At 38.0% G+C, this 288,358-nt stretch overlaps 1 protein-coding gene and 2 pseudogenes across 10 annotated transcripts; 2 read left to right on the top strand and 1 right to left on the bottom strand.

Moving 5' to 3' along the window:
• Positions 1 to 7,017: 7,017 nt before the first annotated feature.
• On the top strand, positions 7,018 to 205,893 carry TDRD3 (tudor domain containing 3). 10 transcript variants are annotated; one of them, XM_077973771.1, is made up of 15 exons: positions 7,271 to 7,450; positions 12,703 to 12,809; positions 49,294 to 49,378; positions 54,624 to 54,689; positions 77,085 to 77,245; positions 83,688 to 83,829; positions 101,805 to 101,876; positions 103,826 to 103,975; positions 112,151 to 112,291; positions 140,044 to 140,200; positions 141,220 to 141,345; positions 159,465 to 160,315; positions 165,109 to 165,234; positions 198,686 to 198,811; positions 205,637 to 205,893. In XM_077973771.1, the coding sequence occupies exons 5-14, from the start codon at positions 77,172 to 77,174 to the stop codon at positions 198,800 to 198,802; spliced, it is 1,956 nt and encodes a 651-aa protein (XP_077829897.1). In that variant the 5' UTR covers positions 7,271 to 7,450; positions 12,703 to 12,809; positions 49,294 to 49,378; positions 54,624 to 54,689; positions 77,085 to 77,171; the 3' UTR covers positions 198,803 to 198,811; positions 205,637 to 205,893. The 10 variants fall into 10 exon arrangements, with proteins under 10 accessions (XP_014976638.1, XP_014976640.1, XP_077829897.1 ...); XM_077973775.1 differs by having other exon boundaries at positions 54,628 to 54,689; XM_077973770.1 differs by having other exon boundaries at positions 12,703 to 12,805.
• LOC114673641 (U2 spliceosomal RNA) lies at positions 160,804 to 160,874 on the top strand (annotated as a pseudogene).
• A 48,861-nt stretch (positions 205,894 to 254,754) lies between the features above and the next one.
• On the bottom strand, positions 254,755 to 269,827 carry LOC144336186 (eukaryotic initiation factor 4A-I pseudogene; annotated as a pseudogene).
• Positions 269,828 to 288,358: the final 18,531 nt, after the last annotated feature.

Raw genomic sequence — 288,358 nt, forward strand, 5'->3', positions numbered from 1 at the left:
GAGAGGGATAATCACCTGGAAGGTGTTACTTGGATCAGTGCTATAGTGAGTTATAGGAATGGAGGGTGGAAAATAAATAACTGATCTTTGGCACCAAGTCTATGATTAAGGATTTCACAGAAAGAAGGAAGATAGTTAAGATAGTGCAGTATTCCCTAAATTTTAATTATCCACAAGCCTCCCTTACAATTTTACCACATCCACACACTTCCTGTATTATTGTTTGCTTAATATAAGTTTTTGAATAGTCACTTTAAAAAATCTTATGTATATTTATTATTATTATTGTTATTTTAATTTAGAGACAGGGTCTCACTCTGTCACCCAGACTGGAGTGCAGTGGCATGATCATAGTTTACTGTAGCTTTGAACTCCTGGGCTCAAGTGAGCCTCCTGCCTTAGCCTCCTGAGTAGCTAGAACTACAGGCATACAACACATGCCTGACTAATTTTCAATTTTTTGAAAAGGCTGGTCTTGAACTTCTGGTCTCAAGTGATCCTTCTACCTCAGTCTCCCAAAATGCTAGGATTACAGATGTGAGCTGCTGCACCTGGCCTTGTGTGTATTTAAACAGAAAACTTTATTGGCTACTGTTAATGAAATGTCAGAATAATGTGTCATAAGTATAAAACATAAATATAATTATAAAATAATGGTATTAAATTATAGCTAGATATTGTGGTCTACAGAATATTCTGACCTTGAGGCCTGCTATCTTTTTGTTAAAAATTGAGTTTGGCAAGTGTTAAAGGGACGTTAACTCACTCCAAACTGACACCTTCTCTTTGAGGCTGTTGGACAAATGGAAAGGGAAATAGCTTTCTCATTATGGGATCGATCCAGCAATATTTATTGAGTCAATGTTATTTAATGTCATTGACATTAAATGTTACAAACACCTAGAACTGCTGTTTATCTCTACTTGTCCCACATTTTGGGAATAGTGTGCTTGTTAAGAGGGTGGTATGAGTGTTGGACATACATGAATTTAAATCCCAGCTTTGTCACTTAACGACAAAGCTACCTTAAGAAGGTCATTTTACCGCTATCCTCTTTCTTCATTTTTAATTTAGAAAATATTTAGCACATTGAATAAATTTTGTTGCAATGATGATGTTAATAATGTGAATACTGATGTGCAGGATGGGCTGAGGAGGCTTGGCTGTATACATAAATTGCCCTTTTATTAAAGTTTTGTCTATAGGTTGTCAAGCAAATACATTTTAACTTAATTCAGCTTGTTTGTTTTAAAAATCCAGTCATATTATTTGTCCTTCTAGCATTCTAGTTCTCTTCCTCGAAATCTGAGTATGGCTTTTCTGTCTTTTTGTGGCTTCTTCTTCCTCCTACTGTTTACCGTGGTTGTTCCTTAGGCTGCATCTTTGAGCCTCTTCTCCATTTTTATACAACTCTCCAGAAGCCTATTCATTTTTAAAACTTTCACAATGTCTTATAAAGTGACTCCTAAAATCAGTATCTCCAAATATGCCCTTACCTCTTTCCAGCCAAAATCTCTATTTGATAATAGCCATGTCTTGTCACTTTAGATTCAGATTTAAAATCAGCACATTCATTTCATTCTCTGTTCCTTGTCGATGATCCTATCATATTTCCAGTTCCTTATGAAGATAGGCGCTAAGTGCATGTGTTTTGGAGTCAGAATATTCTGGAGTCCTGTTTCTACCTTTTACCAATTTTAACAGAAATTATTCATCAGCAAGATGCCATTAAACATATGAGATAAAAACTTCCTTATACTTCAAGAGAAGTGGAGAGTGGCATAAATAGTCTGTAAAGAAATAGAGCTAACATATTTTTTAACCTTGAATTTCATTACTTTATTGACTACTCTACAGAAAAGTGTTAACATTAGTTGAAAAAAGGTGAATAAAGCGTATATATTTTTTCTTTTACATAGTTTCTCGTGAAGTGTTCTAAAATTAATTCAAATTAGCTAGATAAGAGTCCTTTCAGTGTGCTGAAAAGTGGCTATGTACTAAAGACCCGGGATAAGTGACAGTGGTTGAGCTCTTCAGGAGATCTGAAGAGGGGACTGCATGTTAGGCCAAGTGTTTATGGTAAGCTTTAAAGAGAGTATATTATTTGTAGCATATTTAGAATACAGTAATTTTGAGTGTGAGAAATAAAGTCACCTGTCCAAACCCAAAGAATGGACTTACAGACCTGGAGAAGAGTGAAAGTGAGATTTTTAATGATAGTCTTGCAAGATTGGGTGTCTGATGAAGAGGCACACACAGCACAGTTTTAATAAGCAATTTATCCCCTAGTGCACAGGTCCTTCCCCTGGTTCCTCATAGGCTGAGTACTATGGAGTCACAATTTTCCTGGACATTGCCTATTGATTGTTGGGTAGGGGCTTTAGGGTTTTTTTTTTTTTTTTTTTTTTTTTTTTTTTTTTTTTTTTTTTTTATCTTTTAAGTTTGTCTTGCTGCATTTTATTGCAGCCCACAATGCATTGCAATCTAGTTAGCTCAGAGGCTCTTCAAGTATTTGACTTATGACTTAAGTAACTGGGCAGGCTGATAAGAACAGACAAAACGAGCTATTTTGCAGGCTAGTAAACTTTTATCTTAAACTTCTTTGGTTCAGGTGAGGGCAACTAAGTAGGGGCGGGGAAGAGGGGAAGGGAGGCCGACAAGCAGGCATCAGCTATCCAAACAGGGGCCCAGTACATCCTGTTTCTTCTATAGTTCGTTGACCTAAGCCGACTTAAGGTGCTTTGTCTTGGAAATGGACCACTGCATATATTAGTCCCTTCATGAGGAAGGTGAGAAAATTTGGGACATAACCTTGCAAATTTCATTAAGTATGAAAATTACATGTACAAAAAAGTTTACAAAGTTTTTTGGGGGGCCATTTTCCACTTTTCTTTAAAAAACAGACCTTCCTGTACACTGTATCATGCTGTAAACACAAAATTGATGTAGTCTTTGTCCTAAATAGCTAAAATGGTAAGTTTAATGGTTTTAAGTAATATGGCAAAGTTTAGTGCTTGAAATGAATTAAATGAGATAACTAAAATATATACAGCTATATCTTGTGATATGAAAGCAAAAGAGGCCAATTCCTCTTGTATATACTTATGAAAAGTCACATGGTAAAACTGTTGGAAAATGACTGATTTTTATTGAAATCAAAGTGAATATGGGCAACTAAAATGTATCCAGAAGATACATTAAATTGTGATATTTCATTTTATAAGTGAGTGCAACTAGCATTCTTTTAAATTATAGGTTCTTCAGGTGATTTTAAATATAATAGGGCCCCCTGGCACTGGCTCATCTGTCATTCATAGGTTATTTTAGTATTCCGTAGGATGCAAATGGCTTACAGTCACAAGATGTAATTTGCCTCAGAGGGCCAGGCACTCTTACTGTCTCACTTTTTATTGTAGCTTCTATTCTTACTTAGCCATATTCTTTTACCCTTTTCAGTCTGAGAACCTTTTCCTTTACTGAAATGATAGAGGCGAAACAGAGGTGAATGGATTTTCAGTCTCTCTCTTCTGTTAATTTATACCACAGACTCCAAATAGATTTAATTCCTCGTTTTTGTTTTCTTGGACCTAACAATTTTTTTTTTTTTTTTTTGCCACTCTTAGAGTTTCCCCCAACTTCAACTCATTATAGACTTTCTATTTTCTGTAAATCAATGATTTACATAATTAAAAATGGAAATTCATTTTATCTAGTCACCTATTACCATTTTTCATGGCACTAAATTACCTATACAGAATATAATTCCAATTTAAAATTTTTGATGTGAAATTAGTGTAATCCACACTTCTTTTTATTTTGGAAAATTTCAAACCTAGAGAAAAAAAAACATAAACATTTGGACCCTTCTCCAACTGATTCACCCATTTTTAATATTTTGCCATATTTACCTCTTTTCTCTCTTTTTTCTCTTTCTTTTTTTTTTTTTTTGGAGACGGAGTCCCGCTCTGTCTCCAGGCTGGAGTGCAGTGGCGCGATCTGGGCTCACTGCAACTTCCGCCTCCCAGGTTCAAGCAACTCTCCTGCCTCAGCCTCCTTTCTCTTTCTTACCTATATACATGTATCTATGTTTATATGTTTTATATATTTTACAAATGTTTTTCTCTGAATCATTTGCAAATAACTTGTAGATCCAATTCTTCTTCATCCATAAATGTTTTGACATAAAATTCTCAATTGAAGGACAATAACATTATCACACTTAAGAAAACCATAATTCCATTATACTATCCAATATCTAGTCCAGATTCAAATTTCTGCAACTGGCCACCAGTAATTATTTTTTCATTTATTTTTTAGATCCAGGATTGAATTTTGTTTTCATGCCTCTTGCATCTCTTAAATTTGAAATAATTCTTTTCTTTTCTTTTTTCTTTTTTTTTTTTTGAGATGGAGTCTCACTCTGTCGCCCAGGCTGGAGTGCAGTGGCGCAATCTCGGCTCACTGCCAGCTCCGCTTCCCGGGTTCACGCCATTCTCCTGCCTCAGCCTCCCCAGTAGCTGGGACTACAGGTGCCTGCCACCGCGCCCGACCTTATTTTTTTTTTTTTTAAATAATTATTTCTGGCCAGGTGCGGGGGCTCACGCCTGTAATCCCAGCACTTTGGGAGGCCGAGGCGGGTGGATCATGAGGTCGGATCACGAGGTCAGGAGATGGAGACCATCCTGGCTAACACGGTGAAACCCAGTCTCGGCGACAGAGCGAAACACCCCTCTCAATTAAAAAAAAAAAAAAAAAACCTTAAATTACATTTTAACAGTCTAGGCCAGAGGAGAATATGCCTCATTGTGGATTTATGTGCCTGCGTCTTCATGTTTAACTTGCTCAAATATCACCTATACGTCCTTTACATTTCTTCTTACATCTAGACCTTAGCATTACTGACATTCTGGGTCAGATCATTCTTTGGAGTTCAGGGATGTCCTGTGCTTTGTAGGATATTTAGCAGTATTCCTGCTGCATCCCATGAGATGCATAACAATACTCCTACCTCCTCAGATTGTGACAACCCAGACATTGCTAAATGGATTTGGGGATGTGGGGGTTAGTTTAGGATCCACTGTCCAGAAGCTTGGTTAAATTCAGGTTAAACAATTTTGGCAAGAATACTTCTTAAGTGATGTGTATGTCTAATTGCATTACATCAGTAGGCAGATTACATTAGAGTGTCCCATTATTAGTGATTCTAGCTTTGATCTCTTAAGGCAGGGTTTTTTTTTTTTTCAAGATAAGGTACATTTTCCCTTCTGTAATAAGTTATGGCTTGATACTTTGAGACCATGTGAAGATCCTGTACTCCTAGTCTTTTACCCTGTGACTTTTAGTATCTTCTGATAAATTTTCCTGAAACAATTGTGGTTGACTTGGAAAATTGTGATTTTTCTAATTCTATCATTTGTTCTGCATTTACTATCTTGTATTCCGCTGAAAGAAAAGGTTTTGTCCTCCTTCCCTTTTATTTTTCGTGGCACTCCGAAGAAATTCAATGTGTTTCATCAATTATTGTCACCATTTTTTGGATGCTCATTTGTCCCACATTTCTCCAGTAAAAATCCCATTCTTGAAGGGAATTTAGTATTTTGTGGAGTATTTTATTATTGTAAGGACCATGCAGTGGTAAATCCTTACTGAATCACATGGCATGTGAGAACAAATGGCTTTATAACCAGTGAGCAATTCTGATGATTGGGACAACTTATCATTTTCATAGTTAACAGGTTACACTAACTGCAAAATGTAAATAATTGGTAAGAGAAAATTCTAACCACCAATAAAAATTATTGGCAATTTATTTTTGAGTCATCTACTTACATTTAAAAAGGCATATCTATTCCTGGTTCCTGGATATGATGGCCGATGACTATAAATTGAAATATACCTGTAGTATACTTATCACCTAAACACTACATACTACGGCACATTGTAGCGAACAGCATGGAGCTACTTCTGATTTAAAATTATCTAAACGATATGCCTGGGAGCAAATCTCAATACATTCCATCTAAGGAAAGCATCGCGATTTTATATCTATGACTTTTGGGAAGACCAAACGGAATATCCCAGCTGAAATGAGAAAAATCTGTATTAAGGAATTTTAGCTCCACCCTGGGCAATTATCCCCTTCCTTCCGTAACTGTCAATTTCCTCCCCAATCCCAAGAGCGCCTCTGCCCAGTTCCGCAGTCTCTGCTCCAAGTCTCTTTTTGATGATGCCCTTAGAAGCAGCAGCGGCAAGCGGCGGAGCTGGGGTTAAGTTCGTAACAGTCTTCTCCCGACCTGGCAGCTGGGGACAGTACCCCTCAAAAGTCTCTTTGCCAGCCCTACTGGACGCCGCAGAAGTGAAAGACCAAGAGGGTGGAGCAATCTTTCAGGGAGCGCCTGTACCCTTCCTCCTGTTCCTCTCTGATTGGCCAGCGTGAGTCACGGACGCCCAATCGCACGGCAGCGTCCGCCGTGCCGCTCGGCGACGGCGCCGCGCATGCCCACTCAGGGACCCACCCCGCGCCCCAGCCCTCTGGAGCGCTGGCGAAGGGCACCGGCGGGGAGGCGGCTGTGGTTGCCGGACGCGGCAGTACAGAGCTAAGGTCTCAGGGCCGCGCTGGGACACGGATAGTCCCAGGGGGAGGGCAACAGGAAAAACAAGCACTGACACAACCGCCCCATTTCCCCATATTCCCTAAGAGCAGGTTTTCTTGGGCTGACCAGTCATTTTCACTGTGGTGTCCGACTTGGGCAACTCGATCTGCCCGTGGGGACTCAAGGCTGAGCTGCATTTTTTCTTTGCGTCCCGGCGGACCAAAAGGCGAGGGGAAGGGAACGAGTCTTTATAAAAAAGTAAACTTTCGTGTAGAATGGGCTGGGGACACCTCCGAGTTTGGCTTCCCGCAACGTGACCTTTTTAGCGCCATCCTGGACGCGCTCCCTCGCAGCCAACCCGTCAGTCTCCTCAGGCCTTATCCTGCCCTCTCTGAGGTGGCCGCCTGTCGGCGCTGCAAACGCCACACTTTTGCTCTACGAAGAACCTCCTCACGACTTTCCAAGGTGTGCAACTCAGAAGAGTGCCCCCCAAAACAAGTAAAAACCTTCGGGGAAGAGGCAAAGTCCCTGAGCTATCCTGACCCTAGCCGCCGGCCCGTGTTTGGTGGATCAGGTCCTGGAGCTCGGCAGCCTGGAAGCCCCACACCAGGCCGGCCCCTACGGCCGCTCAGAAAACGCGGCGAGCGGAACCCGCACGCGGAAGCGCCGGCCGCACTGAGCATGCCCAGTTGCAGAGCCGACCAGAGGAGTTTTTTCTTTTCTTTCTTTTTTTTTTTTGGGGGGGGGGTCTCAAGTAGGAGGCCTCCCCACCACCCCCACCCCAACCCCCCACCACCCCCGGCTTAAGCAGCTACCATGGCCCAGGTGGCCAACGCGGCGTTGTCCCAGGCGGGTTGGTAAGTGGCGAGTCCCGCCGGCTGCCGGGCCGCTGGCGCGGGCCGGGGCCCCGAGGAGCTTGGGTTGGGGGCGGCGGGGTACGTGTCGGGGTAGGCGGAGGCTGCTGTCCGCCCCCGGCCTCTCCCCGGGCCCTCCGGGCCGGCTCCGCCCCCGGCGCCACGCGAGCCCAGCGAGTCCCCCTGTGTCCCCTCGAGGCGGCGGCGGCAGCGGCCTGGGCCTCGGGCGGCGGGCGGCGGGCCTGGGGAGAGGCCGGGGGCCGCGAGCCGGGCGGGTGGCGGCCCAGACCCCGGCCGAGTGGAGCGCCGGAGAGGACCTGCAGCGCCTTCGCGCTGCCGCTCCGGGGAGGGGGTGTTTCTGCGGCGGGACAAGGGGAGGCGAAGGCTGGGAACGAAGTGCGGAGCAGAGGGACCAACGCGGCGGAGCCCGCGGGCCCATAGGAAGTTGAGGGCAGAGCGGCACACAGCCTGCGCTGCGGTCGGAGCCGCCTCTTCTTGCCCCTTATTTCAAAGTATAGTGTGGACCAGTGTGAAGCTGCCCTCCGCGTCACACACACAACTTCTGGAGCTAAGAATGACCGCATTGTCAACTCGTGGGGGGTGCTCGGTAGAACTTTTCTTGAAAGGATGGTGTTCTGAATTTAAGAGGCCTTTCGTGTCAAGATTTTCAGGATTTGAAAACAATACAGAATTATGTGAAGTTAGGCAGTTTCTGGAATTGCGGCCATTACGGTTGTAATCATCCGGTTTAATTCAGTAACGCTTTTCCCAGACTTGCACAGGCACATTCTGGGATGAAGGGTAGGAACGGGGATGAAAAAGATTTGCCTTGGCTCTCTGCAATTACTGCTTTGGAAGAAAGAGTGAGGCATTAAAAGACCAAACAAAACCAGGGGGAATAGTGGTAAACCGTATGTACAGAGTAACAGATGAGTGCACTGTGGAATGGGAGGGAGAGTTAATTTCCTGAAGTGGACTTGGGAAGATGGTAAGGAAAAGGCTTTCTAGCACAGAGCTGCTAGAGACTGGGAAGCGCTTATTGTTTTGCAGAACCTACACAAGATCTGTATGGTTCGTGAAAGATGTGGATTTGATTTTGTGAATAAAGTTTTTGATCAGTGGAGGGATATAATCACAACTGTGTTTTGAAGAAGCCCTTCCTGGTTTTAAAGGCCCTTGTGTTGTTAAACACCCCATTTTACAGGTGAGGAGACTGAGGCAAAGAGCTGTTAAGTAACTTTCCCGAAGTGACATAGCTAGAAAGTGGTGGAGTTGAATGTTGAGCACAGAGGGCCTGGCTCTGGTCCTGGTTCCTTTAACTCTTATGCGTTATTGTTCCTATAGTTTTTTCACAGAACAGCATTGGCGTAAAAGATTGTAGAGTTAAAAACTCACTGGCTTCAGTTTTGTTTTTGTTAAATAGGAATCTCTTCTTTTAGTTTTTTTTACCCACAGGGGTGTCCTGAATTATCTTGGGTCGCTCTTTCATTTGCCTTTCTCCCCATTTATCATTAGATTGAGCGTTGATCCTTCACACTAGTAATATTTTCATTTACAAAGTCAGTATTTTACTACTTTCCAACATGACCCCGCCTCCTCTGGAAAGATTAGTCTCATTTTTTAGGTCCCGAACACATGCTGACTTTGTTTTCTGTGGCCTCTTATGCTCTTCCAGGGCAGGGAACTGAGTCTTATTTTTCTCCTTATCTGGATTGTCAAGAAGTGCACCAGATTGTAGGTTCTTTGTAAAGTCTAATACAGTTGACCTTGGAATGCCCCTGCCAGTCAGAATTCTCCGGACAGGGCCTCTGCAGAAGCTTAGGCAGAGTCCCACCCTGCTTTGTGATATTGTTGTAAATCTTCAGCAATGTTATATTGTAGCATTTGCTACTTTGTATTGCAACTTATCTGTTTATGTTTCTCCCACCTGTCTGTGCTGCTTCTGTGTGGCAGTAACTCATAAAGGCAGTAGTAATCTGTGGGGCTAATAAGACTATCTTTCTAGGAATTGTGAGTTTCATGTAATTCCTGCTAGGTCTTGAACAGACTAGGCATGAGGATCTCCTAGGCTTTCAGGTGGCTTCGACGAAGTCTTTAATTAGGGACTTACTATGTTAAAATTTAGAATCACAAAGGTTTAAAGGCAGAAAAGAGCACTGGAAGGAAAATTTCTGACTGAAGGGCTTTCACTAGCTCATTTTAGTTCTTACATCCTGAGTTTGCTCTTATACTTGGGGTTCTCTGTTACTGTCACTGACAAACCATTTTTCTTCGTATTCAAATGTATGTGCGTAGTTACTTGTAGAAGCTAAAAAGAAACAGATGCTAAAACATGGAAACACTATTGTTAAATCTGTTCTACAGGCTTTACCTAAAATAGCAGATTAGGGAAATATTTAGTGCTGAAAAGTTTACAATTCTGAAAATATGATCTTCAGGGGGGTACAGAAGATCTATGTAGACCAATCTGTTCAAGTTTCCATTATTTTTAAGTGCAATTTTTTTCCTTCTTAAGGTTTTAATCTTCATTAGAACCGCTGTAAAAATCAATATTTTAAAATATAGCTTCAAAAGTAGCTACCTGGCAGACTTAAAATAATTTTTTTTCTTCAATGGCCAGTAGCACACAAACGATTTGCTGATTTGAACTTAAATGTTTCAGGGTTTTCTACAGTATAGTGATTATGTTTAAATAATGCACTAAATGGTACCTTGTAAAGCTTAATTATATGAGTGGAATAACTTCATGGGGAAAAGAAATCTGACTCTGAATTTATCTAGATAACAGTATTACTCACTCTGCATTTTTGTTTTCTCTCTTCAGAGATTCATTCTCCTTTGGGATGATATCCCTGATCACTCTGAGTGGAAATACAAAATTCTACTTGTGGGAGAAAGATTTAAAAGGTTGATCTCTGGACATTTTGAATTTTTCTCTTCCATCTTCATCCTTTGTTTGTTTGTTTTTAACAGAAACATGTCACGGGGTACCTAATCAGTTGTGTTTTTGTTTTTGAAAAGGTATCTTCTGGCTGGGCATGGTGGTGGCTCATGCCTGTAATCCCAGCACTTTGGGAGGCTAAGGCGGGTGGGCAGGAGTTGGAGACCTGCCTGGCAAAAATGGTGAAACCCCATTTCTACTAAAAATACAAAAAAATTAGCCAGGCGTGGTGGCAGTCTCCTGTAATCCCAGCTACTTGGTGAGGCTGAGGCATGAGAATCGCTTGAACCCAGGAGGCGGAAGTTGCAGTGAGTCGAGATTGCACCGTTGCACTCCAGCCTGGGCAACAGAGCAAGACTCTGTCTCAAAAAAAAAAAAAAAAAAAAAAGAGTATCTTCCGTGGAATCAGTGTTGCATAGCTTTAACTCTCTCTTTGTACATATGAGAAAACTGAAGCACAGAGTTTTCAATAATTTGCTCAGTTATAAATGGCAGAACCAAGAATAGAGCCCAGATGTCTAGAGTAAAGATTCAGTACTCATTTCCACCAAAAATTAACAGAAGTGACCACATCTAATTTAAATTATTGATCAAAAGTGACACATTTTAAAATTGAAAATTGGGTTGAAGCATTTTGTGGTGTGTAAATTTACTTTCCTAGTCGAGGAAAGATAAAGGGCCTATTCTGAGGGGTGATCCTGTTAGAATCAAATAAATCTTTGCCTTGCAGTGAATCAACTAATTGCGTACTAGGCTTATCTGAAAATCTGGTACATTCTGTATTTTTTGAGGTTTAAGAATACAGTTGGCCCTCCATATCTGTGGGTTCTGCATCCTTGGATTCAACCAGTCATAAAATATTTGGAAAAATAAAAAAAAATACAACAACAAAAATCATATGACTAAAAAATAAAATACAACTTTACATAGCACTTACACTGTATTAGGTATTTTAAGTAGTCTAGAGATGATTTCAAGTATACAGGAGAACGTGTGTAGGTTGTATGCAAATACTGTACTACACTATTTTGTGTCAGGGATTTGAGCATCAGTAGTCTTTGTTATCTGTGGGGGCCCTGGGACTGATCCCTTATGGATACTGGGGGATGACTATATCTGAAAAAGTGGGACACTATGTTGTGTGTCTTTGCGTCTTTTACCCAGTAGTTTGAGTTGAAGACCCTTTAAGGTAGCATATGAAATAGCATTTCCATTTTGTTCTGAAAGAACATGTAGTCTTAGGAAGCCCAGGTTTCTGACACCCAGGGGTTAGCCATGGAGTTCTCCAGGTTTTGTTTTGTTTGTTTGTTTTGAGGGCAGAGATGGGATGGAGAGGATAAACAAAGGTCTCGTTTTAACCCCTTTGGGGTTATCTCCATTTGATTATTGGTGCTATCACCATGCTGACATCCTCTGGCCCAAGTGCATACATAACTCCTTTCCCTTCGTTTCACCTTTGAACAACTAAGAAAGGCTACAGTTTATTAAGGTCTTTATCAAAATGTAGAACTAGAAAACAACCACGAGATAAATAGAAAAAATAAGAAGCATGATGACAGTACAGGTTATAAAGTGATCATTGTGCTGTTGTATTCAAGGGCCCACTCTATTCCACATTACTTTGAAGATAGCTACTACAAAGAGGTGGAACAACGTCAGGATATTTTGCTGGAATTTCTAATTCCTGGTTTTTGACCTGTCCACAGATGAAGGGCTTCTTTTCATATTCCATTACATAGAGGCTTCTTCTCAGACACATTAATGACCATGACTAAGAAACTCAGATGCCCAGCCTGCAGCCACTGCTGTGCCTTTGTTTGTTCGGTTCTAGTTTTCTTAGCGACACACCTTTTTTCCAGGAGATTACTGGTGAATGATCTCACTCTTCAGATGAGAAACATTGTGTAGCAGCATCAGTACAACCTCTGCAGTAGCAGCAATATAATTGTACCTTCTTATACTAGTGGTAATAGACATAAAATATGAGTTTATGCATATAATAAGAGGGTAGTAGAAGTTTTGCTCCCTCACTATTCCAATACATCTCTTAGAAATAGGTAAATATTTGTAAAGAATATTGGTCGTTCTTTGTAAGGTTTAATATTAAGTGCAGGGTTTTTAAAATCTAGAATTATGATATACCTTTAATTATCATACTTCATAGCCTTTAAAGTAAGTCATATGTATAAGACAGGCAGATGTAAATAGCTTGGTATACTCTTTTGGAAAGGATTTGAATCATTAAAACATTTTTTTAGATGCTGAAGAACATTAGAGGAAACCAACTTTTTTTTTTTTTTTTTTTTTGAGACAGAGTTTCACTCTTGTTGCCCAGGCTAGAGTACAATGGCACGATCTTGGCTCATTGCAACCTCCACTTCCCAGGTTCAAGCAGTTCTCCTGCTTCAGCCTCCCAAGTAGGTAGGATTACAGGCATGTGCCACCACACCTGGCTAACCAATTGCTTTTTAATCAGATTTTAGTGGAGCTTGTTGGAGACATCTTCCTATTTTGAAATATTTTCTATTTCTTTAATGGACATTTGTAGCTATCTCTTTGGCTTATATTGTTTGTGAAATTAAAATGTTCAAAGGTAATAAGCCTTGTTGACTTTCTGTCTCAAAATATGTTACACATTGCTTTACAGCTTCTACTGATACCGTAAACTATGAAAAATGACTGGATATTCTGTTGAATTGTGCAAATGTTCAGGTTTCAAGGTGCTGTTTGCAGTGATTTTTTTTTTTGGTGACTAACCTATAAATCTAGTTTCAACTGCTTGTAGACTTGACTGCCTTAAGCATAAAGGGGGAATAAAAAGAAACTTGCTACCTCAGCAGGTTGAAAATAATTTTCTCCTTTCATACAGCAGCATTTGCTAAATCAACTAAAAATTTCATAGTAACATTTTAAGAACCATAAAAATATGACTATATCAACTTTTTTGGCTTATGTTTTCTCCTTTTGACAAAAGAATATTGACATTTTGACTTATCATGTTTCAGTTAAGTGCCATCAGTCTAGAAATTCATTCTTTCTGAAAGGTCTAGGATATAGAAGTAGCTGAAGAACAGTATTGCCAGATAAATTTTGGAAGGAGACTACTGAATGCCCAGAAATTTTCATGTAAAAATTTAAGAAACACTTGTGAAGTCATAGCACAACAAAGAAAAGCAAACAAGATGGGGCAAAAATGTATGGTAGTAATGTAAAGTATTAAGAAGGGTGTGAAATCAAAGACACTGATAGCAGAAAGGAAACAGGTTGGTGATGGACAAAAGGAGGAAAGAACTGCATGGTGCTCTAGGGCTAGACAGAGAGCCTGTATGTACCATAGCACTGGAACCCCATCAGGTTTCACGTCTCTATTAGATGGGTGCAAGTGTGTATATGTACTTCTCACATGTAGTACAACTTTATGCCCTTAAAAGTAGAGGCAAATAGCAGTATAGTGCTCTTGAATTATAATATATTTACGATAATAAGTAAGGCATATACAGAGAAATATGTAACTCTATACAATAATATGTGCACTGAAATACATTTAGTAAATATTTATATCTCCTGTATACCATGCACTGTGTTTGTTGCTGAGATATTATGTACAAGACAGGCAGAATTTAAACATGATATACACTGGTGTTTTACTTGCAAGATTTTGTTAAAACACATCTGAGAGCAATTAACCCAGACTTGGGAAGGTTGGAAGGCTTTCCAGTACTGATGATGGATAAGCAAGGTTTTTGTATATGTCTTCTTTAAATATCATGTCTTCTGCTCTTTGTCTAAGGAAAAAACAAGGCACTGTATATGTCTTCTTTAAATATTGTGTCTTCTGGTATTTGGCTAAGGAAAAAACAAGGCACATTCATCAATGCACTCATTCAACAAATCATTCTTTTTTGTTGTTGTTGGTTTGTTTGCTTTTTGAGACAGAGTCTCACTTTCTTGCCCAGGCTGGAGTGCAGTGGCATAATCTTGGCTCACTGTAACCTTCACCTCCCAGGTTCAAGAGATTCTCCTGCCTCAGCCTCCTGAGTAGCTGAGATTATAGGTGCCCACCAGCACACCCAGCTAATTTTTGTATTCTTAGTTGATATGGTTTGGTTCTGCATCCTCACCCAGATCTCATCTTGTAGCTCCCATAATTTCCACGTGTTGTGGGAAGGACTCGGTGGGAGGTGATTGAATTAATGGGGACGGGTCGGGTCTTTCCCACGCTGTTCTCATGATAGTGAATGGGTCTCACGAGATCTGATGGTTTTAAAAATGGGAGTTGCCCTGCACAAGCTCTCTTTTTGCCTGCTGCCATCCACATAAGATGTGACTTGCCCCTCTTTGCCTTCTGCCATGATTGTGAGACCTCCCCAGCCATGTGGAACTGTTAAGTCCAATAAATGTCTTTCTTTTGTAAATTGCCCAGTCTCAGGTATGTCTTTATTAGCAGCATGAAAAAGGACTAGTAGAGACAGAGTTTCACTGTGTTGGCCAGGCTGGTCTTGAACTCCTGACCTCAAGTGATCCACCTGTCCCGGCCTCCCAGAGTCCTGGGATTACAGATGTGAGCCACAGTGTCCAGCCTCAACAAATAATTCTTAAACACCATATTGTGGCAGGCACTTTCTTAGTACAGTCAGATATAGTCTTATAGGGGGAAAAAACATTAATTACATATTTAAACATGCTGCATCTATAAAAAATACTAGAGAGGAGAAGAGACATCATTCCAAATGCACGTACTAAGGGGGAATTAGTCTTTTCATGGTGGTCAGAGAATAGCAGAATTACTAAAGGGGAATTTTAGCCTTTTCATGGTGGTCAGCGAATGCTACCCTGAGATCTGGAGAATGAGTGTTAACTGACAAAGTAAGGGGAGCACAGCATCTACAAAAGTCATGGGGCACTAGGGAGCATGGTGAATACAAACATCTGAATGACCTGGGTGACTAGAGGGCAAGACAGAGGGACAGTGTTGTGAGATGGAGTTAGGAGCTACTTAGGGACAGGTCACATAGCTTGGACCTTGTTGGCCATGTTAGGATTTATTTTTATTTTGAAAGTAATAGGAATCAGTTGAAGAGTTTTAATCATGATGTGAGGATTATGGTGTGGATAACATCATGGTTTTGAAGTATGCTTGGGCTGAAGAAAATGGAGCAGGGCAGGACTATTAAATAGATGGCGATGGTTGAGATAAAGAGCAGCAGATTGATTTGATAGATATTTGGAAGGTAAATGGACAGGACTTTCTGACGGATTGGACATGAATGTGACAGAGGAGTTGTCAAAGGCTTGATTTCTAGGTTTTGGGCTTGTATCCTCAAATCAATTACAATTCAGTTAGGTAGGGACTCTTAGAAGATGGTCATATTTTTGGGGGTTGGGTCGGTCATGAGTTAAGTTGGTCATTACTTGAGTGTGAGATCCCTTTAAGTCATCTAAAATAAGATGTCAGGCATTAGGAAATACCAGTCTTGCACTCAGAAGAGAAGACTGGTCTACAGATAAATCTGGAGTCATTCCAGGATAGGTGGTGATTGAAATGGTATATTGATAAGATCATCTAAGGCTGCAGCTGTCCGGTATGGTGGACATTAGTCACATGGCTGCTGATCACTTGATATGTGTCTAGTCTAAATTCAGATGTGCTACAAATGTAAAATACACAGTGAATTTGGAAGACGGTACTAAAAATGAGTGTAGGGATCTCAGTAATTTTTATATTGATCATACTTTAAAATATATTTTGTTAAAATAGTTACTAAATTAATTTCACCTGTTTTTACTTTTTAAAATATGGCTACAAGACAATTTAAAATTACATATGTGGACATTATATTTGTTGGACAGTACTGATGTAAGAACCAAGCTTTGAGTAAGAGGCTGGGTTCAAGTACTGAGAAATTTTAGCATTTTTAGAGGAGAATTAACCTTTAAGGAGCTGCTAGTCAGGCGAAAAAGCTTTAGAATTCATTATAAATTCATTGAGTTTTTCTAAGAAGAGAAAATGGATATATCTTTTAGAGTTCTTTGATAAGACTATTTGATATGGTCAGTATTAGTTTGTTGACTTGCTGATATTGGAGACTCAGAGCAGCTTTTAAAACATTCTTTATAAATTTAGATATCTGAAAGTCTTTTAAAAAATTTCCCACAATCTTTCTCCAGATTCCTCTAAATATATAAAATGCAAGTAAAATTTAGCTGCAGCTTTTCAGAAGGCAGTCTGTCATGGATATTACATGAAGATGTTAATGAAAATTTTTTATTTTACTAAATTTCTAAGTGGGACCATGAAGAGTTTGAAAATTAATAAAGGTGGATTTTGTAAAATACCTAAGGTGAAACAATAAATGTAAGTATTGATGGAAAAACTTGCTGAATAAATTAAGCCAGTATTTTATAATGAATTTGGAATTGACTCAGTTCAAGCTTTGTTTTGAGAGAGAAATAGGGACATATGTTAAGTTTAAGTGTCCGTAACGTTGATAGTTTGATTGATGCCTTATGACTTTGTCAGCTTCTGTAAGGGAAAGATCAAGTCTTTTCATGTTTTTGTAGTATTCCAAGCATTTAGCAGGATGTAAGTTGCACAGTAGACACTTAAATACTTGTGGAATGAATGTTACTCTCATCTTAATTGGTCTTGGTATCATTCATCATTTTGCTTTTGTGTCCTCAAGGGACATGAAACTTCAAGCTTTTTGTAGAGTAGAAAATTGTGATTTCTGAAATGAATGTTGTGAAATTTAAACAAAGTGTTATGAAAAATGTGATCTCCTCAGAAATGCAGGAAATAGCCTTACGAAAGCTTTCTCTATTTGTTGATATTTTCTACCTTGTTTATAGAATTCAACTGTTAAGAGATATAACTAGTGATAATGTAGATAATACACTTAAAGGTATATGTCTGTATTTAGTTAGAAGAAAATTTTGAAATATGTTGATTGCATTTCTTTGGCTGAGACAACCAACTGTCTCTTTAGGGTCCTTGAAATGTTCTCTCTCATGGTAATATTAGTAGAAACTGTTTTCAGAACTATTTCATTCACATTTGATGTTTTATGAGATAGCAACAAGTTCATTTTGATATTTCAGAATTGCTTATAGGTTAGTACTTCAGTGATATGGTGCAGCTGTGTCCCCACCCAAATCTCAACTTGAATTGTTTCTCCCAGAATTCCCATGTGTTTTGGGAGGGATCCAGCGGGAGGTAATTGAATCACGAGGGCTGGTCTTTTCCCGTGCTATTCTCATGATGGTGAATAAGTCTCGTGAGATCTGATGGGTTTATGAGGGGTTTCCGCTTTTGCTTCTTCCTCATTTTCTCTTGCCACCACCATGTAAGAAGTGCCTTTCACTTCCTGCCGTGATTCTGAGGCCTCCCCAGCCATGTGGAACTGTAAGTCCAATTAAACCTCTTTTTCTTTCCAGTCCCAGGTATGTCTTTATCACCAGCATGAAAAAGAACTAATATAGTTAATTAGTACCAGTAGAGTGGGGCGTTGCTGAAAAGATACCCAAAAATGTGGAAGCAGCTTTGGAACTGGGTAAAAGGCAGAGGCTGGAACAGTTTGGAGGACTCAGAAGAAGAAAGGAAAATGTGAGAAAGTTTGGAACTTCCTAGAGACTTGTTGAATAGCTTTGCCCAAAATGCTGATAGTGATATGGACAATAAGATCCAGGCTGAGGTGGTCTCAGGTGGAGATGAGGAACTTGTTGGGAGCTGGAGCAAAGGTGACTCTTGTTATGTTTTAGCAAGGAGACTGGCAGCATTTTGCCCCTGCCCTAGAGATTTGTGGAACTTTGCACTTGAGAGAGATGATCTAAGGTATCTAGCAGAATAAATTTTTAAGCAGCAGAGCATTAAAAAAATGACTTGGGTGCTGTTAAAAGCATTCCATTTTAAAAGGGAAACAGAGCACAAAAGTTTGGAAAATTTGCAGCATGACTATGTGATAGAAAAGAAAAACCCATTTTCTGGGGAGAAATTCAAGCCAGCTGCAGAAATGTGTGTAAGTAGCAAGGATCCTAATGTTAAACCCCAAGACCGTGGAGAAAATGTCTCCAGGCCATGTCAGAGACCTTCACAGTAGCCCCTCTCATCACAGGCCTGGAGGTCCAGGGTGAACAAGTGGTTTCGTGGGCTGGGCCCAGGGTCTCTGTGCTGTGTGCGGCTTAGGGACTTGGTGCCTTCTGTCCCAGCCACTCCAGCCATGGCTGAAAGGGGCCAACATACAGCTTGGGCTGTGGCTTCAGAGGGTGGAAGCCCCAAGCCTTGGCAGCTTCCATGTGGTGGTGAGCCTGTGGGGGCACAGAAGTCAAGAATTGAGGTTTGAGAATCTCCGCCTAGATTTCAGAGGATGTATGGAAATGCCTGGATGCCCAGGCAAAAGTTTGCTGCTAGGATAGAGCCCTCATGGAGAACCTCTGTTAGGGCAGTGTGGAAGGGAAATGTGGGGTTGGAGCCCCCACACAGAGTCCCTACTGGGGCATTGCCTAGTACAGCTGTGAGAAGAAGGCCACCGTCCTCCAGACTTCAGAATGGTAGATCCACTGACAGCTTGCACCGTGTGCCTGGAAAAGCTGCAGGCATTCAACACCAGCCCGTGAAAGCAGCTGGAACGGAGCTATACCCTGCATAGCCACAAGTGCAAAGCTGCCTAAGACCATGGGAACCCACCTCTTGCATCAGTGTGACCTGGATGTGAGACCTGGAGTCAAAAGAGATCATTTTGGAGCTTTAAAATTTGACTGTCCCACTGGATTTCAGACTTGCATGGTCCCTGTAACCCCTTTGTTTTGGCCAACCTCACCCATTTGGAACAGCTATATTTATCCAATACCTGTACCTGCCTTGTCTCTAGGAAGTAACTAGCTTGCTTTTGATCGTACAGGCTCATAGGTGGAAGGGACTTGCCTTGTCTCAGATGAGACTTTGGACTGTGGACTTTAGGTTAATGCTGAAATGAGTTAAGACTTTGGTGGACTGTTGGGAAGGCATGATTGGTTTTGAAATGTGAGGACATGAGATTTGGAATGATAGGGTTTGGCTGTGTCTCCACCCAAACATCTACTCCCAGAATTGTATCTCCCAGAATTCCCATGTGTTCCTGTTATGGGAGGGACCCAGGGGGAGGTAGTTGAGTCATGGGGGCCAGTCTTTCCTTTGCTAGTCTCATGATCATAAGTCTCACAAGATCTGATGGGTTTATCAAGGGTTTCCACTTTTGCTTCTTCCACATTTTTTCTCTTGCCACCGCCATGAAAGAAGTGTCTTTCACCTCCCGCCATGATTCTGAGGCCTCCCCAGTCATGTGGAACTGTAAGTCCTGTTAAACCTCTTTTTCTTCCTAGTCTCGGGTATGCCTTTATCAGTAGCATTAAAATGGTCTGGTACATTCAGTTAGAAAGGAGTTAAGATGATAAGATTATATTTCATGCTAGGGCCTTTAATGAGGCAAAGAAGTAGGAATCTAGGTATCTTGTAGTCTAAGTTGTCATAGAGTTCAAGTCCCCTGGGATTTTACCTGAGGACTCTGCTAAACAGTTTACTCTTTTGTTTCTTGCAATTGTGAGCACCAAAAAGGTGTGTATGTGTTACTGTTAGGACATAAAGCATGTAAAATGGGCTCCTCAGTATCCTTGCTCGGTTCAGTGTACTCAGAATGGCAAGTACTGGCAACCCTTTGTGTCTGTGCTGAGAGTGCGAGTTGATATTCAGGGGCCTCTACTCTTAGTAATTGGCGACTACCTTTTTTCTAGGCTGCCTGCTGATTCCCTTAGTATGTTCTAATTTAAGTAATAATGAGATTTCTCAGGATTGTGTTGATTTGACTTCTTTCCTCAGTTTTGCTTCTTGGGGATGGATAGGGTAGGGTTAGTTCTCAGGCTGCATGAGAATCTTCTTTGGTTGCTACATTTGGGAGTTGTACAAGAGCTGGATGTATATTTTCCCTTATTTTGGTTGTTGCTGATAAATTTTTTGACTGCTTTTTCTGGTTGTGGATTTTTTTCCTTTGATTTTTATGTTATTTCCCTGTTTAATTAATTACTCATTCATCAAAAGTCTTTATAAACATATTAATTAGATGTTTCCCTGGTAAAGTTGATACATAATGAAAGTTTTTATATGCGTATATTAAAAACATAATGGCTGTACAATACCATGAAATTTCTTTTTTTTTTTTTTTTTTTTTGAGACGGAGTCTCGCTCTGTCGCCCAGGCTGGAGTGCTGTGGCCGGATCTCAGCTCACTGCAAGCTCCGCCTCCCGGGTTCCCGCCATTCTCCTGCCTCAGCCTCCCGAGTAGCTGGGACTACAGGCGCCCGCCACCTCACCCGGCTAGTTTTTTGTATTTTTTAGTAGAGACGGGGTTTCACCGTGTTAGCCAGGATGGTCTCGATCTCCTGACCTCGTGATCCACCCGTCTCGGCCTCCCAAAGTGCTGGGATTACAGGCTTGAGCCACCGCGCCCGGCCTAATACCATGAAGTTTCAATGACCATTTTTGTGCCTGTGTTTACATTGTTGTTAGTGCAAAATGACCCCCCAAAATAACACTTAACTTTGTTAATAAACATATCTAGCTGCTCTTTGCAACATAGACACCTGCCATAGTACTCATTAAATTTTCTACTAGTTATAAAGACTTATTTAGCTGTGATAGTTCACAATTAAAAGACACCCTCATATAATTAGATGTAGTTTCTTAACAAATTGAGAGTTTAACAAGTTGAAATTTTGATTTGGTATCATGAAAAAAAGAGTGCAGTGTAGTGGTATATACTTTTACAGTTACAGGGTCATGAGAATGGACTTAATAATACATGACAGAAATTATGGTATGCCTACTGAAATTTGATTAGCTTGAAAGTGCAACAGAGCCTTGACATTTTTACCAGTTTCTACTTATGTGAATAAGCATTTATTTTGATATTATTTTAAGCAAAATGCAAAAGCAGATTAAATACCAAACTAGCCTGAGCTACATTTTTCTAATGCTTAAAAAAAAAATGCTCTGCATTAATTAGGTTGAAGGCTAGGCTGATGTAAGAGAAGCCTGAAGAACATAGGTTTTTTTTTTGTTTTTCTTTTTTTTTTTGGTCACAGAACAATCCAGAATAGTTAGACAGTTCTGCTTTGTGCTGTCATTTAAGGACCCAGGTTCCTTTCATCTTATTGCTTTGATGTCCCCTCACCCCTTGCTACTCCAAGTGTGGTCCACAGACCAGCAGCATTGACATCACCTGGTAGCTTGTTAGAAGTGTAGAATCTCAAACCTCACCAGCATCTTAATTTTAATAAGATTCTTTAATTAAAGAATCTTATTGCACATTAAGGTGATTCTTTTGCACATTAAGGTTTGAGGAGCAGCACTCTAGTGTATTGTCATTGTTTTCATGGTCATAGCAGAGTAGCTGTCACATTTGGGTTTCCCTGGCTGGAATGGGAAGAACAGCAGAGAGCCATAGAGTCAGTTCCCTGATGAAGAGACATCATATCCTTGGTTTCTAAGAACTTTAATCTGACATCCACCTGAAAGGGATTCTGAGAACTGTGGCCTAGCTCACTGATTCTCAAACAATCAACTAGTTAAATCTTATAAACTGTAAAACGTTGTGGCAGTGTGAGATTGCTCCAAAAGTTTCTGTACATACCCCGTCATGTGGCAGTAACAGAGTCTGTGGGTTGACATTAATCTATAAACCACACTTGAAGTAGGTCTTATTTGACATATTTGAATTTTTCATTCAGTGATACTGTTCAACTTATGGTAAATTTGAGTGAAGTGGTGTGAGTAAATGAGGCTCTATCTTTTTGGCCTTTCATACTTTTTGATTTAGTTTACTTAATATTCTACTTTTTTAAAAATAGTATTTTTAATGATAATCTTATGTTTGTAAGGACTTTTCAGCTTGCAAAGCTCATTTCCCTACATTATATGGCATTCTATAATAATAGGTAGTATGGACTGTATTTGCTTATAAAAAGGGATTACAAGCTTTGTTGGTTTAATCATGCTGATAAGCAATTTGACATATCAAGAAATGGATGCATTTTTTAATGAAATAATGCCTTCTTTTTATGTATTTTGTAACTTTCTTATACTTTTAGTTATGAATTAATATTTGTTTTGAATTGGTGTTATGAAACTTATCTGGGCCATTATATTGGCCAACTGCTTGATGTATTTTATTATTCTTGCCTTGACATGTTTTCATGGAAAATAAAATTGAATTGGACTGTTGGTGGTCTTTTAAAATGGTTTACCTTATCACAGTAGCTTTCATTTCCTGTGTAAATTAAATTGTTTATCATTATTCGTAATGTTTTAAGCAGAAGTCTATGTAAAGTATATGATTATAGATCTTTATATATCTAAGATGTATACTTTAAAAGTGGAAAAATAGGCTCACATTTGACTGTTTTTGTTATTTTCAACTTGCTTGTTGCTGTTATGGCCTGCCTGGTATTCCCTGCAGTATCCCTGTACCCCCAGTTTTTTTTCTTTTTTGCCTAAGTACCCAATATATATGAACTAATAGGTCAACAGGAAGTTAGCTTTTGAAAATGCTGCCAAGGAATGGGCTCAAAAGCTTGAATCACTTTGTATTTGAAACTGAGATGTGTAAATTAAATGATTTTGGATAAATGTTTATATTAGAATTAATTCATTAATTATAATTAATTAGAATTTGGTCACAAAACTGAATTATTGTGAGAGATTACTGAGAAAAAGAAAAGAGTTACAGAAACACTACCGTGTACCTTTTATATTCAGTTAGATTTATGTCTGCTTGAGAAGCTGTATGGCTGGTGTTTACGAGCATGGGCTCTTGAAGACCAATTCTCCTGAGCTGAGATCAGTCCTGGTTCTGCCATAGATTAGCTATAAACTTGGGCACATTTCTTAACTGCATGCCTCAGTTTGCTTATCTATAAAATGGTGTCAGTATTGTGCCTGCTTCATAGTATTGTTAGGAGGATTAGTAAGTTAATACACACAAAGTGTTTAGAACACTGCTTGGCATATGCTGAATGCCCAGTAAATACTTAATGTTCTTGCTATTGTATGTCAAGACTGGACTCTCTTAAATTAGTGTTGCCAGTTAAATACGTTCATGTTACTTGCACATATGAATTTCTGATCTTGTGTCACCTTTGGAAAAAACTGATGCCCTTTACTCTATTTTAGATTACCTTATATAGCCTGTGAGAGTGTTACTTTGATAAAGATAAAATCTTTATATGTTATAGATTTTTAGTCTCAAATATATATATATATAATCTTACCATTAGCATTTTATAATCTTATAAATATTAGTGTCTCAAATTAAAGATAAAATGGTACAGGTAGATAGAATAGTTCATATAATATTACATTATTTCACTTGTACAGGAAGAATAGAAATTTGGGAGAGGAAACTGTCAATATTCTGTCTCTTAATATGGACATGAATTTAAGTCTCAGCTGAAGGGAGGTAATTTCATATTCTTGTTGAAATGTTGCATTAAGTATATGCCTTTTATTTTTATAAATAAGTATTTCACTTAAAGAGTAGTGTGTTGCCCTCCTCAAAAATTAAGTGTGTGGAACCAGTTGTGCTATATATAAATTTATGAGACAATGTACTTTTTTTTTTGAGTCCAAATACTTTTTTTTTTTTTTTTTGAGAGAAGGACATGTCTTTTAAGTCTAGTTTTTGAAGAAAGAAAGATTATATAGCTTTATCCTAAGGAGTTGGCAGACTATGGCCAGTGGGCCAAATCTGGCCTGCTACCAGTTTTTGTAAAGAACATTTTAGTAGAACACAGCCAGAACCACTCATACACCTACTGTCTGTGGCTGCTTTTGTGCTACAGAAGCAAAGAGTAGTTGTGACAGAAATCAAATACTGTAGGAAAGCCTGCAATATTTACTATCTGGCTCTTTACAGAAAAAGTTTGCCAATCTCTGCCCTAAGTAATTAGTAAAATAGATGTGTTAGTTCTTTATTACTTAGAAAAAACTGAAGTTGGAACAAGTAGTATATGCTACTGGTTCCAGAATTTGTCAAAAATAACTTGCCAAGAAAACCACAATCCTTGTTCTTATCCTTATTTGTAGTGACTGGTATGAATGGAGCTGCCTCATAAATTAGTAAATCCTAATTATTTGATAGGAATGTGTCAGTACTTGCAGTGGGGGCTTTCTGTCAAGTACAGAGTTATCAGGTGTTTTGAAATGGTCTACTGATTTTAATAGAACTTTCCATTATATCCTAGGGCAGATAGAAATCCTTCATTGGTTTCCATTGAGCATTCATTCCTATCACACTTGGACAACTTTTGGGTTCTGTAGAATACCTAGACAACAGACAGTGTTTTTTTTCTGTTTTTGTTTTAAAAAAATAAAATCAGTACTGCTTAAACAGAGGGAAAAGAGTGAATATGAGGTTGAAAAACCTGTTAAAACACATCAGTCTTGAGTAAAATATAGGAGGAGTTTGTTCTTAGATATCAAAATATATTTGGTAGCCAATCAGATTTAAATTAAACTGATTGGTTATCAGCATACTGATTATTTTATATAAGAAATTGAACTTATGAAAAAAAAAATTTCATGTGTTGATTTGACCAAGATTGATGTTTTATAACAGTGTTTAGGGAACTAGGCATGAAGGGCCTAATGAGATCCTGTTTTACAATAATCATTGCCATTCTCGTTCATATTTTTCCTTTTTAGATTTGTATTCTGAAACTTTGAGAATTACCAGTTCCACTATGTGGACATTCATATTAACTGGGATCCAGTGCACAATTTTCATTTTTGACATTATTCTGATTATATAATTATTTTATTATCTGATTATGTTATTCTGATTACATTACTATTTCATCAGAATCTTTACCCTTCATCCAAGCACTTTGGTGTATCAGGACTATAATTAACATATTGGTAATAAGCAAACATACTCATTTAACAAATGTAAGTGATAATAGGCAAATGCCATTATTGGGAAGCTAGGCCTTCAATCTCAGCTAACTAAACAGACCAATGCAATCTTTATAGCTCATTCACACATTTAAAGAATATGAGAATTTTGAAGAGTCCATTTATTGTTCTGTAAAACATGATTAATATCAATTTGTAAGATGTATGCAAATAAAATTGCTTTCTTTTCTCAAATGGGCAAGCTTTGTACAGATGCCTTGATGGATCTTCCGGGAACTACCATGTCCAGAGATTTATTGAGTTTTAAATAAGAGCCATAAAAATATTAGATTTGCCAGTTTTACAAAGATCATTCTGGCCTTTATTTCAAGGATAGGTGAAGAGATCAAGGCTCAGGCAAAGACAATTTAAAGAAAAACATTCTTTAGAGACAAACTTCATCAATGTATCTTTTTCTTAAAGAAAATTGAAGAAAGGGAGAACTCTGGTTGGCTCTCAGTGTCCTTGACTTGTCTCCTTCCCCTATTTAAAGATAGAATCAGTTAATAATGTTTATTAGTGTTAATGTTGGACATTTTAAAATACCCTTTGCTTAAGAATTAATAACTTCATTGGATGGCTCAAAAATTGTGTTTCGTAAGTTGATAAGATACTGATTTTTAGATTTAACATGCTACAATATCAAATCATGGCAAAAATGATCCACTTTATAATTTCACTGACTCTTTTCAATAATTAAGGTTTCTCTAAGTTTAAAGTGTAAAGATTTTTAAAGGAAGATGTGGAAGTACTCATAATATAGTTCTTAGTCTAAATTTCTAACGAGATTTTTTTTTTAACTAAGGAAGTTTTAAGAACATATTTACAAAACAGTGATTATTGAAGATAGTAGTACTTGCTCTTACCTTTCCCATGATCAGTTGAGCTGATGTGGTCAACTACTAATTCTATCCTTAGTGCTATTTCTAAAGCAGTATGTGAATGAAGCTGTATTTAAAACATTCATTTACCAAGTAGATATTTATTAAGCAAGACTTTTTCCTCCAAAATCTGGGTTTCCTTTTTTAAGAAAATATTTTATGAATGCCTTTTCTTGTTGTTGTAATGTTTAGCACATGTATGATTGTGTTCATATGCACATTTGTTTGCATTAGTCTTTATATCACTTTTCACCTCCTCACTTATACCTACTGTTTCTTTGGACTGACTGCTACAGTCTGGCTTGTGCTTCTTCCACACTGCTGAAATGCTTTTGCCAAAGTACCAGTGACCTTCCAGTTGTGAGATATCTTTCAGATCTTTCCTTGCTGGCTCTGTTACTTTGGATGGTTTATGTCTACCTTGGAATTCACTGTTAAGACCTTATAGTGTCTTAAAGTTCACTATTCCTTGTCTCCCCTAACACCGTTCTCTTCATCTTGTTCTTGTTCTCTTCATTCCTTTCTCATCATTCATTTTTTGTCTTTTTATGATATTCTTATACCTTTCCCTGGCTTTTCTTAATTTGCTTATTGGTACTAACAAAGTTCTATCTTTGGTTCACTTTCTTGTTCTTCTGTTCTTCTGACTTTAACTCATCAGTATTTCTCTTTCTTTCTTTCTTTTTTTTTTTTTTAGGTCCAGTCTTATTCTGCTGCCCAGGCTGGAGTACAGTGGCATTGTCATAGCTCACTACAGCCTCAATCTCCTTGGATAAAGTGATAAACCCACCTCAGCCTCCCAAGTAGCTAGGACTATAGGCACATACCACCCTACATGGCCAATTTTTTATTTTAGTAGAGATAGGCTCTTGCTACCTTTTCCAGGCTGGTCTCAAACTCCTGACCTCAAAGTGATCCTCCTGCCTCAGCCTCCCAAAGTGCTAGGATTACAGGTGTGAACCATTGTACTTGACCCAGTCTTATTTGCTTTCATAATTTAATTTCCTTTTTTTTTTTTTTTGAGATGGAGTCTTACTCTGTTGCCTAGGCTGGAGGCTATCCCAGCTCACTGCAACCTTTGCCTTCTGGATTCAAGTGATTCTCTTGCCTCAGCCTCCCAAGTAACTGGGATTACAGTCTCCTGCCACCATGCCTGGCTAATTTTTGTATTTTTAATAGAGACGGGGTTTCACCATGTTGGCAAGACTGGTCTCGAACTCCTGACTTCAGGTGATCCACCCGCCTCAGCCTCCCAAAGTGTTGGGATTACAGGTGTGAGCTGCCACATCCGGCTGATTTAAACTAATTTCTATATGCTGATGATTCCTAAATCTTCCTGGGCCTGAACTTCAAAATACAGCCTTATATATGAAATACTGTCCACACAATTTGAACTAGATATCCCAGGGGCACCTGAAACTCTTCATGCCTCTCACTGTACTTCTCTTCCCCTCTATCTCCCAAGTTCTTCTCCTCTTTACACTCTTGTTTTAGAGGTGGTACACTTATCTCACCATTCATGAGTCATTTTTTTTTCTTTTTCCTGTTCACTCATATTTAAATTAAGAATCAGACCTGCCAGTTTTACCTTCTAAATATTTTTCTGCTTCAGGCCTTTATTCTTGAGAGTAGCCTCCTGTTTGGTCTTCTTGCTTACTGTCTCAAATCTATCTTTTCTATAGGTGATAGAATGAGTTATCTACAAAGGTTGTCTAGTCTTTAGATCTTTTGTCACCTACAGGATGAAGTCTGTCTTACAAAAGTATGCACAGCCTCTTGTTTCTTTGTGGCATCCATTTTTGCTCCTACCTCTCTAGTAGTTTATGCTCTAACAAGACCAACTTGCTTGTGGGTCTTTTATGTGCATGGTATTTTATGTCCTGCCACTGTACCATTTCTCATCTTGTCCTTTCTGCTTGGATGTTTTTCTCCAATTAAGTTAGTTAATTCTTGTCCATCATTTTAAAACATAGCTGTCATCTGTTATAAGAAGTCTTCCCTGATAGAAAGTAGGTACCCTTCTTCTGAGGTCCTTTAACATTCTTTCTCTAGCTCACTGTGCTATAATTAATTGTTTATATGTTTGTCTCCTCAAGTAAACCAAGCTTCACTGGGACTAAACTTATTTGAGGTCAGTACCATGTTTTTTTCATCTTTGAATTCTTGGAACTAGTACAGTGTCTGCCACGGAGTAGATCGGGACTCAACAAATGTTTATTGAATAAATAAACTGAATGGACTTGTCTTTTTAAATTGTAGCACAATTAATATACATTAAAATGCACAGCTCTTAAGTATTTAGCATGATAGGTTTTGATAGTTGTGTACACTTAGGTAACTCCCATTCTAAACGTGATATAGAATATTTTCATCACCCGAGAACGTTTTCTCCTGCTCTGTTTCTTCTGTGCCCACAGATTGTCTTTTTCTGATATCTGGCATCATGGATTCACTTTCCTGTAATTGGATATTATAAAAATGGAAACCTTATTTCTTCTGACGTCTTAGAAGTGTAACATAATGCTTTTGAGATTCATTCATATTTTTGTCTGTATTGATAGTTCATTTTTTATTGTTGAGTAGTAGTTCATGTTTGAATATACCATAATTTGTTTGGTCATTCTCCTTTTGATAGACAATAACCAGTTTTTGGTTATTATGAATAAGGCTTGGAACATTCATTTATAAGTATTTTTTGTGGGCATATGTTTTCATTTCTCTTAGAGGATATCTAGGAGTGAAATTGCTGGACCATGGGACAGATTTTTGTTTAACTTTATAGGAAATAGCCAAATGTTTATTTCCAAAGTGGGTGTGACATTTTATACTCCAACCAACAGTGTATGAGAGATCTGGTTTCTCCATTTCCTCACCAGTATTCTGTTTTCAGTCCTTTTGATTTTAGCTATTCATGCTGGTGTGAAATGGTATCTCATTGTGGTTTTAATGTGTATTTTCTTGATGACTAAAGATGTTGAGTACTTTTTAATGTGATTATTAGCTCTTAATAAAGTATCTATTTGAGTATTTTGTCCATTAAGAATTTGGATTGTTGTACCCATCACTGATAGACTAGATAAAGAAAATGTGGCCCATATACACCATGGAACACTATGCAGCCATAAAAAAGAATGAGTTCATGTCCTTTGCAGGGACATAGATGAAGCTGGAAACCATCATTCTCAGCAAACTAACATAGGAACAGAAAAACCAAACACCACGTGTTCTCACTCATAGGTGGGAGTTGAACAGTGAGAACACATGGACACAGAAAGGGGAACATCACACACCGAGGCCTATTGTGGGGCAGAGGGGGGAAGGGGAGGGAGAACATTAGGACAAATACCTAATGCATGTGAGGCTTAAAACCTACATGACGGGTTGATAGATGCAGCAAACCACCATGGCACATGTATTCCTATGTAACAAACCTGCACGTTCTACACATGTGTCCCAGAACTTACAGTAAAATAAAAAAAATAAAGAATAGATGGATGAAAGGAGAAAGAAAGGAAGAAAAGGAATAATCTAAGGTAAATATGGTAAAATGCTAATATTTTAAAAATCTAGGTGGTGTGAGCAGGAATTTTTAAAAATTATTTTTAATGTTTTTCCTGTAAGTAAAAATATTTCATATTAAAAGACAAAAAGAGATGAAAACGGATTTTCATCTCTTTTGTAATTATTGTGATTATGTGTTTTATATGTAATACATCATGTAATGATATATATCATACTAGATTATTAATATTACAAATATATACTTAGAAGATAGATACCATTTACATCAAGTTAATCAAGTGTAGAAGAAGTATGATTTTTTTCAACTTGTAATTATTTCCATAAAGGTTAATGTTTTTTACCCAACAACAACAATAACAAAAAGAAATTGGATTGTTGGACTTCTTAATGTTGATTTGTAGGAGTTGTTTATGTGTCCTAGATATGAGTCTTAAAATACATATGCTATGAATGTTTTTTTACAATCTGTGGCTTTTTAGTTTATTTTATTAATGGTATTTTTTGATAACTAAATATTTTTAATTTTGGTCAAATCAATTTTGTCAGGTTTTTTTTTTCTTTTCTAATGAGGGCTTTTTATGTCCTGTTCAAGAATTGTTGCTTACTTCAAGTTTGTGAAGATACTTTCTTATGCTTGCTTCCAGAAGCTGTAGGATATGGGTTTTATATTTAAGAATATAATCAAATTATGTTGGTTTGTGGAGTGGGAAAGAAGCAGGTATTATTTTTATTTTTATACAGATATTCAGGTATTTCAGTAACATTTGTAAAAAAATTTCTTTATTGGATTGACTTGGCATTTTGATTGAAAATCTGTTGACTGTATTTTGTGGGTCTATGCCTGGATTTTTTTTTTTGTATTATTCTAATTGACTGTCCTCATGCCAATATCACACTGTCTCGATTGATGAAGCTTTATGATAAGTACTGATAACAATTAGTGTGAGCCCTCATCTTTTCTTTCAGGTTAATTTGGGTATTCTTGAGCATTTGCATTTCCATATTAGTTCATTTTCATACTGCTGTGAAGAAATACCCGAGGCTGGGTAATTAATAAAGAAAAAGAGGTTTAATGGACTCACAGTTCCATATGGCTCGGGAGGCCCCACAAGCATGGCGGAAGGCGAAGGAGGAACAAAGGCACATCTTATATGGTGGCAGGCAACAGAGCATGTGCACAGGAACTGCCCTTTATAAAACAATCGGATCTCATGAGACTTAGTACTATCACGAGAATAGCATAGGAAAAACTCGCCTTCTTGATTCAATTACTTCCCACCGGGTCCCTCCTGTGACACATGGGGATTATGGGAGCTACAATTCAAGATGAGATTTGGGTGGGGACACAGCCAAATCATATCACATATGAATTTTAGGATCAGTTTGTCTATTTGCTGAAGAAAATCCTACTAGGACTTATGATAACTAGAAAATGGTGGCAGTGTAGTAAATAATTTCCAAAAATCTTTCCCCCAAAGTATACGGATAACTTCACACGTAAGCAAAATCTGTGTAAAGCGATGCTCTCAACCTTATGTGAGCACACAGAACGTGGAAACTATCAAAGACCTGTGAGTGAAAAGAAAAAGTTAAAAGCCAGCCCCATGGTTCCACACACTCCTATGCCAATCTTGTCCCACTTGTGGGACTTTGTTGATCCAAGGCAGACCTCAAAAACAAAAAACAAAAAACAAAAAAAAATCTATAGAAAAGCAGAGGAGAGATGCAAATGAAGTGACTGGAGGGTGGTAGGAATGACCACCAGAAAGATCAAATCGATGCTAAATGTGAAAAATAAAGAAACTTGGTATATTAGGAAGATATTTCAAAGTAAGGAGAGGTGCCAAATAAAGGGCCAGAGAGAAACAGATGAAAACAGTGGGTCAGGCATGCAACTTAAAATAGACACATGCCATATAAAGGAATTGGTGTGTGAATTAAAGGGATAGATTCTATTTAAATGGGTAAGTCTAATTTCAAAGAATAGCTATGATTTAAAGGGTTCAATTTTTGAAATGCATAGCTTCTGGGAGAGAAAAAAACAAAAAGGAAGGAAGGCATTTCCTTTGGCAATTGGAAAATAAAGACGAAAAGAAGGAAAGGGGAAAAATTAAGGCCCTGTGAGACAAAAGAGAACTACAAAAGTGGAGGATTCATAATACGCCCGCTAATGAAACCAACCACTTCATTAAAGTATATGGCATTGATTGGTAGGAAAGGGTGACATTGGACTAGAAATATTGTAAAACAGCCCAATGTCACAAAAATGAACAAAAATATATCTAAATCAGGAAACAAATTTGCACACAGACCGAGGAAAATTCTTTTCCTCCAAAACAACCGTGAACTATAACTCTAAGTTCATACTCCAACAGAATTAAATAAACAAGCATTTGGAAGTATGAAAAATCACTTGAGTCAGAAATTCAAAAACTGAAGGCAGAAGTGGACAATAATAAACGGGGACAAATGGGGGAAAAATGTTGATGGAGCTTTGGAAAGAAATGGAAGACGATATCAGAATTATTTTGGAAATAAAGAATACATTACAAGGTACCCAAGGGAATATGGACTAGAATGAAAATTTGATAAAGAGCATTGAAGAAAGAAAAACAACTATGAGAATTTAAAGAAAGAAGAAATGTCAGAGAGAAACTAGTTGAAGTGTAAGACTTAGTCAAGGAAGGAATAATATTTATTTTATTTGAGTCCCTAAGGGGAAAAAACCAAAACAAGTGAAAAGAGCTGATATCTAAAACTATAATTCAAGAAAACTTTCCAGATAGAAAAAGATGGAAATCCACACATTGAAAGTATGCCAAGTGCAATGAAAGATTAATCCATAGCAATTAACTGCAAGACATATCCCAGTAAAAATTATTAGATTATTAAGATAATGATAAAATCCTTAGGACCACCATGAAAAAAATTCAAATAAAAGCAAAAGAATTATAAGTAGCATCACGCTTTTCAAAACCAATATATAAAGCAAGGCAAAAATAGAGCAGCGTTCAAAGAAAAGTCAGTAGAAGTTCGAATTTGAGATTTTATATCTAGCCAAGCTGCTTTTTAAATATTAAGGCTATATAAAAATAGTTTTCATCATACCAGAACTTTTATGCATTAAGAAATAGAGCAACTGGCTTTCTGAAACAGAACCTTCAGGCGTTTGCAGGGACACATACATAGAAACATAGCAATAACAGGATACTGCATTATACTGCTTTTATTACTAGATAGATTTAAGTGGACAAAATATAAGGAGGTAGAAGATGTAAACAATATAGGCAATAAGGTTGATCTTCTGGGTATACTGTATATTGAATGCTATACCTTGATAAGAGAAAATACTCATTTTCTTAAGTGCATATGGCACATTCACAAAAACTGATTATATATTATGTTATAAGGAAAACATTAATAACTTCCATAAAGTAGAACTGTTATAAACACTCTGATTACAGTGCACTAAAACTAGGATTTACTAACAAAACCAAATACAAGCCCTTTCACCTAGAAATTAAAAAATTTGACTAAACAACTTTTTAAAAAGTATTTTAAAAAATTGTAAAAGGAGAAATACAATTAAATGTATTTAATTGTAAAAAAATGTAATGACAGTGAAGACACTTTATATCATAATTTATGTGGTGTATTTAAGCAGTGATTAGAGGAAAATTTATTTTACTACTTTTATTAATAAAATGGATAAATGATAAATGAACTAAATTTTCAGCTAAACTAAAAAAGAACGAGGTAAGTCAAAAAGAAAGGAAGAAAAATAATAACTATAAAAGCAGAAATTGATGAGCAAAAGAATAGAAAAAGAGTAACTCTAGCAAATAAGCCAAAATCCTGATGTTTTCTCTCCCTGGCCATGCAGTGGTTTTTTTTTTTTTTTTTTAGTTTTTGAGATGGAGTCTCGCTCTGTCGCCCAGGCTGGAGTGCAGTGGCGCGATCTCGGCTCACTGCAAGCTCCGCCTCCCGGGTTCACGACATTCTCCTGCGTCGGTCTACCAAGTAGCTGGGACTACAGGCGCCCGCCACTGCGCCCGGCTAATTTTTTGTGTTTTTAGTAGAGACGGGGTTTCACCGCATTAGCCAGGATGGTCTCGATCTCCTGACCTCGTGATCCGCCCGCCTCCGCCTTCCAAAGTACTGGGATTACAGGTGTGAGCCCCCGCCCTCGGCCAGTGGTTTTTAAAAAACGACTTTATTGAGTTATAAATCACAGAAAAAAATTCACCCCTTTGTTCAGTTCTGGCTGGTCGCAGTGGCTCACGCCTGTAATCCCAGCACTTTGGGAGGCTGAGGTGGGCGGATCACTTGAGGGAGCAGTTGGAGACCAGCCTGGCCAACACGGCAAAATCCCTTCTCTATTAAAAATACAAAAATTAGCCGGGCATGGTGGGATGCGCCTGTAGTCCCAGCTACTCCAGAGGCTGAGACAGGAGAATTGCTTGAACCCAGGAGGCACAGGTGCAGTGAGAGGAGATTGTGCCACTGCACCCCAGCCTGCGTGACAGAGGGCATCTCTGTCTCAAAAAATAAATAAATAAAAAATAAAGCATATAATTCAGTAGCTTTTCGTATATTCACACAGATATATAATCATCACTGCTATCTAATTCAAGAACATTTAACTCGATAATGCGTTGCCATCACTCCCCTTTCCTCCTAGACCCTGGCAACTTCTCATCTGCTTTCTGTCTCTATGGATTTTTTTATATGACATTTCATATAAGTGGAATCATACAAAGTGTGGCTTTTAAAGTTTGACCTCTTTCATTTAGCATAACATTTTTATGGTTCATTCATGTTGCTGCATGTATCAATCCTTCACTTATTTTTATGACAATAATATTCCAATTTATGGAAATAACACATTTTGTTTATATCCATTTATCAGATGAACAATCTTGGTGTTTTTGAAAAAGTTAACAAAATAGACAAACCATTAACTAACTTATTGAAAGAAAAAAAGTATAACTATGTAAAATAAGAAATAACAAGAAGAAGACATCTTTGAAACAATACATTAAAAATAACTTGATTAAAAAATGGGCAAAGGACCTGAATAAACTCTTCCCTGAAGAAGTCATAAAAATGGCTAAGAGGTGTATGAAAAGGTGCTCAAGATCACAAATGATCAGGGACGTGCAAATTGAAACCACTATGATGTATCACCTCACACCTATAAGGACGGCTATTATCAAAAAAGATACGAGAGAGCAAATGTTGGCAGGGATGTGGAGAAACACCCTAGTACACTGTTGATGGGAATGTACATTGGTACAGCCCTTATGGAAAACAGTATGGAAGCTCTTAAAGAAATTAAAAATAGAACTACAATACGACCTAGCAATCCCTATGCTGGGTATATAACCAAAGAAGATGAAATCACTACCTCATAAAGATACTTTCCCTTCCAAGTTTATTGCAGTATTAGTCACAGTAGCCAAGCTATGGAAACAATCTAAATGTCCATCAATGGAAAAATGGATAAAGAAAATGTGGTATATACAGTTGATCTTGAACAGTACGGATTTGAACTGTGTGAGTTAACATATACATGGATTTTTCTTTCATTTCTGCCATGCCACCACTGAGACAGCAAGACCCACCCCTCCTCTTCCTCCTCATCCTCAGCCTACTCAACGTAAAGACAATGAGGATGAAGACCTTAATGATGATCTGTTTCCACATAATGAACAGTAAATATGTTTTCTCTTCCATATGGCTTTTGTAACATTTTATTGTAAGAATATAGTACATTATACATACACAAAATATGTATTAGTTGACTATGTTATTGGTAAGGCTTCTGGTCAGCAGTGGGCTATTAGTAGTTAAGTTTTTAGGGAGCCAGAATTTATACTCAGATTTTCAACTGTGCAGGGGTTGGTGCTGCTAACACCCGAGTTCAAGGTCACTTGTATATACAATGGAATATAATTCAGCCTTTAGAAAGGAGGAGATCCTGCCATTTCTCACCCATGAATGAACCTATAGGATGTTATGCTAAGTGAAATAAGCCAGACACAGAAAGAAAAGTATTATATGATCTTACTTATGTGTGGAATATTATAAATAAAAAAAGAGCTCAAATATAGAGATAGAATGAAACAGTGGTTACCACAGGCAGTGGGGAGGGTAGAGGAAATGGGGAGATGTGGATACAAGGACACAAAATAGCAGACATGTAGGACAAAAAAGTTGAGAGATGTACAACATGAGGACTAAAGTTACTAAAATTAGAGATTTTTGTTAAATAAGTAGATTTTAGCTGCCCTTGTTGCACACAAAAAGTAACTGTGAGACGATTGATACATTAATAAACTTCACTGTGGTAACTATTTTACTGTCTATAGGTATCCTGTAACATCATGTTGTAAACCTCGAATATACACACAAAATTTTTTTTTAAAATGTCATGAGACACTTTGCAAATACTTCTAAAAACCTATATGAAATGGGTAATTTTCTGGGAAAGTACAGATGACCAAAGTAGCCCCTATTAGAGTTAGAAAGCTTAAACAGACCGATGTTATAGAAGAAATAGAGAAAATTAAGGGAGAGATTACTCCATAAAAGCACCCAGGGGCAAATGGTCTCACAGAGGAATTCTATAAAACCTTCCTATACCGTATACTGTCATTCATCACTTTATGGGGTATATTCTAGAAATGTGTTCTCAGGCAATTTTTGTCATTGTGGGAGCATCATAGAGTGTTCTTACACAAACCTTAATGGTATTGCCGACTACATGCATAGGCTATATGGCATAGCCTGTTGCTCCTGGGCTACCAACCTGTACAGCATTTTATCATACTGTATACTGTGGGCAGTTGTAACACAACTTAGTATGGTATACATATTTATGTATTTAAACATATTTGTATATTTAAAAATGTGTAAACATAGAAAAGATACAGTATTTTAATCTTAGAGGACCACAGTCATATATGTATCTGTCATTGACCAAAATGTTATGTGGAGTGTGACTGTATTGAAAACTTTTTTTTCTTAAGTGCAAATAGCTGTAATACCCACTTTAAATCTTTATTATTTTCAGCATCAGGTTCATCTTGGGATCAGACAGATTTGATTGATTTTATTTTTTCTTCAGAATGTGTTCCATTTTTTCATTCTTTGTATGTTGGGTAATTTTGAATTTTGTACTGCGTATTAATAGTGTTAAATTGTAGAGATTTTTCTTCTCTTGTTTTCCACTGGTGATTATTGTTTCCTGTGTTATTAAAGGTACTTTTTTTTGTGGGGAGGCTGGGTTTGAACTGTAGTTTCTTATCCTATGCAGCAGCTCCATTCTTTTTTCAAATCTTTTGTCTTTAGCTGGGATGTTTGGAGTCTGTTTCGCACTTGTCATTTGGAGGTCAGTCAGGTGTAGGTAGACAGAGTTTGATGATCCCCTCTCTACGTCTTTCCTTTGCCTGATCTCTCCACACTGTTCAGTGCTCCTGGTTTACCCACTTTCCTTTTCTGTATAATAAGAAGGGCCACCGTCACTCTGTGTAATTTGTATTTTCTTATTTATAGACTTTAACCAATAAGGTTCACTGAAAGTATTCATTCAGGAAGAGATAATGAATCAAGGCATTTAAAGTTGAATAGAAGAAATGTCCTTCATAGATTCTAAACTAAGGGCTTTTTCAAAATAATGTTTTTTGTTTAATTAAATCAATGCTTCTCAAGTAATTACTGGAATTTGTAGTGGATGTATTTATTTCCAGTGGCTGTGGTAACAAATTACCACAAGCTGGGTGGCTTAAAACAATTGAAATTTATTCACTTAACAGTTCTGGAGATCAGAATTCTGAAATCAAAATGTCTATGGAGCTGTTCTCCCTGCAGAGGCTCTAGGGGAGAATCAGTAACTTACCCCTTCCAGCTTCTATGGTTGCTGACATTCCTTGGCTTGAGGCATCATCATTCCAGTTTCTGCCTCCAGCTTCATATGGCCTTTTACTTTTCTGTGTGTCACTTTACTCTGTGTGTTTGTTTTTAAACTCCCTCTGCCTCTCTCCTATAAAAGCACTTGTCATAGGACTTAGGGCCTGCCTGTATTATCTAGTATGATTTTCTTATTTCAGAGTTCTTAATTTAATTACTTCTGTAAAGACTCTCTCTAAATAAAGTAACATTCACAGATTCCCAGGCATTAGCACATGAGCGTATCTTTTTGTGGGCCACCATTCAGGCTACTATGAAGAGGTATGGGGGATGTAGTCAAATTATGTTTTCTAAGTTAATATAGGGGCCAAGGGAAAACTCTCCCTTCTCCCTCTGAAGGTTTGCTGAAAATCAGCTGAAGAAAGGCCGATTAATAGCAGAGACATACAAAATTTATTTTATCGTGCATAGCACAAGGGAATTACAAGAGAATGATGGTTTATACAATAGTGCAGTGGGGGTACAGATGCTTATATACTCTTCACAGAGGAGAGACAGATGTGGATGATTTTAAGGGGGATAGTAAATGATTTTTAGGGGAATTCAGTGGGCTTGGAGAGCATACAATGTCCTGAGACAAAGCCTTGTGGGCCCACAGAGAAGACAATGGTTCTGTTCAGGTGTATTGACAGACTTCAGTCTTTATTCCTGCAGTATGAGTTAATGAAAACTCAAGGAAGGGACCAGTAGTAATTTTCTTCTTTGAAGAGTCTGGAGTTTAAGCAGATAAGGGAGTATCAGAGTAAAGCTTCTTCTAGTATCTGCCAGTCTCCAAGGGCCTTTAATTAAAAATAATCAGCATACCAGGGTGCCATATTTTGGGGTGAAATTTCCTGGTCTCCTTCAATAGAAAAAAAAATCTAATTTATTTGCAGCATTTCTATTTCAAAAATGTAAGCAACGCTAAGCACTTTGTATTTAAGATGCACTTTAAAGAAATGGAAATGAGAATTACTAATTTGTATTTATCAGCTAACATATATATGGAACTATTTCGCTTTTTTGACAAAAAATTATTTGTTTAGTATTTACCTGTTTAATGTAGTGACACATTTAAATGGCTGCCCTTTTTAATTGTAATATTGTGCTTTTTATATGCCTCTTTCATTTTTTCAATTCGTTTTAATGTACAGGAAATTGTTATGTTACTAGATTGTAAGACATGATTGCATATACTAGAAACAAATAGGTATTTGTCTTAATTGCCTATGATATTTGAAGTAGATTTTCATTTTAAGATTTTGAATGACATCAAATTTTAAATGTAAATTTTAAAATGACTGATTTTTCTCTGTACAATATAACTTTAAACTTTATTGCTTACTAGCTCTTTCTTGACATTATTTTAAATTCTGACATAAATGGCAGATTGAACAAAAATGATAGCAATTCATTTTGCATTAGAAATTCTGTTCCAGGCAGAAACAGTTGTACAGTCTAATGGAATAACTTATTTTCTTATTGATAAAAAACTTTCAATTGTAAAACTGAAAGATTTAAACAAAATAAATAATAAAAAGTATTTCCTTCTTTCTGATACTTTTCTTTAGTTCTCAGTGAACTCCATGTGAGTAGCCTGCTAGAAATATGTAGTCAGGCTTACCAATAAGGAATCATATACACTTCTGACTATTAGCTCTAGCCTTTGAAGAAATTCCCTTTATCATTAGACAAATTTTATTCTCTTTCTTTCTCATTAGAATCCATATTTTTGAATATCATTATGTTTTGAAAATATTTTATAGAATAAACAAGAGCACCATGTTTAAGAGGGAAGAAAACTAATACTTACTTAGCACCTACTGTATTCCAAGCATATGCTAGATATTACATGCTGTCTCCTCATTTTTTCTTAGAAAAACTCTGTAGATCAGTATTTTCAGGATTGTCGTTTTTGGTAGGGGGAAACTGAGGCACAGAAAGATTAAGTAAATTGACTAGGGTCCCACACATATTAAAAGGTAAGTCTTAGATTTTCATCCAGTTTTCACTAAAAAGTGATAGTCTCTCCAGCTACTCATGAAAATGCCTTCCAATTTTTATAATACCTTACATTTATAAATAGCATTTGTTATGTAAACTTAACCAAGTATGTGATCATCTCGGGGTTAATTTTGGAAGGCCTCACCTTGAGAAACCCTCGGCATGGACTTTGTAGGCATCAATGCTATGAGTGCAGTAGTCAGTGTAGTGTTTAGGGCAGTAGGCTTCATGTAAGCCTTTTGACCTGATGTAATAAATATAGCCACTACCTTTGTGCTGAGAAAAAGAGGACAGAAATATTAAGTAATCTCACATCTTAAAATCTGATTTATTAAAAATAATCCCAGTTCTGCTTCTGAATTAATGTATGAAAATATAGAATTAGAGGAAGGCTGTAAATTATAACCTCAATGAAAGTAAAAAGATCTAGGCCTTCATTTTATACTTTTAAATTTATGTGAAGTCATGGTTTACAAAGATGAATAACAACATAGTTAGGTTACCATTGCCACTATACTTTGTAATATATTAATTATGGGATTTCAAGGGAATTATTTACAAATTTTTACTTGCTCAGCTGTTACAATTTTTTAAATACCAAATAAGCATTCTAGGTTTAATGCCTTCATGGATTGGTTTATGTATGGGAAAAATATTTTAATATTTTGAATATGAGTCATCAAAATAGAAGTTTGTTATTTATTACTTGTCTTCTTATGATTATTTTAAAATTCTCATGTTTTGTTTTGATGTCAGAGAAAAGCAATTACTGAAATAATGTTGAAAATACTTTTTGTAACTATTCTACAGCAGAAAAACATTAGTCTGTAATAATTTATGTGTGCTTTATTTTTATAAAATCATTTATTTCCAAAGGATATAGATGTAGAAGCGATGGGAAGAGAAAATTGTTTCAATACATCTACTGGTGAGGTATCTCTTGAATGCTTATGAAATGAGTTTTTTTTAAAAACCCTGAGTGATCTTTATATCAAACACAAATTCAAAATTTTAATAGTCTATTTTATTTTCTTTGTTATCCCTATTCTCCAACAAAAAACAAATGTCAGGAACCTTTAAGCTAGTTTAGTGTATCTTCAGGGTCTTAGCTTCAACAGGAGTATAATATTTTACTTGTGAAACAAGGTTGTCATCTAGTGGTGCTTTCAAGTAGTACAGCTTTCACAATTAGCTACCTGATAGTCTTCAGCTTTTTAAAGGAGTTGCTTAACAAAAAACTATCTAGGTTTAACTTTTCAGAGTTTAAACACTTTTGAATACTGTTAAATTAGATATAAACTTACAAAGAATTTTCCCTAAAATTTTTTTAAATTTCTATCTCAATTTTTAAAATAATTTTTTTTTGTTTGGCTACTGAAATACTGGTATTGGACCAGAGTGGATGTTAACCATGATGTATATCAAGGCATTTCATATTGTTTTACATCATCAGAAGTTGTTTATTTAGAAGAAGATTCTTAAATAGTGTTAAGTAATTAAAAAATTTTTTTTCGCATATTAATCCTTTCACCAGCCTGAGCAACAAAGCAAGACTCTTATCTTTACAAAAAAAAAAAAAAAAAAAGGTGGAAGTAATGTATATTTGTGATTGCAAAGAAATCATAAAAACTAAAAACCGGAAAAGTAGTGCATTTTAATAGATAGTTTATTAATGAGTAAAATAAATCTTGTATTAAAAATAGTTTACTACATTAAGATTAACACTACATGCTGGTATTTAGAAATACTTTAAATAATATGTACCTTTATTTATCTGATCCATTTACATATAAGCCACAGAGAAAATTAAATTTTTAAGCTAGCATTGATTCAAGTCCTTGTTTAATTGTTGGAATACAGATTGTGGTATTCAATTTGGGATAGGAAGTGGCTACTTTGCCTAGACAAGAAAAGAAAATGTGGTAATATTAATAGAAGAGATACTTGGTTGTTAAGGGTAGCAAAATAAAAGACCTCTTTTTTCATTTTCCACCATTTTTTGTAGTACTCACTCTTCTGAATTACGTTTTGTAGAATTCTGATACTTCTGTTTGTTATGCTTAATAGAGCTTTTGCCATGGAATTCATGGATTCATTCAACTAACTGCTGGTGTTCCATCTTGTATTCTCATCTGCAGTCCTTTCAATATATCTGTAAGCTGTATTGAATATATTGATTTTATTTTTACCAGGTTATCTGAAGAAAATCTTGTGCCCCAATTCTTACTAACATTTTTACCTTACTAATCTTGTTACTCATTATGGCAAAATACTGTATTTTCCCAAGTTATATTCATAAACAAGAACTTGCAAGCCATTTCCTTCTGCCCTAGAGGAGGGAATCGGCAAGTTAATTCTTCCAGTGTCTCTGGCTAGGTGTGGTATATTAAGAGTCTATAAGAATAATAGATAAAACAATTTTTTGGCAGGTGTATTACAATTAGTTTACACTGTGGAGACAGAAACAGGATAGGCAGAGTGAACAGAGATCTTCTTATGGGTAAATTTTTAAAAATATCTTTACAACATTAAAGTTTTGGGAATTTGTAGTAGGTCAGGAACTTCCATATTTGCTGAGATCAAAAATATCCTTTAATAGAAGTTTTTTTTTAAAATTATCTTTTATGTTTTTTTCCCTCTCTTGTCCCACCTTAGCTTGGGTAATTGGGAATTAGTTATCTTTATTTTCTTTGTGGCTAAGGAAGAGTTAATTTATCAAACTCCCATTTTGGTATTTTGATATCATATGTGGGGGCTAGTAACCTCAGTGTGGTAGCAAATAATCAGGTATAGGTTAGAGACCCCAAAAACTGCATGAAACCATTTGATTTGGGTTTTTATTCAGGGGCAATTAAGAACACCATTTACCAGTCACTGTCCAGATATCTTCTTATTTTTTTTGACATAGTCCCTATCCATTTGTGAAGAATGTTTTCACTCTTGGTTTTCTCATTGGCATTTTAAAGACTTTTCATGTGTCATCAGCCTAGTTTATATCAATGTGCAATAATTCTGTATTTGATTATTTTAGGAATAATAATAATCAAAATCAATATTTTACGTTGCAGTTCAGATTTGAATGAGCATTCATTATTTCAATGGGTGGCAGTGGGTAAAAGAGAATAAAACTTTGTGTTTGCTTTTATGGCTCACTTTCTGGCCAATTAAAACATTCCTCCTCCTTAAAAATATAAGTAGTCCTCGAAGTCTGAAGTAAGCATGGGTTCTTTAGATGTCCAGTTTGTAAAATATTTACATCAATGACCAGACTGAATGATTTGATACTTTTTAGTGTGATGTAAACAACTCACCAGAGAACCGTTTGTTACAGGCGTAATTGTGTTCTTTGCTCTCCTGGTGTGTACAAAGTGACCTAAAAGATACTTGGTTCTTTTCTTGCTTGGAAAAGAAGTTGGCTATGAATGTTATACTATTTGAAGTACACTTATGGCACAACACTGTATGTCAAAGACAACTTGGAAGTGAACAGGAGCAAATAATTTAAATAAACTAATACGTTTAGTAAGTACAAAGCACATGTACCACATACAGGCTGAGCCCTGTTTTGTTTGGTTTACAGAAATCTAAAAGCTAAAAATCAAATCTGACACAGTAACTGCTTTACCAATCCTCGTGCAGACATGGCTGCCCTCTTTAGTTCAGTCAGCTGATCTGTAGTTTGCCTTGCTCCTTTTCATTATCTGTACATCATAGCCAGTAAGTAAGTTAGATTCACCGATTTTACCTGCTTTCAAAGAAATGGATCAAAAGAAAATTGGCCCTCTTCTTTCCTTACTGATGGTAAAGGGTGGTAATGGAGATCTACCATCTGGAGCAATGAGTTTAAAACAATAGTGTTTGTTTTATCACAGTTTTCTGCCAATCGAGATTCTTGAGCTATGGTTTGGACATGTCTGTTTGATATGCCAAGTGACATCTGAACACGAGGTGAAGACAGTTAAGTGATTCTAAGAATTTTGACATCTTCTCATAAATAGAAGCATTTACCAAAGGAAGCATTTTCTAAAATCCCTTTTTAAAAAATTTTGAGCACTTAAGGCTGGGTGTGGTGGCTCATGCCCACAATCCAGCACTTTGGAAGGCCCAGATGGGCTGATTGTTAGAGCTCAGGAGTTGGAGACCAGCCTCTGCAACATGGTGAAATCTCATCTCTATCAAATAAAATAATTAGGTGGGCATAGTGGCGAGTGCCTGTAATCCCAGCTACTTGGGGGACTGAGCCATGAGAATTGCTTGAGCCCAGGCAGTTGAGGCTCTTGTGAGCTGCGTTTGTGCCACCGCATTTCAGCCTGGTGAATAGTGAGACCCTATTAAAAAAAAAAAAAAAAGCGAACACTTACTAAACTGCGGTGACTTAAAAATTGCATTATTTGAAGGTAAAACTAGTGAGAAATATTTGTCTGTTTTGTATCATGCAGAAATTTAGCCATTTAATGCCCTGCCCATCAGTAAAATGTATTCAGATGTTTTCAACGGTAATAAGTGGTTTTATAATATTAATGTCCAAAATCTTCATTAGAGAGTGAAAAAAAAAAAGTGCGCTTTTGCTGGCTGTTTTAGTAAACAAGAACCTTCTGGTGTCAGTTTCTTCTTTTGTATCAATGCCCTTGGATTTTAGGTGTTCAAAGATGGCACATGGGAACTGATGGTAATTCTCTTCTCTCAAGGTCCACCAGGTGGGTGTATGCACGGGGACTGTAACTGGAGTGCCTGCTTCACTTTTCAGTTGCTTTCTTTCCTGATTACCACAGTTAAGACTGATGAATCCTGTGTTGTGTTGTTCTTCAGTTACTGTGTTACTGAAGTTCTTGAAGCACATGTTGGTCTTTGAGTTTTTGTTTTTTATCACTTGTTTTATTCATTGGTAATATTGGAGTTCTAAATGTTTATAAAAATGAAAAGATTAATTTGTAAATCCCAAAGTATGGTTAATTTAGGCTCAATCCGTCTGTGACAATTGTCCAGTATTAACAAAAGGATCAGTAAGATATTATTCAGGGAGAGCTGTGAATGGGTGCCCTGTTTCTTGAAAACCATGGAGTAAACCTATAAGGCTTAAGTTTTTTGGTTTTGTTATGTTCAGAAAACCTTTTACAGGCCTTATTATTTTCTTATTTCAATAGTTTTTTGGGTATAGGTGGTTTTTGGTTACCTAGATAAGTTCTATAGTGGTGAATTCTGAAATTTTAGTGCACCCATCACTCGAGCAGTGTACACTGTACCCAATATGTAGTCTTTTATCCCTCACCCTGTCCTAACCTACCCTGGTGGAGTCTCCAGAGTCCATCATATCACTCTGTATGTATTTGCACCCTCATGCCTTAGCTCCCACTTACAAGTGAGAACATAAAGTATTTGGTTTTCCATTCCTGTAGTTCATGTAGAATAATGACCTCCAGCTCCATCCAAGTTGTTGCAAAACACATTATTTCAATTCTTTTTTTATGGCTGAGTAGTATTCTATGGTGTATATATGCCACATTTTCTTTATTCACTCTTTGGGCGATGGACACTTAAGTTGGTTCCACATCTTTGCAATTGCAAATTGTGCTGCAGTAAACATGTGTATGCATGTGTCCTTTCATATAATGACCTCTTTTCCTTCGGGTTGATACCCAGCAGTAGGACTGCTGGATCAAATGGTAAGATCTACTTTTAGTTCTTTAAGGAATCTCCATATTGTTTTCTATAGTGTTGTACCAATTTACATTTCTGCCAGCAGTGTAAACCACATCACGACAACATCTATGGGTTTGTTGTTGTTGTTGTTGTTGTTGTTGTTTTTAATTATGGCCATTCTTAGAGGAGTAAGGTGGTTTCTCATTGTGGTTTTGATATGCATTTCCCTGGTGATTAGTGATGCTGAGCATTTTTTCATATGTTCATTGGCTGTTTTTGTATATCTTCTTTTGAGAAATGTCTGTTTCCATCCTTTGCCCACTTTTGGATGGGATTATTTGTTTTTCTTTCTTGCTGATTTGTTTGAGTTCCTTGTAGATTATGGATTCTAGTCCTTATTGTATAGTTTGCAAATATTTTCTCCTGCTCTGTGGGTAGTCTGTTTACTCTGCTGATGATTTCTTTTGCTGTGCAGAAGTTTTTAGTTTAATTAAGTTCTACTTTTTATTTTTGTTGCATTTGTTTTTGGGGTCTTAGTCATGAATTCTTTGCTTATGCCAATGTCCGAAGAATTTTCCAATGTTTAGAATTTCTAAACCATGAAAATGTTTAGAATTTTCATGATTTCAGGTCTTAGATTTAAATCTTTGATCCATTTTGAGTTGAATTTTGAATAAGGTGAGAGATGGGGATCCAGTTCCATTTTTCTACATGTGGCTTACCAGTTTTCCTAGCACCATTTATTAAATAGGGTGTTCTTTCCCCAGTTTATGTTTTTGTATGCTTTGTTGACGATCAGTTGACTGTATTTGGCTTTATCTCGAGGTTCTCTATTCTGTTCCATTGGTATAATTGCCTACTTTTGTGCCAGTACTATGCTGTTTTGTAATATAATTTTAAGTCCAGCAATGTGATGTATGGGCCTTGTTTGAAAGAAATCACATATTTGATTTATGTGGATAAAGGCAAATTTCCAACCCCTTACAACTCTGCCTTTAGAATTTTTGTTAGACTTTACCTTTTAATATTTTGTAGGGATGGGATATTTTTATTCTTCTGAAAACTTGAATATGTAATAATTAGTTGATATTATTTTCCTGATCTTCTACTATGCAGAAGGGAACAGCATGACTGCTTTTATAAAATGAGTTTTATACCTATTTACCTGTTCTTGTTTAATGTACTTTGGAGCTCACCAGTTGAATTTGTCTAGTTCTGCTTTTGTGTGTGTGAGTTGCTGAAGTGTCTAGCTGATTAGGAAACTGATTTGGATAGCTACTGGCTTTTGTTTATGAGATTATCATATCACTAGTATCAGCATTAATTGTTTGATAAACGAATTTTTTTTTTTTTTTTTTTTTTTTAAGGCAGAGTTTCATTCTTGTTGCCCGGGCTGGAGTGCAGTGGCATGATCTCAGCTCACTGCAACCTCCGCCTCCCGGGTTCAAGCAATTCTTCTGCCTCATCCTCCGCCCACGCAGCTGTGATTACAGGGATGTGCCACCATGCCTGGCTAATTTTGTATTTTTAGTAGAGATGGAGTTTCGCTATGTTGGTCAGGCTGGTCTCGAACTCCTGACTTCAGGTGATCCACCTGCCTTGGCCTCTCAAAGTGCTGAGGTTACAGGCATGAGCCACTGCACCCAGCTGAAAATGGTGTGTTGTGATGGAAAGAGTGCTGAATTGGGAGTTAGGAGTCATTCTTGTTTTTAATTTTGCATCTTCTAAATTTGTATTTTTGGGGGCAAGTTTAATTTACATCTCTAGGACTCCATCTGTAAAGTTGAAGAGGTGAATTTTGATTATTTTTAAAGATCTATTCTAGTTCATCTGACATCCTATAATTCTTTAATTCTACAGTTTTCTTTCTAGAAAACAAAATATTCTATTAGTCATTGCGTACTGTTTCCCTCTTGTGTAGGAGCTTGGAAAGCTATGTTTTTGTAATCAGTCAATCAGAATTTAATTTATCACCCATATCCTTTTGTGCAGTGTTGCTTTCTAAAATTGGTCTCAACTTATACTTATCTCTTGTTTCCTCTCCATTTTCCAGTCAGAAAGCTCTAGGATATTATCCCTAGAAGGTGCTTCACGCTTACTCACTTCTAAGTTTTTGATTACATTGTTCCTTTTCTGTGTACTTTTTCCCATCCAACAGCCTCTTTGAACCCCTATAACATTTTTATAGTTATTTTGGCCTTGTATGATAGCTGTTTATGTATTGTGTTATGCTGTATAGGAGATGGTAAACTTCTTGAGGGCAGGTGTTTAATTTTCATCATTTTACTAATATTATTACTGATTTCACACAATACTTTTCACTTAGGGGCATAATATTTATGAAAGTGAATTTGTAAGATGATTAGAGTTACAGATACAGTTGGACAAATAGTGAAAATTTAATTTTATTTAATAGTGAAAAAAATTAACTATTTAATAGTGCAAAGTTAACTATTTTCACTATAAATAGTGAAAAATTAACAGGATAATAAAGAAATTAATATAGCCATTTTGAGTTAAAGCAATATTTGAACCATCTAAATTGACTGCAGATATTTGTATTCCGTGGTCACTTATATACTGTCATTCCTCCCTACCATCTATTCATTCTTACTGACTCATCTATATACTTGTATTTTCTCTGTCACCCATTTAACTACTTGACTTCATTTATCATTGTGGTTCAGCAGTGTCATTGTCTTAAACTTTTAATAGTACCTAATTTTGTTAACATTCTTGGTTTGATTTAAATATATATTTTTTCTGACTTTTACCTCTTTGATCTTGCTCATTGGCTTATCTACTTTAATCTTCTATTGCTCTTCTGTACTGTTCTAACTATTCACATTTCTTTTCACTTGCTTTTTTACTTTGGAGAAATTATTCTCTATTTCTTAAAGCCACTTCTTTTGGTTGCTATTTCTGGGCAAGGTTTTCTTTGATAAGTATCTTAGAATCAGTCTAGTGTTGAGGGTTGATGGTGGAATTGCTGTTCATCAAAAATAAGCTTGAGTTAGATCTCTTAGACTAGCAGTCTTGGATCCTTTTAACTGTGAAAGAATGTCTGCAGTGATGATGGTACCATTAGCTCTTTGGTTAAAGGGGTTGATACTGATTATAAAAAATGTGAGATATTAATCAGGGTTTTTACAAGTGGACTTTTTGATGGTTGATTCCAGAGTTGTTGAGTTTATCAGAGAGTTTCAAAATGTTCATGGGTATGGATACAGATGAATTTTTTTCCTTTGGATTCAATAATCTCTTTACTCTTGAATTAATTGTCTCTGACAGATGCATAGTTGGTTTGGACTGGATAAAAGAAAAAAGGGCAAATAAGACAATGAGTTAAAAAAAAAAACTGAAAAGAAATAGGAAAAGTAAAAGATGTATTGTAAAAAGTTGCCTATCTTTATGTTATTGGAATTGATATTCTTTATTGAAGGATCCTTGAGAACATTATGTGAAAGAAAGGGGACTTGAGAAGATAATGTGAGAAAGTCCACAGAGAAGTTCTGCTGTACTGAGTTTAAAACCGTGTTGATTTTAGTTTTATTTTTATGGCACATCTCAATCTCTTTTTAAGAGCTTACTGTATTAACAGATACTTAAGTCGAGATTATATTTGTATAATAGCAAAGAGTAGCTTATACATTCCTTAAGTATATTGACATTTAAATAGCTTTTCTCAGAAAGCATATGAATAATCTTATTAACACAGTATCTCTTTAAGGGTACAAAAGAAAAGTATGTACTGTTCATCGGTTCTATAAGAAATAGTAAATAAACAGGGAATCCATATCCAAGACTCTTTCCCTAGTATTTGTAGCAGAAGCACTTTATAGTAGAAAACAAAATTGCATGTAGACTTAAGAAAAGAATTTTGGTTAATTTTGATTTTAGATAATATTAAGCCATATATTTTATTTTAACAGGTATCTTTCAGATGAAGGCATTGAAGCTTGCACAAGCTCTCCTGACAAAGTCAATGTAAATGACATCATCCTGATTGCTCTCAATGTAGGTTATATTTATTAACTTGTAAACATTTGAAATCTGGAAGCTATATTTATAAAAAAGTCTCAGAATAAATTGGGTTATATGATAATGAATATAGAGAACATCTTTCTTATTTTTTCCATTTTAAGTTGTAGTGATGTTTGTTGAATTTGGTAATCTCATATTAGCAAGTTATTAGTATCTATTATACAAAATCCAATGAAAAAGGAAAAAATGAAATTAACATTCCTATTTTTCATCCACTGATCAGTTACAGACGTTTTTTAACATTTATAGTAGCTATATAATAGTAGTAAAAACTGACTATTCATTAAAATGAATTCCCTTTTACATAGAAACTCTAGCTAGGTTATAGCTTTTTGACAGTGGTATTTATTGTTTCAAAATAACTTTTCATAATGATAGAAATAATACTTATTGTGGAATATTTCAGAAAAAATAGAAGATCAAAATAAGAAAATTAAATCTGCTTATAATTACTGTTAATGTTTTAGTGTATATTTCTTTTCAACTCTTTCTCCACCCAACCCTCTAGCTGTTTTTTTTTTTTTTTTTTTTTCCATACTTGGATTGGCTTTTGGATTTTTTCAAGAGTTATAAAAATTGTTTGAAATAAAAATGTAAGTAAACAGGCCAGGCACGATGACTCACTCCTGTAATCCCAGCACTTTGGGAGGCCAAGGCAGGTGGATCATAAGATCAGGAGTTTGAGACCAGCCTGGTCAATATGGTGAAACCCCATCTCTAGTATAAATACAAAAATTAGCCGGGCGTGGTGGCGTGCACCTGTAATTCCAGCTACTCGGAAGGCTGAGGCAGAAGAATCGCTTGAACCCGGGAGGTGGAGGTTGCAGTGAGCTGAGATTGCGCTGCTGCACTCCAGCCTGGGCAACAGAGCGAGATTCTGTCTCAAAAAAAAAAAAAAAAAAGTAAGTAAACAAATGTTCTTTTCTCATTCCTACAGTTACCCTCTGATTGTTTTTCTCTGTAGCTTTATAATAAGCTATAAACAATCAAATTTATGTACTATGATATATGGTCAATGAATTTCTAAGAGAACTATAGTCTGACAAATCCATCATATCTGCAAAATCAATGTAAAGCAGAAATGATGGGCACAAGGAACATTTAAAATATAAATAAATGTATAAATCTAACTTTAAAAAAATTACTTGAATTTATATTTATAGAATTAAACTTAGGTTTAAATAGATAAAATTTATGTCCTAAACTGAGTCATTTTTTTTTCAGCTTCTTTGAATTTTGTTTAACAAGAAAAGATCGTTTATTTTGGTTTCTGAGCTAAGTATTTAGGTTTTTAATAAATAAAAGACTAATTTTTTAATAGTAAGAATTAGCTAGAAATTAGGCATGTTATTTATGACTAAAAACTTTATTTTTCTTTGTCTTGCATTGAAATTAGTTAATTCTATTGTTTAAAAATATTATAAAGGACTCTATTTTCTTGTTTATTTAAGAAAAACTTTCTAAAGATTCTAGGAAAGAGATTTTTTGACAATTTGCTGGGGTTTTTTATTTATGTGCTTAGGTAAATAGCAATAAATTATAATTGGTATGAAAATTTGAATAAAATAAATCAAGATGAAGTATTTGTGCAGTGCTCATAAGAGGTGCATGTTGACTATTATCTGAATGAGTTAATTTGTCTTTTATATTTTCCCTGAAATATATGGTTAAATACTACAGTCCAAAGCTGTGATGCCATATGATAGGAAAAAAGCTTTTTGATTAGGGTGAAGCCTATACCAGACAAATAATCTATCTATCCAAATTTATCATCTTATTAATAAAATTTAGGCATTTATAGTATTCTGTTGAATTTTTTTCAACTTTTGAGTGATTGTGGGAAATTAACCACTAGTTGAGAAAGACATGCATTATTGATTCTTATTGTACATATATGTACGTACGCACACATGCATAGCTAATTGTATATTGGGAGGATAATCCATCAACAAATTTTCTTGTCTTCTTTCTATGGGGTACACGCTGAGCTTGTTCCTTTATCTAACAGTGAACCCTAAAGTAACATATATGTAGTGTTTCTCTCCAGGGAAGCCCTCTGGAGGCTAATACCTAAGGCCTTTATTGGGCTGCCTGCAAAGGTACCAGAATTTCAGATCCCTCCCAGAAAACAGATGTCCACCATAAATCATATTGTTTATATGAATAATCCATACAGTGAACTACATTTTTAGTTAGGGAATGGTCCAAGTGCGAAGTCCCTAGCTGCCAGCCTGGGGCTAACCTTGTAAGCTGGCCTTTCTAAAGATAGCTGCCTCAGATCTGCTATGTAACTTTTAGGCTTAGCTTTTTATGTTGAAAAGGAATGTTTTTAATTTTTGCTTTTTAAATTGGGGAGTAAGAATATTACGAAATGACATTGAAATCCAGCATGAAAGTTTTACTTTCAACTACCGGAATTGTTCAGAAAAATACTTAATGATAGCCCAGTCTTAAATTACTGATCACTATCCATTAGTAAAAAATTAAAAACAAATTATATTTTTATTTCTTTTACGATTCTGTATAATATAAAATGATTCACCGAATAGATATTATCTTGCATTTACTTAAGTAAGTAGGGATTGTGTGTCTGTGTGTGTGTGTGTGTATTTATATGTGCATATGTATGTGTGTGTGGGTAGGTAGATGCTTTGAAAATTATTTTTAAAATTTTACAGGCTAAAAGTTTTCCTGTATTATTATTTTTTGTTGTTCAATATAACAGCATTCTTGGACCCAGTCATCGTCCTAACAATCCTGATATAATGGCATCTGAATAATAAAATTGTCTTTATAGTATGAATTTAGGGCATTTAAAGATTTGGTAGATCATTTTCATCTTGCTAAAAATACATCAAAATAACATTTGTATATTTAAGGACATATACTATATATATGGTTTTTTTTTTGTTTGTTTTTTTTTTTTTTGAGACGAAGTCTCGCTCTGTAGCCCAGGCTGGAGTGCAGTGGCCGGATCTCAGCTCATTGCAAGCTCCGCCTCACGGGTTCACGCCATTCTCCTGCCTCAGCCTCCCGAGTAGCTGGGACTACAGGCGCCCGCCACCTCGCCCGGCTAGTTTTTTGTATTTCTTAGTAGAGACGGGGTTTCACCGTGTTAGCCAGGATGGTCTCGATCTCCTGACCTCATGATCCACCCGTCTCGGCCTCCCAAAGTGCTGGGATTACGGGCTTGAGCCACCGCTCCCGGCCTATATACTATATATATGTATGGCACTTTAGAAATTATGTAAACTTTGAGTGTGTAGTCTTTTTTTAGCTTAACAATAACTTTGTGAGATAGGGTTGGTGGTGTTTTTCCATTTTATAGAAAAGTAAATTAACTGGGTTTAGAGAATTAGTGACAGTGTCCTAGATCATATGATTGTTTAATTACGGTTGGGATGGATCAAAATTTAGGATTTTTGTCTAGTGCTCGTTTACAGTGATGGCTCATTTTCATTTGAATGAAATTTCATAATTATTGATCAAAACCAGAAATGAGGGACCATGATATATTATAACATTTGTATGTATTCTGTTTCTCATTCATATTTAAATATTTCAGCTTTTGGGTGACTTCAAAATAATGTAAATGTTTTCATGAACTGTTAGTTACATTATTGATATGATGGTTATGTATGTTCAGATGATTTTAAAAAGTGCATGTTTTATACTCACTAACATAAACAGGATGGCTAACATTTATTGAGTGCTTACTCTGTGCAAGTCATTATACTGAGTGCTTCACATCTATTAACATTTAATTTTAAAACCATCTTAATATAGAGAAGGCTGGGGTAAGAAAGTATTTTTTTACCCCTATGTTATTCAGTACTTTCCAAGTGAAAAGGAGTACAACGTGAGGTACAGTTTATGTTTCTTTTCATTCTGTTATTGGATTGAGGTTGCAAAAAGCATAAGCCTAAAGCACTGTTACACGAGTCTGGATTTGGCTTTTAATTTGCCATGCAGTTCTATTCAGTGAATTTTAGTTTGAGTGATCCCTGCGTTACATTAAAGAGTAAGTTATGAATCACAGCAGTAAAAAACTGGAAAGAATCTGTGGGGATTATGTAACTTATATTCTCATTTCTTGAGCTGACCACGTGGATATTTCAAATAGGAGGATATTCTGTTATGGTAGGTGTTAAAAGAAGGTGGTTCTGCCCCTCTGTATGTATTCATTTCACATCACAATAATTTTAATCATCTAGTGTTTTCTTCTTAAGTAAAAATTTTTCCCTTATAATTTATGTGGTTAAATGTACTCTAAGTCTGTTTCCTTTTATCTTGTTCTTAAGGTGATGAAGAGCTACTGTTTACTATAAGGAGAAATAAAACAATACAGCCAGCTTCAGTTACTATGCTAATCCACTATCTCAAGCATCAAGATAATTTATTAGTTTAAATAATTGGGCCTTTTTTATGAGTACTGAGAGTTTTCCTCTGAGCAAGTCTCTTACCATTCCTTTATATTTTCACTTTCTGAAGAGGACACAGTCCTAAAATGTTCCGTTTTTTTAGGTAGATTGTGTAGTCAGAATTTTCTTTTTTAATGTCGTGAATGCTGTAGCCTTGTTTATGTTAGTTCTTATATTTTCCTTGCTGAGTTGCAGGTACTTCTGCATTTTCATAGTCATTGTTTACCAACTTCTATTTCTGTAACTTGTTTAAGCAAATGAAATTACTATAGTAAAGGTTACTATAACTTCTTTGGTATTCCAGTGGTATTGTATCCTGGGATATTGTATGTTATGTAGCTTTATGTTACAGATATCATAGCCTATAGGGTGATATGTTTTTATGTAATGTCAAGGTTATATGGGATTCAGTTTTTAAAAATATGCTATGTATATGTATTCAAAAGCTCTCATTTGATTTTGGAATGTGATATTTTTTAGTAAGATTACAATTTACATGAATTAAGTTTTGGATTTTAGTAGAGAAGAGTTAGTAAGGAAAAAGGTTACTTAAAGAAATATGACCAGGATTAAGGCCTTATGTGTTGCTGTTCATCTTACTGGTAAACTTTAAACAACGTATTATGGGACTATTTGAAGGATTACTTGAAGGATTGATAATACATGTAGATTTCATGACCAGTTAAACTGAGTTTTTGTTTCACCAACCATAAGTAATTTCATCTTTTGTTCATGAGATTAGCTTTAAGTTTACTCTTTTCTATAATTCCATTTTAATAATAATATTTTTATTTTAGACAGATCTGAGAACAATTGGCAAGAAATTCCTCCCCAGTGACATCAATAGTGGAAAGGTAGAAAAGGTAAAGAAAATCAATAACTTCTTAAATTATGCTAACTACAATAAATGTGAACTAAATTACTGGAATTATTTTTTGTCAATAAAGACTGCAATTGCAAAATACTCTGGAGGTGAACAGGTCACAAAGTCATTGTTATGGTGACTTCCATGGAAAATTATTAAGAGTTAAACTTTTTTGACTTTTCAACATTAAAAAAACACAACCTTTTGTTTCAGGAATTTTAGCTATGGCATCCTTATATGAACCGCGAGACTTACCAGATGTAACTGGCACTCATTACAATTACCTTTTCCTATCTTTCAATTTTATTTACCTTTTTATTTTAGTTACCTTAATAAACTGTTAACGTTTATTTAATGAGCTTATTATATACAAATATAAGATTAGGAAAGTATTAGGAGCAATTTGGTGAAGCTGTGCATTTGTTTATTGCAATCATTTTGCAGTACACACATATGTATTCGTGTTATGAATTTTTTTGTGTCAGCAAACTTTAATTATATTTTTACCTAAACTTTTACCCTGCAAGTTAAAGTCCATGTCTTCTTTGTCTTTCGTCAGGAGAAATGGAGTACATCTGGTTACCTTCCTTTGTGAATAATTATATACGTGAAGACATAAATGTCACTGCCACACATTTCTTTTTGCTAAAGCCATCTATCTTGATTCCTTTGTTTATTCTCAGTCTCAAGCTTTTCTTTCATCTCTGTTGTTCTTAGAATCCTCCCCAGTTTCTTTACATTTCTTTTTCTTTTGGTTATAGTGGCTATCTCAGACTTCAGTGTGCACCAGAATTTCCCAGAGGTCTGGCTAGAACACAAATTGCTGGACCTCAAACCACTTCTACTCCTGTCTGAGTTTCTGATTCTGTAGGACTAGGATGGAATCCAAGAATTTGCATTTTGAATGGGTTTCCAGGAGATGTAGAGTTCTAGGAAGCATATTTAGAAAAGTAAGCAACAATCTCGACTAGGTCTATTGAGTGCAACGGATCTCTATAGGAAAAGTAAATAATATCAAAGCAGTGTCTGTACATCCTTACATTATTTTACTTAAAATTTTGAAGTTTTCTGATTCTTGGTTTTCTGGTTTCTCTGTGTGTCCTAAAAGATGCTGAGAACTGACCTCTGCTACAAGTTCGTAGGATAGTAGTACAGAGACTCTTGTCTGCTCCCTTCACCCTTTCAGAGCGTTTTTACTTTTAAAAATTTTGCACAGTGGTCTCTTTAAGATTTCCTTTGAATGTAGCTAGCAAGAAGAAAAATAACCTTAAAACTTTCTGATTTAGATTATTCTGTGTCAAATTTTATCTTTTAAAACATTCTTAATGCAAATGTAAGTTTTCACATGAAACAAAAATTTGTTATCTCTGCTAGCTCTTCCTCATTGATTATATTTTTTCCTTTCATTACATACTTCCAATACAATATTAATAAACAGTTCTCTAGAATTATTATTCACAGAAGTATTATTATTATTATTATTATTATTATTATTTTGAGACAGAGTCTTGCTCTGTTGCCCAGGCTGGAGTGCAGTGATATGATCTCAGCAACCTCCACCACCTGGGTTCAGGTGATTCTCCTGCCCCAGCCTCCCTAGTAACTGGGACTACAGGCGCACGCCACCATGCCTGGCTAATTTTTGTATTTTTTAGTAGAGATGGGATTTCTGCATGTTGGCCAGTCTGGTCTCAAACTCCTGACCTTAAGTCATCTGCCCACCTCAGCCTCCCAAAGTACTGGGATTACAGGTCTGAGCCACCGTGCCTGGCCTTTTCACAGAATTATTCTTATATGTCATATAAGAATATATATTATTCTCACATTATTAATAATTGTCTTCACCGTATTAATGAAGATGTTTTGAAAAATAATTTAAATAAACATTTTAGAAGTTGACACACAGAAATTACTCATTTGGTTTGTCTTTAGTTAAAAATCCATATGTTAAATAAAAATGTAACTATCTTAAACCAAAGTAAATATTCAAGGAATATATTTTAGATGTGAATTGAACTATTTTGGTTTCTTTGTTAGTAAAATAAGACTAATGTAGTAAAAGCTCCTTATTTATGTCTTCATTGGAATACTTTTATTAACCAGCATTTTACCATTAATGATGACTATAAATGCATGACTCTAGAATCAGACACTACTGATCACTTACTAACATTATGTAAGTTATAGTTCTTGTTTAAATTAACTTTGTTTGAATCTGTGCATAAGATATAGGACCACATTTGGCAAACAGAATATTTGAATAAGTAATCTGCCTATCTCTTGACCATGCCAGATTTTGGTATAAAATGATATTTTCTAGTTTTCTTTTTATATTAGTAAAGAGTGAAAGAAAGAAAAAACTGGGTTATCTAGTGATCTTTCAAATAGGGCGTACTAAAAACCAATGTTCCAAAAACTAACTTAGAAAACTTAAAATATATGATAGACTATTTCAAGAAGCAGAGGAGGCATGGTTGTGGCATGTTTCTGATTGAGGGTGGAGGGGCATTAAATGATAGCGATCAGGAACAGATTGGAGACATCCAGACATAGGGTCATTGCCGTGGATTTAAATCTTCTTTCTCCTGCTTATTAGTTTTTGTGACTTTTCATAAGTTAGTTAATCTCGCTAGATTTTAATTTCCTTATCATTTAAATACTACTCCCTTACAACATTGAAGACCTAAATGAGATAATGCTAAATCCAGCACAATGCATATGGCAAACTTCGAGAATTATGAGCAATTTAGGATGGTATTTTTGTCTTGGAAGTCTAAGAATATATGAATCCTTATTATGGGTATCTTGTTACTGAGAGATCTTCAAGGGGATTCAATGAATAAGGTAAGGCAAATTGGCAAATCATTTTTGTCTGGGTTTTGGCCCCAAGCCCCATGCAGAATTCTACTACTTGAGGTAGGTTAGTCTCTAGTAGAATTAAAGCAAGCTCTGACTGTTTCTACTAAGTTCCAAGCCCATCTGATAATTACCATTTCTGAGAGAGAAAGCCAAAGGAGAGTGAGGATTGGAGAGCATTTGGCCCAATATTTAAGAAGCAGAGTTAAAAAGCAACATGTTGCGGGGAGGAGGGTGCCATCTTAGTAGAAGCTGCCTCTGTTAACCTTGTGTGGTCCCTTTGAAAGGGCCTCACCCATGTATTTTCCAACCACCTTGGAATCTCATTCACTAGGCCTGAGGCTCAATACAATGCACTGGAGCTTGCCCAAGACAAATCAGTAATTTTTTTTGGAAGTAGATTAAAGGAGTGTAGAGAGGAGTCTTCAAACTTCATCTCCTGAAAGCCCAAAGTAAATGATCACACAGTGTGTATTATTATTTTTGTAATTAATAAGACTTAGATAATGCTGTTTTCAGCATTTGGGAACTTGAGAATGGAAAGGGAGATTGGAGAACTGATAGATCTGTGATCAGGTAAGCAAGATTGTAAGTCTGCAGTTAGAGGACAGCTACTCCCGGACATGCTGAATTTACATCTCTTGTTCTAAAACACATCAGAGGCCTTCAGAAAGGCATTGTCCCGAAGCTTTGAAACTAAAGTCTTAGTAATTGCTACTATCATTGATTATTTTGGGAGAAGGTAGAATGGCAAAAAGTAGAAGTAACTTTATTACTAATTAATGTAGTAGTTTTGCTCAGGTTCTTTTCTCTTTCTTCCATTTTCTTCTTAACATACTTTTCAATTTCTGTCTTTTCTCCACAAAGTTCCCTTAAAAAGTGGTGAGAGTTGGATGATGACAGTTTTTTCCAGGCTTCCAGATTTTCTTATAGGTACTTCATATTTGATTCAAAAACTGTAAAAATTGTGACTGGAGGGAGGTGTGGTAGGGAAGCCATATTTTGCAACTTATTTTCTGAGTTTTTCAGGGTGTGCTTTGTTTTTCTCGGATATTACAAAGTCCTAGGACTGCTGTAGCAGCTTGTAAGCTAAAAATTATGGAAAAAGTCACGATAAAAAGGAAGTATAACTGTTTAATATTCTTCTCCAATTTTAATATTTTGCTGTAGCTTTTTAAACTAAAAGTTAATTATAAAATACAGATTAGTTTCAAAATACTTTGTTACTAATTCAGCTACTTGAGGACCTTATGTACTACTATGGAGTCCTAACTGTACAGTCTTTCAGTTCTGTGTTTATTTTTTTGTAAGTTCTAAGAATGACATGTTGTATATACCTTTTTAAATGTAAAACTATGATTGACCTAATTTTCCCAAATAGGAGTGACTGGTCTCAAAACCTCAGCAATACTGACATCAACCACAAGATGGCTTCACTGCCTTAAAATTGAAAGTGAAGGTTCTCTTGCCCTTGGATAGTCTAGAAATCGGATGTTTTTAAAAAGAAAAGGAATTGAAAAAAGTGTTAACTTTTGATTTAATAAGATAATAGGTTTCCTATATGTTAATTTAGTCTGTGTTAAGTAATACAATTTGCTTCTTTTAGTGAACTATATGTTAAAATTAAACATTTACTTGTATTTTTAGAAAAAATGGATTACTAAAACTTTTATGCTTTATTTACAAGTCCTTATTGGTACTTACTAATAGGACTTCTGTGGAGTTTAAATAGATACTCTTCCCGATAATTGAAAAATAAACTATTTGACTTACCTTTTTCTCTTTTTGGTTCCAAGGAACAAAAAGTTAGAGAAGTGAAGAATAGAAACGTGGGAATTGTCCAATGATACATTGGGAAAAGTGTTACTTTTGGCTGGTAGTCCCACATACTTTTCTTGTATTCATTTGCTATAATTACTTTATGATTGAATGCGAGCAATTTATATGCCCTACTGTTATTTTGAGGGTTAAATTGAGGCTTTTTACTTTCAGGGAATCTTAAGTTTGCGAAAACCTATTCAAGATTATGTTGTCAATTTCTTAATTATTAGGAATTTGTTAAATGTTTTAAAAATTCCTAAGGGGTAGATCTTCTAGTAAATATACCACTATATTTATAATTCAGAAAGTTTTAATTTTATTATTTATTTTCCACTTAAACTCCCTTGCTGCATATGAATATCATTTGAAAAATTTGAGATTAGGATTAGGTACTCCCTTCCCTAAAGCTATTTCTTTCAATATTCTTGATGCTATTCTCATCTGCTTCCTTCTTGATCTTTTTTGGCACAAGCACCTACCTTACCTAGGAGAACCCTGGTTTTTAGTGAATTCTAATAATTCTTATTCTTGTTCTTGTTTTTCTTCTGTCATTTGTTGAGGACCTGTTCTATGCTAGGTCCCATGTTAAATAATTTATATGTATTATCTATACAATATTCAGAACAACACAGAAAATATAAACTATTACAGCCTTCCCTTTTACTTTAGAGATAAGAGAATTGCACCTTCCCTAAGATCACAGTTTTTTGTTGCTATAGCACCTGAGCGTCCTTCCCTCAGCTGTCAGACAAACTGCTATTTATTTTTCAGATTCCAACTGAGGTGTGACCCTTCTCTTCTAATGTTCTTGACCTCTTTTGAGCATAATTAATTTTTAAATTTGAATGTTCTCATTGCCCTTTATACCTACATGTTTTTAGTATGTAATAAATATTATCATACTTTTAGAATATGCACTACAAAAACAGGCTTTGGCATGAGATAGATCTGAATAGGAATTCTAATTTGCCTCTTACTGAGTGACCACTGGTAAAGTACTTCACCCTCTGTCCTTAATTTTCTTGTTTAGTATATACAAGTAATCGTAATGTACTTTATATTTCTGGAGGTAAATTAAAGCACTTATGTAAAGATCATGCAACATTTTCTGGTGTGTATCTAGGAAGTGCTAAGTAAATTATAGTTAAAGCACTAGAAATTTCCTTTTTTTTTAATCAGACAGTGTCTGAATGTGTAATTGTGCCAAGTGATAGGGATACAGAGATCAAGACAGCCTCTCTCTTCTTGGAGCACATAGCCTAATAAGAGGTTGAGAAACCAGCTGTGTCAATGTAGTGAAACAAATGCTATGTCAAAGGTGTGTACAATAAAGGGGCTGCCATTTCAGTTTAGTGAGGGTATTAGTTTGCTTTTCTTGCTAGACTGTTAGCTTTTAGAGATGTGATTTTCAATGAAGGAATAGTGGGTAGATGCCCTGTATTGGGCGTATTTAAACTCTTATGTTAATAGCTATACGATACATACACACATACACACACAGATTACACATACACACACACTATATTTAATATTTTCTGTTACACAAAAAGCTCCTTTGTAGTAGAACTAAAGAATGGAAAATAAAGCTTGACAGATCTTGACTGGTAACAATACATGGAAGATAAGTATAGTGGATATTTGTAATTCCTAAAACCTGAATTATCTCCTTGTGTTTGGGGGAATTTCCCATTTTAAGAGTTTTGGTGGTAGAGAAGAAGAAAATGCCAGATACTTTTCTCCCAGCCTCCTTTACAGCTATGCTAGTCAGGTGTAGCTGCCTTGGAGTTGGGCCAGTTACACACAAAAAAGTGGGACCTGTGGAGAATCCTGTCAGTAATAGTTGAAGCTGCAGCAAGATTGTTTCTGGAGTAGTAGCTGCAGGAGTGCCAGAGTAAATGTCCAGAGCCATTGAGATCACTGGTACAAGGCATAGTGTTAGATGCTTGCCGTGTGCTGGATCCAGCTTGTTCCAGCTCATGAAGTTGATTGTCGGCATCTTTTCCCAATTTAGAGTACAATAACATACAGTTGATGGTTGTGGTTGGCCTTGGAAATTGGCACAAATTACAGATTACAGTGGCTTTTCCCCTGTCCTTCTACCAGAAGTATTTTACCAACACACCTCTGCACACGTGTAACAGTTTCCCTAAGGAATATAAACAGGAATGGAACCCTACTGCATTGTGGAATTAGGCCAGTATTCAACTTTACAAGATAATGCTAAATTTTCTTGCAAAGCACTTGTATCAACTATGTTACCTTCAGTATTGTATATGAGATTCAATTGAGACATTTCTTTTGTGACACTTGAAATGATCAAAATTTTCTGATCTTGTGATTGTAAAATACATTATTCTTCCGTACGCCATTCTCTCCCCTGCCAATACAGATTTTAGAATCAAACGATTAAGACTTAAAAATATCATGTTGGAGTTTTGACTGAAATTGCACATTAGCTTAAAAACAATTGATATCTTTATGTGATATGATATTACCAGTGAAATTCTGGTAAAACACATCTCTGAAGAGCAAAAAAGAGCCCTTACACATAGCATTTGCCACTTTCTGTGGTATAAATATTCCCTGTTTGACTGATTATAAGCTATGTTATGAAATCACTGAACAGGGAATTAGGAAGAAATGTACATAAAAAGTTCTTGTGAGCTTTTATGAGCTGGCTCCAGCACAACCCTGGATATATCTCTTCATTTATTTTTCCCATAATGTTTTATAATTTATTGGAAGTATATGGGCTGTGCATCTTTTGTAAGCTTTATTCCTGGATCTGTCTATTTTTGTTATTGTAAATGGTGTTTAAAAATTTTTTTAATTACTCTTTCCATCTGTTACTGGTACATGGAAAGGCAGCTGATATTTGCATATTGATTGTAATTCTGTCACCTGCCAGTTATTATTATGTTATTATTCCTATATATTCTATTTTTATTCCAGATACAATTTTTAAAACACCATTTACAATAAGAATAATACAGTCTTACATTATTCTGTGTATTCTTTTAAGTTTTCTCTATAAATTTGCCTTTTCTTGGTATTTCACATGAATGGAATCACATGATATATATGTTGTATCTGGCTTCTTTTATTTAGTGTAATATTTTTTAGGGTAATCTATAACATAGCATATGTTGATAGTTTTTCCTATTTATTGGTGAGTAATATTCCATTGTATGGATACACCACGTTTTGTCTTTCCACTTACTATTAGGTTGGTGCAAAAATAATTGCGGTTTTTTCCAATGAAAGTAATGGCAAAAACCACAGATACTTTTGCACCAACCTAATAGTTTATGGACATTTCGATCGCTGTCCTTAGTTCTTTTCTTTTTCTTTTTTTTTTTAATATATATGTCTCTTATTACTGTTATCATTTCTTAAATTGTTGCTTTGTGCCTTTACTCTTTGCTTCTTGATCACTCTTGTCCGTTATCAATTTCATTAGTCTTTGTTACAGTAAAACTTGTTAATGTTGTTATTGTATTTTTAGTTTGATTCATTTATTTTTCTTCTACCTGATTTGAACTCATTGCTTTTTTTCTCAACTTCTTAGTTCAACTCATTAGTTTTATATTTTCAAAAATAGGTGTTAAGATATACCAAAGAAACTATACAATACAAAAATTTAACAACGAAGTTAAAATATATAGCAAAAGCCAAATAAGACAATACACATGAAAAATCCTAGAAAACTAAAATGGGGAGAACTTATTGAAGGGTAACATACATAAAATGAGGACTAATAGCAAGAAACAATTCTAAACATTTTCCCAATGACTGACTAAGCCTCAAAAAGACAGCTTAGGAAAACGAGTAACATACAGTTTTTCTTTTCCTAGCCAATTCAGTTCTACTTATATAAATCTGGTTACCAACCAATACACATATGAATTAGAGTAATTGTTTTTCTACTCAATTACTACCATTTTTTCTTTTTCACCTTTTTCGTAATTTTCTTTTTTCTTTTTTTTCTTTTTTTTTTATTATTATTATACTTTAAGTTCTAGGGTACATGTGCATAACGTGCAGGTTTGTTACATATGTATACTTGTGCCATGTTGCTGTGCTGCACCCATCAACTCGTCAGCACCCAACTACTCGTCATTTACATCAGGTATAACTCCCAATGCAATCCCTCCCCCCTACCCCCTCCCCATAATAGGCCCCGGTGTGTGATGTACCCCTTCCCGAGTCCAAGTGATCTCATTGTTCAGTTCCCACCTATGAGTGAGAACATGCAGTGTTTGGTTTTCTGTTCTTGTGATAATTTGCTAAGAATGATGGTTTCCAGCTGCATCCATGTCCCTACAAAGGACACAAACTCATCCTTTTTTATGGCTGCATAGTATTCCATGGTGTATATGTGCCACATTTTCTTAATCCAGTCTGTCACTGATGGACATTTGGGTTGATTCCAAGTCTTTGCTATTGTGAATAGTGCCGCAATGAACATACGTGTGCATGTGTCTTTATAGCAGCATAATTTATAATCCTTTGGGTATATGCCCAGTAATGGGATGGCTGGGTCATATGGTACATCTAGTTCTAGATCCTTGAGGAATCGCCATACTGTTTTCCATAATGGTTGAACTAGTTTACAATCCCACCAACAGTGTAAAAGTGTTCCTATTTCTCCACATCCTCTCCAGCACCTGTTGTTTCCTGACTTTTTAATGATCGCCATTCTAACTGGTGTGAGATGGTATCTCATTGTGGTTTTGATTTGCATTTCTCTGATGGCCAGTGATGATGAGCATTTTTTCATGTGTCTGTTGGCTGTATGAATGTCTTCTTTTGAGAACTGTCTGTTCATATCCTTTGGCCACTTTTTGATGGGGTTGTTTGTTTTTTTCTTGTAAATTTGTTTGAGTTCTTTGTAGGTTCTGGATATTAGCCCTTTGTCAGATGAGTAGATTGCAAAAATTTTCTCCCATTCTGTAGGTTGCCTGTTCACTCTGATGGTAGTTTCTTTTGCTGTGCAGAAGCTTTTTAGTTTAATTAGATCCCATTTGTCAATTTTGGCTTTTGCTGCCGTTGCTTTTGGTGTTTTAGACGTGAAGTCTTTGCCCATGCCTATGTCCTGAATGGTACTACCTAGGTTTTCCTCTAGGGTTTTTATGGTATTAGGTCTAACATTTAAGTCTCTAATCCATCTTGAATGAATTTTCGTATAAGGAGTAAGGAAAGGATCCAGTTTCAGCTTTCTACTTATGGCTAGCCAATTTTCCCAGCACCATTTATTAAATAGGGAATCCTTTCCACATTTCTTGTTTTTCTCAGGTTTGTCAAAGATCAGATGGCTGTAGATGTGTGGTATTATTTCTGAGGACTCTGTTCTGTTCCATTGGTCTATATTCTGTTTTGGTACCAGTACCATGCTGTTTTGGTTACTGTAGCCTTGTAGTATAGTTTGAAGTCAGGTAGTGTGATGCCTCCAGCTTTGTTCTTTTGACTTAGGATTGTCTTGGAGACGCGGGCTCTTTTTTGGTTCCATATGAACTTTAAAGCAGTTCTTTCCAATTCTGTGAAGAAACTCATTGGTAGCTTGATGGGGATGGCATTGAATCTATAAACAACCTTGGGCAGTATGGCCATTTTCACGATATTGATTCTTCCTATCCATGAGCATGGTATGTTCTTCCATTTGTTTGTGTCCTCTTTTATTTCACTGAGCAGTGGTTTGTAGTTCTCCTTGAAGAGGTCCTTTACATCCCTTGTAAGTTGGATTCCTAGGTATTTTATTCTCTTTGAAGCAATTGTGAATGGAAGTTCATTCCTGATTTGGCTCTCTGTTTGTCTGTTACTGGTGTATAAGAATGCTTGTGATTTTTGCACATTAATTTTGTATCCTGAGACTTTGCTGAAGTTGCTTATCAGCTTAAGGAGATTTTGGGCTGAGACAATGGGGTTTTCTAAATATACAATCATGTCATCTGCAAACAGGGACAATTTGACTTCTTCTTTTCCAAACTGAATACCCTTGATTTCTTTCTCTTGCCTGATTGCCCTAGCCAGAACTTCCAACACTATGTTGAATAGGAGTGGTGAGAGAGAGCATCCCTGTCTTGTGCCAGTTTTCAAAGGGAATTTTTCCAGTTTTTGCCCATTCAGTATGATATTGGCTGTGGGTTTGTCATAAATAGCTCTTATTATTTTGAGGTACGTTCCATCAATACCGAATTTATTGAGCGTTTTTAGCATGAAGGGCTGTTGAATTTTGTCAAAAGCCTTTTCTGCATCTATTGAGATAATCATGTGGTTCTTGTCTTTGGTTCTGTTTATATGCTGGATTATGTTTATTGATTTGCGAATGTTGAACCAGCCTTGCATCCCAGGGATGAAGCCCACTTGATCATGGTGGATAAGCTTTTTGATGTGCTGCTGAATCCGGTTTGCCAGTATTTTATTGAGGATTTTTGCATCGATGTTCATCAGGGATATTGGTCTAAAATTCTCTTTTTGTTGTGTCTCTGCCAGGCTTTGGTATCAGGATGATGTTGGCCTCATAAAATGAGTTAGGGAGGATTCCCTCTTTTTCTATTGATTGGAATAGTTTCAGAAGGAATGGTACCAGCTCCTCCTTGTACCTCTGGTAGAATTCAGCTGTGAATCCATCTGGTCCTGGACTTTTTTTGGTTGGTAGGCTATTAATTATTGCCTCAATTTCAGAGCCTGCTGTTGGTCTATTCAGGGATTCAACTTCTTCCTGGTTTAGTCTTGGAAGAGTGTAAGTGTCCAGGAAATTATCCATTTCTTCTAGATTTTCTAGTTTATTTGCGTAGAGGTGTTTATAGTATTCTCTGATGGTAGTTTGTATTTCTGTGGGGTCGGTGGTGATATCCCCTTTATCATTTTTTATTGCATCTATTTGATTCTTCTCTCTTTTCTTCTTTATTAGTCTTGCTAGCGGTCTGTCAATTTTGTTGATCTTTTCAAAAAACCAACTCCTGGATTGATTGATTTTTTGGAGGGTTTTTTGCGTCTCTATGTCCTTCAGTTCTGCTCTGATCTTAGTTATTACTTGCCTTCTGCTAGCTTTCGAATGTGTTTGCTCTTGCTTCTCTAGTTCTTTTAATTGTGATGTTAGAGTGTCAATTTTAGATCTTTCCTGCTTTCTCTTGTGGGCATTTAGTGCTAGAAATTTCCCTCTACACACTGCTTTAAATGTGTCCCAGAGATTCTGGTATGTTGTATCTTTGTTCTCATTGGTTTCAAAGAACATCTTTATTTCTGCCTTCATTTCGTTATGTACCCAGTAGTCATTCAGGAGCAGGTTGTTCAGTTTCCATGTAGTTGAGCGGTTTTGATTGAGTTTCTTAGTCCTGAGTTGTAGTTTGATTGCACTGTGGTCTGAGAGACAGTTTGTTATAATTTCTGTTCTTGTGCATTTGCTGAGGAGTGCTTTACTTCCAATTATGTGGTCAATTTTGGAATAAGTGCGATGTGGTGCTGAGAAGAATGTATATTCTGTTGATTTGGGGTGGAGAGTTCTTTTTTTTTTTTTTTTTTTTTTTTGAGACGGAGTCTCGCTCTGTCTCCCGGGCTGGAGTTGCAGTGGCCGGATCTCAGCTCACTGCAAGCTCCGCCTCCCGGGTTCACGCCATTCTCCTGCCTCAGCCTCCCGAGTAGCTGGGACTACAGGCACTGCCACCTCGCCCGGCTAGTTTTTTGTATTTTTTAGTAGAGACGGGGTTTCACCATGTTCACCAGGATGGTCTCGATCTCCTGACCTCGTGATCCACCCGTCTCGGCCTCCCAAAGTGCTGGGATTACAGGCTTGAGCCACCGCGCCCGGCCTTGGGGTGGAGAGTTCTATAGATGTCTATTAGGTCTGCTTGCTGCAGAGATGAGTTCAATTCCTGGACATCCTTGTTAACTTTCTGTCTCGTTGATCTGTCTAATGTTGACAATGGAGTGCTGAAGTCTCCCATTATTATTGTATGGGAGTCTAAGTCTCTTTGTAAGTCTCTAAGGACTTGCTTTATGAATCTGGGTGCTCCTGTATTGGGTGCATATATATTTAGGATAGTTAGTTCTTCCTGTTGAATTGATCCCTTTACCATTATGTAATGGCCTTCTTTGTCTCTTTTGATCTTTGATGGTTTAAAGTCTATTTTATCAGAGACTAGTATTGCAACCCCTGCTTTCTTTTGTTCTCCATTTGCTTGGTAAATCTTCCTCCATCCCTTTATTTTGAGCCTATGTATGTCTCTGCGTGTGAGATGGGTCTCCTGAATACAGCAGACTGATGGGTCTTGACTCTTTATCCAGTTTGCCAGTCTATGTCTTTTAAATTGAGCATTTAGTCCATTTACATTTAAGGTTAATATTGTTATGTGTGAACTTGATCCTGCCATTATGATATTAACTGGTTATTTTGCTCGTTAGTTGATGCAGTTTCTTCCTAGCCTCGATGGTCTTTACATTTTGGCATGTTTTTGCAATGGCTGGTACCGGTTGTTCCTTTCCATGTTGAGTGCTTCCTTCAGGGTCTCTTGTAAGGCAGGCCTAGTGGTGACAAAATCTCTAAGCATTTGCTTATCTGTAAAGGATTTTATTTCTACTTCACTTATGAAACTTAGTTTGGCTGGATATGAAATTCTGGGTTGAAAATTCTTTTCTTTAAGAATGTTGAATATTGGCCCCCACTCTCTTCTGGCTTGGAGAGTTTCTGGTGAGAGATCTGCTGTTAGTCTGATGGGCTTCCCTTTGTGGGTACCCCGACCTTTCTCTCTGGCTGCCCTTAAGATTTTTTCCTTCATTTCAACTCCGGTGAATCTGGCAATTATGTGTCTTGGAGGTGCTCTTCTCGAGGAGTATCTTTGTGGCGTTCTCTGTATTTCCTGGATTTGAATGTTGGCCTGCCCTACTAGGTTGGGGAAGTTCTCCTGGATGATATCCTGAAGAGTGTTTTCCAACTTGGTTCCATTTTCCCCCTCACTTTCAGGCACCCCAATCAGACGTAGATTTGGTCTTTTTACATAATCCCATACTTCTTGCAGGCTTTGTTCATTTCTTTTTCTCCTTTTTTCTTTTGGTTTCTCTTCTCGCTTCATTTCATTCATTTGATCCTCAATCTCTGATACTCTTTCTTCCAGTTGATCGAGTCGGTTACTGAAGCTTGTGCATTTGTCACATATTTCTCGTGTCATGGTTTTCATCTCTTTCATTTCGTTTATGACCTTCTCTGCATTAATTACTCTAGCCATCAATTCTTCCACTTTTTTTTTTAAGATTTTTAGTTTCTTTGCGCTGGGTACATAATTCCTCCTTTAGCTCTGAGAAGTTTGATGGACTGAAGCCTTCTTCTCTCATCTCGTCAGAGTCATTCTCCGTCCAGCTTTGATCCGTCGCTGGCGATGAGCTGTGCTTCTTTGCTGGGGGAGATGCGCTCTTATTTTTTGAATTTCCAGCTTTTCTGCCCTGCTTTTTCCCCATCTTTGTGGTTTTATCTGCCTCTGGTCTTTGATGATGGTGACGTACTGATGGGGTTTTGGTGTAGGTGTCCTTCCTGTTTGATAGTTTTCCTTCTAACAGTCAGGACCCTCAGCTGTAGGTCTGTTGGAGCTTGCTTGAGATCCACTCCAGACCCTGTTTGCCTGGGTGTTAGCAGCAGAGGCTGCAGAAGATAGAATATTGCTGAACAGCGAGTGTACCTACTGTCTTGCTTTGGAGGCTTCCTCTCAGGGGTGTACTCCACCCTGTGAGGTGTGGGGTGTCAGACTGCCCCTAGTGGGGGATGTCTCCCAGTTAGGCTACTCAGGGGTCAGGGACCCACTTGAGCAGGCAGTCTGTCTGTTCTCAGATCTCAACCTCCGTGTTGGGAGATCCACTGCTCTCTTCAAAGCTGTCAGACAGAGTCGTTTGCGTCTGCAGAGGTTTCTGCTGCTTTTGTTTACTGTGCCCTGTCCCCAGAGGTGGAGTCTACAGAGACAGGCAGGTTTCCTTGAGCTGCTGTGAGCTCCACCCAGTTCGAGCTTCCCAGCAGCTTTGTTTACCTACTTAAGCCTCAGCAATGGCGGGTGCCCCTCCCCCAGCCTCGCTGCTGCCTTGCCGCGATATCGCAGACTGCTGTGCTGGCAATGAGGGAGGCTCCGTGGGTGTGGGACCCTCCCGGCCAGGTGTGGGATATTATCTCCAGGTGTGCCTGTTTGCTTAAAGCGCACTATTCGGGTGGGAGTTACCCGATTTTCCAGGTGTTGTGTGTCTCAGTTCCCCTGGCTAGGAAAAGGGATTCCCTTTCCCCTTGCGCTTCCCAGGTGAGGCGATGCCTCGCCCTGCTTCAGCTCTCGCTGGTGGGGCTGTAGCAGCTGACCAGCACCGATTGTCTGGCACTCCCTAGTGAGATGAACCCAGTACCTCAGTTGAAAATGCAGAAATCACCAGTCTTCTGTGTCGCTCGCGCTGGGAGTTGGAGACTGGAGCTGTTCCTATTCGGCCATCTTGCTCCGCCCCTCGTAATTTTCTCTAGCAACACTTTTCCTTTGGTTTGATCAGTTGAACTCAAAAGGTTTGGTACCTGAAATGAGTATCAGCTCTTACTGGAATAGCACTTGGGAAGTACAATTGTAGAAAAGGCAAATGTGTAACTGAGGTGCTTGACAAAGTTAAGCATCCCATTCTCCATAAGACAATGTCTCTCACGTTAATCACTAGGTTAATGGCTGCTCTTGGCTAGATCACATGACCCTGCGTGATACTGGAATGCTCCCTGGCGAGGTACTGTGGAGCTATGTGAACAAATACCCACCCATTTAAGCTTTCAATAAATACAAAGCATTTTAAACAATTTTAGTAGAATAAATTAAAAATACAGCATTTCTGTTGGCCTGCTTTGCTTCTTGAGCTGGCTTGGAGTGCTGTTCATGATATAAAAGACAAATTCTTAATTCAACTCTTTAGTTTTTTTTTTTTTCCAGTTTTCTTTATTAATTTTTCTTCTAGCACTGATTTAACTATACTCCTATATTTATATAGGAAATATATGTATTTACATATTTACAAACATATGTTCAGGTATAAAAGTTGTATACATGGTACTTTCATTATTTAGCTCTAAATATTTTTTAATTCACCTTATGATTACTTCTTTCCCTATTTTGATTACAGAATATTAGATTTGTTTTGGTTATGGATTTCTAATCCAGTTACGTTGTGATCAGAGAATTTGGACTGAATAATAAATGTATTTTGAAATTTGTAGAGTCTTTATGGCTTGATATGTATTTGTAAATGTCACATGTATGCTTGAGAAGATACTTGTTCCTATTGGGTTTACAGTTTTGTATAAATTTTCTAGTTTAGGCTTATTATTTTGTAGTCTGTGTTTGATAATTACAAATTCTCAAGTCCTTAGGGGCTTAACATTTTTTTAAATAATTTTTTTTAATGTTTCTCCATCTTTGTAGCTTGTTTCCTTGTAAGTCTCATGATAGTTTGTTATGATTTCATTTTTCTTGATCTTTCTCTGTGAGGATCCTGGCCACTTGAATCAGAAGGGATATGTGCTTGTTTCTGCCTTGAGCCAGTGGGGGTGCTACTGACTTACAGTGAGTTAAAGTGCCGGCTAAGGTTAACTTTGCCCCTTTGCCACCAGCCCAAAGCTGAAACTCTTCGTTGCGGTGTTGTTACTGCCGGAGGCAAACACTCATCTTCTCTGGAGGGAAATGTAGCCCAAATTGGGGTTCACCCTAAATGCGTACATGGATGACATTGGGAATATTTTTGAAATTTCTAACAATGTATAGTTCTTTTTTATTTTTGTTTTCTTGGGTCTGATACCGTACTTAGAATGGTACAGGGTGTGTGTGACAAATCCGACTTTTTCTCTCTTCCCATCCCACCTCGATTGATTGATTGATTGGTTGAGACGGAGTCTTGCTCTTTGTTGCCCAGGCTGGAGTGCAATGGTGCGATCTTGGCTCACTGCAACCTCTCCCTCTTGAGTTTAAGCGATTCTCTTGCCTCAGCCTCCCAAGTAGCTGGGATTACAGGTGCCTGCCACCATGCCCGGCAACTTTTGTGTTTTTAGTAGAGACAAGGTTTCACATTTCACCATGTTGGTTAGGCCAGTCTCCATCTCCTGACTTCAGGTGATCCGCCCACCTCAGCCCCCCAAAGTGCTGGGATTACAGGTGTGAGCCACCACGCCTGGCTTATATTTATTTATTAAAGTCAAATTGTGTTAAAATGATACTAAGAGATGTTCGACAGAGAAAGTAGGTAAAAAAAGAGATAATCATAAATGCTATTTAAAGCTTATCTTTTAGGCTTTTAAAGTAGCTATATGCAGAATTACTATTTCTTCTTCCAAGGCAGCTTTCTTGAAACATTGCCCTGTTGCCTGGGCCTTAAGGTAAAGATGTCAATAATTTAGCCAAAAACCTCCTTTAAAATAAAAGAATGGATGAAAAAATAAGCCCTAGGAACTCTCCTCTGAAGCTACTGGAAATGCTTTTGGAAGTAGTGGTAGGGTAGAGAAGGAAATGAATTATGACTTTGTAGATAAAAGAACTATGGAAGATGAAACTATTTCATTTTCTCTTAATTTTAATCTACTTTGCAATAATGATGGAACATTGATTGGAACTGAATCATACTCATATATTCCTTTTGGGTATATGGTTTATTTCTGGGGTTGATGGAGAATGTGATGTTTATGTTGTTAGGTATACAGATTGAGAAATTTCTTTCTCAAGAGAATTAATAAGTTTCAAAAACAGGCCAGGTGTGGTTGCTCACGCCTGTAATCCCGGCACTTTGGAAGGCCAAGGTGGGTGGATCACCTGAGGTCCAGAGTTTGAGACCAGCCTGGCCAACATGGCTAAACCCGTCTCTACTAAAAAAGATACAAAAATTAGCTGGGTGTGGTTGCTCACACCTGTAATCCCAGCTACTAGGGAGGCTGAGGAAGGAGAATCACTTGAACCTGGGAGGTGGAGGTTGCAGGGAGCTGAGATCATTGCACTCCAGCCTGGGCGACAGAGTGAGACTCCATCTCAAAAAATAATAAATAATAATAAATAAAAAGATTATAAAAATAAATGGCTGGCATGTATTTTCAGGCTAAGTGTCTTAAATGGTTTCTAGAGTTAAGAAAAAAAATTGTTTTAAGTGTTTATCCAGATGCGATTATACTGTAGAGAATTAGTCCCCTGTCATCCAGACTTTGGAGAGTCTGATTGATACACAAGAATGTTATTTAGTATGATCAATAAATTAATAAACTTACACAAGCATTTAAATCTGATATTTCATATCAGTTGGTATGACTAGTTAGGAGTTTAGATGACAGAGGTATTCATCTACCTCGGGAGAAGAAGGAATGATGCGTGGATTAATGCCCTGAGAGAATATTTGTAGCAGATACTTAATATTGTTTATTAGAGTTAGACATGCTTACCTGGAGGTGCAATGATACATCATTCTAAGCCATTAAAATTTTTTAGAGTATTTTCATTTGATTGTTTCTTATACTAATACAAAAGAGAAAATCAGACATTAAAGAAAACTTGTGTGACCAAGATTAATCCTTTTTATTATTTTCATTTGAAATTAGTATTTTTTTTTTACTTTGGAGTTGCTCTTAACAGTAGTTGAAGAAAGATTTTGAAGTTAATTCTTGTCTATTTTTGTGGATGTTTTAGATGATTTGGTTTTTTTTGAGACACTTTTTTTTTTTTTTGTCACCTGGGCCAGAGTGCAGTGGCACAATCATGGTTCACTGTAGCCTCCACCTCCCAGGCTCAAGAGATCCTGCCATCTCAGCCTCCCAAGTAGCTGCGCCTGCAAGCACACACCACCATGCTTGGCTAATTTTTGTATTTTTTGTAGAGATGGGGTCTCCCTATGTTGCCCAGGCTGGTCTCAAACTCCTGGGTTCAAGAGAGCCACCCACCTCCGTCTCCCGAAGTGCTGGGATTACAGGTGTGAGTCACCGCACCTGGCCTTAAGATGATTTTAGATTCAGGATTTAGGATCTTAGAACCATAACATTTAAAAAAATTTATTATGTATATTTTATCTAGGTCCATTGCTTCCCTATGTTTTAACTACAGAGTATAAGAAACTGAATATTGTGAGCAGAATAATGAAAAAAATCATTATATATACTGGTTTACTTATAGAATATTTCTGAATTCTCAAGCCTGTAATCCCAGCACTTTGGGAGGCCGAGACGGGTGGATCACGAGGTCAGGAGATCGAGACCATCCTGGCTAACACGGTGAAACCCCGTCTCTACTAAGAAATACAAAAAACTAGCCGGGCGAGGTGGCGGGCGCCTGTAGTCCCAGCTACTCGGGAGGCTGAGGCCGGAGAATGGCGTGAACCCGGGAGGCGGAGCTTGCAGTGAGCTGAGATCCTGCCACTGCACTCCAGCCTGGGCTACAGAGCGAGACTCCGTCTCAAAAAAAAAAAAAAAAAAAAAAAGAATATTTCTGAATTGTGGAACTATTAAGGCTTGGTGATTCAAATTAAGAAGTGACAAGAGATTCTGTAAAATCTATGGGTTTCTCAGGAGGATCTAATAAATAATACCTCCTTTTCTACTTTGCTTTTGAACCAGTTAACAAGTACAAGAGTGGCATATTTGGGCCAAAATAACTTTATTACTGATTAAAATGTATTTTGAAGATGTGGCTTAGTGGGACAGCCAAATGAACGCATTAACTGAACCACAGAACATGTAGGCTTGTACACTCACTCATGGAAGTGCCAATCCAGTGAGGAGGCTGAATAAGTGCCCCCTCCCTCATGTTCCCTAGCTAGGCTGGATCTCAAGAGGAAGATGGATGAGGCTGAGGCCAATATACAGTATTTTCTTTGCAATCAGGTAACTCATTACATGAGTGGGTATATTAGTTATCTGAGGCTGCTGTAACAAATTACCAGAAACTTGGTGACTTAAAACAATGGAAATTAATTTTCTCACAGTTTTGTAGGCCAGAAGTTAAAATTAAAGTGTCAGCAGGGTTGCTTCCTTTTGGAGGCTCTGAGGGAGTATCAGTTCCATGCTTCTCTCCTAGCTTTTGCTAGCTGTAGTAGTCCTTGGTCTTTTTTGGCTTGTAGATGTGTAACTTTAATTTCTGCCTTCATTTTGACTTGGTCTTTATACCCTGTCTCTCTGTGTTTGTTTCCCCTTCTCTTCTAGGGACACTCATCATTGGCTTTAGGGCCCACTGTAATTCACAGTGTTCTCATCTCTAGATCCTTACCTTAATTACATCTGAAAAGAGCCTTGTTCCCAAACGAGGTCACGTTTATAGGTTCCAGTTGGACTTGTCTTTTGGTGGAGCCACTATTTAACCCACAAAAAGAGGTGGAGAGGCCAGGAGCAGGATTAATTAAATAAGTAAACTGGCTACTTGCTTGGAAATCAGCATTTGGGGGCAGGTGTTCCTCCCTATCCTTCATTCCCCAGATCTTTGTTCTCATAGTCAACCAGATGTAGGAGATCACCAAAATAGTCCTGTTCCTGTCCTGCATTTGCATCATTGGCATTGTCTTCAATTTGTGTTCCTTTGACAGAATCTTTTAAAGTGATGTCCATTTTGTGAGCATTAGTGGGTGAAACTAGGTAATGTAATACATATGTCCACTTAACTGTGCACAAAGAAAAGGCAGTTTGTCACAACACATTGAAAGCAAACAAGTGAAGGTGTCATGCCAACACCCAGGGGACGTAGAACTCCCAGAATTCCATGAAGATGCCTAGTGACCTGTGTTGTATGGATTGAATAAGGGTGCCGTTGTTTCTCCAGGAATCGAATACTGGTAAAGTTGGAATTTTTTGACTACCAAAACAAAGAAAAAACTTGATAATATATAATTTCAGTTTCAATCTTAATTGAATCAAATAAAAACAAATGTTTCCCTCCTACATTTGAATGGAAGTGAGGTGCCTAGGATGCATGAGTCTCATTTTGGACTCATTTTGGAACACATAGGCTTAGATCATCACCAACTGTGTGGTGGGTTTTTTGCAGTGATGAAAGTGGTCTAACTCTGTGCTCTGCATATATAGAACACTTGAAATATGGCTAGTATGATTGAACAATTTTTAATTTCACTTAGTTTTAATTTAAATGCAAATTTAAATAGCTACATGTGGCTGGAGGATTGTATTGGAAAGCATAGGCTAGATATTTGTCAGTGCCTGGACTAAAAATATGGGATACCAAAATAAACAGAATTGTGAGCTATAATAACCATAACATGCCTATGATTTAATTTAAATGTCCTTATTTTAATGGCATTAACAAAAGCCAAAGAAAAAGTTCATCCTGAATTAGCAGCTTATCTATACTTGTTAAGAGTTTCAGACTTGCTTCAACTTGAAATTTTTTTTCTTAAGTGAAAATTAGGTGAAACTTTAGATTCTCTTTTCTAATTATATTCTCTAGGCCTAAATTTATAATAACAAAATTATTCATTTTTTGGCAAAATACTGGTAAATATGGAGTAGAAAATTTTCAACTTGGGAACATGCTTGCTCAGGAAATGTAGTGTAAATATTTGTCAATCATTTCACATTTCTCTTTGCTGAAAATATAAATTAATACGCAGAGAAATATTTTACTTAAAAGCCTAATTTTAAAACAGCCTTTTTCCCCTAAGGTATGATACTACTTAAAGATGTAGAAGTTGTCACTTTAGTTAAATTTATTTTTCAGACACATAAGCAGATTTTACTGTTATTTCTCAACTTTGCTCTATTTTATTTTTATCTTTGAAATTTGGCCAACACATATAATACAGCATTAGATTTAATATCAAAGTTAAATTAAAATTTTTTATTTTAAAAAGGAAAATGTGAAAATATGTCAATTACAACTCATACTTCTTGAACTTTTTATGGTTTTGGTGGTATTGTATGCTTCATGTATACCAGAAGAGGGAGCACTTTAAACTTGATGTCTGAACAGAAAACATTCTTTTGTTATTGTTGTTGTTGTTGTTTTGAGATGGAGTCTCGCTCTGTCATCCAGGCTGCAGTGCAGTGGCTTGATATGGGCTCACTGCAACTTCCACTTCCCGGATTCAAGTGATTCTGCTGCCTCAGCCTCTTGAGTAGCTGGGATTACAGGTGCACGCCACCATACCCAGCTAATTTTTGTATTTTTAGTAGAGACAGGGATTCACCATGTTGGCCCAGCTGGTCACAAGCTCCTGACCTCAGGTAATCCACCTGCCTCGGCCTCCCAAAGTGCTGGGATTACAGGTATGAGCTACTACACCCGGTCCAGAAAGCATTCTTTTGGACTGCTGCCATAAATTTGATTCCCTTAAAAAAGCTGCAAAGTTCTTTATTTTCAAAATGTCCCTTAATGTAAAAGGAGGGAGAAGCTGGATTTATGTGTATGATTTAGAGTGCATAAGACTAACAACATCGATAAATATACCTTTCATGCTGAAATATAACTGTTTTCCTAGGGTTTTCTTTTCTCATTACCTTCTGAAAATGAATTCAGAATTATTTTAAAAAATTGTTCTTCAGGAGACCTTTTTGAAGTTTTCTCTTTCAATACCAAAACAAAGAAAAAACTTGATAATATATAATTTCAGTTTCAATCTTAATTGAAGTTATTATAAATCATAAAGCATGACTATTATGGAAAAGAGAAACACTATAAATGAAAACACAGCCCTGAATAGAGTTTCATGACTAGAAAGTGATTTTTATTCTTTTCTGTTTTGACAGCTCGAAGGTCCATGTGTTTTGCAAATTCAAAAAGTTCGCAATGTTGCTGCACCAAAGGATAACGAAGAATCTCAGGCTGCACCAAGGATGCTGCGATTGCAGATGACTGATGGTCATATAAGTTGCACAGCAGTAGAATTTAGTTACATGTCAAAAATAAGGTGATTGGCACTTTCTTTTGTGTATTTGTTACAGAATGTTGAAGGTGCTGTTCAATTGGAATGATTTAAGAATTTTGAAAAGGAGGAATGGACCCTTAATTGTGTGTTACAACTTTTGAGATGAAATTATAGAGCTTTTGTGCATTTCTGCTTCATCTGTATAAAAATAGTTAAGAATATATGGCCAGGCACGGTGGCTCAAGCCTGTAATCTCAGCACTTTGGGAGGCCAAGGCGGGCAGATCACCTGAGGTCAGGAGTTCAAGACCAGCCTGGCCAACATGGTGAAACCCTGTCTCTACAAAATATAAGAATTAGCCATGCATGGTGGCAGGTACGTAATCCCAGCTACTTGGGAGGCTGAGGCGGGAGAATAGCTTGAACCTGGTAGGCGGAGGTTGCAGTGAGCTGAGATCATACCTTTGCACTCCAGCCTGGGTGACAGGGCGGGACTCTGTCTCAAATATATATATATATAAAATAAAATAGAAATAAAAAAATAGTTAAATAGTTACATTCTTGATTGAATGTTAATTATAAAAACAAATTTATGGTGTTCTTGCATGAAAGTAATCTTTTCAGTTTTGTCACATACTTTAGGTCACTCAATTGTTTAGAACAAACAGAATTTTAAAAAATATGGTTTCATCCTTGACAGTTCAGTAGCTGTGTGTATAATAATGTGTCCATCACACTGTTTAACGTTCTTGCAGAGTTTTATAGGCTAATGAATTTTCCTAGGGAATGACTGAAATCAGGGAGGTATGTGACTGACTTTAGTCATTTCCTAGGAAATCATTGGGAATGATTTTCCAAATCCTGCATTTCGTTATTTTAATAAGAAACTTTTAGAGCCATGCCCAGTGGAATGGAGGAAAGCAATGAGAAGGAAGGGAAAGTGTCCCCTCTATTCTTGGTATTTCCGTTTGGCCATTCTGAGCTCTTTTCTGAGGTGGAAACTTTCACTAGACATTTGCAGCCCTCCTCCCACCTGCCTTTTTTGGTATTCTTTGTCATTTTATATACTCACCTTTGCAGCTTAGGCTCCTCTGAGCTTTTTCACTTAATATAAACTCCTATACCATACTTTTCTCTTGAGCAGGCATTTATCAGGTGTTCTAGCCCTTTAATTCAGTGCTGAAGGTACAAAGGCAAATGAGGTTTAGATTTCAGCCTCTTAGTAGCTCATACGCCAATGAAGTAGGCACATAGGTATACAAATATTGTAAGAAATATGTAAACTGAAAGGACTAAGAGTCTCGAAAATTACTTCTGCCTGGGGTAACCAGGAGTGCTGTTAAAATATGAGTAGGTATTTTAAGGTGCAGGGAGGAAATAGTACATGCAGAGACACAGTGTTCTGACAACAGAAAGAGTGAGAAGTTACATTTGCTGGAGCTTAGGTGATTTAGAATAATAGGTATGCGAGAGAAAATGTGGTAGGTTGAGGCCTTGTATGATCTTTTCAGTGATTTCCCTTCTTTTTTCTTCTTTCATCTGGTGTCTGCCTCTGGTAAATGAGGCCCCCTCCTCAGAAGATATATGTTTGTCTAAAATGTTGATTTCTATACCCACAGGGAGATTTGTTGACTTTGTGATTATGTTGTTTTCTTTTTGAAGAGTAGGATTCCTACTTTTGTGTAGAAACAGCTTTTCAAATTCCTATGTCAAATTCAGTCACACACCTTGCAAGGGAGCCTCACAGATGACTCAGAAGAAAGACTTGCCACATAATGGCTCATTCTCCAATTTTATGGCTGTATATTTCTCTAAGGAATAAAAACACAAGGTCAGCCCTGAGTGTAGGGCACTGCCCAATCTGCCCAATGCTGTCTACTGTCATCCCTTGTTGAATTTATTGCAACTTGACAACTGAAAAAATTATCGTCATATGCTCTTCACTCATCATTAAAGCAGCTTTTTTTTTCTTTATTGCAGTGAAGTGAGATTAAAGGAACCTTTGGGTACCAATGAAAATATTAACTAAAGCAAAATATGCTTTCTGAATAAGAATTAATTGTGGTTCTGAAGGTGATAGTACAAATTGTGTTAACATTTTAGTCCCTGAGTAAAAAGAACAAAGCTGGAGGTATCACGTTACCTGATTTCAAATTACACTAGAAATCTATAGTAACCAAAACAACATGGTACTGGCATAAAAACAGACACATAGACCAATGGAAGAGAATAGAGCATCCAGAAATAAATCCGCATACTTACAGCCAACTCATTTTCAACAGAGGCATCAAGAACATACAATGGCAAAAGGATAGTCTCTTTAATAAATGCTGCTAGGAAAACTAGATAACCATATGTAGAATAATGAAATTCCCATCTCTCACCATATACAAAAATCAACTTAAATGTGGCTGGGCATGGTGACTCATGCCTGTAATCCCAGCATATTGGGAGGTCAAGGCAGGTGGATCACCTGAGGTCAGGAGTTCAAGACCAGCTGCACCAACATGGTGAAAAATGGTGGCGCACACCTGTAATCCCAGCTACTTGGGAGGCTGAAGCAGGAGAATCACTTGAACCCAGGAGGCAGAGTTTGCAGTGAGCTGAGATCACACCATTGCACTCCAGTCTGTGTGACAAGAGCAAAATTCCAGCTCAAAAAAAAAAAAAGACTTAAATATAAGACCTAAAACTATGAAAGTACTAGAAGAAAACATTGGGGAAATGCTTCAAGACATTGGTCTGGGCAATAATTTTTTGGGTAAGACCTCAAAAACATAGGCAACATAAGTAAAAATAGACAATTGGAATTATATCAAACTAAAAAGCTTCTGCACAGCAGTGGAAACAATGAACAAAGTGAGGAGACTACCTACAGAATGGAAGAAAATATTTGCAAACTATCCATTTGACAAGGGATTAATATCCAGAATATATAAGGAGCTCAAATAATAGCAAAACAAAAACAAAAACAAAAAATCCAATTAAAATTTGATAAAAGACCCGAATAGACATTTCTCAAAAGAAGACATGCACATGGCCAACAGACATATGAAAAAATACTCAGCATCACTACAGTGAGAAATTATCTCACACAGTTAGAATGCCTATTATCAAAAAGACAGAAAATAAATGCTATAGTTTGGATATTTGACCCTCCAAACCCTCTATTGGAATTTGATCCCCCATGTTGGAGGTGGGGCCTAGTGCGAAGTATTTAGGTCATGGAGGGGCAGAGCCCTCATGAATGGCTTGGTGCCATCGTTTCAGTGAGTGAGTTCTTACTTTATTACTTCCCGCGGGAGCTGGTTGTTAAAAAGAGCCTGGCACCTCCCTCTTCTCTGTTTTGCTTGCTCTTGTCATGTGATCTGCATATACCCCTTTGCCTTCTGCCATGAGTGGAAGCAACCTGAAACACTCACCAGAATTGGATGCTGATGCCATGCTGCTTGTACAGCCTGCAGAACTATGAGCCAAATAAACCTTTCTTTATAAATTACCCAGCCTCAGGTATTCCTTTATAGCAACACAAATAGACTAAGACAATAGCAAATGCTCTTGAGGATGCAGAGAAAGAGGAATGCTCAAAGACCACTGATTGGAATGTAAATTAGTAAAAACACCATGGAAAACAGTATGGCGGCTGCTAAGGAAACTAAAAATAGAAATAGCATTTGACATAGCAGTCCGACTGCTGGATATGTATTCAAAAGAAAGGAAGTCAGCATATTGAGGAAACATCTGCACTCCCGTTTTCATTGCAGCACTATTCACAATACCCAAGATAATGGAATCAACTTAAGTGTGCATCATTGGTTGAAGGATAAAGAAAATGTGATATGTATATATATGTATATAGATAATGGAATATTATTCCGCCATAAAAAAGAATGAAATCTTGTCATTGGCAACAACAGGGATAGAACTGGAGAGCATTGTATTAAGTGAAATAAACCAGCCACAGAAAGACAAATATTGCATGATTTGTCATGTGGGAACTAAAAAAACCTGATCTCCTGCAGACAGTAAAATGGCAGCCAGGAAGGATAGTGGAGAGTGAATGATAAGGAGGGGTTGGTTTATGGGTACAAAAATACAGTTAGATAGAAGGAACAAGATTTAATGTTCAGTGGCATAATAGGGTGACTATAGTTAACAGTAATTTATTGAATATTTCAAAATAATTAGAAGAGTAGATGTGTAATGTTCTCAGCAAAGAAAAATGTTTGGGGTAATAGATATCTCATTTACCCTGATTTGATCATTACACATTGTATATATGTGTCAAAATATCACATGTACCCCCACAATATGTATAATTACAACATCAACACAAATAAAAATAAAAATTTAGCCCCTATTTTATTTTTTGGGAATGGAACTTGAATTTAATCTGGTAAGACTATCAATTGTTACAATGAAATTGTAGGTCCAGCTTCAAATAACTTGACTACATAGGTCTTAGGTAAAATCTAACTCATTAGTAGTTTCTTTGGAGGTAAAGAGTACAGTAGCCTGGTGTCCTTGGTGCTTATTTTTATTTATCCCTGTACCTTGACTGTAAGAGTTACGAAAATCTGAATTTGCTGATTGTCTGGAATTGGGAACCCTTCTTCACTATTGTAATTGTATTCAACTGTTGCTGATCTTGAAGGCTAATAGATGGTTCTAAGTTTACTACATTTACCACCACAGAACTCTCTACTTAGGTTAGGTTAGGCAAGGCTGTTTATGACCATTCATTTTTTCAATTGTGATTGATCACTAAAAATGATTGAGCTTGGGGCCCTCAAAATAAATTTTAATGGCTTTATTGAGATAGCATTGATGTATAAAAATTGTATATATACAAGATGTACAGAATAATTTTTAATATGTAATCTACCTTACTCTTTATGCGCTCTTTGAAGCTTTAAAATCAGACATCCTTTATTTCTTCTTGTTAATAATTATTTTATTAATTAGTTTTCTCTAAAAAAGGTCGGTGATGTTAGCATTTTCACTGATTGGCCTTTGAATATATTAGCATGTGGTGAATTTTATGAGATTTTAAGATGTGAACAATGCAAAGCCATTTCAGAATAATTTTCTAATTTATCCTAAGTATTTACCTTAGAATTACTATTTTCAGTACTTCTTGCTGTATGTGAGAAGAGATGGGTGGGGCTTAGAGTATATGCTTTTATTTTAGAACAGACCTAAGTGACAAAATAGATTTCTTTCCCTGTTTTCCTTTGCCAAAGGGTTCAGAGGGTAAACATTTTGTCTCTGGTTTTCTATAAGACAAGTCATGGTGTAATGTTTGCCCTAAATTTGATAATATTAGCCTACTATAGAAATGTTCTTTTAAAGTTAGTGTATAAATAGCTTAAAAATTAGCATATTAAAATCCTTTTAAAATTAGTGCATAAATAACTTTCATTTGATTTTCGACTTGATGGATAACAAAAAAAGCATTTTGTATGAATCACTATGGCTCATATAGATGTTAAATTTTTAGGTTTATTACTCATTAGAGATCTTCTGTATTGAAATTCAACTTTGTAACAAACAGTATTTTTTGCTGTGCACAGCTAAAGCTCAGAGGAAAAAATGTCAAATCTTATATAGCATAGCATAATTGAAAAAGTATTTTATATTTTTATTCTATTTATCATGTCTTGACATGTGGTTATTGTCCACCTTTTTTTTTTTTTCTTTTGCAAGTGAAAACTAAAGCTCATTTCTTTGTCATTGAGATAGAAAATGACAATCTTGGCCAGATGCAGTGGTTCATGCCTATGATCCTATAGCACTTTGGGAGGCTGAGGCGGGTGGATCACCTGAGGTCGTGAGTTGGAGACCAGCCTGGCCAACATAGTGAAACCCTGTCTCTCCTAAAAATACAAAAAATAGCTGGTCATGGTGGTGCATGCGTATAATCCCAGCTACTCGAGAGGCTGAGACAGGAGAATCACTTGAACCCGGGAGACAGAGGTTTCAGTGAGCCGAGATTGTGCCACTGCCCACTGCACTTGAGGAGCTTGGGCAACAGTGGGAGGCTCTGTCTTTTAAAAAAAAAAAATAAATAAAATCTTGTTCCTGGTCTTCTAACTTCCTCTCTGATGGTGTATTCATATGATATAGTCAGCCTCCTGAAAAATTAGTTTTGGTGTTAGTTCATTTTGAAGAACCTGATTAGGTCACAATATGAGACTGAATTCCAGTTTTGGGAAAGAGTGTCAATTTTTTTTTTTTTTTTTAAGTTTCAATGTACATATGTAGGATGTACAGATTTGTTACATAGGTAATATGTGCCATGGTGGTTTTCTGTACCTATCAACCCGTCACCTAGCTATTAAGCCCAGCATGCATTAGCTATTTTTCCTAATGCTCTCCCTCCCACTACCCTACCCCTGGACAGGCCCCAGTGTGTGTCATTCCCCTCTCTGTGTCCATGTGTTCTCAGCTTCAATATGTCTTTAACACTTTTCTCTTTGCTTTAGCCTGAACACACCACCTGGAACTAAAGTTAAGCTCTCAGGCATTGTTGACATAAAAAATGGATTCCTGCTCTTGAATGACTCTAACACCACAGTTCTTGGTGGTGAAGTGGAACACCTTATTGAGAAATGGGAGTTACAGAGAGTAAGTGTAAACTATGGCTTGAACTTTTGAAACATTACACTCTTTTTTGTTGCATTAAAGAGCTCTTTCAAAAATGAGTAAAATTAGTTCTTTGTGTCAGAGTTGAATAGAATGGAACATGATTATCTTTAGAGAAACTATCTTTGTCTAAGCATATTGTTTCTCTAAAGTAGATATACTTTTTCAGTATTTGTTACATTTTATTCCTTGCGTTTAAACATTCTTTCCTGACAAGTTACAAAACTGTCAAGATACCAGTTATAAGCTATGTACAGTTTGTGTATAATTCTTTCTGCAAAAAACAAAAGTGTGCATATATATAAATATATATATACCTGTCTTATCTACAGACACACATATGTGCAAGTAAAAGTAAGTTAGAATTTCACTATAATGGAGTTCTTGTTGTGCTTGACTTCCTAGTCTCATTAGTTGATATTTTTCCTCATTTATATTAACAATATCTTCATCCTTACAATCATGTAGGTTTTCTTGTAATCGTTCCTCTACTTTGCTTCCAACAACCATTTCTGTTGATCCATTGCCGTCAAATCTCATATCACTTCCTTGCTCTGCGGTTCTTATAATTACTGTAGTTTAGGTCTTTAGTATCTCTTGCCTGGACTGCTGTAGTAGCCTTTTGACTGTCTATCCACATATCCTTTCTCCATCTTCTAATTTATTTTATGTACTTTCACCAGGTTTTCTTCCTTCAGCATAGTTGAGATGCTTTTATTTCAAATGCCTTAATTTGAGATTGAATGCCATTTATAATCTAGCCCTAGTTTACGTTTAATTTTCAACTTTCTAAATTCTTCCACGTAGATCTTGTTGTAGCCAAATGGAGTTGCTTCGTCTTTCTTTGATTCTCTATGATTTCCTCAGTTATACATTTTTAATAAAACGTTTTTCCACTTTTACATTATTCATCTTGTTTTTTCTCTCCTGATCCCCGCATAGCCAAATCATCCCTGTGCTTTTAGACCCAGATCAAATGATTGCTTCTTCTCAAGGTGAAGTATTTGTTTCCTTATTGAATTCTTTAAGCATTTTATTATTTTTAACAGTGTATTGCTTTTTACCTAGCAGTAAAATTATGTTCATTTCTCATCTCCTTTAACAGATAGTATGCTTTTGAGGCCAGAATTTGTGTTTGTATCATCTTTCTTAAGTTCTGCATGTATTTGTTAGATGTGTAGATACGGTGTTGGGGTCTTGCATCTGTATCTCATGTTATCCTCCTAGTAGTTTTTATAAGGGCTGTTAAATAACTTATTTTATGATTAGACAGGTGATGGATCTGAGCACAATCCGAGACCATTTTTTTTCTGTTATACCAGAGCAGCCTTTTCGCGATCTCCAAAGCGGTAGCACTGCACTTTACATGTAATAGGCATCATAAAAAATACTCCTGGTATAAATGAATTACAAAGCACATAAAAATATTTGTGGAATGAATGAATTGTAAAACTAATTACTCCTTGAGCTGAAATGTATTCTTGTGACACCCTCAAATCTTGCCCGTTTTGTAAAGTCAGCCAAGGGCCTAAGCAATATTTCAAGCTTTTGGTATTTTATGATACAGTTTTCTCCTGTTTTCTTAGTTGGAAAGTGCCTGTGTTTGGGAGGTAAATAGATAAGGACATTAGGCACATTTTTATTCCTTAGTACTAATTTCTTATGATATGAATGTGCTGTGACTTGGGCTGCTGTACTATGCAATATAAAGTAATGTTCCACAACTGCATTGTTTAATTGAAAATGTCACAAAAAAGTAATTCAGAAGTAGCTTTATAGTTTTACATAAACAGCCAAGTTTGTGAACTTTGAATTTCCTAGAGAAACTTCACCCATTTCATGTGATCTTTTCGTATGCTGATATAATTGTATTTTTTTGATCAGTAGAGATTTTTTAAAGTGTGGTAAAATGTTCTCAAGTCTAATACCTTATATAATTTTCCCACAACCCAGTCCCATAGCCAGGACCACTTTGCTAACAACTCTAAACATTCGTAGGAACCTTCTCACCAACACACACACACACATACACACACACACACACGTGCACACAGAGTTTAGTAGTAGTTTGATAGTTGCCCTTGAAATGTTTAATTATATGTCTCTGCACTTGACTTCCTGCAAGCCACATTAGTATTTCTTATTAGAGAGTGATAAAAATTTACATTTAAAATCATTTAAAAACATTTTGATATGATTATAGTTCTTCTTGGTTTTATAGTTTTTGATTTGGTAGCCACAGCAATGTAGGAAACAGGGAAAGTGCAGTTACTTGAGCAGCTGGCAGTGATATACATAGAAATTATAAACCATAAAGCTAATGTTGGAAGTGAAGAAGCACTAAACCTTCAGTAAACTATATGCAGGCATTGTAACTGTAGCAAGTTGGTACCAGATGTAATTTACAAAATGCTACAGGTTTATAAGTTTTAGTGCCCCCAAACTATAGATTAAAAAAAATTTTTTTATTGTGGCAAAGTATACATAACATAAAATTTAACATTTTTAACTTAACATTAACTTAACTTTAACATTTTTAACTTAACATAAAACTGAACTATTTTTTAAGTGTAAATTTCAGTGGCATTAAGAACATTCGCATTGTTGCACAGTTGTTACCAACATCCACCTCCCTAACTTTTTCATCTTCCCAAACTTAAATTCTGTACCCCTTAAACAGTAACTCTGCATTCCTTCCTCCTCTCAGTCTCGGGCAACCACCATTCTACTTTCTGTCTCTGAATTTGACTAAGTAACTCATATGTGTGGAATTATACAGTATGTATCTTTTTTGTGCCTGGCTTATTTCACTTAGCATAGTATTTTCAGTGTTCATCTATGTTGCAGCATGTGTCAGAATTCCCTTCCTTTTTAAGGTTGGATAGTACTCTATTGTATATCTATACCATCTTTTGTTCAGTTATCCATCAATGGACATTAGGGTTGTTTTCACTTTTTAACTCTTACGAATAATGCTGTTATGAACATGGGTACACAAATACCTCTTTGAGGCCCAGCTTTCAATTCTTTTGTGTGATCTAGAAATGGGATTGCTGGACCATATAATTGTATTTTTAATTTTTTGAAGAATTGCCATACTGTTTTATATTTACTTTACACTCATTTCCACCAGAATTGTGTAAGGGTTCTAGTTTTTTACATCCTCACCAACGGTTGATATTTTGTGTCTTTTTGATAGTAGCCATTCTAACATGGGTAAAATAGAATATCATTGTAGTTTCTTTTTTTTTTTTTTTTTTCTTTTTTTGATATGGAGCGTTGCCCAGGTTGGAGTACAATGGCGCGATTTCGGCTTATGCAACCTCTGCCTTCCAGGTTCAAGCGATGCTCCTGTCTCAGCCTCCCGAGTAGCTGGGATTACAGGTGTGCACCACCACACCCAGATAATTTTTGTATTTTTAGTAGAGATGGGGTTTCACTGAGTTGGCCAGGCTGGTCTCCAACTCCTGACCTCAGGTGATCTGCTGGCCTCAGCCTCTAAAAGTGCTGGGATTATAGGTGTGAGCCACCGTGCCCAGCCTTCATTATAGTTTTGATTTGTATTTCCCTAATGCTTAGTAATACTGAGAATCCTTTTGTGTGCTTATTGGCCATTCGTATATCTTCTTTGGGGAAATTTCTGTTCACGTCCTTTGCCCTTTTTTAATCAGGTTGGTTGTTGTTGTTGTTGTATGAGTTATTTATAGATTCTGGATATCAGTCCCTACTAAGATAATATGTTTTGCAAATATTTTTCCCATCCCATGTGTTGCCTTTTCACTGTGTTGATAGTGTCTTTTGATGCACAGAATTGTTGAAGAGTTGTTATAGGTGTAGCTTTTATGCTTAGGTCTTTGATCCATTTTGAGTTAATTTTTGTATTAGTAAAAAACCCAGTCATACTTTTGCATGTGAATATCCAGTTTTCCCAGCACTACTTTTTGGAAATAGTGTTCTTAATGAATGATCTTGTCACCCTCATAAAAAATTATTTGGCCATATATTAACAAATTTATTTCTAGGTTACCTGTTCTGTTTCACTGGTCTAAATGTCTATCTTTATGCCACACTGTTTCGATCACTGTAACTTTTTATTAAGTTTCATAATTGGAAAGTGAGACCTTTTTCAAGATTGTTTTGGCTATTCAGCATTGAGATTCCATATGAATTTTAGGATAGATTTTTCTTTTTCGTTTTTTTAATTTTACTTTAAGTTCTAGGGTACAAGTACACAATGTGCAGGTTTGTTACTTATGTATACATGTGTCATGTTGGTGTGCTGCACCCATTAACTCATCATTTACATTAGGTATATCTCCTAATGCTATCCTTCCCCCCTTCTCCCACCCGCCGACAGGCCCCACTGTGTGATGTTCTCCACCCTGTGTCCAAGTGTTCTCATTGTTCAGTTCCCACCTCTGAGTGAGAACATGCGATGTTTGGTTTTCTGTCCTTGCAATAGTTTGCTCAGAATGATGGTTTCCAGCTTCATCCATGTCCCTGTAAAAGACATGAACTCATCCTTTTTTATGGCTGCATAGTATTCCATGGTGTATATGTGCCACATTTTCTTAATCCAGTCTATCATTGATGGACATTTGGGTTGGCTCCAAGTCTTTGCTATTGTGAATAGTGCTGCAATAAACATATGTGTGCATGTGTCCTTATAGCAGCATGATTTATAATCCTTTGGGTATATACCCAATAATGGGATTGCTGGGTCAAATGGTATTTCTAGTTCTAGATCCTTGAGGAATCGCCACACTGTCTTCCACACTGGTTGAACTAGTTTACATTCCCACCAACAGTGTAAAAGCATTCCTATTTCTCCAAATCCTCTCTGGCACCTGTTGTTTCCTGACTTTTTAATGATTGCCATTCTAACTGGTGTGAGATGGTATTTCATTCTGGTTTTGATTTGCATTTCTTTGATGGCTGGCCAGTGATGAGCATTTTTTCATGTGTCTGTTGGCTGCATAAATGTCTTCTTTTGAGAAGTGTCTGTTCATATCCTTTGCCAACTTTTTGATGGGGTCGTTTGATTTTTTTCTTGTAAATTTGTTTAAGTTCTTTGTAGATTCTGGATATTAGCCCTTTGTCAGATGAGTAGATTGTAAAAATTTTCTCCCATTCTGTAGATTGCTTGTTCACTCTGATGGTAGTTTCTTTTGCTGTGCCAGAAGCTCTTTAGTTTAATTAGATATCATTTGTCAATTTTGGCTTTTGTTCCCATTGCTTTTGGTGTTTTAGTCATGAAGTCCTTGCCCATGCCTATGTCCTGAATGGTATTGCCTAGGTTTTCTTCTAGGGTTTTTATGGTTTTAGGTCTAAATTTAAGTCTTTAATCCATCCTGAATTAATGTTCGTATAAGGCGTAAGGAAGGGATCCAGTTTCAGCTTTCTACATATGGCTAGCCAGTTTTCCCAGCACCATTTATTAAATAGGGAATCCTTTCCCCATTTCTTGTTTTTGTCAGGTTTGTCAAAGATCAGATGGTTGTAGATGTGTGGTATTATTTCTGAGGGCTCTGTTCTGTTCCATTGGTCTGTATCTCTGTTTTGGTACCAGTACCATGCTGTTTTGGTTACTGTAGCCTTGTATAGTTTGAAGTCAGGTAGTGTGATGCCTCCAGCTTTGTTCTTTTGGCTTAGGATTGTCTTGGCGATACGGGCTCTTTTTTGGTTCCATATCAACTTTAAAGTAGTTTTTTCCAATTCTGTTAAGAAAGTCATTGGTAGCTTGATGGGGATGGCATTGAATCTGTAAATTACCTTGGGCAGGATAGATTTCTATTTCTGCAAAAAAAAAAAAAAAAAAAAGATCATTGGGATTTTGATAAGGATTATGTTGACTCTATTGACCACTTTGGGTAGTATTGATACCTCAACAATATTAAATTTTTCAATTCGTGACCCTGGGAAGTCCTTTTCATATTGTTCTAAATTGTTTGTGTAGAGAAACACAACTGATTTCTCTGTGTTGATTTTGCATACTGCAACTTTATTGAATTTATTATTCTAACAGTTTTTTTTTTCTTTTTAGTGTGAATGGAGTTTTCTACATATAAGGTCATGTTATCTGTGAAGAGTTAATTTTATTTTTCCTTCTCAATTTGAATACCTTTATTTCTTTTTCTTGCCTTATTTAGCCTGGCTAAAACTTTTAATACTGTGTTGAATGGAAGTGATGAAAATGACATCCTTCTCTTGTTCTTGATTTTAGAGGAAATGCCTTCAATCCTTCACTATTGAATATGAATTGAATATGATGTTAGTGGTGGGTTTTTTATATATGGCTTTTATTAGGTTTGAGTAGTTCCTTTCTATTTTTAGTTTGTTGTATATTTTTATTATAAAAGTGTGTTGAGTTTTGTCAGGTGCTTCCTCTGCATCAATTGAGATGATCATGTGTTTTTCCCCTGCTTCATTCTGTTAATGCATTACATTGATTGATTTTTATATGTCGAATCATTCTTGTATTTTGGGAATAAATCCTGTTTGGTCATGGTCTATAATGCTTTTTATATGGTAGGGGATTCTGATTACTGGTTTTTCATTGAGGATAGATTACTTTATTTCTTAATTTCTAAAATTTTGGTAACATACAGATAAAATTTACCATCTTAACCATCTTAGATGTACAGTAGTTTTAAACACATTCACAAATGTTCAATATCACTAATCAAAATGCAAATCAAATACAGTGAGATATACTACCTGACAGCCATTAGCCATTACGATGGGTACTGTAAAAAACAAAAAAACAAGAAAACCCAGAAAATAACAAGTGTTGGTGAAGATGTGGAAAAATTGGAATTAAGCCTTGTGCACTCTTGGTAGGTATATAAAATGGCATAGTTGCTACAGAAAACAGTATGGCAGTTCCTCAAAAAATTAAAAATAGAATTACTATATGATCCAGCAATTCCACTTATGGCTATAAACCCAAAAGAATGGAAAACAGGTCTTGAAGAGATATTTGTGTACCCATGTTTATAGTGGCAGAGGGCATTATGCTAAGTGAAATAAGCTGGGTATAAAAAGACAAGTACCATGTGATTCTACTTATGTGAGGTACTGAGAGTAGCAAAAATTATAGAGAGAATACAATGGTGATTTCCAGGGACTGGGGGAGGAGTTATTGTTTAATGAGTATAGAGTTTCAGCATTAGTAGACCATTTACTTGTGATGGAACTCAGTATGGAAAGTTTTAATTCTACTATCTTGCTATTTCTTTTGTTGTTGTTTTGCTTTTTCTTTCCTGTTTTACTCCATTTTCTGCTGCTATAACAGAATACCACAGACTGGGTAATTATGAAGAGAAGAAATTTATTTCTCACAGTTCCAGAGGCTCAGAAGTACAATAACATGGCTTTGGTATCTAACTAGGGCCTTCCTGCTGCATCATAACATGGTGGAAGAGCAAGTAAGCATGTGAGATAGAGAGAGGCTGGGAGATAAACTTCATCTTTCTTCAGGATCCCACTCCCAAGATAACTAACCCATTCCTGTGATAACAGCATTAATCTATTCATGAGGGAAAAATACTCATAATCTAATCACCCTTTGAAAGTCCCACCTCTTAACACTGTTACAATGGCAATTACATTTCAACATAAGTTTTGGAGGGACATTCAAATCATAGCACTTCCTTTTAAATGAATTGCATTTTTAAATGATTCTGTTATCTGCATTATTAGCTTATCAGCTATATTGTGGGTGGCGACCCACCCAGGTGCCAAGGCAAGAGACCGAGGCCACAAGCTGTTCCAATATAATAAAGAAAATCTATAGAATAAGAATAGTTATACTAGAAATAGATTGCAGATATGATTATATATGAATATCATTAATTATTGGTAGTATTACTCTTTATTCCAGTATTATAATAATTTTTGTTTTATAATTGTAACCTAGGAAAAACCAGGCCATACAGAGAGATAGGAGCTGAAGGGACACAGTGAGAAGTGACCAGAAGACGAGTGTGAGCCCTCTGTTATGCCTGGACAGGGCCACTAGAGGGCTCCCTGGTCTAGCAGTAACGCCAGTGCCTGCGAAGGCACCGTTACCTAGTGGACCTTGGTCTAGCAGTAGCCTCAGTGCCTGGGGAAGGCACCCCATTACTTAACAGACCAGGAAAGGGAGTTTCCCTTTCCCTGGGGGAGTTAGAGAAGACTCGACTCTACCACCTCTTGTGGAAGGCCTGACTAATGTCAGGCCTGTCCTCAGTCATCCGGAGGCCTGACCGTCTCCCTGTGATGCTGTGCTTCAGTGGTCACGCTCCTGGTCCGCTTTCATGTTCCACCCTGTACACCTGGCTCTGCCTTTTAGATAACAGTAGCAGAATTAGTGAAAGTACTAGAAGTCTTTGAAATGCATAGAATAAATAATGGTGTAAGCTGTCCTCTCTCTGTCTCTGCCTTGGCTGCCAAACAGGGAAGGGCCCCCTGTCTGGTGGACACATGACTTGCGTGACCTTACCTATCATTGGAGATGGCTCACACTCCTTACCCTGCCCCCTTGTCTTGTATCCAATAAATAACAGTGCAGCTAGGCATTTGGGGCCACTACCAGTCTGTGTGCCTTGGTGGTAGTGGTCCTCTGGGCCCAGCTGTCTTTTCGTCTATCTCTTTGTCTTGTGTCTTTATTTCTGCAATCTCTTATCTCTGCACATGAGGAGAAAAAACCAACAGACCCTGTAGGGCTGGACCCTGCACTATATGACTGTGTTTTTGTTTTTAAGTGGTTGCTGTAAGGTTTAAGATGTGTACCTTTAACTTCTTTCTTTCTACCTTCAATAATATATACCACTTTATGCATATTTTAAGACCCATACAATTTTATGCTTTCATGTACCCAGTTTATGCTGGTTTTGTCATATACTTTACATTCGTTACAAGGGTCACAACACATGGTTTATTTTGTTTTTCTCTTAAAGGGTTTTTTAAAACAATGAAAAACATTTTTAAAGATATTTTTGTCTTTCTACACATTTACCGTTTCTGTCTCTCTCTCTTTTCTTTGGTAAAGATCAAATTCCTGCATGGTGTGTCTTTTAATTCAGATTAGCTGATGATAAAGTGTTTTAGTTTTGGGTTGTCAGAATTTTTTTTTTTTTTTAACTTTTTAAGGATATTTTCTCTGAATGTATGTTTCTACATTGAAAGATTTTTAAATTTTTTATTAAGTGTTTTAAGGACATCATTTCTTTGTCAATTACCTGCTATACTATCTATAGTCTATAGTAATCTTTTTTATGTCATGTATCTTTTCTCTATCTACTTTTAAGCCTTTTCCTTTTTTTTTTTTTCCTATTTTTATTTTAGGTTAAGGAGGTGCATGTGCAGGCTTCTTACATGGGTAAATTGTGTGTCACTGAGGCTTGGTGTATGAAAGACCCCATCACCCAAGTAATGAGCATAGTACCCTATAGGTTGCCTTCCAACTTATTTCCTCCTCCCACCCTTCTCCCTTAAGCAGTCCCCAGTGTCTCTTGTTCCCATCTTTGTGTCCATGTGTAGTCAGTGTTTAGCTCCCATTTATAAGTGAGAACATGTGCTATTTGGTTTTCTGTGCCTGCCCTAGTTTGCTTAGAATGATGGCCTCCAGATGCATCCACATTGCTGCAGAGGACATTATTTCATTCTTTTTATGGCTGTGTAGTATACCATCATGTATATCTACCACATTTTCTGTATCCAGTTCTGTGTTGTTGGACCTCTTTGTTGATTCCATGTCTTTGCTGTTGTGAATAGTGCTGCAGTGAACAAATGAGCGCATGTGTCTATGTGCAGTAATAGTAGTTCAACTCTTAGTTCTTTGAAGAATCTCCAAACTGTTCTCCACAGTGGCTGGACTAGTTTACATTCCCACCAACAGTGTATATGTATTTTATTTTCTCTGCAACCTTGCCAGCAGTGGTTGTTTTTTGACTTTTTAATGATAGCCATTCTGTTATGAGATGGTATCAAAATGTGGTTTTGATTTGCATTTCTCTAATTTTTAGTGATAATTAGCATTTTTTTCATATATTTGTTGACCATTTGTATGTCTTCTTTTGAGAAATGTTTGTTCATGTCATTTGCCTGTTCTTTAATGAGGTTATTTATTTTTTGCTTGTTGATTTGTTTAAATTCCTTATAGATTCTGGATAGTAGACCTTTGTTGGATGTACAGTTGACAAATATTTTTTCCCATTCTGTAGGTTGTCTGTGTACCCTGTTTATAGTTTCTTTTGCTGTGCACAAGCTCTTTAGTTTAATTGGGTCCCACTTGTTACTTTTGTTTTTTGTTACAGTTGCTCTTGAGGACTTGGTCATAAATTCTTTGCCAAGGCTAGTCTCAAAAAGGGTATTTCCTAGGTTTTCTTCTAGGGTTTTTATTGTTCTAGATGTTACATTAAAGTCTTTAATTCTTCTTGAGTTAATGTTTGCATATGATGACTGGAGGGGGTCCAGTTTCAATCTTCTGCATATTGGTTAGCTAGTTATACCAGCATCATTTATTGATTAGGAAGTCCTTTCCTCATTGTTTGTTATTGTTAAGTGTGTCAAAGATCAGGTGTTTGTAGTTGTGTCACTTTATTTGTAGGTTCTTTATCCTGTTCCATTTGTCCATGAGTCTGTTTTTGTACCCAGTACTCATTGTTATGTGTGACTATTTTTGTATCAGTGCCATTCTGTTTTGGTTATAGTAGCCTTGTAGTACAGTTTGAAGTTGGGCAGCTTTGTTTTTTTTTTTTGTTTTTTTTGTTTTTGCTTAGGATTGTATTGGTGATATGGGCTCATTTTTGGTTCCATATGAATTTTAGAATAGTTTTTTTTCTAATTCTGTGAAGAATAACATTGATAGTTTGATAGGAATAGTGTTGAACCTCTAAATTGCTTTGGATAGTGTGACCATTTTAATGATATTGGTTCTTGCTATCTGTGGGCATGGATGTTTCCATTTGTTTGTGTTGTCTCTGATTTCTTTGAGCAGTGTTTTGTAATTCTCATTGTAGAAAGCATTCGCCTCCTTGTTAAGCTGTATTCCTAGGTATTTTATTCTTTTTGTGGCCATTGTAAATGGGTTTGCATTCTTGATTTGCGTCTGGGTGCTATTGGCATATAGAAATGCAACTGATTTTTATACATTGATTTTGTACGCTGAAACTTTACTGAATTTGTTTATTGGTTCTAGAAGCCTTCTGGTGGAGTCTGTGGGGTTTTCTCGATGTAGAATGATATCATCAGCAAAGAGGGATAGTTTGACTTTTTTTTTTTTTAATTTGGATGTCATATGTTTCTTTCTCTTGCATAATTCCTCTGGCAAAGACTTCTAGTACTATGTTGAATAGAAGTAGTGAAAGTGGGCATCGTTGTCTTGTTCCAATTATCAAGGAGAATGCTTCAGCTTTTGCCTGTTGAGTATGATGTTGGCTATAGGTTTGTTATAGATGTCTCTTAGTATTATTATTATTATTATTGTTTTTGAGACAATCTTACTCTGTCACACAGGCTGGAGCACAATGGCACAATCATAGTTGAATACAACCTTGAACTCCTGCGTTCAAGGGATCCTCCTGCTTCAGTCTCCTGAGTAGCTGACACTACAGGTGCACACCACCAACTCTGGCTAATTTTTAAATTCTGATGAGATCAGATGAGATCTCTGTTGCGCAAGCTGGTCTCGAACTTCCTAGTCTGAAGCAATCCTCCTTGTTTGGCCTCCCAAAGTGCTGTGATTACAGCCCTGAGTCACTCTGCCCAGCACAGTGGCTCTTTTTTTGAGGTATGTTCCTTAGATACCTAGTTTGTGGAGAGTTTTTAACATGAAGGAATGTTGAATTTTATTGAAGGCCTTTTCTTCATCTATTGAGATGATTATGTGGTTTTGTTGTTAATTCTGTTTATGTGGTGAATCACATGTATTGATTTGCATATGTTAAACCAACATTGTGTCCCAGGGATAAAGACCAGTTGATTATACTGAATTAACTTTTTGATGTGCTGCTGGATTAGTTTGCTAGTATTTTGTTGAAGATTTTCTCATCTATGTGCATCAGGAATATTGGCCTGAAGTTTTTTTGTTGTTGTTGCATCATTGCCAGATTTTGACATCAAGATGATGCTGGTCTTTGTACAAAGAAGTAGGGAGAATTTCCTCCTCCTTGATATTTATGGAACAGTTTTGGTAGGATTGCTACCAGTTCTTCTTCATATGTCTTATAGAATTTGGCTGTGAATATATCTGGTCTAGAATGTTTTTTGGTTAAGAGGTTTTTTTTTTTTTTTAATTAATGATTCAGTTTCAAAACTTTTTATTTCACTCCCTTCCTGGTTCAGTCTTTGGAGACTGCTTCTAGGAATGTATCCATTTCCTCTAGATTTTCTAATTTGTATGCATAGAGATGTTCATAGTTGTTTCTGAGAATCTTTTGTATTTCTGTGGGATTGGTTGTAATATCATATTTGTGATTTCTGATTGTGCCAATTTGGATCTTCTCTCTTTTTTGTTAATCTAGCTAGCAGTCTATCAACCTTTTTTTTTTTTTTTTTCTTTTTTGAAACAGAGTCTCGCTGTGTCTCTCAGGCTGGAGTAGTGCAGTTATGCAGTCTCGGCTCACTGCAGCCTTCACCTCCAGAGTTCAAGCAATTCTCGTGCCTCAGCCTCCTAAGTAGCTGGGATTGCAAGCCTAGGCCACCACATGTGGCTAATTTTGGCATTTTTAGTAGAGACAGAGTTTCACCATGTTGGCCAGAGTGGTCTCAAATTCCTGACCAGAAGTGATCTGCCCACCTTGTCTTCCCAAAGTGTTGAGATTACAGGCATGAGCTACCGTGCCTGGTCCACAGTCTATCAATCTTGTTTATTCTTTCAAAGAACCATCTTTTGGTTCCATTGATCTTCTATTTGGATTTTGGCATCTCAATTTCACTTAGTTCTCTGATTTTAGTTATTTCTTTTCCTCTGCTAGCTTCAGGGTTAGTTTGTTCTTTTTATTCTTGTTATTCTAGGTGCAATGTTAGATTGTTAATTTGATAACTTTTTTTTTTTTTTTTTTTGAGATGGAGTCTCACTCTCTCATCTAGGCTAGGGTGCAGTCTTGGCTCATTGCAACCTCTGCTTCTGGGGTTCAAGCAATTCTCCTGCCTCAGCCTCCTGAGTAGCTGGAACTACAGGCATGCACCACCATGCCCAGCTGATTTTTTTTGTATTTTTAGTAGAGACAGGGTATCACCATCTTGGCCAGGCTGGTCTTGAACTCCTGACCTCAAGGGATCTGACCTCCTTGGCCTCTCAAGGAGCTGGGATTACAGGCATGAGCCACCACACCCAGCCAATTTGAGAACTTTCGAACTTCTTGATGTAGATGGTTAGCACTAAAAACTTTCCTCTTATCACTGTGTTAGCAGCATCTAAAAGATTTATGTTATGTCTCTCTTTTCATTAATTTCAAATAATTTTTTGATTTCTGCCTTGATTTCATTGTTCACCCAGAAGTTATTCAGGAGTAAGTTTTAAAATTTCCATGTAATTGTGTGGTTTTGAGAGATCTTGCTATTGATTTCTGTTTTTACTGCACTGTGGTCCAAATGTGTGCTTGGTATGATTTTGATTTTTTTGAATTAATTGAGACTTGCTCTATGGCCAAGCATGTGGTCAATCTTAGACTATGTTCTGTGTGCAGATGAGAAGAATGTATATTCTGTGGTTGTTGGGCAGAGGATTCTGCATATGTTTATTAGGTCCAATTGATTGGGTGTTGAGTTTCAGTCCAGAATTTTTGTGTTATGTTTCTGCCTTGATGATTTGTCTAATGCTTTCAGTGGGGTGTTGAAGTGTCTCACTATTATCGTGTTTGTCTAAGTCTTTTCATAGGTCAAGAAGAACTTATTTTATAAATCTGGGTGCTCCAGTGTTGGGTATGTACATATTTAGGATAGCTAAGTCTTCTTGTTGAGTTGAATTCTTTATTATTATGTATGTCATGCCTTTCCTTGTGCTTCTTAATTGTTGTTGGTTTAAAGTCTGTTTTAGTTGACAGAAGAATAGCGACCCCTGCTCTTTTTTGTTTTGTGTTTGCCTGGAAGATGTTTCTCTATCTCTACTTTGAGCCTCTGGGTGTCATTACTTGTGAGATGGGTCCCTTGTAGACAGCAAACAGTTGAGTCTTGCTTCTTTATCCAACTTGCCACCCTATTCCTTTTAAGTGTGTCATTTAACCATTTTACATTCAGGGTCAATATTGATATGTTAGGGTTTGATTTTGTCATCATATTGTTAGGTGGTTGTTATGTAGACGTGATTGCATAGTTTATAGTGTCAGTGGAATATGTGTTTAAGTGTGCTTTGTGATGACAGGTATCATTTCTTCATTTCCATGTTTAGCACTCCCTTTAGGAGCTCTTATAAGGCAGGTCTGGTAGTAATAAATCCCCTTAGCATTTGCATGTCTGAAAAGGACTTCATTTTTCCTTTGCTTATGAAGCAAAGGAAATTCTGGGTTGGAATTTCTTTTCTTTAAGGATATTGAAAATAGGCCCTATTGTCTTCTGGCTTGTGAGGTTTAAGCTGAAAGGTGTGCTCTTAGCTGAATGGGATTCTTTTTGTAAGTGCCCCTTTTCTCTAGCTGCCTTTGTGATTTTTTTCTTTTGCATAGTATGTCACAGAGGTTCTTTGAATTTCTTCAGTTTGCATGTTGACCTGTCTAGTGAGGTTTGGAAAAGTTCTGTGGACTGTATCCTCAAATATTTTTCCAAGTTGATTGTTCTCTCTTCTTCTCTTTCTGGAATGTCAGAGTTGTACATTTGGTCTCTTTACATAACCACATATTTCTTAGAAGTTTTGTTCATTTTCTCAATTATTATTTACCTCAGTTTGGGGGTGTTCTCACAGGGGAATGCCATGGGTGTAGGGTGCTGCAAGTGGGAGTGCTCCAGTGAGGAGGGCCCCACAGGCAGGGGGTGTTATAGCCAACATGATGCGGAGTGCTGCAAGCAAGGGGGCCACATGCAGGAAATGCTCCTGTGGTGACAACTGGGGCGCTTTTGGTGGGAAGTGCCCCAGTAAGGGGCACTGCAGGCAGGGGGCCATATGGGAAGGGGGTACACTCTGGTGGGAAGCACTCTGGTATTGGTAGTTGGGTTGCCTTGGGTGGACAGCTCTGGTGAGGGGCACCACAGGATGGGGGCATTCTGAGAGGGTGGCAGGGACTCAGCAGGTGGGAAGTTTTCTGAAGGGGTGGCAGCGAGGTCACAGGCAAACAAATTCTGGCAGGAGGCTGTCAGCAGAAGTGCTCTGGTGGGGCAGTGGGAGCTGCACTACTTGCATGCATGGCCAGGCAAGGACTCTTAGAGTGTTTTCTTTATTACTGATTTCAACAATTCGATTTTTAAATTATGATGTACCTAACATGGTTGGTGTGTGTTTTATCCTGTTTAGTTTTCAGTGAACTTTTTAGATCTATGAGTTTATTGTTTTCATCACATTTAGAAAAATGTGATTTGGCCATTATTTCTTCGTATGTATTTTTTCTCTTCCGTCTTTCTACTCCAGGTTTTTTTTTTTTTTTTTTTTTTTTTGTATTATATCTTCAATTACACATACATTAGACTGCTGGTAATTTTCTGACCAGTCACTGAAGATCTATTCATTTTTTTCCCCTGGCCTCTTTTTGGTAGATTCCATTACTATACCTTTAAATTCACTGATCTTTTCTTCTGTCTTATTTTATTTACTCTTAAGCCCATCCAATGAGGTTTTCATTGTTGGTGGTGTTTTTCTTTTATAGAAGTTCCATTTGGTTCTTCTTTTTTTGTATTTTTCTTTTCTAGTTGAATTTATGTGTTCTTTTAAATACTTACACATAGTTTTAATAGCTGTTTAACACTCTGTTTGCTAGTTTGTCATCTTTGTCATCTATGGCCCTGTTTCTCTTGTCTAAATTTTCAGATGGTTATGGTCACATTTTTCTGTCTTGACATGCCTTATAGTTTTTGCTTAGATTCTGGACATTGTGATGTTGGTAGTTGTTGAGAGCCTGGATTTTGCTATTTTCCTTTAATGAGTATAAGACTTAGCTTTGGTCAACAGTTAATTTACTTTTGATCAGTTTGACCCCTTCAAGACATGTATTCAAGCTTTGAAAGGAGTATCTAGCATAGCCTTTGTTCCAAATATGTTTTAGCCCTCTGGATTTCTACTACTTGTCCTGAATGAATGTCCAAAGAATTTTTAGTCTGCATGGTCTGAGCTGGCTGGATTGTCTGTATACCCTTTATGAGTTCTGGGAATTGTTCAGCTTACAACTCTCTTTTTTGCTCAGCCTTGTTCTCCGCAGTGACTCAAGGGAACTACTATGAGGGTTTCTGGAGCTTCTTTTCTATGCAGGTTTTTCTTTCTGAAACAGCCCCACAACTTCCAGTTGCATCAGCCTGCTTGAATTGTGAGACTGATATTCTCACTCAGCTCTCTATGATCCCTGTCTATATCATGGTTACAAGCAGAAAGCCATAGCTCACCTATTTTTTTTTTCACCTTCTCTCAGGGATAATAGTCTTGCATTATCTGTTATCCTGTGTCTTAAAACAGTTGTTTCTTACATATCATCAAGATTGTTATTTGTTTTTAAAGAGAGAGTGAGGATTGCTCATGTACTTTTATCAGATCCTGTAATATATTTTTAATTATATAATGTTATTGAGCTATGGTATTATTTGCAATTCGTGAACTTTTAAAGGAAATGATAGTGTAAGTTGAAATGATTTATAGCTGTTTGGATAGTCTTTGTTTAATATTTAAATTAAGGAAAGGGCCTCTTGATAATTTTATGCATTTGTCGTTTTTAAAAATTAGGTTAGTATCTTAAATATAGGCTTTAAAGAAATGTGACATTCATATACAGTTTAAATTATTCTTTGCTCAATAAACTGAATGTTGTGCTTGTCATTACTCTTAATTATCTTTATAAAATATACAGTGTTTACACGATTCAGGAACTCTGGAATATGCTTGAATTTGCACATGGTCTTTTTTTTTTTTAAACTTTGTCACCTGCTATTATACATCATATTTTAATCATAATGGTTTCTGTAATGATAATGATTAAAATGCACAAAAAGTTTAAAGTTGAGATGTATTAAGTAACAACTAGTAAGACAGATGTATGTATATATTAATACCTCAAAACCAAAATAAATCAGAGGAATAGGTAAGTGAAGAGAGTCCTGAAGACTCCTTATGGGATTTTAGAAAGACTTTATCATGTGAGAAATTGCTTTTGCTGGAAGATTTTCTTTCCATTTTCATAATACATTGTTATCTCTCTAGCTTTATGAGATTTCAGGAAAAAAGGAAACTAAAATTAGTTGGATTTGGAAGCTTATTTTTAGTTAATGAATAATTTGTTGAATACTTTTTCAAAATATGAATTGTTTTGCAAAACGAAACAGGAAAATATAATATAAGGAAAGTTAAGGAAATTTTAGTGTAATTAAAAGAACCTCCATATTATATACTATAACAATCTGTTCTCTTTAAGTAGTTAGAAATCACCGTTATGTTAACTAATAAACTTTCTGTCTAAAAAATTTATTTTTGAAGATAATTTCCAGGTAATATTTGTCTCTCATAGCTTTATGCTTTAAAATGGAATTCTGTTACCAAAGTTTGTTATTTTTGAATTTGCTTCTTAAGAGGACTGTTTTCTCCTTAGGGGAATGGCTTGATAAATATTTCTGTAAGTTATATGTGAATATGTGTTTTGGTAAGGGGAGGTGAGAAGAGTCTTTGCCTAATTATTGAAGCTAAGAATAATATATTTTTTTGTGGTTTGAAATACTTTATGGAAGACCTTTTTTTTCCTATTTCTTATAAGAATCTACTCAAATAGGTAGATTCCTATTACAGTATAAATGCTGGAAATATAGTTTTTATGTATAACTGCTCCTTTGTGACTGGATTTTTTCCACAGAGCTTATCAAAACACAATAGAAGCAATATTGGAACTGAAGGTGGACCACCTCCTTTTGTGCCTTTTGGACAGGTAATGACTTTTGTGTTGGCGGATGAATTTAGGAAAAAGTGTTTTTTGTTAGCATTCAAGCTGTGTTTCATTATGTGCTGAACTATTTATTAAGAGGTTATGGAGTTATTTGGAAATACGAAGTTCAAGGAATTTAATAATTTTGAGGTTTTTTTCCTTCACTGTAATTATATTGTTGATGTTTGCAAGAGGTGTTAAGCCAAAGACTGAAGCAATTAAGAGCCATATCTGAAGAGTAACTTATAACTAATTAAAATAGGATGGGAGAGGGTTTTTTAAGGGAAATTCAAAAGTAAGAAGACAAAAATATGTTTTAATTTCTCACTTGTTCATTAAAAACATTAGAGGGGGAGAGAAAAATAAAGCCTCACAGAGTCATCAAAGTGCTGCTTTGAAGCAGCTCCCCTTCTGACCAGTATCTTGTGACTTCAGTTGTCTTCAGCATCAAATTGATTCTCAACAATCTTCTCCAGCCTACTCTTGCTTTATCCCTGACAATTCTAAGAATAATTCATGTGGCAACTTGCTCTTCTCCTGATGATGCCATCAAAATTTAGCTATTGGTAATCTGTCTTGCATTTGCTCTTTAATTTTCTTCAAGAGTGCTGGTCTGGCTAAGAGTAGCAATGAGTTATGGAACTAACAGGTAGGCAACAGATGTGCATTTCCATAATAAGGTTTATTGTATGTCTGTGTGTCTAAATTTTGGTATTTAGTAAGATCATTTGACTGTTACCCTCTTTAAAAGCCTTTTGTAAGATCTACTCTAACTTAAGTAAGTCATTTTTGCATCAAACCTATTTTAAAGCATTTTAAAAATAACATTGATTTTTTTTTTTACTGATTTTGGAAGAAGAGATAGCCGAGATAAAAGGAAGTATGAAGTCCTATGGTGTGATCCATGTTGATGGTTGATATTCTCACAGTGTAATGAAAACCCCCCATAGGGAAAACAGTGCAAACATTCTAATAACTTATATTTGAAAATAATAGTATATTTGTAAAAATTTACCCTTAAACATTTTGGTGATAACATTTCTCTTCCAGAGAGACTTATGATCTAATTATTCTTAAGACTTTGAAGTGTGTTTTACAGCTTCTTGGGGGTTAGAGAATATAATAAAGGGTATAATTTCAATAATATTATTTGGTTATAAAGTTCATTCTGAAAAAATTCTTATATAGCATCTTACAGCCTTGTACATGGGTTGAAGATAGGTAATGCTGGCTGTGTATTGGCATCAACACGATATGTTTATATTACTGAAATTTTTCTGTATTTGTGGAATACATTTCTTTGAGATCTTCTCATTTTCCCTATTAATGAGTTGAGAAAAAGTTCATTTTATATTATTTTTACTGGTAAGATTGGACTGGAGATCAGAATCGAGGGCTTCTTTTTAGGCAGTGATGCCTTTTTTTTACTTGATGAGACAAAAGTATAAAAACTTTGAAGCCTGATGTGGGGGGAGGGTATGTTTTCAGAGTGTGGTTTATAAGTGCAGAGACATCTTTTATATGTTAATATAATTGTACTAACCAATCCACAGAGGGATACTGTGGTATAATATGGAAATCAAGCTCTTAATTGCAAAACCAAATTTATGTCTTATTGTGCATTATTCAAGATTGTTTGAAATCTAAAATTATTTATTACCCTAAAATGAAAGTTAGCTCTCTTGACCCATTGTATGTTTTAAATATGTGCCCTGCTTAGATGGCCCCATATTTATATAGCTTTTAATTTTATTTACTAGTTATGTTTATTGAAAAGTTACTTTTCTGGTTTTCTACTTTTACTTTTAAATACATGGGATAGAATTTTATTTGTGTAGGCTTTTAGCTATTATAAAAGATACAAGATACTTTTGAAGAAGAAGTATTTTATAATGAAAACGTGAATCTCTTTTGGAACTACTAAGTTGAGTTGTTCTTTCTTGTTTTACCAGAAGTGTGTATCTCATGTCCAAGTGGATAGCAGAGAACTTGATCGAAGAAAAACATTGCAAGTTACAATGCCTATCAAACCTACAAATGATAATGATGAATTTGAAAAGCAAAGGACAGCTGCTATTGCTGAAGTTGCAAAGAGCAAAGAAGTAAGAAATCAAATCATTACACATTTTTTATTTCTTATCATTTTGTTCTATTTAGATTTTTTGTGATCGTTATTGTCTTTTCATATAAGCTAACTAATTCAACAAACGCTTAACCTTATTCTTCTTGCATATTCCATAAGTGGGAATGCCCTGCCACTTTATGGGATCTTACATATTTTATCATGTGTTCTGTTTCCAGATCTCCATGGTAGTTCTAATAAGTTACTCTTGCTGGCAAATTACCTTCCTTTTCTCCTTCTTCCTTTTTTTAAGACAATGTAGCAACTGAACCCACTTTTTATTCTGGCAGTTAGTTTCCTATTAGTAGATGGGCTAGTTGCCACTTTTTTGGAGATAATTTCCCCTTATTAATAGCAACTTATGAGAAATAGCAACTTCTGAGAGATGAATAAAAATCAGCTGATCTGTCACTGGGTCAGGATTAACATTTTTGTCTTTATACTTAATTTTATTTAGTGTATAGTAAATAATTTTATCTTTACATATATGTATTTACATACACACAAATCCTCCCTTTTAACTGACAAATAATAATTACACATATGTATGAGGTACATGTGGATTTTGATACATGTGTACAATGTGTAATGATCAAATCAGGATAATTACTGTATCCATCACCTCAAACATTTACCATCTTTGTGTTGAGAACATTCAAAACGCATCTAGCTATTTTGAAATATACAATAAATTATTGTTAATTATAATCACCCTAGTGTTTCATAGAATACTAGAACTTATTCCTCCTAACTGTAATTTAATTCCCATTAATCAACCTCTCCCACTCTCCCTTAACCTTCACCCTTCCCAGCCTCTAGTTACTGTGCTGCTCTTCTGTGAGACAACTTTTTTATCTCTCACATAGTGAGAATATGCAGTATTTGTCTTTCTGTGGTTGGCTTATGTCACTTAATGTAATGTCCTTCAGGCTTATCCATGTTGCTGAGAATGGCAGGATTTCTTTCTTTTTTATAACTGAATAATAATCAATTATGTATAGGCAGTCAGGTCTCCATGTCTGTGGATTCAGCTGTTCCTAACTATGGATTCAACCAACAGTGGATCAGAAATATTTGTGGGGGGAAAAGGGATGGTTGCATCTATACTGAATGTGTACAAACTTTTTTTTGGTCTTGTGATTATTTCCTAAGGATATAGTATAACAGCTACTTATATAACATTTGTACCATATAAGGAATTATAAGTAATCTAGAGATTATTTAAATATATAGGAGTGGCCAGGCACCATGGCTTATGCCTGTAACCCCAGCACTTTGGGAGGCTGAGGTGGGTAGATCACCTCAGCCTGACCAACATAGCAAAACCTGTCTCCACTGAAATTACAAAATTAGCTGGATATGCTGATGCATGCATGTAATCCCAGCTACTCAAGAGGCGGAGGCAGGAGAATCGCTTGAACCCAGAAGGCAGAGGTTGCAGTGAGCCAAGATTGCACTATTGCGCTCCAGCCTGGGCAACAAGAGCGAAACTCCATTTCAAAAAATAAAAATTTAAAAAAATAAAGTATACAAGAGAATGTGCATAGGTTATATACAAATACTATATCATTTTATGTAAGGGACTTGAGCATCCATGTTTTTTTTTTAATCTCCTAGGAGTGGGAGAGTGGTGGGAGTCCTAGAACCAATTCCTCATGGATAACAAAGGATGACTCTATAACACGTTTTCTTTATCCCTTCATCTGATAGTGGGCACTCAGGTTGATTTCATAACTTGGCTATTGTGACTAGTGCTGCAGTAAATATGGGAGTTATCTCTTTGACCTACTGCTTTCCTTTCCTTTGGATAAATACCCAGTAGTGGGATTGCTCAATCATATGCTAGTTCTATTTTTAGTTTTTTTGAGCAAACTCCATATTGTTTTCTGTAATGGCTGCACTAATTTACTTTCCCACCAACAGTACATAAGAGTTGTTTCTTTAAATCCTCACCGGTATTTTTTTTTTTTTTTGTCCTTTTGATTATAGCAGTTTTAACTGGGTTGAGATAATACCTCATTTTGTTTTGATTTGCATCTCCCTGATGATGTTACTGAGACACCCAGGGTTCAGTCTAGATCCTGCTGCTCACTGCACAGTAAGCCAATCACTGAGACAATGAGTGTTGCCAGGAAAGAAGGCTTTAATTGGGTGCTGCAGCTGAACAGATGGGTGATCAGTCTCAAATCCATCCCCCCCGATGGGCTAAAATTAGGGGTTTATATAGCAGAGAAGAAATCTATGTGCAGGAAAATAGGAACTAAGGAGGGGTAAGGAAGCAATTATGATGAATGAGGGGTGTGGCATCTCATTGTCTGGATGTGGTGGTCTGGTGAATTTTAGTTCTTGATACTTTTTGAAAGGCCTGAGTGTCAACTGAGGAAGGAACTCAGATAAAGATAAATCAAATGAAAGTTTCAGACTTTAAGATCAGAAGGGTCAATTTGTGTTTATACAAAAAAACGGTCTATGGGACTATTGGGCTGATTTCAATGATAAATGATGTTGAACATTTTTTCATATACTTGTTGGCCATTTTTATGGTCTTTTGAAAAATGATATTCAAATCATTTGTCCATTTTTAAATTGGATTGTTTGGCTTTTTTTTTTTTTTTTTTTTTTTTTTGACAGAGGCTCACTCTGTTGTCCAGGCTGGAGTACAGTGGTGTGATCTCGGCTTTCTGTAACCTCTGCCTCCCAAGTTCAAGCTATTCTCCAGCCTCAGCGTCCCAGGTAGCTGGGACTACAGGTGTGCACCACTGTGTCTGGCTAATTTTTTTTTTGTATTTTTAGTAGAGACAGGGTTTCGCCATGTTGGCCAGTCTAGGCTCGAACTCCTGACCTTAGGTGATCTGCTCACATTGGCCTTCCAAAGTGCTGGGATTACAGGCATGAGCCACCACACCTGGCTGGGTGTATTTTTTTGTTTTGTTTTGGTTTTGAATTGTTATGTTCCTTATATATTCTAGATATTAACCCCTTGTCAGATGAATAGTTTGCAATTATTTTCTTTCATTCTGTAGGTTGTCTCTTCACTCTGTTGATTGAATTCTTGGCTACACAGAAGCTTTTTAGTTTGATATAATCTCATTTGTCTATTTTTACTTGTGTGCCTGTGTTTTTGTGGTCTTATCCAAAAAATCTTTGCCCAGACCAACCTGAAGCAACAAACCCCTTCCTCTTATATTATTGACAGCCAAAGGTTCTCTTTTTATTATTTTGAATTTTTTGCTTATTTGTAATAGGTGTTTTTCCTAGTTATTTACTGATTTCTTTTAGATTGATAAGAAATTTTAGGTCATAAATTAGTTGCTACATAGATAGACATTTCTTAACCAGTGAGATTGAAATTATTTCCTTTATTCAAAAGGAATAAGAATTCAATTCATTACAGAATGAAGCTTAGCTTATAATTGCTTTCCTATTTAATTTTGAAGTGTAAGTAGTAGTGTTCTTGAATTTTGGTTGTTCTTCCCGCAATGTCTTTCTGTTGTCAGTCTAATGTAGGGTCCAGAAGCACAAGCCCTGGAATCACAGGCTGGAAGCATATCCTGCCGACACCTTTGGATGGTTATTCAGCTTTTTGTATCCCCTGTTTTTTATTTTTTTCATCTGTGAAACTCAGATAATAATGGTACCTACTTCATATGTGAGAATTTAAACATTTAGAGCCAATACTACTGCTACTTGGCACAAATCATAATACTCTTGCTCAAAGCTCTCAATAAACATGACTATTGCTACTCTTTATTTTTTCCTCTATCCAAGGCATACTTTTAAAAAACCAGTTTTACCATTTTTTAAGCTAATATGTTTTACATAATTTGCATGAAACATTTTTTTTCCAGAAATTTATAAAATTATGGAGTTTCAGAATATATTGAAAATATATATTTTTAAAATGATTATAGAAAGATGTTCTTTTGATTCACATTTAACTCAAATGAACTTTTCTACCAAGGATTTTGTTGGATGCAGTTACAGCTGTCTATTTATGGGAGCATAGTTAACCTATTGTAATGTGCTTCTTTTTGTTGTCACAATTGATATTATATTTTCCCATAAATATTTGATAAATAAAGCATCTTAGTTTTTTTTTTTTTTTTACAGCAGACATCAAAACATCTCAATTTATATGTGAGATAATTGATGGAGGCTCAAAACTAACAGACAAACTTGGGACTTGCCCGAGGTTATCCGGTGATAATTGTGGGACTCAATCGATGTAACTTAGAAGATCTCAATCATAGTAATATAAACATACTAAATAAGCAGATTGCAATTTTAAATATAATAGTCTGTTTAGGACTCAAGATAGTGAGAGCTGAGCCAAGATATGAAGGAGGTAAGATAATTAACTATTTGGTTATCTGAGCAAGAGTATTCCAGGCAGAAGGAAAAGCCATGGCAGAGACTCTAAAGCAGGAGCACAGAGAAACAGCAGAGTGACCAGCGGAAGCAGAGAGATCAGAGGGACAAGTAGTAGAAGCTAAAGTCAAGAGAGATAATGGAGGTTTCCTTATGTAGGGCCCTGTAAACTACTGTAAAGACATTATACTTCATTCAAGGAGAAATGGGAGCCTTTGGAATGTTTTGAGCACAGCAGTAACATCAGCTGACCTATATTCTAAAAGAGTAATTCTAGCTGCTGTGTTCAGACTTGGTTATAGAGAAGGAAAATTGGAAACCAACAAATAGAGAATTATTAAAGTAATCTAGGATTTTAAAAAAAATGATGATGGCTTGGACAAATATAGCAGTTGTGTAGGTAGTGCAGAGTGGTCAGATTTTGGAATTTTGGAGGAGCCATTAGGGTTACTGAGATTGGATACAGGGTACAAGAGAAGATGTGGTATCAAGAATGAATCTAGCTGGGTGCAGTGGCTCACGCCTGTAATCGCAGCACTTTGGGAGGCCGAGGCGGGCGGATCACCTGAGGTCGGGAGTTCAAGACCAGCCTGACCAACATGGAGAACCCTGTCTCTACTAAAAATATAAAATTAGCTGGGCGTGGTGGTGCATGCCTGTAATCCCAGCTACTCAGGAGGCTGAGGCAGGAGAATCACTTGAACCCGGGAGGCCGAGTTTGCAGTGAGCCTAGATTGCGCCATTGCACTCCAGCCTGGGCAACAAGAGTGAAACCCCATCTCAAAAAAAAAAAAAAAAAAAATGAATCTAAGGGTTTTACCCAGAGAAATTGGCACATTGGAGTTGCTTGCCTTGAAATGAAGAAGCCTGGAGTGGAGCAGATGTGAGGGGAGGAAGATTTGGTGCTCCATTTTGAACATGTGAATATTGAGGTAGTTACCAGACATGCATGTAGTTTAATAGGCAGTAATAGACATAATGTTTAATAGACAGTAAGATTGAAGAATGAGCTTTAAAATAGATACATGCACTTGAGAGTTGTAGACATATGGATGGCATTGAAAATTATGAGGCCAAATGAGATCACCAAAGGAATGAATGTTGATAGAGAACAGAAAAAGCTAAGGAATGAACCCTGTAACACTTCAAGTTGAACTTACAGCCTAGATGGCAGAAGTGGAACCAGCCAAGGCATGACCAATAACAGGATAAAAACAGAGAATGAAGAAAATAGATTATGGAGAAGGAAGTGTTAAACTTATCAAAGGCAATTGAAAAGTTATATAAGATGAGCACTTAGAATTAATATAGAATCGAGGAAGTTGTTTATTCCATCCTCATTCCTCTTAACATTCATATGGTTGGTGGTATGATAAATCATACGGGATTAAGATAAAGTATAACCATGCATGTACCAACAGTGTGTGGGTTGATGTGGTCAAAATCTATGTGAGTTCTTTAATGATTATTTCAGTTTTTTTTTTTTTTTTTTTAAATAAGGAAGTAAGCATAGTCAACAGCGACATGAGAGAAGGAGGTTTGAGAAGTGAGGAGAATGTGTAAAATAGTGGTCTAGAAGATTAGGTATATGTATGGGCTAGGGAAATATGTTAAGATTGCTAGACAGCATTAAGGCCCACTTGAGTTTCACACTCATGATGATCTCATGGATGCCTAATTCATATAATATGAACAAAAAGGTGTGGCTCATAAAGGGCAACACCAGTTACCTTATGGGTAATGTTTAGGTTGTGATGGTTCTAGATATTTTATATGAATGAGTATTAACCATTTTAGAGCAGTAAAAAGCAACTCTGAAAATGCTACTTATCCTATTCCTTAATCCATAAAATGGAAAGAAAATTATAAGTAAATGCATCCAGAAGATGGGACTATTTCACTGGCACCAAAGGAAAAAGCACTTTTGGAATTATGGGTTGTAAATTTTGGAAATATATTTAATTTGGAGCAGGTGAGATTCCAGACTTTTCAGGTAATTTTTTTCCAGTATATTAACCAAAATAGTAAATACCATCTATTATTGAGTGTTTGCCATGTGCCAGCTACTGAGATAATCACTTCATATCAATGATGTCATTTAATGCTCCCAATATCCCAATGAGATAGGTTTTCTAATCCCAGTTTTAAAGACGAAAAACCTGAGGCTCTGTGGAAAGTGGAAGTTAAGTGACTTGCCTGAAGGCTAAAGATAGTGGCTGGGCCAAGATAAGTCCCAGCCTTGTCTAGTTCCAAAGCCAGTGTGCTTAACTGTGCTACCTTGTCTCCCAGTCTAATAAATTTTGTATCACATTAATAAATATATTTTTGTAGTTATACAAGTAATGACTATGAAGACATTTCAAATATTTTTTCTTTCTGGGATTCCATAAACCAAAAATTTAATGAATCTAGTAATGAATCTTTGGTGATTGAAGATGTGGTTTTAATTTTGATTTGAGTTAAATGTAAATACTCTAGTTTATCAGCTACCTAATAGAGATACTTAATATGTTATCCATTAGTGCTCATCCAACATTTAAACAAAATTTTCATGTATACTTCTTTGTATTTTATTATGTATAAAATAATTTTCTAATGTTATATAAATTTATATCTAAGATGTTTCCTTACTGTAATCATTTTAAAACATATTTTAAAATATTGGTCATTGTCTCTAATAAAAATTGTTTTAGTATCTTCTTTTATTATATCTATTAGAACTATAAAAACATTGGCCGGGTGAAGTGGCTCATGCCTGTAATCTCAGCAGTTTGGGAGGGCAAGGTGGGTGGATCATCTGAGGTCAGGAGTTTGAGACCAGCCTGGCCAACCTGGTGAAACCCCATCTCTACTAAAAATACAAAAATTAGCCGGGTGGTAGTGGCACATGCCTGTAATCCCAGCTACTGAGGAGGCTGAGGCTGGAGAATCACTTGAGCCTGGGAGGCAGAGGTTGTGGTGAGCTGAGATCGTGCCACTGTACTCCAGTCTGGGTGACAGAATGAGACCCTGTCTCAAAAAACAAAAAAAAATTATAAAAATATTGTATAACGAAATGTTCATACTATACAGGTAACAACTGGGGATGCTTTTCAGTTATGAATTTGTATCTTTCCAAACCAACATTCTTTATGTCCTAATCTTTTCCTAATAGTTTTGAAAAACAAAAATAATATCAAATCAAAATTTCAAATTTAATGTCACATATGTTTATTCAAAAAAGATAGGCCAAATAAGAAATACAGACTTAAAAGCTTTTATATGTAATTGGGAAGAAATGACATATTACCTGATTCATGTAAATAATAAATTAGTAATGAGAGTTTTAATCTAATGTTCAAACTTGTTTACTAAGATTATGCAATCATAATACTGAATTATGGACATAATTTTAACGATTCTAAAGATAACCTTGCCTGATAGCTGGATTTAGAACCCAACTCTCAAGACAGTAGTCTAAGTATTTTACCTAAAATCATTTTAACAAGTAATCTTCATAATGCTTGTATTATTTTCTTCTCTATAGTTGTACACTCATTTTCATGACTTCCCTTTTATTCACAAATCATGTAATTATTTTTATTGCCTGGCCTGGATTTGTGAATAAAAGAGATTGTAACTAGTAGATATGTTTGCTATTCAAAAAGAATAAGTTAATATTGTATTTTTTCATGTAAAACATAAGAAACTTTTAATTACTTCAGTTGTTTTTAGTCATAGCTTAGTTTTTAGAGCTATTTTTAAATGCCGTTTACATACCTCTCTTTTATCTTTCTCTTATCTAAAGACCAAGACATTTGGAGGAGGTGGTGGTGGTGCCAGAAGTAATCTCAATATGAATGCTGCTGGTAACCGAAATAGGGAAGTTTTACAGAAAGAAAAGTCAACCAAATCAGAGGGAAAACATGATGGTGTCTATAGAGAACTGGTAAGGCTAAACCACAAATTTAAAGTGTTACTTCTTTAAATGATTCTTTTATTCTTTCTTACCACCACCACTAGCTTTGTGCAATGTATTATGGATAGATGTTATAACTCTTGAAGGCTTTCATTAAGGATAACAAATCATGAAAAATTTGGAATGTTTGAAAAATAATTTACTTAAAACTTCTATCTCACTTAAATTACTAATAATACATTTTGGAATGGATTGATAAAAAGCCATCAAAAGATGATGCATCGAAAACATACATTTTTCTGTGTTTCCCCACCTTCCCCACATTTTTTGTCAAATTTTGTCCAAAGTGATTTTGTTTTGTTTTCTACTGCTTTTTGGGAAGAATATTGTAAAACAAGCATATGTATTATGTGGAACCAATTGCAAAATATTCTTGAATTTTTAAGGTAAATGAGTGGAGTCAAACATACTTCTGGCATGCTGCAGTGTTCTCAAATCTAAGGATGTTGGCAAAAATTCATTTTCCTCTGCCTTTAGAGGTTGAATGACTTTGGTTGATTTTTCTCTATAGTGTACAAATTATGCAAAAACAGCTTAAACCATGGGGGTTTATTATTTCATATAACAAGAGTTCAGAGGTAGATGGTTACAAGTGTGGGTAAATTCAGCAGTATAACAATATTAGAGCATTTATGGGTATTTCCATGATTTCTTGGCTTTCTCCTTAGTGTTATGTAACTGCTCAATGGATTGACCTTACCTACTGCCTAAATAGAGCTGATTTATCAAGACAAGGGAATTACAGTAGAGAAAGAGTAATTCATGCAGAGCCAGCTATCGTGAGTGACTGGAGTTTTATTATTGCTTCAAATCAGTCTCAGCGATCATTCAGGGATCAGAGCGGTTTGTTTTTTTTTTTTTTTTTTTTTTTTTTTGAGATGGAGTTTCATTCTTGTTGCCCAGGCTCAGGCTGGAGTGCAATGACTCAATCTTGGCTGACTGCAACGTCCGCCTCCTGGGTTCAAATGATTCTCCTCTCTCAGACTCTTGAGTAGCTGGGATTATAGGCACCTGCCACCACACCCAGCTTTTTTTTATTATTATTATTTTTAGTAGAGACCAGTGTTTCACTATATTGGTAAAACTGGTCTCAAACTCCTGACCTCAGGCAATCCACCCACTTCTGCCTCCCAAGGTGCTGGGATTACAGGCGTGAGCCACCATGCCCAGTGGGATCAGAGTTTTTTAAGGACAAGTTGGTGGGTGGGAGAAGCCAGTGAGCCAGGAGCACTGATCTTAGGAGCAGTTTGCAGAGGGTCAGAATCTTGTAGCCTCCAGCTGCATAACTCCTAAATCATAATTTCGAATCTTATGACTGTAATGGTTAATACAGAGTGTCAACTTGATTGGATTGAAGGATACAAAATACTGATCCTGGGTGTGTCTGTGAGGATGTTGCCAAAGGAGATTAACATTTGAGTCAGTGACCTGGGAAAGGCAGACCCACCCTTAATCTGGGTGGGCACAATCTAATCAGCTGCCAGTGTACAATATAAGCAGGTAGAAAAATATGAAAAGACAGACTGGCCTAGCCTCCCAGCCTACATCTTTCTCCTGTGCTGGATGCTTCCTGCTGTCAAACATCAGACTCCAAGTTCTTCAGTTTTGGAACTTGGACTGGCTCTCCTTGCTCCTCAGCCTGCAGATAGCGTGTTGTGGGACCTTGTGAGTTAATACTTCATAAACTCCCCTTTATATATATATATATATTTTCCATTAGTTTTGTCCCTCTAGAGAACCCTAATACAGATTTTGGTACCAGGAGTGGTTCTAGAGGAACAAAATTTTAAGGATGTGGTTCTTTCGTTAGATTTGGGGTTTTTGGAGTTGGCTGCTTACTATAATTAGATCCAAAACTGCTAAGGACTGTACTGCTAATAGTGTGGAGAACACTGATTGTCCTTTACATGAACTTTTTAGAGAGTTATGCAAAATAAATACATTTGACATTTTTGGTTCATCACTTGTGAGAGGCAAGGAGTTTAGTAACTCTATACATAATACCTTTGACCATATATGGAGAACCAGGGAACAAAATGAAGCTGGTTGGTTGCTCCTAAGTTCAGTGGACAAAGTGATGAAAGAAAATAATGAAAGGCATCCTATCTCCTGGCTTCAGAACAGACACTGAGCCTCAAATCTGCTAAGATTGCGCTGAGTGAGAGCCTTATTGTTACTGGTGGGGTCCTTGTTCTTAGAACTCCCAAGATGGTGGCCAGCCATTTCCAAGATGGCGGCAAGCCTCTTGTTCTCTGACCTGGCCTTCTTGGCCTCATGGATTCTAAGGAATGGAACCTTGGGCCATGCGGTGACTGGTGCAGCTCTATTAGAAGTGATGAGTCACAGAAGAAAACCGTGGAACCCAGCTACTGGTGTTCAGCTCAATTAGGACAAACCTGGGACTTAGCCATACAGGAAAAATGGCGAGCCTTTAGCCTGATAGGGAGTGGCAGCTGGCATCCCGCTGGATCAGAAACGCAGTGGACACCTGCTGGATCTGGAGGTGTGGAAGTTAACGGCGGGTCTTCGATGGCGGCAAACAGCAGTGGTGGACGTCAAGTGAAAACTCAGCTTGAGCCATAACAAACATGGACCAGAAGATTGTGCAGTTGCAAGATTTAATAGAGTGAAAACAGAGCTCCCATAAAATGGGAGAGGACCCTAAGGGGGTTGTTGTTTCCAGCTTGAATATCTGGGTTTAGATCCCAATCATTGTCCCTCCCCCTGTCCCGCTGTGCTCTCAGGCGATAGATAATTGGTTATTTCTTTACCTCCTGTTTTTTCTAATTAGCATTTTAGTGAGCTGTCTTTACTACCTGATTGGTCGGGTGTGAGCTAAGTTGCAAGCCCCGTGTTTAAAGATGGGTGTAGTCACCTTCCCCAGCTAGGCTTAGGAATTCTTAGTCGGCCTAGGAAATCCACCTAATCCTGTGTCTCATTATCTCCTGTGGAGAAAAAGCTGAAATTGTGGAAAAACAGACACAAGTTTTTATCATGCGGGTGGCTGACATGCGGTGAAAGGTGCATGCACAGCCTTGCCAGGTGTCGACTGTTAAAGTGAGGGCATTGATTGGAAAAGAGTAGGACCTTGTAGCTTGGAATGGGGACGTGTGGGTAGACCCTGATGAAGCTGGGGACACTGAGTTTATAAACTCTGATGAATTTTTTTTGCTAGAAGAAATAGCTTCCCCATCCGCAGTAATAGCTTGAGTTTTCTAATTTATTTAAACAGAAATCTGAAGGGCAAATATGGGAATGTATATTCAGGGTGTGAGATAATGGTGAAAGGAACATAGAGTTGGATCAGGCTGAATTTGTTGATTTAGGCCTGCTAAGTAGGGGCTCTGCATTTAATATTGCAGCTCTGGGAGTTATAAAATAAAAAGTCTAATAGTTTATTTGCTTGGTTAGCTGAAATGTGGATTAAAAGATGGCCCACTGTGAGCGAGCTGGAAATGCCTGATCTCCCTTGGCTTAATGTAGAGGAAGGGATACAAAGGCTTAGGGAGATTGGGATGGTGGAGTTGATTAGTCTCTTTAGACCTACTCATTCCAACTGGGAGGGTCCAGAAGATATACCCTTGACCAACGCCTTGCAAAATAGATTTGTGAGGGCAGCACAGGCCTCTTTGAAGATGCCCTGTAATTGCTCTTCTCTGTATGTCAGAGCTAACAATGTGAACTGCAGTCACTCAACTACAAAATTTAAATACAATGTGAATAATTGGATCCCAAGGTGGCAAGGACCAAGTGGGGGCACTCAACCATCAAAGGCAAGGTTAAGTGTAGCTACTGTAGTGGACAGCAGAGGCAAAATGGCAATCAGAATAATCTGACTTGTGTAGAGCTCTGGCATTGGCTAATTAATCATGGTGTTCCTAGATGTGAAATTGATAGGAAGCCTACTGCATTCCTACTTAATTTAGGCAAGCAGAAAGCTTCTAGGTCTAATGGACAAAAGATAATTTGAATTATGAAAGTAGAGATTTGCAGCCCCTCAATTTTCAGCCAGTTTACAGATCCAGAACCCCTTTAATGAAGGGGAGGCTGGGTCCTGTTGAGGAAGGACCCCGCTACATTACTGACAGTTTATGCAGTGAATCTTTCTCCTATCCTTCTCCAAGGAGACCTCCAGCCTTTTACCAGAGTAACTGTGCACTGGGGAGAGAGAAATGATCAAACATTTCAGGGACTACTGGAAACTGGCTCTGAGCTGATGTTGATTCCAAGGGACCCAAAATGTCATTGTGGCCCCCCAGATAAAGTAGGGGCTTTTAGACGTCAGGAAATTAATGGAATTTTAGCTCAGGTCCAAATTACAGTGGATCCAGTGGGTACCTGGACTCATCCTGTGGTCATTTCCCCAGTGCCAGAATGCATAATTAGAATAGACATACTTAGCTGCTGGCAGAATCCCCACATTGGCTCCCTGACTGGTAGGGTGAGGGCGATTATGGTGGAAAAGGCCAAATGGAAGCCATTAGAGCTGCCTCTACCTAGAAAAATAGTACATCAAAAACAATATTGCATCCCTGGAGGGATTGCGGAGATTAGTGCCACCATCAAGGACCTGAAAGACATGGGTGGTGATTCCCACCACATCCCCATTCAACTCTCCCATTTGGCCTGCTCAGAAGACAGATGGATCTTGGAGAATTACAGAGGATTATCAAGTGGTGACTCCAATTGCAGCTGCTGTACCAGATGTGGTTTCATTGCTTGAGCAAATTAACACATCTCCTGGTACCTGGTATGCAGTCATTAACTTGGTAAATGCCTTTTTCTCCATTCTGGTCCATAAGGCCCACCAGAAGCAATTTGCCTTCAGCTGGCAAGGCCAGAAATATACCTTTACTGTCCTTCCTCAGGAGTATATCAACTCTCTGGCTTTGTGTCATAATTTTATTCAGAGAGAACTTGATTGCTTTTCACTTTGCAATATATCACACTGGTCCATTACACTGATGACATATGCTGATTGGATCCAGTGAGCATGAATTAGCAAACACAGTGGGCTTATTGGTAAGATATTTGCATGCCAGAGGATGGGAAATAAATCCAACTCAAAATTCAGGGATGTTCTGCCTCAGTAAAATTTCTAGGGGTCCAGTGGTGTGGGGCGTGTTGAGATTCCTTCTAAGGTGAAGGATAAATTGCTGTATTTGGCCTCTCCTATAACCAAGAAAGAGGCATAGTGCCTAGTGGGCCTATTTGGATTTTGGAGGCAACACATTCCTCATTTGGATGTGTTACTCTGGCGCATTTATTGAGTGACCCAAAAGGCTGCTAGTTTTGAGTGGGGTCTAGAACACGAGAAGGTTCTGCAACAGGTCCATGCTGCTGTGCAAGCTGCTCTGCCACTTGGGCCATATGACCCAGCAGATCCAATGGTGCTTGAGTTGTCAGTGGCACAGACACTAGTTGGAGCCTTTCGCAGGCCCCCATAGGTGAATCACAGCAGAAGTCTCTAGAGTTTTGTAGTAAGACCCTGTCATCTTCTGTGGATAACTGCTCTTTTTTTGATAGACGGCTCTTGGCCTGTTACTGGGTTTTGGTGGAAACTGAACATTTGCCTGTGGGTCATCGGGTCACCATGCAATCTGAACTGCCTATCATGAACTGGGTGCTTTCTGACTATCTCACCATAAAATGTCCCATGCACAGCAGCATTCCGTCATCAAATGGAAGTGGTATATGTGATTGGGCTTGAGCAGGTCCTGAAGGCACAAGTAAGTTACATGAGGAAGTGGCTCAAACGCCAATGGTCTCCACTCCTGCCATCCTGCCTTCTTTCCCCCAGCCTACACCAGTGGCCTCATGAGGAGTCCCTATGATCAATTGACAGAGGAAGAGAAGACTGGGGCCTAGTTCACAGAGGTTCGGCACAGTATGCAGGCACCACCTGAAAGTGGACAGCTGCAACCTACAACCCTTTTCTAAGACATTTCTGAAGGATAGCAGTGAAGGGAAATCTTCCCACTGGGCAGAACTTCAAGCAGTGCACCTAGTTGTGCACTTTGCATTTAAGGAGAAATGGCGAGATGTGCAATCATATACTGATTCATGGGCTATAGCCAATGGTTTGGCTGGATGATCAGGGACTTGGAAGAAGCATGATTGGAAAATCAGTGACAAAGAAATTTGGGAAAGAGGTATGTTGATGGACCATTCTGAGTGGTCAAAAACTGAAGATGTCTGTATCCCATGTGAGTGCTAACCAAGGGGTGACCTCAGCAGAGGAGGATTTTAGTAATCAAGTGGATAGGATGACCCATTCTGTGGACACCACCTCAGCCTCTGTTCCCAGCCACCCCTGTTATATCCCAATGTGACCATGAACAAAGTGGCCATGGTGGGAGGGAGGGAGGTTATGCATGGACTCAGCAACATGGACCTCCACTCACCAAGGCTGACCTGGCTATGGCCACTGTTGAGTGCCCAATTTGCCAGCACCAGAGACCAATACTCAGCCCTCAATATGGCACTGTTCCTTGGGGTGATCAGCCAGCTACCTGTTGGCAGGTTGATTATATTGGACATTTTCCATCATGGAAAGGGCAGAGATTTGTTCGCACTGGAATAGACACTCACTATCTGCCTAAGTAATTTCTTCTTATCTCCTGTATCATTCCCCCCTCTGGAGTGGTAACCCTAACTGCTGTTGGGTGTTGGACGATGACTCTTTTGGCTACTTCCTGCTGAAAAGAGGCATTGTGCAGGGAACAACAGCTAAGGCTCCTCCTAGGGTCAATTTAAAGGTCCTTGGAAGAAAGGCATGTACATGCGTTGTTCTGTCTACAGCACCATTTGGAGTTTGATTGCTGTCAGCGATTCCAATGGGTTGTAATACTGGTTTGCCTCCACCAGATGTTGCTGAAACACTAATATAAATGGAACATACCTTTTGGGATAAGTGGCATTGGATTTGGATGGCTAGAGTAACTTCAGTGTTAACCTTGGCTAAATCTTTTCTGCAGTTATTAATTCCATGCTTAAACTTTCCAACTTGTCCTAAACATCCTTCTTTTTAAACAACCAATGATTCTTTCTAGGACAAGTGTTTACCATCCGTAAAATCCTTTTATGACTTCCCCAAACCATCCACAGCTTGCTTAAACCTTCTAACTTGTCCTAAACATCCCTCTTTTAAACAACCAACTATTCTCTTTAGGACAAGTACTTACTATACAAGATCCTTTCTTATATAAAATCTCTTTCCTTTATAACCTTATTTGCATAGCCAGAGTGTGACATATTACCAAACCCAACACAGTTGTAGGAGATTCATTGATAGTGAAATTTTCGTGCTTCTTTTTTGTTGGTAATTATTATTCCTGCTATTAGGATAACAATTAAGCAATATATTACAGCAATGGAAACTGTCTGATATTCCAGTTAGAAGGTGGTTACTTGTATAACCTTACTGCAAATAGTAGAGTGGGTATAGCAACTCCCACAAGTGTTGTATAGTACGTAATTTCCATCTAAAATTTTACTTGCTAAGATACAGAATTTCCCTTTGGGAGTCTATGAAGTTCCTTGATTTTATCTTCCCAAACGAACCTCTGGGTTATGGACACCCTACTCACTTTCATTATGTGGCAGAATTTGGAGGATAATTGTCCAGAACTAGGATGTTGATACAGATTTTTACATTAGCCATCCCTTTTTGTTTCTTCCAAGCTACAGGAGATTACCACTTGATTTCACAGGAATAAGCAGGGTTAGTCTGAAATGTCAGCAAAATAAACTAAAAAAATTAATGAGACTGGAATTTAATGACAAATGTATAAGCTTTGGAGCATAATTTTTCTCTTCCTAGTCCTTTTGGTAAAAACAAATTATGACAGGACTGTATTTTTTGTAGAATAAACTTTAGTCTTATACTTGGCCTGATTATTTGCATAAAGTGCATCAAGAATGATTATTTCTATATAGGCCTTTTGGATTGTCTTTGATGAAACTCTGTTCCACAAGGAACCTCAGATAAGATCTTTTAAAGCTGAGCTCAGCCATGGGTTTGTATCTTCAGATACCAGTGAGTTGGGTGATCCTCTCCTCTAAAGGTCCCAGGATAAACTGAGAGCTCCTGGTCCTGTTAGAAAGTGACATTCTTTACTGACCACAGGTCAGGAACCCTGTACAGGGACTATATATATATATATGTATGAGGCCAGTTCTCTCCATGGGAATTTTATTATCTCTGCAAGTTGAGATTGACTCCTTAAAGAGAAGCATATCCTTCCAATCAAAGCCTTGGCAAAATAACCAGTTTTTCTAATTTTGTCCTGTTGCAAAAGGAAAATGGATTCTTATTGAACTGATGCAAACTATACATTGCAATATCTTAAGAGTACTCAGAGATAGTTTTGAAATTCTAGAGGAACCAGGCAGAGAGAAACAAACATGCTCCAAACTTTGTTCACAGGAGTACAGCTTATTCAATTATTAAAGGCCATAAATAGTTCAAAATAAGTTTCCTTGACTCTGAAAGACAAACAAGGATCATCAATATTCTAAGAAAAATAAAAAAGATTGCTTTAGCTTTCTGAGTTTAGTCCATTTAGTTAACTTCTGTTTTGCTTGATACTTGTGAACATATCAGTTCTTCTTGAATCCTGTACCTTCTCTATTCCAGTGTTAAAATCTTCAAAGCTATTAGAGAGTACTAGTTAAAGTTGTATAGCTTGATTGTAACCTATCTATTGAGAAGGAACAAAGCAAGACACGAATTGTCTGCAAATGACAACATTTTCAGGGTAGTTAGAGTTAAAAACATGACTGATGAAGTTTAGTTATCTGTGGTTTACAGTAACTTGGCAACCTTAATTATGATTAATAGCGTATACTTAGACATTAGAATTTTAGAAATTCCATACAATTTTGGAACATATTTTAGTATTATTCACCAAAATATAACTTAAGATTGCACATCATTTCAGCAATATCATGTAACTAAACGTGTCAAACAATCCTGTTTACCTCTTCTCTGGATGTATCAGGGGCCCTCTGAACCATCCAGAAAGCAAGGTATCAGGAAAGAAAATTTTAAAATTTGAAGTTTGATTTTGGGACGCCTGTTAAATGTTGGAGGGCTTAAAACACTTGATGTTATGAAATAGAATTCCATATTGCTCAAAAGGCAAAAGTCTTTCATTAGCCTTTACTATTACATGAGAATCCTCTTGAAAGCCAAATTGTACCCTTGTGTTAGTTTATTAATGTTAACCCCAATTGGTTTAAACAAAACCTTATAGATGATTCCATCTAATCTTAACCAGTTAGACTGTAAGTTAAATCTTTACAATCCTTTTATAACACTTTTTGCTAAAGGGCAGTTTGGCATCAGAAGAAAACCTTGTTGTGCTTTTATTTCGATGCTCAATTTATGAAAAGATCATATAAAATACTTTTTTGAATTTAGTTAATGTTTATGCATTTTTTGCAAAATTAATTTTTAAAATTTTAGAATTTTAAAAATCTTTTTATAACTTGCTGAAACCTCTAGCTTTATCATATCAAATCTAAGATAATCACTCGTCACTGGCAAAATTTACATTTTCATGCTTTCTTATAATCTTTTACTAGAAAATACATTTTACTGTTTTTATACACCTTGCATGTAAAACTGTTTAGTGGTCTCTAATACATGTTGCAGTGTAAACTCTTAGCAGCTTTTACATTTGGTGAAAAACCTTGTTAGTAAGCAATTTTAATTGTCTACCAAGTATGGAGCCTAGGACCCAGACAAAAGGGAAGATAAGGTCTGACTCTTTCCAGCATCTAACTCCATATGTCCCAGGCCTTGCCTATCTATAAAGCAGACAGTTTACAACCTTGAAACATTTAGCAAACCTAGTACCTAAACTCGTATGATTTAGACCACATATTTGCATTTTGATGACACTTGCATTTTACCATCCTTAAGCCATATTTTTTTTTTTTTTTTTTTTTTTAATACTTTAAGTTCTAGGGTACATGTGCATAACGTGCAGGTTTGTTACATATGTATACTTGTGCCATGTTGGTGTGCTGCAACCATCAACTCATCAGCACCCATCAACTCGTCATTTACATCAGGTATAACTCCCAATGCAATCCCTCCCCCCTGGCCCCTCCCCATGATAGGCCCCGGTGTGTGATGTTCCTCTTCCCGAGTCCAAGTGATCTCATTGTTCAGTTCCCACCTCTGAGTGAGAACATGCAGTGTTTGGTTTTCTGTTCTTGCGATAGTTTGCTGAGAATGATGGTTTCCAGCTGCATCCATGTCCCTACAAAGGACACAAACTCATCCTTTTTTATGGCTGCATAGTATTCCATGGTGTATATGTGCCACATTTTCTTAATCCAGTCTGTCACTGATGGACATTTGGGTTGATTCCAAGTCTTTGCTATTGTGAATAGTGCCGCAATAAACATACGTGTGCATGTGTCTTTATAGCAGCATGATTTATAATCCTTTGGGTATATGCCCAGTAATGGGATGGCTGGGTCATATGGTACATCTAGTTCTAGATCCTTGAGGAATCACCATACTGTTTTCCATAATGGTTGAACTAGTTTACAATCCCACCAACAGTGTAAAAGTGTTCCTATTTCTCCACATCCTCTCCAGCACCTGTTGTTTCCTGACTTTTTAATGATTGCCATTCTAACTGGTGTGAGATGGTATCTCATTGTGGTTTTGATTTGCATTTCTCTGATGGCCAGTGATGATGAGCATTTTTTCATGTGTCTGTTGGCTGTATGAATGTCTTCTTTTGAGAAATGTCTGTTCATATCCTTTGCCCACTTTTTGTTGGGGTTGTTTGCTTTTTTCTTGTAAATTTGTTTGAGTTCTTTGTAGGTTCTGGATATTAGCCGTTTGTCAGATGAGTAGATTGCAAAAATTTTCTCCCATTCTGAAGGTTGCCTGATCACTCTGATGGTAGTTTCTTTTGCTGTGCAGAAGTTCTTTAGTTTAATTAGATCCCATTTGTCAATTTTGGCTTTTGCTGCCGTTGCTTTTGGTGTTTTAGACATGAAGTCCTTGCCCGTGCATATGTCCTGAATGGTATTACCTAGGTTTTCTTCTAGGGTTTTTATGGTATTAGGTCTAAAATTTAAGTCTCTAATCCATCTTGAATTAATTTTTGTATAAGGAGTAAGGAAAGGATCCAGTTTCAGCTTTCTACTTATGGCTAGCCAATTTTCCCAGCACCATTTATTAAATAGGGAATCCTTTCCCCATTTCTTGTTTTTCTCAGGTTTGTCAAAGATCAGATGGCTGTATATGTGTGGTATTATTTCTGAGGACTCTGTTCGTTCCATTGGTCTATATCTCTGTTTTGGTACAAGTACCATGATGTTTTGGTTACTGTAGCCTTGTAGTATAGTTTGAAATCAGGTAGCATGATGCCTCCAGCTTTGTTCTTTTGACTTAGGATTGTCTTGGCAATGCGGGCTCTTTCGTGGTTCCATATGAACTTTAAAGCAGTTTTTTCCAATTCTGTGGAGAAACTCATTGATAGCTTGATGGGGATGGCATTGAATCTATGAATTACCTTGGGCAGTATGGCCAGTTTCATGATATTGATTCTTCCTATCCATGAGCATGGTATGTTCTTCCATTTGTTTGTGTCCTCTTTTATTTCACTGAGCAGTGGTTTGTAGTTCTCCTTGAAGAGGTCCTTTACATCCCTTGTAAGTTGGATTCCTAGGTATTTTATTCTCTTCGAAGCAATTGTGAATGGAAGTTCATTCATGATTTGGCTCTCTGTCTGTTACTGGTGTATAAGAATGCTTGTGATTTTTGCACATTAATTTTGTATCCTGAGACTTTGCTGAAGTTGCTTATCAGCTTAAGGAGATTTTGGGCTGAGACAATGGGGTTTTCTAAATATACAATCATGTCATCTGCAAACAGGGACAATTTGACTTCTTCTTTTCCTAACTGAATACCCTTGATTTCTTTCTATTGCCTGATTGCCCTAGCCAGAACTTCCAGCACTATGTTGAATAGGGGTGGTGAAAGAGGGCATCCCTGTCTTGTGCCAGTTTTCAAGGGGAATTTTTCCAGTTTTTGCCCATTCAGTATGATATTGGCTGTGGGTTTGTCATAAATAGCTCTTATTATTTTGAGATACCGAATTTATTGAACATTTTTAGCATGAAGGGCTGTTGAATTTTGTCAAAGGGCTTTTCTGCATCTGTTGAGAAAATCATTTGGTTTTTGTCTTTGGTTCTGCTATATGCTGGAGTACGTTTATTGATTTGCATATGTTGAACCAGCCTTGCATCCCAGGGATGAACCCACTTGATCATGGTGGATAAGCTTTTTGATGTGCTGCTGGATCTGGTTTGCTAGTATTTTATTGAGGATTTTTCCATCGATGTTCATCAGGGATATTGATCTAAAATTCTCTTTTTTTGTTGTGTCTCTGCCAGGCTTTGGTATCAGGATGATGTTGGCCTCATAAAATGAGTTAGGGAGGATTCCCTCTTTTTCTGTTGATTGGAATAGTTTCAGAAGGAATGGTACCAGCTCCTCCTTGTACCTCTGGTAGAATTCAGGTGTAAATCCATCTGGTCCTGGACTTTTTTTGGTTGGTATGCTATTAATTATTGCCTCAATTTCAGAGCCTGCTGTTGGTCTATTCAGGGTTTCAGCTTCTTCCTGGTTTAGTCTTGGGAGAGTGTAAGTGTCCAGGAAATTATCCATTTCTTCTAGATTTTCTAGTTTATTTGCGTAGAGGTGTTTATAGTATTCTCTGATGGTAGTTTGTATTTCTGTGGGGTCGGTGGTGATATCCCCTTCATCATTTTTTATTGCATCTATTTGATTCTTCTCTCTTTTCTTCTTTATTAGTCTTGCTAGCGGTCTATCAATTTTGTTGATCTTTTCAAAAAACCAACTCCTGGATTCATTGATTTTTTGGAGGTTTTTTTGTGTCTCTATCTCCTTCAGTTCTGCTCTGATCTGAGTTATTTCTTGCCTTCTGCTAGCTTTTGAATGTGTTTGCTCTTGCTTCTCTAGTTCTTTTAATTGTGATGTTAGAGTGTCAATTTTAGATCTTTCCTGCTTTCTCTTGTGGGCATTTAGTGCTAGAAATTTCCCTCTACACACTGCTTTAAATGTGTCCCAGAGATTCTGGTATGTTGTATCTTTGTTCTCATTGGTTTCTAAGAACATCTTTATTTCTGCCTTCATTTCGTTATGTACCCAGTAGTCATTCAGGAGCGGGTTATTCAGTTTCCATGTAGTTGAGCGGTTTTGATTGAGCTTCTTAGTCCTGAGTTCTAGTTTGATTGCACTGTGGTCTGACAGACAGTTTGTTATAATTTCTGTTCTTGTGCATTTGCTGAGGATTGCTTTACTTCCAATTATGTGGTCAATTTTAGAATAAGTGTGATGTGGTGCTGAGAAGAATGTATATTCTGTTGATTTGGGTTGGAGAGTTCTGTAGATGTCTATCAGGTCTGCTTGCTGCAGAGATGAGTTCAATTCCTGGACATCCTTGTTAACTTTCTGTCTCATTGATCTGTCTAATGTTGACAGTGGGGTGTTGAAGTCTCCCATTATTATTGTATGGGAGTCTAAGTCTCTTAGTAAGTCTCTAAGGACTTGCTTTATGAATCTGGGTACTCCTGTATTGGGTTCATATATATTTAGGATAGTTAGCTCTTCCTGTTGAATTGATCCCTTTACCATTATGTAATGGCCTTCTTTGTCCCTTTTGATCTTTGATGGTTTAAAGTCTGTTTTATCAGAGACTAGTATTGCAACCCCTGCTTTCTTTTGTTCTCCATTTGCTTGGTAGATCTTCCTCCATCCCTTTATTTTGAGCCTATGTATGTCTCTGCATGTGAGATGCGTCTCCTGAATATAGCAGACTGATGGGTCTTGACTCTTTATCCAGTTTGCCAGTCTGTGTCTTTTAATTGGAGCATTTAGTCCATTTACATTTAAGGTTAAGATTGTTATGTGTGAACTTGATCCTGCCATTATGATATTAACTGGTTATTTTGCTCGTTAGTTGATGCAGTTTCTTCCTAGCCTCGATGGTCTTTACATTTTGGCATGTTTTTGCAATGGCTGGTACCGGTTGTTCCTTTCCATGTTGAGTGCTTCCTTCAGGGTCTCTTGTAAGGCAGGCCTGGTGGTGACAAAATCTCTAAGCATTTGCTTATCTGTAAAGGATTTTATTTCTACTTCACTTATGAAACTTAATTTGGCTGGATATGAAATTCTGGGTTGAAAATTCTTTTCTTTAAGAATGTTGAATATTGGCCCCCACTCTCTTCTGGCTTGGAGAGTTTCTGGTGAGAGATCTGCTGTTAGTCTGATGGGCTTCCCTTTGTGGGTACCCCGACCTTTCTCTCTGGCTGCCCTTAAGATTTTTTCCTTCATTTCAACTCTGGTGAATCTGGCAATTATGTGTCTTGGAGTTGCTCTTCTCGAGGAGTATCTTTGTGACGTTCTCTGTATTTCCTGCATTTGAATGTTGGCCTGCCCTACTAGGTTGGGGAAGTTCTCCTGGATGATATCCTGAAGAGTGTTTTCCAACTTGGTTCCATTTTCCCCCTCACTTTCAGGCACCCCTATCAGATGTAGATTTGGTCTTTTTACATAATCCCATACTTCTTGCAGGCTTTGTTCATTTCTTTTTCTTCTTTTTTCTTTAGATTTCTCTTCTCGCTTCATTTCATTCATTTGATCCTCAATCGCTGATACTCTTTCTTCCAGTTGATCGAGTCAGTTACTGAAGCTTATGCATTTGTCACGTATTGCTCGAGCCATGATTTTCATCTCTGTCAGTTCGTTTATGGCCTTCTCTGCATTAATTATTCTAGTTATCAATTCTTCCACTCTTTTTTTCAAGATTTTTAGTTTCTTTGCACTGGGTACGTAATTCCTCCTTTAGCTCTGAGAAGTTTGATGGACTGAAGCCTTCTTCTCTCATCTCGTCAAAGTCATTCTCCATCCAGCTTTGATCCATTGCTGGCAATGAGCTGTGTTCCTTTGGAGGGGGAGATGCGCTCTTATTTTTGAATTTCCAGCTTTTCTGCCCTGCTTTTTCCCCATCTTTGTGGTTTTATCTGCCTCTGGTCTTTGATGATGGTGACGTACTGATGGGGTTTTCGTGTGGGTGTCCTTCTTGTTTATTAGTTTTCCTTCTAACAGTTAGGACCCTCAGCTGTAGGTCTGTTGGAGTTTGCTTGAGGTCCACTCCAGACCCTGTTTGCCTGGGTATCAGCAGCAGAGGCTGCAGAAGATAGAATATTGCTGAACAGCAAGTGTACCTGTCTGATTCTTGCTTTGGAAGCTTCCTCTCAGGGGTGTACTCCACCGTGTGAGGTGTGGGGTGTCGGTCTGCCCCTAGTGGGGGATGTCTCCCAGTTAGGCTACTCAGGGGTCAGGGACCCACTTGAGCAGGCAGTCTGTCCATTCTCAGATCTCAACCTCTGTGTTGGGAGATCCCCTGCTCTCTTCAAATCTGTCAGACAGAGTCGTTTGCGTCTGCAGAGGTTTCTGCTGCTTTTTTGTTGTTGTTGTTGTTTAGCTCTGCCCTGCCCCCAGAGGTGGAATCTACAGAGACAGGCAGGCCTCCTTGAGCTGCTGTGAGCTCCACCTAGTTCGAGGTTCCCAGGGCTTTGTTTACCTACTTAAGCCTCAGCAATGGCGGGCGCGCCTTCCCCAGCCTCGCTGCTGCCTTGCGGTTAGATCGCAGACTGCTGTGCTAGCAATGAGGGAGGCTCCGTGGGCGTGGGACCCTCCCAGCCAGGTGTGGGATATAATCTCCTGGTGTGCCCGTTTGCTAAGACCCTTGATAAAGCGCAGTATTGGGGTGGGATTTACCTGATTTTCCAGGTGTTGTGTGTCTCAGTTCCCCTGGCTAGGAAAAGGGATTCCCTTCCCCCTTGCGCTTCCCAGGTGAGGCGATGCCTTGCCCTGCTTCAGCTCTCGCTGGTGGGGCTGTAGCAGCTGACCAGCACCGATTGTCCGGCACTCCCTAGTGAGATGAACACAGCACCTCAGTTGAAAATGCAGAAATCACCTGTCTTCTGTGTCGCTCGCGCTGGGAGCTAGAGACTGGAGCTGTTCCTATTTGGCCATCTTGCTCCGCCCCCACCCATTTTGTTTCTTAAAAATTAAAGTCACATGAACTAAAAGGCATTGCACCTTTTATCTTTCCTTAAAAAAATATTTGATTTGGTGGTAGCTGGCAAGATGGCTGAATAGGAACAGCTCCGGCCTACAGCTCCCAGCAGATTAATGCAGAAGGCAGGTGATTTCTGCATTTCCAACTGAGGTACCCAGCTCATCTCACTGGGACTGGTTAGACCGTATATGCAGCCCATGGAGGGTGAGCTGAAGCAGGGTGGGGTGTTGCCTCACCCAGGAAGCATAGGGGGTTGGGGAACTCTCTCCCATTACTAAGGTAAGCCATGAGGTATTGTGCCATGAGGAATAGTGTACTTCGGCCCAGATACTATGCTTTCCCAACAGTCTTCGCAACCCGCAGACCAGGAGATTTCCTTGGATGCTCATGCCACCAGGACACTGGGTTTCAAGCACAAAACTGATGGCCTTTTGGGCAGACACTAAGCTAGCTGCAGGAGTTATTTTTTCATACTCCAGTGGCGCCTGGAATGCCAGCAAGACAGAACTTTTCACTCCACTGGAAAGGGGGCTGAAGTCAGGGAGCCAAGTGGTCTACCTCAGCGGATCCCACCCCCACAGAGCCCAGCAAGCTAAGATCCACTGGCTTGAAATTGTCGCTGCCAGCATCGCAGTCTGAAGTTGACCTGGGATGCTTGAGCTTGGTAGGGGAGAGGGGTGTCTGCCATTACTGAGGCTTGAGTAGGCAGTTTTCCCCTCACAGTGTGAACAAAGCCACCGCGAAGTTTGAACTGGGCAGAGTCCACCACAGCTCAGCAAATCTGCTGTAGCCAGACTGCCTCTCTAGATTCCTCCTCTCTGGGGAGGGGATTTGTGAAAGAAAGGCAGCAGCCTCAGTCAGGGGCTTATAGATAAAACTCCCATCTCCCTGGGACAGAGCAACTTGAGGAAGAGGCGGCTGTCGGCACAGCTTCAGTAGACATAACCATTCCTGCCTGGCGGCTCTGAAGAGAGCAGCAGATCTCTCAACACAGTGCTTCTTAACTAAAGAAGCATGTTCTAACCCCATGCAAGGAAGCTAAGAACCTTGAAAAAAGGTTATAGGAATTGTTAACTGGAATATCTATTTGAGAGAAGAACATAAATGACCTGATGGAACTGAAAAACACAGCACAAGAACTTCATGAAGCATACAGAAGTATCAGTAGCTGAATTGATCAAATGGAAGAAAGGATATCAGAGATTAAAAATCAATTTAATCAAATAAAGCGGGAAGACAAGATTAGAGAAAAAAGAATGAAAAAAAGGACTATGTGAAAAGACCAAACCTATGTTTGGTGTACCTGAAAGTGACAGGGAGAATGGAACCAAGTTGGAAAATACACTTCAGGATATTATCCAGGAGAACTTCCCCAACCTAGCAAGACAGGCCAACATTCAAATTCAGAAAATACAGAGAACACCAGAAAAATACTCCTTGAGAAGAGCAGTCCCAACACACATAATCATCAGATTCACCAAGGTTGAAATGAAGGAAAAAATGTTAAGGGAAGCCAGAGAGAAAGGTTGGTTTACCCTCAAAGGGAAACCCATGAGACTAACAGCAGATCTCTCTGCAGAAACCCTACAAGCCAGAAGAGTGGTGGCCACTCTTCAACATTCTTAAAGAAGAGTTTTCTTTAAGAATTTCATATCCAGATTTCATATCCAGGCAAACTAAGCTTCAAAAGCAAAGGAGAAATAAAATCCTTTACAGACAAGAAAATGCCAAGAGATTTTATCACCACCAGGCCTGCCTTACAAAGAGAGCTCCTGGAGGAAGTGCTGTATATGGAAAGGAACAACTGGTACCAGCCATTGCAAAAGCTTACCAAATTGTAAAGAACATCAACACAGGCTGGGTGGGGTGGATCACAAGGTCAGGATCAAGTTTGAGGAGTTTGAGACCAGCCTGGCCAACATGGTGAAACCCTGTCTCTACTAAAAATACAGAAACTAGCTGGGCATGGTGGTGCATGCCTGTAATCCCAGCTACTTGGGAGGTTGAGGCAGGATAATCTCTTGAACCCGGGAGGCGGAGTTTGCAGTGTGCCGAGATTGCACCACTGCACTCTAGCCTGGGTGACAGAGCGAGAGTATTTAAAATTAAAAAAAAGAAAAAAAGAAAAAAAGAACATCGACACTATGAAGAAACTGCATCAACTAACGGGCAAAATGACCAGCTAGCATCATAATGACAGGATCACACTCACACATAACAATATTAACCTTAAATGTAAATGGGCTAAATACTCCAATTAAAAGGCACAGACTGGCAAATTGGATAAAGAGTCAAGACCCATCAGTGTGCTGTATTCAGGAGACCCATCTTACATGCAAAGACACACATAGTCTCAAAATACGGGGATGGAGAAATATTTACCAAGCAAATGGAAAGCAAAAAAATGCAGAGGTTGCAGTCCTAGTCTCTGATGAAACAGACTTTAAACCAACAAAGATTGAAAGAGACAAAGAAGGGCATTACGTAATGGTAAAAGGATCAATGCAAGAAGAGCTAATAATCCTAAACATATATGCACCCAATACAGGAGCATCCAGATTCATAAAGCAAGTTCTTAGAGACCTACAAAGAGTCTTAGATTCCCACACAATAATAGTGGGAGACTTTAACATCCCACTCTCAATATTAGATCATCGAGACAGAAAAATTAACAAGGATATTCAGGACTTCAACTCAGCTCTGGACCAAGCAGACCTAATAGACATCTACAGAACTTTCCACCTGTAATCAAGAGCATATACGTTCTTCTCAGCACTACGTTGTACTTAACTCTAAAAATGACCACATAATTGGAAGTAAAACACTCCTCTGCAAATGTGAAAGAACCAAAATAATAACAAACAGTCTGTCAGACCACAGTGCAATCAAATTAAAATTCAGGATTAAGACACTCACTCAAAACAGAGCAGAATTATTTGGAAACTGAACAACCTGCTCCTGAATGACTACTGGGTAAATAACAAAATTAAGGCAGAAGTAAATAAGTTCTTTGAAACCAATGAGAACAAAGACACAGCGTACCAGAATCTCTAGGACACATTTAAAGCAGTGTGTAGAGGGAAAGATCAGCACAAGACAAGGATGCCCTCTCTCACCACTCCTATTCAACATAGTATTGGATGTCCTGGCCAGGCCATTCAGGCAACAGAAAGAAATAAAGGGTATTCACATAGGAAGAGAGAAAGTCAGATTGTCTCTGCTTGCAGATGACATGATTATATATTTAGAAAACCCCATTGTCTCAGTTCAAAAATCTCCTTAAGCTGATAAGCAACTTTAGCAAACTCTCAGGATACAAAGCCAATGTGCAAAAATCACAAGCATTCCTATACACCAATAATACGAAAACAGAGAGCCAAATCATGAGTGAAGTGCCATTCACAATTACTGCAAAGAGAATACCTAGGAATCCAACTTACAAGGGATGTGAAGGACCTCTTCAAGGAGGACTACAAACCACTTCTCAAGGAAATAAGAGAGGGTACAAACAATTGGAAAAATATTCCATGCTCATGGATAGGAAGAATCAATATTGTGAAAATGGCCATACCGCCCAAAGTAATTTATAGATTCAGTGCTATCCCCATCAAGCTACTATTCATTTTCTCCACAGAATTAGAAAAAACTACTTTAAATTTCATGTGGGACCAAAAAGGAGCCCATGTAGCAAAGACAATCCTAAGCAAAAAGAACAAAGCTGGAGGCATCATGCTACCTGACTTCAAACTATACTACAAGGCTATAGTAACCCAAACAGCATGGTATTGGTACCAAAACAGATATATAGACAAATGGAACAGAACAGAGACCTCAGAAATAACACCACACATCTGCAACCATATGGTTTTTGACAAACCTGACAAAAACAAGCAATGGGGAAAGGATTTCCTATTTAATAAATTGTGTTGGGAAAACTGGCTAGCCATATGCAGAAAACTGAAACTGGATCCCTTCCTTACACCTTATACAAAAATTAACCCAAGATGGATTAAAGACTTAAATGTAAGACATACAACCATAAAATCCCTAGAAGAAAACCTGGACAATACCATTCAGGACGTAGGCATGGACAAATACTTCATGACTAAAGCACCAAAAAGAATTGCAACAAAAGCCAAAATTGACAAATGGGTTCTAATTAAACTAAAGAGCTTCAGCACAGCAAAAGAAACTGTCATCAGAGTTAACAGGCAACCTATGGAATGGGAGAAAATTTTTGCAATCTGTATCTGACAAAGGGCTAATATCCAAAATCTACAAAGAATTTAAATTTACAGGAAAAAAACCGATCTTATCAAAAAGTGGGTGAGGGATATGAACAGACACTTCTCAAAAGAAGGCATTTATGTGGCCAACAAACATATGAAAAAAAGCTGATCATCACTGGTCATTAGAGAAATGCAAATCAAAACCACAATGAGATACCATCTCATACCAGTCAGAATGGCGATCATTAAAAAGTCAGGAAACAACAGATGCTGGAGAGGATGTGGAGAAATAGAACACTTTTATACTGTTGATGGCAGTGTAAATTATTTCAACCATTATGGAAGACATTCTGGTGATTCCTCAAGGATCTAGAACCAGAAATACCACGTATGTTTATTGCAGCACTGTTTACAATAGCAAAGACTTGGAACCAACCCAAATGTCCATCAATGATAGACTGGATAAAGAAAATGTGGCACATATACACCATGGAATACTATACAGCCATAAAAAAAGAATGCGCTCATGTCCTTTGCAGAGACATGGATGAAGCTGGAAACCATCATTCTCAGCAAAATAACACAAAATCAGAAAACCAAACACCGCATGTTCTCACTCATAAGTAGGAGTTGAATAATGAGAACACATAGACACAGGGAGAGAAACATCACACACAGGGCCTGTTGGCGGTGGGGGGAGGGACAACATTAGGAGAAATCCCTAATGTAGATGACGGGTTGATGGGTGCAAGGAACCACCATGGCACTTGTATAGCTATGAAACAATCCTGCACGTTCTGCACATGTCCTAGAACTTACAATAATTTTAAAAAAGGAAAAAAAGAAACTTTGGTTTAAGTGCTTATTTTTCAAGCCAATCAGAGCTCTTTTTATAGACATTGCATAACAACACATATAAAGCAAAACAGAAGATTCAGCACTTGTAAGATTTTCATTTGCCAGTTTCTTAATTGAATTACTGGCTTCAGGGTAGAGCCCTTGGAGGAACAGGGCCAGGATAGCATGCCTAATTTTTTAGGGCCTAATAAGCAGGCATAGTTGAAGGCAAAGATCCCCAAAGTTAAGAGTGACATTTTATACTGGATCTTGGATCCCCAAAAGGAGGGAGATAACTATGGGAGAAGAGTGCAGTGCTTCTACCATGCATTTCATTACAAGGCAACCCAAAGCTAATCAGCTTATTTTGTAATCAGCCCATCCCCCATGGGAGTCTCATCTCTCAGTGGTGGGTGGGGATGTTTCTGTATCTTTCAGGTGGCCAAGAGCATGCTTCTCTAATTCAGATTTGCACAGTTAAGTATTTCTCTAGAACTACTATTAGCCATCTTTAAAGTATATTTCCTACCTCATTATCACACACCAAAGCTCTCTCATAATGTGAAGTAGTTTGATACCTGAAAACTCAAAACTGTCAGATAACAAAATGCAAAACAGAACAGAGCCTTTGCCTTTGATTTTGAGAGGGAACTATCTGCTTTTAATTCCTGGGGTTTCATTCTGTGGTGCCTCCTCTGTTTTTTCTAAGGAGTCCCAGCTACCAGAAGTTATCTTGGGGCCTCTTTTGTGTATATTGAGTAGCAAGACAAAAAAACGGAGAAAATTATTTCTGTTAACTGAAAAGAAAAAAAAAAAATTTTCCAGAAAAACAAGATCCAAGAAGAGACAAACATAAAGGCCCTTTAAATATACTTGTAACTTAGATACTCACTTTTAATGAAGCTGGGTGCTCCTTAAGAAAATCCCTTTAACTCTCTTGTTACTCCACTTTAGCGACACCAAGCAGGTAAGATTTTCAGCTTTAATTTCACAGAAAGTAACATAGGTGAAACCAACAAGCCTTAGTTATTTTATGATTTAACTGCAAATATATGAGGTATTTTCAAAGGGGTGATAAGCAGCTTTTGAAACTGTCATTGCAAAATTGTGACTGAGATATTGAAAGAGACCTGACCCAACCAAGTCCGTTTTGTTTCCAGCACCCAAGCTGTCCTTGCCCATTCCTGGGTGTAGGCTGAACCAACTTTGGGAGGAGCCTAGTTTACAGTTCATAGTCCAAAACAAAGATGATAACAGCCCCTTTTTAAGATATACTTTCCTCTTTCCTGGGGACCAGACCAGTAAACTAGCACAAGATTAGAAACCGTGGCTTAGGAGTCATGCAGGTGGAGCCTACAAGATTTTGATCCTTTCTTAACCTCTCAAGATCAGTGCTTAAGATATTTTGTAAACCCTACCCTTAATGGATTAGCTTGCACTGCCCAGATCAATAAACTGGCTTATCTGATTTTGTGGCCCCCACCTAGGAACTGACTTAGCACAAGATGACAGCCATCATTGTAAAATGGTGGAGACTAAAAGTATTGCCATGTGTTTGAGGTCATGTTCCCAAGGACATGAAACAAGACTGAGACTTGTAGCCAAGTTTGTTACTGACCATTTTGTTGGGCTAGTGTGAACAGCAGGCCAGTGGGGTCCTGGGTCCTACCTCAGGCATCCTAGCCTGAGGTACCCTTTCTTTTGATAGATCCATACAGAAAGACATGTAAAGCACACCAGATTGGCTACAGTTTAAGACTAACCTCACAAATCCTTTTTAATTAATTAAAATGTACAGAGAATATAAACAGTGATCCTTATTATTTATTTTACTGATTTGCACAGGGAGAGAGAAGCCAAAAACCTGATTGGTTAAAAAAAAAATGTTTTACCCTTTTGCCAGCATGTCAGGCTTCTGGATTTTTTTCCCTCTAGCTCAACTCTAAGCCACAAATTTTAAAGTTTGGGGAAATTAACTTTTCCAGTTTGGATGAACATTATAAAAGAATCATTTTAAACCATGAAAGAAGGAAAAACACCATAGAAAAGTCTGGGGGCTTCAATTAGGGTTGTCAAGAGGTCTTGCTTCCCTTCCTATTGGGAATGGTGTTTCCCCTATTTCTTCACCTTCCCTATTTTCTCTTCCCTTTTGGCCTATTATAGGAGAAATATTGCTCATCTCCGAAATTCTCTGTTGTCTGCAGAACTGCCTGTTTCTCAGCTGTAGTTAGGGTTTGGCTTAGAAGCAGTATAACATCCCTTCATGAGAGGACAAACACCTGAGTTAAATTTCGGAAAGGCTTCTGTATATTTATCAGGGTCATTAGAAAATCAGCCAAAGTCTCTGTTTATTTGCCTAAGGTCCCGTAATGAGGAAGCCCTAAATGAGGGGATTCCTCAGATTGTTCCCCTCAGTTTGTTTCTCTAACTTCAGAGAATCATTCTCCCTAGGCTTGCCTGATATGACTACTGAAAGGGCTGGGTTGATTTTGTGATGCCTGCAAATGTCTAGTAAGAAGCTATACCCTTGTGCAAAAGAAAGTTAGCTGCTTTTTCTTTAAATTTTTAGGATCAAAGGAGTCCCTGTGTTTCAGAACACACTCCAGAGTAGTACAAGCTGAAGATGATCTGTTACCCATCTAGAAATAGATGCGAGTAAAAGGTGTCCTTTAGTCTCTTTCCTTTTGGTGTGATCCATGTGGAGAGGAAACCAGTGAAGGCATCCCTCCTGCTATTTTTTTTTTCCCCTTGTAGTTCCTGGGTCCCAGCACCTTACTGCCTGTGCTGCCCGTGGTTGCAGGTGTGACCCCCAGCCATGGAACCAGAGGAACTAAGTGATTGGGATTCGTCACGTTCACCCATGTGACTCTAGTCCTCTGCCTGTGATTTCTCTTTGAATTCCTTGACTTGTGTGACCTGCCTGGCTCCCCGCAAAAAATGGACCTCATGGACCTCGGGAGAGACTCTGTGACAGTGGCATTTGGGCAACTGTTGCACTTCCCTTCTTAATGGAGGAAGTGTGCTGGTTTAGCTCTACATCATGCTATTATTGCCTGTGCTAAAGCATTTACCCTTAGAGAATGCTTCCAGTTAAGTTCTAAACTTAAAACCCCTTACTAATTAAGTACCCTTCTAATTGGAGGTAGAGTAGGTGCCTTAAAAGAACGTAGGAATTGGGTTGCTGTTTTCCTGCTGATGGGACAGTATAAAGACTAAAATTTGGTTTTGGAGGATATTTTACTCCTAGTCGTTGAAGGTAGAATGCTTCTGTTCACAGAAGCAGCATAAAGCCTGGTTTCTAGTAGAGAAGCACAGAAAAGGAAGAGAATTGGGAAGAGTGTTTCGGCAAATAACTGATAATGTGCCTCATAGAGAGAATCCCTATTCCACTAGGTGGCACTGTTGGCCTTGACATGCCATGTGCTCTCCAGACTAAGGGCAGAGAGACTTTGACATGCCATGTGCTTTCCAGACCAAGGGCAGAGATCTGGAAGTGCTATTTGCTCCTCAAGGGAGGAGAGAGACATGGAAATGCCATGTGCTCTCTAGACCAAGGGTAGAGAGAGACACTCACTGTGGGGGATGGGGAGACCTTCTGTTCCTAGAAAATCACAAAGCTGCCTTCCCTTGCACCATATCCCCAGTTACTATGACATTCCCTGATCTTGCCAAACAAGATTACTACTATGAACTGTAAAACTTCCAACACACTGCATACACAGAGAGGAGAGGAGCTATGGCAGTCATAGACAGGAAAGGAGGAAATTATGATAGAAAAGTTGGAGATCCTGTCGCCAATGCCCCATCAGTGGTTGGAGTCTGGTCTGAGTCCAGAAGCCTTTGGATAACATCGGGAAGTAACCCCAGCCAGAAATCCTCAGTTTCTCCAGAACCTCTTCCAGCCCCATGTGACAGCTAATTCCTCCAGGAAAGGAAACTGTTTCAAACATAGCCCACCTGCCCAGCAACCTGTGGGTACTGGGAGACTCTCCATGTTCTCTCTAGCAAGCCAGTCCCCCAAGTCTTGTCAGACTGGAAGCCATGCTAATTGTTTTTAAATGGCTGAAGGGGGCCCAGTATTTGGTTGATTTGGTTCTAGAATGGAGGATGAGAGTCCTGAAATGAAAGGACAGAGTTGGAGTCCACTTCTGTACTCACTGTTTCAATGAATGTTGTACCTTGGTATCTTGGACGAGGTCCTCAGTATGAAGCGACTACATTGTCTGGGGGAGATACCCGGGGTTTGTCATCTTGCACCAGAAAAACTTAGGACACGGACAACACGGGGAGTTTAGAAGTGGAGGTTTAATAGGAGAAAAAGAAAGAGAAAGGAAAACAGGTCTCTCCCTAGTGAAAGACAGGGAACTTCTGAGAGGAAAAGAGTGGCCAACAGCAGATGCACCAAATTAAATAGTCTGGCTTGAGGAGGTGATGTCTGATTTATGTAGGGCTCACAGATTGGTTCGACCAGGTATGATGTTTACATAGTGTCCAGGGAAGACTGGCCTCCCCACCCTAATGTTATTATGCAAATGAACTTTCCTTCTCAGCCGGCATCATCTTGTCTGCTATATGGCTGACAAACAGAAGGGATGATGGAGCCACCATCTTGAATGTGTTTGGCACCACTGCTGGCATCTATGTGTGCAGCTCAATTTTACAGGCTGCTCTTTGTTAGAAAGGAAAATAATTTGTTGCTGCTTTTCATTAAAAGGAAAACCTTACCGAGGACTTCTGTATCCTCACTATCTGCTTAAATAATTTCTTCTTAACTCCTGTATTGGTAGGATTCTCCATGTGCGAAATCTTAACACAGAGTTTCAAGACAGGAAAGAAAGGGGAATATTTATCTGGTTGAAGGTCTATCTTATCAGAGAAGAAAATCTTTTCTGAAATCTTCAACTGATTTCCATTTATATCTCCTTGACTAGAACTGGGTCTGATGTCCATTCCTAAATCAATCACTGATCAAGGGGAATGAGTTTATCACTAAGGGCAGGGTACCGCTTCCTTGGACATAAGGCCATCTCATTCTTAACAATAAAATAAATAAAATCAGGGTTTAAATGGCAAGACAGAGTGGATACACTGAGCTGAAAAATACATGGTCCCTAACTCAAGAATCTCTTAAACTTAAGTAAATTGAGAACACTTCTCTGGAGATGTCTTGACAAAGAACACAAGAGAACATTAGCAGATTGGGGTGTGTTGTGAGGTTAAAAACATATGAAAGAAATGACATCATAAAGATGATGGAGTAGAAAGTTCAAGGAATTTGCCCCTCTACTGAAGTCCTATATTCTCTACTGAAGCGGCTGTTGAGCTGGCAAGCACTGTCCAAAGCAACCATTTTAGAACTCTGGATCCTAGTCAAACACTTGTAGCATCCAGGGTAAGTAAATGATGAAGAAAGAGGCTGGTCACTGGCTGACAATGGAGATGATGGAACAGAGACTTCAGTGGACACACATCAGAAGGAATATATTTCTTGTCAAAAAAGTTCAGAAAAGTCACTAAGCAAACTGATGACTGTAACCTTCATCAAGTAACAGTAGTGATCCTTGGGGAGGAGGCACAATCTGACTTTCAGTTACCTAATTACAGGATTCAAAATGTCCAGTTCCCAACAAAAAATTACAAAGCCTACAAAGAAGCTGGAAAGTTTAGCCCATTCACAAGAAAAAGAGAAATCCATAGAAACCGTGCCTCAAATAGCTCATGCATTGGACTTAACTAGACAAAGACTTTAAATGAACTGTCTTATATATGCTCAAAGGTCTGAGAGAAATCATTGACAAAGAACTAAAGAAATCAGGAAAACAATGTATGAACTTATTAACTATTAGATATATAAAGTTATGTTTTTCTCAGCTGGGGTTAGCTCAAGAAATTTCTTTGTAGGATATGTTTATACTCCTTAAGTGGTTCTTGAATTCTATTCAGGTCTAGATTTTTAAAAGAGATTTGGATTCTGGCATTTGTAAAGTAGACTTTCCTGTTGGAGTATAGCTGTCAAAGGCATCATAGATAGTATTGCTAATGAATATAGAATACTCAAGTAATAGTTTAAAAAAAAAAAGCTACTGGGGGGTATCATTTTGTTAGCTTCAATACTTTACATTTTTGGAGAGGTGCTGTATGAATTACATTTCTCTTCTAGTATGGAGAAGTATCAAAAAATTTCCATTTTTTACCATGGAAAAGTTTCATTAGGTAGTTTTCTCCTCACTGTCTATATTATTTTCAAAGGCCATACTCTAACATACCATAAAATTTCTTTTTTGTGCTTTTGCAGTGTTACTTGTGAGGTCAGAGAATACTCAAGGCACAACCCCACATATCATACAGATTCTTCCTTGCCTCTTGTAAAAAATCAGCAAGAGACTGTTGTATTAGAATGACATTTTTACATAAGTATGAGATGTAATTTTTAGTTAAGACTGCAAATAGTTAAAAGTTTATGCATTGCCTTATGTGTGGGCTACCAACCAGCTTTTCTCTTTATTCCTTCCAGGTTGATGAGAAAGCTCTGAAGCACATAACAGAAATGGGCTTCAGTAAGGAAGCATCCAGGCAAGCTCTTATGGATAATGGCAACAACTTAGAAGCAGCATTGAACGTGCTTCTTACAAGCAATAAACAGAAACCTGTTATGGGTCCTCCTCTGAGAGGTATAATTTATTAAACAGTGTGCCAGATAGTATTGTTTGCTTTTTAGATGAATATTTGTTATTGACAGAGGCTGTTAGCTGTGAGGGCTGTAATTTTATTTAACGTTATGGTAAGTGGAAGGAACACCAGTTTGGGAACCACAGAGACATTTGTAGTCCCAGTCTCGTTGTCTTCATCTTTGTACAAAATGGGTCTAACAACAACAACAAAACAAAAACAAAGTGGGTCTAACAATGACTTATTTAACAAGGTTGTTATGAATAACAGAGAAAATATGTGACTGGTTCTATTATTTCTAGAACTCTGCCACCTGAGAATGACTAAGCTTTTAAAAATTAACAAAAATATTACATTTACTTGGTGATATTATTATTATTATTATTTTTTAGATGGAATCTCACTCTGTCACCCAGGCTGGAGTGTAGTGGCGCGATCTTGGCTCACTGCAAGCTCTACCTCCTGGGTTCATGCCATTCTGCCTCAGCCTCCCGAGTAGCTGGGACTACAGGCGCCTGCCACCACACCTGGCTAATTTTTTTGTATTTTTAGTAGAGATGGGGTTTCACCATGTTCGCCAGGATGGTCTCCATCTCCTGACCTCGTGATCGGCCCATCTCAGCCTCCCAAAGTGCTGGGATTACAGGCATGAGCCACCGCGCCCGGCCTTGGTATTATTCTTTAATCATTGCATGGTCAAGTTTATTATGTGGTTTTTCAAGTCCCAGTCCTATATTATTTTTAAAATGTCTGTGGTTGAAGAATAAATTATAATTTTTACTTAGAAGATAGTTTATATAAACAAATTCAGACTTCTGAATAGATGATTTATTTAGAGGATTAAATGTGCTACTTAATATAATTACTTAAAAAACTTTAAAAAATTACTGAAAAGATGTAGACTATACAAAAAATATGGAAAGAAATTAAAATCCCTATTTAAAATTTTTGGTTATATGTTAGTATATATTCTTTTTGTTTTTGCATATATAGTACATATTTCTTGCTTTTACATCTAAAGGTAGAGGAAAAGGCAGGGGACGAATAAGATCTGAAGATGAAGAGGACCTGGGAAATGCAAGGCCATCAGCACCAAGCACATTATTTGATTTCTTGGAATCTAAAATGGGAACTTTGAATGTGGAAGGTAGGCTAATTTAAAGTCGATTATTTTTCTTTTTTTCTTTCTGTGTGTGTGTGTGTGTGGTTTTTTTTTTTTTTAGTGTATTCTTTATAAGAGACCAAACTTTATTTGGAACTGTATAATAAAGCAACTATAATATGAACATATATCCTGATTGTTTATTTATAAATTTACTTAATTACAAATTCCTGCTTGACAAAAGCACAGAAGAAAATGTTATATTCTGAAAACATAATGGCAGCTTATTTTGCCCCCTAACTGGGATTAGTAATCTCACCAAACTATTTTTCCCTAATTTGCTCGTATCTAGATGACAGATATAACTATGTAAACAGATTGTTGTTTTGGAAAATTTATTATATAATCTTATATAACATTTTGATTGTGAAATTGGTATATCTCTTCTTTCACCCCATATTACATAGTTTGAAAACATTCACACAGTGAGTGAAAATGCTTTCACAATGTGATTTTTTTTTATATACTTTAGTGATTGACATATTGAAAAGAGAACTAAGTATGGTAATATGCAGCCTTTTTCTAAGCACATAATATATTAAATATTTTCTAAAATGATAAGTTTTTAAAATACGATCCAAAAAGTTAAGGAAATATGCTTTTAAATTCAATTTATCATTCAGATATATTTTGAATATATCTAGCCAAATAAGCTAGATATGAATTATCTAGCCAAATAAGCTCATAGATAAAATGCTTTTGTAACCAATGTGAAATGTTCAGATTTCATAAAAATTGAAGCATGTTTGCTAGATTATATAGAAAAGGCAGTGTAGCATTTGAGAAAACAAAGTTTGACGTGGGCAAGATTTGTAAGCATGATGTATTAGTTTTCTGTTGCTGTGTAACAAATTACCACAAAGTTAGTGGCTTAAAACAATGCAACTTTATTACCTTATAGTTTCTTTGTGTCAGGAGTCTAGGCACAGCTTCACTGGGGCCTCTGTTTAAAGTCTCAGATGCTGATGTTAAGATTTTGGTTGGAGTGGTGATCTTATCAGAGACTTGAGGTCCTCTTACAGGCTCACCAGTTCTTGCAGAATTTCATTTCCTTGTGGATGCAAGACTGAGGTCCTGTTTTTGCTTGGTGTTGCCTGGAGACTGCTTTGTCTCCTAAAAGCTGCCTTCAGATTGTTGCCACATGGGCCACCCCATAGGCAATTTACATATTGTTTGCTTCTGCAAAGCCAGCAACAGAGTCTCTGCTGCTGCTTCAGATCTTTCTTTTTCCTGACTCTGACTTAATGAGTATTTTTGTCCCAACCTCTCTTCATACTGTCCCACTGAGAACTCTTGATTTCCTTTCATCCTCCTATCCCCTTACATTTGCTTTTGACTCCTGTATTAGTTTGTTTTCAAGCTGCTGATAAAGACACAACCGAGACTGGGTAATTTATACAGGAAAAAGGGTGTATTGGATTTACAATTCTACGTGGCTGGGGAAGCCTCACAATCATTGTGGAAGGCAAGGAGGAGCAAGTCACATCTTACATAGATGGCAGCAGGCAAAGAGAGAGCTTGTTCAGAGAAACTCTATAAAGCCATCAGATCTCATGAGACTTATTCACTATCACGAAAACAGCACAGGAAAGACCTACCTCCATGATTTAATTGCCTCCCACTGGGTCCCTCCCACAACTTGTTGGAATTCAAGATGAGATTTGGGTGGGGATACAACCAAAACATATCATTCCACTCCTGGCCCCTCCCAAATATCATGTCCTCACATTTCAAAACCAATCATGCCTTCACAACAGTCACCCAAAATCTTAACTCATTTCAGCATTAACTTAAAAGTCCAGTCTCATCTGAGACAAGGCAAATCTCTTCTGCCTAAGAGCCTGAAAAATCAAAAGCAAGTTAGTTACTTCCTAGATACAATGGGGGTACAGGCATTGGGTAAATACAGCCATTCCAAATGGGAGAAATTGGCTAAAACAAAGGGGCTACAGGCCCCATGCAAGTCTGAAATCCAGCTGTTAGTCAAATCTTAAAAGCTCCAAAATGATCTCCTTTGACTCCATGTCTCACATCTAGGTTACACTGATGAAAGAGGAGAGCTCCCATGGTCTTGGGCAGCTCCACCTCTGTGACTTTGCAGGGTACGGCCTCCCTCCGAGCTGTTTTAACAGGCTGGTGAGGAGTGTCTGTGGCTTTTCCAGGTGAATGGTGCAAGCTTTTGGTGGATCTACCATTCTAGGGTCTGGAAGATGGTGGCCCTCTTCTTACATCTCCACTAGGGGGTGCCCCAGTAGTGAACTCTGTGTGGGGACTCTGATTCCACATTTCCCTTCTGCACTGCCCTAGCAGAGGTTCTCTATGAGGGGCCTGACCCTGCAGCAAACTTCTGCCTGGGCATTCAGGAGTTTTCATATATCCTCTGAAATCTGGTTGGAGGTTCCCAATCCCCAATTCTTAACTTCTGTGCACTCATAGGCTCAACATCATGTGGAAGCTGCCAAGACTTGAGGCATGCACCATCTGCAGCCACAGCCCAAGCTCTATGTTGGTCTCTTTCAGCAATGGCTAGAGTGGCTGGGATGCAGGGCACCAAGTCCCTAGGCTACACACATCATGGGGACCCTGGACCCAGCCCATGAAACCATTTTTTCCTCCGAAGCCTCCTGGCTTGTGATGGGAGGGGCTCCATGAAGACCTCTGACATGGAAGACATTTTCCCCATTATCTTAAGGATTAACATTCAGCTCCTTGTTACTTATGCATATTTCTGCAGCTGATGTGGATTTATTAGAAAATGGGATTTTCTTTTCTATCACATTGTCAGTCTGCAAATTTTCCAGACTTTTATGCCATATTTTCCCATAACCTCATGATTTAGGAGACACTATAGAAGTTGATATGGTTTGGCTGTGTCCCCACCCAAATCTCATCTTGAATTCCTACATGTTGTGGGAGGGACCCAGTGGGAGGTTATTGAATCATGAGGGCAGGTCTTTCCCAAGATGTTCTTGTGATAGTGTAAATCTCATGAGATCTGATGGCTTTATAAAGTGGAATTTCCCTGAATAAGCTCTCTCTTTGCCTGCTGCCATCCACGTAAGATGTGACTTGCTTCTCCTTGCCTTCTGCCATGATTGTGGGCTTCCCCAGTCACATGGAACTGTTAAGTCCAATCAACCCTTTTCCTGTATAAATTACGCAGTCTCAGGTATGTCTTTATCAGCAGCAGGAAAATGAACTAATATAGTAAATAGGTATCAATAGAGTAGGGCACTGCAGAAAAGATAACCCAAAAATGTGGAAGTGACTTTGGAACTGGGTAACAGGCAGAGGTTGGAATGGTTTGGAGGGCTTAGAAGAAGACAGGAAAATGGGGGAAAGTTTGGAACACCCTAGAGACTTGTTGAATGGCTTTGAACAAAATGCTGATAATGATAGGGACAATGAAATCCAGGCTGAGGTGATCTCAGATGGAGATGAGGAATTTGTTGGGAACTGGAGCAAAGGTGACCCTTGTTATGTTTTAGCAAAGAGACCGGCAACCTTTTGCCCCTGCCCTAGTGATTTGTGGAACTTTAAACTTGAGAGAGTTGATTTAGGGTATCTGGCAGAAGAAATTTCTAAGCAGCAAAGCATTCAAGATGTGACCTAGTTGCTGTTAAAAGGATTCAGTTTTAAAGGGAAAACACATCATAAAGGTTTGGAAAATTTATGTTTGGGTTCTCAGGGACACCTGCTCCTTGGATGAGCACCATGACCTTGACTCACAGTCTTGCCTTCAAGGTTTAGTAACCTTGTTCGGGACCCATCACACTACATCCGGGAAGCAAAATTTTTAATCTCTCCTAGATGTACTGTGTGGGGAGGACACACTGACTGATTCAGGAAATGAGCAGAAGGCTTCTTAGGGGAGATGGCATCTAGCCAAGACTGAGGAGAAGTGTTGGGGCAGTCCAAGTAGAGGGAGCACTATGTATACAGGTGTGGAGGCATCAGAGCACCAGTTTCCTGTGCCTGGGAACATATGGTAGAGGCAGTGCTGTGAGGAGAGAATTGGAATTGGCAGGCTAGAGCCAGATTACAAGGATTTTGTCCTAAGGAGTTTTAATTCTGTCCAAATGTGATACAAAGGCATTACAGGGTTTTTGGCATAAGAGCCATGAGGTTTATTTTGGTGCTTTAAGAAAAAATTTCTTGTCTGCAAAATGGAAAATAGGGTAAGATGGGATTGAGATTGAAAACAGGCAATAGTTGTATGTGTTGTGGGGAATTATTCATTCAATAAATGCTGTATTTTATTTAGTATTTAAAATACCTCATTCAGAAAACTCAGGGAAGTAGACTGATTTTGTAGCTCTTGTCCCAAAGATGCTCACTGTCTAGTGTGTGAGACAGAAGAAATCATAAACTAAAGGAGTATAGGAATGCTTACTTTCAAAGGATTTCATCATTTACTTAATGTAAAACAAAGCAATACTGAACAAAGTGTAAGTGCTTAGCAGAAGTTATTTTGAAAACAGTAATCAGATTTGATCTGGTATATTTGTAACCTGTAATAATATTTAGTCTTTTATTGCAAAGTTTTATTGCCAAAATAAGACCTACCAGTTGTTTTGAATGGCTAGTAAATAATCAGGCATACTTGAAAACACTGTTTGGTTTGCTATTTGATTGTTTTAAAGGTTTACCTTACCGGGACCTGATTGTACCATTACTAGCAGCTTTTCTGACCCTAAACTCTCTTTGATGATGTTGGCATCACACAGAAGACATTCATGATAACACACATAAGTACCAATAGCTAGACAATAAAGTGATACACACACACACACACACACACACACACACACACATGCATATACATATATGGAAGATTATAGTGCTTGTAGCTCTTTCTTATATTCTCCTGGCTGTGTCTTCATAGGTATGATGAAGATAACAGGATTGGTGGGAAAGCTGTGTGTTGGTTGCCCTCAGGTATCTTTAGCAGGGATCGTTGTGTTACTTTCTCTTGTTGACCTTCTCACATTACTAAGTGCCAGTATTCTTAGGTGAGCTGGGGTATATTGTAGAACAAACAAACAAACAAACAGTTGAGGCAAGCTACTGAATTGTTTTTGAGCTCATTTTAAGATAGCATGTATTTTTAATTGGAGTTAAAGCCCAGAGTAAATTTTTACTTTTATTAAGTTGAATCTCCACTTTGGTGGAAAATTTGGTTATTTTCTGTAAATCTCTTGTTCTAAAATTAACTCTTCATTGATGGGAGAAAATGTTGGATATTTTTCTAAAATAAATCTAGACAGTGTTTCAGGATAACATCTTAATGTTTAATGGTTACATGCATTATAGACAGCTAATGAAGAGAGTTAAGATCTTATTTATGTTCATATTAGCAGCATCATTATTTGAGTCTGTTATAGACTCAAATTGACATTACCAAGAAGTAATTGTGATTCAGTGGTTTGCATATATTTAGGGTTTAAAAGGTTTGTTTTTCTAATACAGTTGCATAAACAAATCTTTCTTGCTTCTATGTTTTATATCAGCCTAAGCTATCTGAGTATTTTGTTTAGTTTTAGTACCCCTAGAAGTCAGAATTTAGTGGAGTAAGCCTTGGCTTGGATGGACTTGTTATATCATATCAGATTCTGGACAGTAATTTGTCAGGCTGGTTGGAAAAAATATATATATTCTGATTTTTTAAAGTTTCATTAGAAATAATTGATTATCACATTTACTTTTCTTAGAAATTTTTCTCAGCATTGACTTTTTGTTATATCTTTAACTTGGAATAAAACATAATTCTAGTTGACATTTATAAAATATTCGGAACAAAGTGAGGTTGGATTACATTGTTTTCTGTTACCAAATGAAAAGGACAGGGTACTGGAGCAGATACATACAACTAATTTCACCACTAAACTTACAGCTCTTGAATACTAGTTGTATGTCTTTGGGTGAGATAGAGAACTATTAACCTTAATTTTCTCATCAGGAAATGGAGAAGTAGTGACAGCACCTATTGTAGGGCTACAGGATCATTGGGAAGATCAACTTAGATAATGTATATGAAGTGCTAAGCATAGTGCTTGGCATCAGCAACAGCAGCAGATGCAACAGCATCCTCCACTCATCATGTATCATCTCCACCTTCATTTCCCTACTTCAGGCCTTCATCAAGGCTTTCATCAGACTTTCACTGTTTTTTGCAGAACCTTATCATCCCATTCTCCATATTGTGATCAGTGACCTTTCAAAGCACAAATTTGATCACACTTCCTGCTGGCTTAAAATGCTCCATTGACTCTTCTCATTGGCAGGATAAAATTCAGACTATACTATATATATTGTTTTTATGGTGTTCCATTACTCTTATTTTCTGTGGATTTTGTGAAAATTAGTATTTATATTGGTTAACAGGATATAGATGTAAATAATCTGTTTAGATATTAGCAGATATAAGGCTAACATTAATGGTTGATGTGTACTTCACATCAAGTTGCAGGTCTTGGATAGTTCACGGAAGGTGTCTTTTTGGCTTTGTTTTTGCTTTTTTTTTTTTTAATTCAAGTTTCAGGGCTCTTTGGATAGTTTGCCTTGTAGATTTACTGCTTGAACTTTGAAGACTGAAGAACAGGGACCTCACAAAGGGAATGTAATATAATGATAATAGAGAAAATATGTATATATTAGGCTAGATGTTATTGTTAGGGATTTCCTCAAGAATCATCTATGTATTGACTATAATGTATATTTATATCTTATTGCATCAAACAGCATTACTGCATATTGATGGAAATCTATGGTAGAGTGCCTGTTTGGAAACCAGGGATAAATGGTTGCTATGTGAGTAAAGTCATCAACTGCCAGCACAGCCGAAAGCAGAAGAAATGTATAGCTATCTACCCACAGCCTATCACTTTCTTTCTATTCCTAGCCATCTCTATGGGCTTCCCAGCCCTTGACTTTTTCTTCCTGTAAAGCGGATTCCTTTTTACCATTCCATTCTTTTTGAAGTACAAATGTACCCCAAATTTTTAGATAGTATTTTAAGCTTAACTTGAATTAATTATTTCCAATTCTATTTGTGGACAACTTGTTACCTTTAATAGTTAATAGTCTGTGCCAGAGCCACTTAGTATCTAGTCAGCAAACAAGTACAGATTAAGTGCTGAAATTGAGAGCGTTTAGAAACTCCTTTAGCAATTTGATCGTACCTAAACATTTGTTACTGCATTTTACAAAAGTAACAGTCAGCGGCAGATTGGAAATTAAAACCAGAACCAGCAGCTAAAACAAAAACCCTGGTCTTTCACTACAGTACGTTTGAAATGTTCTGGTTTATGTTGTTAGGACATTGCAGACTCTGGATTTACTTGCATTCTGACAGCATGACACTTTTTGTCAGAGTAACAAGGCCAGGCAGGTAGTTTAAGATGGTAGGCACAGTACCAGGTGGGAAGTGAAAATATACTACACTGCTGCCTCTTCTGAGACAGCCATGCAGTGAGGCACCCAAGCTTCATGGAGAGGCTGTCTCCAGTGCTCAGTCCTAGTCTTTAAATGCTCCCAGCCCTGGCCCTGGACCTGTGTGGTACATGAATCTTTAGGTAGTTCTGGTGCTGGCTGTTGAGCCCCTCTCAAGCTGTGCATCTTAACACTGGAGGCTCCACATCCAAGAGGGACACACTGTCCGTCCCCACTGTGCCTTTTCTGAATTCCTGGCCCACAGGATCTGTGAGCATAATAAAGTGAATGTTCTTTTATGCCACTAAGTTTGAGTAATGGTTTGTTACGTAATTGTAGTATTGGGGAAAAATCCCTAAAAATTGGCCTCACCTAGAATTGTGATTTAGAAAAAAACACTGGTGAGTGAAAAAACCTTGTCCTGCCATTGGTGTGTTGCTTTTTAAGTCATTATAGTATTTTAACTTTGTAAATACATGTAAAAAGGTAGTTAATAATTTCATGTCATATTTAATTGCCTAGGTATGTGTGAGTTCTAGGCTTCATATTTTATGAACCTTAAATTATGCTTAGTGCATTATATACATGGATGTTTTCTTAGACTAATAATGTATCCAGCACTAAGCTACAAACATCTCCAGACTTTACTAAGAGCCAAACCCAAAGGACCTAATTTTTCAGAACTAGTCTCTGTAAAATACCATAAAAAGAGACTGTGTAGGTTCCTTTTAGCCCACAGTTTTATTAGAATATTATTAGGGGCATTTCTAAATTTGAATGATCTTAATATACTCTGAATTTTTGAAATATTAGATGTTTTATCTAATTGAGCATTAGTAAACTGAAGAAGTTTCCTCTATTGTAGGGTTTTCATATTAAATCTACATTGTTTTAAATTAATTTAATTTCTTTGCATATGATAATATTACTTTTTTGGTACTTGGATCTGTAGATGGATATAGCTTTTCTTAGAATACTAGAACACATGAGCCTCTTTTTCATTTTTGCTGTTATTTTCTTCCTCTTCATTTAATTGTCCGTTCACTTACACATTTATTAACCATAAGATAAAATAATAAGTGTCGGCCGGGCGCGGTGGCTCAAGCCTGTAATCCCAGCACTTTGGGAGGCCGAGACGGGCGGATCACGAGGTCAGGAGATCGAGACCATCCTGGCTAACACAATGAAACCCCGTCTCCACTAAAAATACAAAAAAATTAGCCGGGCAGTGGTGGCGGTGCCTGTAGTCCCAGCTACTCGGGAGGCTGAGGCAGGAGAATGGCGGGAACCCGGGAGGCGGAGCTTGCAGTGAGCCGAGATCGCGCCACTGCACTCCAGCCTGGGCGACAGAGCGAGACTCCGCCTCAAAAAAAAAAAAAAAAAAAAAGTGTCATTTATTGAGCATCTGCTATGTGCCAGGGACTATGCTAGGTGCTTTGCATACTGTTAATTCATTTTATTGTCTGCAAATGCAAAGTATATATTATTTCCATTTGACAGATAAGGAAATGAGCTTGTATATTAATATTTGAATTAAAGCAAAAATAACATAAGGTTGTTATTTCTAAATGGTTTTTGACCCACAAGTCTAGTGCCTCGTATATAAATACCTGTTTATCAACAAGAGAGCCACATCTGACTTTACCCAAGTAGCTAAATTACTCAGATTCATGTATTTTCATTTAATGGATCAATTTGTCCATTAGTACTTTCTTTAACCCTGGCAGAAAAATGTTTTTATAGTAATCCTAACCTGAGTTTCATGATGAAATACTGAAAATAACTCTTGGTTATTAATGATTTAATGCTAGTAGTATAATGGTAACTTTATTGAGGTTTAAGAGGGAGGTTAATACTGGGGTCTGGAATCTACTCAGTTAATCCCAGCTCTACGCTGTGCTAGCTGTGTAAGCTTGTCAAGCCTCTTCAGCTTCCTTATCTGTGAAATAGGGATGTTATAACTGTACTCTGAGGTAAGCTTATTTGGTTTTTTAATTATGTGAGAAATTTTACTAAACTGGACATTTTTTTCTTTTTTGTATTTGTAGGGGCTAGCTTGGGCTTTTAGATGGAACTAAACTGGGCAATCTTTGCAGTTGTATTGTTGATGTGTGTGGCACTTTTTCTCAGAATTCTCATTATTTGTTCATTTATAACAGCAGTAGTCTTATGCTTTATACTAACTTTTTAAAAATTGGCTTTTCTCTGTTTTTTTTTTTTAAAGGGGCTTTGAAACACCAAAAAGTTAGTTCTTTGAACATTGGGCATCTTAAGTATGCTTATTTTGAGCTTAGTCTTCAGTTTAATATGTGTCGTATCTATAAAGATTTTAATGAGAACAGGAAAACAACTGTATATATTTGAATAATTGTACAAATTATAATTGAAAGAAAAATTCCATGCCAAATTAAAACTAATGTTAATTCTTGTGATCATTTTTTCTGAGATCTGATGTTTTTATTTAGCATAATGGACATCAACTTTATGATATTGGAATATACAATAATTTTTCCTTTGAAATTAATAATTAATGTTGATTATGGCTTTACTTAGAATTTAAGCAGGTTTCTAGCCCAGGATCTTTGTATGTGTTGTTCTCTCCTCTTGGACGACTCATCCCTACTTTCCTTGCATTTCCTCTCATTAGGGCTCATGTAAACACCATTTCTTCAGAGACGTTTTCCCTCTACATTGCTGTACTCCCCACTCCTTGTTTTTTCATAAGTCGATTTCTTTCATAGATTTTATTACAGCTTTAAGCCACATTATTTGTTCTTTGTACCTATTTGTTGTCTACCTCTGCCCATTATAACTAAGCTTCACAGGATAGAGGGCAATGTGTCTTACCTACTGCTTTCATATAGAGTGACTAGGAGAGCGTAGACAATGCCACCAGCAGTCAATGCTCAGTAACTATGATGAGTATCAGTGAAGGAAAGAGGTAAGTAGCATCATCCCAGTTTTATAAGGGTCACACAGCTGCTCAGTGGTAGGACTGGAATTTAATTCCAGTAGTCAGTCTAATTCCAAACACTTTGTTTGGACCCAGGAGAAAGCAGTTTTATATATATTCTCAAAATGAATCATTGCCGTAATCCTGTGATAAGAATCATTACTCACATTTTACAAATGAGGAAACGGGTTCTTTGTGACTTTGTCAAAGGTGCATTACTGCAAAACTAGAGAAGCAGTTTATTTGGCCTCAAGCTCAGTGTTCTCTAGTGAAAATCAGAGATGGCTTTTATAAGCTTACTTTTGGTGTATTGTGGAGTCTTTTTCTCTGATCATTTGAACTCAATCTAAATCTACCCTAATGTGCTTTGATGCATACTTCTCTTAAAGGAGGAAAAGTAAAGGAGTACATTTTCTATTTCAATCTTGCAGCCTTAGCTAAGCCCAGGTAATGGTGTTAAACAGGTAGCAATTTTGAACTTGGAGGCTTATTTCATTCCCAGTGTTTTCAGTAATTCTGTCTTTCTTTCAGCAAATATTTACTGAGTACCACTTATTTGCCTGATTCTATCGTAGCTAAGCACTGGAGAAAACAATGCTGAGCAAGACTCACACCCTACTCTCAACATAGTAACTATGTAAAAAATATTTAAAGCAGCCTTTTCTTAAAAAAATGTAATACTGAAATGAATGAGATACCTGTAGTCACTAAACTGGAAAGATGCCCATGAGATACTGTTCATTTTAAAACTGAATTGTAGCCCATGAGATATAGCATGAGTCTACTTTTTTTGTTAAAAAAGAAAGTGTATGGGTTGGGCGTGGTGGCTTACGCCAATAATCCCAGCACTTTGGGAGGCCGAGGCAGGCAGGTCACCTGAGGTCAGGAGTTGGAGACCAGCCTGACCAACATGGAGAAACCCTGTCTCTACTAAAAATACAAAAAAATGGCCAGGCATGGTGGCACATGCCTGTAATCCCAGCCACTCAGGAGTCTGAGGCAGGAGAATCACTTGAACCTGGGAGGTGTAGGTTACCGTGAGCAGAGATTGCACCATTGCACTTCCAGCCTGGGCAACAAGAGTGAAACTCGGTTTCAAAAAAAAAAGAATGTGTATGAATTATATAAAAGAGAGTAACCTGCGAAACTGTGAATAATTACTATATCTGGAAGTGGGATTGGATTAAGCAGAAGGTGGAACTTTCTTGTACACATTTTTCTAGTGATAGGATCAAGAGTATTTTTTTTCTTTTTAAATATTTCTTAGCATTTTTAATATAGAAAAAATTAAAGGATGTAGAGAAAATTTTTATATGGAGAACGTTTATAGATATACTATATTTGAAGTGAAAAACAGAGTATGATTTTGATTTTCTGATGTATCTGAATTTTCTCTGTAATATGACTTTCATAATATGACAATAAAGAAGTTTTTATTAAAGCATTCTTCCTGCCCTGTTTTCATTAAGAATCAAATAAAAACAAATAAACAAGAAAACTAAAGCAAGCTAAAGATCTTAGCTAAAAATGGGAGTTGGTGGTAGTGGGAATGTATAAATAGGGAAGCACCTTATTTTCTGATTTTTGGTCTTTCCTGATGTGTCATCAATTAAGTTTATTTGCTGAATTTTAATGCTAATAATGACAGCTAACATTTATTGGGTGCTTATTAAAGCCAGATACTGTTCTAAGTACTTTACATATGTTAATCCTCCGAGGTATGCTCTATTATTACCCCATCTTAAAGATGAGGCTCAGAAAAGTTAAATATTTTGCCTAAGGTTACAGAATTAGTAAGTGGCACCCCTATGATAAAAAGCTATGTAGTCTTTCTTTTGCTATTTCTAAGTGCCAGTTTGTGAGCTCTAAATACCAATCCAATTTTCAATAGAAGTTTAGGTTTTTCTGCATTAATGGAAAGAGATTATTAATTTTAGGTCGGGATTCTGGCAGTCCCAGTGTCCAAATGTATTTTTCAGCCCCATCAGGGATTGTGAAAGAGCCTTTGTGATTTCTACATCTCACCAGAAATGAACAGATACGGGTGATAAAATTGAAGCTAACATGTTGTTTGTTACATTCTGGGTTCCCCCACCCTGCCCCGGCAGCTTGGTATAATGGAAAAATCCTGGGTTTCAGCTTCAGTTAGATTTCAGTTTAATTCTGGCTTCAGCATTTTCTACCACAAGCCTTTAGTCGAGTCACATTCCTTTGTTTCTTCACTTGCAAAATAAAAATGATAATACTGCCCTTTTAGGATGGTTGTGAAGATTACATGAAATGATGTAGGCAAAAGACCTTTAACATAGAGTCAGGCGTATAGTAGGATCTTAATAAATATTAAGGCATTTCTTCAGGTAGGTGTATCAGAATAAAATGAGGATTAGCCTTGGGAAACAAATTCTACCTGATTTTCTACTATAGAATGCAGGTACAGCTGCTGCTGGAGAATATTCTGCAAAAAAAGTGTTAATATTTTAAGATGCCTGATTAATTTAGTACATACTTATATACAGACTTAAATGATTTGTGACAATTAATAAGTTAATTCTTAATTATTCGTTTAGTTTTTATTTATTTATTTATTTTTGAGGCAGAGTCTGGCACTGTCTCCCGGGCTAGAGTGCAGCGGCACCATCTCTGCTCACTGCAGCTTCCACTTCCCAGGTTCAAGCAATTGTCCTGCCTCAGCCTCCCGAGTAGCCGGGACTACAGGTGTACACCACTATGCTCAGCTAATTTTTGTATTTTTAGTAGAGATGGGGTTTCACCATGTTGGCCAGACTAGTCTTGAACTCCTGACCTCAAGTGATCCACCCACCTTGGCATCCCAAAGTGCTGGGATTACAGGCATGAGCCACAACACTGGTCCTGTAATACATTTTTCTATCTTTTTTTTTTTTTTGCTAATCTTTTCTTTTTTCTGCTATTTAATGTTAAATGTTACCCATTTCTACTTGTGCTTTTTTTTTCACCTTTTCCTTTAGGCTGATTAAAAAAAAATGTGATGCATTTTACTCTGCTGTCTCTACAGAAAACTATATTAATATATTTATTAGAGTGATTGCAGACCTGACCTGTGCTGCCCCTTGCTATCTAATGTAGTTTAGAATTATGATGTCTTCTTAAAAAGGGTAGACGAGAACAATTAGATTCTGACCAGGGAACCAAGGAGCTGCCTTTTCAGTTGATTTGGGATATATTCCTTAGTTTATTTAAAATTGCTTTTCTGGCTGAGCACGGGGCCCACGGTAATCACAGCACTTAGGGAGACCGAGGCAGGTGGATCACCTGAGGTCCGGAGTTCGAGACCAGCCTGGCCAACACGGTGAAACCCAGTCTCTACTAAAAATACAAAAATTAGCCAGGCGTGGTGGTCTGCACCTGTAGTCCCAGCTACTTGGGAGGCTGAGGCAGGAGAATTGCTTGAACCCGGGAGGCGGAGGTTGCACTGACCAAGATTGTACCACTGTACTCCAGCCTGGGTGACAGAGTGAGGCTCCATCTCAAGAAAGAGAGAGAGAGAGAGAGAGAAGGCAGGCAGGCAGGCAAGCAGGAAGGAAAGAAGGAAGGGAGGGAGGGAGGGAGGAAGGAAGATTGCTTCTCCCACAGTTTAATAATTGAGTATGTTTATTATGTGTTTAATAGATGAGCTCAGTTTCAAAATACTGACTTTATATATGACTTTATGATTTAACTAACCTAAGATAAAAGGTATTGGGCTTAAGGAAATCCAGGAATGGATGATGAATCCAAGAATGATTGGAAATCCAAGAATGACTTCTTAAGTATTTCATTTTCAATGAAATGGATATATATGAAAACTATCTTCTTTTAAAAACACAATTTTCAGCTGGGCACAGTGGCTCACACCTGTAATCCCAGCACTTTGGGAGGCCTAGGCAGGTAGATAATGAGGTCAAGAGTTCGAGACCAGTCTGGCCAACATGGTGAAACCCCGTCTCTACTAAAAATACAAAACTTATCCAGACGTCGTGGCAGGTGCCTGTAATCCCAGGTACTCGGGAGGCTGAGTCAGGAGAATCACTTGAACCTGGGAGGTGGAGGCTGCAGTGAGCCAGATCACGACACTGCACTCCAGCCTGGGCAACAGAGCAAGACTTTGTCTCCAAACAAAACAAAACAAAACAAACAAAAAAAAACCCCACAATTTTCACTTTCTACCTCTGTGAGTTTATTTTACTGTATTAAGGAAATTCTTTTTTTTGAGACGGAGTCTCGCTCTGTGGCGCAGGCTGGAGTGCAGTGGCGCAATCTCCGCTCACTGCAAGCTCCGCCTCCTGGGTTCACGCCATTCTCTTGCCTCAACCTCCCTAGTAGCTGGGACTATAGGTGCCCGCCACCACGCCCGGCTAATTTTTTTGTATTTTTAGTAGAGACGGGGTTTCACTCTGTTAGCCAGGATGGTCTCGATCTCCTGACCTCGTGATCCGCCCGTCTCGGCCTCCCAAAGTGCTGGGATTACAGGCGTGAGCCACCACGCCCGGCCTCTTTTTTTTTGAGGCGGGATCTCACTCTGTGGCCCAGGCTGGAGTTCAGTGGTGCGATCTCGGCTCACTGCAGCTTCCACCTCCCAGGTTCAAACAATTCTCCCACTTCACCCTCCCGAGTAGCTGGGATTACAGAGCCAGGCCACCAAGCCTGGCTACTTTTTTCATTTTTAGTAGAGACAGGGTTTCACCTTGTTGACCAGGCTGGTCCGAACTCCTGACCTCAGGTGATACACCTGCTTTGGCCTCCCAAAGTGCTGGGATTACAGGGGTAAGCCACTGCACCTGGCCAGGAATTCTTATTTTTAAAAAATAATTTTCTTTGTAAATTTTACTCTCACTATGTTATCTCAGCATAGTAATGGAAATGAAATACGTTCATTATTAACAAAATTACTAGTTTTATTCTATAGTCTAATGTACATCATCGTCAGTTCAGTAACTGAAAATAATATTTTAAGTACTAAGTGTAATGATTTTTCCTCTTTACTATCAGCAGTTTCCTAAGCTTGTTTATTTGTTAAATAATAAGCTCTTCAGGAATTTGTCATTCTCTTTTCTAGGATAGTACTTTTGCTGTAAGAAGGTTGGTGCATGAGAGTGCTTGAGTACATAAATGAAAGTGTTAATTGTTAGTAAAAACAATAATAAAAAATTAGAAATTCTTTAAGTAGATTGGATCTGGAACAAAGTGAAAAGATCTTATATTTTCCTATTAATATAGTTCTCCAGTATAGTTCCATAGACCCATAGTACCCCTTAATTCTAAATTGTAGATTAGGAAATTTTTTATATTTTCCTTTTAGAAGAATTGAAATCAAGTTCTGCCACATCTGCCAAGCCTGGTTGAACTTTCATTCTGTATACATCATTATTCATCCTTCATCTGTAGTCCAGGATACTTAGTTACTCTCATCATGACTTAATTTTTTCCCTACCTCCTGATTATCATAGATATTAGGGGCCCTCACTGGAATAATATAAGAAAAAATGGATCCCTAAACAGCAGATCTGAAAAGCTTACTCCCCAAATACTTATTTATTCAATGTACTATACAAGGGACCTTACTTTACTTCTCTCTGTTAAGCCTCATAACACCTATATCATAAAACTATCTTGGGGACTATTGATAATGTATATAAAATGCTAGTGTGGTCTATCTAATACATAGCAGATAATCAACAGGAGGCAACTGCTGCTTTTATTCTCTAAAAATGTCTGGAACAAAAGCCAATACATGCCTTCTGCTGAAAGTGCTCATTTGGGTCCTGATTTTGGTCACTGTTGTTCTTCCTGGAATCTTTACTTCTGAACAGTAAACAACGCCAGCAGAAACTAAAAGTGATCATTTTTCTTCTCTCTAAAGAAAAATTTAATATTGACTGCTTTTGTTAAAATAAGACATTATATTATGTTTATTAGGCAGATATTCTTGAGGGAAAGTGTTTTTTTCTTTTTTTAAAGATCTCTCTTATGGCCTTGGCTAATATTTGAAATGTTGTATCTTAGAAAAATCTTCATTCTTTGTCACAATTAAGGGGTGGTTTGACTGGATTAATATTTTCCTTAGAAAATATTCCATAATTTTAAAGGTATTTATAGCCTTTTGACTTCTAGCTTCCATTGGTTCAGTTGAGAATGGGTTTTTTTGGACCACTTTGAGTCTTTTTTTTTTTTTTTGAGATAGAGTCTTGCTGTGTCACCCAGGCCAGAGAGCAGTGGCACAATCTCATCTCACTGCAACCTCCATCTCCTAGGTTCAAGCGATTCTCTTGCCTCAGCTTCCTGGGTAGCTGGGATTGCAGGTGTGCACCACCACACCTGGTTAATTTTTGTATTTTTAGTAGAGACAGGGTTTTGCCATGTTGCCCAGGGTGGTCTCAAACTCCTGGCCTCAAGCGATACACCTGCCTCAGCCTTCCAAAGTGCTTGGATTACAGGTGTGAGCCACCATGCCTGACCTGACCACTTTGAGCTTTGATCTTTAATCGTGACCTGTTTTGTCACTCAGTAACCTTTAAACGTTTATTCCTGTTGTTTTAAACAATCTACCAGATACCTTTTGGCCTCCGGTGGCTGTTTGGAAATGTTTTGGGGAAAGTTTTGACAGTCAGCATGCCTGGGGATGCTGGGGGAGGGTCCTTTTGGCATTTTGTATCTGTAGGTCAATGAAGTTAATTTTCTTGTAGTTAATTTCCTTGCAACAGAGGGAACAGTCTCACCCAAGATGTCAGTGGAGGCTCTCATTGGAAAAGTTGTAACCCTGGGGAAATATAAGAATAATTACAGCTGCATGTTGATTATGATGTATGATGAGAGAAACAAGACACATACACCAAAGACCAATGAGTATGTTTGGTATGTTTGGTAATCGTGTTATAGACATGCTAAGTGAAATTATGGAGGAAGAAAGTATAAGTGACATGGTACAAACTGAAACAGAATAGAAATCACTATGTGAAATATAGCCATCAAAAATTATCTATATATATTTATCATGTTACTTCTTGGACATTATAGGCACTGTTATGCTTAGTAATGTTTCTGACACTTTTTTGGTATTTCCACTTTTGACACTTTTCTGTATTTCCAAGTAGTCCCTACTCTTAGTTACTTTGACAGATCAAGAAAATTAACTCTTTTGTATAGTAGGATATCTATGTGTAACATAAACTCTTTTTTTATAGTAGGATATCTGTTTGTAACATAAACACGTAGCAATTCCCAGATCCAGAAAGATTTGAAAAGAAACATTTTTGCTAAGGCTAGAACATGACTGATAATAATAGCTATATATTTCTAAATTAGAGTGGCATTCAGAAGGAGTTGATCAGGGTTGTACTTGTGCAGTTTCATAGCTGTTTCTGAGTTAGCAATTTGCAGATCTGTTTCATTAATGTTTTAGGAGATGATTTACCAGAATAGCATATGTAGGTAGCTGTATTATAAGAATTTGGATTATCCACCATTTTTCTGTGGTCCATTTTACTACTTTACTTTATTAATGTTGCTGACTAAGAAAACTGTACATTAGAAATGCAGGACTCCAAGGAAGCAGAGAAGGAGTAAGATAATGATGTAGGAAGATGGAAGAAGATTTTAGAATAGTAGTTTGATAATTTTGTATTAATAGAATAAAGCATTTTGAAATAATTATTAATGCAGAGTCTTCATCTTAATTTGCATATGGTATACTTTTACCTTTCAGAACCTAAATCACAGCCACAGCAGCTTCATCAGGGACAATACAGATCGTCAAATACTGAGCAAAATGGAGTAAAAGATAATAATCATCTGAGACATCCTCCTAGAAATGATACCAGGCAGCCAAGAAATGAAAAACCGCCTCGTTTTCAAAGAGACTCCCCAAATTCAAAGTCAGTTTTAGAAGGCAGTGGATTACCTCGAAATAGAGGTTCTGAAAGACCAAGTACTTCTTCAGCATCTGAAGTATGGGCCGAAGACAGAATCAAATGTGATAGACCGTATTCTAGATATGACAGAACTAAAGATACTTCATATCCTTTAGGTTCTCAGCATAGTGATGGTGCTTTTAAAAAAAGAGATAACTCTATGCAAAGCAGATCAGGAAAAGGTCCCTGCTTTGCAGAGGCAAAAGAAAATCCACTTCCTCAAGAATGTGTAGACTATAATAATCAAAAACGTGGAAAAAGAGAAAACCAAACATCTATTTCTGATTATTTTTATGACAGGAAATCACAAACAATAAATAATGAAGCTTTCAGTGGTATAAAAATTGAAAAACATTTTAATGTAAATACTGATAATCAGAATCCAGTTCGAAGTAATAGTTTCATTGGTGTTCCAAATGGAGAAGTAGAAATGCCACTGAAAGGAAGACGAATAGGACCCATTAAGCCAGCAGGACCTGTCACAACTATACCCTATGATGATAAAATATTTTACAGTAGTGGGCCCAAAAGAAGAACTGGGCCAATTAAGCCAGAAAAAATACTAGAATCATCTATTCCTATGGAGTATGCAAAAATGTGGAAACCTGGAGATGAATGTTTTGCACTTTATTGGGAGGACAACAAGGTATGGATGCTTTAAAGATACTATAATATTACTAAATGTTACATTCTAGCGGGACTTTCTAGAAGCTGTCACTTTGGAACTATGAGTTTTTTCCTACTATCGTACCTGTTTAAAATCTTTGAACAGATTTATAGATATATGAAGGATAAACAAAATATTTAATATTTTTATGGATGCCTAGGGACAATCTGTCCCATAAGATTTGGTTAAGTTCAGTTTGGCTTTAGCTTACGTGCCAGAAAAATATTGTAGAAATAATTATGTGAAGTTGAACTTTATTTTACTTATCATCAGCTGAATTACATATGTTTGCTTTTCACTCTGGTAAAATTACGCTGATTCACAAGGAAGAAAATCAGTTGAGTGGCACAAAATGAAATTCTGCAGATTTTCAGTGAAAGAAAATAGTACATATTCAGCCTACTTTTTAAAAAAGTTAACATGTAAGTTAATTATTTATCTTGTAATGATTTAAAAATTATTAAACCATCGCTTCTCGGCCTTTTGGCTAAGATCAAGTGTAAAAATTATTAAACCAATTTTTAGTTTTATATTATATGGTGGCTTAAGGGAAAGAGAGAAATTGTAGGGGAAAGAAGGAAGGAAAGACAGAAGATGAGGGCAAGAAAGAGTACAGTGGGTCAAGTAAAAGCCTAGCCAAGAGTTAGAAGACCGGCACAGTGAGGACAGGAAAGGGAAAGGGACAGAGAGACCATCAGAGAGAAGGGGACTTGGCACATTTTTTTTCCTTCTGCCCAACCTGCTCTTCTGTCAGCTAGTCTTCTCATCCTTGAGGGCTTGGCTCAAACCTCACCTCCTAGAAGAAGCCTTCTTTGACCTGCCCCATACTTCTACTTACATTATTCTCTTAATCAGTGCCTTAATCACTTTTTAAAATTTATCACAATTTGTAAATATTTTTTGTTTTGGTTCTTGAATTGGTATCTCTTTGCACTACCATGATATTAAGTTCCTTGAAGGCTGGACTCTGTCTATCTGGTTTTCGTCTGTAGTCTTGCTTCTTTCACAGTATAGGGACTTCATAATTATTTGTTAACTCTGTTAGTTAATTGTGGAGAGAGCACTTATATATGATGAAAGTAGGATGGTGAGGGGATGAAGACAATAGCAAGGTAATAAAAATGTATGTAAGGGAGTTACAGAGCAAAAGGTCTGGGAGGATGTGAGAAGCAACTCAAAAGAGGAAAAATATTCTAAATAATTTTTTGTTTGTTTGAGATGGAGTTTCACTCTTGTTGCCCAGGCTGGAGTGCAATGGCATGATGTCAGCTCATGCAACCTCCACCTCCCAGGCTCAAGCAATTCTCCTGCCTCAGCCTCCCGAGTAGCTGGGACTACAGGCAGGCACCACCATGCTGAGCTAATTTTTTGTATTTTTTTTAGTAGAGACAGGGTTTCACCATGTTGGCCAGGCTGTTTTCAAACTCCTGACCTCAGGTGATCCACCCGCCTCGGCCTCTCAAAGTGCTGGGATTATAGATGTGAGCCACCGCACCAGTCCAAAATAAATATTTTATAGGTTGCAGTTGATACAGTAAGGGTGTGCCTATGAGAGTATGTGGCTAAAGGGAATGGTATAAGTAAAGGTAACTGAAGATTTCAAGGAATTGAAATTCACACTAGGGATTTGGGTGGATCCTTTATTAAGGATGCTATAGGATTTGGGGTCAAGAACCAGGCCTTCTTGTGTTCATTAAATAATGAGGTATAAGCAGAGTGTTAGATGTATAAGCAGAGTGTTAGATGTTGCCTGATGATAGAATAAGGAGTACAGAGTGAAACAGCTAGATGGCCTAGGCTTTTAAGGTTTTTGTGTGAGTGGGATGATGATTGTTTAGAAACAGCATCTCTGTCACATCTTTACTTAAGCCTGGAAGGAAAGGAGGAGACAGCACTGTGTGTCTTTTCTTTTTCTCTGGAAAAGCAAAAGCCTGGTATTCCCAGGAATACCAGCAGATTTGGAACTATTTCATGTGGCCACTTCCTGGCTATTAGGAAGGCTTGAAACACAGATGCAGGTGGTCTTCACTATCCAGATTCTTATTCTTCCAACTCAGACCACTTAATTTCCAAAATTCAGGAACTATTTGTTTTGAGTAGTGGGAGATTCATTATATTTAGCTATTTCTCCTTCATGGTGGAGGCAAGAAAAAGTGAAGTACTTGGAAATCAGTGTTTATTGAGCCAACAATAGCTACCTTAGAAATAATAGTCACTATATCTGATGCTCCCGTGAGAGGTTAAGATGAGGATGGAAAAGTGTTTTCTGTATTGGATAATGTGGGGTTATTGGTGACCTCGACAAGAGCAGAAGTAGGAGATTGGATTCACCAAGAAATGTTCAAAATGTTTGAAAGGCTTGGTAAGTGACTCTAGCTTCATTTCCATAGGAGAATATGGAAATTTCCGGGAAGTTCTTCCTTTAGACTGCTAAACTAGTTCAGCTATTTTTTCCTCAACTGGAACATTACAACAACCTCCATATTGATTTCCTTGCCTGAAACTTTATTCCCTTTAAATTTGTCACCAGTATTGCCACTACTGTGATCCTGGTCTTAGACCATGTCATTCCTTCTAGTTAAAGTCTTCACTTGTAGAATAAATATAGATTTTAGCCTTTTTATTGGATATATATCCCAATAAACCCAGCATGATTCATGCTATATCTTAAATTAACATGTTTGTTTAATTTACCTGAACTGGCATAATTTGGCAACTCAGAACAATTTACAGAACACAAAAGTATGGGGCTAAGAAATAAAGGAAGAGGGGAGAGATCAGAAGGTATAACAAGAACTCTAAGATGAGGAAAATTACAGCATCATGTCTCTAAACTTGCTAACATTCAGACCTGAAAAGGAAACACCATGAATTCACTAACTACCTTTGTAATATTAAATATACTAGTTAAAAACCAACTATTTTGAGGGTAACTCATTTTTTAGAAGGATGAGAAAAAAATGAATTTTTGTTGCCTTTAGTATTTTCTAATTCTAGCGAACCTCTTAAGAGTTACTATTATTGGCTGGGTGCGGTGGCTCATGTCTGTAATCCCAGTACTTTGGAAGGCAGAGGCGGGCAGATCACCTGAGGTCAGGTGTTCGAGACCAGCCTGGCCAACATGGTAAAACCCTGTCTTTACTAAAATACAAAACTTAGCCAGGCGTGGTAGCACGTGCCTGTAATCCCAGCTACTCGGGAGCCTGAGGCGGGAGAATCATTAGAACTCAGGAGGCGGAGGCTGCAGTGAGCCGAGATTGCACCACTGCGCTCCAGCCTGGACGGCAGAGGAAGGAAGACTCCATCTCAAAAAAAAAAAAAAAAAGAGCGATACTATTAGAGTAGATAGTGTTATACTATAATAGAGCATTCAAATACCTTAGCTTGAAGAAAACATTAACAGCAATTTGTTCTTTGTTTCCATTTCACATTTACTAAGCAACATTCAGACCTACAATTTGTGTCCTGAAAGGGATGATCTGTACTGAAAGATTACTCCAATCAGATAATTTATTCCCAGTTAATTTAACAGATAAATAGAGCTATATATTAGTTATTTAACAGATAAATTTTAAAATTGTAGTTAAGCAATATTCAGACCTACAATTTGGGGCCTGGATAGCATGATCTGTACTGAAAGATTACTGCAACAGATGACCTATTCCCAGTTAATTTAACAGATAAATTTTAAAATTGTAGTTATTGGCCAGACACAGTGGCTTATGCTTGTAATCCTAACACTTTGGGAGGCCAGGTAGAGAGGATCACTTGAGGCCAAGAGTTTGAGACCAGCTTGGGCAACCTAGCAATACCCTGTCTCTGAAAATTTTTAAAAATTAGCCAGGCATGGTTGTAGGCACCTATAGACCCAGCTACTCAGGAGGCTGCAGCAAGAGGACAACTTAAGCCCAGGAGGTTGAGGTTGCAGTGAGCTGTGATCATACCACTGCATTCCAGCCTGGGCAACAGAGTGAGAACTTGTCTCTAGAAATAAAGATAAATAAATAAGTAGATAAACAATTGTAGTTATTAAGTAAAGCAGTTCCTTGTGAGTTTGTAAATATGCATCAGTTCTTAGAGCCTGCTAACACTAAGGAAACTGGTAAGTCTCTGGACTTGCAATGTCTTTAATCCTATAAATACTGGATTTAAGTGATGGGCTTAGCTTCTTACCTGACATTCCTACTTCATTCCAGCCACTTGTGATGACTGAAACAATGAGCCACCTTTTTTGCATTTTTTTTTTTTAGTCAGATATTTCTGTTTTTAAAATAAATTACTCTATAGTTATATATTCTGATTAGTATAAAGAATTGTTGGCTGGGCACAGTGGCTCACGCCTTTTGTCCCAGTACTGTGGGAGGCCAAGGCAGGCAGATTGCCTGAGCTCAGGAGTTTGAGACCAGCCTGGGCGACATGGTGAAACCCCCATCTCTGTGAAAAATACCAAAAAATTAGCCAGGTGTGGTGGCATATGTCTGTAGTCCCAGCTTCTTGGGAGGTTGAAATGGGAGGATCGCTTGGGCTGGGGAGGTGGAGGTTGCAGTGAGCCAAGATCTTGCTACTTTACTCCAGCCTGGGTGACAGAGCAAGACCCTGTCTCAAAAAAATAAAAAGAATTGTCTTATTAATGTTAGTCAAAGGGCTCCAAAGGTAAGTTTTCCTTCTAAAGAATATTACACATTGGAACACTTTAAGAATTTGCATTTCCCTCAAATATTGCCCTTTATAAATACCAATTGTCATATTTAAAACTCCCTTTGCCCCCTCAGTTTTACCGGGCAGAAGTTGAAGCCCTCCATTCTTCGGGTATGACGGCAGTTGTTAAATTCACTGACTACGGAAACTATGAAGAGGTGCTACTGAGCAATATCAAGCCCGTTCAGACAGAGGCATGGGTACGTGATACATATTCTGTACAAAGGCATAAACTATTTTGAAGAAAATACATAGCTCTAAAGAATTAGATAGCCATACAAAATTTGCAAGTGGAATAATATTTTGAATTTACTTATAACTGGCTACCCCTAAAGTAAGATTTGAATTTAATGCTTACACTGAACTACAATAAAAATGAATGCATTGGAATTACTTTTTTTGTGTAATGTTTTGTTGTATTATGCTTTGGAAATAGGTGCCCTTATTTACATGTTCGCCAAAAATTTCTACGTGTGAAATGGGTGTTTATGCATATTTTGTTTTTTTCCCAGTTTGTTACTTTGAATTTTACTAAATTATATCCAGCAGCTGTCAAATTCAAATCTCTGTTGGATATGCATGTATCATTTATTATTTTAGTTACAGGTGAAATTAAGAAAAACACTTTTAAGTTATATACAATTTTACACTGCATTTACTGCATATATATTGATGTATATATGTACAGGTTAACTATAAATTATCTGTTTGCTAATTATTGGATTAGTTTTGTTACCAAATGTTATGTCAAAGCTGTGTGATAAATTTGATGATGTAACTTAGAACTTACTGGCCTCATGGAGTCCATTTTAGAAAGAACTTATGTGATTGTATATAGATTGATTCTTACATTTAGGCAGAAACAAGAATACAAGATGTATTAGAATGAGCTCTGTGAAGTTTTTCGTAATTCTTTCATTTAGTTTGTGAGTAGCTATTAATAAATTTATTGTTATAAGCCAATATCAACAAATATGTTGGCATTTTCCTAAAATAGCAAAATATTCTAGAAAATTACATCATCCAGACAGTAGCTTTCATCATTGAAGGATACATTGTTTTCTCATGAACTGCTTTTAGTTTTGGTCTTCTAAAATTTTTCTGTCATATCTTCAGTGGCACCCCTTCTCTACCTTCCAGAAAGAGAAATAAAATGGCAACAAAAAAACCAAAAACTCTAATAGTAGTAATAATGTTTTGGGCCATGGATCTTTATTTTTTGGCATTTTGTTCTAGAGAAATTATTTTCTAGATAATTTATTATTTCAACTTTTACAACATAAGATTACTAATGGCTCAAAGTTTAATTAAGAGATTGTTTCCCTAACTCTTATTCTCTAAACTTTAATTGCTCTTTGCCTAAAAACCCCAAATCATCAATATCTAATTTACATCTTTGTTTTCTTGGAGAAACTTGGTGTAACTATATTTTTAGTCTTCCGAGAGGTTCTCATATGATGGCTATTTTCATTCTCTTTTCCATTAATACACACATTTTAATCTAGTTTTGATGATGAAAGTAATTATGTATTGAATCTGTATTTCTAGAAGTTGAGTCCTGGTTTGCTATTTATTATGTTCCCAGTTGTTTTTAGCCGTAGCAGTTAAAGATTCAAAATACAATTCTTATGTTATTTACTTCTTACTTTTTAGAAGACTTAATAAGAGATTAATTTTATTCTTCTCTCCCTAAAGAAAAATTTAGTTTTCTTATGTGGTTTCTTCTCTCCTTCCTTTTGCTGTTCCAGGGTGGCCATAGCTGATGAGCACATTTCTTATTCCTCACTGTAGCTCTTCTATTGAGAGGTGTTTGGTCCTGAAGTGATCATTTGCTTTCTATAGTCAGTGACTTTTCGTATTTCTCCTTTAAGAGTCCTCATTGCTTTATCCTTGATTTTAGGTCTGTATAAACTTAGCTGGAAAATCAATTTATCAGGTGTCACAGCTCATTTAATGATTCTGTTCTGAATTACAGCAATACTTTCATATTCTTCCTACTTATTTATGAATATTTATCTTTTATTATGTCATTTATTAACCTATTTTCTTTTTCTACAATCAACTTAAAAATCTTTTATAAAATATTTGAAATATTTTACAGAAAGAAGCAGGATAGAATCACTGAATCTTTTGGAGAGTCTGGTATTTCTTTTCTCATACTTTTATAATCAAATGGTTGTTGATGTTTTATGAATTTGCATAAGTTACTATAACAAACATCTCTGGATCATGCACATCATGATCAGCCTTTCTTCTTTATCTGCATAAATAATTAACTTAGTTGAGAGAAATATCTCCTCGAAATATAGAGGCCACCAGCTTAATATATCTCGACCTATTTGTATTTTAAAAAATATTTGTGTGCACATAGATGTCAAAAAACCCTGAAGAAATATAGTCTGTGTTGCTGTCAGTACATGTAATGTGGAGTTAGTATAGAATTCTCTTAGCCCCTGAAAGTATTAATGTTGGGGTCTTTGAGTACTTTTAAAAAATTTTGGTGAAGAGGAAACTATCACAAGTTTTAAGTCAATCAAAAATGTACAAAATTATCAAAAAATGAAACATTCACTGTACCAATAAGAAGGTAACTATAACTGATAAATCATACTAGAAAAATTAAAGGGCTGCAAAGCTGCAGGGGAATGGTTAGAGAGGCCTTAGCACAATTATTCTATGGATTGTGGAATTTTTAATTTTTTAACTTGTGCACTATATATGTGCACTACAATTTTTTTTTTTTATTGTGAAATGGTATCTTTTATTAAGATTTATGTTTGTTATTGCCATAAGATTTTGGAAAACTCCTGTTTTCCTGAATGTAGCAGTGATCATTTAGTGAAGATTTTTTTAAACTAGTTTGCAGAAAAACAGTCAGAAAAGCCTGCATATAAGCCAAAAGCCTTTGTAGAAAATTAGTTGCTTGTATTGTCTTTTAAAAGTATAAGCATAAATCATTAAATAAAAAGCATGATATATGAAGTGACTCGATGACTAAGTTAATAGCCCATTGTATGGAAAATTAAAATAAAAATCAAGTTAATACTTTAAATGTAAGTGTTAATGTTTTTCTCATGAAATTTAGAAATTATTTGCCTTAAATTTGTCAGTAGGCCAAATATTTATTTCTCCTTTTCGTGTGGATATATATTTTTACTTCTAGAACATACGCACTTAGGGAGTATATTTTTGAAATATTTTGAAAGTGTTAATGTTGGTGTCTTTGAGTACACATTTATATGGCCAAAATGTGTGTTTTGATTATGATTAAATACTAATTTTCTTCAAAATGATTCATTAAACTTCTGTTGTCATCCGTGATTTATTTGTTCTAGCTAGATTTCACCTGTTATTTTTTGTTTGTTTGTTTGTTTTGGCTGTCTTAAGATATTCTATCTTAGTATGATGTCTTTATTGCAGTGAACTTTCTAGTTAACACACATGAGATGTGTGTTATTATTTAATAATAATAATATCTCCTCGAAATATAGAGGCCACCAGCTTAATATATCTCTTAGCCCCTGAAAGTATTAACTGGATAAATACTCATTATTAACTGCATAAATGCTCTTATTTATCTCAAAAAATGAGTTCTTTTAACATTGTAGGATTTTTCTTATTTTAGCAAAGTAAATGAAGCATTATGGAGTCTCATGTTTTACTAGTAAAATTACATATGGAAAAAAACAGATTTTCTATTTCCTACCACTGTATGAGAAAACTTTAGGGGCAAAGAAAACCTGCTACTTTTGTTTTCCACAGGCCTTTTCCAAATTGGTTCCTTTAAACTCTAAAACTAATTCCAGGAAACCAGCAAAAAGATGCCACAGGCAATTTGGAAGCTTGTAAAATACCCTGGTGCTGCTGGTCAGGCAAACTTTTTGTGTTGTTCCTTCTGAATTGTTCTCCTAAACCTGGGAAAACATTGCTGGGTCCTCATTTTCCATAAATATTCATGACCTGAATTTTATTGAGACTTTTATATCCTAAGAAGTGTTTTAGAGTGTGTTGATACCTAAACTTTCTTTTTAAAAGTTCATAGTATCCACTTCTTGGTATCAGCAAATGATCATTGTTCAGCTATTATTTCAATGATAAAAATGATTATTGTGTAGGTAATTGTTAGTTCTAAGACCTTAACATACAATGCACATCATCTTGGCCAGTACTTCTGGAAAGTAATAGGCAAATTGTTATTGTCTTTTAAGTTGTCATCCTATCTTAAGTGTTTTTCTGTAGAATACTCATTTATTCAATAAATATTCATTAAGTGTCTAGTACATCTCTTAGGTGTCGGGCACTGTTCTAGGTGAGGGAATACGTAAGTCTATAAAACACAAAAATCCCTGCCCTCTGCACAAAGATAAGAAAGTCATAGTTTTTATTATATGAAACAAACTGAAATATCTGATTAGGGTCTGAATTCTTCTTGAAGCTTTAAACAAAATACGAGTACAGAAAATGTTATTTACTGAAGTTTTAATTTAAATAATTATAGATTATTATTCCATATTAAAGATAAAATTAATGTGGAAGAAGAAAGCATAACTTAAAGAATTGTATCTCTTTAAAAAGTTCTTACGGCCGGGCGCGGTGGCTCAAGCCTGTAATCCTAGCACTTTGGGAGGCCGAAACGGGCGGATCACGAGGTCAGGAGATCGAGACCATCCTGGCTAACCCGGTAAAACCCCGTCTCTACTAAAAAAATACAAAAAACTAGCCGGGCGAGGTGGCGGGCGCCTTGTAGTCCCAGCTGTTCGAATGGCTGAGGCAGGAGAATGGCCTAAACTCGGGAGGCGGAGCTTGCAGTGAGCTGAGATCCGACCACTGCACTCCAGCCTGGGCGACAGAGCGAGCCTCCCTCTCAAAAAAAAAAAAAAGTTCTTATATATTTTATCTATTTAAAAAGTAAAATTTGTTTGTAGGAGGGTTTGGGTTCTTTTTTATGATAATTATGTATATTTTCATGTTAGCATACTTTAAAATGAAGGACTATCAATCTCAAGTTTTGGTTTTGAAGTAACTTTGTATACAATTTATTTTACAATGTCATCCTGGGAAGCACATGTGTGAAAGTTACCTTTTCAAATTCAAATAATATTAATAAGCTACAAATTATTCCATCACTATTATAATATTAAAAAGAAAAATAGAACCTTCCATAATTCTAATGAAAAGGGTGATGGAGAGTTGTGATACATATAATAATGAGTTTAAAATGAGTACTAAATATAGGTCGTGTTAGTAATTTTAATGGCATAGTTATACAATTAGGCTCCATCTAGTTTTATTTGATAAAATATCGTAGTAGATATTAAGAAGGATAATTCTTATAAAAACCATTGACCTCAGAGGAAGATTAGAATTATGTAACAGTGGTTTTGCCAGTTAGTATTTAGTAAACAATACAAGCACCTATGTGACCCTAGTCCAGAAGATTTTTCATTTTTACTGATAAGTTCTTAAATAAGTTAGTGGTTATAATTTTTCATACTTACTGGTTAAGGTCACTGAAATACATCTTCTTCTACCACACATATTTTGGGAAACTTTCAGAGACTGCCGTGTGAGCAGTGTTCATTTTCTAATATAAACAAGAGTAAATCAGAAAGAAACCATATGGCTAGTTTAGCGCCATTCAAGAACATAATTTTCAAATCGTGGTACATGGAACTTAGGGATTCCATGCAGTATCTTTAAGCTTTCTTTTAATAAAGTTTGGTTGTATTAGATGGTGCTTTATTTATTTCTTCCTCATCTGTCACCCAGCCTTTTACAATTTTTGTGGGAGGTTGCGGATTATACAAAAACACTTTGCTGGAGATATAAGAACTCTGACACAGAAGGACGGAACATTTATTAATAAATGTATTCCATATGCATAAATGTTACCTTAAAATTTGTTCATATCTAACCCTTAATTCCAAATTCAGTTTGTGATAGTTAAGCCTAATGGAATATTATGAAAAACTTGAGATTTAATTTTGACCTAGCTATATTATTCAGTGGGGACATTTTAATTGACCATTTAAAATAATACTAAGAAAATAATATGCTATTTTAATAACCTGTACAAAATATTGTTTGAATTCTAGTATCTGATAATAACATATTATGATCTATTTAAATAAACTATATGTAAAAACATATTTAAAAGGTTTCTGGGTATTCTGAGTTTTCCTTTATTGAGCAGTGAAAGTATAGATTATATTATTGTTTCATGTTTCTTTTTTCTGAGGGTGAAGTAAATCCCAAAGTGAAATAACATGGCAGGATATTACCTAACACATGCCATCACTCTTTCTAAAGTTATTTTAAGAATAATGCAGCTGTTTCTAACTTTAATTACAATTCATAAAAATTTAAGCCTCAAGTTATTTAACTATTATTAAGTAGACATTAGTTCCACTTTCATAGTTAAACAAATTTGGAAAATGCTAGATTAAAAATATTAAGTATTAGGTTAGCATAACTATTTGAAAAATCTACAGCATTCTTTTTATTTTTCTATTCTTTCTTTTTCTTCCCCCCCCCCTTTTTTTTTTTTGAGATGGAGCCTTGCTCTTGTTACCCAGGCTGGAGGGCAATAGCATGATCTTGGCTCACTGCAACCTCTGCCTCCTGGGTTCAAGCAATTCTTCTGCCTCAGCCTCCCTAGTAGCTAGGATTACAGGCACCCGCCACCACCCAGGCTAATTTTTGTTTTTTTCAGTAGAAACAGCGTTTCACCATGTTGGCCAGGCTGGTCTTGAACTCCTGACCTCAGGTGATCCGCCCGCCTTGGCCTTCCAAAGTGCTGGGATAATGGGTGTGAGCCACCTTGCCCAGCCCTCAGCATTCTTTTTTTTTTTTTTTCTTTTTTCTTTTTTCTTTTGTATATGTGAATAATACCAGAAGCTATTCCATTAATCTTTTATCACCTAAATCTCCCCTTTATTAATGGTAACCTAAAGTAGGGCCTTCTGAATATATGGCATTGGTTAATTAAGAAGTATATTTATGATACTTTACCTGTATGTCCAATATTATATAATAGATTGATTTTTCCTTCAGCATAGTCTTTTTTTTTTTTTTTTTGAGACAGAGTTTTGCTCTTGTTGCCCAGACTGGAGTGCAGTGGTGTGATCTCGGCTCACCACAACCTCCGCCTCCCAGACTCAAGCAGTTCTCCTGCCTCAACTTCCTGAGTAGCTAGGATTACAGGCATGCGCCACCACGCCTGGCTAATTTTGTATTTTTAGTAGATACGGGGTTTCTCCATGTTGGTCAGGCTAGTCTCGAACTCCCAACCTCAGGTGATCCGCCTGCCTCAGCCTCCCAAAGTGCTGGGATTACAGTCGTGAGCCACTGTTCCTGGCCTCCTTCAGCATAGTCTTAAGGAAGCATCATGGGTGAGAGTCACAACTGAACGGGGCTGGAATTGTTCAGGAGATCTTATTTTTCTCTCTGATACTTTTGGTTCAGTAGTCCCAAAACTTGTTCTCCTGGAAGTGCAAATTTTATCTTTTCATTTACTTTACTTACAGATACTTTTAAAGCTGTAATTTCAGACTGTACTGAATTTTACCATTCTTTTGCAAATATATGTAGAAGACTTACTAATAGTGCACAGGAAATAAAGTAGTAAAATAAGTGGATTTGAAGGATATTTTTGTTTTGTCTTATTTCTGTGGTCTCAGAGATGTTAGTCTCCTATTGGGCATATATCTTGACACTCATGTCAATATATTTTAAAGATTTTTCATAAATCTGAAAAGGCATCCCATTGAACACACACACACACGCACCTGGTTTTAGTTTCTGATGAATTTCTGAGTTTCTTTCATCTGCATCTAAAAAAGCAGAAAAATAATGTTGCTCATTTTACCATAGACTTTATTCCCTTTCAGATGGAACTCCCTCATTGCAACTTCTCTCTTTTATAGTCAGTGATGGTGAACCTTGATGGTGATGGACTAAAAGTGAACTTACGATACCTATTTGATTGCATACCATAATGAGTTGTCAGTTGTTCATTCTCTTTTTAAATCCTATGTATGTCTCTACTTAATACTATTTCTCTTTAGTCTTACTTTTATCGTCTTATTAGTCATCTCTCAATTTCCATTGTTTCCTAAACATTATATCCTTTTGGCCTTTTAATTTTTAAATTTCTTTTTCTTTTTACCTCTAGTGAGTGGTATCTTTTGATGTATATGGGCTGCCCTTACTACTGATCTTAATTTATTGAACTTTGCTGGACCTGTGCTGTTTATTCTAGAATCATGTATAATAGGTTTCACTATCATACCTCTAGTAAAAGAGCGGAGTTGATCTGTTTCCCTGTGAGAAATATTCTGGTGTTATAGAGCTTCCAGTTCCATTAAACTTGGGAACCACTGGCAAGGGTTTTACATTTTGGCTTGAAATAACTCCTTTAGTAGCCTGTCATTGGCTGAGAGCTCCATTCAGAAGGGAAAGGAAGTACTGCAACAGTGAGTACATTTTATTTGCCTTTAAAAACTCATACAGTTTAATAAGAGTAAACATAATGAAGAGGTTCTAGTAAGCAACCTAGACCATGATAAGAATACAAAAGTTTGTTTGTTTTTTTTTTTGTACATAATTATTCTTGCCTCGTCCACCTCGCTTGGGGTTTTCTAAAGTATGTTCTGAGGACATTAGTTCCACTTCATGGTTAAACAAATTTGGAAAATCTAGATTAAAAAAATTTAAGTACATTTTTTGATTACAGGACTTCTTTGAGTCAATAACAAGTTAATATGTATTTTAAATCTCCGAGAGAGAGAGATAATGTATGTGTTTCACAAAGTCATTTTCTCATGGAATTTTTTTTTTTCCCCTGTATAGAACCTATTATAGAATGTCTACAGGAAATACTTGGAAACCATCTTAACTTTTTTTTATCTTTTTGGTTTTCAAATGTCCCATCCATAACATGGGTAAAGATTTATCTCTGGAATACATTGTTTTAGAATTTCCAAATCTCTAATAATATGATATTTTTATGTTATAAATAGAGATTAAATACATAAACAGTAATTTCTCCTCAATCACATTCCAAGCCTCTTCCTTTCTGTGAGTAGAAGACAAAATATTTTCCTGAAATTTTGTCCTTTTTAAGTACTTGTACCATTAGTAATACTATTTTATTGCATACAAATAAAGATTTTATTTTACATATAATTACATACAACTCATTGATCTTTTAACTAATTCTGGAAACTTTTATGTATTCACTTTCAGAAATTGTTATTTATGAAGACTCTCATTATAGCTTTTGTAATATTGCTGTCTTTTTTTTGTGATCATTACCTGATAACCTACATGAAGTTTATATGTCCCAGCAGTGAGGTATTTTGATCATTTCTTTGGGTTTTGTGTTTTTTATTCCACAATAATCTAGTCTAAGCCAAAATGTGAAATTCTTTTTTTTTTTTTTTTTTTGTCATTAAGCTAGCATTCACTAAATTCACTAAATCAAAAAAAGTGTTGGGCTGGGCATGGTGGCTCACGCTTACAATCCCAACACTTTGGGAGGCGGAGACAGGAGGATCATTTGAGACCAGCTTGGGCAAACATAGCAAGACCCTGACTGTACAAAAATAAAATAAAAAAGTAGCCAGATGAGGTGGTATGAACCTGTAATTCCAAGTACTCAGTTCCAGCTACTCAGGAGTCTGAGATGGGAGGATGGGAGGGATTGCCTGAGCGCAGGAGTTCAAGCTTGCAGTGAGCTATGACTATACTACAGCACTCCAGCCTGGTCAACAAAGCAAGACGATATCTCTTAAAAAAAAAAAAAAAAAAAAAAAAAAAAAAAAGAAGAAGAAGAAAACAGTGTCAAAACTAGTAAATTCCATTGAGTATGTGTACATTTTTAAATGGAGAAGAGGCCTCCTAAAAGACCACAATTTCTACTTTGTATCAACATTTATATTGCTCTTTTACTAGCAGGCTACTGTGTTGTCTCTGAAGCCTTTGAATAGTATTAAATAGTATTAAATAGTATTAAATAGTATTAAAAGCTTGTTATTCAGAACCTTCTAAAAAACAAACTGTTATTAGTACTTATTAGTACTTAACTGCTTTTGATCTCCTATTCTTACTTTCCTGATACCAGTTGATAAATCAGATGAGCTGTGGTACTCTCAGATCAAACTCCAGAGCTTACTTGAGAGATCTCAAAGTGAGTTCATGCAAAGGAACTCTATAAATAATCAATAGATGCATACTATAAGTGCCATCTCTTTTAAATCTTGATAGTATCAGAATTTTAAGTTAGTACATGAACTGGGCTGTTAGCTAAAACAGTGGAAGGAGATCAGTAATTATTTGTTGAATGATGATATACTCCTGGTGGTCACCTTTATTACTGAAAAGTCCTTCTTCAAACATCAAGCTTGTACATGACAGTTTAATATGATAGCTTTTCAACAAATATTCTTTGAGTTCTTTTTGTACCAAAGCTACTTTAGAAAAATAGATTGATCTATATGCTCAAGGGATTAAAAGGATATACGAGAAGTAGAAGGTATGTTTTCTTCCCTTCAGAAGACATCTAATATTGTTAAGGCTACCATGACACTGAGATGATACCAGTCTGGGAACCATTGCTGGCATAGGTCTTGATTACAGTTTTACATGATAACAGCATGTTAAATGAATGAGATAGTTTAGGAAGTAATATGGGAAACCCAATATTGACTTTTCAAAAACTTCCGTTAACTTTAAGAAGCTTTTATTGGCATGTTTTATCATGTCTGATTATGCTCAGTTTTCCCAGATTGCATAGTTAGGAAATTAGGGTCAACCCTCTTGGTCATGATTATTAAAGAGTTTATTATACAAAGCAAGGTATTAGATGTCAGTTTAATTTTAGTTCAGTATGATTCAAATTGTAAAATTTAAGGACATGTAATTTTAAGTGTTGGTAACCATTTTTTGGTATCACTTAATGAATGACTTAGGACACTAGTGACCATCTTGTCTTGAAAAGACTTAATAAGGCTGAAAATAATGTGGAGAATGTACACTAATACATTTTTTTCTCTTAAGGTGATCAGATAATATAAATATTATTATTATTAGGAAATCCTGAATTTGACTGTCAGTACCCAAAAGAATGTTAGACTTGATTAGATTCTTAGAATCTGAAATTGAAGTATTAAAGCAAATGGAAAAAGGAGACAGATCAAGGGGTTGAGAGTGTTGGTACTTTAAATGTTCAGTCTATTTTAGGTGAACTGTTTATTCTCTTCCCTTTTGTTCTCCATTTCTCTTTTTTCTCTTTAAGCTCCTCCTCCTTATTCTTTTCCTCTTTTATTTTGTTTTCTATGTGAGTGTTTGCCTTTTTATTCATCTTATGGGTGTCATGTGGCTCTTATATAGGTTGCATATTTTCCAACCCAGACAGGACTAGTGCTCAAATGAAGTCTGGATAAATAGAGCATTATTTAAAGTTTAGAAAGCCTCTAAAAGCTTTGGGCACAAATGCATTGACATACCTGGTTGATCTTTTGTATGCCCTGATTATTGTAAATGCTTACTTTGTACTTGGCCATACTGGTAGTGGTTCTCATAAATGGAAAGACTTTTAGAGACTGACTTGTATTGGAACTTACTACAAAAAGATCTAGAAATGATAAAACATTCATCATATACCCAGTCCACTTATACTGTATTCTTTAGAAATTAGCAAGGGAAATAAAATTTCTCATTAAATATGTTTAAAACTCATTGGAAACATAAATAATTAAGATGGGTTATTAAAGTATATAATTCATTTAAGAAAAATTAAGGAACTAGAGACTAGAAAGTCTAAATTTTGTTATAGAAACTTAAAGGTTACATTAAAAAATTTTAGGCATAATTTATAAATATAAAATTTACATCTCAAGGTGGTGATGGTACACTTTCCTGTTTATTGAAAGTATTTAAAGTGGTCATGAAAAGACTGAATATGTGAATTTCCTATCTATTCTAATGACTATACTTATATTAATGAAATAATCACTGAGAGAACATGATTAAGATAGGAAAAAAGTGGTCACCGGGCTACAGGTAGATTTAGTGTCTTGATTCTTAGGCAGTTTTCAAAATAATTTCAAATTTTGACAAAAACTGCTAAGCAAAATTTTTAAGCAAACTGCTTTAAATAATTTTCATTATAAAAAATGTTTTATATTCTGAAATGAGAATTACTATGCTTTGAGGTTCCAATGAATGTCACATAAATGGCAAAGTATAACCAAAAAAATCTCATGACATTGTTCACCATTCTTGAACCCAAGGCTGAAAAACATTTTCAGACACTGTGCTTTATCCTGAAAGGATTTGGTGAAAAGGGATCTCTGAGGTGAATATCTGCTCTGCTTGGCCTTTGAAAGAAGGGAAGAGGGCAAGGCTGGTCTTGGGCAAATTACTTCCACCTCCCTTTTTGCCCCTGCTTCAGCTCCAGGGGAGCTGGAAATGCACAGGAGGAGTCAGAAGACCTGGGTTCGAGTCCTGGCTCTGCCACTTACTACCTATGTGACTTTGGGTAAGTTACCTAATATCTCTGGGTCCCAGTTTCAGTACAGGATTGTTGTGAGAATTAAATGAGCTATGTAAATGTGCTCTATAACCTCCCAAGAGCTATAGAAATATAAATTCCCATTATCATAGGCTTAGCCTTCTTCTCCCCTATTCTGTAGTCTATTGTCCTCAAATATCCCTTTTTAAAGCAAGCCAGAATGACTTAACTCCTTTTGCTTCTCCCTATCTCCTCTTCATATTGGAAATATTATTTCTATCCTCTGTCTGATTAACCGTCAAGTATTCTAAGAATGTAAAACACAGTTGATTAAATTAATCTTCACTATAGAGAGTGGATTATTATGACCCCTTCTTAACCTTCCCACTCTCACCTTTCTTCTTTAATATTCCTTAGAAATATCAAAGAATCTTTAATGCATGAAAATTCAGACAATGTTGAGGAGAAAGATTTTGGCAGAGGGAAGTCCCTTGAATCCTGTTTCTTAGCTCACGGCTCCATTAGTTAGTAAAGTTGACTGGGAAAATGGTTATATAAATGTTCCTCTAGTCCATTCATTTTCTCTATGGGAAAGGAAATGCAAATAGTTCAGAGTTAAAAGTTCTTCAGAGGTCTCACTGAAAGCTTAATCTGAGGAGTATAGTAGAGAGAAGAGAAGGAATTGGTGGCTGTTTGGTCAGTGCTTTGAGTATTATCTGATTTGCCTCAGCTTCTCAGAAATTAAGTCCTAGCCCACCCTCAGCTAAACTAAACTTGAAATTCTATCTTTATTGGGTGCTCAGTTTATAGAGGGTGCTTGCAGCTAAGTAAGGAAGAAAGAGAATTTGCCTTCTGGATCACACCTGGGTTCTGATCAAGGGATTTTTATGAGGGCATAAGAAGAGCTTGTCGCTCTACTTGTTCCAGTCCTCTCCGATGATCTAAGAATGCTGGTCTATCTGTAAATAATAGTAATAATAGCCACTTACATGAGCCGCTTGCCATTAATGCCTAATTACCATGGAACATAATAACAATTACTCATATCATGATTAGATTAACATTATTAAATATTTTGTTTTTATTTTGTTTTTTTTAGCCTTGAACCATTCACTTATGCTCAATACGGTTTCTTGCTGAAGTAGCAGTGTCATCTTTTGTAACTAAAAATTAGAGGAAAATATGGTAGAAATGAAATGCAAATTGAGACAGTAAAATATACTTTTAAATTTACCAACTAGTGGAAAAAATGAAATTATAATACTTGTGCTGGCAAGGATGAAGTGTTATGGGTACTCTTATACATTGCTGACGGTGCTGAAAATTAGTATGATCCTTTTGATTATTTTTTCCCGACACTTAAAAATGTTCATAACTTTTAAACCAGTACTCCCATAGTTGCTAATGTTCTCCTAGGGAAATAGTAGAAGAAGAAAGCTAATTGCTGGGAGATTATCATTGTAGGATTATCATGATAGTGAAAAACCAGAAGCTACCTAAGCATCCAACAGTAAGAGAATGGTAAATTGTCATTCATCTGCTGGATGAACTATTATGCAGCTGTGATAAAAAAGATCATTACAAAGGTTGAATGAGAAATATATATAAGTGAATAAAAGCAATTTATAGCTTGAATAAGAAGACACTCAAGGTAGTGGTTGTTTTAGAGTCAAGTCTCTGGGTATGTGTATTCAATTTCATAAACGTTCTGTAATTTTGGATTACATTTTACTTTTAAAAAGTAAAAGCAAACAAAATTAAAATAGAAAAATGTTGTGACAGATCATTATTAGTGTCTAGCTGCAAGAAAATTTTAGTAACAGTTAACCCTCAGCCCATTTTCAGTAGAGGTTCTCATTAAGAACCTGCCATTTGAAAATCTGTGTCATCATAGTGACTATATTATTGCCCTAGGATGTCAGCAAAATTCAGTATTTGAAAATGCCCTATAAAGCTGGTTTTAGCTTCTGCTGGAAACATTAATATAATCCTAAAAATGTTGATAATGTTTCAGGCCTTCTAGAGCTCATCTTTATGCCAGAGATTAAGACATTAAATAGATTGAAATGTTAGTTATATACTTGAGCATTCTAAGACACGTGTGTATTGGTGTGCACATATATGTGCACGTGGACAAATGTGAGATATATCAGTCTTTAAAAAGTTGTGATATTTGCTAAATGTGTCCTTTGGGGGCTTATCTCAGTAAGGAAAGTAAGAAAAAAAGGTAGAAAATAATTTTGTTTAAACTTTTGTTTAATCTCATGAGGCTTAACCTATTGACTTATCTGTCTATTGTTGACCATTTTATGGAAAGAGATTTTTCTAACACGGAGCACAGTTTTAAATGGGAAAAAAATTTTTTTAGTGCTCATCGTATTTTTTTCATGAAAGTTATAAAGTGTTGTCCACTACTAGCTGTGAATTATAAAACAAAATCCAAATAGGAAACCAAGTAATCCTATTAAGAACATACTCTTATGATAATATAATTAATTTGTAAACTACCATATAATAATCTTGTTGTGGCATTGAATAGTATGCCTGCATCATGAACACTTGATCTCTTTCTAATTGGTACCATGCCAAAATATTGGTAAATGTTCAAAGAAGAACCTAAACAATTTATAGTGTGTCACTCAGAGTAGAGAGAGCTTAGAAAAATAGTCTGTTTCAAAGTTTATGCCACCACATGTTATAACACTCATTAAATGAAGAAACAATCCTATGAGGTTTATCAAATTATGAAATTGATGAACATCCCATTTAAAAAATGTATTCTAGTGATAAATTCTTTGGTAAATTTAGGAACTTGCCAATAAAGTATACAGAGCAGAATTATTTGTATTCTTCTAAGCCTTTGATGATAAATATTTTGGAACATGCAATAATGTGAAGAATTTGGTGTGAAAATATTTGTATTAGTGAATTTTAGTGCTTTATTACACTTTTCTTCTCAATAGTCATGTTCTTGGAGGAGTTAATGCTCCATGTCTATAGATACGAAGAGAGGGAGCTTGCATGAATTTTATAAAAACAATGACTGTATTTGATAAGCTGGTAGGATTTGTCTTAGCAAATAGGTTGCCTCTGGGTTCCTTTCTTCATTGTAAGAAAAATGAACATTTTGCTAATGACAAGATTTGTAGTCTCTTTTTAGTATTACATTAGTCAGGTAATCCAGATGAATTATAAAATCACTTTGTAAAGTGCCAATTAAGAGCTAGTTTAGCATTTTGTGTTAGGTTAACTCATTGGGATAAAATAGTCAAATTGAATGGCTCAAACTAATAAAAGAAAAAATGTTTATGTTGTTATCTGGCATTATAAAAAATAAAACTTTACATTTGTGAAGTAATAGTGATAGTTCATTGTATTGAACTATTGAACACTCAACTTTGTAGCAGACATTATTCTAAGCTCTTTTACTTAAATTAATTCATTTAAGTAGAGGAACTGCTTATGGATACTGCAGCCATTTTGGGATAGCTCTTTCTCTCTGTTGAGTGAGAGTAGAAAGTATTGTGGATAATTTGTGTTTGACAGTAGGAACTATAGTATGTAAATTATATCTACTTTGTTTACTAATTTCATTACGTGTTTAAAATGCGAGATGGAAAGCACTTCCTTTTGGTCTACTTATATAAACCTTTAAGAGTTCAATGTGGTCAGTCTAATCCTCTTCTCTAGCCTCTCTATCCGCTGGGAAAAATGGAAAGAGCATGAATTTTAGAGTCCACCATACCCTGGGAAAGATATAGAAGATTTTTTAACTTTAGTTTTGTTTTCTTCGGTGGCAAATACCTATAAAAACATGTAACCTCACAGGATTATTGTGAGGAACATAAGAATTATTCAGTAAACATTTTGTTAGGTCATTGAATGATTGAAATGCTTGGCACACAGGTTGTTAATTAATGTTGGTTCTATTTCTCTTGTTTTCCTTTAAGGCTTTGGAAAGAACAGTCTCTTTTATTGTTCACCTCCTGAAAGTAATGCTTGTTGACCCTTAATTGCAGCAGCAGCCACTGATTGAAATTTCCAGATCAGGAGTTGAGTATCCATTCCAAATTACCTCTCTAGGAAGTAAACCCAAACTGCTTCTTTGCACCACCCTTTTCTTCAGACTAATTCCTTTTCCTTTTATTTTTTTCTGTTAAAATTTTCTTTTCTGTTTCAATGTGTATTAGTCCGTTCTCACACTGCTATCAGCATAAAGATACTACCTGAGACTGGGTTATTTATTTTAAGAGGTTTAATTGACTCACAGTTCTGCATAACTGGGGAGGCCTCAGGAAACTTACAGTATGGTAAAAGGTGAAGGAGAAACAAGCACCTTTTTCACGAGGCAGCAGGTAGGAGAGCGAATGAGGAACTGCAAACACTTTTAAAACCATCAGTTCTCGGCCGGGCGCGGTGGCTCAAGCCTGTAATCCCAGCACTTTGGGAGGCCGAGGCGGGTGGATCACGAGGTCAGGAGATGGAGACTATCCTGGCTAACATGGTGAAACCCCGTCTCTACTAAAAATACAAAAAACTAGCCGGGCGTGGTGGCGGGCGCCTGTAGTCTCAGCTACTTGGGAGGCTGAGGCAGGAGAATGGCGTAAACCCGGGAGGCGGAGCTTGCAGTGAGCTGAGATCACGCCACTGCACTTCAGCCTGGGAGACACAGCGAGACTCCGTCTCAAAAAAAAAAAAAAAAAAACCATCAGTTCTCCTGAGAACTCACTCGCTGTCATGAGAACAGCATGGGGGAAACCATCCCCATGATTCAGTCACATCCTGCCAGGTCTCTCCCTTGACATATGGGGATTACAATTTGAGATGAGATTTGGGTGGGGACACAGAGCCAAACCATATCTTTTTGCCCCTGGGTTCTCCCAAATCTCATATCCTTTTCATATTTCAAAACCAATCTTGCCTTCCCAACAGTTCCCCAAAGTCTTAACTCATTCCAGCATTAACTTAAAATTCCAAGTCAAAAGTCTCATCTGAGACAAGGCAAGTAAGTCCCTTCTGCCTTTGCGCCTGTAAAATCAAAAGCAACTTAGTTACTTTCAAGATATAATGGAGGTACAGGCATTGGGTAAATGTCCTATTCCAAATCAGAGAAATCAGCTAAAACAAAGGAGCCACAGGCCCCATGCAGGTCTGAAACCTGGCAGGGCACTCATGAAATTTTACAGCTCCAAAATAATCTCCTTTGACTCCATGTCTTACATCCAGGACACACTAATGCAAGGGGTAGGCTCTGAAGGCCTTGAGCAGCTCCGCCCCTGTGGCTCTGCAGGGTACAGCCCCTATGCCTGCTTTCACAGGCTGGTGTTGAGTGCCTGTGGCTTTTCCAAGCACAAGGTGCAAGCTATAGGTGGATTTACCGTTCTGAGATCTAGAGGATGATGGCCCTTTTCTCACAGCTTCACTAGGCAGTGCCCCAGTGGGGACTCTGTGTGTGGGCTCCAGCCCCACATTTCCCCTCTGCATTGCCCTAGTAGAGGTTCTCCATGAGGGCTCTGTCCCTGCAGCAGACTTCTGCCTGAATATCCAGGCTTTCCCATACATCCTCTGAAATCTAAGTGGAGGTTCCCAAAGCTCAATTCCTATCTTCTGTGCACCTATAGGACCAACAGCACATGGAAGCCGCTAAGGCTTGGGTCTTGCACCCTTTGAAGCCACAGCCTAAGTTGCATCTTGGCTTCTTTTAGCCATGGCTGGATCTGGGGTGGCTGGGATGCAGGGCACCAAATTCTGGGGCTGCACAGAGCAGCAGGGCCCTCCATCCACAAAGCATTTTTCCCTCCCAGGCCTTCGGGCCTGTGACGGAAGGGGCTGTCTCAAAGATCTCTGAAATGCCCTAGAGACATTTTCCCCATTGTCTTGGCTATTAACAAGTTACTTATGCAAATTTCTGCAGCTGGCTTGAATTCTTCCCCAGAAAATGGGTTTTTCTTTCTTTCTTTCTTTTTTTTTTTTACTTTTTTATTATACTTTTAAGTTCTAGGGTACATGTGGCACAACATGCAGGTTTGTTACATATGGGTTTTTCTTTTCTACCCCCTGGTCACACTGCAAATTTTCCAAACCTTTATGCTCTGCTTCCCTCTTAAACATAAATTCCAATTTCAAACCATATCTTTGTGAATGTATATTACTGAATGCTTTCAGGATAAGCCAGGTCACCTCTTGAATGCTTTGCTGCTTAGAAATTTATTCCACCAGATACCCTAAATCATCATTCACCATCAGCATTTTGGTCAACATCATTCAACAAGTCTCTAGGAAGTTCCAAACTTTCCCACATCTTCCTGTATTCTTTTGAGCCCTCCAAACGGTTCTATCCTCTGCCTGTTATCCAGTTCCAAAGTCACTTCCACATTTTCAGGTTATCTTTATAGCAGTACCCCACCCTGCCGGTACCAATTATCTGTATTAGTTCATTCTTACACTGCTATAGAGATACTACCTGAGACTGGGTAATTTATTTAAAAAAAAAAAAAAAAAAAGTTTAATCGACTCAGTTCTGCATGGCTGGGGAGGTCTCTGGAAACTTAAAATCAAGGCAGAAGGCAAAGGAGAAGCAAGCACCTTCTTCACAAAGTGGCAGTAGAGAGGGCAAAAGGGGAACTGCTAAACACTTAAAACCATCAGCTCTCACGAGAACTCACTCACTATCACAAGAACAGCATGGGGGAAACAGACCCATGATCCAGTCACCTCCCATCAGGTCCCTCCATTGACATGTGGGGAATACAATTTGGGATAAGATTTTGGTGGAGCCAAACTATATCACAATGTTATTAATATAATGAGGTTCTTTATTAGAAATCTTAAAATATATATTTAATATAAAAATCTACAACTCTTTTTAAAGTAAACTAGTTTTTCTCACAGAATGAAAGAACCATGCTCCTTTAAGATAACAATATTGGTTGCAAATTTACAAAGATTTTAAGTTTTTCTTTATGAAAACCATTTTTCTTCACACTTTTAAAATCCTACAGTTTGTAACAGCCTTCATAAATCAGTGATTTCCATTTTAGCTCTGGCACAAAGCTTTTCAGCCAGTCCTGCTATCAGTGTACTTGCTGGTTGACATTGACAGGATTCTTGTCAAAACCTGGGTTTTGCATAAATTAGTGTTTAACCCTGGACAGGCTTTTCCTCCTCACTTCAGAGCAGCTTTTAAAAGACTGTCATGCCCTTATTCAAAGATAATGAAAGTGAATTGACTATTGTATTATGCATTTTATACTCTGAAGAATGTAGCTTATCAACACTGTTAGAATAACTTGAACTTTCCTAGTCTTTTTTATTTGTCTTTGAGCCTTAATTAATAATCTTCAGTCTTACAAATTGCTTTACAATATAGACATCATCATTGATACTCCACTGTACCTTTCTCTTAGTCCGGAGGATCTATTTGCTCTACTTTTTAATATACAATTTACATTGGGGGCAGGGGCACAGCAAAGGGCACAATTTAAATAATCTTATGGATAAACTTAGAATTTTTAAAAAGTTGATTGTCTTAACACTTTTCAGGAAGATACTATTTGAAAAACCTAAGAAAATATGTGACTCTAATACTGAGACTTCATGCTTTCCTAACTTGTTCTTACTGTCACTGTTTCAGCTATGAATGAATGGCAAAGGAGAAATAGCTTCATCCTTGAATGAAAAGAATATAACATATTTGATATGATTATACATTTATTATGTTCTTCCTTTGTGTAAGATGATAAGCAAATTACTCTGCAGATTGTATCAGTTCCCCCAACTTCTGTTGAACATCTCAGATGTTTCAGATGTGGAATTACAGGTTACTAAAATATGGTTCATAAATTTCAATAAACCTAGCTATAGAATCATTACACTAAAATGTAATATATCTAGTAGTCCTAGTTGAATCAGGTGATATATGTCATCTAATTTTCCTTTACCTAAGTTAACAGAAGTAAGTTCATCTCTCACTGTTCTTGTAGAAAATCTTGGGGATACTTTTTCTTCCTTCAACCATACTGCCATCAAAAATGACTAAGAAGTTTTTCTAAGCTTGGAAAGAGAATAACTCTTTTTAAAATAAAGCTAATTACTAATATGTTGAACATTTTGAAATCTCAATAGAAGCAAAAATTCATACATTTAAGCATGTTGTGCAAAATCAGCATTTAGATAACAAGATGATATATTCTCTATCTTTACTGAGGTAAAGTAGTATAAATGGTTGATAATGTTAGGATTAGAGTTTCAAAACATGATTACCATTGAAATACTTATTGTGTGCTCAACACCATGTGTAACTCTTGATGTACATTAACTGATTTAATATCTATAGGATCTCTATAAAACAAATATTAATATGTTTATACACTAGGAAAACTACAAATATAGGTTCAGAGCTGTTAAGTAACTTGCTCAAAATCTTTGAGCTAGTAAGTTGCAGAGCTAATAGTCAGGTTTAGGACTTGGTGACACCATGGAGCATGAACCTTCGCTTTATCTGTAAATGGAGGTAAATTATACAAACTTACTTGAGAATTTTTGTATGAGTTTAATGAAATAATGTTTATAAAAATGTTTAGCATATTAATTGTTTCTCAGCATGTGATAAATTGTTCTGATGAGTGTCATTTAGTTCATTCAATCTTAGTTCTCACAAACTGTAAGTAGAGAATGGAAAATGTAGTGGTTAGAGGTATCAGCTGGTACTTCTCAAGGTGATAAAAGTATTTTACATAGGGTAGGAAAAAAACCAACCTATTTCTTTTAACCTATTATTCCATTGCTAAAAGAGCTTAATCTTACACTGAGACTATCTTTATTGTCTTCTAAAATTCACTAGGATCTTGCTTCAAGATTAAGGTACATTTCAACTACCCATTTAGATACTACCCTTTTAGATGGTGTTCTTCTAACTTCCACTCAGACTGTAAAAATAAAGGCTAACAAGTCACCTAAATAACTTTTTAGAAGTACTTGATGTAATATTACATAGTTAATTTCAGAATATACCAATATACTGTGCAAAGTAATATCTTTCATTAGCACATGGACTTTATACACTTAAATTTAAAACTTTGTATTTAGGTTGGGAAAATAATTACCTACAAATGTAGAATAAAATATATCTGGGAATAGATTGTAAGGATTTCATTTGATGGCAAGCACAATATGAGTGACCAGTAATTGAGTACCTACTAAAAATATTAAAGCAAGATTAGATATCAGATTGCCTAATAGATGTATATATTGCCTATTAGAGTACCTTCATGAGAAATAATAGCATTGTGTTCCAAGTAAGCCATACTGGGAATGTTATTCTTAGTACTAGGTTATGCAGAATGGTAACTACGAAAATGTATAAAGGAAAAGATGATCAAGATGATGGAGATTCTGGAAATAATGGTATTTGACCAAGAATTCTTAGTAATAGAATAAGGAGAAGTAGAATATTTATTTTTAAATAATATCTTTCTTATAGCAAAGGACACAGACTTAAGAAAATGTAAATAGAAGTTCCAGAGGCCGAGTGCAGTGGCTCATGCCTGAGGTGGGCAGATCACCTGAGGTCAGGAGTTTGATACCAGCCTGACCAACATGGAGAAACCCCGTCTCTACTAAAAAATACAAAATATTAGCCAGCATGGTGGCGCATGCCTGTAATCCCAACTACTCGGGAGGCTGAGGCAGGAGAATCACTTAAACCCAGGAGGCAGAGGTTGCAGTGAGCTGAGATTGTGCCATCGCACTCCAGCCTGGGCAATAAGAGCGAAACTCTGTCTTAAAAAAAAAAAAAAAAAAAAAAGTAGTTCCAGATGTTTAGATTTGCACTTTCTAGTGAAGGATGCAAAGGAATGGAGTTAGCTGCCGGAGGAGGCCTCAGCTCCCTTCACCTGAGTTATTTGCAAGAGGCAGAGCTACCATTTGTGTGAATGCCATGGATGAATTTTGTGCTAAAGGGAAGATCAGATCAGTGACTCCTGGAGTACCTCACATTTCTGAAACTATAACTTTAGTACTCAGCCTGATAATATATAAAGGTTTGTAAACCATAGTTTTCTTTATATTTCACTGAAGAGAAATAATAAACTATGGGTTGTTGGACATGAATAGGGAGTTAAATGTGATAATGGTGTTTGTTACATTGGGCCCTACCTGCTTTAAGGCTTAAATTTTTCATTCTTTTCCTGTCATTTTTATATTTCTTAACTCTCATTAAGAGGGTGAAAACATCAGCAAACAACTATTTTTGTATCATTTGGTATAAAAAATTTTTCTTACAATTATATCAAACATTTCTTATCTCTCCTACCACTCCAAGTTTTAGTACTCTTTTGTGGCATTGATCTGGCCTGTATTTTATCAATTTGACATAAAGGATTTTTTTTTTTTTTTAAGACAGAGTCTCGTTCTGTCGCCAGGCTGGAGTGCAGTGGTGCAGTCTCGGCTCACTGCAACCTCCACCTCCCGGGTTCAAGCGATTCTCCTGCCTCAGCCTCCCAAGTAGCAGGGACTACAGGCGCGTGCCACCATGCCTAGCTAATTTTTGTATTTTCAGTAGAAATGGTGTTTCACCATGTTGGCCAGGATGGTCTTGATCTCTTGACCTCATAATCTGCCCACTTCAACCTCCCAAAGTGCTGGGATTACTGCACCTGGCCCTTTTTTTGTGATTTTTAAAAATCTGTGTTATAGGTCTCCATGGCATACTGTATCTGTCTGTATTGTTGGCCAGTCACATATATAAAATATGTTGGCCTGTTTTAGGATTAAAGGCATTCTGGCATTATGATATAATCATTGCTCTAAGAGAAAGAATTTGTTAACACACCTTATATTAACCTACCAATTTCAGATGTAAAAATGACATAAACTATGAGAGAGTGAAATAGTTAACCACTTGTGATTAGTGCTCATATGTATTAACCATAAAATATTCTAAAACATACTCAGTTAGCATATTTGGGAAAGTAGTTGCTTTTTTAAAAATAATTTACAGGCATTGACCTGAAAACATATCAATAGGCATAAATAGGCATATGCATTTTTCATTATTAATCATAATTGCTGTACTTCTACCTTTAAAATATTGTTTCTAATTGGTTTCTTTTTATGGGATATCTTAACATTTTAAGGGTGTAGGCTAAAGGCAGGATGTTCAAAGAAGTTAATCATGTTAAATTTATTGTTTGCTTTATCTTAAAATACTCAGATTTTATAGAGTGTCTGTAACTTTTGATTGATCATTTTCAGTAATGCTCCTTTGCTAATTTCTTTCCTCCTTTTGTTCTATTTGCCCTTTTTTCTTTATACATTAAAAAAGAAGAAAAAGAGGCCACCTGCCTCTCCCCAAAACAAAACAAAAAAAAATGGTAACAATAAAATGAATTATATGAAATTATTAGTTTTTGTGAATAGTTTTTGAACCTCTGAAGAAATAAAAGTTAAGCTGGTGGCAAGAACCTTTCATCTTGCCTTGGCTCTTTCATTTTTTTCCAAAGGCATTTTTGCTTTTTTTTTTTTTTTCCTGCTGAAAGCAATTTGAAGAATACACTTACAACAAGCTCAGTTCCTGATTTTCAGCAAAATCTATCAGTCTATTTAATTTAATTGAAGTGGGTAAACAAACTCATGTGTTTTGAATAGAAGTATATTTTATTAGCTTAGAGTTATTTGATTGAGACTAATAGCCAACAGTGATTGCCTATTTGTGAAGCTCTTTTTAGTTATTTCTCATAGAATTATCCTGCTAAACCTCTGAGGTCATTACTATAATCTATATGAGAAAACTAAGATGTAGAAAAGTTAACATGCCTATGATGTGGTAGGATCTAAACCCAGACTCAGATCTCACTTAAGAGGTTGAGCTCTTACATGCCAATGCTGTGATATAATATCTTTCAAGGAAATCTTTGAGCCAACTGACACCTTTTGGAGCAGAAATATGTTCCCTACTCTGATTTCTGGACAAGCTTTTGGAATCTATTTAACCTTTAGCAATGGGTTTCAGAGAGGTACGCATTTTTAAAAATTATATATTCATCCTTGTACTTAACTATTTCAACAAAGACAATAACCATTCCGTGATGTTTATAGCTTCAGGGCTGAAGCCATCCATTTAGTTAAAATGAACCATAGAACTTGGAGGATATTGTGCTAAATAAGCCAGACACAGAAAGACAAACACTACATGATCTCACTTATATGTGGAATCTAAAATAGTCAAAGTCATAGAAACAGAGTAGGATGGTGGTTGCTGGGAGCAGAGGGTGAGGGAAATGAGGAGATGTTGGTCAAAGATTACAAAGATCCAGTTATGCCAGATGAATGGGTTCTGAAGATTTAATGTATAAAATGGTGACTACAATTAATAGTGGTGTATTGTAGGTTTGAAATTTGCTAACAAGGTAGATCTTGTGTTCTTTTCCACAAAAACGGAGAAAGAAGAAAGAAAATGGAAACTGTGAGGTGAGGGGTATGTTAACCTTGCTTTTGATTATTTCATGGTGTATACATATGTCAAAATATCAAGTTGTACATCTTAAATATATATGATTCCTGTGTGTGTATACCTCAATAAAGCAGAAAAAATTCAGGAATAACATTGACTTTAGAAAAAAGTTCCTGATGGAAAACTATGTGAAGCAAGAAATGTACTGTGTGATGCAATGAAAAGAACTTCAAGTGTACAGCCTAAGGTTCTCACTGAGGCATGGCCACTTACACAACTTTGGGCTAAGGAGCCTTAGTTTTTTCATCTATAAAATGGTGAGATTAATTCAAAGCCTTATTATAAGGATTAAATAAGATAACATGCAAAATGTCAGGCACAAAATGGAATAAGCATTCATATTCCTTATTTTCTGTTTCAAGTTGTAAACTCATGTGTTTTCAAATGGAAGAGGATCCATAACTTTTATCATTTGGAATTTAATAAGGGTGACTTCTATTATCTTTTTTGTACTATATTCTCATTAAAATATGGATGCAGTTTTTGATGTTTCATTGAATTTTCACAAGTGCTTACCCTGCCAAAAATAGCTTGTTTACATTATATTAATGTATAGATCTTAGTGATGTTAGAGGAAGGACAGTGATGAATAGTACTGTATTTGCTTCTACTGTCATTTAAAAATTAGTTTTTCATTTATGTTAAAGTTTAGATGTCTTGTTTAGATAGTGCTTTACTAGGCAGAGCTTATAACAAAACCCTTGAGTTGGTTATTCACATGATTTCATGATATCTTGTAGAATCATAAACAATTTTAATATAACTTTAGAAAATATAGTATTTAAAGAAAAAGATTAGAACCACAATGGGAGGTCCCACAGTCCTCCTGAAATTTTGTATGATACTGGAATGAAAATATTATGTTATGTCAGCCATGCATTTTGAAACAGTTGTTTAGTAATAAGGTTTTGGATCTGATTTTTCTTTTGTCTTAATTTAGCATTTTTTTCTCTTCTGCCATAAAATGTTTTGGTTTAAATAAAATATGCTGGATGAGGTACATAAAAAGAGATTATCTTAGAGCTGCTCTGGAGGGATGGGAGACTATAATTCTCCAATATATTTTCTTCTAAAGGGGAATTGTTTTACTCAAAGTTTCAGAAACCAAGATAAATTAATCTGTTATAAAATTTACTATATTTGGTTATATATCATAATCATTTTCTCATATGTTTATGAAACTTGAGGGTTTTTTTCCATCTAGGTATATCAAGTGAATTTTTATTATAAAATGAGACATTTAATTTATAGGAGTCAAGTATAGGGTTTAAATTTTCTCTGTGATAGAAGGCAAAGGGAGAAAGGCTCTGAACTCAGAGCCAGAGGCCTGCTTTCCAGTTCTGGCTCTTCCACCAGCTCATTTTATTAATCAAGTCACTCCACCCAATTGGTTTTCAGTGAGTAGCAAAGGTTGAACTAGGTTGGGTTTTTAATTTCTATGGCTTGAGGGCTACAGAGGTTGAAGAAATTGAGGAAGAGAAAGCGAAGGGGGCACTGCTCACAAATGTATAAAAACACCCACTTTAACCTGGGCCCATATATTTTATATAGGAATTCTACATAAGATTTCATTTGAAACAAGAGTGCTGAATTTATCCTCAAAATAAATAATAAAAAAATATAAATCTGCTCTGTTAGATTGATCTCCAGTTCCCCTACAGTTCTGAGATTTATGATACCTGTATTCCTTACCGTCATTACTAGGTACCACAGTGAGGGGCAGTCAGGCTTGTGAGTCAGACCTGTGTTCTAGCCCAAGTAGTGGCACTAGTTACTTGAGCAAGTGATAGCCTCTCAGTTTGACTAGCTGTTCTTTACAAAATCTTCTTGTTTTATAATCTGTGGTTCCAGGATACTATGGACCCGGGTTTTGTTTTTTTGTTTGTTTGTTTGTTTTTTGTAGTAGAACTACAAATATTAAAGTGGAACTTTTTTTAAACAAGGATAATTGGTAAAGTTCAGTATTGATAATAATACATGACTTCCATGGGCACCAAGGTTATCTGTAATCTTCATAGAAAATAAGAGCTAAGGCTGGGCACAGTGGCTCATGCCTGGAATCCCAGCACTTTGAGAAGCCAAGGTGTGTGGATCACTTGAGATCAGGAGTTCAAGACCAGCCTGGCTAACATGGTGAAACCCCGTCTCTACTGAAAATACAAAAAAATTATCTGGGCTCGGTGGTGTGTACCTATAAGTCCAGCTACTCGGGAGGCTGAGGCAGAATAGCTTGAACCTGGGAGGTAGAGGTTGCAGCGAGCCAGGATTGCGCCACCGCACTCCAGCCTGGGTGACGGAGCAAGACTCAGTCTCAAAGAAAAAAGAAAAGAATAGAAGAGCTGATTCAGCTTTCAATTTTTAGCTACTCGAATATGGAAGAATATTAGTATAGTTAATCTAAAAATAGACTTGTATGTAAAGGTATTTTAAGTTTTACTCTTAAAGTCCATTACATGTTTTGGGAAAGCAGATTTGTCTTTATGATGACTGCTTAAGTTTTATATGAAAATTAGTTTACACTTCCATAAACATAAGCTAAACACCTCAGGCAAAAGGTGGCTTGGAAATTCATAGAATAAGTGGTTCATGTATGAATCACTGAAGGAGATATGTACTCATTAACATTTCATGGTTCAAAATACCCTCAATTTCAAGGACTATTGCAGAGTACATTGACTTATGTATTGTGACTACAAATTCTGTTAAAAGAAACAAATTAAATTTTATTAAATTACACATAACGTTGCTATTAGGTGACAGTATTAAGTTTTTCCAAGTTTTTATTTTTATTTTTTCAATGAAGAGAATAATTGTCATTCCCATTTCCCACCTCCACCAACCAAATAATCTATCACTGGCTCTTCACAAAGTTATGACTTGGGAAAATGCTGAAGGAATAGTAATATAACATAAAATGGACTAGGCGTGGTGGCTCACACTTGTAATCCCAGCACTTTGAGAAGCCAAGGTGGGTGGATCATCTGAGGTCAGGAGCTCAAGACCAGCCTGAACAACATGGTGAAACCCCGTCTCTACAAAAATACAAAAATTAGCTGGGCATGATGGCTGGTTCCTGTAATCCCAGCTGCTCAGGAGGCTGAGGGGGGAGAATTGCTTGAACCTGGAAGGCGGAGGTTGCCTTGAGCCAAGATTGCGCCATTGCACTCCAGCCTGGGTGACAGAGCATGACTCCGTATCAGTTTTTTTAAAAAAAGGCAAGGCGATTCATTAAGTAAAAATGAACCTATAGCTGGAGCAGAGGTAAGTATTTAAGTATTCTCAGCAAATAGAGCGCCCGCCCCCCACCCCCGCCAAAATTTCCATAGAGAGTTCGGTCAGCATTTACATTTTAGGGGTAGAAGCAGAGGAAGAAATGTCCCAGATTTCCAAACCCAAACTTCCTGAAGGTTAGAATTCTTTTCCAGGCTGCTCTGATACTTAGGAGTAGGAAGGGTCATTTGCCTAGCCTAAGGTTTCTCAACTTCAGCACTGCTGGCATTAGGACTGGATAATTTTTTGTTGTGTGGGCTGTCCTGTGCATTGTAGGATATTTAGCAGCATCATTGGCCTCTACCCATTAGAGGGAATAACAACTCCTTCTAGGCGTTGCCTAATGCCCCCAGGAGGCAGAATAGCTCTCACTTGAGAACTCCTTCCTTAAAGCACTGGTTTGTATGCTTAGCTGCATTTCACCTTACTATTTGTGGAACAGAGAACCTGACTTCTATTTAAGTGTGTTTCATACCTCCTACTGAAGTGTGTTCCAGGTGACCAATTTATGATGAACTTTTATAACACAGCTCATTTATAAATGGGGAATATGTAGTTTGTCTGTGTTCCCACTCCAGATACAGTATACAGTAATGAGAGATTGAAGATGATATGCAGGAAAAACACAGTTGTAACTTGTCAAACGGACATTATAGATGAAGTTGTGTATCTCCTTTTTGCAGTGGTTTTTGTCTTTTGTTGTTTTCAAAATACCACTTCATTTATGTTTGGTGTCAATGATTATTGCATTTTAGTATCTTTTCATTAAGAAGGAACAATAAACTAGTAAATATTAGAATAAAAGCTCATATTGAATATTAGTTATTTAATTTTATAAAACCTATGTGATAACATAGCTGAGGTAAGCAAAAGTCTTTTTTTAATATTTGAAGAGATTTATTCTGAGTCAAATATGAGTGACCATGGCCTATGACACAGCCCTTAGGAGGTCCTGAGAACAATGTGCCCAGGGTGGTCGGGGTGCAGCTTGGTTTTATTTATTTTAGGGAGATGTGAGACTTCAGTCAAATACATTTAAGAAATACATTGGTTTGGTCAAGACGGGACAACTTGAAACGGGGGCTTCTAGCTTACACGTAGATTTTTTTTAATTTTCTGGTGCAGAAATCTGAGTCCCAATAAAATGGTTCTGAATCTCAGAATTTTAGGCGAAGATAACATTGGACAGTTCTGGTTTGCAAAAATTCTTGCAGATCTTGTAAAGAACCTTGCCTGTGAGTCAGAAAGAAAATGGCCCTGGTTTGGACTCTTTCTCTAATTACTTCTGTGACTTGGGGAAATCACTTCACCTCTCTTGGTTTATAGATTATCTGTCAAATCTAGAAGGATGGATTAGATAGCCTTCCAGAACTATGCCAGCTATAATGTAGTGTCACATTTTAAAAAAAATGTTTGTAAACTTGTTTACAATCCCACCAACAGTGTAAAAGTGTTCCTATTTCTCCACATCCTCTCCAGCACCTGTTGTTTCCTGACTTTTTAATGATTGCCATTCTAACTGGTGTGAGATGGTATCTCATTGTGGTTTTGATTTGCATTTCTCTGATGGCCAGTGATGATGAGCATTTTTTCATGTGTCTGTTGGCTGTATGAATGTCTTCTTTTGAGAAATGTCTGTTCATATCCTTTGGCCACTTTTTGATGGGGTTGTTTGTTTTTTTCTTGTAAATTTGTTTGAGTTCTTTGTAGGTTCTGGATATTAGCCCTTTGTCAGATGAGTAGATTGCAAAAATTTTCTCCCATTCTGTAGGTTGCCTCTTCACTCTGATGGTAGTTTCTTTTGCTGTGCAGAAGCTCTTTAGTTTAATGAGATCCCATTTGTCAATTTTGGCTTTTGCTGCCATTGCTTTTGGTGTTTTAGACATGAAGTCTTTGCCCATGCCTATGTCCTGAATGGTACTACCTAGGTTTTCTTCTAGGGTTTTTATGGTATTAGGTCTAACCTTTAAGTCTCTAATCCATCTTGAAGGAATTTTCGTATAAGGAGTAAGGAAAGGATCCAGTTTCAGCTTTCTACTTATGGCTAGCCAATTATCCCAGCACCATTTATTAAATAGGGAATCCTTTCCCCATTTCTTGTTTTTCTCAGGTTTGTCAAAGATCAGATGGCTGTAGATGTGTGGTATTATTTCTGAGGACTCTGTTCTGTTCCATTGGTCTATATCTCTGTTTTGGTACCAGTACCATGCTGTTTTGGTTACTGTAGCCTTGTAGTATAGTTTGAAGTCAGGTAGTGTGATCAGTATGGCGATTCCTCAAGGATCTAGAACTAGATGTACCATATGACCCAGCCATCCCATTACTGGGTATATACCCAAAGGATTATAAATCACGCTGCTATAAAGACACATGCACACGTATGTTTATTGCGGCACTATTCACAATAGCAAAGACTTGGAATCAACCCGGATGTCCATCAGTGACAGACTGGATTAAGAAAATGTGGCACATATACACCATGGAATACTATGCAGCCATAAAAAAGGATGAGTTTGTGTCCTTTGTAGGGACATGGATGCAGCTGGAAACCATCATTCTTAGCAAACTATCACAAGAACAGAAAACCAAACACTGCATGTTCTCACTCATAGGTGGGAACTGAACAATGAGATCACTTGGACTCGGGAAGGGGAACATCACACACCGGGGCCTATCATGGGGAGGGGGGAGGGGGGAGGGATTGCATTGGGAGTTATACCCGATGTAAATGACGAGTTGATGGGTGCTGACGAGTTGATGGGGCAGCACACCAACATGGCACAAGTATACATATGTAACAAACCTGCATGTTATGCACATTTACCCTAGAACTTAAAGTATAATAATAATAATATTAAAAAAGTTTGTAAACTATGAAATTAAAATTATTTTTTTGAGTTGTAAATCTGTTAGAGAGTACTGAGACCTAAAGGAAGAAGATAGGCTTGAAGAGGAATAAAGTACAAATTTCATTCAAAGATGACTGAAAATAAACTGATCTATTAAATCAAGCTGTGTGTTATATAAAGAGGAAAGAAGTACCCATTCTGTGCTAAAAATTACTAGCCATAGACTATAAGAAGTAATTTTTGTGGGTAACCAGATTTGCTCTCAACAGCTGTGCAGGACAAATATTTTAAAAGTTAAAAAGCACAGATTGTGCCTCTGAAAATACTGTAACTGAAAACCAAACTGTTGGTATCTTTTTTACCTTTTTTTGGCTTCTACTTTATATAGACAGATTAAAGACATCAAGTTATGAGTTATGTGAAAGAAATCTCATGGTTGGTCATCTCTATAAAACCATTTACTTGGATCTGGTTAGTTCAGTTCATGAATTCTTTAAACACAATAGATAGAGATAGATTTTCAAATAGCATTGCCATTTTATTATGTAAATCCAGATCACTCTCTCAGCAAATACAGTGTCCTATCTCTGTGTATTTTATTAATAAAATACAGATTTTTAGATGTTCTCCAGCCAGTTCTGCAGCCAAGTGTGGAGAAAAATAGTATTTCATTCTCATTCCTGAAATAATTACTTCATCTCCTACAGTACCAAATATATTTTCATAGTTTTCAGTTAATATGCAGAGTTTCAAATGTTGTCATTTGTCTTAAAATAGCTACTTTTCACATTTAGCTATAATACTTGAAAATCATTCAGAACACTGACTAGAATAATAAAAAATAACTTCTTTCCTGAATACTTTTATATTTTTCTCACTGCATTTTAATTGCTTTGCTAAATTACAGATATAATATCTGATGCTTCTAACCATTTTGAGATTGATTGTTAATGAAAGGGATATAGGGAAAGGAAAACTCATCTGGAAGTTGATCTCTAAAAGGCAGTTATTTAATTATACCAGATATATTGTCAGATTTCTGCATTCTTTTCTTTCAGTGATGATAGGCCCCTCAGGATGATCATTAATTTTTGGCTATTGGCTTACTTCTTTAACATGCAGACTGAGACTTAAAGATTTAAACAGCAGTGTTAGAATGCAAAACCCAAAGATACTACTGTTTTAGAAGTATTAGGGCAAAATCACAAAGCTTTCCCAAGCCTCAGTATTCTTTATATAAAGTGGAAATAATAGTTCTTATTTTTTTTTAAAGAATATTGTGGAGGATGTCTAAAATGAGAATTATGTTCATGCCCAATTTTAAAATCATTGCTAAATAATAGGATTTGACCAAATTATCATGCCATCTTTGTTTCCATTAGGTAAAATTGCAGTAATTCGATATAAAAATTTAAAGACTAGAACTCAGTCTTTTCATTTACTTTTCTATGTTTTTAATAAGGTCAAAGGAAAGCAATATTTTTAGAAAGAAGATTCAAAGATAAGTAAGGAAGAGAAAAAAATAGGATTAATTTCCAAAATCATGCAAATTATTGTGCTCTGATAATTCAGTTGTAATTTAAACTGCCTACTTAGTGAAATAGATGCTTTCTTTTTCATAAACAAAACTGAGAGCTAATTTTTTCTCTCTTTCATAGGGCACATACTTCATAGCTGTGTTAATTCAAAAACACTAAAATAACAGGGTGGCAGCACTCAGTAAGAAACCAGTGTGGCTTTGGCTATATTTTGTTGCTTCTAAGTCCTTTTCAAATATTATAATTAACCATACTGTTTCTGCTATTTAATCTGCTTATCCTAATTTCCCTATGCTACTCCTTGAGCTGGTAGATATACCCACTCAGTAAGAAAGCAAATAAAATAGTTTGAGTCTTACTGTAGTGATCTCTCTATCTTGCATGAAGCTTTCTTTATATGTAAATTGTATTCCTCCCCTATTCCAAACCACTATTTTTTTCTGTCTCTAGATGTAAGGTTCTTAACAGTGTTGGAGATTTCATCAGATGGGGACAGACAGCTGGTGAACATTCTTTGGCTCTTCAACCGCTTTTCTTTATTCTACCGAAACCCTTTTCCATGATAAATACCTAGAAACATTTAGAAGCCCAAATATTCAAGAAAATCGTTATTATAATGCTTGCTTTTCTGTATGTTTTTACCACATTGTGTCAAGCCATTTGATGAGATGATCTTGCTATTATTTGGAAATAGTTTCCTTTTCTAGAATAAAATGCAGTTCTAATCTTACCACTATAAACGACGTTTTTCTATTACCAAGGATCAAAAGAGTTTTTACTTTTTCTTTTCTTTCTTTCTTTCTTTTTTTTTTTTCCTTCCCCTTGCCTCCCTCTGTTGTAAAAGTTGACATGTGTGAATTCTGGGGCAGCTTAAGAGAGATATTATTAAAATAGGGACCATAAAATTTTTTTTACTTAAGAAACTTGGAGCCATTTTGAACATGTAAAATCACTACTCTTTGCAAATAGGAGGAAGAAGGCACCTACGACCAAACTCTGGAGTTCCGTAGGGGAGGTGATGGCCAGCCAAGAAGATCCACTCGGCCAACTCAACAATTTTACCAGCCACCCCGGGCTCGGAACTAATACGAAAAGGTAAACTTAACATTGTGAAGTGGTTTTCATATAAAGAAAGATGCAATTCATGTTAAGCATGTAAGTCCAATGAGTGATTTTTTTTTCTTTGAGACGAAGTTTCACTCTTGTTGCCCAGGCTGGCGTGGGCAGTGGCGTGAGTGCAGTGGCATGATCTTGGCTCACTGCAACCTCTGCCTCCTGGGTTCAAGCGATTCTCCTGCCTCAGCTTCCTGAGTAACTGGGATTACAGGCATCCACCACCATGCCCAGCTTTTTTTTTTTTTTTTTTTTTTTTTTTTTGGTATTTTTAGTAGAAATGGGGTTTCACCATGTTGGCCAGGCTGGTCTTGAACTCCTGACCTCAGGTGATCCACCTGCCTTGGCCTCCCAAAGTGCTGGGATTACAGGAGTGAGCCACCATGCCTTTTAATGTGGCTACTAGAAAATTTTAAATTACATATGTCTTGTGATATTTCTGCTAGGCAGTACTGTCCTAGAATGTGATATGTCTTTAGCTTCCCCAGAGTTCCTTCACTGGTTAAAAATTAGTTCTGCCATCCTAAGTGAAGAAATTTTTTTCATCTGTTCTAACCCTCAGCTTCTCATATAACAGTAGTCTGCCTCGAGTGGAAGTCCAATGCTAATTGATTTCTGAATTACTGTAGCAAGCCAACGTAGCACCTTTTTCTTTTTATCACTGGCTTTTTTTGTGTGCCTAATGCAAGGTCATCAAGTAAACAGTCCTGACCTACTGTCCATAGTGTCACAGAAGAGCTACTTCTTGACTCTAGATATTTTTCTTATGGCATGGAATAAGTGGTTTGTTATTTAGTGCCCATGTCTGTTTTTAAGCAGAAACAAAAGAATATGTAAGGACTTCAGCAACTTTGTGTTGTATAAGACAGAACAGGGCCGGGCGCGGTGGCTCAAGCCTGTAATCCCAGCACTTTGGGAGGCCGAGGCGGGCGGATCACAAGGTCAGGAGATCAAGACCACAGTGAAACCCCGTCTCTACTAAAAATACAAAAAATTAGCCGGGCGCGGTGGCGGGCGCCTGTAGTCCCAGCTACTCAGGAGGCTGAGGCAGGAGAATGGCGGGAACCCGGGAGGCGGAGCTTGCAGTGAGCCGAGATCGCGCCACTGCACTCCAGCCTGGGCAACAGCGTGAGACTCCGTCTCAAAAAAAAAAAAAATAAATAAATAAAATAAAATTAAAAAAAAAAAAAAAAAAAGACAGAACAGGCCGGGCGCGGTGGCTCAAGCCTGTAATCCCAGCACTTTGGGAGGCCGAGACGGGCGGATCACGAGGTCAGGAGATCGAGACCATCCTGGCTAACCCGGTGAAACCCCCATCTCTACTAAAAAATACAAAAAACTAGCCGGGCGAGGTGGCGGGCGCCTGTAGTCCCAGCTACTCCAGAGGCTGAGGCAGGAGAATGGCGTAAACCCGGGAGGCGGAGCTTGCAGTGAGCTGAGATCCGGCCACTGCACTCCAGACTGGGCAACAGAGCGAGACTCCGTCTCAAAAAAAAAAAAAAAAAGAAAAAGAAAAAAGACAGAACATACACTTATAAAATAAGCTCAGCGTGCTTATAATTAAATCACTTTTTTTTTTTTTTTTTTTTTTTTTTGAGACGGAGTCTCGCTCTGTCGCCCAGGCTGGAGTGCAGTGGCCAGATCTCAGCTCACTGCAAGCTCCGCCTCCCGGGTTCCCGCCATTCTCCTGCCTCAGCCTCCCGAGTAGCTGGGACCACAGGCGCCGCCACCTCGCCCGGCTAATTTTTTGTGTTTTTAGTAGAGACGGGGTTTCGCTAAAGGTGAATAAAAACTGAGAATTTGCCATATATGACAAAACCACAGCATGAGTCTATCATACTGAACGGGAAAAACTGCAAGCCTTTCCTCTAAGATCTGGAACAAGACACGGATGTCCATTTTTACCACTTTTATTCAACATAGTTGAATAAAATAGAAGTACTAGCCAGAGCAATTAAACAAAAGAAAGAAATAAAGAACATCCAAATTTGAAAGGAAGAGTCAAATTATTCTTGTTTGCAGAGGATATTATCTTATATTTAGAAAAACCTAGATTCTACCAAAAAAACTATTAAAACTCACAAATTCAGTAAAGTTGCAGGATACAAAATCAATATACAAAAATGCTACTATTTCTGTATGTCAACTGCAAACAATTATTTTTTCCCTCCTTTTTCTTCTTCTTTTTTGAGACAGGGTCTGGCTCTGTCACCTAGGCTGGAGTGCAGTGGCACCATCTCAACTCACTCCAGCCTCTGCCTTCTGGGCTCAAGACATCCTACCATCTCAGCCTCCCTAGTAGCTGGGACTACAGGTGCACACCACCATGCCTAGCTAATTTTTGTATTTTTTGTGGAGATGGGGTTTTGCCATGTTGCCCAGGTTGGTCTCAAACTCCTGAGCTCAAGCAATCTGCCTGCCTCAGCCTCCCAAAGTGCTGGGATTACAGGCATGAGACCCACTATGCCTGGCCTCAACAGCAAACAATCTGAAAAGGAAACCAAGAATGTAATCCCAAGTAAAATAGCTACAAATACAATAAAATATCTAGGAATAAACTTGACCAACGAAGTGAAAGATCTCTACAATGAAAACTGTAAAACACTGATAAAAGAAATTGAAGAGGACACACACAAAAAACTGAAAAGATACTCCATGTTCATGGATTAGAAGAATCAATATTGTTAAAATGACAGTACTACCCAAAGCAATCTACAGATTTAATGAAATCTCTATTAAAATACCAAGGACATCCTTCACATAAATAGAAAAAATAATTCTAAAATCTATACGGAACCACAAAAGTCCCAGAAAAGCAAAAGCTATCCTGAGCAAAAAGAAGAAAGCTGGAGGCATCAGACTACCTAACTTCAGATTATACTACAAAGCCATAGTAAACAAAACAGCACAGTACTGACATAAAAACAAACAGACCAGTGGAACAGAATGGAGAACCCAGAAATAAAGCTCTATATTTACAGTCAACTTATTTTTTACATAGATGCCAAAAACATACATTGGGAGGGATGATAGTCTCTCCAATAAATGATCCTGGGAAAACTGGATATCTGTATGTGGAAGAATAAACTAGATCCCTACTCTCATCATAAGCAAAAATCAAAATGGATTAAAGACTTAAATCTAAGACATGAAACTATGACACTAGTGGAAGAAAACACTGGAGACAAACACTCTAGGACATTGGTCTGGGCAAAAACTTTTTGAGTAAGACCTCAAAAGCACAGACAGCCAAAGCAAAAATGAACAAATGGAATAACATCAAGTTAAAAAGATCCTGCACAGCAAAGGAAATAGTCAACAAAGTGAAGAGACAACCCACAGAATGGGAGAAGATATTTTCAAAGTGTCCATCTGACAAGGGCTTAATAACCAGAATATATAAGCTCAAACAACTCATGAAAAAAAAAATCTGATTTTTAAAATGGTCAAAAGCTTGAATAGGCATTTCTCAATAGAAGACATACAAATGACCAACAGGTATATGAAAAAGTACTCACCATCCTTAATCATCAAAGAAATGCAAATCAAATACAGTGATATATCACCTTACCTCAGTTAAAATGACTTTTATCCAAAAGAAAGGCAATAATGAATGCTAGCAAGGATGTGGAGAAAGGAGAACCCTTGTACGTTGTTGGTGGAGATGTAAATTAGCACAGCCACTATGGAGAACAGTAAGGTGGTTCCTAAAAAAACTGAAAATAGAACCACCATATGATCCAGCAATCCCACTACTGTGTATTTATCCAAAGGAAAGGAAATCAGGGTATTTTATTTCTTTTTAGTTGTTTAAAACAAGGTTTTAAATTGTGGCCCAAGATTGTCAATGCCCTCATTGCTATAAGGCAGCCATTGTTTAACAATGGACTCAATTTCTTCAGGGCTGTTGAAGGCAGGTAGGATCTAGCAGAGCTAGAAGTAGAGAGGAGGCAGTGAACATGAATGAGGGTGCAGCCAGATGAGGGGAACTCTTAGTCCCCTTGACCCTTCTTTAGTTTCTTTCATTTATTTTATATACTAGGGTTCCATGGGAAATTTCCTTCGAAAAAGAAGATATTGCTTAAAAGTAAATTGTAAACTATAACTGTAGGGTAACTATAGCTTATCCATATCAAATAACAATGCACACGGTTCCTAATCAACTTAAACATCACAATCTTAGTGGTTTTCTGTGTTCCCTGAGTTAAAACTTCCACCTTGACTAAATGCTTGCTTTGGATTGTACTGTTAACATAGGAAATATATGATGCAGATATTTTGGATTTCTGACATTGATTAAAAAAAAAACTGGTGGACCATGCCATGATGGTATCATTTTAAAACTCTCACTACAAAATTCACCCTAAAAAATAAGACACGTGATCTTGTTTGAAGAAAATTTTACTTAGTTCTGCATTTTAATTCAAGCATATGTTATGAAAGACTATGAAGTAGAATGAAATACCTCTTTGACCTACTATCTTTGGATGGGAGGTTCAAAAATAACGTTCTGCTCTTGTTACATGATGGAATATATTCTTGAGACAAAAGATGTTTGTCTCCTCATTCCTGGTTTTTATTAACTTAAACACTAAAAAGAAGATAAACATTGTAGCCAGCCATTTACTTCCAGCAAATATAAGCATGAATTCTAATACAGGCTGAAATTTTCTAAGGTTTTGTTATCTGAAATTATCAAGGTAGTGAAAAACACTTAAGGTGCTTTCTGTTATCAATTTTAAAAAACATAATTTCATAGTCATAAGTTTTCTTATGTTTTGAGTACTAGGTGATGAATGACATGGTAACTGTTCAGTAAGTGTTTATTAAATCAGTATGTTTTGATAAAGTTTTAGATATGTAATTTGCACATTCTTTGATTATCCTAAAACTTTTTTTCAAGGCCCCCACAGACCCCCTTCCCCCCAACCCTCCACACACACGAACTTCATTGTGGTGAGAGAATTGGATTCCCCTTGAGCCTGATACTAAGGACAGCTTCAGTGACTAACAGAGCAGGAGATACCTAGGAATCAGGGCTAGGTGAGAGGCGGTCTCAGGGAGCATGTGGAAAAATAGACCCAAGTCTGAGAAAAAGTGGTGACAAGTCAGATCTGAGACTTTAGGGGAGATAGAGCCCAAAACTCCAAACTTCTAGTTCCTGGACACTGTCATAACTGTTCAGACAGCTTGGAAATATGAGCAGATATAAAATAGAGAAATTATACACAGTTCTTTAGTCCAACCAAAACTCTGTGGTTTGGAGAGGTTTCTGACATGAGTGGAGTCCTAGGAACTAGATACTAATTAGTAGGAGCAGCCCTTAAACATGAAGTTTAAGCTTCACATTCCTGGTGGGGTGGAGTCCTCTGAAGATACTGTATAGGCAGAGGAAAGTTTAAATGAGGGAAGCAGAGTCCATAGCAAGTGGCTCTTAGTGGCTACAATAAAGAATATGAACCAAAACAATGAGTATTAAAAATATTTTTCGGTGATGAAAACAGCATGGCTTCAGATATATAAGAGTTTGAATTTGTTGTGTTTGATGCTGTCATGAACTTTAAGAGAGTTATATGATCAAAATTAAGCTTAGGAAATATTGCAGCTGGATGTAGGATGGATTATAGCAACAGGAGGGAAAGAACCTAAGAAGCTATTGCACTGGTCCACTCAAACCTTGGTTAGAGTTGCATGACCTGCTGTGAAGAGAGAGATGGCAGAGACCTGTGTAGGAAGCCTTTGTAAGACAGATGAGCAGGAAGCTCCTATTGCCATGGAGGTCAAGGCTCAATGTGTAAAGCAGTTAAATAAACACTGACTCACTTGGAACTTCTAGTTTCTTCTTTGTTTGATGAAAGAATGATATTCACAGTTTCACATGTTAGAAACTTTAAAACCAATAGCCAAGCTTAGACTACTACATAGGTACTATAAGCTTGTTTTCAAAGTCCTGGTTTTTAACACCATTTTTAACTACTAAAAGATGTATTTTTAAATGTTGAAATTTTTTTGACAATCTGGTCCAGCATCAATGTCAGGAAAATTATCAATATAAAGGTAACTGTTACAGAATTCCATCATGCCAGCACGAACAGGCAGCAGGTGAGGATTATAGTACCCGACGGTCTTTATTTTCTAAGCAGGAGACTGTTTACTTCCCAAGACTTATGAGCTGTTTGTATGCAGCTGCAGGAACTCCACTAGTCCCTGCCCAACCACGCTGTCATGCATGAGGCTAAAATAGGCCCGGAGCAAACAAATCTTCTCTGCCATTTATCTCAGCTCTTTCTCTTGTCACCACCCAAAGTGGTTTTAACTAGAGTGGTGCCTAATAAATGTGGGGAGCAGGCAGGGGGAGGTGACAGACCAAACTAAATCACCTGTGTGGAGCAACTCAATTCAGAGGTGTTCACAGAAGAACTGGAGGTGGTTAGGATAGGGAAAGACGTGGCTCATTGGCAGACTGCATCAGTTTTCGGGAATCCTCTGTTACAAACAGTTCAATTAATCCAAATTCCTGAAATCAACATACCAGCAATAAATGGTATAACAGTGGCAGAAATGTACTTTAACAAATTCTAAAAGAAAAATTTATTTTCAAAAAAATTTCACTTTTTTCTTTCATATTGCTTTATAAAGATTATGGTTACAAATTAGCAATATCCAAAATTTATTCTAGTCAAGATCTATTTACATTTATACAAACACTTCACATTTACAGATAAGTTTCAGAAGAAATGTATCTTGACAAAGTATGGAAAAGTTAATTTGAGGCTTCAATTTCATTTTCTTCCTTTCTTTTTAAAGGAAACTCTTTGTGAAGAAACAAGCTGGTGATTAAAACATCCTGGTGGAAACGTGTTGACCTTCCACTTTCTCTTCAGAATAAGTAGCAGCTGTGGTGGATATTATTATTTGAAGAAAGAAAAAGCAGATTTTAGGGTGGAAAAAACATTCAACTCACACAAAGAATGGGAAAAAATACTGAGTTAAATAAAGCAAATACCTTTTACAAGTGAAAGGAAGAATTTTTCTTCTGCCATCAATAAAACCCATTGTGCTATTATTGTTTTACTGTGTGTTTTATTTGCCTGATGTTATCTTTCTTGTTCATCTGGTATTAACCCCATACTAATTGCCTTCTATAGGATAGCAATTACAGCATACTGAAGCCTCCCCCTGTAATTACAGAATAAACTGACACAGCTTGCCGCATTTCTTAAAAAAAACAACCTGAAGCCAAATAGTAGTTCTTAGTATGGTAATAGCTGCACAGCAAAAAGTATTTAAAACTTGAATATGTTGTTTATAACACTCTGGTAGCTTTTCCAAGTGTAATTCAATTTTAAAAAACAGGTATTCCCTTCCTCCTAAAATGTGCAGTGGATCTTTCAGGATGCATCTGGTTACAAGTATCAGAAAACCCATCTCAAACCAGCTTAGACATTAAAGGGAATTCATTGGCTCACTTCACTGCCAGAAGCATAGTAGGTTTCAGGATTGGTCTAATTCAGTGACTCGGAGATGTCATGAAAGACTGATTCTTTGCATCTCTCATTCCTCCTTTCTCTGAACCAGCTTCATTCTACAGCAGACTACCTACCCCATGTGGCCATAAGATGGCTTCCAGCAACTCCCAGAGCTATTAAGCCTAGGGGTGGGGCTGGGGCTGCTTTCAGAAATGCACTCAGAAGAGAACAACTTTTCTCCTTAGGTCGCATTTAACTCTTTGGGGCTACTTTTCTCTCTGTGAACCAGTAACTGCAGCAGGGTCTGGAGATTACCTTAGGCCTAATCGATGTGCTCCAGGCTTAGAAATGGGGCTGGATTGGAGGCAGAGGATATGCATCTGAAAGTCAAGATACCTGCCAAGAGGAGAGGGAGAAGGTGTTGGTGATACAACCAGAATGTCCAGTACAGTAAACCAATTGTCAGAGCTACAAACTCTTCATTTAATAGTCTTCCTATAGTCTCAGCCTTGTGAAGCCAGAAGTGAACAATTAAATAGGAGAAAGAAGGGAGGCAGGGGAGGAAGGGAGAAAGACAAGCCAGAGTGAACAATTAAAAACAGAAGAAGGGAGCAGGTAGGGAGGGAGGAAGAAGAGAGAGGGAACACTGGGCAAAATAATTGATAAAATGTGCTTTAAAGGAGAGGTCCTCAGGCATTCCCTCAGGGCCTATTATGTAAATTGTCATTATTAGTCCACAGTTGTTAATAGTTGGGTCTAGCAGTGGTGTTTTGTGTTTTTTTTGTTTGTTTTTGTCAGGCCTCCCATGCTGTGTATCATAATTAACTAGAAGTGGGTGGGTCTGGGCATTGCTATTTTTTTAAGATCTCCAAATGATTCTAATGTGTGTCCTAGGTTGAGAACCAGAGGAAGGCCCATGGCAGTTTTGATGAGTTTGACAGCTGATAATAAGGGAAGAGGAAGCAGAACTGAAACGAGTCCTGAGGGTAAAGTGTGGGCTGTTGGCACTTAGATGGGGACAATAATACCTAATACAGCATTAAGCCTAAAATGGACGCTCAATAGATACTAGTGTTGGTTAGGAGTCATTACTCAACCGTCCTTAAGAACAGTTCCATATGGTAATATCTTTATACAAAATGATATATATCGATATCTAGATCATATATATTAAAATGACATATGGGTCATATATATTATCTAGATATCTGTAGATTTATCTATAAATTTGACCTGAAGACATCAAGAAAAGTTTAAACTGTACAGTGGTGAAGTGGACAGTAAGAGAAGCCCACCCATCTGTTCTGATTGCCGGCAGCAACTGGGCACTAAAGGGTGAGGAGTTCATTTCTGCCAGAGCAAGATATAGCTGGCTAAATATATCAAAAACTAAGTTTCACTGTGGCTTTCTATTATTAAGGGCTGCTGCAGGCCTAGATGCAGAGGGTGTATGTAATAATAAAATAATTGTTAGTACCTGCCAAGGTTTTCCTATGTGCGCAGCACTGTACTAAAACATTTACCAGTCATTATTTCTTATGATCTTCACACAGCTCTGTAAGGTAGGCATCACCGTCTCCTTTCTACAACCAAAGTAGCTGATGTCCTTCAGAAAGGTTGATCACTTTGTTCACAAAGTGGAAGTCTCCTGTTCGCTGAAGAGTATGTAGTTTACTTGACCCTCCAGGCTTAGGCCATAAACAACACTCCAGCCTCATGTGGTTCTCTATTTCTATATAGTTACATCTCTCTCTCATGCACCTTTCTTTTTAGCTCGTAGCTAACATCATGACTAAGCCCGTGCCTAGTTCAGCTGATCGCAAGGAATAAGCATGGGAATAAAGAAAATATGACCGGCAGTGTCAGAGTTATGCTCCCACGGTGACTGGGCCACAGTGGCCATCAGTCTTGCCAACACGGACCCTTGACTAGCTTAACACACACAGGAAAACAAAATCTAGTTCTGTGTGTGAGCGACAGAATGTCAGTGCGTGGCCTGGAGAACCTTTACTAGGCCCTGCCTGTTGTCCCTTTCTGGGATGGATAGATCTATTTTATGCCATTTTTCAAAAGTAAAAAGTGTTGGGATGTCTATCGTTCTTCCCTGTCTCCCATTCCAGTAACACTTCTAGAGGTAAAATATTGAAGATAAGAATATTCATGAAGACAATATGTTTACATGAAGAAAAAGACAAGGCCACAGATATTATTAAAAAAAAATGGCTTTGTATAAATAGGAAAGAGAGTAGGACTAGCTCAGTTTCTTTCTTAACTACAAAAGGGAAACCTTGAGTTTTGTGTCCTAGAGCTTACATATGATGGGAGAGAGAAAGTTCTGTTAAGAGAGCTAGATGGATCTGCCCCTCAGCCACAGGAATAGATTCCTCATATGCGGGACAGGTTTTCCTCCTGGGGTAGAGGTGGACTTGGGAGCCTCTGCTGCTCGTTGCCTGATTGATAGCAGCGGGTAGCAGTGCAGACCTGGCTCTGGAGAAATGACAGGAGGTACTGTGCCCACCCCGTCAGGAGATCCAGCACTAGGAAAAAGGCAGGCCTGTCTGGAACTAAGGCAGTTGCACCTCAAGGTGGGCCTGGTTTCAGAGTGCAGCCTTGGTGGGGTCACCCACAAGAGCTCATCCTCCAGGCTTGCTTTCCATTGCCTGGTTTGTCAGCCAGTGTGGAAGGAGGGCCTCGTATGTGACTTAAATAGGGTCACAATCCACTGCTTTGGTCAAAGAGGCTGGTGCAAGGGGTATTTGGGCCCCCATTCTAGAAGCAAAGCTAATGCTTAAGCATTTCAAAATCTGAAACGACAAGGTTGATAAAGAGAAGCATTTGTCAGATATTTGTTTTCCTTTCAGCCTTTGAGAATACAGGTGTGAAACACACTAGTAGCACAGTGCCTACTATGAAAAACATGTGATCTTCCTGGGCTAGAGAAAAGCGAAACACAGAGAAAAGCTATGGTTGTTACTTGGAGAACAGGGCCTTAGAGAGATACTCATTATAAATATCAGATTCTGCTCACAAGAGGATGGAACTGTTTCTCTTGACTGGACCCAGTGGTGCCAGGAACCTAATAGTCAAAGGGGAAATGCAAAGTAATTAAGGAATACCAAAGAAAAGAAAGGCTTTTCGGGAAATTTCTGAAAACAGAGAGGAGTCTTTTACATCTCAGTTTCCAAAAGAGGACTCCCACTCCTACTCAGGATGTGGAAGTCTTAATGGTAGAACCTGTTAAGAACTCTCTCCTGAGTTTTAATTCACTGGAGGTGGTCTCTGGACAGCAGTGTGGATTTTGCTGGCATCCTGTGACTCTTTTCTCTATTTCTTGCTAGTTTTCCCATCTGCTTCTTTCTAAGTAACACAGTCTTTATTGACCGTGGGTAGATGAACAATGTAGGTCAAAATCTCAAAACACTGCCTGCTGAATTGTCTGGTGCACATTATATAATCCAAGGTAGTGAACATTATGACTTGAGAAAATCATGATGACCTGATATTTAGTTTCACTTTGGGATGGCCTTAATTGAAGTAATATACTAATTCAATTCAGGGCCTGCTGAGGCTAACCTCGAGAGACAGTTATAAAAGGTTGTGAGAGGCTAGCTGCCCATTTCATAAGGCTAGTTCTTTAAAAAATAGTAAATTATAGAAGAGCTATAGTAAGGAAAAATGCCCCTATGAAAGGGTAGGCAGAACTTTTAAAAATACCTGTTTTTATGTCAGTGAGTTTAACAGTGTACAGAAATATTCGTAATTATCACAGGCTGTTAAATGTTTTGAGGTTTATAGGAAAAGAACAACATTTAGAGGAAAGTGGTGACATTCTAACTTCTGGTAGCAAGGTCTTACTCTTTCACCACTGAAGAAAGGCAATTTTGTTAAAGTTCAGGAATTCACAGGACTTCTGCTTTTGGTTAGGGTAGAGCATCAGGGGATGGATTTACCTTCTTGGCTGAAACAACTGAACAAATAAAATATACAAGATGTTGGCACTCCAGACATTGGACACCAGGCCAGAAAGTGCAGTCACCTGTTATACCCAGACCGTTTGTTCCCCAAAGAAGACCACCAGAGTCCAGAGTCAAAGCCAAGTGGCAAGGATCTTTTACTGCAAGTTCGAACTTGGTCCCTCCATTCCATAGCATACAAGAGGGCCTCGAACAATGCGAGTGCTTGCTTTTTATAGCCCGATGTAAATAGGATACGTAAAGTTACAGAGGAACAAGAGAATTCTTTTGGTTACAGCATTACAATTGGTTTACATTTTAAGTTATACGTTTAGCAGTTTTCTATTGGTTCCCGCGCTTTCAGTAAAACCACAAACGGCTGTGTCCTTATCGGGGACTTTCCAGGTGGTGTTTTTCTAAAGTTGAGATATATGGTATTCTCTGAGTTGAGAGATGTGTTTGTACTGGGCTCAGGAAGTTGAGAGACATATGGTGGGATGTGTTTGTACTGGGCTCAGGAAGTTGAGAGATATATGGTGGGATGTGTTTGTACTGGGCTCAGGAAGTTGAGAGATATATGGTGGGATGTGCTTGTACTGGGCCTGTTTGTTGAGCCCGGGGCTGAGGAATGTGCCTGATTTCTTTCAACCTTAGTCAAGGAGTTTAATTTTTCTGAGCCTTGGTTTCCCCATCTGGGAAACAGGAACAATAGTATTACTTACACTGTAGGACTATTAGGTGACAAAGAAAGAAGTAGCCCCTGACATCTAGAAGCTGGCCTGGCACTCAACCCAACTCTCTTGTGGCCCATAAACAATTTCACAGAACACAACATCAGACAGAGTCACATGACCATGATGAAGCAAGAAAAGGAAAAATGCCAAAACCAAAATAAGAATATTGTCCAGACCACAAAAATGATGAAACCCCTCCCTTTTCTAGCTAATTTGAATGGCTGCTGCTTCTTTACCTCTTATGGCTTTAGCTCTGCTTTGTTCGTCCCACTATCCAGATAAACATTATCAAGATACCTACTCAGAGAATATCCTGTGTCTTGACAGCATTCAATGCTGAGCACCCACTTTCCTTGAGCGATCCCTAATTCCTCCAACAGGAGATCAAATCCTATTGTATTGACCACATTTTCTGGTTTTTCTATCTAATGTTTTGACATGTGGGGCCTTGCTGTCTAGGGAGAGACTCCTCCTCCTAGAGACTGAAAGGGACTGTCTGCCTTTCATATGCAAACTAATCAATCCAGAGCCCACTTATGCTTCTGAGATATTAACCCCCTGCCCTAATTGCCCTGAGCCAGGCTTCAGAAAACTAGGGACATCCCCTGCACCCCAGAGCCACTGAAATGATTCAAACTTGCTAGGCCTAAACCTAGTCAACCCACTCACCCTGCCTCACCCATTCCTGGAAAATAACAAAATACAAATTATTCCCCTGTTTTCCTGTTCCCTCTCTGCCTGTGACCAACCTCATTCAGTAATCTCTACTATGGCCCTACATGGCAGGGTATCCACCCCTTCTCTTGGAAACTATGAGTAATAAACTATATCTCCCTTCCCCCACCCTCCCCTCCACTGACCAGGACAGTGAAAGAGATCTAATTTCACTGACTCCATCTTGCTTCTAACCTTTAAGCTGTCTTTTTTTTCCTTTCTGGGTGTAGGCTGAACTAACTTTGAGAGGAACTTAGTTTATAGTTAAAACAAAGACGATAACAGCTCTTTCCCAAAGCAAACCTCCTTCTTGCCTAGGGACTAGACTGTCTTTGTAGGACTAACAAATTAGCCACAAGATTAGAAATTATGGTTTAGTAGTCACACAGCTGGAGGATACAAGATTCTGACCCTCCCTAAACTGCTCCTAAGATCAGTGCTGGAGATATTTTGCAGACCCTGCACTTGATGGATCAGCTGGCACCGCCCAGATGGATAAACTGGCTCACCTGATCTTGTGGCTTCCACTCAGGAACTGACTCAGCACAAGAGGACAGCTTCATCTTCCCATGATTTCATCTCTGACCCAACCAATCAGCACTCTCAACTCACCCACCCACCAAATTATCATTAGAAACTCTGCTTCCCAAATGCTCAGGGAGACTGATTTGAGTAATAATAAAACTCTGGTCTCCAAGCACACCCGGCTCTGCGTGAATGAATTCCTCTTTCTCTATTGCAATTCCTCTGTCTTGATAAATTGGCTCTGTCTAGGCAGCACCCTACTGGGCGGTTACACTGAGTTGTATCTGCTTGCCTATATAAAAGGGTGAAATTTCTTCCTTTCTCTGCGATCTCTTTGCAGATTGCCTGTGATGTGCCTCACATTCTGGTTTAATGTTTATTACATAATAAAACTGTTTTCTGTCTCTATTACCTTTGAGGAGAGGTTTTCTGGATTGAGAGAAGATTTTAATGCTATTCCCCTAACAGGTGCAAATGTTTATCATAGGTTCCCCAGGAGAAGTAGTGAACCTACCCCCTCTGCAGAAGCCACAGATCCAGGGGAGCCTTATTCCCTTGTCTCCAGGGCCATGTGATCAGCCTATGAGAGTCCCTTAGGACCACAGGGTACATCCTCCCGCCTGTGCCCCGTGCTAACCTTGGCTGCACTGCCCAGGCACCAGGCCATGAGTTAGAGTGCAAGGCCCGCACTGGGCTTGCACAGGTCATTTGTGCTTACTGCCTGCCTGCCAGGCTCTACTCTGATCAGCACTTGTCTTCAGCCTCTGGCTGCACCCTGTCTTTCCAAAAGGCTGCATCCTGGTTGCCTCGGGGTGCTGCTTTGTGCAGGCTCTGCAATGAGGAATGCTTCTCAGAATGCTGAGAAAACAAGCAGTAGGACAACTCTTTTCTCTGTGATATTTCTTTCTACCTTTCTTCCTCTTCAGATTTTGCCTTTGCCTTTTATAGCTGATGTGGTTTGAAATCTTATCCCAGTGGACTTTAAAAACTAGAACAATCCTCCCCATGTTTTAAACTTCCTTTGCTCTCTTGTGTACCCCTCCCTGCCTGGGTCCTCTCCACTTCCGTCCCAAGCTCCGTGTGTCCCTGGTAAATAGGATGGAGCCTGGGTGTTAACAAGGGGCACCGATGCACTGAGATTTGAGGAGGGTGGAAATATCCCCTCCCCAACACCAAAACCCTAAATTCAGTGGGGCTGATTGAGGCATTTGCCTTTTAGCACAGAGAGGACATGGGATGAATGAGCAGATCCCAGATGGTGGGCAGAAGCAGATTCTGCTGTAGGCCATGCTATTTGCCCGTTGTGGCACATTTTCTTTTTTCTTCTTCTTTTTTTTTTAAAAAAAAAAACAAAAACAAAAACAAAAAACAAAACAAAAAAACCTCTATTTTCTTCATTTCTAAAATTGGCAAGAGTCACCCATCTTGTCGTAAGCTCCAATTGGTGCTTTTTAGAATAACTAGAGTATTGTGAAGGCTCAAACTATACTGCATGAATTTGCTTCTCCTTAGGCAAGTAGCAGGACCTCGAGGGTACCCACAAAATATGGACAACTATTATGTGTCAAGGCTCATAATTCTTCTACCATAATTGATACACTCAAGTAGTACAGGAACAGCACAAAAGAAGGTAGGACAAATACGCAGTGTGTATTCTAGGATAAGTCTTCATTACAGGCTTTTTTGCCTTATCTCCATTCCTATTCCACTAAACTATCTAGACAACCTAGAAGAAATCCAATGTACTTGTAAGTCTTAATAGTAGGGTTGGATCTTTGTAGAAGATACTTCATGGTAATGCAGAACTGGGTGTAGTGGAATTTTTAACGTATACCTCAGTGGTGTGATGAAACTTGGTAGACTACACCATGGAGGTGGAATGTAGCTTTGGAGCTAGCACTTGAAGGTTTGAATCTCAAGTCCGCCACTCCTCGTGAGACCTGGGTCATTTCACTTCACCTCTGTGAGCCTCAGTTCTCGGAGCACAAAATGGTCATGCCCACCTGAGAGAGTGGGTGTGAGGTTTAAATGATATAATGTGAGCACAGCATCCAGTCTGGGCCAGGCTCATATGGATCCATGTCAGACCATGGCTCCTGTTGCAGGAAATGAGGCTAGTTATCTAGAGCCTGGCATTCTGGACACTGAAATGGGCACTCTCACCTGTGTATTACCAATGGGGCTCCATAGGTGACAACTATCCCATATGCAAGGACCACAAAGTTCACTGTCTATAGCATCTAGTCTGGCCAAGCATGGTGGCTCACACCTGTAATCCTAGCACTTTGGGAGGCCGAGGTAGGCGGATCACCTGAGGTCAGGAGTTCAAGGCCAGCCTGGCTAACATGGTGAAACCCTGTCTGTACTAAAAATACAAAAATTAGCCGGAAATCACTTGAACCTGGGGGGTGGAAGTTGCAGTGAGCCGGGATCACTACACTACACTCCAGCCTGGGCAACAGAGCAAGACTCTGTCTCAAATAAATCAGTAAATAAAGCATCTAGTCTGGGACCTACTCATATGGATCCACTTCAGATGAAAGGAATCAAACACATTCCTCATATATCTCCCAACTCCCTGAGCCCAGCACGAGCCCAGCACATTCCTCATATATCTCCCAACTCCCTGAGCCCAGCACGAGCCCAGCACATTCCTCATATATCTCCCAACTCCCTGAGCCCAGCACAAACACAACCCACCATATATCTCTCAACTTCCTGAGCCCAGCACGAACACATTCCTCCATATTTCTTTCAAACTTCAGAAAAACACCACCTGGGAAATCTCTGATAAGGACACAGCAGGAACCAATAAAAAATGCTAAATGTATTAAATGTATTAACCAATTGTAATGCTGTAACCGAGAGAATTACCTTGTTCCCCTGTAACTTTACATATCCTGTTTACATCGGGCTATAAAAAGCAAGCACTCGCATTGTTCGGGGCCCTCTTGTATGCTTTAGAATGGAGGGACCAAGTTCGAACTTGCAGTAAAGATCCTTGCCACTTGGCTTTGACTCTGGACTCTGGTGGTCTTCTTTGGGGAACAAACGGTCCGGGCATAACACAGATAGTGGCTGCTCTTGCAAGAACGGAAGCTAGTGATACAGACAGGAGACAGGGAAATACTGGGTAGGAGAGGGCAGTTCACCAGCAAAGGCCCTGTTATGCCCAGACTGTTTGTTCCCCAAAGAAGACCACCAGAGTCCAGAGTCAAAGCCAAGCGGCAAGGATCTTTACTACAAGTTCGAACTTGGTCCCTCCTTTACACAGTATACAAGAGGGCCCCGAACAATGCGAGCGTTTGCTTTTTATAGCCCGAAAGTTGTAGGGGAACAAAGAAATTCTTTTGGCTCCTGCGCTTTCAGTAACCTTGAACGGCTGTCTCCTTATCGGAGACTTTCCAGGTGGTGTTTGTACTGGGCTCAGGGAGTTTGAGAGATATATGGTGGTGCGATGGGAGGATGGGATGTGTTTGTGCTAGGCTCAGGGAGTTTTGAGCCCGGGGCTGAGGAATGTGCCCAGCTCCTTTCAGCCCCACCTTCAATCCTGGAAACCACGGCCATAAATGGGAACAGACATTCCTGTTTTTGCACCCAAATGTTGCTTTCTGGCCTGCCATGCCCCCTGTCCTGTACCCATATAAACCCCAAGCCCCAGACTCCAAGAGCAGACAAGCAGATGAATGGAACAGCAACACAGCAGAGAAAGAAAGAAGAGAAGGAGTGTCTAAATGTCAAGAGTAGTTTGGCTGGGGATGGTTGGAGAGGAGATCAGTTACAGGACAGCTGAACTCCAGGGGAAGATCATCTTTTGACTTTTGACAGCTCCAGGGGAAGACCACTCTCTCCCCTTTCCAGCTCCCCATCCATCTTACTGAGAGCCACCTCTATCACCCAGTAAAATCCCTGCATTCACCATCCTTCAAGTCTGTGTGTGACCTGATTCTTCCTGGATGTTGGACAAGAACTTAAGTACCAAGAGGGCACTGAGCTGGTTAACAGTTAAGCCATCTGCGGATGGCAGTGGTAAAAGAGTATGCAGCACACCCATTGGGTCTTCGGGAGCCACAGGCACCCACCCCCTAGACGTCACCCTGGGGCCAGAGCCCAAAAGCGCTCATCCTGGTTCCTGCACCTGACTGTCTGCATGCTTCCCTTCCCATAACGGGTTTGAGCAGCAGCAGTGACCAGACAAGCCACACCCCTGTCACATGTCCTGCAAGGGGGGTCAGGGAACTCTCCCGTTTCACTAGTTATCCAGGGCCTGGCATTTTGGACCTTAAAATGGGCACTCTCACCTAATACCAATGGCACTTTGTAAGTGGCAACTATCCCATGTTCAAGAACCATAAATTTCACTATCTCCCTTAAAATGTACTGTCTATCATGCTTTAGCCTCCGTGAATCACATTTTAGCCGTGCTCCCAGTCCTTTGCTATCTGAATGATCAACTTGTCTTCTATTGTTGATGACACCTTCCCTGCTCTGTATGTTTACTCACTGAGTGTTCTTCATTTTCTCCCTTGTGAGGGTGGAAGGCCTAATAAAATTTACTGAACAAATTGCAGGAGAAAAATCTTAATGCTGCTTTACAAGCCAAAATTGAAATTCTCAAAAGTGTATTGTATATTCTAAAGTACAATTTAATGAATAGCAGGGTAGAAGTTGTCAGGTTTTTTTTTAAGTACTAAATAGCAGCCTCCTTCTTCTGAGAATTCATTTAACATAGCACTTTCAAACACAATGCATGAAAATTTTGGTTTTTATTATTAAACTCAGTTGTAATTTCATTTGAAATCACGACATTTTAAATGAACTGTTTTAAAGTGGCCAAATGTGCAATTTAAATTTCTTGTAAACTCTCTCTAATTACATTTTAAGGTGTATAGAGACAAAATTAGATTTTACTTCCATGCATACTATAAAATCAATTAAAGAAATTCAAAAATTCTAATAAAAATTTTACAGATATTATGCTTGGATAAATATAGATTCAAATCCATGCTATATGGCTAAAAGTTTAATCCCTAGTTTTCTCATTAACATTGTTATATTAATAAGGATAAGAGAGGCATTAATTTACTCATCCATTAATTCATCCATCCGTTTATCCATCCTTTTATTCATTCAATCAGCCACTAATTTAAAGTTTGTACCACCTACTTTTGAGGTTTTGTTAGATTCTAAAAAGATTAACATTATGATACTATCCTTACAATGCTTAGGTGAAGATGAGACATGATGCAACCAATAAGGAAGAAATTTCTTTGAACTTGAAACCACCTTTGCAAAATTACACTAAGGAAATTATGACAGTGAAAGATATCAGATCTACTCAACTCCATCTTGCTTCTAACCTCTAAACTGTCATTGTCCATTCCTGGGTGTCGGCCGAACTAGCCTTGGGAAGGAATTTAGTTTGTAGTTTAAATACAATAATAGCCCTTCCCAAAAGCTAAACGGTTCATGTAAAATGAATGAAAGGCCACCAGCCACCAAGTTAGAATGAGAAGGGCTGGAATTCTAAATACTACCAGCCATTATTCTGGAAGTCATAAGATTTGCAACTTCCCCAATTACTCTTAAAGGTAATGTCACTATTTTGAGTCTTTTGAGATGTCTTTTCAGGTTTTTGCATTTCTAAAAACCGCACAGCCCCACCTGGACCTGCCAACCAGGAACTGACTCAGTGTAAGAGGACAGCTTTGACTGCCTGTGATCTCATCCCAAAGCCAACTAATCAGCACTCCCGATTCACTGGCCCCTTACCCACCAAATTATCCTGAAAACTCTCATCCCTGAGTTTGCAGGGAAACTGATTTGAGTAATAACAAAATTCTGGTCTCTCACACAGTCAGCTCTGCGTGAATTACTGTTTCTCTATGGCAATTACCCTGTCTTGAAAAATTCGACTCTGCCTAGTCAGGCAGCGAGGTGAACTCATTGGGCAGTTACAAATTTGGAGGAAGCATTTTACTTTAAAGGAAATAGAGAGACAGAAAAAAGTTTGAGCTCTGAAAGCAGAATACCTGGGTTCAAATAGTAGTACCTGGTGTTACTCTGTACTATCTTCGAGTCCCAAGGCAAGCTACTTAAATCTCCCATGCTTTAATTCCCTTGCCTATAATATGGAACATATTATATTACTTATATGTTATATTAATATGAAACGTGTTGTATTACTTCACAAGTTTGTTCTGAGAATTCATCAAGTTAAAATAAGCAAATCACAGTACTTTGCACATGGCAGGTAATCCAAAAATTTCAATTCTACTCCATTCATCTGATTTCTTTTAGTTCTGATCTAATTGTTTATTATCTGTGAAAGGAAAATAAATCTTGGGGCCCCCAAATCACATAGCTAAAGGGAAAAGTCAAGTTGGGAACTGCTTAGGGTAAACCTGCCGCCCATTTGATTCAGAGTCAGCCTTCTGCTCACTGAGACAAATGCATATCTGATTGCCTCCTTTGGAGAGGCTAATCAGAAACCAAAAAGAAGCAACCATTTGTCTTATCTACCTATGCCCTGGAAGCCCCCTCCCCACTTCAAGTTGTTCTCCCTTTGCTTCCAGCTGTCCCGCCTTTCCAGACCAAAACAACATTCATCTTACATATGTTGATTGATGTCTCATGTCTCTCTAAAATGTATAAAACCAAACTCTGCTCTGACCACCTTGGGCACAAGTTGTCAGGACCTCCTGAGGCTGTGTCACGGCCATGCGTCCTCAACCTTGGAAAATAAACTTTCTAGAATAACTGAGACCTGTCTCAGATATTCACGGTTCATGTATCCAAGTCTCTGGTTTATTCATACAATTTCCAGTAAAATCACATATATAAAATGCAACCTGCCCTGAAGCCATATATGTAAACAATTTGATGTTATTTTTTAAAAAATTAAATTGGCCAGGCTCAGTGGCTCACGCCTGTAATCCCATAACTTTGGGAGGCTGAGGCGGGCAGATCACCTGAGGTCAGGAGTTCGAGACCAGCCTGTCCAACATGGTGAAAGCCCATGTCTACCAAAAATACAAAAAAAAAAAAAAAATTAGCGAGGCATGGTGCCTGTTGTCTGTAATCTCAGCTACTTGGGAGGCTGAGGCAAGAGAATTATTTGAACCCGGGAGCTGGAGGTTGCAGTGAGCCGAGATCGTGCGATTGCACTCCAGCCTGGGCGACAGAGCGGGACTGTCTCAAAAAAAAAAAAAAAAAAAAAAATTAAATCACTCTTTAAGTTGGAAGTATTGACGTGCAAACGGTTCAGTCTCTGGTCACTACTGGGTATTTGGTTACCTGGCTTTGTTTTCTCATTCCCTGTAACCCAGACACAGACAGCTACTTGTTTTCTGTTATTCTACCAGCACCTAGTGCTTGAGGTTGAGGTTTGGCTTTCTATGTCACAAAGTCCTTCAAGGTTGTGGTATGATTCTCTGAGCCCAGAGGCATTAGAGACAGATGCCAAAATCTAAACTCGCATAATTGTCTGCTTCCTCCTCTCAGGAGCATGCATAATTCATGGATTTAGAGAGGCCTGCCACGCCTTTCAGCTGTGCTATTCGGCTATAATTCATCTTTGGAGCAAAGGGATTCCAAATATAAAGGTCAAACCACTCGGAAGCTGCATTGGCATCTAACAGAGCGATTCTGTGTTCTGGGACATCTACCAAACCCTCCAGGTGAGGCTGAGCAAGCTGGATAAAATTCCACCTCCGCTTCTCAAAATTTTAGTGAATAGTATTACAAAATCTCACAGGCTGTCAAATGCAGATTGGGCTTGACTCGCTTTCAAAGGAGAGAGAGGACTTTGACTCAGTATAATTATTGCATCTTACTAACCACCCCCCACCCACCCTGCTGGAGCCCTCCAGGCTAAGAACACTTTTGGTCCCTGACTGCACAGGCTCTTCTTGGCATGGAAGAGCACCTGCTCCGGGGTGCTTTCCATTTGTCACTTGCCAAAGACTGCAGCCAATGTGCAGTCGAAGTGCCTGGCTTGAAAGTGTTCCAGTGCAATGTTTGTGGGTTTGAGGTTTGTCTTCACTCGTACGCATCGTGTGTGGGAACTTCCCCGGGGAAGAGAGGCAGTGGCTTGGCACACTAGACTTCTCGATGATCTTCCATTGTGTGTGTCTGAGGCCAGCTCCACCAGCAACTGGAAAGCATCCAGGCTCTCTGAGGAGGCTGACAATTTTTCAGTGATTTTCAAATGCATTGTGGTGTATTGCTTTCTTCCTATTCTCAATGCTGAATGTGGAAAGTTGTTTTTCTTTTTCTTTTTTTCTTTTTGTTTTAGATCACAGAATTTTAAGTCTCAATTCTGCATTTCCTGATCGTATTTCCTTTGTAAATTTTGCAATATAACCTTTCAGATCTGGCAGCATAATCTGTTAGAAATCTCCTGAGGAGTCAATACTTGTTAACTGACTCCATTCCCCACTCCCCTTCCTTTCCATGATATTATTTCTACTTAGCGTTTAGTCCATAATGCGTTTCATTAAGATCAGAAATGTAATTATGTACATATTTAAAACCTGAACCCATTAAGTCTATAGATCCCTTGAAAATGCTGTTTACCAGGTGTACAGTCGCGGTGAGTATACAAAAATATCATAAGACAACGAGGTTTTAAAGCTTAACTTAAAACAGGCGGAGGGACTAGCTTTTTAGATAGAGAAAAATGGCTCCATAAACATTAGAAGAAATCAGGAAAATGCATGAAATCATTGAGAAATGAAATTAAGAGGATTGTATTCATGTGAAAGTGAAAGAAATCAGGCACATTCCTCAGCCCTGGGCTCAACACAAACAGGCCCAGTACAAACACATCCCACCATATATCTCTCAACTTCCTGAGCCCAGTACAAACACCACCTGGAAGATCCCCGATAAGGACACAGCCGTTTGTAGTTTTACTGAAAGCATGGGAACCAATAGAAAAACTAGTAAATGTATAACTTAAAATGTAAACCACTTGTAATGCTGTAACCAAAAGAATTCCCTTGTTCCTCTGTAACTTTACGTATCCTATTTACCTCGGGCTATAAAAGGCAAGCACTCGCGTTGTTCGGGGCCCTCTTGTATGCTGTGGAATGGAGGGACCAAGTTCGAACTTGCAGTAAAAGATCCTTGCCGCTTGGCTTTGACTCTGGACTCTGGTGGTCTTCTTTGGGGAACAAACGGTCTGGGCATAACAATAGTTATTGGTGGAGAGAGAAAGAGAAACATTAAATGGGAAGAAGGAATGAAGACTTTACTGTATAAATCGGAGCTGGTTCCTCTTGCTAAAAGCAGGGCTTCTCAGCTCTGGGCCCCTCTGCAGTGTCTCCCTGCATCCTCCTCATACAGAGTCAGGCACTCCTTCCTCTTCATGTCTGTATGTAAATCTTATCATTCTTGTGTGTCTGTTTACCTTTATGTGTATAATTTTGTGCTTCTCTTTATCATCATGATGTATTGTGTCTTCCACTAGTCTGTAGGCTCCTCAGGAGCAGGGATCATGAGAATTGTCTAGGATAATGCCTTGCAGAGCTTAACTTGCAGAGCAGGCTGTCAGTAAGTGTGAGTTCTTGCATGGAAGGGGCATCGCAGTGTCTATGATGGGTGTGGTGATGCATCCCCCAGATCCCTCTTCAAGGAAGGCTTGTGACTTGGGCTGCCAGGCTTGTCAGTGGATAGCCTTCAGCTCTCAGTCCATCCAGGGATGGTCTCAGCCATAGACAGCTACCTCAGCCCAGGGTCACAACCTTTTGGAGGTGGCCACACCCAAGGACTGGGCCAGCCATCTCTGCCTGGCTGGGGGCAACTCTGAAGGGTCATTCTAGCTCCAGAGCTTCTCTGTGGGCTTGACCAAAACTCTCTGGGGCCTGCATTGCAAGTTAACTTTTCTCTCTGCCCATTTCTTTTTTGAAACAGTCTCGCTCTGTCATCCAGGCTGGAGTGCAGTGGAGCGATCTCTGCTTACTGCAACCTCAGACTCCCAGGTTCAAGTGATTCTCCTGCCTCAGCCTCCTGAGTAGCTGGGATTACAGGCTCCCACAACCACACCTGGCTAATTTTTATTTTATTTATTTATTTATTTTGAGATGGAGTCTCGCTCTGTGGCCCAGGCTGGAGTGCAGTGGTGCGATCTCTGCTCCCTGCAAGCTCCGCCTCCTGGGTTTGAGCAGTTCTCTGCCTCAGCCTCCCCAGTAGCTGGGATTACAGGTGCATGCCACCACACCCAGCTAATGTTTGTATTTTTAGTAGAGACTGGGTTTCATCATCTTGGCCAGGCTGGTCTTGAACTCCTGACCTTGTGATCCACCTTCCTTGGCCTCCCAAAGTGCTGGGATTATAGGCGTGAGCCACTGCGCCCAGCCTAATTTTTCTATTTTTAGTAGAGATGGGGTTTCACCATGTTGGACAAGCTGGTCTCAAACTCCTGACCTCAAGTGATCTGCCCACCTCGGCCTCTTAAAGTGCTGGTATTACAGACATGAGCCACCGCGCCGGCCTGCCTGTCCATTTTTGTTTTCACCTCTTGCTTCCGCAGGTGGTTGTCCCAAGGCCCTCCCTAATGAACACTCTATATTAAATCCCAGCTTAGGTCTGTTTCCAGGAGAAGTCTACCTGTAACACCTTTTAGCAGGGGTTAAAAAATAATAAGACTGGAGGAAGGGACTGGAGGAAGAATATTTAAGAGAAAGTACTTTCATATCTTAAAGGACATAGGGTTCTAGAGGAGAATCAGTGAAGGTAAAAACTAAGAAACCAGAGTAGTCTGGTGAAAAGAAAAACAGCTGGGAAATCCCTGGACCAGGCACTCATTCATGCCAGCTCTGCTGAGAGCCTGCTGTGTGACATCAGAGCAGTCACATCACATCACTGAACCCCGAGCTTCCTGTCCTCTTCCACAAAGGGAAGGAGGCGGAAGTTAGTATCTCCAAAGTTCATTTCACCTCTAACCTTCTATCAGGCTGAATTAGGAGCTAGAGGAACATTTAGAGATAACTTGGCTGTGGACAAAAGGTTTCTAAGTATGACCTTAAAACTGTAAATCTAGGAGACAAACCTGGAAAAGAAAATGCACCATTCGGAGTTGCAGGCGGTGATATAACATCTCTCAGAGACTCATTCTGACAACTCACAAAGACTTGCGTGAAAAAGAAATTCCTTTGATAACTGCTTGTCTGGAGATGACTGACACCTTTCAAAGGAAATGAGGTAAGAGGACAAAGAGGGCATGGGCTCAGCAGACAGGGGAAATTGGGATAGAAACACTGTGAGAGATTAAATCACACCTAGAGAAGTATAATCACTGACATTTAAGATAAAGAGATTGGCAAAGAGGAACATTTTGTAGTCTCGGAAGTAAAACTTACATAAATCAATAAGTTTGTCCAGAAATGAAAGTTGGAATCTCACTTATTTTGTTATTGTATTTTAGTTTCAGCATTCTCTGGTTTATATTTTACCTTTAATTAAAACAATGGTCATTCAACAAATTATTATTAAATACCCACTTGTGTCAGGCTTCTTTGGTGCAGTCATAAAAGGAATAGAATAATTTTTAAAACGTATGGTAAAGGGGCTGGGCATGGTGGCTCACATCTGTAATCCCAGCACTTTGGGAGACCCAGGCAGGAGAATTGCTTGAGGCCAGGAGTTCAAGACCAGCCTGGGCAACATAGTGAGACCCTCTCTCTCCAAGAAAAAAAAAAAAAAGTTAACTGAACGTGGTGGCACACACCCATAGTCCCACACACTTGAGAGGCTGAGGTGGGAGGATTGCTTGAGCCCGGGAGTTCTCAGTTGCAGTGAGCTATGATTGTGCCACTGTCCTCCAGTCTAGTCAATAGAATGGGACTGGGTTCCTAAAAAAAAAAAAAAAAAAAAAAAAAAAACAAGCACTATGAACATATTCAGGCTGTAAAATATAAAAAAGAAAAAAAAGAAAACACCCATACACACATACAAAAGAAATACAAAAATGTTGTGGTAAAGGTATGAATAACAGAATAGAAGGAAAAGCTGAACAAAAGGCGACTACCAGGAGGAGAACCAGGAAAGCTCCAGGCATCTGGCAGTGGGAACAACAGAGAGTCTTTCCAGGCTTCTAACTCTTCATCGTTTTTCCTGCTTCTTCTTCTTTTCTATTTTTATTTTTTTATTTTACTTTAAGTCCTGGGATACATGTGCAGAATGTGCAGGTTTGTCACACGGGTATACGTGTGCCATGGTGGTTTGCTGCACCTATCAACCCATCATCTAGGTTTTAAGCCCCGCATGCATCAGGTATTTGTCCTAACACTCTCCCTTGCTTTGCTGCTCACCCCCTGATAGGTCCCAGTGTGTAATGTTCCCTCCTTGTGTCCATGTGTTCTCATTGTTCAACTCCCACTTATGAGTGAGAACACGTGGTGTTTGGTTTTCTGTTCCTGTGCTAGTTTGCCGAGAATGATGGCTTCCAGCTTCATCCATGTCCCTGCAAAGGGCATGAATTCTTTTTTATGGTATTCCATGGTGAATGCGTGCCACATTTTCTTTAACCAGTCTATCGCTGATGGGCATTTGGGTTGGTTCCAAGGCTTTGGTCTTTGCTATTGTAAATCGTGCTGCAGTAAACATATGTGTGCATGTGTCTTTATAGTAGAATGATTTATAATCCTTTGGGTATGTACCTGTAATGGGATTGCTGGGTCAAATGGTATTTCTGGTTCTAGATTCTTGAGGAATCACCACACTGTCTTCCACAATGATTGAACTAATTTACACTCCCACCAACAATGTAAAAGCATTCCTGTTTCTCCACATCCTCTCCAGCATCTGTTGTTTCCTGACTTTTTAATAATCTCTATTTTGACTGGCGTGAGATGGTACCTCATTGTGGTTTTGATTTGCATTTCTCTGATGACCAGTGATGATGAGCTTTTTTCATAAGTTTGTTGGCTGCATAAATGTCTTCTTTTGGGAAATGTCTGTTCATATCCTTTGCCCACTTTTTGACGGGTTTTTTTTTTTTTTTTTTTTTAATTTGTTTATGTTCTTTGTAGATTCTGGATATCAGACCTTTGTTTGGTGGTTACCTGCTTCTTAAGACTCAATTTTTCAGGAGACAAGAGAATGGACTAACTTGAGTCCCTTCCTAAATCTTGGCTGGAAGAACAGGACACCTTGACTGATGGTCCTACCAAGAATTACATGCAATGGGGGAGGGGCTATGCCCTGAAGGAAAATCAAGGTTGTGATGCCAAAAGAAGGGGAAAAGGAGGGATACTTGACCAGCAAAATTTCAGATGTCTCCCATACCTACTATATTGTTTGGCAAACTGAAGTGTTCAGTTTCTCTGACCCGTTTGCGGCAAGGAATGGCCAAGTAACATTTTTGTCTGCTATGTTCAAGCAGAAGTCTGCTAGAGAGTTCAGGGGAAAAAAAATTTGTGCTTTCTCTGATAAAAAGGACAGATGCATCTGGCACTGTCTTTTGCCCTTTCTTCCTGCTTATTGCTATAGCAGTCCTCTTGTGACCATGAGGATGAAACGTCAAGTAAAAATAGTGGAGGAGAAGAAAGGACCAAGCTTAGAGCCTTAGTAATATTATTAATGGGCGTTCTTGTTGTTTGTGAGCTGCTGTTACTGAGGGTTTTTGCTACTTGCAGCTGAATGTATTTCTAACTGTTATACATTGAATCTTACTTAAAACTATGGATTCTGGAATGCGCTTTGAGGACGTGAATGAAATATAAATAGGCATGGCGGGATTGAAGGGAGGGAGGATCATTCCAGGTGACCTAGTAGTCAGAACATCTATGTCCAGTTTCTGCATGATGTGTGTGACTTGGGCCAGGCTAACTTTTCTGAACCTAGTTCCATTCCACAGAATCCACCTTCACCTCCTTTCCTTTAAATGTAGGGAAAGATGGTCTTTTTTCTTTTTTAATAGCAAAAAAGACACCTCCACTCTGATCAGGTGCAATTCAATTCCCTCACACCTATTCCAGGAATTTATCGATTATTCTGTTTTACAATTTCTCCCTCTCTCCTGCCTTCACCCCACAGCCTGCTTACATTCTCAAGTTTCTGTCATTTATATATTTAAAGTCCTTTAGCCACAGCACTGTGGTTTTTCTACCCCTTAAAAATTTCACTCTACCTTTTTGAATTTATTTCCTCACCCCCCAGTAACTGTGTCTCTAACAGCTGTTAGACAGTTATGCTTCACACTCCACTGAAACTGTTTTTGACAAAGGTATCTGTGTCATTAGAAGGCAGCTTGTATGAGGGTAGGGATTTTGTCTGTTTTGCTCACCCTTGTGTGCCCAGTCCCCAGAGTAGTGCCAAGAATATAATGCCTGCTCAAAAAATGAATAATTGTCTTCTAAATCATCAAAGCAAATGAACTCTGCCTATCTGACTTCACTTCTCAGTAACTTTGTCATTTTTGATCATTTCCTTATTGAAACTCACTCATCTTTTGGTCTTTATAACAATTGTTTTTCCTTCTCTTTTGACTTTTTATTATGGAAAATTTAAACATTCATAAAAGTAGGAAAAAAATGGCTAAGGCACCTATCACCCAGCTTCAGCGTTTGGCCAACTGTGTTTCATCTAAACCTTCATTGACTCCCCACTCATATTAACTTGAAGTAATTCCAGATAGCATATCATTTCACTCACAAATATTTCAGTCTGTATTACAAAAAAAAAAAAAGAAACTCTTTAAAAAGCGTAACCCTAATACTGTAATTGACAAAATTATTAGCAATAATTTATTTTTAAAAAAACTTTTATTTGATTCAAGGGCACATGCACAGTTTTGTTATATCAGTAAACTCGTGTCACAGGGGTTTGTTGTACAGATTATTTCATCACTCAGGTACTAAGCCTAGTGTACTCAATAGCTATTTTTTCTGGTTCTCTCCCTCCTCCCACCCTCCACCCTTAGGCCGGCCACAGTGTCTGTCATCCCCACCTTTGTGACCATGTGTTCTCATCATTAGCCCCCACTTACAGGTGAGAACATGCTGTATTTGATTTTTTCTTCCTGCATTAATTTGCTGAGGGGATGGCCTCCAGCTGATCTCATTCTTTTTTATGGCTTCATAGTATTCCATGGTATATATGTATCACATTTTCTTTATCCAATCTGTCATCGATGGGCATCTAGGTTGATTCCGTGTCTTTGCTATTGTGAACTGTGCTTCAATAAACATATGAGTGCATGTGTCTTTATGGTAGAATGATATATATTCCTTCGTGTATATACCCAGTAATTGGATTGCTGGGTTGAATGGTAGTTCTGTTTTTAGCTCTGAGAAACCACCACACTACTTTCCATAAAGGTGGAACTAATTTACACTCGCACCAGCAGTATATGAGGGCTCCCTTTTTTCTGCAACCTCAAAGCATCTCTTATTTTTTAACATTTTAATAATAGCCACTCTGGGGTGAGATGGTATCTCATTGTGATTTTGATTTGCATTTCTTTAACGATCAGTAATGTTCACAATTGCCCCAAAGAGTAAAATATCTAGGCATCTAATCAGGAAGGTAAAAAGACTCTACAATGAGAATTACAAAATACTGCACAAAGAAATCAGAGATGACACAAACAAATTCAGAAACATTCCATGTTCATGGATAGGAAGAATCAATATTGTTAAAATGGCCATGCTTCCTGATGAAATATACAGATTCAATGTCATTGCTATTAAACGACCAATAACATTCTTCGTAGAACTAGAAAAAACTATTTTAAAATTTATATGGCACCAAAAAAGAGACTGAATAGCTAAGGCAATCCTAAGCAAAAAGAACAAAGCTAGAGGCACCCCTTTACCCTACTTCAAACTTCACTGTGGGGCCAACAGCATGGTATAGTACAAAAACTGACACATAGACCAATGGAACAGAACAGAAAGCCCAGAAATGAGGCCACACACCTACAACCATCTGATCTACAACAAAGCTGACAAAAACAATAGGGAAAGGACTTCCTATTCAATAAATCGTGCTGGGATAACTGGCTATCCATGTGCAGAAGATTGAAACTGGATCCCTTCCTTACACTATATAAAAAAATAAACTCAAGATGGATTAAAGAGTTAAATGTAAAACTCAAAACTATAAAAACTCCTGGAAGACAACCTAGGCAATATTATTCTGAACGTAGGACCTAGCGAAAATTTTATAACAAACATGCCAAAAGCAATTGCAACAAAGGCAAAAATTGACAAATAGGATCCAATTAAACTTAACAGGTTCTGCCCAGTAAAGCAAACTATCAACAGAGTAAACAGACAACCTACAGAATGGGAGAGAATATTTGCAAACTATGCATCTGACAAAAGTCTAATATCCAGCATCTATAAAGAACCTGAAAAAATTTACAAGAAAAAAACAACCCCATTAAAAAGTGGGAAAAGGACATGAACAGACTTTCCAAAAGAAGACATACATGTGACCAAGTAGCATATAAATAATTTCTTAATATAGTCAATTTCCTTTTTTTTTTTTGGTTTTTTGATCTTTTTGCTTGTTTTTTAGAGGGTGGGATGGATCTCTTTCTGTCTCTATTTCCTCTATCTTACCTGACTAGCAAATAGTCAGGAGCATAGGAGCTAAGCCTGGTGAGGCCCTTCTGAACTCTTTTCAGAGCAAGCAGGCTGCAGGAGTCCTGTACCTCTGCTGTTGCTACAGGGAAGCTCTCAGGGTCCCGCTCTACCTGCAGTTTTTCAATTGCTGTTGTGCCTGGGCAGGTGAGTTAAATTCAACGTGAGTGCTTAGGAAACCCATCTGCTTTGGCCAAAACTCAAGCTGATGCTTTTTTTTTTTTTTTTTTTTTTTTTTTTTTTTTTTTTTTTTTTTTTTTTTGAGACGGAGTCTCACGCTGTTGCCCAGGCTGGAGTGCAGTGGCGCGATCTCGGCTCACTGCAAGCTCCGCCTCCCGGGTTCCAGCCATTCTCCTGCCTCAGCCTCCTGAGTAGCTGGGACTACAGGCGCCCGCCACCGCGCCCGGCTAATTTTTTTTGGTATTTTTAGTAGAGACGGGGTTTCACTGTGGTCTCGATCTCCTGACCTTGTGATCCGCCCTCCTCGGCCTCCCAAAGTGCTGGGATTACAGGCTTGAGCCACCGCGCCCGGCCTCAAGCTGATGCTTTGATCTTCAACCATCTGACCTCCCAAGCATGCCTTCCAATGTGTTCTGAACTTGGGAAGAATGCTCCATCAGCAGAGTATCAATATTGTTGAGAAAGAGGGAAGTAAATGTCAAATGAATCAGCTAAAAGTTAAAAGTGGTTGCTTCTGGGGAAAAGAAAAGGCACAGAGGGTGGGTGGGGGAAGCAATGGTTTTCCTTTTGATGTAAGCCTCTTAACAATAAATGACCCTTTAAGATGTATACATATAATATGTGGATAAACACCTTAAAAACAATGGAAACCTATCATATCAAAATATATCACCTCCTCACATGTGCCCCACACCCTTTCAGACTCCCAGACACCTGGGAGTCCTTCTTCCCCTTCCTGCCTCCTAAATGTGTGCTATGCTCCTCAGCACCCCGCATCCTAGCTGCTCCTGCTGTGCTTCCTGTCCTTCCTCATCTCTCGCCTGGCCCACTACAGCAGCCCCTACCTACCCTACATATTGCGGGCTGAATTTTGTCCCCCCAGTTCATAGGTTGAAACCCTAACCCCCAGTACTTCAGAATCTGACTGCATTTAGAGATAGGGCATTTAATAAGGTAATTAGGGTAAAATGAAATCATATGGGTGGGACCTTGTCCAATATGACTGGTGTCCTTCTAAGAAGAGGAATTTAAGACACAGACCTACATACAGAGGGAAGATGATGTGAAGACAGAGGAGAGGATGTCCACCTGCTAGCCCAGGTGAAAGGCCTCAGAAGAAACTGCTGCCAGCTCAATCTCAGATTTCCATCCTCCACAGCTGTGCAAAAACACATGTCTGCAGTTTAAGCCCCCCAAGCTGGGGTACTTTGTTATAATAGCCATAAAAAACTAATACACCATCTCTCCGCCTTCCTTCCCAGGATCTGATCCGCCTTGCAAAACACTGTTAGAAGAAGCTTTCAGAAATGTGTGCCTGACGAAGCTATTGTCCTGCTTAAAATCCTTACAGGATCCCTCATTGCTGCCGGATAAAACTCCTTAGCACGAGATGCAAAGTCTGCTTCTCTCTCAGCTGACTCTCCTTATACCTAAGCCCCAGCTGTAGTGAATTCTAGTAGAACCTTGAACGACACGGGCTTGACCTGGGCGGGTCCACTTGTAAGTGAAAAAAAAATTTTTTTTTTCTTTTTTTTGAGACGGAGTCTCGCTCTGTCGCCCAGGCTGGAGTGCAGTGGCCGGATCTCAGCTCACTGCAAGCTCCGCCTCGCGGGTTCACGCCATTCTCCTGCCTCCCGGGTAGCTGGGACTACAGGCGCCCGCCACCTCGCCCGGCTAGTTATTTTTTTGTATTTTTTAGTAGAGACAGGGTTTCACCGTGTTAGCCAGGATGGTCTCGATCTCCTGACCTCGTGATCCGCCCGTCTGGGCCTCCCAAAGTGCTGGGATTACAGGCTTGAGCCACCGCGCCCGGCATTTGAAAATTTTTCAATAAAAGTTACACCTGGTGCGCTTGCCTCTTGCCTTCTCCACCTCTTCTATCACTGTCGGCCTCCAGACAGCAAGACCATCCCTCCTCGTCCTCCCCCTCAGCCTACTCAACGTGAAAACGATGAGGATGAAGACCTTTAAGATCCACTTTAATGCAACGAATAGCAAGTATATTTTCTCTTATGATTTTTAAAATAACATTTTCTTCTCTATTTTTGTAAGAATACAGTATATAATACATATACAAAATGTGTGACTTAACTGTTTATCAGTGAGGCTTCCTGTCAACAGTAGGCTATTAGTGGCTTTTTTTTTTTTTTTTTTTTAGATGGAGTCTCACTCTGTTGCCCAGGCTGGAGTGCAATGGTGTGATCTCAGCTCACTGCAACCACCACTTCCCAGGTTCAAGCAATTCTCCTGCCTCAGCCTCCCGAGTAGCTGGGATTGCGGGAATGCACCACCACTCCTAGCTAATTTTTATATTTTTAATAGAGATGGGGTTTCACCATGTTGACCAGTTTGGTCTCGAACTCCTGACCTCCAGTGATCCGCCTGCCTCGGCCTCCCAAAGTGCTAGGATTACAGGCGTGAGCCACTGCACCTGGCCAATAATTATGTTCTTGAAGGATCAAAACTCATAGCCAAATTTTTGACTATGCGGGGGATTAGTGCCCCTAACCCCCATGTTGTTTAAGGGTCGGCTGTAGATGCATCCCCCAAAGGTGCCACCCTTGCTCATGTTTTACTATCTCTGGCCATGTATCCCTTGCCTAGAATACCTTCATTTTTCCTATTATGCCATCCACCTGTGGAATATCTACTTGTTTTTCCAGTGTCAGGGCAAGCTCCTTTTCCTTTGGGAAAAATTTCTTAGCCCCTCCCTCTAGACAGAATTGACTTTTTCCCTTTGAATCTATTTTGCACCCTATATGGAATTCTGCTCTATATTTGCTGCATTTTTATTGCCATTATTTTATATGGTGTTCATCTAATGCTTGAAGGTAGAGACTACATTGTAACTTTGCATGCTCGGAGCCTAACATAATACCCAGCACCCAGTAGGTGTTCAAAAAAGGATGACCAACTGACTGATGAAATGAATTAATCTATGAAATTGGAAACATATTATTTGAGCATACCTCAAAAGACTATCGTCAGGTAATATATGTGGCAATTTTAAACATATATATGTGTAATTTTAAACATATACATATGTAATTATTTTGAACTCTTAAAGATGAATTGAAATTGCAATTTACTACTTGATCTAAAGTTTGAATGTGTACTAATAGTCATTTCCAATCCTTAAGATTGGATTGATTCTTCTTAAATCATAGGATCATCAAAATGTATTGCTGGAAAAGGTATTGGAGATGATGTGATTCAACCACTTTATTTTTTGGACAAGGAAATTGAGTAAAAGCATTACCATCACACCCCACTGTTACCAGAGCCAGTCAGACACACTTAAACTGCCTCTGATGAAAACAGAAATATTGAAGTTAGAATAGTTTGAAGAAAAGAAAATTTAAACGTAATTCAACAAAAAAGCCACCAAATTTACATTTATAAAAATAATATACTCTGACTCTTAAATTGTTTCTAAATAAAATATTGTGAATGAACTTCATCCAATATTGATATATCCTTTGGCTCTGGGCATTCTAGAGAATTTATTTGTTATTGTGAAAAATTGCATCTGAATAATGTATAACAAGATGTATATTCAAATTGGCTTTGAATAATACATAACAAGAAAGGTTTTCTTTATTCATTTGGTGTCTTTCAAGGAACTACAAGTACCTTGTGCACTTTAGGTTGGGCGTGGTGTATTGCATACATGCTTTTTCACTTAGTCTTAACATTTTGGATATAGCAGTACAAATTTGAGCCTATAAGAGTAGCCCTTAATAACAAGAGAGACACCTTGACAAAGCGACAAATTTGCATGGTCCACGTTGTTCATCAGCATAACTTGGAAGCACCATCTTGGAAGTGAAAAATGTGAACTTGTGGTGGAGGGATCCTTGTTTGACCCTAAGTAGCACCTATTGGTAGAATTCAGACATTGCTGGGCATTCAGAGGAGTCTGTAGGGCTAGTAGTTCAGAGGCTTCAGTATGCGGGCCTGTCGTGGTGGTGTCCTAGTAACAAAGCAGGGTCACAGATGGGAAAGATGAGCACTCTGTCCTCTGCTGCCAGAACAGAGTGTGCAGCTCAGTGAGGGCTGCAGGAAGCATGGCAAGCTTTGCTGCTTTGGGGCTTCAGGAGCCTTCCTCCTTGGGACAGGCAGGAGTAGTTATAGTGCTCATGGGTCTGGCAGCAGAGTTGGGTGGGAGGTTTCCTCAGGAATCATCATGAACAGCAAGGCAAAGATCTGAAGGACTATTCATGAACTCATGGGAGACACTCCTGGGCAAGACTCTGATGGGGTGCAGAAGGCTCTATATTGGGCAATAGGATTGATTCAATCATTAACAAACTTGGGCCAAGCACTCTTCTTGGAGACGGAGAAACAGCAGCAAATGAAACAAAGCTTCCTGACCTTGTAGAGCTTACAGAAAGCACCGGTGTGGGCAGGAGGATAAATAATATGTTGTGTAAGTTTCCTGGCATGTTTATAGCAGGTATGCTATAAAATTGTAAAAAGAGGAGCTGAATAAATAGGTTAGGAGTGTAGGGTGGAAGAAGGTAGTCTGACTAGGACTTATTAAAAAGGTGATATCCTGTTCTACTAAAAAGACACATGCACATATATGTTCATTGCAGCACTATTCACAATAGCAAAGATGTGGAATCAACATAGATGCCAATGAATGGTGGACTAGATAAAATGTGGCACATATATACCATGGGATACCATGCAATCATAAAAACACAATCATGTCCTTTACAGCAATAGGATGCAGCTGGAGACCATTATCCTAAGTGAATTAACACTGAAACAAAACCAAATACTGTATCTTCTGACTTGCATGTGGTGGTTAAACATTGGGTACTCATGGACATAAACATGACAACAATAGACACTGTGGACTACTAGAGGGGGAAGAAGGGAGGGGGCATGGGTTGAAAAACTATTGGGTAATATACTCACTACCTGTGTGACAGGAATCATACCCTAAACCTCGGTATCATGCAATGTACTCGGGAAACCTGCGTATATACCCCCTGAATCTAAAAAGTTGAGGCGGGGCACAGTGGCTTAGGCTGGGTACAGTGGCTCACACCTGTAATACCGGCAGTTTGGGAGGCCGAGGTGGGTGAATCACCTGAGATCAGGAGTTCGAGACCAGCCTGGCTATTAAAAATACAAAAATTAGCTGAGCGTGGAGGTGGACGCCTGTAATCCCAGCTACTCGGAAGGCTGAGGCAAGAGAAGCGCTTGAACCTGGGAGGCAGAGGTTGCGGTGAGCTGAGATAGCGCCATTGCACTACAGCCTGGGCAACAAGAGCAAAACTCCATCTCAAAAAATAAATGAAAGTTGAAATTAAATATATATATATATATGTGTGTGTGCGTGTGTGTGTGTATATATATATAATGTTTTCTAGCATGCTAGGAGTGATGTATGCTACATACATACGATGCTATCTGAACAAAGAATTGAAGTAGGTAAGAGAATAAGCAGGTGGCTAAAGAAAGTGTGCCCCAGGCAGAATCTATAGCTATAGCAATTGTCCTAAAGTGGGAATGTGATTGGCATATTCCAGTAGCCCCAAGGAGGCCAGTGTGGCTGGCAGGGACTAAGCAGAGGAGTAAGTAGTAGGACATGAGTTTAGAAAAATGATCTGAGGCCAGATCACAAAGGGCCTTGTACTGAGTCAAATGGAGAAAGATTGTAAGGTTTTGAGTAGGAAATGACATGATCACATTTAAGTTTAAAAGGATCTCTTGGGTGGCTGCTGAGGATAGTGTAGAATCTGAGAAGTCTACTAAAGAAATATTGCAGTAATGTAGGTGAAAGCTTGGACCAGATGGTAGTAATGTTAAGACATGGTTAGAATCTGAATATATTCTGCAAGTAAAGCCAACAGCATTTGTTGTGTTAGAAGGTGGCATTAGGGATTACTGACTTGAGCAACAGGAAAGATGGTGTTGCCATGAAAGAAATAGGAAAGTGGGCTGGGCATGGTGTCTCACGCGTGTAATCCCAACACCACCGCATTCCAGCCTGGGCAACAGAGCGAGACTCCGTCTCAAAAAAAAGAAAAGTGGAAGTGGTGCAGATTTGTGCGGCTCAGGAGTTGGGTTTGACCATACTGACTTTGGGATGTCTATTGGTCATCCAAGTGGAGGTGTTAAAACTTTAATTGTTGCCAGGAATGTGACCTCATGATTACTGCAAGTGATGAATCCTGAGGAAACCTGGGTTACAATCAACACATGCCCTTGAGGTAGAAAGTTTTGAGGAGATATTTGCAAAAGTAGCTGTTATGACTTGTTATCAGTTGGATGAGTTCGGTAAGTGGCTGGATTTTTAGCACAGGGGAATACCGTCTTTCTTTACAACCTAAAATCTTTGTGAAAAGATTTGAATGCTTCCAGGCAAAACTAATTTGGGGCCCATCAATTTCTTTTAATAAAAGTAATGATCTCCTTGTGTGGTTGTCTCTACTGCCTGGTTGTTGTGCTTCTTGAAGTGAGATACTGTGCTCTTTTTATCAGTGTATTCCAAGCAATTGGCAACCTAGTGTCTAGAGACAAATAAATGCTTTTATAATGAATAAGCAAATAACTTCTTTCTACATAAAAGTCAGCCTAATTATTTTTCTTGAGTAAACTATTTTTAAATATTTAAAGCCGTCTATCTCCTACTTAATATCCTTAATTTGTTCCAATAAAAAAAGGAATAAAATAAACCATTAAGCAAAAGTCGTATTATAATGCATATGTGTTGTGGATGAATGTAATATATTTTTATCTCCTGGTAGGATCTATTCAATGAGTCTCTAAATATTATGTGGCTAATAAAATCAATGCTCTACCTTGCTACTCAAAGTGTTGTCCTCAGACCAGTAGCAATAGCATCACCTGAGAGCTTGCTAGAAATACAGAATCTCAGAGTACAGTGCACACTTATCGAATCAGAGTCTGCTTTCTAGCAAAATCTCCTATGTGATTCATAAGCGTATTAAAATATGAGCACTGCTCTAAAGCAGAGGGTGGCAGACTACCACCTGTTTTTGTAAAGTTTTATTGGAACACAGCCATGTCCACGTGTTTCGTATTGTTCATGGCTGTTTTGGTGCTACAACAGCAGGGTTGAATACTTTTGACAGAGAATGTGTGGCCTTCAGAGCCTTAACTGTTTATTCTGGTCCTTTAAGAAACAGTTTGCAGACTCAGCTGTCAAGTTCCAGCGTTATTGTTCTTATACTTTCTTGAGGGCCACATAACAGGTGTGAACACTTTGGCCTACATATAAATGTAAATATTTATTTTTAATTAATTTTTTTTTTTTTTTGAGACAGAGTCTCACTCTGTTGCCCAGGCTAGAGTACAATGGCATGATCTTGGCTCACTGCAACCTCTGCCTCCCCAGTTCACGTGATTCTTTGGCCTCAGCCTCCTGAGTAGCTGGGACTACAGGAACCCACCACCAAGCCCAGCTAATTTTTGTATTTTTAATAGATACGGGGTTTCACAAAGTTGGCCAGGCTAATATCAAACTCCTGACCTCAAGTGATCTACCCACCTCCACCTCCCAAAGTGCTGGGATTCCAGGCATGAGCCACCACAACTGGTCTAAATTTTTTTTTTTAAATGTGAAACTTTATTCAATGATTTAGAATGTATAAAGTCTTCCAAAGTAGTATTGCAAAAATGAGTAATGTAAATATCATTAATCTTCCAAAATTTAAAAAATAAGTTTATCTTTTTCTGATAATTATTTTTTACTGTAAAAATATGTAAAAATTTTATACACATGCTAATAATTGGAACTTTGAAAGGCACAGAAAGGATGAACATGAAAAACATCAGATTTTAATATATATTTACACAATTACAATACTATATCTGTATTTTGTGTACTGATGACTTACATTGTCTTTCCCCAGGATATGAAAAATTATTTTTGAGCATCATGCTTATTCATTCCCAATCTTCCATCACGTGGCGAGTGTATAGTTTTTTTAATGATTCTCCTATGGTTGTCTATTTAGATCAATAACTATTAAGCATGAAAATTAGTGCTTATTATATATATGGCCAGCAAATGATGTTCTTTGGCCATTTTACTGAAAAGAACACGGAAGAAGCACAAGATGAAAGTCACAATTAGCCCTTTAATCTTGATGTGCCTTTGTATATCTAGGAGAAAAATGATTTCGGAGGCTTATAACTGATTGACCATGATGGAAAAATAAAGATGCAAGTTGTAATAGCCTAATGAAAAAGTATGTGATCTGTGAAAAACAGAGAAAGCATCACAAACAATGTGACGAGGACAGTTTTGACATGACAAATGAAAAGGCATTAAGCCCTAAATTGGAGATAAAAAGCCAGGCTAGACTATCAACAGGCAATTAAAACATCATCTCCCTGAACCACATGGCATTTAGGGACAAAATATGCTGTTTCTTCCTCTTGACAATACAGCATCTCCATGGTTTAGGTACTTGACTCAGATCTGCTCATCTCACTGTGCTGTGACCTTTCTCAGAGGCAGCACCGAGGGGAGGCACCAGGTGCCAAAAGACCGCCTGTGGGTACGCCGTCTAGGGCTCCTCAAACAATTGCTGTGGGTTATCAAGCCCATTACTCTCAGCCAAGACCTAGCAGGTCTATCCCTGAAGAGGGCAGCAGATCTCTGTCCTGGAATAAATTGTCATCCACTATGTTCCTTATGTGGATTTACTTCTGCGTTCTGAGACTGAGACCACACTCCCACCCATGCTTTCTGGAATGATCTTTTTGTTCATGCCCTTCTGTTTTGATTTTAACCCTAGCTGACTTACCTGGAATCTGCTCCCTCCTGGCTGCTCAGAACTCAACTCTTAGGCTGCTTTGTCTTTGTGAAATGTGGTGTTCACATGCCCCTCTTCGGAGAATCCAATTCCCTAATGGGAGTGTGGTTTGTGTAGCATCTGGTGACCTAGAATGACTGCAGTCTTACGCCTTCCTGAGCTAACTGGTAATGAATTGTTCATGATTTGCCAATTGACAACAGGATCAGAGTGATTTTTGCAGTCTACTGTGTCACCGTTAAATATGTAATATAATGAAGAAAGTCTTCACTCAAAGAGACAAATGTAGAATTTGAGTAAAGAGGTTTTCTTTTCTTTTCTTTTTTTTAAGATGGAGTCTTACTCTGTTGCCCAGGCTGGAATGCAATGGCGTGATTTCTGCTCACTGCAACCACCACCTCCCCAGTTCTAGCAATTCTCCTGCCTCAGCCTCCTGAGTAGCTGGGATTACAGGCACCTGCCACCGTGCCCTGCTAATTTTTCCATTTTTAGTAGAGACAGGGTTTCATCATGTTGGCCAGGCTAATCTCTTTTTTTTTTTTTTTTTTTGAGACGGAGTCTTGCTCAGTCGCCCAGGCTGGAGTGCGGTGGCACGATCTCGGCTCACTGCAAGCTCTGCCTCCCGGGTTCACGCCATTCTCCTGCCTCAGCCTCCCGAGTAGCTGGGACTACAGGCGCCCACCCTCACGCCTGGCTAGTTTTTTGTATTTTTAGTAGAGACGGGGTTTCACCGTGTTAGCCAGGATGGTCTCGATCTCCTGACCTCGAGATCCGCCCGTCTCGGCCTCCCAAAGTGCTGGGATTACAGGCGTGAGTCACCGCGCCCGGCCAGCCAGGCTAATCTCAAACTCCTGATCTCAGGTGATCCACTCACCTTGGGCTCCCAAAGTGCTGGGAGTAAGGAGTTTTGTAGTGTTCTCGCCCAGCTCTGTTCAGAAATGCTCCATATTGGGGGTAAGAGGCTTTGATCTTATAGGGATTAGGAAGCATATCAGTAAGATGCTGTAACGAAGCACAACAATCTGAGTGGCTTTATGCAACATAAATGTATTCCCTCACAGATCTGGAAACTAGAAGTCTGAAATCAAGTTGTTGGCAAGAAAATGCTTTCTCTGAAGCCTGTAAGGGAGGAAACTTTCAGCTTCTCACAGCCCCAGGCATCCATTGGCTGGAGGTATCAAAATTTCAATCTCTGCCTCCACGGCCTCCATGGCATTTTCTCTGTTAAAGACCCACCCTACTCCAGTACAATCTCATCTTAACTAATTACATTTAAAAGAACACTATTTCCAAATAAGGTCACTTACTGAGTTACCAGGGATAAGGACTCCACATATTTTGGGGGAACACAATTCAAATCACAAAAGCAAAATAAAGGAGGTAAAACCAATGCTTTGTTGGCAGACTGAATACACAGGAGTATTCTTGACTTCTAGAATACAAGATTCATTCCATTTACCTTGAGACACTTATTTCTCATTCTATTTTTCTTCGTGTATAGAGAAATATTTCATGTTATTTTTATTGCTACCATTAAAAATACTATGCTACAAAAAATTGCAAGTGCCATAATGAATGGCAACTAACATTTGGTCTGGTGTTAGGGAGATGTGAGGGTGAAGATTTTAGCAAATTGAAGTATGCATAGGTATTTAATGGTCTAATTGCTACTTATCTCCTGCAGATTTCTGCTAAAAATAAACCTGGGCCCAGTGGATGCCCCCTCCTGTAAATGCATTACATAATCCTACTCTGATGAACTCAGTCTGGCTCTGTTGCTCAGGCTGGAGTGCAGTGGCATGATCTTGTTTCACAGGAACCTCCATCTCTCGGGTTCAAGCAATTGTACTGCCTCAGCCTCCCGAGTAGCTGGGATTACAGGCACCTGTCACCATGCCTGGCTAATTTTTGTATTTTTAAGTAGAGACGGGGTTTCACCATATTGGCCAGGCTTGTCTCAAACTCCTGACCTCAGATGATCTACCCGCCTCAGTCTCCCAAAGTGTTGCAATTACAGGCACGAGCCATGGTGCCCAGCTGTGTACAGAAGCTTTCAGAAGCAGTGCATGGCTCTCTATGCTCTCCTTTCCTTCCTTTCAAATCATGGAAACAGATTTTAGGAGAGAACTTCGGATGGTTTTCTTTAGTGATTTGATAATAAGCAGAGGCCTTTTCAGCAGACGATGGACAAATAGCATAAGAAATACATTTAAAAAGTTGAGAGTTTTTTGGTCATTTGTGCCTCAAAAGAGCCCACCTAGACTACTACAAACCATATACGTGGAATTTGTATAAAATCTCCTAATTTTCAGACATTGCAATCAATTAAACATTTAAAAAATGGTATTTTTAAAATCGAAGTAACACATACTGGCTAAAAATGAGTACAGAAAATTTATAATCAAATGGAGAAATGTCTTAACCATTCCCTCCCATTCCTGAATCCTCCTCCGTAACATGGATCATTTTCAACAAGTTTGTTTGACCGCATCCCCCCAGGGTTGCCCCTGGAATCGTCCTGGATTAAGCCTCTCTGACCTATGTGCCATTTCCTTCTGTGTCAGGTCTCCCCATTTGCTGTGTGGCAGTACAGCTGCCACTAGCTTCTAAACAGTGTGTGGAAGGTAAAATTTTTGTCCTTGCATGTTTGAAAATTTCTGCTTTAACACTTATTTAATAGTTTTGCTGGGTAAAGAACTTGAGTGTGAAAAATAATTTTCACTCAGAATTTTGAAGGCATTTCTCCCCTGGATTTTAGCACCCAATATTATCATTATAACTCCAAAAACGATTCTGATTACTTATCCTTTGAGTCGTTTTAGCTTCTCATCTCTAAAGGCTCTTTATTCTGGATGTTCTGAAAGTTCATGATGAAATGTCTGGGACGTGGAACTTTTTCATTGTATTGGGCACTTGGGGCCTTCATTTAAAGAGTCTTGAATAGAAAAATTTTCTATATACCTTGAGAGTAATTTCTCTCCCTCCCTCCCTCTCTTTCATTTTAACCTCTGGAATGTCTATTGGTTGTATGTGGAGTTTTCTTGACCGAGTTTCTGATTTTATTTCTCACCTGTTCCCTATCTCTCTATATTTTCGTTCTGCTTTCTGGGAGATTTCCTGGTTTTATTTTCCATCTCTTCTATAGATTTAAAAATAACTTCTAACATTTTAAACTTCTGATCTCATCTTTGATCTCTGAATTTCTATTTTTACAGCAATTTCTCTTCTATTTCTTTAAAGTTTTCTTCTGTTCCTTTCCTTGAAATTGTTTTAGAGTTTTAAATGTCCTTTATATGCATTTTTGGGGGGTTTTGGTCTCTTGCATGTTGAAGGATTTATCAAATAACCTGGTGCTTCTTGGCTGTCTAATAATACACAGAGGGAGGCACCAAAGTGCTGTTTGCAAGCTCTGTGTGCAAGAGTGGGTTTGCTGTGGGGTTATTGGGCTATAACTGTTTTCTTTGGAGTGCTCAAATATCAATATAATTTTTTCTGTGTGATAGTTTCAGTTTTTCAGAAAAGATATCCTAGCCGTATGAGTCTGGGTTTTGGTGCTCTAGGGACTGGAGCAGAAGAGGGTATTGGGCCTCTCAGTAGTTCTGAATGTAGATTTCCAATTAGTTCTCCTGCCTCAGTCCTCTACTGTATGAGATGTCCTTGAGTCTGGAGTGGCTCAGGTTCAGTCCCTCAAAAGAGTAAACATCTGGTGGTCTTGGAGGTGAGCATAAGGGAAGTTGCCCACACAGACTGGGAACAGGGACTCGAGAGTCCAACTGTCCCTTGAAAAGGCTTTTATACCTATCCTGGTATTTGGACCGCAAGTATACTCTGAAATCTGAGTATAACTTGTATATACTCAGTATATACAAGTATTACTTCTGAGTTCTAACACTTTAGCTCCAAAGGGTAGATTACACGGCTCCTTGTTATTATTGCCCTCTGAAGGTATTTAAATGTCACCTTTTTCTTTGCTGAATTAGTCACCACTTCTTAATTCACTGTCTTCCAAAATTTTGTTTGCATCTCTTGCACTCTGCCACCTCTCTTCCCACTCTCTTCATCATGGAGAGTGCATACTAGTTTTATTACTTCACTGTTTAGTGACATTTCAGGAGAGAAAATAAACATGTGTTTGATCTGCCATGTTTAACCCTAATTGAATTAAAAATGAAACAGCCACTAACTGTCTGGGCCTCTTTGTCTTGTGAGCTGCTAGTTTGTGATATCAGGTCTAAATTAATCTTTTGTTTTGACTAAAGCTTATCTCTGATAAACATGATTCTAGGCAAGTAACACAAATTGGAGTCCAGAGCTTTTGATATTCTTGAAATATTTATTTATATGGGTTGTTTGCCTATTTTCTCCACTAATTTCATTTTACTTTCTTACACAAATACACCAACCAGGTAAAGAACCTTCAATCATGACATCACTGTCTTTGGCATCCAGAAACAAATCAACAATGTATTAGCATCACTTGTGTGTGTGGCATAATTGGGACCAATTGGATCCCATAGCAACGAATGTTTTCATGTTGCAAATCTCTGTACACACAAGTGATTAAAAGGCTTAGCTAATATTCTTCTTGTTTCTGGGTTGGAGGAAGTTCACAGTAATGGAATCTGACCAGCTTAATGAATTACACTCTGACTAGGTGGCTGCTTTTTGTCTTAGACTCCAAAGGCAGACTTACAGCTCTGTTTACTGTTAAACAGATGCTTTGCCTCACCACTTGTCTTTCAGTTGCAGAAGATATCTGCTTCATTGCAAAATTAAATTGGTATGACTGTCTAATTAACTGTATCTAGACAAATTATTTCCCCATCTTCTCCTTTTGTTCCATAATCCTATTCAAAACCAGATCCCAGGAGGAGAAACAGCATGTCCTCATCAGCTTAGCAAACCTCTTATGAGGCAGTGCTTCTTGCATTCCAGGCTTTGCTGCATTAACAAAGAGGCAAGGATGTGAATGGTGACTGTTCAGTGGCCGAGGGAGTCAAATCTGCTCTCAGGTCCCAACATGTGAGGTCCCAGGGATCCCATGTCATCAGGATTCTGTCTAAGGAGGGGTCCTTGAATACACCATGTTGTAGAGTATGAACAACTATCCCAGTTTGCCTGAGACTGAGAGGTTTCTCAGGACCCAGTGCTAGAAGTAGGAAAGTCTTGAGCAAACGGGAAGTTAGTCACTCTGGTGATCAGAGGACAAGGGACCATGTGAAACCCCATAGAATTAAGGCTTACCTGAGCTACAAACCTAAGTGGGGAAGTGCTGGTTATAACTACAGAGATTGGCGTAGGGATGCTGAAGACCAATCTGGCCATTGCCTAATGTGCCATCCAATCTGGACAGCTGGTCAACCCTGGATTATTGGCTAACTCCAGCAGTTCTCTATGATGAAAGAGCTCTGTATCCCAACAACTCTTGCTCATTCTAGCTTCCCACATTGCTCTCTGTTTACAGAATGTGCTCGATGGCTATGATTATCTTTCAAAGAAAGAGCTGTAGCACCAACATCAGGAGGAGGAGCAAAGAGTTAAAGCAACCTATTATAAATTCTCACCCATATGTTTTGATAGATTTGGGCACTCTGAGAACCGTGCACTTACTGAGAAAGAAAGTACAAGTCTGTGACCATACCATCCTGGATGTGCCTGATCTTGTCTGATCTCAGAAGCTAAGCAGGGTTGATCCTAGTTAGGATTTGCATGGGGAAAAAGCAGCAAAGAAAAAAGTGGCATGGCTCTCCCACTCCTGGCTTCTTCCTTTTCACCAATCCCACCTGCCTCTTCTACCTGTGGTCCAAAGCAAGAAATTGTCAGTCTGTGTCTTTCCCCCAGGATGGATGTGGCTCCCCACCACGTCAGCTAATTGACCACCTCGAACTCCTCATTTTCAACAGCTTGTTCTGGCCAGGGGAAGTCCTAGAGATCAGGTTGGGACTCAAAGTACGCTCTCAGCATGTACTCCTACCTGAGGCCAGGTCTGTACATCACGTACCCTCAGCTCAGCTTCTGGCCATCAGAGCAGGGTATCACTTCTGACCAATGGTTTTGCTCTCTTCAGTCTCTCCTAAGACCCACTCAGAGACAAGGACTTTATTATTGCTTCAATTACTCTATCTTAGGGGACACATCTAAGAATTAAAATATTCTTATGACCAGGTTATTTTAACCACTCAAAAACACTCTCTAATTTACTGTAACAATCCAAACATAACAACCCAAACATAATGAACATGAGTTTCATTCCTTCTTATTCTAATGAGTAATAATTACAGAACTTCAATGAATCATCTATATATAGAGAGAAACCATACCCTAATCTTGTATGAGCAGTTGAGTGATTTGCCTAAGATCACACACCTAGTAAGAGGAGAGCTGTGCTTCTGCTTTGGGCTAACCCAAAGCTCATGGTCTTTCACCCACAACACGCTGAGCGGTGCTAGCCCTCCTTTTTGTCTTTTTACATGGCCCCAGTCCATGTTATATAAGGAGAGTAGGGTCCTTCTCAGACAGAGGTACAAGAGAAAGGAGGAAGGGAGCAAAAGGAAGATGGTAACAGTCTCTTCTGCTGCTGTTGATCCCTTAAGGCAATCAGTAAATGTTGCTGTTTCTCTTTTTCTGATATGAGTCTTTTTCAGTGTTTTATTCAAAGTCAAGCTTTCTGGCTTGACATGAATCCTGTCTAGACCATAAATATTCATCTCCCCTAATTTCTTCGTATTTTCCTAATGCTTTCTCTTGCTCGTGTTGTGGTTCGCAGGTTTGTAGTTTCTTCTATGTTGGGCTAACAGTTCGCACAGGGAGTTTTGGCTTTCCCTAGAATCCCTTAAAAACTCTCTGGTCCTCTCCCTTGTTTGCATACAAATCAACTAGCATTTTAATTTTTTTTAAACCTCACCTAGCTTTAAATTCTATCCAGACTCCCATTCAGGAGCACCCTCTTTCTACCCAGGATCCTAACAATGTATTTTGTTTGGATCACCGGGCCCTCCCTTTTTTCCTGGGTCCCTGGAATTTAAAAGTTCATATTTTAAAATTTTATCTAATTTGTGCAGTTCTCATTCTATTTTCTCTTTTCCAGTGTGTGGTTATTCCCTAATATATGTTAATTCATAAGCTTGTTATTTTATTATTTGAATTCATATGCCTGCCAATTTAGAATTTATCTTCTGTCATTCTGAGGTCTTTGCACATTATGCCAGTTTATTGTAATCTACAAATTTCATCAAATATGTTATATGTTCCTTTTCCATTGTTAGTGTTCAGTGTTTTTGTGTCTTTGAGAGGTTCAATGCCAGGAAAATCCCTGAGGAAGACAAAATGCATGTGCCCGGTAGGACTTGTTGAAAATGATTTCAGATGAGTAACGTGTTTTTTTTTTTTTTTTTTTAATGACATGGAGTCTTGCTCTGTCACCCAGGCTGGAGTGCAGTGGCACAATCTCTGCTCACTGCAACCTCTGCCTCCGGGGTTCAAGTGATTCTCCTGCCTCAGACTCTTGAGTAGCTGGGATTACAGGCGCCCACCACCATGCCCAGATAATTTTGTATTTTTAGTAGATGTTGTACAGGCTGCTCTAAAACTCCCGAGCTTGTGATCTGCCCACCTCAGCCTCCCAAAGTGCTGCGATTACAGGTGTGTTACCATGCCCGGCCCGTAACATTGTTTTAAAAAGAGTTGTCACTTTCTTTTTTGTTATAACTCCCATTGCCCTGTCCTGAAGGCAACACATCAAGACTTAATTCTTTTTATGATCCTTCATCAATTCATGGTATCTATATAATAAGTGTCAAGCCCCTGACTTCAAGGGGCAACTTCTCCAATACATTTGGAAAATAAATTATTTATCATATGTTTGTCTGTGAGTTGTTTACTTGGCAACTAATTCTCTGAACTGCAAGTTCCTCAGCTCCTCTGCAATGGACACAACTCTCCTTGCTGTTTGTTACTGACTGGAATTCTGGGACCATGTCCTGATCAATGCAATACTGCCACCTCCTTAGCTCTCAAACCTAATAGGTTGTAAACTTCATGAGAAAAGAGCTAAGGACTTACTTCTGATAACCCAATTCCAGGCACTCAGCACACTATAATAGATTTGTTTAAAAATGTGTCTGGATGAACAAATATAATTGCATGCTGTTTGTCAGTCACAGTGATACTGGGCACTGGAGATCCAATGGTTATAAAGAAGATTCTCCCTTCCTATAGTCTACAGTTTGTAGAAAAGGGAAAGTATTAAATAGATAACTGGAATAATACATGATACATGATATGCCAGGTTGTTGAGGCTGAAAGGAATGGGCTAAGGGAAAATACTGATAAGAGTGGAAGTAAAGATCAAAGGACTCTAGCTGGGTAGGGAAAGACATGAAGACAGAGTGTGGTGACAAGAGGGGTCTATGACCTAGAGCAAGTATTGAGTGCAAGAACTGGAAAAATTGGTATGGTGGTTAGAAAGTGGAGTGTTTGGCTCTTTATTTAAAAGGTACAGAAGGTCCAGGTAAAATCTAAGCTCATGAATGTGATATAGGAAAGGATGGCCTGGAGGAGAAAATCACTATTCAGGAATAGGTAACAAAAAACTGAGATGTCAAATGTTGGGGTAGCTCATCAGCGTGGTACTGTGTCATTTGAAATAATCAGTCTATATGAAAACTTCAACCAAATATTTCAAACTCTTCTTCCTCTAGGACACAGATTCCCTTCTTTGAGTTGAGCTGCTGTTCTGGGAGCACCGCATACGGCTCTGTAATGCCCCTGTGCCAATGCTTATCACATTGAATGGCTGTTGCTTTTTTACATGTTGGTGAATGCTTTGAGAGTAAGGACTACATTGTGCCTCTGGCTCTAGAAGAGGGGATGATACCTAGAAATACTTAATAAATATTTCTGAATGAATGAATGAATGAATTCATCGATTGCAAGTAGGGTTTATTTCAGGTGCAGCTTGATGAAGGAACTCAACATCAACAGGAACTTTTTTTCATTTCTGATCTCTGCTTTCCTTGGCCATATTCTTGGACATTTCTCTTTTTGTGCTACAGAAATGGAACCAGACCTCATATTCCTCAGTCCACTGTCTCCTTAGTTGGGTGTATGTGCTCCACAGCATGCAAAATATGATCCAAAGCATCTGAGCTGAGAGTGAGAAAAGCATGGTTACCCAAGGGAAATCAAGGTATAGCTATCAAAAAGTGAATGGATCCTGGGTGGCAGTAACAACAGATAGCTACCATAAAAGGCAACAGTTACTTTTCTTGTGAGACCAAGAGGTACCAACAACAACTTCAAGAAGTGCAAGGATTGCATCTTGGTTATTCTATAGGACTTGGAGTCATCACCTGGATGTTTTTGAATAAAGGAAATCTGCCTTTGTTCCTGACGAGCTGCTCACTTTGGCTTCCCAGAAACTCAGGGTAGCTGAACTGCAGGTTTGGAGGTTTCTGGCAGTGGGTCACACTCCTCACTTTTCCAGGAGCCCTTACAGCCATGAGGGAAGGGGCACTGTGGCTGCCATAAGCAGTCTCTTAATTGGGTGTCCACTCAAAGTGCGCTGATAGAAACTCGACAACGACTTCCAATTGAAGTTAGACTTGCAAAGCTCCCAGTAAATAGCCTTGTTGCTCGAAGCAACTCTTAGAGGAGAAAGGAGGATAAAGGCATAAGGAGTTGGGGGTGGTGGTGTGTGACTTGTGAAATTGAGAATCACTAAAAGCTGTAGGTGAAGGGGAAGGTCCACAGTGCATTTCAAGATGACAGAAATAAAAGGCAGCTCCATTGGTCAATGTTACATTTTGGAAGTCGGAGGCTAAATTGGCTCATGGTATTTAGCTGTGCGTAGTGATTATTAACAAAATAATACACGTAATTCTTAACAAAATATTAGAAGCCTCAATAGCAGAAAAATAAAATCTATTTTAGAAAAACTTAAATCTTGAGAAGGGGAAAAAAATAAAGTGATAGACAAATTTTTACACAGAACAGACATGAACACGTTATCTTAATCTCCCTGAGGCTTTGGGCCATTTTAATTCTTTTCCAACTTACAAATTACCTTAACATTTCTAAGGGACACGGATGTCTTAAATTGATAAGTAGAATGTCAAGCGTCACTTCCAGTAACAGGAAAAGAAGCCACCGTCTTTAATTTTTACATCTAATTGACTTCAGTTCAGGTGTAGTCAAATGTATATTATTTCTTAATTTGACACCTTCCATTTAAGAGGTCTTATTTTATGTGTCAGAGTCACAGGTGTGAAATTAGTCACTGGGAAGGCTCACTGTTCCAGATTCTTTTGACCTTATGGCTGGAGGGAATTTAATCGTAACCTCATAAAAAGAAAGGAATTCTGGCCACTAGGGAAGATGATTACATGGTCATTGACAATGTGAACTTGAATGGCTACATTAGCTCTTTAATTATAATGAATCAAGAAGAAACGTTCAAGGTTGGAAAGGAGGCACCTGGTAGGGGATAATGACAGGTAGTTATGTAAATAGTATCGACACTTACAGAATGAAGAGGCTGGAGCTTCTTTGAGCCAGTTTGGAGATTTCAGCCAAGAGAAGTGCAAAACTCACAAAAGGTTCAGTGTCAGTCATTAAAACTACTGTCAGGTGGCACACTTCTATTCAGTAAACTGCAAACTGGGATTTTTCTTGGCTAGGAAAGTGGCTCTGTTGTCTTGTCTCCCTGGAATTCTTCATGCTAATTTTTTCCCTTCTTTTTTTCTTTTTTAGTCTGTGTCTTTCTATATTGTCCAGGCTGGGCTTGAGCTTCTGAGCTCATGTGATCCTCCTGCCTCTGCATCCCAAGTAGCTGAGATCACAGGCGTGCGCTCTTCGTGCTAATTTAGTATTAGTTCCCTTAAATGTGAATGGAGGGAGAAAGGAAAACAAAATAGCTGAAATCAATAGAGTTTATCAAAAGCTCCCAGTAACCAAGTTTTCTTCATATAAGTTCTCACAATTAAAAAAAATTTTTTTGTTCTGTTTTTGTTTTTTAGTCTTAGCTCTGGCTTTAAATTCTATCATCTCAAAGCACCCAGGGCTGTTCTTAACGCACAGAACATAGTCATTAAGACTAGATAAATAATGATTGAAGGAATGGATAATTACGGGAACATGAATGTTATAAAGGAGAAATAAAAGCAACTCAAAATGGAATTAAAGGAAACAGCTTCAGTATTAGATTTTAATTTACACACCTTCTATAACACTAAAATAGATGTATTTCTTAGAATTCTTTAAAGAAAGTCTGTTGAGAACACTTGTGAGATAATCAGTTTTAGTCAGAGATGACTTAATTAAGGTAAGGATATATAAACAGCTTTTACCACCCGCAGGCAAAGTGCTGCTGTTTGTCAGAATAATGAAACTGGTTTCTGTTTATAGAAAACCAGACGGTCCTCATTGGAGTTCCTTCTTCTAAACAATGAAAAAAAATGCCCCTGTGAAAAATACATTTTCTTAGGATGTAGAATCATTACCTTGGGTGGTATGTTTAGGGAGAGAACCATTATTCCTCACTGCTAATGCTTCCTTCCATGTGGCTAGAACTTCTGTTAGAATCATTTCCCTCTGCCTCTCTTGTTACTTCTCTCTGGGGAAAGAGGTTTTATTTAATATGAAAATTTGGGGGAAGACACTGAGCCTCACCCTCTTCTCCACTGCCATCCTGCCCATAAGCACACATTAGTGGTTCCTCGAGGCTAGTCTCCTCAAAATATGTTCTTGGGCCAACAGTACCAGCACCTGGAGACGTGAAAATTTGTTACATAAATGCCAAAGATGGCCTCTGTATTTTGGGCCTCTTTACTCCCTCACAGGAGGCTGGGAGCAGTGAGCTCAAAAGCCCAGCAGTGCCAAACACAATGTTTACACACCCAGTTGTTTTAAACATAGCCCAGATAAGTAGGGTCTTAGCCATTTAGAGCCTTTTTATTTTGCATACCCTGTGAAACTGCACCTGACATCTGCTAGCCATTGATAGGAGAAATCCTGCATCTATACCAAGACTCCTAGGTCTGCTGCCCTCGGGAGCTCATTGACCCAGAGACTTTGCTGGGCTACTGAGGGCACCAATTAGTAATTGTAGTTCTCCCCTCTGATTCCCTCTCTCTCGGCAGTTCCCTTGTCCTCTTTCTCTTCGGAATGGTCTCATGCTCTGAGAAACTCCCCCAGGAGCAGACTTCTCAGTGTCACCCAAATCAAGCTTGCTGTGTGTTACCGCCCTCTCACGGTCACATCGTTTTCATCAGCCCCGAAACCCCTGGAACTTGCTCTAGAATACCACATTTTCTGATTTTGCCTCAGATCTATCGAATCAGAAACTCTTGGGTTGGGCCCAGTAATCTGTATTTTAGTAAGCCTAGCAGATGATTCTGTTGCCTGTGGGAGTCTGAGAAAAACTGCCTCGAGTTTTATAGGGGAAGGCCCCAGTGGGGAGGCCTACAGCTCTCCAGTATATTTGCTGTGACCTGGCATGTAAGTTTCTGTATTACTTATCTGGTGCTGTGTAACAAATTGCCTCCAAAACTTGTTGGCTTAAAACCATAAACATATAGTATCTCAGTTTTTGTGGGTTGAGAATTTAGAAGTTTAGAGGAGTGGTTCTGCTCAGGCTTTCTCATGTGGGTGTAGTCAAGGGGGTTGGGGCTTCCGTCATCTGGGGGCTTGAGGGCTGGAAGATCTGCTTCCAAAGTGGCTCAGTCACATGGCTGCTGGCAGGAGGCCTCAGTTCCTCACCGTAAGAGTGCCTCCACAGGGCTGCTTGGGTAACCTCATGACCTGGCAGCTGACTTACCCCAGAGAGAGAGATTCATGAGAGAGCAAGAGAAGTCATGTCTTTTGTGACCTAGCCTCAGAAGTCACATTTGTCATTTTCACAGTATCCTATTAGTCCTATGAGTCAGCCATATACAGCATGGAACAGGGCTACACAAGCACATGAATACCAGGTGGCAGGGATCATTGGGCCCTCCCTCTAAATCAGGAATGAAACATTGGCAGCCTGAGTCTCCCGAGCATGTCTCAATCATCAGAGGTGGTAGTTTACTTCTGTTTATGCCCATGCCTCATTTGATGGGGGGAAAAGCAATGTTTTTTACTAACCATCTCAAAACACAACATAAAAAGTATAAATCATGGTGACCTGTCTTTTTTGAATAAACTTGATAACTATTAAGTTATATATAATCTTTAAGATATATCTTTAATCTTTTATATATATATCTTTATATCTCCATATATCTTTAATCTTTATATATATGGATAAACTATAAATCTTTTTGAATAAACTATATATCTTTACTGGGATGTCCCATAGCACCTCAAGGACAAAAACTCCTGATCTACCCTACTGTGTTAGTCTACTTTGAATTGCTATAAAGGGATATCTGAGGCTGGGCAATTTATAAAGAGAAGAGGGTTATTTGGCTCACAATTCTGTAGGCTGCACAAGAAGCATGGTAGTAGCATTTGCTCAGTTTCTGGTGAGGCCTCAGGAAGCTCACAATCAAGATGGAAAGTGCAGGATGAGCAGCCTGTCACATGGTGAGAGGGAACAAGACAGGAAAAAGGAGGTGCCAGGCTCCTTTAAACAACCAGCTCTCATGTGAATTAACAGCGAAAGCTCACTCATGACTGGGAGGAGGGCACCAAGCCATTCATGAGGGGTCCAGTTCCATAACCCAAACACCTCCCACTAGGCCTATCTCTAACAGTGGAGATCATATTTCAACATGAGATTGGGAGGAGATGAATATCCAAACCATACTACCTGGTAAACCTATTTTTTCTTTATTTCTTTTTAAAGTAAAGAGCACCACTATCCACCCAGATGCCCAAGTCAGAAGCCTGGAAACCTGACTCCTTTGCCCCAAGTCCTGTGACTCACCGAACCCAGCTTATTCGATCTCCTGAATGGCTCTCAGATTGGACCACTTCTCTTCTTCACCAAAGTAGTCCCTCAACAAGATTGTTGCAATGATCTCCAGCTGGTCTCCCTGCCTTCCATGTGAAAAAGTGTAGAGGCAGGACAGAGTGGAGGCAAGGAGGCCAGCTGGAGATGTCATGTCAATCCAGTTGGAAAAGTCATGGAGAGGGCTAGACCAGTCTGAGAGCGATTCAGGAGATAAAATGAACAGGACTCCCTGATTTACTCTAAAGTGATATCTTTTTTCAATTCTTTGATGGTTCTCCTTTGCCCTCAAAGTCCCAGTTCTGAGAAGGCTATGTGAGACCTTCATTGCCTGGTTTGACTTACATCTCCAGCTTTCTTTTGGACGCTATCCTGAGCTAGTCAGAACTTGTTAAATCCATCATTGCCTATTTCCACTCAACACTAAACCCTTTTTATATACTTTCTCCTCCACCTGAAATGCCCTTTGTCCCACCCTGTTCACTCAAGGAGCTTTTATTTGTTCTTCAGGTCTTGGTTTAGATGTTCCTTTTTTGGAAGTGTGACCTTTTGGGACTTTCAACTTTGGATTAGAAGCCTTTCTATGATCTCCCTCAGCATGGGGTAGTTAACTCATCATAGCATTTACCAGTATTGAAATGTCAATTTACTTGACTCTCTCTACCAAACTGTACAGTGCTTGAGGCAGGGACCATGTCTTATGGACTTTTTTATGCCAAGTCCCTGCCATATGTTTGGCACTTGATATCATTTGTTGAGTGAATGAATCCTTTTATACTTATTATTTAATGTCTTTTGCTTATTATCTCAGTGGAGGGTTGTCTTGTTGGTTGTCATCTCATTATTTGGTTTATGTTTTGTCCTTCCCCCTTCCCACCCCCATACCTCCTTTCCTCTTTCTACTTCATTTCTTTTCTTCATACATTCCCAAACATTTGTAGAGCTCCTGCGGTATCCCAGAGAGTGCTTTTGTAACTTCTACCACTTCACACCTTCTGTACTGGATTTCTCTACTTGCTGTTTTTAATTTTTACTATGAAAGGGGATAATTTTTAAGATTCTTCTAACCTATATCTAACCTTGTAATGAAGATGGTGGACAATGCTTGAGATGCTCGAAATACTATGCCAAATGCTCAGGAATGCGGTCACTGGACCCATGGTGATGCACAAGTCTAACTTTATTTTCTTAAACACATAAAAATACTTGGGTGAGCATGTTTACTTGGGTTCCTTTTAGAGGAAGATATTTATGAAGCAAAGGACACCCAGGTTATCTGCAGTACTTCACAGTGTGTGGGTGGATGTTAATGTGGCTGTCTCCAATCAAATCACAGGGGACTTATCTGACAGTGGTGTGCTGGTAAATTGGCTGTCTGAAAAAAAAAAGCCCTGATGTGTAGCATTTGCCAGTTTTCATGGTATAAATACTTCCCTCCTGGCTGATTTCAGGCTACTAAGATGACATCACTGAATATGGAGTTGGGAAGTGATAGGGAGAATCGGCTCATCATTGCTGTATCGGGGCATGGGTTTCCAGGAAGAAAGTGCTGGACAACTATTGTGACGTTGTCTAGTGTTTTGTCTCCTTTTCTGAAACTTGTCCTAACCATAGCACAGTTGTCACACAGATTATTCTGACGGGAACAATCAGAATGATGGGAATAATCAGCTCAACTGGGCTGAGCAAAGTACTTTCTAGAAAACTTAAATTGGAATTGGTTTGGCTGGTTTCATGAACAGAGAAGATATAAATTGGAATTAGTACTGAGACCATTTCCTTCAAATGGGCTTAGAACAGAATAAACCCACCTGCAGCAAGAAAGAAGCAGCAACAGGAGATGGAGAGAAGGGAATGTCTGGGTTTGTACAGCTCTCAAGCAGTGCTTCTGTCTATGGAGCTGTGAGACTCCCTTAGCCTCTGGGCTTAAGCTCCATGTTATTTGAAAATCAAGATCTTAATAGTACAAAGAATCTGGCTGAAAAACAACAATCAACAATACCTTTCTTTTCCAATTTATCTCCTAACCACCTATCTAGAAATTAACCTCTGAAATATTAAATCCTTGATTATAGGTTTAAGAGAAAAAATCGTTCTTATAGATAAGAAAATCTCTTTCACAACAGCAACTTCTAATAGGCCAGTGTTTTTCAAAGCATCTTTCCTGGACCTTTAGGGTCCAAGACACCTTAGAACTCTGTGATGTCTTGGGGACTAGAAAAACAAGTATAGTGGGCAGAGGTCCAGGCTCCAATTGTAACATCACCTAAAGCAGCTCTGGGCTTATGTACTTTAGAAAGATGTTCTATTTGCAATTGTATTCATAGAGTTTTCCCTGCTGAAGCCTTAAGTAAAATTGGGAAAGGGTTGGCTTGCCTTCTGTGTCCTTAGTGTTCCCTTTCTGCTGCTGCTCTCCTCCTAGGCACCTGGCCTCACCCTCTCTTAGAATCTTCCTGCCACTGCCTCCTGCAGAAGCAGCTCTCAGGAAAAGGCAGGTAACTTACAGTATATGAGGATAAAACTGATAAGTCTAAAGGTGTTAACTTTCTATCTGCATCTCAGTGGAGGACAACATAAAGCCCAGGGAAGAAGCCATAGTCATAAAATTTCGACCGTAGTCCAAGAGGTGGATGTGGAAATGAGATGTGGATAAAATGGAAATATTTTCCTGCAACTTCGGAATTTTCCACGTAGACAATGAACTCCTTGGGGGCAGTCATGAAGTTCATTTCAGAGTCAAGGGCATGAATCCTTTTCCTTACTCAAGAGCTAGATATGAGATAGAGTGATTTTAGTTTTTAACTTTGGTTTCACTTAAAGTACTTGCATTCCTAGTATTAGCATTTTATTTTTTAAGTTTTGTTTTTCAATAGTAAATATAAATGAATGTGCTGTGCTGGGGTATGTCCAATTACTTTTTTGAAAAACAAAACTAGTCCTTAATGATATTTAGCCAGTACTTTTCTTGGCTCAAGATTTTGGATTGTTTAATAGATCTCACACTTCTCTAAGTGGGGGATGGCACACCTAAGTCACAGCACTAGAGAGATAATCAACAGGAAGATGGACCTGTGAATTTGGAAAAAAAATCCAAAACTCAGAACAATACCTGTGGACACCTCTGAGCATAATCATTGATAGAAATTTGTAAAGCATGATGCCTCAATGTGGAGAGCAGAATAAGGTGTGGAATACGCTTTGGTTGAGGAGTTCTAACATGCCTGAGGCTTCAGATGGAATAAAACACATTCCTCAGAAACCTCCAGGAGAGGAGGAAGTGTGGCATTTTCCACACATGTCTAAAATGTGGAAATTACCTGGATTCCCATAGGTTTTCTTTAGAGACTGTAACCACATGTAATAGGATTTTATAATGAGCACATTCCCTTTGAATGTGTTCACTGTAACCCCTAGATTATATTATGTATAACCTAATTAACAGGATATTGAATAGATTTTCAGTTAGTACACTAAAGGCAATTACAAGTTAAATACTCGACAGTTTTAGGGAAAAATAGAAAAGGGGATTTCGTTACTACATGAATATATAACATAAAATAACATGCACTCTTTGTGTCCTGTCTTTTGTTTTTCGTTTGCCGTTGAATCATTTGGCTCTGACATTTTGCTATGAATCTTGTTTGCTGGTAATTGTTTTCACTCAATTGGGCCATTTATATATGAATTTCATTTTAATAAAATTTTATCCTGATAAAAATCTCTTGTTTGCCTATCTTAAATTTATAGGCTAAATTTTGTTCAATTAATAATCATTTTATTTTTTCACTTTTTTTTAAGGCTTTCTTATAGATTTTTTTTTTCTTTTTGAGACTGAGTCTCCTCTCTTGTTCAGGCTGGAGTGCAGTGGTGCCATCTCGGTTCCCTGCAAGCTCCGCCTCCCAAGTTCACGCCATTCTCCTGCCTCAGCCTCCCGAGTAGCTGGGACTACAGGTGCCTGCCACCACGCCTGGCTAATTTTTTGTATTTTTAGTAGAGACGAGGTTTCACCGTGTTAGCCAGGATGGTCTCCATCTCCTGACCTCGTGATCCGCCCACCTCGGCCTGTAGAAGAGCTGGGATTACCGGCGCGAGCCACCGTGCCCGGCCATAGATTTTCTTTTATAGTTTTTTAGTGTCATGTTATTTTGGTGGTCTGATTTGATCTTTTGTTTATGAAGTTTTTTTTCTTTTCAATGATGGGATTTTCCATCATTCTGTTTATATCATTTCCTGTTTCCCTGCCACTGAGTGCAATTTTATCATACCTATGTGACAACATGTTTTAGAATTTGAGGCTACCTCTCATAAGATTTTGGAAGACTACAAGAGCAAAGATTGCCTAACAAAATGTTTGTCATGGTCAGAGCTTTCTTTTTTAATAAGGTCAATGAACACGTCAATTAAGCATCTGCTACTCTTCTTCCCCATGCCAATGGGATGGAAATAGCCACCAAGATGAGCCAGAATGGGAACTTTTCTGAACATATACTAAGTGCTGCTGGAATAGAAAACCCATATGCCATTTCCTTTACTCTTTATAATAACCTCCAATGTGAAGTAGCAACAGCCTCAGTTTACTCATGAGTGGTCTTATAGGTGTATCAAGAGCACACAAATTTCCTGGTGCTGGGCATTTGCTTGCATGTTTCTATGTACATCTTAAAAGCTGTCACAGCCGGGCACGATGGCTCATGCCTATAATCCCAGCATTTTGGGAGGCTGAGGCAGGTGGATCATCTGAGGTCGGGAGTTCAAGACCAGCCTGACCAATATGGAGAAACCCCATCTCTACTAAAAATACAAAATTAGCCGGGCATGGTGGCATATGCCTGTAATCCCAGCTACTCGGGAGAGCTGAGGCAGGAGAATAGCTTGAACCTGGGAGGCAGATGTGGTGGTGAGCTGAGATCGCGCCATTGCACTCCAGCCTGGGCAACAAGAGTAAAACTCCATCTCAAATAAATAAATAAATAAATAAATAAATAAAAAATAAATAAAACTGTCATAGGTGTGAGCTTTAGGCAGGCTCACAGTACTTCTGACAGCCTGATGTTCTGGCTGCCGCACTATTTCTCAAATGATTTGTAAATATTGGTGGCACCTTTGATTTGTTCCTTTCTTTTTGTGAAGGGGGACTCGAATAAATGGAATTAAAAGGAATTTGTCATAAATGGCTGCTATTTGTTAATATTTCCCCAACTGATTTTGCCCAGCAGTAGAGATTTCTAGAACTGAATATTTAGGATCTACTGGCTTTGATTTGTTTACAGGTGGATCAATTGTTTATTCATGTAACAAATATTTATAGAGAACTGACTGTGTGAAGTTACTTGTTATTTCTAACTGTTGTCATCCAAAGAGGATGGATCCGAACTGGAAAGACTAAGAGAGAGGCACATTTCTGTAAAAAGAAAGAAGATATAAGGAGATGAGGTTATGGTTAAGGGTAGTAAGCTGAAGATTGGGGGGTGCCTGGGAGGAAATGGTCTAGATTTGTTGGCTAGAGGTTGCTAGGGGCTTTTGGAGGAAGGATATATATGTTTAATTTTCATGGAAACATCCAGGCTAGGTATTATTAGTCCTTTTTTATAGTTGAGGAAATTGAGGCTGCTCAGGGGACACGGTGACATCTCTATAAAACCCTGTGCCATTGTGGTAGGGTGTCTGGGGGTGGGGCACAAAGGTGAATATGGGATAGAGATGTCCTCTTCTGAGCCACAATATGACATGTTCCAGGCGTATTTATATGTTTTGTATCACATACAGCATAAACCCTCTTTTGTGTCACCACAACATCAATAATGAAATATTGTGAATGAGAAAAGCTATTCTGTGGGGGTGTATGAATATAATTCTTGTGAATAAATTGAGTTTGGACATTTTGGATTATGCCAAAGGTCCTTAGTCTTGCACGAGGGTGGTACTGGAGGAAAAATGAAGCTTTGAGAAGTAAAATGTGGCCAGAGCTTGAACTCACATCTGCTGAGGTAGAGGCTGCTATTTGTAATCACCGTGTTTAGTTCAGAATATGTTAATAGAGGTTACCCACAGGTTTTCCTAGAAGTATCCCAATTATGGGCTGGGCACTGTGGCTCACGCCTATAATCCAGCACTTTGGGAGGCTGATGCAGGCGGATCACCTGAGGTCAGGAGTTTAAGATCAGCCCCACAAACATGGTTGAAATCCTGTCTCTACTAAAAATACAAAAATTAGCTGGGCGTGGTGGTGCATGTCTGTAGTCCCAGCTACTCAGGAGGCTGAGGCAGGAGAATCGCTGTGTTATGCCCAGACCGTTTATTCCCCGAAGAAGACCACCAGAGTCCAGAGTCAAAGCTAAGCAGCAAGGATCTTTATTACAGGTTCGAACCTGGAACTCTCCCTCGCTCGTGAAACGAGACGGGCAGGAGAGCTCCCCCACTCAGCTCCGAACAATGTTATATAGTCTAAGAAAAGTGGGCATAGAGTTATTATACAAATCAGATATATGATTGGCTAGTGTTTGAACAAGGCGATTTGGCTAACTATGATTGGTTCCTGCCATTTCTGATATTTTGGTTCAAACTTTGAGGCGGGAGAGCAGGTTTATGGCAGCAAGAGTTTATCTTACTTAAACACGTCTTGTGACCTTGCCTCAGAACTTACAAAATCTCTGGTATGTGCAAAACAAAATCTCTGGTACGTGCAGAAAACCAGGTACTCACAGAACTTACGAAATCTCTGGTATGTGCAAAGATTAGAGAGCAGAACAAGGGTGTAGCGGGTGGGGGGTGGGTACACATCTATCTTTGTGTCCTTTCAGCTGGAACCCGGGAGACAGAGGTTGCAGTGAGTCGAGATCAAGCCATTGCACTCCAGCCTGGGCGACAAGAGCAAGAAGCTCTCAAAAAGAAGAAAAAAAGTGTCCCAATCACTCTGGGAGCTCCAAAGACACAGTGGCCACACAGGAGGTCCCAGGACGAACAGGAGCAATTGTGGAAGGAATAGACTGCTATCCTTAATTAAAAAGAAAACAAAACATCGACCAACCAGTTAATGTTCTTTTGTGTTATTCATGAGAAATTCAACTGTGTTTTGTAGGTGCTTTCTTTTCATGTTGAGATGTCCTACCAATCAAATAACCAATCTGCAAAGATTCATTGAACAGGAAAGAGATGACTGTAGAGTCGTGATAGTTGCATGCAACACTGAGGCACCTTAAAAAAAAAAAATTGAAACATGTTGTGAAATCTCATTTCCCAAGCCACACCCATAGCTGCTTGTTCCTCAAGTCTAGTTTAAAAAACCCCATTTATGTGGAATAATTGGCCTCTTTTTATTCACGGTAAGAATTATCTCACCAGCACCATTGGCATCCCTTGACTGCTTGTTAGAAATGGAGGATCTCAGGCCCCACCCAAACCTTCTGAATTAGAATCTGCAGTTTAACAAGGTCCACAGGTGATTCATATGTACATTACAGTTTGAGAAGCACTGCTCTAAGGCAATTTTAGGCTCTGAGGTAGATGAAAAAATACCAGGAATATCTTCGCCTTGCCTGAGCTTGCGTATAATGGCAATTAGTTGAAAGCACATGAATTAGCCATTAACAAAAGGCAGTAAGAGCTCCGTGCCAAGCCAGTGGTACCCACAGAAAAGGCTGTAAGTGTTGGAAGAAAGAGCAATCACATCCAATTAGGTCTACCAGGGAAGATTTCAAGCCAGCTGCTGCCTTCTGGTATTTCAAATTCTTTTAACATCCAGTGCGTGCCATAGAACCCTGTAGCCCTAGGGGGCAGTGTGGTATAGTAAAAGGCAGTTTGTGTCACTTTCCCAGTGTTACTCTGTGGTAGCCCCGGGATCTTGGGAAACCACTCAATCCCCACTGAACCTCAGTTTCCTGAGAAATAAAATAAAATACTCTTTCCTTATAGGATTGTTGTAAAGATTCAGTGGTAAATGCATATAATGTCTAGCACACATCAGGTCCTCAATTTCTCCTTTTCCCATCTTCCCTTTTGTCTAATCCATAGTTAACCTAATTGGTAGTTACAATGAAGAAAGCTATACTATTTATTGATGTCCAAGCATGTTCACATGGTAAAGGAAATACATCTGAAAGAAGCTGTCAACGGTGGCTGGCTTGATAGATAGCTAAGTTTCCTAGTGGGTAGCACTTGCGGAAGTAGTCTAACCAAGTGCTCATGGTGGTCTATAGGAATTCAGAAGATGGCTTCAACCTTTTGCTTATTTTCTTACCTTTCAAGGTAGTGTTAAGCCCAGAGCATGGCTGTGTTGCAGTGCTGAGAACCTCCATAGGCCTAGATCTAAAGCAGTGGTTCTCAAGCTTTGGTTGTATGTTGGAATTTCCTGGGAATTTATAAAAACTCCTGGTGCCTCGAATTGGTTCCAGACCACAGAATAGACTTTCAAGGGCTGGAAAGTTATTTAAGAAAGCACACCAGGTGATTTTAATGTGTTGTCAAGGTTGAAAACCATTATAAGCTGTGCTTTACAGGCTTAGTACCACTATAAACCATTCATTACAGGCTGAGTACTTAAGTGTAAGCAAGTGACAGGCTTCTGCCCCAGTGGTGTGGCTTGCCTGTCAAACACATACGGTTCTTGTGCCTTCTGAGAATTTTAAGTTTAATCTGTTTAGAGTGTGACAGTTGAAAAAGAAAATCAATTTCAGCATTATGTATCCCAATGTTACATTTTTTTTTTTCCAGCTTTAAGTGGGATCCTTGGGTCCTTGCTGGTTTCATCCTATATTTTTTTATAACATTTGGAATACTTGGTGCTTTCAAGTTTATTTGCTTAGAAATTTGCATTTCTAGTTTCTCTTTATCTCTTTATGATAGAGACATCACTTATCCTCAATCTTTGGGGATAGACTGATTTGTTTTCTCAATATTTGTATGTTTTCTAAATTTTTATGAATCTTCCTTGGGTATTTTCAAAAAAAAGTAATCAGTAAAGACACTTAAGATCCATTAAGAGCAACTTGGGGAGGTTAAAACACACAGTTTGGTGTCAGTGTGACTCCAAGCTCCTTCTATAACTTAAAGTCTGGGAAGCAATAAATATATTTGATTCATGTACAGTGACTGGAGATAGAGACTCACTTCCTCCCAGGACTGAAGTGAGGATTAAACCAGTAATTCTCACAAGTGTTACAAACAGTGCCTGGTGCTTAGCAAGCACTCAGTAAGCATTTGTGTCTTTTATTATTCCAGGAGCAGGGTCAGAATGTAACCAATGTATTTGGAAATGGGGTCATACAGTAGCTGGCTATAATAGCAAAAGGCTTTAAATCTTTATAAAAATTTGAGAATGTTAAAGAATAAAATAGTGTGCGTCACAATTTATTATCAATAATTGAAAGAGTTTGTGGCAGTTCTGACACCTCCTGGTGGTTCCACGTGTCTTCCCTGGTGGAAGGTAATGCATGGACGTGGCGTGGGCAGTGCTGTCAGTATTATGATTAACCAAGAGATTTTTATTTTTATTTTTTAATTTCTGTATAACTTACAAAGACAACAGATAAATCCACTGAAATAACTAAAGCATCTTTAGAGAATGAGAACTATATATATTTTTGACATATTACTATTTTATAAGGTTATCTCCACATCTAATTCATCAACATATCATATTCTACCTTCAAAACAGACTTTAAATCTGTTGACTTTGTTGCTGCCAACACTGCTCAATCCTAGTTCTACCCTCTGCTTCTATTCCAATCTAGGACTAGTAGTAATTAACTCCCTGTTTCTACAATGTACTAAATAACAGTCCAAGTGGTCTTCTAAAGCACAAATTGAATCCTGTGGCTTCCAGGATTAAACCCTTTCCAGTTCTTTGGAGTGCTTAATTGCCACCTGCTGTGTGGAACAGGACACCTGTGACAACTCCATCTTTCTTCTAGTACCCTAGCAGTAAATGGTGTTCAGTGCACATTTTTACACAGTATGCTAAAATGATCATAAGAATTCTTTAATTGTGTTGGGGGTTTTAACAGAGGGTATATATTTTTCTATATAATTCTATTTTTTATTTTGATTTTATTGTTCATGATAAGATCTGAGCCAGTTTTAATAAATATAGATGATACACATGAAAGGTACAAAGCAAATAGTATGTGTTTTCAGATTGTCCGTGTTTTAATTTTAGTTTTAGAGAAATAGAGCATACACACAGAATATTTAATATTATTTATACAGTTTAAAAGTAACAAAACAAAATGCAATAATAGAGCAAAATAACACTTTTTGAATGCCCTTGTAAATACCTCCATAATCTCATCCCTTTCTTCTCCCCTTTACAAGGTAACCGCAATTCAGAATTTTGTAGTATTGGCTTTTTTTTTCTCTTTTGGTTTTTGGATGAATATACTTTTTTCCTTTTTCTTTATTTAAAAATTTTAAAATTGTATACAATTATATGCAATGCAATTGTAAATATACACATCATGTACAACATGGTGCTTTGAAAGATGTATATGTTGTAGAATAGCTAGATCAAACTAACATAGTGCCTTTCATTATTTTTTGGAGATGAGAACACTTAAAATCTTAGTGACTTTTAAAAATACAAAGCATTATCATTATAGTTACCAGGCTGTACAACAGTTCTCTTGAACTTATTCCTCCTATCTAACCGAAATTTTGTATCCTTTGAGCAACATCCTCCCAACCTCTCCTTCCCTCCACTTCTGCCCCTGGTAACCACCATTTTACTCCCTGCTTCTGTGAGTTCAACTTTTTTAGATTCCACTATTGAGAACATGCAATATTTGTTCTTCCGCATCTGGCTTATTTTGCTTAACAGGATGTCCTCCAAATTTATTTATGTTGTTGCAAATGACAGAATTTCCTTCTTTTTAAAGACTGAGTAGTATTCGATTGTGTACATATACAACATATTCTCTTTATCCATTCATCCACTGATGGACACTTAGATTGCTCTTGTATCTTGGCTGTTGCAAATAGTGCTGCAGTGAACACTGGGGTGCAGATATCTCTTTGACATATTTTATATCCTTTGGATGTATACCCAGAAGTGAAATTGCTGGATTAAATGGGTAGTTCTATTTTCAGTTTTTGGAGCAACCTTTATACTGTTTTTCATAATGGCTGTACTAATTGACATACCTACAGTGTTCCGTGGTCCTCTTTCTCCACATCCTTATCAACACTTGTTATCTTTTTCTGTATGTGTTTTTTTAGAATAATCATCCTAACAGATTTGAAGTGATACCTCATTGTGGTTTTAATTTATATTTTGCCGATAGAGTGATATTGAGCATTTTTTCATATACCTGTTGGCCATTTGTATATCTTCTTTTGAGAAATGTGTATTCTGTTTTTTTTTTTTTACCCATTTTTAAAATTGTTTCCGTGTATTGTTTGAATTCTTCATATCTGTTTGATACGAACCCTTTATCAGATGTGTGGTTTGCAAAAATTTTCTCCCATTCCATAGGTGTTCTCTTCACTCTGTTGATTGTTTCTTTGCCTGTGCAGAGCTTTTTAGTTTGATGTAATCCCATTTGTCTATTTTTGTTTTTGTTGCCTGTGCTTTTGGAGTCATATCCAAAAAACCAATATTATGAATCATTACCCTTATGACTCATAATAGTTTTACAGTTTCAGGTCTCACATTTAAGTCTTTAATCCCTTTTGAGTGGATATTTGTGTATGTTGTAAGATAAGGGTTCCATTTCATTCTCTTGCATATGGACTTCTAGTTTTCTCAACTCCATTTGTTAAGACTATCCTTTCATCGGCCAGATGCGGTGGCTCACCCTTGTAATCCCAACACTTTGGAAGGCTGAGGCGGGCGGATCGCCTAAAGTCGAGAGTTTGAGACCAGCCAAACCAACATGGAGAAATCCCATCTCTACTAAAAATACAAAAAAATTAGCTGGACGTGATGGTACATGCCTGTAATCCTAGCTACTCGGGAGGCTGAGGCAGGAGAATCACTTGAACCTGGGAAGCAGAGGTTGCGGTGAGCTGAGATGGCGCCATTGCACTCCAGCTTGGGCAACAAGAATGAAACTCCATCTCAAAAAAAAAAAAAAAAAAAATTCTTTTTCCATTGTGCATTCTTAGCTCTTTTGTTGAAGATCAGTTGACAATATCTATGTGGATTTATTTCTGGGTGCTGTCTTCTGTTTCATTGGTCTATGTGTCTGTAAGTCAGTACCATATTTTGAAAAATAACTGTAGCTTTGTTACATATTTTGAAATCAGGAAGTATGATTTCTCTAGCTTTGTTCTTTTTCAAGATTGTTTTGGCTACTCATTTGTGGTTCCATAAGGATTTTAGAATTTTTTTCTATTTCTATGAAAACTACCATTAAGATTTTGATATAGATTACATTGAATCTGTAGATTGCTTTGGTTAATATGAACACTTAAGTCTTCCAGTTCATGAACACAGAATGTCTTTTCATTTTTTGTCTTCTCTATCTCACAATGTTTTGTAGTCAGTATATGTCTTTTAACCCTTTAAATTTATTCCTATTTTATTCCTTTGATGCTATTGTAAATGGGATTGTTTCTGTCCATTCTTTTGCAGTTTATTGTTACTATATAGAAACACAACTGATTTTTATATATTGATTTTATACCTTGCAACTTTACTGAGTTCACTTATTGGTTATAACATGTGTATGAATGTGTGTGCATATGTGTGAGCATGTGTGTGTGTATATGAAGTCTCTGAGGTTTCCTATATATAAGATCACGTTATCTGCACACAGAAATAATTCTATTCCTTCATTTCTGATTTAGATGGTTTTTATTACTTGTGTAATTACTCTGGTTAAGACTTCTAATACTATGTTGACTATAAGTGGTAAGAGTGGGCATCCTTGCTTTGTTCTTGATCCTTGGCTTTTCTTTATTGGGAGGCTTTTAAAAAAAATTTACATATTCGATCTCCTTACATAGATCTGTTCAGATTCTTTCTGTTATAGATCTGTTCAGATTTTCTATCATGATTCAGTATTGGTAGGTCATATGTTTCTAGGAATTTACCATTTCTTCTAGATTATCCAGTTGTTTGGTATATAATTGTTCATAGTAGTTTCTTACGATCCTTTTTATTTCTGTAACATAAGTTGTAATGTCTCCTCTCTTATTTCTGATTTTATTTGAATTTTTTCTTAGTCTAAAGATTTGTCAATTTTATCTTTTCAAAAAACTTAGTTTCATTGATTTTTTTCTATTGTTTCTCTATTCTTATAAATTCCTGTCTAATATTTATTATTTTTCTATCTGCTACTTTTGGGCTTAGTTTGTTCCTTCTCCCTGCCTAGTTCCCTCAAACATAAAGTTAGGTTATTTGGAGTTCATTCTTTTTTTTTTCTTTTAATGGACATCTAGTTTTTCCAGCTTCTTTCATTGAGAAGACTGTCCTTTTCCCATTGTATATTCTTGGCTCTTTTGTTGAAAATCAGTTGACTATATACGTGGATTTATTCCTGGGCTGTTTCTTCCATTTCATTGTCTGTATGTACATTTATTGCTATAAACTTCTCTCTCACTGTTTTGCTGCATCCCATGGGTTTTGATATGTTGTGATTTCTTTGTCTCAAGATGTTTTCTAATTTTCCTTTTGATTTATTTTCTGACCCACTGGTAGTTTGAGTGTGTGTTGTTCTATTTCCACATATTTTTGCATTTTTCAATTTTTCTTCTATTGATTTGTAGTTTTAGTCCATTGTGGGTAAGAAGAGATCCTTGGTATTTTAATCTTTTTAAGTTTAATATATATTTGAGACATAATTTTTCCTAGAGAAAGATCCATGTGCACTTGAGAAGAAGGGTGTCTGCTGCCATTGAGTGGAATTCACTATATATGTCTATTAGATTCCTCTGGTCTAAAGCAATAGTTCAAGTGTGTTGTTTCCTTACTGGTTTTTTGATTGGATGTTTTTATTGAGAGTGGGGCATTGAAGTCTCTATTTTTATATTGCCATCTATTTTTCCCTTCATTTCTGCCAGTGTTTTCTTTATACATTTAAGTGTGTTAATGTCAGGTTTCTATATATTTATAATTGTAATATTATCCTAGAAAACTGACAATTTTGTAATATAATATCCTTTTGTCTGTGATAGTTTCTGACTTAGTCTATTTTTTTCTGATACTAATATAATCACTCCTGCTCAATTTTAGATGATTTTTATGAAACATCTTTTTCCATCCCTTCATTTTCATCCTGTATTGGTCCATAAATCTAAAGTGAGTCTCTTGTAGATAGTGTATAGTTGGATCTTGTTTTTTTTTGTTTTTTTTTTTTTTTATCATTCACCTATTCTACATGATTACGGAATTTAACTTATTTATATTTAAAGTCATTTATAGGAAAGAACTGAACTTAAAATAGAACAGTCTATTTTAAGCTGATAACCTCAATTGCATACAATAACTCTATATTTTTACTTCTCACCCCACTACACTTTGTTATTGATGTCTCTACTTACATTTATTTATGCTTTGTATTCATTAACATATTTAAAAACTATAGTTATTTTAATACTTTTATCTTTACCTTTTATACTAGAATTAAAAGTGACTTGGCTAGGCATGGTGGCCCATGTCTATAATCCAGCACTTTGGGAGGTAAAGGCAGGTGGATCACCTGAGGTCAGGGATTTGAGACCAGCCTGGCCAATGTGGTGAAACCTCATCTCAAACAATTACCTGTGTTGGTGGTGGGCGCCTGTAATCCCAGCTACTTGGGAGGCTGAGGCAGGAGAATCACTTGAACCTGGAAGATGGGCAGAGGGCCGAGATCACACCACTGTACTCCAGCCTGGACAACAAGAGCAAAACTCTGTCTTTTTTTTTTTTTTTTTTTTTTTTTTTAAAGGGACGTATTCATTACTGTTACAGTAATATAGGATTCTGTATAGGTTTATATATTTGCTTTTACCAATGTGTTTTACACGTTCTTTTGCTATTGTGTTTCTAGTTATAAGGCGGGTCTAGTGGTGATACACTTCCTCAGCTTTTGTTTGTCTGGCAAAGTCTTTATATCCCTTTCATTTTTAAAGGATAGTTTTGCCAGGTATATTCTTTTTGATTGGCAGGATTTTTCAAGCATTTTAAGTATATCATTCCACTGTCTCATGGGCTGCAAGGTTTCTGCTGAAAAGTTTGTTGATATTCTTTTGAAGGTTCTCATGGATGTAAAAGTTGCTTTTCTATTGCTTCCTTCAAAATTCTTTGTGTTTGACTTTTGGTAATTCAATTATAACATGTTCTGGTGTGGATTTCTTTTAGATTTATCTCATTTTGGATATTTTGTACTTCATAAATCTAGATCAATTTCTTAAGATTTGGGTTGTCTTCAGTCATTATTTCATTTGAATAAGCTTCTGGTTCCTTCTCTTTTCTCTTTCTGAAACTCCTGTACTTTTTATGGTCCAGTTGATGATGTCCTTTAAGTCCCTCAAGCTCTTTTGCTTCTCTGACTAGATAATATTAAATGACCCATCTTTTAGTTTGGTGATTCTTTCTTTTGCTTGTTCTAATCTGAAGCTCGCTGTAGTGTCAACTAGCTTCTTGATTTCTCACAATGGGAATTGATCCATGTATTGCTTTAAAATTGATGTGTCTATGGGGAAAAGGAAAGTTTAGAGCTTCCTATTCTGCAATTTTGCTAATATCTTGGCTTGCTTTTTAAAAATGCATTTACAACATAGGTATGATTTCCTGAGTAATAGTCTGATTATACTTTTGACCCGTGTGTAAATGGAATCACACTATATATATTCTTATGTTTAGCTTTCTTCCCTCAACATAACTTTTGAGATTCACCTATATTGATGAATGTAGGTGTGGTTTATTTACTTTTACTGCTGTGTCATATACTGTTGCATAAATGTAACAATTCATTGTTTCATTCTACTCTTGTACAGTTGTGTTTTCAGTTTTTTGGTATTGCAAATAATACTCTTATGAACATTTTTAGGTATATCTTGGTGAACATATATAACAGCTTCTCTAAGATTCATATGCAAATAAAATGGCATAATCATGAGGCATGCATATATTCAACTTTAAAAGATAATGCCAAAATATTTTACAAATTGTATTGACCTAAACTTGAGCTAATAATGTCTTCAAGTTTCTTTTGTTTTACATCTTAGCCAATGCGTTTACATTTTTATCAATTTCATTAGAATAAAATGATGTACTATTGTGGTTTTACTTTGCTTTTTCTTGATTAATAAAGTGTGAATTTCTTTTACATGTTTAATGGCCACTTGTGCTTCCTTTTCTGATATGCCTGCTAATATATTTTGACCATTTTTTAATATAGGGTAATTTGTCTTATTCTTAGTAATTTATGGGCATTCTGTATATATTCTGGATACTAAGCTTTTAACAATTACAGATATTGCAAGTATCTTATACTCTGTGGCTTGTTTTTCACTGCCTTTTTGGGAGATATGTGTGTGTGTGTGTGTGTGTGTCTGTGAGTTGTCAGCTTTTTGGAATGAAATTCTTATAAATGCAGTTTGATTCACTCTTCTTTTTCTTTAGTTTGCAGTTTTTGAGCCTTTTAAGCAAAATTCTACCTTACACTGAAGCCATAAGATATCCCCTGATATTTTTTCCTAAAAGTTGTACCTTTTATGTTTAAGTTCTTGATCCACCTGTAATTGATTTTTGTGACTAGTAAAGTGGGTATTTGAATCAATTTTTCTCCCCATATGAGTTGCAATCATTTGTTTTTCAGTCCATTCTTTCCTCATTAGCTGTAGTGGGTAGCACTGTTTTGTATCAGTGATTAACATACACATGGCCTATTTCTGGGCTCTCTATTCAGTTTCATTAGTTTGTTTCCTGTGTCAGTATCATGGTGACTAAATTACTACAGGTTTATACTAAATAAATATCCGGGGGGACAAACATTTCAATTTTTTTTTCTGTTAGGAGTGTTTTAGATAGTCTTAGATCATTGATCTTCTATATAAATTTTAGATAAAATTTATAGAAATTTTATTTATATTTAAATTTCAGAATCACATTTGCAAATTTCAGAAAATACACTGGTAGACTTTTACTGCAATTGCACTGAATCTACAGAATATATTGGAAAGATTAATTTTTATAATATTGTTTATTTTTGCCCACAAACATGGTTATAAATTTATGTGTTTAATGTTTTAAAACTTTTTTCTTTTGCCTCAAAAAGTGACATTTAAAGAAAAAATGACAAGATGTCCATTCCTTGGCTCCCTTCCTTACACCCTCCTGCTGTTCCTCAGCCCCCAAGATTGAATGCTGGCTGGGGCTGGATAGCAGGACAGCCCCCAAGATGAGGTCAGCCACATTGAGGGGCATTTCCTCAATGGAGGTGTTGTAGAAGGTCCCGATGCCTCAGAGTCCTCTTGTCTTCTTCTGTCACCATGTTAATAGCCACATCCTTACGGTCAAACCATCTACCTCAACTGCTTCTGTGGATATAGTTTTCCCTGTTTGTGGGAAGGTCACATTTAATGACTAAAGAAAGCTGTTGCATATCAATATCTCCCGGCCCAGGTCAGTGGTAATCAATACTCTGCGGGAGCCAGAATGAAACTCCCTCTGATCACATCACATTCCTTTTGGTCCATATCTCCACGCATGGCAGAGACAGTGAAATCTCGAGTGTGCATCTTCTCAGTGAACCAGTCTATCTTCCTTTGGGTGTTGATGAAGATGACTGCCTGGGTGGCAGTCAGGGTTTATATACAAGTCACACAGTATGTCCAGCTTCTACCTCTCGTTCCATGTTGACGTAGAATGGGCAGATACCCTTCAAGGTCAACTCTTCCTTAACAAGAATCCGAATCGGGTCCCTCATGAACTTCTTGGTCACCTCAAGCACATCAGAAGACATTGTAGCTGAGGGCAAAACAACCTGGGTGCTGCTGTTGAGCTTTTCGAATATGTCATAGATCTGGTCCTTGAATCCATGTCTTAACATTTCATCAGCTTCATCCAGCACAAGCATCTTGATGTATTTGGGAGACAGGTATCTCCAGTGAAGCATACAAACACATGGCCAGGGGTACCCACGATGGTATGGGGAGCTTCCATCTACTGTTTCTACACCTCAGCACACATGTTGGTACCCTCAATACAGGCATGACAGGAGGCACCCATGTAGTCTCCTAGTGTCATGACCGCCTTCTGTATCTGCTGAGCCGATTCTCGAGCGGGTGCTAGGACCAAGGCCCAGCTGTCCTTGGTGTCCTTTAGATCTAATTCAATCTGCTGCAGAGTCGATATGGCAAATGTGGCCATTTTCCCAGTCCCAGATTGGGCTTGAGTGATCACATCATAACCCTTCATACAAGGTAGAATGATTTGCTGCTGGATAACGAAGGCTTCTCAAAACCATAGGTGTAGATGCCATGCAGTATTACTCTTTTGGAAATTTCTTGGTGTTTCTGTTGGCATAAATACTCCCAATTTTTTTCTCATCTGACTTTTTTGAAAAAGTTTTCTTACCTTAATTATTTTATTTTTAGTTATGAATCTATAAGAGCTGTATAGTTTTCTTATTATAATTCTTTGTTATTTTCATCTAGCATTAAATATATAATTCCACTCTCGTTGGCTTCCATTGTTGAAATTTTAAATGATAGTCTTGTTGTCTCTGATGTTCTGCAGTTACAATATAATGTAGATTTATTTCTTATTTTTGCTTACAATACATTGTTTCTGAGTCTAAGGATTCATCTTATTAATTATGGGAACTTTCCAGTCATTTTCTCTTTGAATATTGCCAATATCCACTCCTTTTATTCTTTCCATCTGAAATTTTATACTTTCTACTTCTTTGGTTGTCTATATTAAGTTTTGGGTAATTTTTTTCAGATCTGTTTCAATTCATTAGTTTTTATGCTGCATCTTCATTTAATTTGTAGTATTTTTCATTTTTTAGATTTTCACTTCTAGCAGTAAAACTTTGTGTTCTTTCAAAAGTCTGGGTATTTCTGTAGTATCTTGTTCCACTGTCATACTTTTAATACCTCTAATTCTTAAAATGTATTGAATTTATTTTAACAAGCTTATTAAATTTATTTTAACAAGTTTTGTGAGTCTGATTCTGTAGCTGGTTGTTGTGGTTGACTTTTGTCCACGTTTCCTTGGTCCTTAGGTATTTTATTAGTTTTGATTGTGAATTTATGTTCCATGGAATCTAGGAGTTTTTTGAAGTTTGGACTTAATGTGCCTTCCCTTCCTTAGGATTGTGTTTGCTTCTGCCAGATGCTAGAGGATGCTACTGACTTGAGTTCATTTTCAAATAGACTTTCAACTACACAGAAATAAAACTTCTGGTTCTAAATGCCTGTGAATATGGGCTCCACCCAGAGCCTCACTTGACTCACTAGGTAGGTGGATATAAGCAAGAATCTTCCCTATCTCCCATTGTCCAACAGGGCTTTTCTTTAGATTGCTTATTGATGATGTCGCTTTACAAAAGCCCCAGCTTCACTCAGTTGTCTCTGATCTAAAATTTTGTACTCTCTAAGCCCCAAGCTTGGTCTCTTGTCCTCCCCAGTCGTGGGACCCATTAGAACTCTGGATTAAAACCACCAGAGATTGGTATATACCCTCAGAGCCATGCTGCTCCAAAGCTTGCCTACCTCTCGGGAAATACACTTTCTACTATTCCTGGAAACGCCATCTTCCTGATCTCCATATTTTAAATTCCACATCATTTCACAGTTTTTTTTTTTTTTGAGATGGAGTCTTGTTCTGTCACCCAGGCTAGAGTGCAGTGGCATGATCTCAGCTCATGGCAACCTCTGCCTCCTGGGTTCAAGCAATTCTCCTGCCTCAGTCCCCCGAGTAGCTGGGACCACAGGTGCCCGCCACCACCGCGGCTAACTTTTGTATTTTTAGTAGAGACAGGGTTTCACCATCTTGGCCAGGCTGACTTTGTGAGCCACCTGCCTCAGCCTCCCAAAGTGCTGGGGTTACAGGCGTGAGCCACCATGCCTGGCTGAAGTATTCTTTTACAAATAAAATAATAGTAGTTAATATTTGTTTTATTATTTTAAGCATCAGGACTGTGTTACATGTTTTACATGAATTATCTAATTTAATGTGCAGAAGAACCCACTGCATGTAAAATCTCATTTAACAATGAGAAGACTGAGATCTTGGGAGGTTAATAACTCATATGAGGTCCAGCTCATACTGCTGGACAGTTCTGGAACCAGACTGTAACCCAAAGTAATCTGACTCTATTGAATCTTTTGTTCATTTCCTCCACTTTTTATAAGAAAATATTTCAAACATACAGAAAAATTGAAGTAATAAAACAATGAACTTATATTTGTTGCATTCAACTGTTATAAATTTTCTTTGCTTTCTCTCACTATGCATAAATACATGTTTTTTTGCTATACTATTTGAAGGTAAGTCTTAGATACCCTAGCACTTTACCCTCGATACTGAGACTTCATTCACAAAGTGAGCTTATAACTATCTTCAAAGTGGTCACTTTGGATTTTTTTATTGCTTTCCCGAAAATGGGGAAAATTCTTTGCTTGAAAGTAAGACTCTTTTATCTTTGAAATCTGAGCTTTAGCAAAGTGTCTGGTACATACCAAGTGAATCAATGAAAAGTTTGTTAAAAAGAAGACCTAGGTTAATAAGAGAGGAAGTAATAGTTATCCAAGAAAAGAAACTTGTTCCAGTTTAGATAGTAAGAAAAAGGGATACGTTGAAAAGGCTAGTTTTATTTCCCAGAAAATTATGGTGGAACATTTTACATTGACAAGAAACGAAGAGAAAACATTCAGGTAAATCCATACGTACAAACATTTATCCCATTGTCATGCAATATGTTTTTCCCCAGCTAGGTGATGACCCTCCCTACCTGGGATAGTAATTCTGTCTTCTCTCTGTGTATTTAGCCAATTATGTCTTTCCTGGTACAATGGAATGAATGAATCAATGAATCCATTCCAATATAATGTTTATAGTAAAAATAATTTCCACTTATTACTACTGTTCCTTCTACTGAAGCCAGTTGTACAGATATAATTACTGTTACTGAAACTGTTACTATTACTATCATGGAGATCTCTATGGGGAAAGTAGAGCCAAGTGAGGGAATATTATTCCCATTTTACAGTTCGGAAAGATTTGAAGGGAATTAGTTCAAACTTGAATGTAGACATTCTATCTGCAAGTCTAGTGTTTCCCCTATGCCATTCCTTTTGATCTAGTGTTTCTTGAGCTTTCACTTTGTGCCAGCCACTTTTCTGCAGGTAAAGTAGCCATAAAACTAACAGCAGAAACAGCATGTTTGCAGAACTGCTGACTTTACTAATACCTAACATTCTGAAAAGAACATGACAGGTATTAGCTGCTTTTTAAACTCAATCTATTATAATTATGCACATGTTAACTAAATACTAAAATATACTTTTAGTATATATATCTATACTTACATATTTATAGGTATCACTTCTAAAACATAAGCATTTATAAAATGTATTTTGCATGGATATACATATATATACACACACACACATATATACATATGTATCTGTATATACTGTAGGGACTTCTGCCTAATTCTACATCCATGACTAAGGAAGCAGGAGGTAAGGAAGTTAATGGACTAAGGTAGGCCTGAAATTCCTTAGGGTTGCACATGAGAGATGAAGGCGAGAGAGGAGCTAAGTGATTGCCTTGAATGTCAGCTGGAGTCAGGTTCTGAGTCTTGTGACCGCTGGCTGCCCAGTGCATGAGTTAACTGTCCCAAAATATAGACCTTGGGTTGTTTGCATTCATTTTGCCTCAATGCATCATCTTCCAGGGGCATGCTCACATTGAGGCATGTAAAACATTTCTGGAGATGGCATATGACTGACTTTTCCAGAAAAGCTTTTATTGCTTTTGTTCAACTCCTGAGTCAATTTTTTTATATTATCTTTCCTTCTAAGAGCTTTTTGCAAATGTACTAACTGCTACTAATCCACTCAGACTTTTGAAATGATTTTCAAGTATTTAAAGAAAAGCAAACATTGCTAATTTCAGGATGAATCTCTTGTGACAAATAGGTGTTTACTGGTGATGATCTGGTATGTTGGTTCAACATATTCTCCTGAAGACAGAGGATTTGCCCTGTTCTTATGTCTTTATACTAATTCTGTTTTTAAAAAATTTAAGTTCTAGGATACATGTAAAGGACATGCAGGTTTGTTACATAGGTAAACGTGTGCTGTGGTGGTTTGCTGCACTCATCAACCCATCACCCAGGTATTAAGCCTTACATACATTAGCAATTTATCATGATGTTCACCCTCCCCTGCCCACCTGACAGGCCCCAGTGCGTGTTGTTCCCCTCCCAGTGTTCATGTGTTCTCATGGTTCAGCTCTCACTTGTAAGTGAGAATATGCAGTGTTTGGTTTTCTGTTCCTGCACTGGTTTGCTGAGGATTATGGCTTCCAGATCCATCCATGTCCCTGCTAAGGACATGATCTCATTCCTTTTTAATGGCTACATAGTATTCCATGGTGTGTATGTACCACATTTTTTTTTTTTTATCCAGTTTATCATCGATGGGCATTTGGGTTGATTCCATGTCTTTGGTATTGTGAATTGTGCTGTATATACTAATTCTTAACCAACAATGTTTTATCCCTCTGGTATTCAGTAATTTATCTGATGTTTATGAGGCTTATCATCACCATCATCCATAAATCTATTACACAGGAGCAAGGGAATACATTTTAAGTATCAGGCATCAAGTGTAGAAACATGTTGTAACTACTAAAAATCAACTGCAAATTGACATTTTCCTTTTATGTAACATTCAGCCTTTTTTGTAATAACTGTCTTAATATAATCTCCAGTTTCTCTGCATTGTTAGATGTGTTTCTGGCAAAAATATTGGGAATAATATAAATGCAATCTTTAAAAATAACTTGGTAATGTCTATAATCCTTTGTATTCAAAACTTCAGACTTGTTAGGGGAATATAAAATACGATTGTAGCAAGAAGTGCATTCTTAATGGCATCCTTAAGCTCAAGTTCAGACCTTAAAGGTATTAACACAGAAATGGCATGGGGTACTTTAGATACCGAGCAAACAACCAAGTGTTAAAAAAAAAATCAGAAAAGATTGAGGAAACAAGACAAATAGAGAAATTTTTATTTAGATTTTACTCATGTAGGGACCTTTGGATCTCATGGAAGGTAAAAGTAATTGCATACCCTTTGTAGGCTGAGTCAAGTGGCCACATGGTGAGAAGTGGCTTCTTGATAGATAGAGCCAGACCAGAAAACATGCACATCTATCTGCTACGTTTTATAACCATCTATTCTGTGAAAGGCAATTAAAATGGAAAGTGAACTCAGACCAATGCCTTGATCCTCATTGAATGCTGGGGAGAGGAGAGAGACCAGGGAGTGAGGGAGAAAAAATAATAAACAAATCATTATTGTTTAATTTTTGAATGTTTAAGGTATAAGTTGAGAGCTGACAGAGGCTGGAAACATGGGTTTTAAATAAAGGAGAACTTCTAATGATGTTGTGTTACTACTTTTAAAAACACTTTCAGACTCTTTCACACCCTAGTGTTGAAGGCAGAAAGCTTCAGTTTGAATATTTGCCCTGCCACTTAATAGCTCTGTGATCCTGGGTGATTTTATGAATCCCAGATTTCTTATCTAAAATATGGAGTTATTGATGTCTATCACAGGGTTGTTTTGAAAGTTAATATACGTATGAAAAAGTCTACGACAGTGACTAATACTGGCCAGGCACATAATACTGGCATCTTAGTTTGTTTTGTGCTGATATAACAGAATAACAGACACTGGGTACTTTATAAAGAAAATAAATTTATTTCTCACAGTTCTGGAGGCTGGGAAGTCCAAGACTGAGGGGCCAGCTGGCATCTGGTGAGGGTCTTCTCGCTGTGTCATAACATGGAAAAAGCCATCACAGGGGTGAGGGAGGGTGAGAGAAGGTGAGAGAGGTCAAGAGGGGGTTGAACCTGCTTTTATTTATTTTTTGTTACTTTATTTTATTTTTTTTAGTCTGAGTCTCACTCTGTCACCCAGGCTGGAGTGCAGTGGCGTGATCTAGGTTCACTGCAACCTCTACCTCCTGGTTTCAAGCGATTCTCCTGCCTCAGCCTCCCGAGAAGCTAGGATTACAGGCGTGCACTACCACGCCTGGCTAATTTTTATATTTTTAGTAGAGATGGGGCTTCACTATGTTTGCCAGTTTGGTCTGAAACTCCTGACCTCAAGTGATTTGCCTGCCTTAGCCTCCCAAAGTGCCAGGATTACAAGTATGAGTCACCTTGCCCGGTCTGAACCTGCTTTTAGAACAAACCCACTCTTGTGGTTAAAAAAACCCCACTCCTGTGGTAGTAGCATTAATTTATTCTAAGGGCAGATCCCTTGTGATGCAGTCTCCTCTTAAAGTTCCTACCTCTCAACACTGTTGAGGGATTAAGTATTGGGGATTGAGGATTAAGTCTCTAACACATGAACTTTGGGGGACACAACCATAGCAAATGGTAATTTTGTGTTAAATTAAAATTTCTTTCCTGTGTTTTGCCTCTTTATAGTATGAGCACCCTCCTGTCAAAATCACAGCCCTGACAGGTACATGGTTGGAAGGAGAGGTGCTGTGTAACAGAAGCTCATGGCAGCCCTCCCTCTTGTCATTTCCTTCACTCCCTAGGTGCTGTTCTCTGGGCATAGCTGTCAGTGGAGTCCCAGGGTGGCCACAACAGCGCTGGCTGTGCGCAGGGTGGTGTTCCAGCTGCTCACAGTGCTGCATGCCTTGATTACTCTGAATCACAGCCACACTGGTTCCACGTGGAAGGGCTCCGTGCCCCTCCCTCACTCTGAATCTTCTTCTAATGTGGCACACAAGCAGTGCCACTCACATTGCTGCTAAGAAGCTAAGATTCTATGTACAAACAAATCTTTTCTATTATCTGTGACTCATTTGGGCAACTTTAATATTTTCACTTCCCTTTTCAATCCAGAGGGGCCATGCTTGGCACACAAGAGCCCTGCTCCAGGACTGATACTGTGGTGGACATTTTTTTACATATATTTACCTTCAAAACAACTCTATGACAGATATCAATAACACCATATCTTAAGAAATCTGGATTTTATAAAATATTCAATGTCACAGAGGTAGTAAGTGGCAGAGTGGTCACCGAGCCTTACGGTTCGGTGGTCAGTTTCTGGGCTCTCGCAGAAAACATACACCTCCCTGTCTCCCACATTTACTTCTTTCCCCTAGTTACCACAGGGAAAACGTGTTCTCAAAGATCCCTTCCCAAAGGAAATCAGGTCACGAGAAAAGATAACTTAGGCCCCCTGCCTGCTAACAGCTTGAAACTCAGGATGGAAGCAACTCACGAGCAGAGCTGTGTATGGATGCAGGCCTCATTCTTGATCATAGCACCTTGCTTTCTTTATTGGTTTCTCCTTGATCCAAAATAACCTTGTTTATCAATTTAATTGTTTGTTTTCTATTTCTACACCTAGACTTTAAATCCCCTGATGGCAACATCATGTGTTTATTCCTCTGCTATTATATTCCTAACACCAAGTCTCTGGTATATAGAAATTGAATAAGCAGAGGAATAAATCTTTTCTATTAACCATGCCTCATTTGGTCAACTTACTTTAATATTTTCACTTCCCTTTTCAATCCAGAGGGGCCATGGTTTTGTCACACCACAGCCCTGCCCCGGAACTGATTAATCTCTCACCTGTGCTCCTATTTCAGCCTGTAAATGTCACCTGCATGCCCTGAGCTCTGTGGGAGTGTGTGTGAACTGAGATTGAGCCGGCTGATTGTGATGCGACACCCCAGTGTTCCCTGAGAGGCTCTTCCTTTATGTGGACAGAGTTGCTAGGGATGCTTCAGTGGCTCTTCTCATCTTGGCAAGGGAATGGATTTAGCTCTTTCCTGGGTCGGTGCTAGCTCCAATCTCCATGTTTGTATTAAAAGGTTAATTGCTTTACACCTACACATTCCCAGCCTGGCTTTTCTAAGGAAGAAAAACAGCCACAACCAGAGCTGCGTTTCTACTCTAATATAATTTGCTGCATCAAGTACACAGATCTCTTTATTGGAGGCCAAATGCACATTCCCATTTGAGAGGTGGTTGCTGCTGGCTGGCTGGGTAACTGCTCGTTCTGAAACCCTTGAAGACATTGCTTGGTCTTTCTATTTGCTGTGGGCTGGTGGAGAACGGTTTCTTATTTTCTAAGGGCAGCCTTTAATGAGCACCCGGTGGCTTTTTTGGTGTTGCCCTCCCTCAGACTGGGTAGAGGCAATGCTAGGAATCATACATTTTCATTTGTGGAAGTATTTTGTATTGAACCCTGTCAAAAATAACACTACCTTTGGGACACAGAAAATCCAATTTGATAGCTATGTTTCTGCTTTTTTTCTTCTTAGATACATTCTATCAGTTAGGGTTGTTAGGGGATAGTCTTTGGACCTCAGCTATTTTTCACCTGGAAAGTAATTTAGGATGGAGCCCTGTGCTGTTGTTAGTGATGACTTGGATAACTATATTTACAAGCAGTTCTCTCCTAAAATAACCCAAATTAATACCTGTAAAGGGTGGGGAGAAGAAAAGAGTAAAGTGATTAGTCCTAATGCTTTCCCTGGGAACTCTCCATATGCATAAGGTACTCAGGAATGCTAATTTCATGAGGATTCTCCTCTCCCAGCTGCTTTCTTCCACTAAACATCCTGTGAGAAAGCGAAAGAGGAATTTTGGGGCTGACTGTGGGAGGCTTCCAGGACCTGAAATGACTCCTTTCTAAATGGAGATGAGTGTAGGATAGGAATTGTTTTTCCAGAAAGACAAAGATCTCATCCTAAGTTTGCAAATAGTCTTTCATATGATGTATTCATTCATTTATTCAACATGTATTTAAGCATCTACTGTGTTTCAGGCAGGGCTATTTATAACAACACCTGGATCTTGACTTCAACATCTTAAAGTGTAGTGGGAGGTGGAGACATGCAAATGAACAAATACAATAAAGCATGAGAAGGACCGAAATTCAGGCATGTACAGACACAACATCAGCTTGGGGCAGCGTTTCTTAATCTATTTTCCCCATTACCACCCCCTATATGAGCCTTTTAAGACTCTTTTGCCCCCAGTCATCCCCCTTCTTTAAATTTATTACCACACATATACTGTATATTTATGTTCTAGTATGTCTATTTGTGTTTTATTGCAAAAAATAAGATTTTTGTCCCCCTAAACTTTGGAGGTTGTTATGGACTGAATATTTGTGTCCCCCTCCCCACACAAATTCATATGTTGAAATCCTAACCCCCAATGTGATAATACCAGGATGTGGGGCCTTTGGGAGGCAATTAGGTCAGGAAGGAGGAACTCCCATAATGGGAATCTTAGTCTTCTAAGAAGAGACATGAGAGCTGGCTCTTGCTCTTCCTTGTCTCTGCCCTGTGAAGATATGAAAAAATGGCCGCCTGTAAACCAGGAAGTACGCCCCTATTAGACACCAGATCTCCTGTAGCCTTGATCTTGGAATTTCCAACTTCCAGAATGATGAGAAATAAATTTCTCTTGTTTATAATCGATCCAGTTTATGCTATTCTGTTACAGCAGGCAAACTGACTAATACAGAGGTGCTGCCACCTCCATAAGAATGTATCACCTAAAGGAAGAAAGTCATTTCTCACTCAGGAGAGTCCAATAGGACCTAGTAGAAGAGAGATGTGTTACTTAAAGTATTAAAGGATGGGTAGGCAACCTCTCAGGGAGAGAAAATGAATAGTTGCATAAGAATAGAGAATAACATGCAAAAGTTCAGGGGGTATGAAGGTGTTGGGACTCAGAATACAATATCCCAAAATGAAGCCCTTAGAAGCAGCCTCAGAAGCAAAATTTCTCCTTGACCTTTTACTTCCCTCCTGTCTCTCAGTCCCATTCTTCCCCAAGGTTTATCATAGAAACGAGAATCCCTCTTCAAGGCAGGTCATAAATAGAAAAACTCCTAGCCAGAGCGCTGGTTCATACCTGTAATCCCAGCACTTTGGGAGGCCGAGGTAGGCAGATCACAAGGTCAGAAGTTTGAGATCAGCCTGACCAACATGGTGAAACCCCATCTCTACTAAAAATACAAAAATTAGCCAGGCATGGTGGCATGTGCCTGTAATCCCAGCTACTCCAGAGCCTGAGGCAGGAGAATCACTTGAACCCAGGAAGCGGAGGTTGCAGTGAGCCAAGATCGCCACTGCACTCCAGCCTGGGTGACAGACTATGACTGTCTCAAAAACAACAACAACAAAAAACAACACATACACACACACACACACACACACACACACACAAAACCCTTTGCCCCAATGCCAGCCATAAAACCTAAAAATATTACTCTAATTTTCCCTCTGCCTTTCTGTATAAAGATTGGTCATAAATTTTCTGACCTACCTTGTTTGTAGGTCATAAGACCCCCGTTTCAGAAACGGTCCTGCCCCCACACAAAAGGAAGGAACATGTACTCAAAGAGGCCAAGAAGAATCTAGAGAGAAAAGTCTTGCTGGGTTTCCCAACTCAGTCTATTAACATTAGATTGTGCCCTTTTTTCTTAATCATATTTCTACATGGCTGTCAATATGTTGTTGAACCTCAGCAAAAAATGGACAACTTCCTCCTGAATCTTCAGGTCTTTGTTCTGAAGGCTTCTGTTTATACACATTAAATGAATTCATATGCCTTTTCTACAATCTATCCACCTTTGTGAGTTGATTTTTCAGCATACCTTCAGAGGACCAAGGGGAAAGCTATCTGCTGGGCCCTAGAAAGGGGAGAGTTTAGCATATAGCATGCACAGGTGGGAATAAACCTCTTTTAGGCTGAGTTCTGTTCAAGGTGCTGCTTATCTGATTGCCTATCAAATGCACCAACATATTGATTTTAATAGGCAAGTTCTGCCTAGTTCAAATAGGTATCTATGAATATCTGAAAAGAATCTTATTCATATGACTTTATTGGCACAACAAAGAATTTGTCAGGAATGTTTGAGTTCAGATTCTGTAATAAAAATGTTTATTATATAAAAACCTATAAAAGGTATGCAGTAGACTCTGGTCTTAAGCGCCATTTTATCTTCACTGAATAACTGGAGTAAACTAATAATTTGTGCTGTAAGAGATTAAGTATGAATTTGGGGCTAAACTGAATTAGTGTTCAAATTCTGAATCTATTGATTAATTGAATGGCTTTGACTAAACACATCCCTCAATTTCCCCATCTGTGAAACGGGGAAGAATATCTATATCATGGGTATACTGTAAAAGCTCACTCACCCATCCTTTAAAAATCTACCTGGGTGAGGGTAGTCCACAAGGCACTCCGTTTTACCAAATGTTATGGACTGAATGTGTCCCCACAAAGCTCATATGTTAAAACCCTATCCCAATGTGATGGTAGTTAGAGGTAGGGCCTTTGGGAGGTGCTGTTTGAATGTTCCCTCCAAAACTCATGTTGAAATTTACTTGCATTGTGATATTAAAAAGTGGGACCATTACGAGGTAATTAGAAAATGAGGGCTGTTCTCATTGAAGGATTATATCTCATTATTGCAGGAGTGGGTTAGATATAGCCAGAGTGGGTTGTTATAAAAGGGAGTTTGGCACTCTCTTGCCCTCTTGCTCTCAGGCATGCTCTTTTTCCCTTCTGCTTTGTGCTATGGGATGATGCAGCAAGAAGGCCCTTGCCAGATGCTGGCACCTTGATTTTGGACTTCTGAGCCTCCAGATTTGTGAGAAATAAATTTTATTTTCTTGTAAATTACATGATATGTGATATTCTGTTAAACACCACAACATGGACTAAGAAGGTAATTAGGTTATGAGGGTGAAACTATCCTGAATGGGATTAGTGCTCTTATAAGAGGCCAGAGAGCAAGTTAGCTCTGTTTCTGCCATGTGAGGACACAAAGAGAAGCCAGTTGCCTGCAGCTGGGAAGAGGGCCCTCACCAGAACCTGACCATGCTGGCACTGTGATCTAAACTTCCAACTTCCAGAACTGTGCAAAATATATATTTGTTGTTTAAACCACACAATCTATGGTAATTTGTTATAACAGCCTGAACTAAGATACCAGGGGACTGAGAAAACCTTAGTAAGGAGTGCACCAGCATCTTTAAAGAGCTCAGTGGTAGTTATTCTCTGTAGGTCAGAAAAGAGAGTAGGAAATACATTGAAATGAACTCCCTGAATTCAGAAGGGGTAAAAGGAATTCAGGGAGTCTGTTCTGAAGCCAGTGGGGGTAATGGAAATTTAATGGGGATAATGGTCAAGGGTTCGATGGTGGTCAGGTCGTTAGATGAGGCAAAGAAGGCATGTTATTGTAATGAACAGCAGAGCTAAAATTTGACCATTCTGACATCAAATCAGAATGGTTTGACATGGACATTTTTGGTGTTGACTGACTGATCATGGTATCCCTAGGACTAAGATAGACAAGCAGTCTACTAACACTTTACTTGATTTGAATAAGTGGGAAAGCTCTAGGTCTTGTGAGCAGTTGACTAACTCTAGTCACCACAAAAAGAGTTGTATCTGCTCAATCTGTTCCTGGATTGGCCCAGCCCACACAGTCCCTTAAGTGAAGAGAAGCCTGGGTCTCTTTGAGGAAGAATCCTGCTACTCTGTCAGAAATTATACTGTAAATCTTTTTCTCTACTTTCTTTAAAAGGACCTGTGGTTACTTACCTGGGGGACTGTGAATTGGGAAAGGAGAACTAATTAGATTTTTCTGTTCTGAAGAGACACTAATTGTTGGAGACTCAAAATATCTCAGTGGTCCACCTATAAGAATAAGGACTTAAGGAAATGAGGTAATTAATGGAATTTTGGCTTGTATCCATCTCAATGTGGCTCAGTTAGTCCCCAAAGCTCTTCAATGTTTATTTTCTCAGGTCAGAAATTTCTAGTTGGAGGAGACATACTTAGCCACTGGGAGAACCCTCACTCTGATTCCCTCGCCCATAGAGAGAGGGCTATTATGTAGGAAAAGCTGTGTGGACGTCACTAGGATGACTCTGTTCTAAAAATCACACACTAAAAGCTATGTTGTATTCCTGGAGGGATTTTACAGATCTCTGCCAGTATCAAGGACTTGAAGATATGGGAGTGGTGATTCCTACCATATCCTAATTCAACTCACCTATTTGGCCTTTGCAGAGGGTAGATGGATCTTAGAAAACGACAGTAGTATTTTTGTAAACTTAACCAAGTGATAAGTCTTATTCCAACTGTTATTCTAGATGGGGTTTATTTATTGGAGAAAATATCAATACCCCTGGTACCTGCTATAGAACTTGAATAGGTTGTAATTTCTGGTTACCCACCCAAATGTGAATCTAGGTGGTGCTACAAAGGTGTTTTGTAAATTTGATCAAAGTCTATAACCAGTTGATAAGTAAGGGAGATTATTTTAGGTGTTTTGGGAGCAGCTGATTCACTTAGTTGAAACGTCTGAATAGCAGAGCTGACGCTTCCCTGAAGAAGATGAAATTCCACCTGTGAATAGCAGCATGCACCCATGCCTGAGTGTTCCAGCCTGTCCTTCCTGACAGGCTGTCCTATGGATTTCAGACTTGCCCAGCCAACCTCTACAATTCCATAAACCAATTCCCTGCCATCAATCTCATATATATATGTATATATATGTATACATGTGTATATACACGTATATTTCTATTGGTTCTATTTCAGCCCTGATACAGTGATTTTTTTTTTCTCTATTCTTGTTAATAGACATCATCAGAAGCAGTTTGCTTTTAATAAGCAAAGCCAGCAATACCTCTTCAGCGTCCTACCTCAGGATTAAAATTCCTCTCCAATTCTCTTACAATCTTGTCCATAGGGAACTTGATTACCTCTTCATTCCATAAGACACTGTACTGCGCCACTAATTTAATGATGTTGAGTTAATTGAACTAGTGAGCAGAAAGTAGCAACTACTTGAGATATCTTGGTAAAATACATGCAAAATAGAGGATAGAAAATGACTAAGCCCCCCTAGTTCCCAAACAAATATAGAGACCTTTCACTTTGTTAAATTTCTAGGCAGTCTCATGGTACATTGACATATTCCTTCCAAATTGAAGAATAAAGTTACTGCGTGTAAACTCTTTTACAACAAAGATAGTGGCATAGCACTGATCTTGCCACTAAGCAATATAACCCAACAGATCCATCTGATGGTACTTGCAGTGATAGAAATGCTCTATGGGGCCTTTAGCAGACTGTAATATGTGAACCATATCACTAACCTTTAGAATTTTGGAGTGAAGCTATGTGACCCTTTTCAGGTAACTATTTTGAGAAACAACTTCAGGCTTGCTATTAGGCCCTACACATGACATCATCAAAGTATTATAACTATCACATTTGTTATGTGATTCAATAATATGCTGTAGCACGTGTGTAGCAGCATTCTATCAAGTGTAGGTGGTATATGTGAGACTAAGTTTGAGTAGATCTTGAAGTCTTACATAAGTTGCACAGGCAAGTAGTACAGATGCCCTTGGTTGCTCCTCTGGCCACATTGCTTTCTCCTTCAGTCTGTACCCATTGCCTTGGCGAAGTTCTCTCATTACCTGATGGCTAAGGAAGACAAAATAGGGCCTACTCTACAGATGATTTTGCGCAATGTGCTGGCATCACCAGAAAGTGTACAGAGACAGCACTTGGAACCCTACTCCTGGGGTATTTTTGAAAAATAGTAGTGGGCATGGAATACTATGCAGCCATAAAAAAGGATGAGTTCATGTCCTTTGTAGCGACATGGATGAAGTTGGAAACCATCATTCTGAGCAAACTATTGCAAGGACAGAAAACCAAACACTGCATGTTCTCATTCATAGGTGGGAATTGAACAATGAGAACACTTGGACCACAGGTTGGGGAACATTACACACTGGGGCCTGTTGGGGGTGGGAGATGGGGGAGGGATAGCATTAGGAGAAATACCTAATGTAAATGACAAGTTAATGCGTGCAGCACACCAACACGGCACATGTATACATATGTAACAAACCTGAACGTTGTGCACATGTACCCTACAACTTAAAATATTTAAAAAAAATTACGAGAAAAAAAAAGTGGTGGAGAGAAATTCTCTCGAGGCAGTACTTTGAGCACTACTCTTTTTTTTTTCCACTTTTTGTGGAAGGAGAGAGATGATCAGAGGTAGCTAGAGATCTACATTATTTCATGGTAAGTGGATAACAGTTCGGCTTGATGGTCAGGGACTTGGAAGGAACAAGATTGGAAAGTTAATAACTAGGAGGTCTGGGAAGAACATAGATGAATCTCTCCAAAAGGGTATAGAATGTCCATATATTTGTGTCCCATGTTAATACTTGCCAAACAAAAAATCTCAGCAGAGAAAGAATTTAATTATTGGGCAGATGAAATGACCCATTTTGTAGATGTTGGTCACTCTTTTCCCAGACACCCCTGTCCTTTCTAGTGAACTCAGGAACAAATGACCATGGTGGCAGGGATGAAAGTTATACCCAGGTTCATTCAGCAACATGGACTTCTACTCACCAGGACTGATTGCTCATAGACACTGCTGAGTATGCAATATGCCAGCAGAAGAGATCAACACTGAGCCCTGGATTTGGCTCCACTTTCTGGGAGAACCAGCCAGCCACTGGGCAGCAGGGTGATTATGATGCACTAAATTAACTTGGAAGAGACAGAACTTTGTTCTTACTGAAATAGATACTGTGCATGTGGATTTGCCTTCTCTTATATTTCTTCTGACAAGTCCACCATCCATGGATTTACAGAATGTTACATTCACTGTCATGATATTCCACACAGCATTGCTTCTGTCAAAGCAACTCATTTTACAGAAGATGGGTTCATGCTCATGGAATTCACTGTTTTTTTTTTTTAAGAGGGACTCTTGCTCTGTCTCCAGGCTGGAGTGCAGTGGCACGATCTCAGCTCACTGCAGCCTCTGCCTCCTGGGTTCCAGCGATTCTCCTGCCTCAACCTCCCAAGTAGCTGGGACTACAGGCGCTCACCACCACACCCAGCTAATTTTTGTATTTTTAGTAGAGATGGGCTTTCACCATCTTGGCCAGGATGGTCTCAATTTCTTGACCTTGTGATCCCAACCGCCTTGGTCTACCAAAGCACTGGGATTATAGGCATGAGCACTGAGCCCGGCCAAATTCACTGCTCTTATCATCTCCCTTACCCTAGAGTAGTTGGTCTGAGAGGATGGTGGAATGTCTTTGAAGACTGAGTTTAGAACACCATCTGGGTGGGAATGTCATGTGGGGCTGTAGTAATGTCCTCCAGGATGAAGTAGGCTCTGAAGTGTTGACCATTATATAGTCCTGTTTCTCTCATTCTGAATTAAGCGATGGTTTGTTTATTGCCAGTCACCTGGCAACTTAGTGTTTCTCATGCTAGTAAAACAACAGGCAAAAAAAAAAAAAAAAAGAAATTACCATACTGGGTGATTTATCCCGACTGTCAAGAGACTAGTTATTACACAATTGGACCAGAGAAGACTGTATGTGGAGTGCTAGAGATACGTATGTGGGGAGGTACTTTTTAGTATTCTCATGTTCTGTGACAGATGTAATGGAAAACCACCCCAAACCAGCAGGGCCTTTAGGAATGAAGCTGTGTGTTACTCCACAGGTGAGGAACCATGACCAACTGAAGTCAATATAGAATAGGTAGTAGAGAAAGGACACTGCAAATATCTCTATAACTATGCAACCAGTTACAGAATTTTTAGTATTTGTTTTCTTCCTTGCTTTTACATGGATATGTTTGTATATAATATATATAAACACATTTTAAAATTTCTTTTCCCCTCTTCCCTTTTCCTACCAACTAATATAAGACTAATAGTATATAATTTGGGGGCTGTGTATGGTAGTGCATGCCTGTAGACCTACTTATTTGGGAGACTGAGGTGGTATGATCACTTGAGCCCAGGAGTTTGAGGTTTCAGTGAGCTATGATTATGCCACTACACCCCAGTCTGGGTGACAGAATGAGACCCTGTCTTTTAAAAAAATGAGTAATAGTGATTATATCTTACTTAAGTTATAAGATATCAAAGCAATCATGTAACTTAGGGAGAAGAGTAATAAATATCACCTGAAGATGTATTAAGTATGCGTATCCTTTATTTAGGGAGGGTATTTGCAGTTTTGGGTTGTATGATACAAGTTGAGCATCCTTAATTCAAAAATACAAAGTACAAAATGCTCAAAAATCCAAAACTTTTGCCCACTAACATGACAGAAAAAATATGCTCCTTGGAGCATTTTGAATTTTGGATTTTCAGATTTGGGATGCTCAACTGGTAAGTATTTGCAAATATTCCAAAATCTGAAACCTGAAACACTTGTGGGGCAAGCATTTTGGGTAAGGGATACTCAACCTGTCACTGCATCATATTAAGTAGAAGCATCCTTTTACTATTATCTTCATTTGACAGTTAAGGATGGTTAAATGAGGTATATGTGGCTGCTAGGTTGAAAGGGGTGCAAAGTCCTAGATTGTACTATTGTCAATTGAGAAACTGTATTTTCTAGAATCCCTTATTATTAGGTTAGAAGTAGCTGATAGAGGAACTTGCACAAGATTTAGAAGGCAGAGTGAATCAGTGGCTATTATTTTTAGAAGGTTGTGCTCAGAGTGTGGCAGTCAGGTGCAAAGGTGTCTGTGATGTCTCATTGCTCTCCTCTGCTCCATGTCTAGCTCATCTTTGTTATAACTGCTGGTCCTGGTGACCAGTGGTGGTCCCAAGCCTACCACCAGATGTTTGGCTGTGAACCTACACAGGTGGTAGCTACACAGAACCAACTTCCCATAGATAACCTCCATGTGACCCATCATTGTGTTCCTAATTTGGTGGCTAGAAATGCTTGGCTTCTTGGATTTCCCTGCACACTCCAAATTATCCACCCAGGCCAGCTAGGCAGGCAGATTAGTAACTCACATTTTTTATTGTGGCTCTGCAAATTCCTCTTGAAGACCTTTACTTCCCCAGCATCTCCCTCACAAGTTTAAATTTTAACCTCTATAACAAATTGCTTATTTCCATATTAGTAATTGTAATATGTTCTGCTTCACTGACTGAATCCTGAATAATGATCTTATTCAAGGACATTGGCATTGTAGTTGTTCCCCCTTTCTTCTGCATCATACATTATCTCCTCTTTAGCAGATCATTCATTCCCACCAGGTAAACGTGGTATAGTTTTCTCCAATTTAAACTGTACATACTCTCTTAATCTCACATCTTTTTTTCAGCAACAATTGTTTGTTTCCAGTTATAGCAAAGCTTCTTAGGACATTTGTCTATCATCAATGTGTCCAATTCCTATCCTTTTTTTCTTTTGAATTTATTGCAACCAAGTTTCTCTCCATCACCTTTCACAAAAATGGCGCTTCTCAAGTTTCCCAATTGCGTCCCTATTGCTGTTTTCAATAGACAATTCTAATTCCTTATTTTATTTCACTCCTCAGTTGATATTCATTCCTTCTTGCAACCCTTTCTTCACTTGGCCAAGGATGTTCTTTCT

The sequence above is a fragment of the Macaca mulatta genome, chromosome 17 (genome assembly GCF_049350105.2).
Source record: "Macaca mulatta isolate MMU2019108-1 chromosome 17, T2T-MMU8v2.0, whole genome shotgun sequence".
NCBI classification, from domain to species: Eukaryota; Metazoa; Chordata; class Mammalia; order Primates; family Cercopithecidae; genus Macaca; species Macaca mulatta.

Bases quoted from the DNA above. Each gene is read 5' to 3' on its own strand.
- TDRD3 (XM_077973770.1), top strand. From the start codon at position 12,735: ATGGCACGATCTTGGCTCATTGCAACCTCCACTTCCCAGGTTCAAGCA. The intron at 101,877-103,825 runs GTAATGACTTTT...TTGTTTTACCAG, and splicing joins CTTTTGTGCCTTTTGGACAG to AAGTGTGTATCTCATGTCCA. The intron at 112,292-140,043 runs GTAAGGCTAAAC...TATTCCTTCCAG, and splicing joins ATGGTGTCTATAGAGAACTG to GTTGATGAGAAAGCTCTGAA.